General features: G+C 46.5%; 3 protein-coding genes, 1 non-coding gene and 1 pseudogene across 6 annotated transcripts; 2 read left to right on the top strand and 3 right to left on the bottom strand.

Annotated features, from left to right (window-relative positions):
- Positions 1 to 45,961: 45,961 nt before the first annotated feature.
- Positions 45,962 to 106,968, top strand: LOC146188388 (methylthioribulose-1-phosphate dehydratase). 3 transcript variants are annotated; one of them, XR_014707527.1, is made up of 12 exons: positions 45,962 to 46,326; positions 51,460 to 51,816; positions 53,049 to 53,227; positions 63,620 to 63,714; positions 67,766 to 67,932; positions 70,665 to 70,765; positions 71,631 to 71,726; positions 94,736 to 94,842; positions 96,083 to 96,227; positions 98,674 to 98,731; positions 99,376 to 99,532; positions 103,800 to 106,968. XR_014707527.1 is itself a non-coding variant. In XM_084603756.1 (11 exons), exons 1-11 carry the CDS (start codon positions 46,074 to 46,076, stop codon positions 99,471 to 99,473), a joined length of 1,656 nt encoding a protein of 551 aa, XP_084459882.1. In that variant the 5' UTR covers positions 45,962 to 46,073; the 3' UTR covers positions 99,474 to 101,125. The 3 variants fall into 3 exon arrangements, 2 of the variants coding, with proteins under 2 accessions (XP_084459882.1, XP_084459883.1); XM_084603756.1 differs by lacking the exon at positions 103,800 to 106,968 and having other exon boundaries at positions 99,376 to 101,125; XM_084603757.1 differs by lacking the exons at positions 45,962 to 46,326; positions 103,800 to 106,968 and having other exon boundaries at positions 51,683 to 51,816; positions 53,005 to 53,227; positions 99,376 to 101,125.
- On the top strand, positions 47,309 to 47,381 carry TRNAV-AAC (transfer RNA valine (anticodon AAC)). The gene has a single exon. It is a non-coding gene; the product is annotated as a tRNA-Val (tRNA).
- LOC146188390 (uncharacterized) lies at positions 83,581 to 87,631 on the bottom strand (annotated as a pseudogene).
- Positions 106,969 to 106,980: 12 nt separating the features above from the next.
- On the bottom strand, positions 106,981 to 170,323 carry LOC146188391 (uncharacterized). Its single transcript, XM_084603758.1, has 5 exons — positions 170,090 to 170,323; positions 115,941 to 116,088; positions 113,252 to 113,397; positions 112,064 to 112,199; positions 106,981 to 108,022 (listed from the first exon to the last, which is right to left on the bottom strand). Exons 1-5 carry the CDS (start codon positions 170,157 to 170,159, stop codon positions 107,806 to 107,808), a joined length of 717 nt encoding a protein of 238 aa, XP_084459884.1. The 5' UTR covers positions 170,160 to 170,323; the 3' UTR covers positions 106,981 to 107,805.
- Positions 170,324 to 195,711: 25,388 nt separating this feature from the next.
- Positions 195,712 to 204,218, bottom strand: LOC146188392 (uncharacterized). The gene is made up of 5 exons (XM_084605039.1): positions 204,167 to 204,218; positions 201,732 to 201,818; positions 198,921 to 199,004; positions 197,542 to 197,580; positions 195,712 to 195,851 (listed from the first exon to the last, which is right to left on the bottom strand). The coding sequence occupies exons 1-5, from the start codon at positions 204,216 to 204,218 to the stop codon at positions 195,712 to 195,714; spliced, it is 402 nt and encodes a 133-aa protein (XP_084461165.1).
- Positions 204,219 to 288,358: the final 84,140 nt, after the last annotated feature.

The raw sequence follows: 288,358 nt of genomic DNA on the forward strand, positions 1-288,358 counted from the left end.
TACCAAAGAATAAAAGGAGTAAACAAAAAGTGATTTATGTGACATAGAGGTTATGACGTCACGCAGCCAGAAGTAGAGCTGAAAAAGGGCATACGGAACCGAACCTCAAGTTTGGCTGCGCGACTGCAGCGCGCGCTCCTCCGCAAGCGGCAAAATATTGAAGCATTGATCTGGCGCGGCGCTGATGCCGCGCTTGACCGAACGTGTTGCGACTTCGCGTTGCTCGCGTTACCTCTCTTTGTGAGTGCTTGCGCCGGCCCGCCAGGTATATGGCCCGCTGCCGTGGCTACGCAGGCGTGCAAACAGGTGTCACAGCTGAGTTTAAAACATGCCTGGATTTATTGCGTGTGGTAGCGTGGCACAGCGGTTACTTAAAATGGGCCTGGATCCACACTACGCATGAGGAGATTGGCGTAGATGCTCAAGAACTGATTTTATATGTGTTTATTAAAGTCATATTTCTCGATCTCGCTTACGGAACGGCTTACGTTGGGCTCGTCATCGCCGGCGCCGCGGCGCATGGACTCTGCGCTGGCTTCGTCTTTTGTTGGTATTTCTCTCTGAGCTGCCAGATTTGCAGACACTTTGGCGGAGCTTGATCTCGAATGACGATCGTCCGCTTTGCTCTCTCCGGCCATTTCTTCCTCTGGCTGTGACTGCTCTGTCCCGCTTTTTGCGATGGCCTCGTATTTTTTCTTTTTAATTTGGGACGTTTGCGGCTCTTCCCTCGTAGTAGCCGCAGCATTTGCCGCTTCGTTTCCAGTGTGGTCTTCGGGACAGGGTGCGCAAGTGGTTTTCTGACCTATTTTATAAAAGCGAGGAATAAGAAAGGACATTACACTGTACATCGACAAATAAAAGCGTGTTCGGAACATCTGGATGGATGGATGGAATATAGGAGTGTCCCCTTTGAAACGGGGTGGTAGCAGCTATCATGCTCATTTTTCTCCATATATCTTAATTATTGATTTAGAATGGTTAACTAAACCATCATTCTATTTATTAAATTTTGTTCCTACATTACTAACATTATGTCACTTCTCTGCTTTTAAGCCACCAATCTTCCAGCCGTTTTTTGCTAGTTTCCACCGCCGGTTTATTCACCCGGCCACTGTTATCTCTAAACCCCAGAGCTTCAGGAACAGTGATTGCGCCTGCATCAACTTCCGGATGGATACCATTGCATTCGAGAATAATATGGTCAATTGTTTCACTGGAGTTTCCACATACAGCACATGCGTCATCTCCATTGTTAAATTTGTTTTTGTAGCTGCGTGTTATAAGGCACCCTGATATAGCTTCAAAAAGTAGGGCACTGCCTCTTGAGTTATCAAAGAAATCTTCCTTCTTGATCTGCATTTTCCACTTTCGGTATAATTCCACGCTCTGTTTTTTTTTTTCCATCGAATTTATCCAATTTTTACCTTCTGTGTTTTTCACCTGTTGCTTAATGCTCTTTATTTCTCCGTCCTTGTTACTAGCATACTTACTAGTTAGTTTCCTAGTTCTTTTCCTCCATTGTGAGTCAACGCTTTTTAGGCACAGGTATTTAAATACTTTAGCTGCCCATCTGTTACTGTCCAATTTCCTCAGGCGTTCCTCATATAATATTTTACCCTGAGCTTCCCGTACTTCGAAAGATGCCCAGCCCATATATCTCCCTGTACCGCCTCATTTGTAGTTTTGCCTTGGGCACCTAGTGCTAATCGTCCAACGGATCTCTGATTTGTTTCTAATGTCGACTGTACCTCTGATTTTAGGCACAAAACCGCATTTCCGAAAGTAAGTCCTGGCACCATAATTCCTTTCCAAATACCATTCAATCCCTCATACCTATTGTATCCCCACAGTGCCTTATGCTTCATTATCCCGGCATTCCCTCGCCCTTTGGCCTTAAGTGATTTCTCATGCTTTCCAATGTATGCCAATCCTTCGTTTACCCATACCCCCAGATATTTATATTCTGCTACTCTAGGTATTTCAAGGCCTTGTATCTTAAGACCCTGATCAGTTGAGCCGTTGAAAATCATCACACCCGACTTTACTGCGCTGAAACTGGAGCCTAGAGCGTCCCCTTCGTCTCCGCAATACTTAACTAGAGTTTGCAATTCTTCCAGACTCTCAGCAAGCAGCACAATATCGTCCGCATACATCAAACCGGGGAGGCGCTGCTCTACCGCCTTTCCACCTAATCTATATGACAGGTTAAAACCTAGGTTACTGTCTTGTATCCTCCTTTCCAGGTTTATCATATAAAGCATGAACAGCACCGGTGATAGAGGACAGCGTTGTCTTAATCCTTTGCATACTTTGACTTCCTCCGTACATCTTATCCCTTCCCACGTAATTTCTACTTTGTTATCCCGGTATATTTCCTGTAGGAACTCTATTATCTCATAACCGATACCTTCTTCTTTTAATATGTTCCACAGGAGTTCCCTGCTTACGTTGTCGTACGCCCCGTTTATGTCCAGGAAGGCCAAATACAAAGGTCTATTTTCCACTCTAGATATTTAGATGCATTGGGAAAGCACGAACAGGTTATCATCTAAGCGCCTACCATTTCTAAAGCCGTCCTGAAGTTCTCCGAGTATCTTGTTACTTTCAACCCATGCTTGCACCTTTAATTTCACCGCCTGCATGGCTAACCTGTACATCACAGATGTTATGATAATCGGCCTGTAGGATTTTATGTGCATCCTTTCTCCTTTCCCTTTATAAATCAAAATCATTTTACTGTGCCGCCAGCTGTCCGGAATTTGCTTATTCGTTATGACTGTTTCCAAAGCTTTTAACAACGTTTCCTTACTTTTTGGACCGAGTTCATTAATCAGCTTGATCGGAATTCCATCTATTCCTGTAGATGTGTTTTTAGGAATATTTTTTTCTGCCTTTTTCTAGTTTAGATTGGTCAGTTCTAAGGTGGTTTGTATTCTGCTGCCTTGTGCTGCTTCCTGATTTGCGGAGATTACCCTATCGTCGCTCTTAAATGACTCGGCTATAACTGATGTAATGTAGTTCACTGCGTTGTCTCCCTTTAAACAATTTCCCTCGTTATCTTGAATCCGTTCTTGCTCTCTTTGATTCTTCTTCCCTAGCCAGCTTATATGGTTCCAGAATTTTCTTGCTCCGCCTCTAGAGGCATCGTGTATATCAGCCATCCAGCGATCGGTGGACTGTCTTATTTTACTTTGGACGAGGGCCTGCACTTGAAGTTTCTTTTGTCGATATGATTCCCATTTTTGGTCGATTTCCTCATGAGAAGCCTGTGCTTTCTTTGCCATTCGGTGTTCCCTTGAAGCAGCCCGTCGTTGTTCAATAGCTTCCCTGATTTCCTTATTCCACCAGCTACGTGGCTTCCTCTTTCCATTCCAGCGGTTTGCTACTTCCACCTCCTGAATTTTACTCCTTATGAGTAGTTTTACCTGTTCATAATCCCAGTCTTCCACGGGGCTTTCTCTATTGCTTCTTCTATGTCTGCTGCTATCTGCGCTATTTGATCGTCGTTTTTGCGTTTACGTTTTGTCCAGGTTCCATTTCTCTTTTCATCAAGGGCCCCATCTGCAGACTAATACATTTATGATCACTTCCCAGACTACACTCCCCTTCTTCGTCTATTTCTATTTTTGTGACCTTGCTATAAATTTCCTGCGACATTAGACAATAGTCAATGGTCGTCTGCCTGTTGCGGAATTCCCACGTGATTTGGCCTTCACATTTTGTTTCTATATTTACTATAACTAGATCGTGTCGCTCGCAGAAATCTAGCATTAGCTTCCCGTTACAATCCGTGTATCCATCCAGATCGTCGATGTGGCCGTTCATGTCCCCCAGCAGAATAATATTGGCCCCGTTTCCAAACTGGCTTATATCGTCACTGAGACATTCAACAAGATCCCTGTTTTCTTGCCTGCATTGGTGTCCTGTTCCTAAATAAACTACCCCTAGCCATGTCCTTATGCCGGCAATGGTTCCTGAAACCCAGATATGTTCTTTACAAGATGATTTAATTATTTGCCAATTTGTTCCCTGGTGTATCAACATACCTACCCCTCCACCCTTTCTTTCCGTTCTCGTTCTGTTGCACCCTTCCCAGACGTAGCCTTCTATAAACGGCGGATCTTCTAGATCCCTGAGATGAGTCTCGCAAAGAGCGTACACACCTATTTTGTCATCCTTCAAATCTGTTCTATCTCTTGCCATTTCGCTCTTTTTCTACCTCCTTGCATGTTTATGTAGCTGATCTTAGTGTTAAATTTTTTTTTTGTACTTTTCTTTCTCGACCTACTCTTTGCCATTTTTCGGGGTTCAGCCTCCATTATTATACTTTCTACTGCTTCACTTCTAACTACCTCTGTGCACGGAGTCCTCGCGGAACCCCTAAAAAAGCTACAGCCCTGCCTGCCAAGCGCCAGCCGATCTCTGCTCCGACCCTTCTGTTAAAATTAATGCCATCTCGCTGAAAAGCCCTGCCAAAACCTGCTTTATGTACCTCCCTGTTTACCTCAACACGAAACGCTTCTCCAGGCTGAACTTTCTTATGTCCTGATTAACTGTCACCACGTCCTTTTCCATCTTTCCATTCAATCCTAGCAACTCTGGTACTGTGCATACAACTATCTGCGTCTGCTGTGCTATCTCCCTGATCTCGTCAACTCCCTTAGCTAAACTTTCCACCACTCCTGCAGCGTCACCATTTAAGACATCGTTTAGACCCGCGGCTACTATTACCATACTGCGCTCTACGGAATTCTTCAGCAGCCTATTTTTACTCTCTTTTAGCACTGCCCTCATTGTTCTCCCTGGGAAGGCTCCAACCAACACTCTCTTATCACCCCTTACACGTTCCAAGATATCTCGCTTGCACCTGTTCATATTAGAATCTCCGGCGATAAACACCTGGGCCTTCTCTCTCCCTCTCCCAACTGTTGGCTCCTGCTTTCGGTTATCTGTGTCCTTACCTCTGGGATTTTCATTCTTCCTTACTTCTTCCTTTTTTTCCGGCTTCTTAGCTGCTTCTAAATAACTCTGACGGTTCGGATCCGCCTGACCTACTTTGCTTATGCCTTCCATGCCAGCGCTGGCCCCAGCCACGTGGCCCGCATTGGAACGTTCGTCCTTGTTGGTTCCAAGGACAAAGTCGGCCCATTTTTTTTTCAGTTTGAGTTGTTTTCAGGTTGAGTTGATGGGTTGTTTATTCAAGCTAATAAAAGATCAATCATATGGTGCTGTCTATCCGAAAGATATTTGTGAGCATGCCCTACACAGATGTGGTTATAAGAGAAGAAAAAGAACTATTAGAGAAGAAAAAAAAAACGCTTCACAAACTCAGTAGCCAACAAGCCCACTATGCTCTCTAAAGAGGGCTTCGGATTTTTGCCGCTGGGTTTGCCCCACCTAAGCGCGACAAGGCTACGTGGGGTGCTCTATTGGAGACCTGTAAAAATTTCACCCCCCCCCCCCTCCCGTGGTTATTTAACGGGCACGTATATTTCTAAAGACCTCCCTGCAGTTCGCCTCCAGCGAGCGGCGCCATGACCCGCGTCGCCATGTCCAGCAGTCCTTCGCGTGAGCCCCCGCGGCGGGGCGAGAAACAGATATTGTCACGTAGTGGTGACGAGGTCGAAGGCACAAATGAAGGGGGTCGATGATTGCACTAAAGAAACTCTTTATTTGGGCTGACTTGCGCCCGCAAAAGAACTAAGAAACTCGGCGGCGGCGATAGAAACAAACGTGCTCGTCGATCGTCGAACAAAGAATGCCCGTCACACTCTGCAACGCTCAATTTAAAGGCTGCACAGAACAATATAGATAACGTCGCAAACAGCTACCAGCACGGGCTGGAACATTGTGGAAAGACACCCAAGTGGCCGGAACCTTCGAGACAGATCTCGGTGCATCTCGCGCTACAACAAAACTGATAAAGGTGTGACTCGCGACAAAGATTACGGAACTGATACGCGGTCCAGAATCAGAGTGATAAGCCTGTATGCCGGCGGCTGTTAAAAAACAACAAATACTGTTTTGAAGGTTTCGCGGCATTACTCCCCCCTTTAAAAAGACATCGCCTCGATGTTCTAGAACAAAGAAACTTAAACATAAACACTGCAAACTTTAAACACCACAGATTCTTTAACGCGCGTAATACAGTCGCACATGTACAATTTCTGGGCGTGCGCGTCGCCGTTGTGATGCTGATGTTCCGTCGGGAATGACTTCATAGTCCAGTGCTCCGACGCGGCGAAGGATTTTGTACGGCTCGAAGTATCGACGCAACAGCTTTTCACTTAATCCGCGACGGCGAATTGGTGTCCAAACCCACACTTGGTCTCCTGGATTGTACTCTGCGTGGCGTCGTCGTAAATTGTATCGTCTGCTGTCGGTGCGCTGTTGGTCCTTAATACGCAGCCGTGCGAGTCGTCTGGCTTCATCTGCACGCTGCAGGTAGGCGGCGACGTCAAGGTTGTCCTCGTTGGTTACGTGCGGCAGCATTGCGTCGAGCGTCGTCGTGGGCTCCCTGCCGTACACAAGCTTAAACGGGGTCGCTCGGGTCGTCTCCTGGACTGCCGTGTTATACGCGAAGATCACGTACGGCAAGATGGCGTCCCAGGTCTTGTGTTCAGCGTCGACGTACATAGCGATCATGTCCGCGATTGTTTTGTTCAGGCGCTCCGTAAGGCCATTGGTCTGGGGATGGTATGTAGTTGTTCGTCGATGGCTTGTGTGACTGTATTCCAGGATGGCTTGCGTCAACTCTGCCGTAAACGCCGTTCCCCTGTCCGTGATGAGCACTTCTGGGGCGCCGTGTCGCAAGAGAATTTGTTCGACAAAAAATTTGGCGACTTCTGCCGCGGTACCATTTGGTAGTGCTCTTGCTTCGGCGTAACGGGTAAGGTAGTCAGTGGCCACGATGATCCACTTGTTACCCATAGACGAAGATGGAAAGGGGCCGAGGAGATCCATCCCAATTTGTTGAAAGAGCAGGATTGGGGGCGGGATCGGGTTTAGTAGTCCTGCTGGTCTGATCGGCGGCGTCTTGCGTCGTTGGCACTCACTACACGTCTTCACGTAGTGGGAAACTTCGGCAGGCAGTCGCGGCCAGTAATACTTCTCCTGGATTCGACGCAACGTGCGCGCAAATCTGAGGTGGCCTGCTGTGGGCTCGTCGTGCAACGCCTGCAGAATTTCTTGCCGAAGGGTTTTAGGCACTACGAGAAGCTGCGCGGTCTTGTTGAGAGCAAAGTTCTTCTTCACGAGGAGGCCATTGCTTAACGTGAAGGATGATAATGTCGCCTGAACACACCAGGAGGGGAAGCGGTCGTTCCTTCCAAGTAATCGGCTAGCGCTTTCAGCTCAGGGTCTGATCGCTGTTGTTCTGCGAAACTGCTGGCGCTTACCGGTCCCAAAAAGGCGTCATCGTCCTTCGGGGGAGAATCGACGGCAGCGCGGGATAAGCAGTCTGCGTCGGAATGCTTCCGGCCCGACTTATAGACTACAGTCATGTGAAATTCTTGAAGTCGTAGGCTCCATCTGGCAAGGCGGCCGGAAGGATCTTTCAAATTAGCCAGCCAGCAGAGCGCGTGATGGTCGCTTACCACCTTGAATGGTCGGCCGTAAAGGTATGGACGAAACTAACGTAGCCCGAAACGAACGTAGCCCAGATGATCGCAAGGCACTCCTTCTCGGTCGTCAAGTAATTTACTTCGGCTTTCGTGAGAGACCTGCTAGCGTAGGCGATTAATTTTTCCTGTCCGGCAGTCTTCTGGACGAGAATGGCAACTAGGCCTACACTGCTCGCGTCGGTGTGAATTTCGGTCTCGGCGTTTTCATCAAAGTGGCCAAGTACAGGAGGGCATTGTAGGCGGCGCTTAAGTTGGTCGAAGGCTTCTCCTTGCGGCGCTTCCCATTTAAAAGGTACGTCAGCCTTTGTAAGCTGCGTCAACGGTTCGGCGATCTGCGAAAAGTTTCTGACAAATCGTCGATAATAAGCGCACAGCCCAAGGAATCGGCGCACAGCTTTCTTGTCGGCAGGCGGTGGGAATTGTGCGATTGCAGCTGTTTTCTCCGAGTCTGGGCGAATACCGTCCTTGCTAACGATGTGACCTAGGAATCGGAGTTCTTCGTAGGCGAAATGACACTTCTCTGCTTTTAGCGTTAGCCCCGATGACTTGATGGCTTCCAGCACTGTCTATAGTCGCTTTAGGTGGTCTTTAAAGTTTGACGAGTAGACAACGTCGTCCAAATATACCAAACAAATTTGCCACTGCAAGCCTGCCAGGACTGTGTCCATTACTCGTTGAAACGTTGCTGGTGCGGAGCAGAGGCCAAATGGCATCACCTTAAATTCATAAAGCCCGTCCGGTGTGATGAATGCGGTCTTCTCGCGATCTCTTTCGTCGACCTCAATTTGCCAATATCCGCTCTTCAGGTCCATCGATGAGAAGTACCTTGCATTGCAGAGCCGGTCGAGAGTGTCGTCGATGCGGGGAAGCGGGTAGACATCCTTCTTCGTTATGCTATTCAAGCGGCGGTAATCAACGCAGAAGCGAAGTGTGCTGTCTTTCTTCTTGACCAAAACGACTGGTGCCGCCCAGGGGCTGTTCGATGGCTGGATTACGTCATCACGCAGCATTTCCTCAACTTGATCGCGAATGGCCTGGCGTTCTCGCGGCGATACACGATAAGGGCTTTGGCGCAGAGGTCGGGCGTGTTCGTCCGTTATTATGCGATGCTTGGCCAGTGGTGTTTGTCGTACCTTCGATGATGACGAGAAACACTCCGTGTATCTTCGAAGAAGACTGCGAATCTGCTTTTTCCTGCTGTGGTTCAATGCCGGGTTGATGTCAAATGTGGGCTGACGGAATTGGTGCGGTGCGTCTTGCAGTGGTTGGTCGTGGATGGCGAATACACTTTGAGGTCCGCTAATTCGTCGAGAAAAGCGATCGTCGTGCCCTTGCTGACATGCCGGTATTCTTCGGTGAAGTTTGTTACCAGCACCTGAGCTTGTCCTCTCTGGAATTCCGCAATGCCTCTTGCGATGCCGACACCTCGTTCTAAGAGCAATTGGATATTTCCTTCGACGATGCCTTCAGCGGTTTCGATGTTGGCGCTACCTACGCAGACTGCGATACTTGATCGGGGCGGGACGTTCAATTCTTCGTCGAGGACGTTTAGAGGGATGTGTTGCATCGACTTCGTCGTAGCAGGAATGGCTTTGTCTGCAGAGAGCTTGATGAGCTTGGATCGCAGGTCGATGATAGCCCTATGTTCATTTAGGAAGTCCATGCCTAAAATCACGTCGCGGGAGCACTGCTGCAAGACCACAAAGCTGGTGGGGTAAGTACGCCCATTTACGGTTATTCTTGCAGTGCATCGTCCCGATGAAGCAATCAGGTTGCCACCTGCTGTGCGAATCAGTGGGCCATCCCAAGCGGTGGTAACTTTTCTTAGCTGAGAGGTTAACGGTCCACTAATGACTGAATAGTCAGCTCCGGTGTCTACTAGGGCAGTGACTCTGCGACCGTCGACATCAACTTCAAGGTCACTTGTTCGCGTCCTCGCATTGCACGTGGGCCTTAGTGTCCGATCTCGGCTCCGTCGTTTCTTCAGGTCATGGCCGGGGCATACCGTTGTTACTTCGCTGGGCGGCGGTGTCTGCTTGCACTCTGGTCGTTGTTACGTTTCTCCACCGAGAAGTGGGACAGCTGACGCGGCCACCGCATAGCAACAGGCAGAACCGCGAGCGGATCGGCCATTTCGACGCCGTTCATCGGCCGCGCAACGCTTCCTCCCGCCGACAAGTCTCAGCGTGTTCCTGCCACGCGCCAAATGTGTGTGCGTGCGTGTGTGTGCAAAAGCTGGCCAAGCCTGGAGATCGAGGGAAAGTGCGTCGCCCTCTCCTGTCTGCAGGAGGTGGAGGAGATGAGGTCGGAACACCTGCGATTGAGTCATTCGTCGTGAACCAACATGTTTGGCTCTCCCTTTCCTGTGAGGGTTTACCCTTTCCCCGTGAACAGGAAAACCTATAAAAAGCAGCGGCCGACTCCGCTGGGACAGAGACTACTTTGACGCGCCGTTGGCACGACGCTAGACACCAGCTGTGTGAGAGTGTCTGTAATCTCTCCGGGTCAGCTTCACTGCCCGTTTCTTCCTGATGTTACAGTAAAGGTTGTTTCGTTAAAAGACGCCTCGTCTTTGCTGGCACCTTTGATGCCGTCCGCCGTCCACGGAGCCGCCAGGCCAACGCTACTGAGAGGCCGCGCGCCGCAGCGGTACGCTACCCCGGCACTCGCGACCCCCAAACGTAACAACTGGTGGCAGCGGTGGGGTGACCAAGCCGTAACCGTGGTTGGAGGGACGAGCCAGGCGATACCGTCGTCCAACAACTGGTGAACAGCGGAAAGCGGAGAGACGAGGACGACCAAGCAGTGACCGTGGTCGGTGAAACGAGCCAGGCCTGACCGAGGTGCAACATCTGGTGGGAAGAGCGGAGATGTCCGAGGCGTGACTCGTGAATCAAAGCAGCTCAGCGGAAAGGCGGGAGCAGTGCAACGAGCCCTGTGTGATGACTGGTTGCCTGCAGCGGAACGACTGCGTTGGATTCTTGGCTGCGAGGTTTGGTGAGTGCGGGACTTTCTTCTACTGAGTTTTGCCAGGCTTTTGTTAAGTAGAGAACAGAGCTGGTAATTGTGTTGTCGTTGTTGCTGGGTTAATCGCAGCAAGGCAATAGTGGGCAGTAGAGGAGGCAGCACTCGGAACAGCCATGAGTTTGGATTTGAAGTCGTTGCGCAAACCGAAATTGCTGGAGCTTGCGGAGGAGTTGGGTCTGGATTTGTCAGACAAACTCAGAAAACCAGAAGTGTTAAAGGCTATTCTTGCGTTGGAAGCTGAAGATGACGAGCTTTTGGAATGCCTTGAGATCATTGACGAACGTCAAGAGGAACGTGAACGTAGAGAACGTCACGAGAAAGAGGAACGTGAACGTCACGAGAAAGAGATGCGTGAACGTAGGGAACGTTTCGAGAAAGAGGACGCCCGCGTAAGGAAACTGATGCAGCTGGAGATTTCAGCACATAGAATGAGCGTGGAAAGGATTAAAGCTTGCAATGCCATTCAGTGTAACGGTTCAATACCGCGAGATGGTCCGCCACCGTTCCTCATTGCCGAGGATGTGGCCGAGTATTTGGCAGACTTTGAGAATGTCTGCAGAAGTAAACGTTTCGAGCGAGATAGTTGGGCGCAGATGTTGGTAGCTCTTCTCTCCGCTGAAGCGTCGGAAGAAATCAAGCGATTGGTTGGCGACCGCTTGAAAAATTACGATGAACTAAAAGAGTCATTGCTGATACGATATCAGATAACGCCTCAGGATCTTCGGAAGAGATATGAGAGCGAGAAACATTGTAACGAGGCATACTTTGATTTGGCCTATCAGTTGAAAGCCGCTGTAAGCGAATGGCTAGACAGTGCGGAAGTTCCGGAGCAAATCGAACTTGCACCGGAGTGTGAGAAACAGCTTGGGGAAGCGGCCGAGCAAGGTGACCGCAGTAGCGAGCCGACCGAGCCTCGAACAGAAGAGTATCCTGTTACCTTGGTCGAGCCACTAGCTGAGACGGTTAGCACATGCTTAATCGGCGAGAAGTCCGAAGTGACGCCGTTAAGCGAGGTGAAGTGCATGCCGACCCAAGTAGCTGCAGGAGATACAGTTCCATCAAATGAGAGTGGGGAACTGGCAATAACTGAACCGCCTCTCGAGTCGAAAGCAGAAGCTTGTGTAGAGCGCGACGGAGCTGGAAACGAGCTAGGAGAGGAGAAACTTTCAGTCTCCGAAATCGACTGTGTTGTAGAGCAGGGCGCGCAGAAAAGCGAATTGCCTATCAGGGAAGCTGCGCAACCCGCGAGTTGTGATCAGCCAGGACAGACCAACGAGGAGTGCGCGTATGCTGTAGAGAGCGAGACTTGCGAAGGCGACAGCGAGCGACCAGAGCAGAGTCAGAATCGTTCGAGCCCCGATACCACGCTAGGTTGTATTCGCGAAAGCAACCCCAGTGCGAACGCCGACGTAGCACATATGACCCTCACGCAATCCGAAGCGCCCCAGCTGTCGAAAGAGCTTGATCGTGCGCCGGTTAGCTCTGAGCGAGGCGACGCACTGAGTGGCGAGCCGCCAGAGCAAATGCCTAGAAGGGGGACTGACACGACTGAAGTCAGCCGTTGTTTTTGTTCGGACTTGACTGAAAGTGAGTCAAGCGCTGCTGGCCGCGATGCAGATGCGGCACCACACTTTGACCACTCAGACGACACCGGTGTCCTACTAGCTCCGGTTACCGCTAGCTTGCTAGAGCTCGCGCCGAAAGAAAGTAGGACTAGAGTATTCAAGTGCTGCCCCCGAAAAACGCGGAAGGGCAGGCACGAGAAAGAATGCTGCCATCGTAAGGAGACCAAACGCATACGATTGCAAAAAGAAAGCAGAAAGCCCGTGTTCCAGTGCTGCCGCAGAAAAAAGCGGAAAGGCAGGCGTGAGAAAGAGTGGAGCAAGTTGAGGCTATCGCGAAAAAGAAAGCGACTATCCCAAAGGCACAAATGCGCCCGTGCCCAGAAAATGCGTGACTGGTGCGCAACCCGTAAGGAGAGGGGTAGGTTGTTCCGAAAAGTGAGTGATTCATGCTCATATGTTTCTTCGCACAGAGACAGGAAGGTAAGGTTGTTCCGTGAAACGGACAGCCGTAGCTTTAGTGAAAGGGGTGATCTCAACGGTAACGCCGATGGCTTAAGTCGAAGCCCATAACGTGAGAAGAAGCCTCAGTTTTCACTTGTTGGTGTTTTTCTTCCTGACTCAGGATTTTGAACAGATTGCATTGTATTATTTTTGTTTGAGAATGGTGTTTTTGAAAATGCGATTTTCGAATTTGTGGACGCGTTCCAAGTGCTGCTAAGCTGCCCTTTAGTATAGATGGGGGCATAGGAGGGAAATAGTCTGGCAAAACTTAGTGAAGTTTGTGCCGTGCTTGCTGGCTGAACGGTTGAGTTTTTAGCGTGGTTGTGACGTTGTGGGTTGCCAGAAATCTCTCCTGAAGACAAGTTGCAGAGTGCCTTGGAAACCCGGACTTGCCAAGGACTTCTTCAGGCTGTTTGAGCTCAAGAGAAGCTGAGTTGAACGACCCCGGCTAGCAGCAACATCCCGATCCCTCCGGACAGCGGATGCAGTCCCCTGCCCTTCGGGATCTCCCTCCCCCGGCGGGGCAGTCTGTTACGTTTCTCCACCGAGAAGTGGGACAGCTGACGCGGCCACCGCATAGCAACAGGCAGAACCGCGAGCGGATCGGCCATTTCGACGCCGTTCATCGGCCGCGCAACGCTTCCTCCCGCCGACAAGTCTCAGCGTGTTCCTGCCACGCGCCAAATGTGTGTGCGTGCGTGTGTGTGCAAAAGCTGGCCAAGCCTGGAGATCGAGGGAAAGTGCGTCGCCCTCTCCTGTCTGCAGGAGGTGGAGGAGATGAGGTCGGAACACCTGCGATTGAGTCATTCGTCGTGAACCAACATGTTTGGCTCTCCCTTTCCTGTGAGGGTTTACCCTTTCCCCGTGAACAGGAAAACCTATAAAAAGCAGCGGCCGACTCCGCTGGGACAGAGACTACTTTGACGCGCCGTTGGCACGACGCTAGACACCAGCTGTGTGAGAGTGTCTGTAATCTCTCCGGGTCAGCTTCACTGCCCGTTTCTTCCTGATGTTACAGTAAAGGTTGTTTCGTTAAAAGACGCCTCGTCTTTGCTGGCACCTTTGATGCCGTCCGCCGTCCACGGAGCCGCCAGGCCAACGCTACCGAGAGGCCGCGCGCCGCAGCGGTACGCTACCCCGGCACTCGCGACCCCCAAACGTAACATCGTGTTGTCGTCGATGTCGTCATGTGGAGCGGCGATGAAATGGTTGCGTCGTCGTTAGTGGTCGTCGGCGGCGGAGGATCTTCGTCTTGTCGCCGTTGAGCAACCTCACCTCCAAAGGTTGCTGCCTTTAGTTTCCCCTACGGGGGCTTGGGGACCTTCCGCGCACACTACCATCATAGTTACGTCCTGGCGACGCAAAGCGGGGCCTGTACGGCGATGGAGACCTGAATCGACGGCTTGGTGGCGCAATCTCACCGCTACGCAGATAGTTGTCGATTTCTTGCGGTCGTTCACCTGGGCGTGGTCGTGGAGCATCGACTGCAAATCCGCGGAGACCGATTCGTCGGTACGGGCAGTGCCGCAGAATGTGGCCGGCCTCACCGCAGTGGAAGCATAATGGCCGGTTGTTCGCTGTCCTCCATGCGTCGCACTTCCTGGGGCTTGTTGGTCGTTGGTATGCTTGGCGGGCGGGAGCCAAGGGGCGGTTTTCAGGAACAGGCCGGTAGCGGCGAGGGCTCGGAAAGTCATCACGTCGGGGCGGAGGGCGACGTAATGCACCAGCGTAGTTCATCGCTGTTGCCTCTTGTGCTGGAACAGTCGCAGCCGTCGCTTCAGGAACGCCCAACGCCTGCTGGACTTCTTCACGGACGACGTCCGCGAGCGTCGCCACCTGGGGTTGTTGCGATGATGGCTGCATTCGGCGGAGCTCCTCTCGCACGATCTCCCGGATGAGGTCACGAAGGTTCTCTCCACTTGCAGATGCGCTGCGGTAGTAGCTTGAGTAGTCTGGCTGAAGTGGCGCATCCGGGTGTACAACGTCTTCTCGATGGCAGACGCTTCCGTTTCAAATTCCGCCACTGTTTTTGGCGGATTTCGGACAAGATTTCCAAAAAGCGATTCTTTGACGCCTCGCATTAAAAGTTTGACTCTCTCACCTTCAGTCATGCTAGGGTCGGCGCGGCGAAAGAGGCGCTTCATCAACGTACGCCAGGACAGACTCGTTTGGTAGTTGAATTCTTGATTGGAGGAGGGCCTTAGCTCTTTGTTTTCGGACAGAACTTGTAAAGGCCATCAAAAACTGTGCTTTGAATATCTCCCAATCCTTGAAAGAAGTCTCGTGATTTTCAAACCAAATTCGGGCATGTCCTTGAAGAACAAAGTAGACCTGCCTGAGTTTCGCAGCGTCGTTCCAGCCGTTCAAATCTGCCACACGGTCGAAAAGGTCCATCCAATCTCCCGCATCTTCATCCGGTCTACCATAGAAGCAGGGGAGCTCACGGGGTTGGACGAAAACAACCGGTGCTGTAGGCTGGGCCATTATCAGCGTCGATGCCTTCCGGGTCAGGCAGCAGACCGTGTTCGGGTTGCAGGCCTTGAAGTCGGCGGCTGGCTCGGTGACCTGTAGGCTGGTCTTCCAGGGCGACAGGAACACGGCTTGGGTCTTCACTTGAAGGATCAAAGGCAGCACCTCCACCAGATGTCACGTAGTGGTGACGAGGTCGACGACACAAATGAAGGGGGTCGATGACTGCACTAAAGAAACTCTTTATTTGGGCTGACTTGCGCCCACAAAAGAACTAAGCAACTCGGCGGCGGCGATAGAAACAAACGTGCTCGTCGATCGTCGAACAAAGAATGCCCGTCACACTCGGCAACGCTCAATTTAAAGGCTGCACAGAACAATCTAGATAACGTCGCAAACAGCTACCAGCACGGGCTGGAACATTGTGGAAATACACCCAAGTGGCCGGAACCTTCGAGACAGATCTCGGTGCATCTCGCGCTACAACAAAACTGATAAAGGTGTGACTCGCGACAAAGATTACGGAACTGATACGCGGTCCAGAATCAGAGTGATAAGCCTGTATGCTGGCGGCTGTTAAAAAACAACAAATACTGTTTTGAAGGTTTCGCGGCAATATATACCAGTATAAGAGCTATAAAAACAATGAAGTAATAACCACGCAGCGAAAAGTTTTTCTAGATATTGTGCAGAACTGTCTCATTTAATCTATGGAATTGAAATCATTCGATCAATTGCGGGACCAGTTATTAGGAGCTGAATGCAATTCATGAAAATTAAAACGCGAAAATATCTCGTTTGCAGCAGAAGGGTTGATGTTTCTTCATATACATATGAATTCACATTATATTCAGGTGGAAGCTACGTATAAAATCTTCTGAGTATGCAATTGCATGACAATTGACATGAAAATTAACATATCGGCATATATCGAAAAGCGCGTCTAAAATGCGAAAGAACCCACGTATCTTTTAAGTTCATAGGCGCCAACTAGATTCCATCTGCAAGCCCTTCAGAAATTAAAGCACACAGCGCATCGAATGGTTGCATGCGCGCCTTACAAATCTAGGCCTTAATGAAATGGGTATAATAAAAATGAAATGCCTCAAATCCCACTTCGTACACGATGTGGTCGCTGACCTGCGACTCAAACTTAGCCTTCACGATAACAGCGTTGTCATCTCCAACCTGCTCAACAGAATGCACATGACTGACTAACATCTCTCCCTTTTTGACGTTTGCGTTACGAAAATAGCCACCGCAGTTGGCTATTTTCATAAAACCACGTCGAAGCATGTACATTGCTACACACTCGCTTTAGACACCACTTCGTCCAAGCGCGAGTTTGAAAAGAAGCAGGAGCGTGCGAAGAGCGCGCGCGCAAGATAGCTTTCTTTCAGCGCGGAAATCGCGCGCAAAGCAAGTAGACTGCGGTCGGGGCGCGCACGCGCGTTAGCAGCTGTCAACAACGCGAGCGACTTGAGGTTTTTGAATAGGGGGGGGGGGGGTGAAGAAATTGGGGGGCATAGCCCTATAACCGTCTCCTAGTACAGATTAGGGACCACAGCAACGGGGCTGGGCAGGGGAGGGATGGCAAAGGGAGGCAGGGGAGAGGAGAAGGTGCGCAAATGCCAGAGGGGCTCACACCTGCGGTGTTAGAGGCGGGGGCGAATTTGTGTGTCCTCCAAAAAGACAAGGAGGAGCCTGAGGGCGGCAGTTTGCTTGGCTGACGGATACAGCACTTCACTCAGCGTTGACGAGGGAAGTCCCAGATGTCGGTAGCCCAGTTGAAGGGCAGCTGGCTGTTAATTGTTGCAAGGAGGGGCAGACACAGAGCAAGTGCTCGAGGGTTTCTTTGGGGGCACCGCACAGAACACACACTGCACTGGAAGCTTGGCGGAGGCGCGACATCCGTTCGGCAATCCGCACGAAACCGATGCGCAGACGCAGGAGGCAGACAAAGTCCCCACGGTCGAAGGCTCGCGCGTTGAGTAGGCCGATGCGCTGGTTGGCGGCCACGCGCTTGTCAGGGTGTCGCCGGCGAACGTAGCGAGCGATGATGAGTCTCACTGCATCGTAATGGGAGGCTGATGACGAGAGGGGCACGGGGAGGTGGTGCGCCTGCTTGGCCAGCTGATTGGCGGTCTCGTTTCCATGGGTGCCAGCATGTGAGGTCGTCCATTGGAAGACGACTTGAGCACCTCGCTGCTCCAACTCGTCGAACTTGGTAACGATCTTGGTAACGAACTTGGCCACAACCTCCCGCTCGTCGAGCGGGAGGTTGTGGCCTCTCTCGTGGTTGAGGAGGCACTGCATTGCCGAACGGGAGTCAGTCATGATTGCCGCGTTGATGGGGCGCGGCATATCAAGCATGAGATCGAGAGCAAGGTCGATAGCGGCGAGCTCTGCGACAGTTGAGGAGGTGGGCGTGGGAGGTCTGCACTGCTTTTTCAAGCCCAAGGCAGGGGCAACACAAGCTGCCGTTGCAGAGTTTTCTTGGTCTGTGACGGAACCGTCAGATATACGAACTCGAAATTGGGATGAGTTCATGCTGCACTGCTGTCACCTATTGCTGGAGAGCACAGAGCGGGGTGAAGCGTTTAGCTGTTACTTCCGGGAGATTTGCGGCGACTTGCGGTGGGCGGTAAAGATGGGGAGGCCTCGGCAGGTGCGCTGAGTTGGGAGGAGGACCGAGGAGCTTGTTGAAGAGTAGGAGCGCCCTTCCCACTCGTGAGCGACTGTTGCCGCGCAGGTAGCAGAGCAGAGGCATAGCAGAGGCGAACACTCAGGAGCTCGGTGGATACGCTCGACGTGGTTGAGTAGCGTTTGGAGCGCTCTGAGGGAGACAGGAGAGGAGCGTGTCTTCGCATAGGTGGCAGGAATTTGAGAGAAGCTGTGGTCAGACCCGTTCGTGTCGGGGAGGGGTTTGCAACGACAGTCACGAGCACAGGCCTGAGAAGCGAAGGTGAGATCTATTGCACTGGAGAGTCCGCGTGCACTGACATAAGTCATTTGTGCTTCATTAATTATGAAGGAGCCCTGCAGAGAGGGTAGTGTCAAGTAGCTCTCTACCCCGGCGGGTAATAGTTGCGCACCCCCACGCTGTGTGATGTGCATTAAAGTCCTCACAAATGATAGCGTCTGAGGAGGGGGAACGATGCGGGAAATGGCAGTGGAATCCCAGCTGACGTGTGGTCGAACGTATACACTGGCAATGGAGGTGTCTGCGTCACCAACGCGCACTGTGATGGCGGAACATTCGAACGGACCACTCACAACACCAGACACATCGATGGCAGTGTGCGGGATGTTGGAGCGAACGTAGATGGCCACACGAGGTTTCCCAGGTGGGTGGGGAGAGTTTATGGCACGGCACAGCAGTGCACATGGATGAGGCACACTCAGTACAGCGCTGAAACCGGTGTAGCCAGGGAGGGGTACATCCTCCGCACGCGCGTGTCTCCTGGAGGGCGAGGACATCATACGCACAGCGGGGAATGCTTGACGGCGGCACAGGGAATGACAATTCCACTGGAGGATGCGCGGCCGAAACACAGGTGACCTAGCCATGATAGGAGAATGCCCGTTGGGCAGCTAGGGCCGCTGCACAAAGTTGACGTGCAGGGAAATTCGGAGGGAGGTGTTCGATGAGAGCCTCCACAGCAGCTGAGAGAGCTGCAATTACTGCGTCCCGATGAGCAGCCTTGCGTGGCTGAGTTGAAGCATTGGATGCAGGAGAGGTGGGCTGTTCCCGCAGGCGGCATCGGAGTAGGAGTGGCCTGGTTGGACGAGAGTCGATGGCTTCCTAGTTGGAAGGCGACCTGAAGGATCGTCATCTGTACCATGCTCCTGTGCGTTTTGGGCACGATCGGAGCGCAGGGCCTCTAGGCGCGTAATGGATTGCGTCGAGGAGGAAAGAATGGTAGCGACTTTACGCTCTTCTTGCCAGCGAGAGCAGCGGGGCTCAGTGGCCGCGTGTCTCCCACTACAGTTTATGCACTTGGGATGGCTTGCCTCACAGTCGATACTGTTATGGCGACTGCCACAGCGAAGGCAGCGGGCCGAAGCTTTACAAGCTGCAGTGATGTGGCCGAAGGTGCCGCAGTTGGTGCACTGAACTGGACGAGGGAGGCAGGCGCGGACACGTCGACGAAGTTTGAAGAGGGCAACTTCGTCACGTGGGGCAGCATTGGCGAAGCGTACGAGGACGTTCGCACCGGTTCAAGAGCATCCGACAATGGGGGACTTGCTCTCGAGAATTTCAGCAATGTCCTCGATGGGTAGAGAAGGGTCTACTCCAAAGATGATGCCGGTGCTGGTGTTGGTGCGGGCCTCTTTGGCACGAACGGAGATGCCACACACATAAGTGACAGCGCGAAGTGGCGCGATGTCAGCTGACTGGGGCACATCAACCACCACGACATTGTGGTGAAAGTTGATGCGGACTTGCTTGACTGAAGGGAGCTTAGACAGTTCCGCTGCGATTGCGTCACGAGAGGCGCTGAGGAAGGTGGCCTTCTTACCCACGGGACGAAACAGGACAGTATCTGTGCTGTTGGAGTGTGCGGGCGGCTCGATTGGTGCGGCACTGAAGCGAGCAGCCGAGGCCACGACGAGGTGTTGTGGACTTTTCTGCGAGGAAACTGGGGCCTGGGAGGTGCCATCAGTTGCTTCCGAGACGGGAGCGGAGCGAGCAGACGTAGCGGCGGAGGGTAGGGCCTCCTCAAAGGGGCGAAAAGAAAGACACCGCTTCTTGCGGGTGTCGCGCTTGGGAGTGGGGGCTTGCTTCTTGGGAGCAGCGACACCGCTCTTTTGTTGGGGAAGGGCTGCGGAGCTTGCAGCATTCTTGATAGAGAGCACTTCTCCATCTTTACTAGGTGGCTGTGACTGCTGTCTGACTACTAGGAGGGGTCTCCTTAATTGGCGGGAATAATCGGCACTGGCGAAAGCGTCGACAATGCTAGCGGTTGCTGGAGGGACGGAGCCCTGAGCGGGTGGGATAGGGGGAAATTCCGCCTCTTGGAGAATGACAGGGGCTACAGCAGGTCGGGCCTGAGGAACGGAGACCGAGTCGTCGCTCCAGTATTGGAGGGTGGTCTCATTCAGTGTGCCTTGGGGGGTAGATGCGAGGACGGGGGCTTGGCCACCGGGACTGTCTTGAGTGAGAAAGAGAACGCTGCTCATTTCTCCATTGTGGACTGGGATAGTGATGCAAGTAACTGGAGCTTGCTCTTGTGGGTTGGCCGGCTGGGCATTGGCAGTGGGGTTGTCGCCCATTGGCCGAACTTCGTGTTGAGTGTGTGGGACGTGACTGTGGTGAGATGGACAGCCTTGCGTTGGAGGGCGGCTGATTGCTGCGGCTAAGCGTCGTGCGTCTTCCTGAGGTGCCAGGGAGAGGCAGGCCTAATTCAGGAGCTGTTGCAGGGTGCGGGGTCAGCCCACGCTGCCAGCGCGGCGATGGGGGCGGCCGGCGAGCCGGGCGCGAGGTTCTGGGGGAATCTCCTCCATGCTCGATGAAATTCAACAATCTCTAGACGAAGCCCAAAACAAATCCGAGGATCATTAAGGTGGCATATTATAGTGAAGGCTTGTCAAAGAAAAAAGAATATGCGAATAAAATATTTTTGCTGAAGAAAAAAATGAAAGCTCTCACTGGCCACCGTCCACGGCGTGGATGTAAGAGCGCAGCCGAAACTGCCAATAGCAGACGACATGATACCTCGTTGTGACATCAGCGGTTAAAGGTTGTCAGACCAGAAAGCTGTTTTCGATATTAATAAAAATTTATTTTACAACTATATACTGAACCAAATGAGTTCAAATTTCGACCATTTATAATTTAACGTGTGTGGAGTTAAACGCAATAATCAGTTTATGCTCAAATATTAGCTGTCATGACCGAAAACTATAGGCTATTGCGTAATCTGCCGAAGGTATGCTCCCGATAGAAGACACTTTGGGGAAATGGCTCTCGCCCAGTTAGGATTGCCTTTTACAGTTCTTTACCACCACAGTCAAGGGTTCGAATGGAAGCGAAACGTAGAGGCGTCTGTGTACTGTGCGATGTCAGTGCACGTTAAAGGTCCCCAGGTGGTCGAAATTACTCCGTAGCCATTCCACTATGGCACTTCTCTCACTTTTATTCTCACCTTCCTTTTAAGGCGCTGTTCAGGTGTCCGCTAAGTGCGACAGATGCTGCGACCTACAGACCAATTTACTTTTTAATTTAATAATTCGCGTCCTCCTCTTCTTTGGTGCAACCATCAAAGCACATGCTCTAACCCCAGTGCGCAATCATTGTTGTAACATTGTGCTTCGTATATTTTTGTTAGTGCATCATTGCCTTGATTATACTCTAAGATCTGTTTACCTAAATATATTTGCTTCACTATTATCCCCACCACTTCAAAATTTAATCTGAAATATTTTCCACCTACGTTGACTCTAAATTCATAATTTGTGTAAGGTATAGACTAAATCACGGAGAATAAATCATTGTGTCTGCACTAAACCCAGGCTAATCCTTCACCGTGGGTATGTTCCATGTCATCAAACTCTGCCGCAAATCATGACAACCTTGACGGGGTACGACCCGGATGGAATGCGTATCGTCACCATTCCGCAGGCGAAAACGCCAGTTTTTGACAAAGTAACAGAAGCCAACATCCAACGCAAGATAGAAGAGTGGGAACGCGCATCAGCCCGTAACAACCGCTCGGCACGGCAGAAAGGACGAACGCCAGATGGCCACTTCACCGCCGCAGCTGATACGCCGCTGCAGGAGACGCCACGCACGCAAGTCAAGCGTTGGAAGCCTCCTCCGCAGCCGCGTCTCGACAAACAAGATGCAGTCATCATAATCAAACCTAGAGGAACGCTGGATCTCAGCAAATTCAGGGGAAGCAACACTCTCGCAAGCTCCTTGCACATGGCAGCAGGCATTAATAACACATCAGCAGCGCTCAGCGTTTGGCCCATTTGGGAACAAAACATCATCGTCGTCGGCGTACGAGATGCCGAAATAATCAGAAAGATCCTCGCAATTCAAGAACTTAAACTAGGGGACACAGCACACGCAGTGTACTCCTACCTCCGGCCTTCTGACGACACATGTAAAGGAGTAATACAGGTGGACCCTAGGGTTTCCAACGAAGACATCACGGAAGCGCTTCGCTCCCCGGACGCACCAGTGGTGAGCGTGAGAAAACTAGGTTCCTCCAACAAAGCGGCCGTCACTTTCGAAGGAAGAAAGGTCCCTTTTCACGTCTTTTACTACGGAGAGGCGCTTCCCGTGCGCCTGTACAAGAAAACAACACCAGCCTGTTTGCTGTGCGGGAAACTTGGACACCGGGCGGATGTCTGCCCTTGCCCTGCGCAGTCACGATGTCCGCAGTGTGGCCAGGACGACATTCAAGAAGCCCATGACTGCCAACCCAAGTGCACAGTGTGCGAAGGCCCACATCCCATGGGGTCGAATCAATGCAAGTTCAAGTACCGAACATCACAACCAGCCAAATCCAAGACAGGTCAAGACAGTCACCAGTCCAGGGCCAAGTTTCGGGACCGGTCCAGCCGCAGAGGCACATCTAACAGCGGGGACCGACTGACCCAACGGGCCCAGTCCAACAGCAGCAACTCAGGACCACGCGGCTCCCGGTCATCAAGCAAAGGACGTGACACTAGCGACAAGGCGTCGCACCCCACCGGCAGTCGTCCAGCTGAGAAAACAACAGGACCCCATTACAAGGACCAGCGCAACGACGGCAAGGTGAGCTGGGCAGATGTAGCTGCCTCCTCCCCCGAAGCGTTGGCTTACAAACAACTTAAAGCAGAGATCGAGAAACTAAAGTCAGAAAATAGGAAATTAAAAGAGCAATTAGGCGTCGCAGCCAACCCGAAGAACACATTACCTCCATTGACACAACAGGCATGTCCGATGGAGGAGGACAAGGAAGAGGTACACCCTCCGTACCCACAGGAGCTAAATACTAGCACTATCGACAGGCAAACTGCACTAGAGACGCCACAGCAGGCGCCAATGCCGCAGGTACCACAACCGCAGGCAGCAGCACCGCAGGCACCCATGCCGCAATTTATTGAGAACACCGAAACACAGGACCGCATTACCCGCTTGGAAAACACAGTCCAAGATCTCATGGCCAATAAATTACAAATTATGATCGAGACGACAATCAAAAGCATGTTAGAATCAGTCATCAAGCCCATGATGGAAAAACTTGAACCAGTTCTAATCAGGATGCAAGCGCAGGAGATTAGAATTGACCGAAAAATTCAGGAATATTCGGATGCTTCTCACAACAAGGGCACAAAACTACAGGGCAAAATGGGAAATCGTCGCCTAGTCATCCCTGAACTTGATAAAGAACCTGAAGATCCACCACAGGATCCGACACACATTTCTAATCCTCAACATGGCGCCACAACCAAGACCTAAACTCACCATCCTACAATGGAACTGCAGGGGACTAAAGCGCAAGAGGGAAACATTACAACAATACATAGACTCTTATTCTCATGCGCCGCAAATAATAGCCCTGCAAGAAGTAAATATGGAGGCTAAGATCAGAGGATACTCAACACATCAAACAAACCCCTCGACATGTATTTTGGTCCACAAATCATGCACAGCAACCACTGTAGACCTTGACCTACACAGCGACATTGAATATACCTTCATAAAGTTGCTACCACAACACCGTAACAGCAAGGGCACCTATATACTCAATATATATAGTCGCCCCAAACAGCGCCGCGCAGCCTTTGACGCTATCTTTATCAAAGCACTAAGAGAAGCTCACACAGCTCCCCTAGCTATAGTCGGCGACTTTAACGCTTCTAGCCCATTATGGGGATATCCAAAGGAAGACACTAAAGGCAGGAAACTAGCTTCCGCCATCGCTGACATGGCACTTACCTTACTTACTGACCCGCAGCATCCGACTCGAGTCGGTACCAGCATAACTCGGGATACCTCCCCCGACCTGACGCTCGTCCGCAACGCCCGCAACTATGAGTGGCTCAATACGGGAGAGACCTTAGGCAGCGATCACTACATGCTGCAGACCATCTTTGAAAGCAACAAGCACAGCAAACCTCGTGGGCAAGCCAGAATGACAGACTGGGAGAAATTCAGGAAGGATACTAAACTAGTTACATCGGAACAAATAACTAGTTACGAAGAGTGGGCGGCATCTATTCTCGACCTTAAAGAAAACCTCACAAAAACCCTTGCCACCACGGAGGACCACCCAGCTGTTGACAACCATCTTCTACACCTTTGGGAAGCTAGGCGTAGTCTCATAAAACGGTGGAAGAAACAAAGGCACAATCGAAAACTCAGAATTCGAATAGCGAAGCTAACTACTCAAGCAGACCAATACGCATGGGACCTCGCTCGCACCAATTGGCTAAAAAGGTGCGAATCCCTCAAAGGTCGCCTAGACAGCAAGACTACGTGGAACCTTCTCCGATGCCTAATTGATCCACCGAAATCGAAGAGTGAACAACGTAGAAATTTGCATCGAGCCTTACACAACTTTCAAGGCACGGATGATGAACTCATGGATGAACTCACGCGTCGCTATATCTGCACTTCGAGAGACGCAGAACCCTCAAATCCAGAATACCGGGGGGAACCGAACGAAGACCTAGATAAAGACTTCACTTTAGAAGAAATCATAGCAGCACTAGCAGATATGCGCCGAGGTACAGCCCCGGGACAAGACAAAATTACGGTCGGACTTCTAACCAACCTCGGCACGGAGGCACTGCAGCAACTTACGGATTACGTTAACGAATGCTGGCGCATCGGCACCATTCCACAGGCATGGAAAACAGCCAATGTACACTTTATCCCCAAACCCGGCAAGAAAATCAGCATTGAAAACCTACGCCCCATATCCCTCACGTCGTGCGCAGGCAAACTCATGGAAAAGGCAGTCCACGCACGTCTCTCCAACTATCTAGAGAACAACGAGCTACTGCCACACACGATGTTTGGATTCAGAGCACATCTGTCCACCCATGATGTGCTTCTGCAACTCAAACGCGAAGTCATTGATCCAGCACGCAGAAACAGTGACCGAGCACTTCTATCCCTCGACCTCAAAGGAGCGTTTGACAATGTCAAACATTCCACAATCCTCCAAAATCTCCAGACCACCAACTGTGGCCAGCGAGTCTACTCATACATCTATGATTTCCTTAAAGACAGAACAGTCAACATCAGCATCGGCACTAAACAAACAACGCAAGTGAAGATGGGCACGAGAGGCACTCCGCAAGGGGCAGTATTATCCCCACTTCTGTTCAATATTGCACTCCGCAATCTTCCACCTCTTCTAAATCAGATACAGGGCATACGACACGCCCTGTACGCTGACGATATAACCATCTGGACAACTAGGGGTAGTATGGGAATGATGGAAGAACAACTACAAACAGCGGCAACAACAGTTCAGAATTATGCACGAGCGTGTGGACTAACCTGCTCTCCCGAAAAATGTGAACTCCTAGTCTTCCGCCAGCACAAAAATCAGGCCACGATCGACATCCACGTTGACAACTCACCCATAAAGGAAGTTCAGACCGTTAAGATACTGGGTCTATGCATCAATAACAAGGGCAACAACCACCTCGCCATCCAGAAACTCCGCCTCGTGAGCGAGCAAGTCGGCAGGATGATCGCCAGAATAACGACGCGGAAATCAGGGATGCGCGAAGAAGATACTCTCCGACTGGTGCAGGCCTTCGTCGTGAGCCGCATCGTCTATGCGGCACCCTACCTTCGTCTCAAGAAGTTTGACATCAAGAACCTCGACGTCATAATCAGAACAGCCTACAAGAAGGCCCTGGGCCTCCCTCTTACGACATCGACGGACCGGCTTTTACGACTGGGCGTCCACAACACGGTAGACGAGCTGATTGAGGCACACCTCACGGCGCAGGTGGTACGACTCTCCACGACTCTGACTGGCCGACAAGTCTTGAACGATTTGAACATCAATTGCCCCGAACAGCTAGACCCTAAAAGCGACATCCCAGCCTCATGGAGAGGACAATTCAAGGGAACTCCATTACCGAGGAATATGCACCCCGACTTTCACCAGCCAAGAAGACAAGCACGAGCGGAAGCTATAAAAAGGCACTACGGCGGGCGCGAGGGCGTGTTCTATGTCGATGCTGCGGGTCCTGAACAGGGAATGGCGGCCGTTGCGGTAGTACACCAAGATAAAACAGTGGATGGACTAATATTACACAGCCATGACACACTGGCTGCGGAGGAAGTGGCAATTGCCCTAGCTGCGACACACACTACCTCAGAATACATTCTTACAGATTCACAGACAGCATATCGCAATTACCTCAGGGGCAGGATTGCACCGCTAGCAGCTAAAATCCTGCAAGATAGTTACACCCGTGGCTACCAACCCATGGATAAACACTTAGTATGGGTACCAGGTCACCAGGGCATCCCAGGGAACGAGAGCGCACACGCCTCAGCCCGAGCATTTCTCCCCCGGGCACCCAATACGGATCTCGTGGAACCTCCTATCCCATTGCTAACTTACACCGAAATACTTCAGCACTTAAGATTATCTCGCCGGGTCTACCCTCCACCGGCAAAGACACTAGACAAAGGGGAGGAGATACACCTCCGCAAGCTACAGACCAACACTTTTAACAATCCACGCAGACTACACGCAATAGATCCAGAGTCATTTGACTCACAATGCAAATTCTGCGGGGAGAAGGCGGACCTATACCATATGGTGTGGGCATGCCAGCGAAATCAGACTGTCACTATTAATAACCAGCCAACGCAGGAGGGGTGGGAGGCAGCTCTGACCAGCTCGGACGCAAGGGTTCAAAAAGAACTCATCGGAAGAGCGCGGACAGCAGCCTACGCCAATGGGGTTCCGGACTGAGGACTCCAACCGCCGCTACAACCTCCTAATCATTTTCATTAAAATATTTTTACCACCACCAGAGGCAGGAAGAAGAAGAAGAAGTATCGGCGTTCTACGAAGGGGCCACCTTGCCGACTCTGAAGTCAGAGCCTCAAAAGCCCTTTGTCGAAGGCTGCAAGTGATTCGCGTCTCGCCCAGCCACCGAACATTAGACCGGCACCCCGCACGAGCTCGGTGGCGATAGCCCCCGAAGCTGGACACTCCTCTACTGGGCGCGGCCACTTCATGGAGGTTCGGGCACCTGCCGCCCCAAGCCGACCACTTCGTCACACCTCGTTAAGGATAAGAAGCGGCTCGAGCATTGTTGCCGAGGATTTATAGCAGTGAAGCCGGGAACGCATGAGGTGCCCATGATCCAGCGACCTCCATGGATGCACCTCAAGGCTGGCCTGTGGCCCAGTAGGTCCTTCACCGCTATTCACCAGGAAGAAGCAGTCATGGGACGGGACCATCCGAGGCATGCGGTGAACCAGGTGTTCTCCGCGGTCCCAGACCGCAATATAGAGACTACCCTCATCAAAATGAGTATTCACCCCTGGACGAGGACATCACGGAATCAGAGGTTCGAGCAGTACTCGCGAGCCTGAGAAGGAGCACTGCCCCTGGGGCGGACGGTATTACATATAAGATGCTCCAGAACCTTGACGACGAATCAATAACTGCCTTGACCAGTTATTATAATGACGTCTGGAAGACAGGTACACTCCCGCAAGAATGGCGTCATGCTGACATAAATTTAATTCCGAAACCAGGCAAGCAGCTCGCCCTTCAGAATCTTCGACCCATATCCTTGACGTCGTGTGTTGGGAAACTGATGGAGCATGTAGTGCTCCGGCGGCTGCACCCACACTTGGAAACCAACATCTTCTTCCCTGACACCATGTTCGGGTTCCGGCCGCATCTCTCTACTCAGGATGTTCATCTTCAGCTTAAAGAGGAAGTGATCGATCATCCCGGCAGGACCCAGGCCCGTGCTGTCCTGGCCTTGGACCTGAAGGGAGCCTTTGACAACGTGTCGCACGATGCCATCTTGGAGGGACTAGCGAGTTCACATTGTGGTCAACGAACTTATGATTACGTTAGGGCTTTCCTCATGGATAGAACTGCTACCCTGGGTATCGGAGACGTACGCTCTGAACCGATACGTCTCACTGGTCGAGGCACCCCACAGGGTTCGGTGTTGTCGCCCACATTGTTCAACGTGGCGATGGCAGGACTTCCTCCGCTGCTGTCAAGAATTCCTGATCTGCATCATTCGCTCTATGCTGACGACATCACGTTGTGGATCACCAAAGGCTCTGACGGCCACATCCAAGACAGCCTTCAAGAAGCAATTGAGATGATACAGCAGTACGCATCTGAGCGCGGGCTTACATGCGCGGCTGAGAAATCAGAACTGCTTGTCATTCGTGCACGAGCGAGGACCCAAGTAGTCAACCGGGAAATCGGCTTGCATCTCGAAGGAATTCCCATCCCTAGAGTGGATCGACTAAGGGTACTGGGCCTGTATCTGCAGAGCAACGGCAGAGCGACCTACACTATACAGCTGCTCAAGAAGCAATTCGCGCAGGTGGCGCACTTGATCCGCCGTATTTCCAATAAACGTGGGGGGCTCAAGGAAAGAGATACCATGCGAATCGTGCAGGCGCTATTAATCAGCCGTATGACGTTTCACGCCCCTTATCACAAGTTCAATCGAACTGAACTAAATCATCTGAACATCTTTCTACGATCGGCAGTAAAGACAGCCCTCGGACTTCCCCCGTACACCTCGACGCATCGCCTGCTTCAGCTTGGCCTCCACAATACCGCAGAAGAGCTGATAGAAGCCCGAAGGAATGGCCAACTCACGCGCCTTCGAGACACTAGAGTGGGCCGGACTGTTCTCCGTAGACTAGGCTACCCGGAGCCGACAACACCGCTGCAACAGAGGTACCATGCCATCTCGCCCAAACTGGCAGCTAAGGTCAGGGTCGCGCCAGTTCCGAAGAATATGGACCCCGCACTCCACACTGGTCGTAGGACCGCTAGAGTCAAGGCACTCCTGCGCCAGTACAGAGGTGTCCAAACTGTTTTATATGTCGACGCGGCGAGATATCCATCGGGCACTGACGCTATGGCGCTAGCTGTTACGGACGCCAACGGCTCAATTAAGATTACGGGCTCCGTTCGTGGCAGGAATTCGAGCACGACGGCTGAGGAGACTGCCATAGCGGTAGCACTCACCTTCATACACCACATCGACACAGGTTACAAACATCCCACCAGTCCGACATACACAATAATCACAGATTCACAAGCTGCGTGTCGCGCCTTCGCGAAGAATACATTATCTTTCGAGGCTTCACGCGTGCTCTCAACTATAAACTATCATACCTTTCCCATTGTTAAAATTGTTTGGACTCCTGGTCACTCCTCCCTTCCTGGCAACGAGAGTGCGCACGCGCTCGCCCTAGCAGCAACCTTCCGGGCGCTGTCGACGGAAGCGGAGGAGGAAGTAGACACAGAGGACGCCAGCACAGTTCCACAGTCTTACACCCACATTACACTATATTACCGCACACAAAGAAGAACTCTACCACCGCCGCACCCAACACTCACCAAGGCCGAAGCTGTGGCATGGCGACAATTGCAGACTCACACGTATACAAATTTGTACCACAAACATTTGTTCTTCCCCACCCGTTACCCAGATAAATGCCCCACCTGCCAACAACACCGACCTACACTATACCATTCTGTTTGGGCCTGCCCAAAGCCACCCGGCGGCATTGCACCTGTACCTCACCCCACCCTCTCATCTTGGGAAGATGCCTTGTCCCGCACGGAGCTGGCCGAACAACGCTGGCTAATCGAGCGGGCCGAGAGGATTGCCGTGGCCCATGGGCTTATGGACTGACGTGTATTTATTTCTTCTGAGACCGCTTCATCAGCACCAAACCGCAAGACCAGCGACAGCTGTTCTGGCGGGCCTGCAGGATTGAGGCGGCACATGGAGCCCTGGACTGAGGGCTCCACTCAGGAAGAAAAGGAAGTTTACATAATAAATGTTTTTCCTCCTCCTCCTCCGCGTGACGCTGGTTCCTTCTCTCGCCGATTGGGTTACTTCTCTGCCTTCACCGACCGCGGCCGCTTGATTGGCCTATACCACCGGCTTCGACGCGACCATTTCAGTCAGCCATACAGCAGTGAGGGCCCCGAAGCTGACGTTAATGTTCATCGAAGTCCAAGCTGTCAATAGGTTGGCAGGGGCGCGTCCACTCTGGCAGTAGTGAAAACTACGGAGCTAGCATTCAGGAGCATGCTTGCTTGGGTCGGTTGGTATATCTTGTTGAGGGAACAAGAAACATTGACTGAACGGAGCCAAAACAACTACGTGCTGCTCCTGAGTCAACACGATGGCTCAAGTGGTTTGCGGTGGGGGACGACATGTACTGCTTGATGGATGTTCCTGGTGGCTGTTTGGAGGTTGCTGAGAATTTTCAAGCGGATGTAGACCCACCTTTCTGCAAGTTTATGTTTGTGAGAATATAGTTTTATTTGGTCAAAATTTAGGTCCAATATAGCAGGGCTGTTTTTTACTTGTCTTGTTCTTGCCTAGCATTACGGTGCTATTCATTGCGCTCACGACTGAAGACTTCGCTGTGTTGGCTTATAAAAAGGTCGCTAGGTGACGTGAAAAGCAATTTTGCAAGTTCGTGTTTTTAGGCGACCACTTGATATTTCTAGCTAACGTCACAGCACGTGAATATGACAATCATCTCGAGAAATCTTGTCTCCAGGCACCGGCCTATAACAGATTCCGGATTACGCTGCTTGGTACGTTTTTTCCCGATAGTTAATTTCAGCTTCGTGCTGCTGGTATCGAGATCACGATTTTGTCAGTGAACCTAAGTGACAAGTATTCACTTAGCTTAGTCGGTCATGATAGTTTTTCCTCCAGTTATATCATGGTGATGTTGAATAGTAATGGGGATACGATTGACGAATGATAATAGAGTTGAACGTTGGTCACACATCTTGGAAGAACGCAGCGGAGCAGGTAACAAACAAAACAGGAGTGGACAAGAACACAAGGATAACGCTGCACTGACAACTATTTTGATGAGAACCCGCACATCTTCTTCTTCTTCTTCTTCTCCCTCGTTGTAATGGCACATACCCACAGTGTAATGGCACATACCCGCACATCTCCCTTCACTTCATGTCTGCAGCTAACTTCTTCCTTAACTTTAAGGTCCTGCCGGTAAGGGTAAAAAATTGAATACCTTTTTCAACAATGCTACTGAAGGCGTGCTGACACATATATTGCTCTTCCGAGTTCCTGAGTGCGGGTTCTGATCAACATAGTTGTCAGTGCAGGTTTATCCTTGTGTTTTTGTGTGCTTCTGTTTTGTTACCTGCTCTACTGCGTCCTTTCAAGACAGGATTGACCCTTGTGGCTTCCCTTGTTTGGTGTGTTCTTCCGTTGAGACCGGATATTGCCAATGCTTATAGTAGCATTTCTGTCCGTGAGGAACGCTTTTACATATTTTAATGTTTTTGCCCCGCAATTAGTTCTAGAAAACCTCTCGAGGATAGCCTTGTGACAGATGTTGTCGAAAGCGCTCATTAAGTCAATGGCTAAGACTATGCTCTCGCTGTAGCTCGAGATTAGGTCCAAAATGTCTTCTTTTAACTGTAAGAGGATATCCTGCGTTGATAGCTTTGTCCAAAACCAAACATGGTGTTGGATAGGTGGTCATGTCCTCTAAGAAGCTATACAACCTGATGCGAGCAACTCTTTAGATGAGCTTTCCTAAGCAAGAGGTTAGTGATATGGATCTTAGGTTGTTCAAACTAGGTGTCTTGCCTCCTTGGATATCGTGATTATCTCCGCATGCGTCCATGCGTCCGGAACTCTGCCTAGTTTCCCGTGCATATTTCTCAATTTTGTGAGTTTTTTTTTTAGGTTTCCGGTTCCACGGTTCGTTTTTAGGTTTCCGGTTCCATAATCGCGTTGCTGATTTGGTCCTCGCCTGGTGCCGTGTTTCTTTTGAATGATCTAGCCGCTGCATAAACATCTTCTCACGTGATTGGGGCGTCGAGTTTAATGTTTTGTTCCCCATTGTGCTCTGTCGCACAAGGGGCGACGTATAAAAATTGTCCCGCGCTGACTTTTCGTTTTGGTTTATAATATAGAAAACGCACAGTATCTTCTTATTCGCGACGTATAAAAATTGTCCCGCGCTGACTTTTCGTTTTGGTTTATAATATAGAAAACGCACAGTATCTTCTTATTCGCGGCTGTTCAAGGTCAAACAAGTCCCTTCCCGGGACGACGCGCCGAAACCTGGCGCCGTAATAAAATTTCTTTTTTTTTTTATATGCAGGAAGGGTTTGGCAGCAATCCGTAAGGGACCGCCCCTTACAATTACTATGCTTCGGCTGAGGCCCGAGCCCGCTCGAGCTAAGCTTGTTGCGCCGTCAGCTCAGAGCAGCCGAACAGGGCCGCCTTCCACTCCTCCTGGGAAGGGTTGGGTAAGGTGTGTAAATTGGGGGTTTTATTGCGGTAGCAATACTGCGCCAGGCCCGTCGCGTCGTCCCCAGAAGGGCCACGTTTGACATTAAACAGTCGTGAAGAAGATGAAGAAGAACGCTCGGTCACCGGTCTCCTGGCCTGATCCAGAACTTTTGTGACCCCCGATACAAAGGGGAATGGCCGCATCAGCATCAGCATCAGCATCAGCATCACCGGCAGCTAATGCTTTCGCTCCACATTCGGTTCAGCACCATTTAACCCTTTTCATTTACATGTGGGCTATAGTAGCTTACGCTCTCGCGTCAAACTCTTAAAGGATGAGCTCAAGTGTCCCAAGTAATGCAGCACATTACGCTGATAGGGCGGGATAGGGGAATAATGTAGCAGGCAAAAGAAGCTTGCACCGTTCCTATCGCAATTCAACTAGGGTTAACCAGAGTTAAACGACAACAATGTTTTTTTTACATATCCACACCATGTGGAAAATGTCCGCGGCTTTTTCCTCACATTGGGGGCATTTCCCCGTGCAAGCAGGGTAAAGTATTTTAACACTACCGGGCACAGTGAAGTTTTGGTGTAAAGGCGAAGGAGAATATGCACTCTCCGCCTTTGTGAGTCCCTTGCATGGCTTAGGATAGATTGATTGGCTGGAATGCACGCCACAGGCGCGACGGTGTAGGTGGTGACAACTTTTATTGCCACAAAATGCAAGGAATGCGTGTGGCAATGCGCCTCACCAACCCACCAATCTCTTCATCGGAGCCAGAATTGGTCCATATGGTGATGTCCTCGGCTTTTGTCTTCGGCTTATATGGATTGATGTATGTGTGGGATATCATCTAACCGACGCGGAAGGCCCTGCGGACTGGAGAAGTCCTGATCTAGATTTAGATCACTCGCCTCTTCGGTCATGCCGAAGTGTTTGGCCGAATTAATGGTATAAGGCTCGTTGTTTCACATGTTATAAATATGTACATACATTCGTGTATACAGCCTAAGTTTATTTCTCCTCAATTCCAGTTGTTGCGATTCATCGTCATACATTCGTGTATACAGCCTAAGTTTATTTCTCCTCAATTCCAGTTGTTGCGATTCATCGTCTACTCAACCGTCTCAGACGCTGTGCCACCCACGACTAGGTGTTGGTGCTGAATAGCGCAATTCAAAAAAAAAAATCATCATTACCTGTCTCAGGTGTACAGCTTAAGTTGTTTATCAGCAGCAGGCGCAGTCTAAGCCACAAGAGGGTTCCCAAACCGAAAGCTGTAAGAATCATAAAGACGGGGAAAAAATCATTACTTGCAATTGAAGCTGCCATTACAAATCTCATCCCCATTGAACGATATTGTGATTAAGGATTTCGTTCGCATTGTTAAATGATCAGGGTGTTTTTTTTTTTTTTAATGTTCTTTGTCTGAGCTACGCCTTTGTATCTCGGACAGAATAAAACGATTAGAATTCTCAATAGGTTCGACAGAGCTGGTTTGTCTGCATAAGCTGAGTTGCAAAGTGATTAGGTATACCGTAGGTGTGAGCATGTTTAACGGGAGAGCGAGGTGGTTCGTCATGCTCATAGATAACTTGTGTTAAACTCCTGACATATGACCTTCACCTTCAGTACTCTCTGACAAGATTTCTTCAAACAGAGGACCTTGCCGACGTGGAGATTGTCGTTGAAAGCGACCGATTTCCTGACACCCGGATGTCAAACAAGGTCCACCGGTTGATCTTAGCCCTTCACAACGAAGTGTTCAGGGCCAGGTTTTGCGGAGACTTCGCCAAGGAGCAACGCCAAGGAGACATAATTGGTCCAGATGTAAAACAAAGTGGTTCCAATTGGAAATTTCAAATTGGCTCCAATGGTCTTTTTTGACTGGGTTAACCACGACACGCCGCATGGTTTGCTTCGCATAGCAGTTGCGCCTATGTTCAATATGCGGAAATCTCACCTCAAAACTGAACATCTAGTATCTGCGTTTGTGGGCTCTGATCACTTAATTATGGTTAGTAGCACGTGCATTGCCGACTTACATTGTGGCACAACAACAACAAACGGTTTGGTTTTATTTTTTTTTTGGGGGGGGGGGGGAGGGTGTTTAACGTCCCAAAGCTACTCAGGCTATGAGAGACGCCGTACTTGAGGACGCTGGAAATTTCGACCACCTGGGGTTCTTTAACGTGCACTGACATCGTACAGCACACGGGCGCCTAGCTTTTCGCCTCCATCCAAAAGCAGCCGCCGAGGCCGGGATTCGTTCCCCCGCCCTTGGGCATGTAGTCGAGCGTCCTAACCACTGCGCCACCCCGGCGGGGTACAACAACAGGGGATGACTAATCACTGCTAACAAATAATATAACAATAATATTTGGTTCACAGGAAAGGAAAGGTGCAGTATCGTAGCACATTCTGTGGACACCTTAACAGCGCCGTTAAGGAAGGAAGGAAGAAAGATTGGTGTGGAAGTGTAAAGAGAGAGAGGAGCCGTAGTGGAGAACTACGGAGTAATTTCGACCACCCGGGGATCTTTAACGTGTACTGACATCGAACAGCACACTTACGCCATTCCGTTTCGCCTCCATCGAAACACAGCCGCCGTTTCGATGGAGGCGATATGGAGAGTCTTCGTGTGCTATGCGATGCCAGCTGTATTAGGGTCGGCTAGCGCTAGCGCAATGGCAACCTCCTCAGTTGCGGTGACTGTTTCTGCATTGCGAATGCTGCAGGTACACAGCCTGCAGCATTCGCAATGCAGTAAGAGTGGCCGCAGCTGAGGAGGTTGCCATTGTCTAGCGCTAGCCGACCCTATAATACCATAGTCGTCATCAGTGATTCTCAACAGGCTATTCGAAACTATAATGCTGGCCATATCTCTTGCCAGGCGTTACACATTCTATGTTCTACAGCACCCTCTTTCACATCTCGCTTACTTCTTTGGGATCCAGCCTACGAGTCGCTCAACGAAAATGCCCAGGCGCACACTGTCGCTCGAGATCTCGGCTGCCGAGCCGAGAGTATGATCAGCCACCCTGCTTCCGCTGACCCTAATATCTCACGCGCTTCTCTACTCACCACTTACACGGACATACTCCAGCACTACAGACTCCAAAGATGCACATATCCTCCCGCACACCGCGATCCAACAAGACGCGAGGCCATCCAATGGCGCAAACTACAAAAGCTTACCACGCCTCCTCTTATACAGCAGGATCTTTCCGGGACAGATAGCCCCCATGTGCAAACACTGCTCAACTCTGGCCACTCTCGTACACATGGCGTGGACTTGTACACACTACAACACAGACAACTCAAACATCCCAAAGACGTGGGAGTCTCTCCCGCGTACTTTCGAGCCAGCTAGCAGACCAACCCTGGCTTATCCAGCGCGCGTGCGACATCCCAAGGGATCCCCGTCGACCTCCTCTAAGCCAGCGCAACCGGTCCTTTGACTGGTCACGTGTTTTTGGGCGCAATAAAAGAGTTCACCACCACTGTGCACGTTAAAGATCCCCAGGTGGTCACGCTCCGAAATTGGACAGTCAATAACGGAGATCATTGATCTTTTTAATAGAGTTTGGAAGGACGATGTTCTTCCATCAAGCTCCGGGAAGCATGCCCGGTTCATCTTTTTTCCTAAACCTGCCGAGAAATTATTGCTGGAATGCCTCGACCTCATCTTCCTCACATCTTGCCTAGATAAATTAGAATGACGCACGTCACCCTAAACAGGTCAACCCCGCCGGGGTGGCGCAGTGGTTACGGCCCACTACTGCTCCCAAGGACGCGGGATCGAACCCCGGGCTCGGCGGCAGCTTTTCGATGGAGGCGAAAAGCAAGGCGCCCGTGTGCGGTGCGATGTCAGTGTACGTTAAAGAACCCCAGGTGGTCGAAATTTCCGGAGTCCTCTACTACGGCGTCTCTCATAGCCTGAGTTGCTTTGGGACGTTAAACCCCACAAACCAAACCAAACCAAACCAAACCTAAACAGGTCAAACATACACGCGTAACCGAGAGCCTCGTGCCTCATACTGCAATTGACATTAGACCAGGTCTGTCTATACAAGGTATGTGGCAGACACAAAATCTCATCTTAGAAAATTGAGGCTGCTCGAACTAATCCTGAACTTGACGTGAGTAGAGCCTTCGGTAATGTTTCGAATGCAACTGTGCTCACTAACCTGGCAGGCATAAAAGAAGGGGCTCGTACCTACATATTGCTATAATTTCCTGAAAAACCAGACTGGAGAGATGCACCTGCATAGGAGGACTCGTAATAATGATCGGTACGAGAGGCACTCCATGAGGACCATTTTTACCTTGTTTTCTTTTCGACTTGACCACACGAAGCCTACTCTCGCTATTGTATAACATCCCGCATATTAAGCATTCAATATATGCGGATTATGTCACGATCTAGACAAGCAGAGATCGGACAGCGCAGTCTGCGGCCCTGTAGTGTTCATTCAGTTGTTTGTGAAGAAAAAAAAAACGAGCACCTGTCCGCCCAAGAAATCCGACCTCCTAGTTTTTAGAGATAGAACAAAGAAAAAAATTAACAAAATAACAGCAAGGAGAGTACTACTACTGCTACTAATACTACTACTACTACTACTACTACTAATAGTAGTAGTAGTAGTAGTAGTAGTAGTAGTAGTAGTAGTAGTAGTAGCAGTAGTATAGAGGAAGACTCGTTTCACTAAGTTGGCACTGAATTGTCTGTAGGTAACGGCCAAAATAACGGCCAAAATAAATTATCTTCACAGCTTTAATTAATAATGATAATAATAATAAATGGTTCACAGGAAGGGAAAGGCGCAGTATCTGTCACACTTGTGTCTGTGGACACCAAGGGATGAAGGTGTCCACAGACACAAGGGAGGAAGCGAGAAAGAGGAGCCGTAGCGCAGGGCTACGAAGTAGTTCAGGTGTCCACAGACACAAGTGTGACAGATACTGCGCCTTTCCCTTCCTGTGAACCAATTATTATTATTATTATTATTATTATTATTATTATTATTATTATTATTATTATTATTATTATTATTAACTAAAACTGTGAAGATAATATTTAGCCAGTTAATTCGGCCGTTAACTAGACAATTCAGTGCCAACTTCGTGAAACGCGTCTTCCTCTATACTGCTACTACTACTAATGATAATAATAATAATATTAATAATAATAATTAGCAGAGAAATATTACTGTGTATTATTATTATTTAGTAGTAGTAGTAGTAGTATAGGCTCTCTCAAGCTAGTGCCGCGTCCAACGCGACGCCCACTGAAAAAGCATGCGCCGCTAATCGCTAGGCTGCTCGGCTCCTGGGGGCGGTAGATGCTAGTCGGAACAGCCCGCTTTCTTCGTCTCTTCTGTCGTTTTGTCCCTTGCGGGGCCACCGTACCGAGCAAACCCAAATACGCGTCCCGGTTATCAGGGTGTGTTAATCCAACGTAAGCCATCAGAAGACTACAGGCAACCGCACGTCAGATTGTCGCACTCCTTAGGAGAGTTGCAAGTACAAAGCACCGCGGGACGAAGGAGGAGGAATTATGTACGCTAACCCAAGCTTTTCTTCTTATAGTCGAATCGCTTACTCTTTTCCATACTATCTGTGAAATATGCGAAAGTATGGCTGAAAAAAGAATAGAGATGCAGTTTCAATATTTTCTGTCGAAGAGTTACAGGGGAGCCGACTGTTATACAAGTGGACTGAAATTACAAGTTTTTACAGAAATCATGAGGGACAAGCATGCATAACACACGTACGGAACTAATACGGATTCAATGCATATATCCACAGGATTGATTTATAGGAAGGGAAAGACGCGGTAACTGTCTCACTTGTTTTCTGTGAACACCTCAATCGCGCCGTAAGGGAAGGAAGGAAGGCGGGAGCGGAAATGGAAAGAGAGAAAGGAGCCGTAGTGGAGGGCTACGGAGTAATTTCGATCACCTAGGGATCTTTAACGTGCGTTGACATCGCACAACACACGGTCGCCTGTTCGTTTCGCCTCCATCGAAACGCAGCCGCCGAGGTCGGGTTCGAACCCGGGTACTCCGGCACAGTAGTCGGGCGTCTTACCACTGCACCACCTCGGCGGGGCTATCCACAGGATACTTTGTTGTTTCGACTGTAGGAAGAAGGAAAAGAAAATGCATCGGCCTGCTACTGGCTCTGTAGCTGAGCCACTTTCGCTGCCTCGTGGAAAAGAAAATAGGCCCGGAAGAAAGAAAAAGACGAGGGAGAGAAAGACGCGCGTCGGCAACAGCCTTCGTCCACCATAAAAGTGGTGGCGGGTGCAACGACGGCCTACAACAGATAAAAACTTGGTGGCAAGCTAGCCGCCCGCCGCAAGCGGCGGTGACCTACCATTCCTAGCCCCATAGGGTCAGTTCTTTTAAATACCGGATACTTTGCAGAGACTTATAAGCTCCATTTTTTAAGCAGTGCTGCTGAGACCCCGTGGGCTGTGCGAAGTCAATGCACGTTAAAGAACCCTTAGTGGTCGAAATTTCCGGAGTCCTCCACTACAGCGTCTCTCATAGCCTTAGTTGCTTTGGGACGTTAAACCCTACAAACCGCAGTGGTTACGGCGCTCGACTACTGTTCCCAAGGACGCGGGATCGAATCCCGGCCTCGGCGGCAGCTTTTCGATGGAGGCGAAAAGCAAGGCGCCCGTGTGCTGTGCGATGTCAGTGCACGTTAAAGAACCCCAGGTGGTCGAAATTTCCGGAGTCCTCCACTACGGCGTCTCTCATAGCCTGAGTCGCTTTGGGACGTTAAACCCCACAAACCAACCAACCAACCAAACCAAACATCTCTGTTATCCAGAGTTAACTGATATAATTATACCTGCACTTACAGTGAACACAATAAAATCACTTAATAAGATTAAGCAGCATATACTTTTTTATAAGAACTTAAATGTTTCACTGCGGTCTCTTCATAGAGATATGTAGATATGTGCATATGTCAGTCAAGGATATCACTGACGACTTTCCAAATTGGGAATGTTCCCTTTGGGCCAATTAGAACCAATGGGAAGGCCAGTTAGAAGCACAATTGGTTTCGTCACTCCCAATTGGGAGTCAAGAAACCAATTGGGCGTTCCAAGTGGGATTCAAGAAACCCATTGGGATTCCCAGTTAGCCCAATGAATTGCTTCAATCCCAATTGACATGCCCAATTGGTTTCTTCACTCCCAAATGGGAGTCACGAAATGAACTGGGCTTCCCAAATGAGAGGGAAGAAACCGACTGGGCATCTCAATTGGGATTGAAGAAACCCATCGGGCTTTCAAATTGGGAGTGAATAAATTAGTTCGGTTGGACAGGACCCATTGGACAAATCATTTGGATTGGCAGAACAAATTCAGTCTGACTGGTCGTCCCAATTGTACCAATTCATTTTTTTTACTCGGCGTCCACATACATCGAGATGTAATATGGATAGATGACGGGGCACGTCAGCAGCGCGACCTCCAGGCGGTCAATAACGGGTCGCAGTTCGTCGTCTGCTCACTGTCGTGCCATCGATTGCCATCGATTGTGTGTCACTGATCACACCAAGGAAACGACTTTCATCTGTCTCATCGTCCATCCCGTCATCACCGTTCTCTATAGGAGCACGTGACAACGTGTCAGCGTCTTCATGTTTTCTCCCAGATTTATAGGCAATTCTATAATCGAATTCCTGCAGCCGCAGACTCCACCGGGCCAGACGGCCACATGGGTCTCGAAGACTCGCCAATCAGCACAGGGAATGGTGATCGGTTATCACCTCGAAAGGGTGACCGTAGAGGTAGGGCCGGTACTTCATAGTGGCCCACACAACGATCAGACACTCTTTTTCCGATGTATAATAATTCCGCCTAGCCCAATAAAGAGTGCGGCTCGGGTAAGCTATCACCCTTTCGGTGCCAGCCTGATGTTTGACGAGTACAGCGCCGAGTACAAAGATTATTGTTGCTCGGAGGACCAGACAAACGGTGTATCGTGACGTGTCAGTGGATCAGCAATTTAAGAGAAGTCAGGTATGAAGCGGCGGTAGTAGGCTTAGAAAGCCAGGAAATGTTTTACACTTTTCTTGTTCGTGGGTGAAATTTCACTATGGCGACAATTTTGTCGGTATCGGGCTAGACGCCGTCTGCACCAATCACATGGCCAAGAAACTTAGCTCCGTGTAACCGAAATGACGTTTCTCAGGCTTCAGTGTCAAAATAGCCAATCGAATAGCATCCAGCGCACAATTATCAAACGTCTAAGGTTCCGTTCAAACGTTTCGGAGAATACAGCCACGTCATCCAAGTAAACAAAGCAAATCTACCATTTAAGGCCAGCGAGGACCGAGTCTACCATACGCTGAAAAGTCGCCGGGGCTGAACATGGCCAAAAAGTACTTTAAATTCGTAAAGGCCGTCATTAGTGCCGTCTTCTCACGGTACCGCTCGTCAACTTCGATCTGCCATTAACCGCGTTTTCAAGTCGATGGCGGAAAAATACTGAGCCCGGAAGTCGTGGATGCGGAGTAGCGGGTAGACATCTTTTTTGTGACGCTATTCAACTTACGATAACCAACACAAAACCATAGAGCTCCGTCTTTTTTCTTCACTAGGACGACAGGCGACGACCATGGGGTGTGAGAAGGATGATTGAATGACACCATCCGTAAGCATCTCCTTGACTTGTGTTTTGATGGCCTCGCGTTCCTTGAGGAGGTGCGGTAAGGTTACTGCCGGATGGGTCGGGCATCGTCAGACGTAATAATAACATCATCATCATCAGCCTGATTATACCCACTGCAGGGCGAAGGCCTCTCCCATATTTCTCCACTTAACCCGGTTCTGTGCTAGCTGCATCCACTCCCCTGCCAACTTCTTAATCTCATCCGCCCACCTAACTTTCTGCCGCCCCCTGCTACGCTTTCCTTCCCTTAGAATCCAGTTTGTTACCCTCAGCGACCATCGGTTATTCTCTCTTCGCACTACATGTCCTGCCCATGTCCATTTCTTCTTAATTTCTATTAGAATGTCGGTAACTTGAGTTATTTCTCTGACCCACTCTGCACGCTTTCTATCTCTTAATGTTACCCCTAACATATTTCGTTCCATAGCCCTCTGGGTTGTCCTCAACTTAAGTAGAACTCTCTTGGTTAGCCTCCACGTTTCAGCCCCTCAGCAGACGTAATAATATGGTGTTTAGTAACGGTCGTCTGACGCACCTTTGATGAGGGTACAAAGCACGGTGCATACTCATGCAACAAAGCCACGATGCTGATCTGTGGAGAGCTCCGAACTAATATCGATGCAATCGAGGGGGCCGGACGGAGGTCGGACGGTGTCAGATGCAGAGCAGGCTAAAGGTTCTTCGAATGGGCTGGCAAAGGCGATCGCCGTAGTACTAAATAGATGTCGGTGTTCATTCGAAAATTTAGTGAGTAGGACCTCTGACTGTTCTTGATGAAGGTGAATGAGGCTTCACATCGCACAGATACCGTGTGTTAAGAAAAGTGAATGATTTGCCTGGGCGAGCACTGTCCCATCACGTGGACGTTCGCAGGCGACACGCACAAAAACATTGACTGGGGGGGGGGGGGGGGGGGAGGATCCTAAAACTTTCCGCGGAAATTCTCAGCGCCGTACCAGACTATTGAATGGTTGAGTCACGATCCGCGTTCTCGGTTTGAAAACGTGACGGTGCGTTTCCTAAAGTTACAAATTAAAGAGCACTGCAGAATCTGCTTTGGAGTAATACGAAAGCACGGATGCTGCTGTTGGCGGCTTCTGGTTGCTTCTTGTTGCTCAGTTCACTTCTTGTTTCCCATTTTAGTCTTTGGTATACCTTCAAATTGCGCGCTAATCACTTCCTATGCCCTATTTTGGTTCTACTTCCGGTTGCGTCACGTCAGATCCTTGATGTCACATTAATTCACTTCTTATTTACCCATTTTAGTTTTCGGTACTTTCACACTGCGCGCCAATCCCTTCATATAAAATTTTTCGGCTCTACTTTCGGTTGCGTGATGTCACATCCTTGGCATAACCCTAACTGACTCCCTTAACTAACTACTTGAGTCTTTGGTACTTTCAAATTGCGCGCCAATCCCTTCCTATGCTCTTTTTTTGGCTCGACTTTGGGTTGCGTGCCGTCACCTCCTTGACGTCACCCTAACTGACTGATTTCATTAAACTATTTTAGTATTTGATATAATAAAATGTGGCGCCAAGCCATTGGCTATTGAGACCATTTTAGCCTTTAATTTTACGTTTTCTGCCTCTAAATTATTACCGAATTAACTTATTGGCCTTATTATTTTTCCGGACACAACATTACGTCCCCATCTATCGATTGACACCACTCATTAACCTCCACCGCTACTCAATTACAACTGCAGCGGACACGATTTTGCTGACGCGGTCTGCGGACGCAGCCTCCAGACAGAAATCTTTGAACATAGCGAAGTAATGTTAAAACAGCTCCATTTTCCCGAAGAAAAATCACACCAAGTATCGAGTCACGTGAACACTTCTGGAGCACAAGGCACCTAAGAACATACGTGGTGTCGTGAATTTGCACCCGACCCGTGCACTGTCCTATAGGGGTGACTACGTGTCTAGCAGCGGTGCGAATCGGTGTGCCGAACGGTCCCGGACCATGGATTCATAAGTTTTCAAACAAGCGTGACCAGTTTGCCGCTCAGAATACAGAAGTCCGCTCCGGTGTCCACCAATGCACTTAACTTGTGTCCATCTAAAACTACATGTATGTCAAGTGACAGGCGGTTATGCACTTCCGACGTTGTAATGGTTTTCGTAGGGCCCATGGCAGTTGACATCCGAGTCGTCGGGGGGATTTCGTCGCAATGGCTTCTAGCGACCCCGCCCTTGGAGGTAGTCGTCTTTTGTTTCCCCGGCGGGGCTAGACGATCGTCTAGGTGCCCCACGTGAGAACGTCTGGGATGATGTGGAGAGGTGGCGAGGAGAAGGAGATAATGACAGCCGCCGCTGGGAAGACAGACGCTGTTCAGCGCATACTCCGATTTCCCTGGGTCGTCCGCAGGGTGGTCGTCGCGCGGTGGGGCAGGGGGGGGGGGGGGACCCTACAGGCCTAGTTCACTATAGGGGCACTGTCAAAAGAGATGACCGGGCTCGCCACCGTGAAAACAGAGAGGCATTTGAGCGGGAACACGCCAGATGTCTGATCTTCGCCGAGGAAGTCGTTGACTTTAAGTGTACTGGGCCGGCTGCACGCATGGCAGAGGATCATGCGAGACTGGAGAAATTGGCTGCGGAGCTGGTGCAGTTGAAAAAGGCGGCGTTGGAGCTTGTCGTACGGGGACAAATGGCGCTGATGATGGGGCAGAGCGTCCCAAAACATCCGCGTATGTTGGACCTTCAGCACTCTGCTAGGTAAGACTGTAGGTCATCACCCAGTGACTTGACGCATCTTGTCGCGAACTATGTCGGCAATAAAAGCGACCTGCGATTGAGGCATGCACACCGCAAGGCTCATGCAGTTCGTCTCGCACCACAGAGCGAATGAGTTCGCGGAACAATTCACCGGTTCCTCCATAAGCCGGAAGCGGCTCAATAAGGGATGCAGCGAAATATGGTCTATGTGAGCGTTGTCCCGCTGCTGAAGAACATTCTCCATTGTCGATAACTCTGACAAGAACGGTTGCTTGGCGAGCTAGTTGGTTCATATCTAACTTGTATTGCAGCGCGAACCACAAGAAGGGACGACGACAGACAGAGTGAAAAGAGCACTGACTTCCAACTATTTATTTCTCTGATATGCCACGCATTTATACACATTTGAAGCTTCAGCAGGAAAGAGCAGGAAAAGCAATCAGCATGAAAGGCATAGGTGATATGACAAGGCCCTAATCACCATCGATCCAGAAACTTCAGCTCTTTCTTGGTTAGTGCGACTGATGGCATGCTTACACACCTTTCCTCAGCACGAGCTATGTTTACCGCCTCAATTATCTCCCTGACATACTGATCATTGTGTCGAGCAACGATTTTGCTTTTTTGGAACGCAGGCATGCAAGGTTTTCTGCGGCGACGTGTAGACTCATCGCCACAATTACGACAGTGCGTGCTAGGATGGCCCTGGTCAGAGATTGGAGAGCGCGCAGGCGTTGACGTTGTGTTTTCGGCCCCACTCAAACTATCAGTTCTATGCAAGAAAACTAACCTGTGCTATAGAAAAAAGAAAAAATCGTGCATGATTAGACAGCAGAATCGGTTTGTCACTTGCGACGAAGGTGTTGTATATCGCGTTCCGTTGTCCTGCGGACGCGAATACATTGGACAAACCGGCAGGTGTATAAATACCAGATTGAAAGAACACAACAAGGATGTAAATGATGGTGACCAGGGCCATCTTAGCACGCACTGTCGTGATTGTGGCGATTCCTACGAATCCCCTGCAATTCCACTGCCAGATTACACCTTCTTTCCTCCTCGAATTATTGTGTTCGAGAAGGGTTTGCTCCATTCTACCTAGGCTGCCCTCCATGAGTAGTATTCTAACTTGCAGATTTTCCTGCCTATAGTTGGACCTCTCCATTAGTTCCTTAGGAAACCTTATGTCTACGGCAAGTTTGTCGAGATGCGTGTCCTCAGGCTTGGCCTTCTTTCTACTGGGGGGCCCACTTTCGCTTTCTGGTTCATTTTCACTCGAGAATGGGGGAAATTCCCTTATCTCACGATTTTCGAGCTTAATCAATCCTTTGCTTAACTCTGCATTTTCTTGCTCAATTTTCTCTTAATTCTGCACGAGTGCCTGATTCTCCCTGATTAGTATTTCTATTTTACTTTCGAGACTCCCTTGATCAGTTACCTGCGTGTCCTTTCCTCCTGCCAAGCCTACCTTGTGACGCCGTATACATTCGGAAAAGGGATTATCTACGGAATCCCACAGGGCCTCTCGGACCAAGAAATCTTGAATATCCTGAATATATCAGAAAATCCGGCCATTGCGTCAGCTAGACGGCTGGGAGAGAACACAGGCACTATATTGCTGTGTTTCGTAGAAAACACGGTACCCTGGACGGTCAACTTCAAGGCAACGCCACTCAAGTGCAAACTATTCAAAAAGAAATACCAGGTGTGCGCCGGTTGGACCGTGACAAATTTCCCTTTATAAATTCGCGCCAAAAGCAAACGTAAACATGACGTCATTATGACCTTAGAATCCTTGGTGCTCTACCGCCATGTTTTAAATGTAAGATCATCCATCCATACAGTGTGTATGTAAGTGTGTATCTTTATCTGCCTTCGTGTGTCCTTAAACCTATCTCTGCTGTGCGGTGTGTTTTGCAGTATGTTCTCCGCAAAAAGTTACGGCTGCTTGAGGCCCACCTGAAGAGCCGCAAATGTCTAGCTACACCCTTCGGCCCAGCAACCAGCAAAGAAACTTCCGCGAAATGGCGCAAATCATGGATGCAGTGGTGACGCCAAAAGTAGCGCGCTTCCGCGATCGGTGCAAGCCTCCGATTGCCGAGGACATTTACGACGAGATTCTCCTGCTCATGGAAGAGAAACTCGAGAGCGGAAAAGTGGCCAGTCTGCTGACAGTAAGCGAGAAGGCTCGCAAGTACTGGAGAACGCACGGCCGCGAATTTGTAGGTGGGTGCGTTTTAGTGCGACCTCTTCGTTGTTAAACCTAATACCTGCATAATGGGGGAATAGTCTCTGCGCTGTCTGCTACTTCGACTCGAAAGCGGTCGTGCCTGTGGTTTTGCGATTGCTTACATTAAGATTTCTCGGTCGTGTATATTCCCATTGTATGCACTGTAATATCGAACAGTGACTTCGCTTTGTTATAACAGCGCAAAGCGCTTTATGGTACCCGTGTCGTCGCGGGTGACCGGCAAGTGCCCAATACCTGTATCGGCGTAACTTAGTGCGGGCGTCTGCTAGCTGTTAGCTCGTTTGCAACCTTCTTGCTGTGTCTTTGAGATCTTTTAATTCTCAGAAGTTGTGGCGGACTGTAGATTTCGGAATGTGAGTGTGGCTGTTTATGCATAGATTTCACCTTAGCCATGCCTTCGCGCACGTACGTCAGCGGAATCGAATTACGATCCCGACGAATGCTAGAGGTCTACAGCTTGCGCCCGTTTCACCTGCAGACAACGCAGAAATATGTTTGCGGACGCCTTGCGAACCAAGCGGCTTAAGGAAGAAGAAAAAAAAGATCGATTCAAAACGGGAATGATGAGAACAACAACAACAACAACGACAGCTTTATTTCCTTGGACAATAACATTCTCCTGGCTAGCTCCTGGTTATGTCTACTTTGCATCTACGGAGCGCATCGGTGCGAGTAAAAAGTAGGAAAGGAAAGTCAACATGAAAGGTGGTTTATTTGGATATGTGCGCACGAAGAGTGTTCCTTTTGCCAAGTTTTGCCTCGTTTAGCTTTGTTTTAATGCCTGTTCTTGCAATGTTTAGCGAAGTACTTTAGGTTTTTACTTGCAGAAGACAGGAAAAAAAAAAAAAAAAAGATAACAACTTGGTTAACTTTTAACCTACTATGTAAAATTATTGGAATATTGTCAGAGATAGCTTCTTCACTGATCTACGGCACGCGCACCTTGATGGATTAACTGTTCTTGTGGTGTAGTGGTTATCACATCCGCCTAACACGCGGAAGGTCCCAGGTTCGATCCCTGGCAAGAACATTTCTTTTTTTTTTTTTTTTTTAACTGATATGTTGTTGGTTTTATCATTGCACTTTTCATATTTGTGTGGACATTATGCGCCTAATGCTGCGGTAGCGCCTAATAAGAGGCCTCAATATCAACGTCGCCTTAAGGAGGTAACTTGACCGAAGATAAAGAGCATGGGAAGACACAAGAGAAGAAAACACAGGACAGGCGCTGTTTTCTTCTCTTGTGTGTGTCTTCCCGTGCGCTTTATCTTCGGTCAAGTTACAATGCACCATCTAGCCCAACTTCAAGTTTTGTTAAACTACCTTAAGGAGGTGTTTGTTAAAAGAGAAATGAGATGGCACAGATTGTCCATGCAATTGGTGAATCAGCGTAATAGAGAAAGCACTTGTGTGTGTTTCTTCCCTGTACCGCCTATACTTTTGCACGAAGCCTTATTGATTATGTTGACCACTTTCTCTCGGCGTGGGATGGAAACTCACTAGTGGTGAGCCTTTTTTTTTTTTTTTTTTTCAAGAGGTTTATTGAAGTAAGCTTCTGAGCCACCCTGGTGAAATCCAGAAATGCGAGTAGTACTGCTTCTGCCTGATTATGAGAATGGACTGGCTTCCGCGATTATGAACACCGACCAAGTTAGCTGCTTTTCTGTCAAATAAATTTTTTCATACGGGATAACAGGGTAGAACAAAAGTACTCTAGCTTTGAGTTTCTGAGCTAGATAATTGTTCAGGTGCAGAGTTAGATTACTATATCCTGAAGGGATGTAAAGACTTAGTGCAAAGAGGGGGGGGGGGGGGGGGATTTTCAAGTTTTATTTTCATAACTGTTGTGGACAAGTGTCATTTTTGCCTGTAGCATTGATGTGAACAGTGCCAGATAGACTGTTGTGACACTAGATTTATGCAGGCCTGGCTGAACTGATTCCTTGAGTTAAGTATTTGATATATTAATTGTTCTGTGACTAGAATGGAGGTGGTATATATTATCTAAAAAGTATACTGGCAAGACAGACAAGTGCCGGCTGTTTTATAGCACAGCAAGTGTGGAACAGGCATTAACAAGAAAAGAGACATGAATCTGAGACCTCAAATGCATATACGAAGGTTATCAAAAAATGTAGTGCCTCTCGTTTATTTTTATGTTCAACTTTGTGTGTTCCAAAAAATAATGAAATTTGCAAATGTTACAGCAACATATCTGCTAGACCTATAATAATTTCCGATGTAATTTCTCAAATTGTACGTCTTTGTGTCACCGAGGGACAAGGGTGTGTGCATGCCTTTTTTGTGCCAATTTTTTCTTTCACGACACCAAAACGGATGACACCACTCGTCTTAGCAGCATCCTGAAAAAAGAAGCGACTATACCAAATCTGGCTGTGCTTGTATTTCTCCATATCTCCCTTACAGTCCTGGCTTGGCACCACATCTTGGCACTTTTCACAGTAACAAACTTTGTTTGCACTCTGAGTGCACGGCTGCACCAGAAGGAAAAAAGAACCATTGCAGATCTTTAACATCATTAAACATAGTGTAATGTGTGAAAACTTCAGCTTGCCATAGTCTATCTTGGTAGATGGCAGCTGTAAATTATGCTTTTGCTGCCTCGTCATCACCTTTCTGAGGTGCAATCGCGAAGAGGACTGTGGTATAGTTTTCTCAAGTGGTGAGGAGTAGCATAGATATTATACAAAGCCATGCTTTAACCAAGCTGGTTAGACCTCGTGAACTGGTGCTTTCACACTAATACCTGGTACAAGCGGAGTATGTGTGCCTTTGTTCATCAATGGGGCAAAGCCAAATAAGTTGAATGAGATTGCAATGGAAAGTAATGTAGGTCCAGCAGATAAGTGACTATGGTCATTCTGAATTTCAGAATCTTAGTAGAAACAGTGTATCAAAATAAACTAGAGGCTTTAATTAGCTCACTCTGTTGGATATGTGTGCCTGGGCACAGCTTTTTTTTTTATTGCGTAAGCAATACTACGCGAGGTTTTTGCCTGTTGCGTAAACTCGGCCGGTAGCCACGCCTTGCCGCATATATGGCGTGTTGTTGCCATACCAACGAGAGCGACCGCAGATGGGGCCCCTCTTCAAACTGTTGGGTAAGCTCAGTCGGTAGCCGCACCGCACCGAAAAAGAAAAAGGAGGAGAAGGAGGAGGAGGAGGAACAGAAAGAGATGCTACGCCAGCTTAACCTACAAGGTTTAACTAAAGCTAAACCCAAGCTAACTTATTTCCGAAGGCAGTGTATGATATACGAGTGGAACAGCTTGCTAAAAACTGTCTCTAAGGCATCCTGTTTTCTTCAGAATTTTGAAAAATTCTAATCGGGGACCGCAGCGGTTAAGATGCCCGTGACTACTGCGCCAGAGTACCTGGGTTCAATCCTGGCCACCGGCGGCTGCTTTTCGATGGAGGCGAAACAGAGGCGTTTCCGTGGGCTGTGCGATGTCAGTGCTCGTTAAAGATCCCCAAGTGGTCAAAATTACTCCATAGCCCTCCACTATGGCACCTCTTTCTCTCTTTACACTTTCACTATCACCCTTATTGTGACAGATACTGCACCTTTGCTTTCCTGAAAACCAATCATTATTATTATTATTATTAATCTGGGAAATAAGGCAAAGTGCTTTAAAATTTTTCCCATGTGGTCCTGCTTGTTATGTGATTTAGGGGTCAAATAGCCAAAGCATACTTCTCATCCTTTTCTTGTCATTGATGATACCACGCATGTTGTGTGTGCTATGTTGACAGTGATAGGGATGCTGGGGAAGCTGCAGTCAATTTTTATTCATGGTGAAAATCAGTTCCAGGGCTCTTTCACTATATTGATGTTTATTCAGTAGCAAGGAATAGATCTGCTTCTGAAAAAGTTGAATTGAGAAATCAGATGCCCCCCCCCCCCCCCCCACCACTCCCTTTTTTTTTTCTTCAGACTCAAACTTGGTGACTTGGTTTTCATTCGGAGTTGTGACATCAAGGCCAATGTATATTCTGTGGTCATCATTAGGAAGTAGATGGCTGTGCAGACCAGGCTCAATAATCTGTGCACAAAGGCTGCCTTGACGTTACCACAGCTTGCTTGCTGAAATAATCAGTACGTTTGCAACATCTGCACTTCAATTTTTTTTGGTCATGTATACTCTAGTTCACAATTTTAATTGTGTACTGAAAGCAGCTTATTTGTCACCAGAACACAGTAACCTAGCCATGTTTCTGTGGAGGCCAACTTACTTCAGTTTTCTCAAACTATCTCTAAATGGCTGTGCAAGGGCTAGTGTTTAAATAAATAAACGAATTGGTAGTGTGTGCGCAAATTTCATCTTCATATGTGCATATTCATCATCTGTGGTTTAACAGCATGGGAGGATGTGACATAAGGAAGAAGATGCAAATAAAGTGCTGCCTTTCAACTGACTCTATCCGAAGTAACATTTTGTGGAAAAAAAAAAATTGTAGAAGCCTTGCAATTATCATTAGCAGAGATGATTTTACTATATAAGGGATTAGTCTATTATAGTAAGTGGTAAAGAGATCAGCTATTTTTGTGGAAAAGGTTTGTAATCTTCCTGTGCTCTTGCATCATGACGAGACAATGCATCCGTGGTGAATCTTTCTCTTGACAATGAAAAGAAATGCACGTGCGAGTAGCATTTCTTGAATAAACTGCGCATTGCAAGCCAATGCTTCTTTCATGTGTTCCCTATATTGTCTTGTCTCCCCGAGCTGTTAGAGCATGCAGAAGTATGAATTTCTCCAAATTGCAGCCTTGAGTCACCATCGTCTCTCAGTTTCTTCTGTGTCGCGAATGCTCTTTCCTGTGTATGGCTGTCTCCTGTAGTGTTTCCGAGTCTTGCAAAAGTTAGGCAGTGGAGATGAAATGGTGAACAGATTGGTCGAAGGAGACGCCAGCCAGCCTGATGAAATTTTAAACGGCTTTGACTTAATAATGAAATCGGAAAAGCTGAGCTGCAGCGATTTCTGTCTAGAATCTCTTCTGAGGTGTAAATACTGTAAAGGAGCCTGCTTGAAAATAGAAATGTAACCTGCTGGGCATGCACATAAGAACTGCACATCACCGCATGCAGACCTGGTGGACCTCCAGGAGCAGTTGGGCCGTCCCTCCAAGGGCATCCTCCTAAAGAATGGCCGTGCCCTTCTCTCAGAGTCCCTGGCCGAGGAGGTCGTGGTGCGCTATGTGGCCGAGCGCGGTCCTCAGAGCGTGCAGCGGGACATGCAGTCCCTGTTTGAGCTCCCCCTGCCCCTGATCCAGGCGCACGTGCAGCGGTCGGCCAACGTGCGGCTGGCCAAGGACCGCCGATACATGCGACTCAAGTTTGAGGAGCGCATGAGCGAGCTACGACAGCAGGCGCTGGCCGAGGCTGCCGCGGCCGGGGCAGAGGTGAACAACGGCTCGGCAGCTGTGACTGTGTCGGCTGGGGCAGGTAAGAATGAGGAAAGGAACCAGGTTCGTATACAGTCGGATACAGCTAAAAACAAACAAACAGCAGATGCCTCTCAAAAGAGGCCCTTCAGCCAATGACGTTGAGTAATTCTCTTCTCGAATAATCCTCTTTTTCCCGCTAGCAGGGTAATGTAGGGATTAAAGGACGTTCACCTCACCTTAACCAGATTAGCTGTGATTTCATGAGAGTTGCTGAATGGCACTGGCTGATGGGCCCCCTTCATCTGCTGCTTTCCTCTGGAATTGTATGTGACTACAGCAGAATGGCAGGTAGTGGGGCTAGTTGGGACTGTGTTTTCATTTTGGGCAAATTTAATGCAGACGCAACACGCATGAAGTGTCGGCGCAGGGATCGAAAGTGCTTTCTCACTCTCTGTATTTGTGAGCCAGAACTTGTCCTATGGGTGTATATGCTTCCTGTGCAACAGCCTAGACAACACGTTCAGATGGAGAGCAAGCTTGGTAAACGGAGAAGAAGGGCGAGATGAGTGCAGCATTTTGTTGGTCTTGTTGCGCGTGCCTTCATATATTGTTCGGGCATGCAATGCAATCTTCAGGAAGGTGAAGCAGCAAATTCCACGTGCCCAAGGGAAATCTTCCAGTGAGCAACATTTACCTGCCATTCTGACACTGCAGCCACCTAAATGTATGTTGAAAGGGAAAAAATTAAGGCAATAATGTATAAGGAAATGCAATAATATGGTGCTAACAAACAGCATATGTGAAGGCAGAAAGTCAATGCACAATAATACAAAAGTGTGCTGCACACCTTAGAGTCGGACATTGCTGATGACATTGCAATGATACAACACAGGCAAGGAAAAGCGAGCAATGATGAATAGCTGGTGTCATCATGTGAAAGGTCATTTCAAGAAGCATTAATGTGTGGACACAAGAAGCTAATGCAGAAATTCACTGGATTGCCAACACAGGGTAAACAATGGTGGATATCGCAAGGCAAAACGCTATAGGAAAGTGCACAGATAAACAAGGACCAGGTTTGTGACTAATTGTAACTAAAAGTGGTCTTAAATCTGTTAATTTTGCTGGTGCTATATAGCTAGGTAGTTGGCCACAGCATCATATGATGGTATAGGTGAAATCTACTGGCTGGACGCCTTTGTTGAGGGGTTTTCCTTTGAGGGGCATTTGCTTCATTGCTCACTAGGTGTGTATGCCGACGAGTTGAGCTCCTCGTGATGACCATGACAGGGAGTGGAGCAGGCGGGACCACCGCGGCACCGGTGGCCGAGCTTCCCGTGCTGCTCATCAAGCCCATGCCGAAACGCAAAGCCAAGCCCAAGAGCCACGAGCAGAAGATGCGCGATGCTGCTGCGGCGGCTCGAGCCGCGGCCGTCCTGCAGCCGTCAGCACCCGTCACGTCCTGGCAGGTTGGCTCAATCGCTCATACTTGTGTGAATATTGGAAGAGGCAGTTTAATTATTTTACAGAAGTCGGAACGTTGTCGCCATGTTTTAATAGCTCTCAAATATCGCTGTGGCTCAGTGGTTTGGGCACTGGACGGCGGGCTTCGAGGATGCGAGATCAGCTCCTTCCTGTGGTGTCCGCGTTTCAATGCAGGCGCGAAATGCACAATGGGTCCGTGTGCGTGCATTGTGCGTACTCACTCTTCACTGAACAACATCATGCGATTGAAAACTGATAGTTGGTAATGGTATTTCTAGGGACAGTACCTGCACTCTCTTTTCCTCCTTCCTCCCTCCCCTTAATTAGCTTTACCGGTGTGTCTGAGGTGTCCAGTGAGAAGTGCAGCAGTTACGCGCTTTTTCCTGAAAGATGATTTTATTTATTACTATTTCGTTTTGCGTTTTGTTGCTTATACGTGTTCAGGTATGGCGCGCTGGAAGAGCATCTTTATTTCTTTGCTGTCGTTTTTAAATCGGGTAAATCGACAGATCGAAGCGCGGTGGTTCAAAACTTTATTTAAATTTGCCGCGTTTCCTCCGGAAGGTGGTACGCTTGTGGGTAGGTATTTCCGGTAGTAGCAGACGACGCGGCGCGTGTGAGGTTGCGAACCCAAAGCAAGGCCGAAGTGAAGTTTTATCCCGTACCGGTAACTTGAGTCGCACCTTCTCTTACTTGGTTCTGCCACGTTAGAAAAGACCGGCAATCTAACGAGAGAAGAGCTACTGGAGCTACTCCGCTGGACAATGCGTTCGCTACCTCGGCTACCTTCGGGTTCGAATGAGCTAGCAGCTGTACGTATGTTTGAGGCACTGTCGGCCCCCGCGCAGCAGTGTCTTTTTTTTTTGCTGTTATCGTTCTTTGTTATATTTGTCGGAGAGAGAAAACGCTTACGGCGATGCGGCTCGCGGCGATCGGTACGCGCGCGCGCGTCAGCTGACGAGCCGACTTTCGCGGCGCGCTTGCAGACTCGCCTCGGTGTAGTGTTTTTTGGTTGCGTTGCTGTGATCGCTTGTGTACGGTGACCTCACTCGTCCATCGACAGCCAGCAGCTATGACGGCCGATGCACCTAACACCGTGCATGACGAGGTACGATTGTTCTCCGCAGACCGCGCCATTTCATATACTCGCGCTCGCGGACGACGCGAAGCTAGTCACCCAGTTCACTGTTGGAAATGGAGGGTCGTGAGGGAGAGCACAGATCTTCGGTTGCCAGCGATGCATATTTTCCGTCTTCGCGATTGCAAACAGCAGAGTGTTAGTTCCAGGATGGTGTACTGCATGCGTGAAAGCATATCACCGGCACCGTATCATTCTAGCCACCGTAGTATCGGGCCAAGCCCCACGCGATAACGTATCACGTGCTGGCGGGGACGATCGAAGGAGGGCTACACTTCTGATCGGCCGCGTGGTTGTAGCCCTCTACATGTGCTTGAATAAGGGAGATGACCCTTCTTTGCTTTGACGGCCCTCAGCCCGTCGTGCGACGGCGTCGCGCGGCATGTCGCCGCGAATGTCCCCGCATTTTCCGCCAGGGTAATTATTTCGCGGCCTGTGCGTGACTCCGTTGTGCAGGACAAATGTAAGCACTGCGAAATATATTGTTTACTACCGATCTTCTTTTGAGTGGATTAGAGTGCATGTAGTGCAGTTGTAGTCTGATTTTCTGGTTGTCACATTCAGAAGGAAATAACGCGTATTCAAGTGACGTCAAAGCTGACGTCAGTACACAGCAGATCTTCGCTACCTGTTCTGACTAGTACGGTCGGCGGCTTAGTTAGTTGCTCGTGTGCGTCCGTTTTCTCTGTCACCCTACCATCATTCCAGCGCTGATGCAATGAAAACTAAATCGGCATCATGAGTGACAGTTCTAAACATTAGGAGAGTTTCAAATTGGGCTAGTTGGTGGTTGCGCACATCTGCTCTGTGTCGTCTCCGATTGTGTCCCAGTTCCTACGTAAGCGCAACAATGCACAGGAATGACAGTTCTAATTATCTGTAGGCTGCGCGATGTGGACGCAGACCGCTACATCAAAATAAAAAATAAAAAAGTGGCACTGACCCGTCTGCAGTCGATGCACAACTGCACGGTAAGTGTAGGCCTGTGGCCGCGCATAGATATGTGTGACATTCGTGACCTCCTTGTGCTGCGGACGAGCCTCGTCACAAGAAACCAACTGAAAGGCTACAGAATACTCGAAGTACACAACTACGTTACAAGCAGACGAATTCGTGCCTTGCACAAATACATGCGCTTAGTAAAATGCTTGTCCCAGCTAAACCGCTGAGTTCTTGTAGCTGAAATTGAGCACAGAAATGGCATTTTGTTGTCAGCATTTTTTATACCAAACTTATTTGATGTACTTGCCTCATTCGGTCAGAAGAAGTCGGATGTTTGCATCATCTCTGGTGGCAACAAAGCAAAAGAAGCCGCTGTCACAGTGACCCCCAATGGCACCACCTCTCGTTGGGTTGTGGGCTCTAAATTATTTTTTGCTGCAAAGCTCTTCAAATACAGTGCAATTTTGGCTAAACTTAAGTTTTTCTTGTTATTATATATAAAAAATTAAAAGTACTGCAGAATCTGCATTGGAGTAACGCGAAAGCATGGGTGCCGGTGTTGGTTGCTTCTGGTTGCTTCTAGTTGCTTAATTCACTTGTTTACCCATTTTTGTCCTTGGTACTTTCAAATTGTGCGCTAATCCCTTCATATGTCCTTTTCGACCCTACTTCCGGTTGCGTGAAGTCACATCCTCTACGTCACATTAATTCACTTCTTCTTTATTCATTTTAAAATGGTACTTTCAAATTGCATGCCAATCTCTTCCTATGTCCTTTTACGGCTCTACTTGGGTTGCGTGACATCACATCTTTGACGTCACCCTAATTGACTGATTTAATTAACTATTGTAGTATTTGATACATTAACATGTGGCGCCAAGCCATTTGCTAATGAAACCTTTTTGCCTTTACTTTTTCCTTTTTTGCTGCTAATTAATTACCTAATTAACCTATTGGCCTCATTATGTTTCGCACACAACATCACATCACCCTCTATCAATTGACACCACTCATTAACCTCTACGACTTCTCAATTACTCACAGCTGCTGCGGACACGATTTTGCAAATTGCGCGCCATTCCCTTCCTACGCCCTTTTTCGGCTCTACTTCTGGCTGCGTTACGTCACATCATCTACGTCACACTAATTCACTTCTTGTTTATTCACTTTAGTCTGCTACTTTTAAATTGCACTCCATTCCCTTCCTATGCCCTTTTTCGGCTCTACTTTGGGTTGCGTGACGTCACCTTAATTGGCTGAATTAATTAGCTATTTAGCATTTGATACATTGAAATGTGGCACCAAGCCATTCGCTAATGACATTTTTGCCTTTATATTTTCATTTTTGCCCCTAGTTAATTACCTAATTAGTTAACTCAATTATTATTTCGGATACAGTACATCAGCTTCTATCAATTGACACCACTCATTACCCTCTACCATGTCTCAATTACTAGCAACTGCTGCAGACACGATTTTGCGGATGCTGCCTGCGGACAGAAATCTGTGAACATAGCGAAGTAATGCTTTTGTGTTAATAACTTTGTAAAGCTTTTCAAACCTTCCGTAAAACAACTCTGGCCACCTACGTTTCCTCGCCAAATATTGCTTCCCAGCTGACATAGATGCGAACATCCGACTTTTGATTGGATGAGGCAGGTGCGCCAAATACAGAGTTTTTTGAGCCCGCCTTTGAAGGCTTGGATTGCCACAAAAAACCTCGAGGAGGTGTTGGTGGTGCACTGCATGTAGAGCCACTTGAAAATTTCAGAGTACCGCATTCGTTTTCCGCGCGCCGTCGGTTTGCCTACTGGCTGATGCCCGTCAGGTGACCTCGCGTCGCCAAAACCCTTCCAAGCGGGCGCGCAGAATGCGTGTCGTGTTCTGCAGATCCTCTTTTTTCGATTGTTTCTCGCAGTGTACACGTGAGATTATGTTGTGCTTTTAAGTGCGGCACCAGGCCTGAGTTAGGAAAGGTGTGTTCGCTGGGCCTGAGCGAAAAAAAGTGATCTGCATTGTCAGAGAAAGAACGCTAGCAGACGATGGACAATGAATAGGAGGACACACACGTCTGCTAGCATTCTTTCCCTGACAATGAATAACCAACTCGCCCAGCAACATACCCTGATCTGCATTGGTGGTCAATTTGGCTTCACAAAATCGACCGGCGAAAATTCGTGCCATCAAGAAACACCCACTTGTGCGAGATACGCTAGTTTATTGGTTTCAAATTATTTTTGTTTAGCCGCAAAAGAAGCGTAGGAAATACTCAACGTGAACATGGTGTGCCTGATCGCAACATGTGTTTACCTCCCAGCACAGGAACATGCAGCATCAGTTTTACTTGCACAATTTGGCAAAAGCTACCCTCACAGTAAGGTAAATATCTAGCCAGCTGGCAGCAGATACATCTATATTCAGTTATGCGAAATCACACACTGTACTCCTGTATGAATGCGTATGGGCGCATGTTAGTGTGCGGATCGATGACCGCCCGCACCTCTTCCTTTTCTATTTTTATTGTTAATGTAAACGTACAGTCGTGGACAAAAGTGGTATATTCCACGCCAATCGCAACGATTGCATTTTTTCAGTATAAAAAAATGTGCCACACAAAATGGCTCAGACTAGATGAAAAGTATACCAAGGAGGGTACGTTATGAAAATCTCAGAAATAACTGCTTCTCTGTCGGAAAAATCTGGCGGGCAGTTTTCTCGCAGCGCATAGAATATACCACTTTTGTCCACGGGGGCACACAAAGCTTTATGCACATATTTGTTAGTTATTTATTTCTAGTTGCACCTTAAAAAAACCCAAGTAGTGGAAATTTCCGGAGCTCTCCACTGCAGTGAGTCTGAGTCGCTTCGGGATGTTAAAAACTAAACCAACCAACCATATTTATTGTGTGCTTGCAGCTGGCAACTTCTGGACAATGTGTGTCAACCATCAATGTACGATATTGATGTCATTTCAATTTTTGACGGCAGTTAATGAGGTTCTGGCAAATCGGCGGCACAAGGCGTACGGCGATGAAACATCAGGCGACACCATGAAACAATGAAAAGTACAATATTCACAACCGCGCGGTGATAGCGATGATATAGTAAGCCATGTGTTGTTTTTTTTTCACGCTGAAAATGGGCGAGACCAGTGCTTTAGTTTTCTTTCGCTTAATGACGGCGCCGCAAAAAAAAAATAAAGTTTGCGCAAAACAATATGCTTCAACAAATTAAGCTTGCTTGGCGCTCTTGCCGCAGCGACGGCGATACTACGTTGTATGTTATTTTGTTTACGCTATCTCGGAGAACCTGCTGCTTCTCTTTATGCTGCTCATACAAAGCGATTCATCGTTTCAGAGCGTGATAACGATCCGCACCTCGCTCCATATTTTACCTTGTCCGGCCCCGCGGCGCTGACGGACGGCATTCTCCACGACTTCACAATATACACACACGTTCCTGCGACGTTTGCTAACATGCTATTTCACACTCGGTCATCTTATAATGTTGTAACCCCCCAGCACTGCGCGTAGAAAACAAGTCGATTCAAAGGGTCGGGGACTAGCAATAGCAGGGGACCTGCAGTTTTCACCGATCTACCCACGCACTTATTTTTCCCATCGATTGCTGACTACGGTATTAAAGTCAGCGACCGCGCAATCAGTGTTGGTACTGTTATGAATAAGCGTGCCAGAGCGTTCCCGCTTTGCTGAGTTTAAGAACGCGTTCAAAGCCTACGAATGCGGACACTCACCGTTTAGACACCGGCTGGGCCCGACGGTCTGGAAGGGAAATGGCACCCGCGGGTGCCTTTGCGGTACTCTGAAAATTTTCCAGTGACTCTAACTGCATGCATATGGCTGGACACGGTGATGCGTGTTGTCGCATTGCCGCGCTGCTCTTTTACCTGCAATATGGCTTGCGAGTGCAGGAAGAGCAGTCATGCATGGATATTGGCAACAGCTGGCTGCCAGGAAACATTGGGAAGATTCCAACTTAGCCCATTTTTGACGTAGATTTCGCATCTTCTGTGATACTTGCACGGTTGAGCCATGCCGGCCATACGTGATGTCGCATCTCGGTGAGTTGTTTCGTTTGGGCGGAGTCGTTTATGTGTACTTTTTAAACCTTAAAAAAGTTGAGGCCATTCGTGCAGCTCTTCAGCTTCCGTTGCTTGCACTGTGCACAAATATTAGTCTACGACAGCTCAATAAACCACAGCTGCGGATGCCACTGCCTGTGGAGCCGCGCATGACAGCACTTGATATGTACAATCGCCCTGTTCTTTCGGTGGGCATAAAAATGGTCGGCTGCGCCACTTTTACCCACAATGCACTGTGCACGGTGGCTTGTTAGTGAATACCCCCTATTCGCTGTGAGATTGACCTAGAGGTGGCGCCACCATTGCTTCAATAGTGTGGATTGCTAGCCAGTGGTGTCCGCAGAAATGCACGTGGCATCGGTCTGTTTCCTTGTTTACGGCGGGTTTGTTGGCATAGAATATGTGCCTACTAAACAGTTATTTACTGTTTAGAGTGTTTTAATATGGCAGAAAAGATGCGTGGATTTGACCAATGCTGTGGAAAAGAAGTGCAGATGTTAGGAAAACAAGGCTTGCACTATGGTGTGTGCGTGTCTTATACGAGTGTCAGACAGGCAAGTTTAGTGTCAAGTCTTCGCAGATGCAAGGTTCTTGCTCTCATCTGCAGTACATTAGAATGAATCGACACACAGCCTGGTTCATTATATTATACTTGACTCGAGGGTTAAGCTGGTTAAATGTAACATTGACTGTATATTGCCCGCACGGGTTGCCATAGACTGAGTGCACATCAACTCTGGCTAGGCAACCAGGCACAATTGTATTCTCCAAAAATGAGATTGCGCCGACACTGTACAGAAAATCCCCACAGGAAAGCTGACTGTCCACGTGGAGAGGGCTGAGTGGATTGAGCTTGACGAGTTCATAGGTGAATGCTTCTTGCAGCCAATGTCAGAGAATCTGATAGTGTAGCACTGTGCCAGTGACAAAGATTTTCTGAAACCAAGGAAAGTATAGGGGATTTTCTATGTGTGTGATGTTGATAAATGGTAAATTAGTAGTGTAATGATTTTTTTACAATTCCAATAAATTTCACTGTGTGTGTGAGAAGTTTTGCACACATGAAAAAATTTAGTACCATCAGCGCTTAATTTTTAATAACGTTAAAGTGCAAGCTATGAACCAGTCGCTACAAAGGCATTGTAAAAAACTGTGCTTGGGCGCTGTCATATCCTGGTAAAGAATTTTGAAAGCCGAAGATTTCTTTATCCCTGTAATTATTGAGTACTAACTCAAAGCAAAGTATTAGGCTTACCTGCAAAACAGTTGCCGGACAACTGTCCCGGAAGAAACGGAGCTCATCTTATCATGCTACTATAAAGATGTATTTATTCTCAAACTAAACACCTATAGCTAAGCCCATATGAAACTATTTTACTCCTTTTGTCAGAAACAATGAGTTTGTTTGGGAGACAGTAGATGAAAAAAGATTTGAATGGGTTACCAGGGAAGCGCATTGACCTAGATATGCTATGTAATATTTAGTGTAACAATCAGGGGGGAGAAAATATGTTTCTTAAACGTTCGCGCATTTCTCTAAAGCAAAATTTGTTCACTGCTGCTGTTACGGCTGGATGCAGCAGCTCAACAGCAAAAAGAAAAAAAGAAAGCATATGAGGTGCTTTTTCGATTAGCTTTCTCAACGAAAAAGATGAGCTTTTTCGACGCCCATTTCCCCTTAACGCACCAAAGCGATGTTGGCTATGACGGATGATGTAGTGACGGGCTTCGGGTGTCGTTGACCACCTAAGGTTATTTTAATGTGTAGTCAAATGCAACACCAGAGAAGTGCCTGGTCGTGATTGAACCCTCCATTCTCAAATTCAGCAGTCCAGCGTCCTACCATTGAGGCACTGACAGAGGTTAAACAGCAAAAAAACAAATACATAACTCGATCGAGCATATAGATGGCATAGAGAAGCCTGTTCAAATTGCATCCTCTATGCAGCAGTCTGTGTTCGCATGCTTCAGTAGATACAGTGTTCCAAATAGAAGTGGGAATATGCAATTTCTGAGCGAAAAAAAAAAGAACCAAAAAAATACCAAACGCTTGTACATGCCAAAAGCGCACACGTAAATTACTGCTGGCTGGCACACGATGCTAACACGCATCCACACTCAGTAGAGTTCACCGCAAGGTGGCGACTGTGTCCGATCTCGAGGCATTACTTGCTATGTCGAGAAGATTGTATTCATAGTGCTACTTTGATATTATTATACCTATTACCCTAGGTTTACTAAAGAATGCGGAAGAGATGAGTGTTTGGTGTGAAATTTTGTTGACCATCTTGCCCTTGGCAGGAGGCCTCCAAGAGTCATTTGCTGCTGCATTATTAAGTTTTGTGTTTGTGTATGTACCATGTGTCTTAGGCAAATGCAACCAAGCTTTTGGAAGATATGGAGTGCCCTAGCCCCAATGAAACCAGCAAAAAGCTGGCTTTAGTCGTGTGGTCTAGTCCGAAGTTTTTTAGTGCGTAATAGTACTAGCCGCAATCACGGATTTCGCTAATGTCTGTCCAAAGCTGCTCACTCTCTCTCTTAGTGAACTTGAAATGGAGAGAAGGTGGCAACGCACGCGTCACGGGGCTCAGCATTGAGAAGGTGGAGCGGCCGCACAACTGCAGCACAAGCCACTCTCTCTGTCCATCCATCTCTGCTTGAACTTGAAAAGAAGGGGGACTAGTGACGCCCGCATCACGCGACCTAACACTGAGGGGCGGAGCGGCCGCATAGATTCACCCAGTGAGAGAGGGGCGTGCCAGTTGTGGACGTGGCGGCCGTCACTGGGCAGTGTTGCACGAGCTTGTATTACTCCGGAGTGAGCAGTTGCGTGTTGTTCGCGCGTCCTCAACTTCGGCATCCCTCCCCTCGCATCAGTCACTCCTCAGCCTGCACGGACAGCAGACGTGCACGCGCGGTGCTCCCTGGACCTCGGCTCCTAGCCGCTCGCCGCGTCATGAAGCAGCTTGTGCTTACTTCCGCGCCTAAGCAGCGCTACGCACCTACTTCGCATTTGATTGACCATGCAAATCGGCCGTAATTTTTAAAAAATAATTTACCAAAGTTAGTTAGGAAAGACTGATTAGTAACTAATTATTGGCTTCAGGAACAAAAGGTCAGTTCAAAAATTAAAGGTGGCTCCACTCCAGTGGCTCTGTGGTTGGGCACTTACTACCTAATCGGGGAATCCAGGTTTGATCCTGGGAGAGGTAGCTATGCTTTCACGGTGGCGAAACGTGTGTGTGTGTACTGTGCAATGTCACTGTGCATTAAAGAAGTATCATTATTATTCGATTCATCTTTTAAGGCTGGCAAAGAATGCTTTGTGTCAAAGGTGCAAACACTTGAGTAGGTTGTTCATTAAGGTGACCTGCTATTACTCTGTTGAGAATTTGTTTTGGAAACCAGTAACTATATAGTTGGCTAATTTGTATTTATTAATTATTGAAGTTCGAAAAATGAAAAAATATTGTATACTAGACCGTGCAACACTCTACATCTTTCAGTGGCTTTCACTGGGTTGGCATGCACTGTCTATGTTGAAACCTTGGTTGCACTTAGCAGGGACGCCCACTAGAAGCATTCTTTGTCTCTTTCCTTCCTTTGCTTGTGGAGCTGGCAGAACAGCTTGGAAGTGTTGATCTTTGTGATTCTGATATGGCTCAGAGTGCCATACAAGCATTTGGTTTTTAAACTTATTGTTTTGTCGGCACTGGCTTGCCTTCCTTGTACATGTAGCTTACTGCATTGCATACAGCGAGGTATGCCCACATTGCAGCCAGCACTCATTGGTGGTGCCTTAGGACTATGTAGAAATTAATGAATGTTTTTAATGCGGGCTAGGTAGCAGACATTTGGCCCTGGTTAATTAATGCTCAGGGCTGGAAGTGTGCCAGTCCTGATCTGATTCAGGCCACAGGTTGACCAGGAGTAACCGCTGCATTACCTGCCCTTGTGCAGCGGTCTGTCGTGCACCGAGTGATCTCAGCGTCCTTCAAATATGGTGGGGCTGGATATTTATACAACAGAGCCAGCGTGAAGGCATTGGCACCAGTCTGACAATTGGTTTGTTGAGAGAACAGTGCTTTTTGTGGTTTGTATTTTAGCCTGCTTTGAGTTAGGTTGACATCGGGTCGTAGTGTATAGCTTTGGCTGGTAGTCACAACAAGTGTGTGTCCCTTTGTCTTTGCCCAGGAGCACCCTCGCAACCTGATCCCCGAGCTGTGCCGCCAATTCTACCAGCTGGGTTGGGTCACTGGCACGGGTGGAGGTGTCAGCATCCGGCATGGGTGAGTGGACCACACGGTGGATCCGCCTCCTTTCCGAGTTACAATTAGTAGGTTCTTTATGCCGACAGTAGCAGCACAGCCACAAAGGCCCACAGCATTGGTTTTTGTTGCAAACAAAAACTGGGCAGAGTTGTCCTTATTGCCTCTTCAACTAAAAGCTGGTAGATCTCAAAATACTGGTAAATTTGAATGCTTTTCACTTGTGTAAACTACAGTGTCTTCCGTTATTTTGTCACTAGTTCTGAAAAGTTTTGATCCAAATTTAGGTGTCGCAGAAAGCCTGGCCTATGAAAAACTGACAATTGGCTCCTAAAAGAACTGCCGAAAACTGTTTGGATCACAGTAAATTATCTACTGCACACTTGAAATATAGTTGTCTATACATTCAAAATGGAAATAAGTGACAAAGACAGTTTTTCTTGGCTTTATCGAGTGCTCTGTGTTGCGCTCATTTTTGGGAATGTCGAAGGATTATCTGGAAAAAAAAAGTGTTTTCATGGCCCTCTTTGCAGTGCGACACAGCAGGGATGGTACCACTGCACAAACGACCCCATCGTGTTTCTAGGATGCTTCACTGCACTGATTGGGTGTGAAGCATCCTGAAATGTGTGATGGTTCAGGGTACTCGAAAAGTGCAGGAAGCACTTTGGTGCGAGAAATATGCGTAGGTGTGCCCCCATCCAAAAATAAAACTACTAATAGACCAATGATACGCAAAAGAGTGTCTGAAATGACAAGACTCGATGGCATGAATTTAAGAGAAGTGGAAATAAAACCATTTTGCTAGGCTATATTTAGACTGTGCTGGACTTCGTAGTCGTCGTTGTGCCCATCATAGTGCACATGCTTCGGGTGCATGGGCGCTGCAGTTCCGTGGAATTCAGGTTGGGGCAGGTCTGTTTCGACATCACTGGTTTTGTGGGTTGCACCTCAATTCGAATTAACTGGTGCGAGGCTGTCCATGCCCGAATCAGGGTAAGTCCTATGCAGCAGAGTTTAATGGGTGTTTGCTGGAACTGCACTTCTAGTTCGTGTGATCCGAGATTTTCGAACTAACAAGGGTTGATTCAAGATTTTACTTTGTTCTCTTTCGGTTGTGTTTCTCAAAGCCTGTGTTGCTGAAAAGGGCTTTCTTAATATACTTGGTTTACGTAGTGCAGTTTTTTTTAAATTAGGGCTTTATACAGGTCTGAAATCCTTATGTACAGCCAAAACTCTATTTAGCATAACCTGATTTAACGAAAGTCTCGATTTAATGAAGATACTTGATTCCCCCTCAGACACACATATTGTCCAATGCATTGAGTAACTTGAAATAATGTAACGAATTTTGCTGTCTGTCCTGATTTAACGAACATTTTTTTTAAAAATGAAGGTGAAAAATTCTATTTGTGGTCTATTTTGTAGAAAACGTCCAAGAATACACTGACTGCGAGCTAGCGGTAATGTCATGGAGCAACTTCGTCCTGCTTTTGTGAAACTGCTTGATGCGAAGTGGGAGTTATATTAATATGAATTCACAAGATTTCGCCAGCGGTAAAAAGCCTGCCCGTCAAATTGACGTTTGCAGTGGTACCACGTTGACACCGGGTCAAGTGTTGAATGCCCGTGATCTGCAGTGACAGTTCGCTGGAAGACACGAGGGGAAGAAGTTACAAAAAATTCATTGCAGTTTTTGCTTACATGCTGCAAGCTAGTAGAGATCATTGACGACTTTGACGAGAAAGAAATTGGTGGTCCCTTGGGACCCTTCTTTGCGAGACAAAATTTTTGTTGCTTCTTTTCATACGGGCTGTCGGTGTCGGTTGTTTATGCGGGCTGCAGTTTCATTGTAAGAGCGTAGCGTAGTGGGCAAGTTGGTATTGTGTTTCAAAATGGTGAAGCAGTACAATTTCACTGGTCCTACGTTTAAATTGTGTTGTTACGTCTTTCAAAAACAGTTCCATTTTCAGCGCACTTATGCTTCAGAAATATGATGCCGCGGTACTTCCTAGATGCCAGTGCGGTTTGTGCCAATGTAGTGATCAATTGTATTGGATTAAGTGATCCAGGAGCACCACCCTGAATTTAACAAAGTTCTTGATCTGATGAAATAATTCACCGTTCCTGTCAACTTCATTAAATCGAGTTATAACAGTAGGCAGCGTAGTAAGTACTACACCCTTATGCAGTTCAGTTACCTCAGAACTCTTATTTTCTGGGAGACTTTTCTGAAGCTTGACTGTAGACAGTGTAGAAGACTCTCCCTTCATTCACTTGTTTGGTGTCGTAGTGTCACAAATATTTGCAGGCTTTGACCATATGGGAACAGGCCAGCGTTCGTTGGCACCTACTCACCGGATGATAAACTGTTGGGCTGCAGTTCCTGAAGCTGTTGCAGCATGATTTAGGTGCTTGGCCCAGAAGCAGCACACACACGTTTTCCAATTGTGCTGGGTACGCACACGCACCTCCTTTCTCAGTGGCAATGAGGCTGCCCACTGTGCAGCCCGAGGATTAATGAGCTAGCCATAGGAGCAGCATCCTTTCCCCTTAGTTGAGGATTGTGAGGGGTTGTGTCTTTTCATATTGAGAAATTAGAATCTCCTACCATCTTGCTCAGGCTAGCTACGGCCCCTCTTTTTCAGGGACACAGCTTCCTAAAGGAGTGCCAATAAATTATATGGAAGCAAAACGGAAGATGTAATTGATCTCTAATATAGCACTAATATATGTGGCCGAGCCGTGTTCCTGGCAGCATACTTCGCTCTGTGTAGACTAGCATGTCGGCAAAAGGCTGAATTGTTTTTCATTTGGTGTGTGCCACTGTCTGCACTCATTATTCCTCATAATGGAATGTTTTCTTTTTTGTTTTTTTTTAGCCTGAACATTTAGTACAGCATCTAGAAAGCCAACTCAGTCAGGTTTGGGACACAAAACACAGGTGGTCACTTTTTCAGTCAGGTGCATAGTTTTTGTACAAAGTGTCACAGGGTTTGAAAGCTGTAACACCTAAATTAGTACGATTCATGAAATGAGTACCAGTCGACTTGGAGGTTGCATTTTGTAGCAAACGCAACGCTGGTCTAGTTAGCGGTGCATTTCGGGTAAGCATCATTAGTCACTACTGCACGTGCGCTGTAACCATGGCAACTAGTTGCTCTGAGCCATAGAAGATGGGAACAGAGAAGAGGGCGGACAAGAAGAAACGGGTCAAATGGAGCAAGAAGATTTGGAAGATGCCAAGAAGACATGCCGAATTGCCGATCACACCATACGGTTTGCAGCCAGTGCATCGGTGACGAGAACGCTTGAACCGGACTTTGCGAACAATCCGTTCGGTAGCTTTCGCTATGCATATTCTGGCTTAACTGAGTTTCATCACCATCAATTTCTTTTCAAAATTGAAATGATGCAAGAAACATTGAAGAAAAAACTATTTTGACGGTGGAAAAATATGCCTGCAGGAATATGATGAAAGTTGTCCGACTGAGCTCACTGTTATGAGAAACACAATTTATTACATTTGCTAGTCAAGCTTGATATCGAGAGACCTAATTTTTTTTTGTGAAACAAAGGTATCGATGCTAGGCACGTCAGTTTACAAGAAAATGTTTGGGAATTTGCAGTGTACAGAGTGGTGTAGATTGCCCTGTGGCACCTGCCCCATAAAGCTGGAGCCATAGGAGCATGCGTACCACGAGATGGGTTGGTAAAGCATGTTGTGTGCTGTTATGCATGCCATTGTGTGGTGAAGTGTCTGAAAGGTGGTTAGTTAGCTGGTGATACGGTTGGGCATTCACTGATCAGCGGATTGTGTGACATCACCTGTGATGATCTGTAAGGGGATCTGCAGATGCAAAAGATAAGAAAGAGCTAAACCAACATAAAGCCTAACGAGGGCGAAACGTGCTAGCACACTTAAGTGATATTTTGCTTAGCCCTGGAAATCAGAAGTCATAATTGTGGCATGGCTGCTTGTGGGTGCATGCTTGTATCTCTGGTGTGTGCTTTCGTTCACTTTAGTTTCATTCTTTAATGCACTAGGGGCCCTTGTCTTCTACTGGTGCAGGTCCGAGATCTACATTGCCCCGTCTGGGGTGCAGAAGGAGCGGATAGCCCCGGAGGACCTGTTTGTGCAGGACTTGGAAGAACGCTTCCTGTCGGGACCTCCGCCCCACAAGAAGCTGCGCAAGAGCGAGTGCACGCCTCTCTTCATGAACGCCTACACCCTGCGTGGTGAGGGGGTGCATGCTGTTCGTTGTTCGTGACCGGGATCCACAAACCATTTGGCAGAAGCTGGCTAACACGGATCTCGCATTACGGCTGGATGTGTTTTACAATTTGTACGAGAGGGCCTCTTTGGCACTGCAAGTCCATGCGGTGAAACGTTGTAGTGAAGCGCACAGTGTGGGGAAACTGCGATGAATTCGAACATTTTCGTTGTGTTCAGTGATTTTCAAATATTCGTAAATCCCGAATGTGAAGACAAATTGAATAACAAACATATTTGCTTCTTTATCAACTGAGGGCCTTGGAAAGCTTTTTCTCATTTCACCCCTCCCATTTCAAAGGACAAGCCCAGATATGCAGTCCCTTCCATCTCATGGGGTCTTGTGATGTTTCACAAACATTGATCAATCAGTGCACGGCCATGCCAATGATTTTTTATTTTTTTTTATTTACCGCTGCATTTTCTGCAGAAAGGAGTCTTTAATGCTAACATATTAAAAGGCAGCGCTGCCTAGAGATGCCGCGGATTTTGTCAGAGCATCATATTCCTCTTGTCAGTGTCGCCAAATTCAGTGAAAACATGCCGGCCAATACCCATAATTTTCGGCACAGCAATGGCCTTCATGCTGCCCTATGCGTCGGCTTCTGCAGTGGCAATATTGTAGGGAGGAGATAATTCAAACATGTTTGTAGTGTGCTAACACTGTCAAAAAACAGGTGACATAAATGCTCATGTGCATCTGTGCACATGCTGGAGAACAACCCCGAAAAATTACAAGGGCACCAGTGTTTTCGGATTATCTGCGAACGTTGGTGCTCACTCTTCTGGTTACGTTTGGTCACTCTGTGTTGGCCTGAGGCACAGGGAAAAGCAACACACTAGTCCGAGCTTTTGCAGTGACTGTTGTGGCATTAGCAGCCCCCACTTCTTTGTGTTGCGTATGTCTTTTGGCTGATGTTAAGATTCCCCTGCTAAGGGCACTGTCCAAATAATTATGATTACTGAATTCCTAGTTTCTGAAGAATCGGTACTCTAAAGGTGATGGGTCTGCTCTGGTAGAAGCATTGTGGACATTTATAAGTCCGCTTTTTATTTTATTTTATTTACAAAATACTGCGGACACTGAGTCCAAGCAGGGTGGGTGAACAAGTCAATCAAGGTACAAAAGAAAACGCAACACTTCAAAAAAAAAAAAAAAAAAAAAAAAGACAACACAGTATAGCAGCAATTGGTTAAAACTCAAGGGACAGTGGATTAACTAGCTGATTCCAATCTGTTATTGTGCGTGGAAAGAACGAAAATTTGTAAGTGTGTTCTAGCGAATATAGGGGTTAGGGGTCTGGGATGGTGTTGACGAGTTTGTCTGGTTGTCGCCGGCGTTAAGTATGATGATGGATCCAAACCGAGTTTGTTATGTAATAACTCATAAATAAACTTTAATCTAAGCTTTCTTCTTCGATGTTCAAGTAGTTCAATTTTATTTGTCTCCATTAAAGTGGTTGGGGAGTCAGACCTTGCATATTTATTAAAAATAAACCTGACAGCTCTTCTCTCTATTCTTTCCAGATTTTTTACGTTAGATTTAGTGTGCTGATTGGATTAGCCTGCTAAGGAACATTGTATGAGATACGACCGTGAACTTGGCTCTCAATAAGAAGAGGACTTTATATGTTTTAGATTTAGTTATCTTTTCTTGATGTGCTAGGTTGAGCCAGTTTTGTTTGGCAGAGTTCAGTCTTTGTGCTGATGGATGGGCGAAACCTTTGCATGCACCTACCTGCCAGTATCATGTCTCTGCCCAGCTTATGGTGAAAAGTGTGCACCCCTATTTCTGACAGCACTGCTGTCTGAAGGCGGGTCGTCTGAGCGCTTTGTGCAGCTTTGTTAATGCTTGGAAATGGAGAAAAATTGCTGCCCTGCTTTAGCTTGTTAACTGATCTTCCGCATGCGTAATGCAGCCTTTCACGGCAGAATTTTGGGTTGAGCGTCTTTTCTTCGCGTACGTCTGCTCCAAAGCTAATCCCAACTGTCACAGCTGCAGTCATCAGCTGCCGTGGGCACATTTTAAGATGAGGCACGACTGAAGATAGCTCGTGCGTCAATGAATTTAAGGACCCTAAAACAAGTCAGGCTCTCAGGAATGCTGTAGTGGCGAACTGCGGGATATATGGGCTACCTGGGGTTTTCGAATGTGCACTAAAATTGCACAGTACACGGGTGCCATGCGTTTTGCCACTTCTTATATGTGGCCTCCACGGCTGGAATCGATTCCGGTTTCCCCGCTCAGTGTCAGAAGATTCATGCACTTCAAATAAGTTCTAGGCTTTCAAGGCTAGATCAGATCCCCACTCTTCATCACGCCACTTACCTAAATAGTAGCTCACCACGCAACGAAAACTGTTCCAAGGGACGCAGGAGACAAACTGAAGGAGACTTGCACCTGCTTTTTCGGAGTTGAAATGGCAAGATGCTATCTTTGAATGAAAAGAGATCCTTTGTGACCTCTAAAGCACCGTGCTCACGTACAGAGTACAGTGACCTGTAAATGCAACTTTTCCTGCTGAACATGCACCGCAGTGTAGCCACCAAGAGACAGTCGATTTTCACAAACGAAAGTGAATGCAGTTGTTCTCAGTTCCCTTCAATTCACGCAGTCTGTGCTTGGCAGGACAGGTCGTTGAGGATTGTGGAGTTGCAGTTGTGTCGTCGTTCTCCCGCTGACATGCTCTGTCTGCAGGTGCGGGGGCTGTGATCCACACCCACTCCAAGGCAGCCGTGCTGGCCACCTTGCTTTACCCGGGACCTGAATTCCGCATCACGCACCAGGAAATGATCAAAGTACGCCTGTACATTCGTTTGTTCGTTTCTTTGTTTTCCCACAAGCAGGGTTAAGTGAAGCTACCTGACGTTGTCCCTCTGTGACAAGGAAAAAACCTTTTCTTGAAACGTTCATTATCACCTAGACAAAGGACGAAACCACCAGGTGGAATTTCAGCGGCAAGAGCTTTTTGCCTAATTCCATCATATTTTGGAACATGGCAGCATTGATTTCATTTACTACTGTGATTATTTTGCAAAGTAATGCAACACTGTATAGGTCATGTGCCTTTTTTAACTGCAATTTCTTCTTTCTTAACATTGTTGAAATTACTGCTATGGCTTAATGAGGGTCAATTTTCAATTTTTTGTTTTTTTATTTACTTTACATAGTTATGAACTTTCCTAGTCATGAATATGGCCTTTATATTGTGAAGGCAAGAAATCAAAACCAGGCTGTTTGGTGCTCCAATGCTCGTCCTACACTGGACATTGTACAGTTGTATGGGCTGGCTTCAAGCTCGACACTACTGTCGTAAGTTCTTTTCCTTGGCCACTTTGGCATTATGCTTGGTGTCTGAATTCTGCCTGTTGAAAGTAGAAAGTGATCGTTTATGGAGGATGAAGTTGAATTGCAGTTTCTTTTTACTAGTATATGCGAGTTTAATCTAGTGCCATTGTACTGTATTGGATTGGAAGAGCATTTTATGCCTTCTGGTCTGACATCGCAGGAAGGAATGAGGATTGAATGATGTTAAATGGGAAACTGTTCAGCTGTTCTCTGTTTTGTTCTGCTTCATTTCTTTTGGTCAGTGCCAGAAACAGCAGTAACAGTGGATTTTCATTTTTTTTTTCTTTTTTATTTTTCCTGTGTCCTTTGCTGCAGGGCATCAAGAAGGGCCAGTCTGGGGTGAGCTACCGGTACGACGAGGAGCTGGTGGTGCCCATAATTGAGAACACGCCTTTTGAGCGGGACCTCAAGGTGCGTGCTCTCTCTACTCGCAGTGATACGAGTAGCCTGGCCAAACTGAAAGTACCTGCATTTTAGGTCTAGCCGGAGCATGTCGATGTAGGTGATATGCTCCTGAAAGTGCTTGTCTTACAGGGTTTCCCACTCTTCATAGCCTTGGGTATTCAAGTGGCTTTCAAGAAGTGGTGGGGAATATCGCCTGCCTTTTCCTCTGTTATTAGCGTGAAAGCATTACTTCGCTATGTTCACAGAGTTCTGTCAGCAGACCCTGTCTGCAGACAATGTCTGCGAAGTCGTGTCCGCAGCAGTTGCGGGTAATTGAGAAGTGGTAGAGGTTAATGAGTAGTGTCAATCGATAGGGGCTGACCTAATGTTGCTGCAGAGAAAATAATTAATTAGAATAACTGGTTCACAGGAAAGGAAAGGCGCAGTATCTGCCACATTTGTTCTGTGGACACCTGAACCACGCCGTAAGGAAAGGAAGGAAGGTGGGAGTGAAAGCGGAAAGAGAGGCACCGGTGTTGAGTGGATATAATGTCAAGGATGTGACGTCACACAACCGGAAGTAAAGCCAAAAATGGGCATAGGAAGGAATTGGCGTGCAATTTAAAGGTACCAAAGACTAAAATGGGCAAACATGAATTGAATTAAGCTACTAGAAGCAACCAGAAGCAACCAACAGCAGAATCCGTGCTTTCGCATTACTCCAATGCAGATTTTGCGGTGCTGTTTAATTTTTTGCTACCTCACAGAAAGGCACATGACACAGCTTTTTACCCCCTCCAACAAAATGGCCAGATGACTGGCTACAGGGTGAAGCTGCCTGCCTTTAGCAGTCACTGTATGTTTAGTGACTAAATAAAATAGCCCCAGGATGGTCACTCAGTGGTTTCATCGCTTCATTGCTAAATCCCAGTATAACAGATTGAATGTCGGCTCTGCTGGCCACTTTTCAGGGGGGGCTAAAAGCAAGGCCTCTGTGTGCTGTGCAATGTGAGTGCACATTAAGGAAACCCAGGTGGTAGCAATTTCTAGAGCCCTCTACTATGACATCTCTCATGGCCTGAGTTGCTGTGGGATACTAAGCCGCACAAACCAAAGGAAACCAAAAAAGATTGGTGCAGGGAATGAAAGCTTAGCAGCGCACTTGAGTTTAGGTGTTCAGGGAGCCCGTAAAGCTCCCCTAGGGCCTTGTTTGAGAACACCCAACCTATCTGGCAGATATCTCTCCTCTTGGAAGAAGGCAGCAGAGCAGGTAACAGCACAAAACATAAGAAGCACACACAAACACAGGGACAACGCTGCACTGACAACTATATCGACCAGAACCTGCACATCTTCTCCCTTCACTTCATGTCTGCAGCCAACTTTTTCCTTGTCTTTAACGTCCTGCTGTTTTGCACAGAAATTCTAATTCCTTCTTCAAAAATACCATTGCAGGCATGCTGACAGATTGTCTTCCTTTCTTGTCTTTCTTTCTTGAGAAGTTTTGCTGGGCCATCTGTTAGGGGCTCAGTGAGGCAAAGAAAGGAGATTTTCACTGAATCTTTATCCTTCTGATAATGCACATTCCAGTGATAATGAGGTTAGTGGAAGGTGCCAGTAGCATTCAGAGCGTCAGCATGATAACGTTAAAGGCCCTGTTCGTTAGAAAAGCTGTCATCGTTCGGTGTTGTGAGCAAAAAAGCCATGGACATGGTTCTGGCAGACGGTGGTAGACAGGTGACATGGTCAGGAAGAGATTGGTCGGCAGGTTGTGTGATATCACGAGGTGGCGTAACGTGGCGGTAGCTGCCAACCCGGGTTGCTCCTTTGAAATTGGGATCTAACTCACCTGTCCGTCGAACATGCCTACTTGTAGGCCACACATTTTCATTGGTATAGCAGCATTTAAGTGCCGTTTTATGTCTCAGAGCTAGACTTTTTGTTTTATGCTGATAAACCTAGGCTGACCTCATTTTCCACAACTTGGTTTTAACCGAAACGGGTCAATAATTTTGGCTTGTAAGGCATAGCTAGCTGGTTGTTGAGTGCAAGTTCTCAGTCAGTCCTGAAGATAAAGTAAATAGAGGAGCTAGGGGTGCGATATGATTGTGGTATTCTCAGACAAAGAGTGCAGTTTTGGGATGAGCAATATTGCTTGTCTAGCCTACGTGCCGCTGCCAGCTGCAAAGCGACACCACTCTTCTACCAGTCAGCTAAGTCTAGTTTACTGTCGTCACTAGCATAGCACATTGAACAAATGTGTAGCTTTGTCCACAGCTTGGAGGGCGCCAGTTATAAACCGTGCTAGGGCAAAACGTTTGGGCTGCCGCGATTATCTATCCCAGTCATCAACACGAAGACCACACAGTACCCTGCCTTTTTTTCAACCCAGTGCGGCTACACCAGAATAACATATTGTATAGTTTCTTACTGGTAAATAAACTGTGTAAATGACAACGTCTAGACAGGCTCCAACTGACCCTTGGTCATACGGGATTGCCACATTGTATTAGTGAAAAACTGTCAGTAATTCATTTGTCAAGAGTAATATTCATTGAAAAAAAGAAGAACCTTGTATTCCAAATAAACACATTCGAAAGTGTTTTGAATTTGCATATAATGAAGATATTCGAGTTGAACCCTTATCTTTAGCTATGCTGAGTCATGTTTCAAATAACATGATAACTTGTGATAGTATGCTCATGAGTGAGCGTGAGACAATGGAGGTAGAAATTAATGGATTTAAGATTTTGTGTATTAGAGCATGCACGGACTTGGTTTTCCGTTTGAAGCTGAAACTCAGCCTGGACCCGAGGAATCTGGCGTTCCTGCGGAGCGAGCGGACGCGTTTCACCTGGGCTCCGTGTTTTTTTCATTGAACTGCCAGATTTTTTGAGTCGCACCTTAATGAAAGTGCGTCGACCGGATGCATGAAGTTGTGTGGACCACCGGGAACTCGAATTCCGAGGTAGGGGACCGCTTTTGCCAAATTTAAAGGACTTGTGTGCCGAGAGGAGCGCCCGCAGCTGGGCCTAACGTCGACTCCGGCCTTGGCCGGATGAGCGGTAGGCCCAGCCCGAGCCTCGGTGAGGCCGCCAGCGGAACATCGAATCATCGGTGATTACGCAAGTGAGCATTGACCTAAGATAACTACAGCTATGCGAGTAGAGGTGGACGGCGTCGAAATTCCGCCGGACCAGTGCACAAGATCGCAAGGCTGGAAAACTGCCGGCGAGAGGGTCAGGCACAAAGGCATGGGCAAGTTAGGCCTAAATGCCGTACTTCAAACGAACCAAGATGGCGCCAAGGCCATGGCTGCCACTGGCAGCGATACACGTCACTCAAGGGCGAAACGTATAAACAAGGGCAAATTGTTGAAGGGCGCGCGCATGCCAGACTTGCCGCGCGGCGACATAAAGATCGTATTACGACCATGAGGCGGGCTCCACGTGAGCGACGTGACCCGCGTTGAACTAAGTCGTGCAATTGTGGCGGCGGCACAGATCCCCGGCAATGAAGCAAGTGAAGATGTCGTGTGCCCCAACCTCCAGCAGAATATCGTTGTGGTGAGCACCTCCAAGAGAGAAAATGCCGACCTATACACTGCAGTCGGAAGGATTGACATACGCGGCACGGCACACGAAGTAAGTACCTACGAAACGGCCCCCCACGGCACGGTGAAGGGCGTCATAAGGGGCATCCCGCTCGAGGATACGGCCCAGGATATTCAGGACAATGTTGTGCACAAGCATAACCCAACGGCGCTACAGGCAAACCGGATCGGTAAGACCCGATCAGTCGTCTTTGCTTTCGAAGGGCATAAAGTACCCAAATACGTGAGATACGGCAACCTGCTCATGGAGTGCACGTTACATAGAAAAGAAATCGACATATGCTATGCGTGCGGAAGAGTGGGCCACAGAATGGACGTGTGCCCGGATCCTTCGAACACGATCTGCCGAGGGTGCGGAATCTCCAACCTCGCCGAAGATCACGAATGTGTCCCGAACTGTGGCCTGTGCAGAGGCAAACACCTGACAGCGGACAAGGCCTGCAAAGCCCGCTTCAAGACACCCTACGTCGTCCGCCGGCGGCGCTGGGAACGGCGCCGAGCAGAGGAAGAAGACATCGGGAGGAGGAACCAAGACAAGAGAGGTCCTGCAGGCGGGCCCCACCGCAGCGCCTCCAAACAACGGGGCCGGTCACACACGCCGGGCCGCAACAGCAACAACAGTGGCTGTCTACAACAGTCGCCAGAGTCAACCGGACACCGAGGGATCGCCGAGAAAAAGGTGGGCCGGACCAACAGGTCTCCCGTCGCTCTAACCAGCGACACCGAATTCCCACCCCTCACCCCCTCCCAACCCCTTAACTCACAAGCGAATCCGCAAAAGGACAGTAGCGAAGTGATAGAGCTTAAGAGGATCATAGAGCGCCAAAACGCTCAGATCCAGGAACAGAACGCCCAAATACAGGCGCTTATGAATAAGATCGAAACGCTAGCGAGTAACGGCAGCTTGGCAAATTCAGGACCCCAAGACAACACGGCGACAAGCAACGCCGCAGGCTTGTGCAAGGTGCCGCGGAGGGCCCCCCCCTCGCCCCGCCAAGGGCGGCCAGCTGGAGAGGCTGAGGCCATGCAACGTGCAGCAAATAACCTAGAGGCGATGGACGCCGAAGAGAGCCCCGCGAGCGGAGAGGAAACTGCGAACGCAGAGACCGCGACCACGGTAACGACACAGATCCCGCGAGAAGGAGAGCTTATGGCCATTTTGGCCGCAATTTCCCAAATTAACGAAAGGCTCAGCAAAATAGACGACCGACTTAAAGCTGTCGAGAGTCAGCCTCAGACGCCATTGGCGAAGCACAAACGTCAAGCGCTAAAAGTAGCCTCAACATCGGTGAGGAACCACTTCGCGTCCCTGAAAAAGGAGCGGGCCGAAAAAATAAAAAACACGATCGCGAAAAGGCGCAATCGACTCGAGACAGCCGGAAAGGATGATGTAGAAGCCAAGTAAGAAGCACAAGAAGACCGGGGGAGAAACCACCGTGATTTACCAATGGAACTGCCGTGGGATTCGCAACAAAGAAGCGGAACTAATGTTATACATTGACGGGCAAGACAACAAGCCTGATGTAATTGCTCTACAGGAGACAAACGGGAAACCAAGACTTCCGGGGTACGTCACTTACACGGACCCCACGGAGAACGGAACGGCGGTGCTCGTTCGCAGCAACGTGGCGGCAACTCAACATGTTACGGCGCAGGGCGGGTGCGAGCACACGCTGGTCGAAATTCATGCAAGAGAAATTGGCAGCGCGGGCAATTTATTTGTAATGAGCGCGTACTGTCGGCCGTCACAACGGCAGTACGAATTTGACCGCATCGTGAGTCAGGCAAAAGGGTTGGCGGGGACCAGGCCGCTCCTGATCCTCGGCGACTTTAACGCCTCTCACACAACATGGGGCTATAAGTTCCAGTCAAAAAGAGGAATAGCATTGGCCAAAGCAATGGAGGATCACGAGATTGCCCTCCTGAACGAGCCTGACGTAACTACCAGAAGAGGCAACAGTGCCGCGAGGGACACTACGCCAGACCTTTCGTGGTTATCGGGAACGCTAGACGTCTCCTGGAGAAGCGAAGAAGTGGACCTGGGTTCTGACCACAGCGTGATCGGCATCACGATCCGAGGTTCCCGATATCGGGCTGTGTTGGGGACAGCGCGGATCACGGATTGGGACAAGATGAGAAAGTTCACCCAGGAACAAGAAGAGGCGTCTGAGGAAGAATCGGGACGAGCTGAAACACAACAGACCTACACCGAATGGTCGAGGGACCGGAAGAAGACCCTCCAAAAATTTACCCAAGAAATCGCAACGACTTCGCAGACACCGTACGTGGACGTCAGACTGACCCACATGTGGGCGGCCCGGCACTCGTTAACGCGGCGATGGAAACGTCAGCGGCACAACAGAAAGCTGGCCAAGCGCATAGCAGCCTTGAACAAGCAGATCGCCGAGCACGCGGCCAAACTATGCAGGGAGAATTGGCTGAAGACCTGCGACGGCCTGCAGGGCAAGCTCTCGACGTGGAAGACGTGGTGCCTCTTGAGGCATCTGATCGACCCGCTGAGTAGCAAAACTGCGACCAATCGCAACCTTACCAAAGTATTGAACATGTACAAGGGAGACGGCCGCAGGCTCCTGGAAGACCTGAAGGCGAAGTACCTAAAGACAGAGAAGGGACAGTACCCGGAGCCAGAGAGGTACGAAGGACCCGACAACGAAGACCTGGACCGGCCGTTTTCCATGACGGAATTGTGGACAGCGATAGATCAAAGTAACAAGAAAAGTGCACCCGGCAGGGATGCCATAACATACAAACTACTCAGTAACATGAGCAGTAAAGCGGCCCGCGGCCTCCTAGGGCACATCAACGAAGCCTGGGAGAGCTCGCGGTTGCCGAAGGAATGGAAGGACGCCGAGGTCTGCTTCATTCCAAAGCCCGGCAAGGCCCTCACGATAGACAACATGCGGCCCATCTCCCTCACGTCCTGCGCGGGGAAGGTGATGGAGCGTATGGTCCTTCGCCGGCTGCAGAAGCACCTCGAAGAAACAGATCAGATGCCGGAGACGATGTACGGCTTCAGGCAACATCTCAGCACCCAAGACGTGATGATCCAACTTCACGAACTGGTCGTCAAGCCGGCAACGAGGCACACGCCTCGCGGGATACTCGCCCTCGACCTGAAGGGAGCGTTTGATAACGTGTCCCACGCGAGCGTGTTGCGGAATCTGAATATGACCAGGTGTGGCCGAAAGACATTCGACTACATCAAAGAATTTCTGTCAAACCGAACAGCGACCATCAGAATAGGGGAGGAGAAGTCAGACCCTGTCGAGCTGGGTGATAGGGGCACCCCACAGGGATCGGTCTTGTCGCCCCTGCTCTTCAATCTGGCCCTCCTGCCCCTGCCCGGTCTACTCAAGCAAATCGAAGGCGTGGACCATGCGTTCTACGCCGACGATATTACGGTGTGGACAGCTCGAGCCGGTTCTGATGCCTGGATGGAGGAAGCCTTGCAGAAGGCGGCAACAACCGTGCACGAGTACGCAAAGTCATGCGGACTGAGCTGCGCTCCCCAGAAATCAGAGTTGCTTATTATCCAACCGGGAAAATCCAAGAAAGAGCTGCCGCCGAACGTGATCGTCACCATCGACGGAACGGCTATCAAGCCAACACAGCAGATTAGGATCCTCGGCCTACTACTTCAGGCCGACGGGAAGGCACACGCCGCCGTCACAAAGATCAAAACTACAGCCAAACAGATACTCAGTATGATCAGAAGGGTATCTAATAGAAACCGAGGCCTCAAAGAGGACGATGTCATGCGCCTGATACGCGCATTCGTCGTGTCACGGGTTACCTACTCCGCCCCCTATCTCCAGCTGACGAAGGCGAATAGGGACACCCTAAACACGATGCTTCGTAAGGCAACGAAGCAAGCACTGGGCATTCCCATATACTCGTCCACACAAAGACTGCTGGACATGGGCGCCCACAACACGGTGGAGGAGCTCACTGAAGCCCACCTCTCTAATCAGAGAATCCGGCTCAGTCATACGAAACACGGACGAGCCGTCTTACGCAAGATAGGATGGCAGATTGAGCCAGTACCCCTCAAGGAAGCCCTTCCGGAAGACTGGAAGACGGCCATTCAGACCAAACCCCTTCCCCGGAACATGACGCCGGGCAAGGACGACGAGAGGCGCACCGCGCGGGCCAAAGCCATAGCCCGGAAGCTGGAAGAGAACCCCCAGGGTCCTCTACGCGGACGCCTCGCTCCGAAAACACAGTGACCGTGCAGCAGTGGTGGTTACGTCAAAAGACAGGCTGATCGTCAGCGCGTCCATAAAGACAACAGACGCCGCAGTTGCAGAAGAAGCGGCCATGGCCCTCGCACTCGCACAGCCGAGCGTGGACACCGTGGTCACTGACTCAAAGACAGTCTACAGAAGCTTCCGCAGAGGGGTAATATCCTCCGCGGCCCGAGCCATTCTATCCAAGTGCAAGCCTCCGGGAAGAGCTATAGAGCTCGTGTGGGTCCCGGCTCACTCGCAGGTAGCAGGCAACATCATCGCAGACTACCATGCCCGAGAAATGTCAATCCGGGGCGAGAACGAGCCGGAAGAGCTACCGCATCCGGTTACCAGCTTTCGGGAAATTACAAGTATGTACCGAGAGGAAAGGTGCAGACTGCCAGAACCGCACCCCAAGCTCACCAGGCAACAACAGACGATCCTGCGCCGAGCGCAGGCGGGATCGCTTGCGCATACCGTATTGATGAGCCGCATGTACCCTGCGGAACACGACATGCTCTGTCCTTTTTGTAAAAAAGAAAAGGGCACCCTGCCGCACGTTTTGGCAGAATGCAAACAACTCAAAACCCCCCCTCCTCCCCTTCCCGCCAACACCCCCAATCCCCAACCCCTTGAGCGATGGGAGACCTTGTTGTCCAGCCCCGCCCTATCGATCCAGCTCGCACTGACAGACAGGGGCCAGGAGCTGCTGGAAACATATGGGTCCCGCAACTAGGGAACCACCCCGTCTGGTGCAAGCATGCACCACCGAATTAATTCGGGCTTAATAAATGTTGATTCCTCCTCCTCCCTGGACCCATGGTTCCAAGCTCGGGCCCGTCCCGGGCCGCTGCAAAGCCTGTGCAGATGTCTCAAATATGTACTGCTTAACCAGTACATAAAGAGTACATCAAGCTCAATAAAAAAAGAAACTTTACAAAATATTCTTCTCAGCAGCGAAGGGCACATTTATAGTACCCACAGAAGCAAAGGTTTGGTCAAGAAATTTTGGGGTACTGATTTTATTTAGTAATCGGGCACAATGTATGTTTAAAAGCTATGTATTACTGGCATTTTAGTTATGACTTCTTATTAGAAATTAGCTTTTTGGCCAAGTTTTTTTTTTGGGGGGGGTGGGGCAAAGGCAGACAATCAAAGGCTATGTTTTGACAGACGGCTGCTTGCTGAGAAATAGATGAAAGGGCCTCTAGCAGGTCTTATGAGGTTTGAAATGTTCAGTTTTTAGTGACACATACAGAGTGTCTTCTGCTAGATTCGACAGAGTGTGCTCGGTCACAGGGGCTACATACTTTAACAGGCACGTGCTTGTGCAAACGCGCCGTGTGCCATGCCTTACAGCACTGGAGTGCGCTGGTGGGTTTTCTGCTTTTTCTTTTTGGCTTGCGTCGTTGAATGGTGCCAAGCGTTCGCCTCCCAACTTACTTGAACAAACCAGTGAGTGGAGCTGGATAAACTCAGTCTACAAATAAGCTTTCCCTCATTCGGTGTGAACAAAGGGACTAGTAGTGGTTTATTCATAAACCACTGAACCAGGATATTTATATTTCCGAAAGAGGCCATACACATCTTGCCCTAGCCTGGTCTGGGCCCGCCACTTCAAGCCTGGGCCCGGGCCAGGCCCGCAACCTCAGGCCGAACCCGGCTCGGGTCCAGCAAAACAGCAATTTTTGAGCCGGCGGCCCTAGCCCATGCAGTGCTCTAGTGTGTACGTGCATGGATGAGTGTAACATAAAAGGTGGAGACCTCCCCCCCCCCATTTTCAATAAGTGCAATTAGTACTGTAGAATTTTCATCATATTTATGCTGCTAGGCCTGCTTTAGCAGCGCACGCAAGCTCCAGTAAATGCTGAGAGTTGTGGTGCAGCTGTATGCAGTAAGCTGTCATGTCGTGTAGGAGGTGCGCAGCCAAGGATGATACTAGCACAACGAGTTCTCCATACATGCCATTCCATGCCTTCACTGTACGAAGAAGAAAAGATGTGCATTATAGTGTCACGGACAACAGGGCTAGACGTGAGTAAAACGACGAGACGAAGCTGTATCAGCAGGCAAAGTTGGGTGCACAGCACGCGAGTCAACTTCAATGTCCTCTTCTTCCAGGCGCAGCAAGAACATGGGGACACCAGGTGGCATTACTCCCCCTCTTAAAAAAAGAAATAAGGGGCGGAGCGCGAGCCATGGCCAATGTAAGCGAAAAGAAAGATCAGCACATGGACAGCATAGATAACGGAGGCGGGGTAAGGTATCCTACTCGACAACGAAACAAGCGCATAGCGCACTACCGCATGAAATAGGGCTTCATGTGCACAACGTGCACGACCTCGGAGCATGGTTGCCGACGTGAGGGCTGCACAGTACCTACTGGAAGAACTTCGTATGTCACTTCCGTGACTCGGCGCAGAACTTTGTAAGGTCCGAAGTAACGGGAAATTAGTTTATCACACAAGCCGGGCCGACGCACTGGGGTCCACACCCAAACTTTCTCTCCAGGATGGTATGTGACGTGTCGATGACAGAGGTTGTAGCGGCGTGCATTCGTGCCCTGCTGTTGTTGAATGTGAATGCGGGCAAGTTGACGTGCTTCCTCAGCGCTCTGAGCAAACTGCTCGGCGTCTGGCGTGAGTGGGTGATCATCTGTGCAGCTCGGAAGCATGGCATCCAACATCGTCTGAACGTCACGTCCATAGACTAGGCGAAATGGTGTAAAACGCGTCGTCTCTTGGGTGGCCGTGTTGTAGGCATAAGTGATGTAGGGGAGAATTTCATCCCAGTTTTTGTGCTGCGAGTCTATGTACACTGCGATCATGTCGGCGATGGTTTTGTTGAGTCTCTCCGTGAGGCCATTCGTCTGCGGGTGATATGCAGTAGTTTCTTGGTGGCTGGTATGACTAAGCTCGAGCACGTCGTGCATGAGCTGTGCCGTAAACGCGGTGCCTCGATCGGTTACGACTAGGGATGGTGCGCCATGACGCAACACGATTTGCTGCATAAAGAATTGAGCGATCTCAATTGATGTGCCCCGCTGCACTGCCTTGGTTTCCGCATAACGTGTGAGATAGTCGGTCGCGACTATAATCCATTTGTTGCCCATCGAGGACAGCAGAAATGGGCCCAGTAGGTCGATGCCGACTTGGTCAAACAGCGTCCGAGGTGGAATAATAGGTTGGAGCAAACCCGCGGGCTTGAGACGAGGCACCTTTCGACGTTGACACTCGCGGCAGCTTCTGATGTAGCGATGGACGGCATCAGAAAGTTTAGGCCAATAATAGGCTTGGCGAACTCGAGCGAGCGTGCGTGCAAAGCCCAAGTGGCCGGAGGTGGGCTCATCGTGGCAAGCAAAAAGGATATCGTCGCGAAGGTCGGCCGGCACGACAAGGAGGTGCGCTCGATCAACAGTGCTGGAGTTTTTCTTGAATAAAACGCCATTCTGAAGACAGAATGCAGACAGGTGCCTTCCAAACTGGCGGGGGACGTCAGCAGCGCGACCCTCCAGGTGGTCAATGACAGGTCGAAGGTCTGGGTCAGCTCGCTGTCGGGTCCTTATGTCTGAGGCATTCACTAGTACAAGAAAACCTCTGTCATTCGTGACGTTATCAACAATTCCGACGGGTGCCCGCGAGAGCGCGTCAGCATCTTCGTGCTTCTGACCAGATTTGTACACAATGGAGTAATCAAATTCTTGAAGGCGAAGGCTCCATCGTGCTAGGTGCCCCGATGGGTCACGGAGATTGGCCAGCCAGCACAAAGAATGGTGGTCAGTAACGACTTTAAACGCGCGGCCATAGAGGTAAGGCCTAAATTTCATAGTTGCCCACACAACTGCGAGCATTCCTTTTCCGTAGTGGAATACCGTGAAAGCTCGTTAATTCGAACCTCGATAATTCGAATTTTCGGATAATTTGAACTAGACTACTTGGTCCGGCCAAGCTCTATAGAGATCTGTGTATGAAAAAGCCCATTAATTCGAAACGCGAGTCGGTTCCGCTACGGATAATTCGAACTACGCACCGCCGCTTCGGCGATTGGAAGGCATAGTTAAAGGCTGCACACGTCCAAAATGGGGACAGAAGATGGAACCAGGTAAAACCATGGGAAAGTGGGTAAAACTTAAATGGCGCCATGACCGACGTGGTGGGCGGCGGCGGCGTTGGAGGGAGGGGGCGGCGGCGGCTGCCTGCTCTCTCTTCTGCGCAGCGTAGCTCGGAACTAAATGCTCGTTAATTCCAACCCTGTTAATTTAGAAATAGGGATAAGTACTGTCGGCGCTGTCCCAGCCAACGCCCATGAAAGACTATGATCTCGGGCGGGCACTACGGGTTAAACTTTTTTTTTTTTTTGCGATAGCCATCCGTCCTTCCAACCATCAGTTGTCAACGGAAGCACGCGAGTCAGCCGCAATCATGAGCCGCTTTTAGCACCGTTCGCTTCAAAAGCCGCTTGCTGCTATTGGAGTGGCGGTAGACGTGCCGCCCCAGTCGCTCATAGCATGATAAAGCGAACGTACTGAAAAGGAGGCTTACACAGCCGGACAAGCGCTGGCACTTTGCCAAGTTCGGTTCGCCTCACCCTGCTGGAGGTAGTCAAAAGATAAACGCTGCGCAGCATCTTGGCCCCCTGCCAAGAAATGTGTTGCGGACCGCGACGGCGCGAAACGGGAGGCGCTAACGACTGACGCCTTCATTATTATTTTTTTTTTTCAGATTCGTTAGCACAAATCGGGGCTGGTAGGGTTCATTATGCGAGCGGGTTCGTTACGCGGCTAAATAGGGTACATTTACAGTAATGCAAATGGTTCTTGTCAGTTTTTTCGAGGCCATTTGATAATTCGAACATCGGATAATTCGAACTTTTTTCCCGGTCCCGTGAATTTCGAATTAACGAGCTTTTAATTTAATTTGTTTCAGCGCGGGAGAGCGTGCGTCTGGCATACGCAATGACCCTTTCCACGCCAGCTTGGTGTTGAACGAGTACAGCGCCAAGACCGATGTTGCTGACGTTGATGTGGACTTCGGTGGCAGCGTCTTCATCAAAGTGCACAAGAACAGGGGTAGTTTGCAGTCGTCTGCGCAGCTCCGCAAAAGCCTCCTGTTGCTCGGCGGCCCACACGAACTGTGTATCATCCCGCGTGAGGCGGGTGAGGGGTGCGGCTATCTTGGAAATGTCGGCGATGAAGCGGCGGTAGTACGCACACAAACCGAGGAAACGTTTTAAACTCCTCTTCGTGGCAGGAACGGGAAATTTGGCGACAGCGGCAGTTTTGTCGGGGTCTGGCCTAACGCCTGCGGCACTCACAAGATGACCGAGAAACTTCAACTCTTTGTAGCCAAAGTGGCACTTCTCGGGCTTGAACGTCAAGTCAGCTGACTGGAGGGCATCTAATACTGCGCGAAGGCGTTCGAGGTGTTCTTCAAAGATTTCAGAGAACACGACAACGTCGTCGAGATAAACTAAACAGATTTGCCATTTGAGGCCGGCGAGAACGGTGTCCATCATGCGCTGAAAAGTAGCCGGCGCTGAACATAGGCCGAATGGCAGCACTTTAAAACTCGTACAGTCCATCTGGGGTGACAAAAGCTGTTTTTTTGCGGTCCCGCTCATCGACCTCAATCTGCCAGTACCCGCTCTTCAAGTCAATGGAGGAGAAGTACTGGGTGCGACGAAGCTTGTCGAGCGAATCATCAATACTGGGCAGCGGGTAGACGTCTTTTTTAGTGATTTCGTTCAACTTTTGATAATCAACACAGAAGCGAAGGGTGCCATCCTTTTTTTCACCAGCACGGCAGGGGACGACCGCGGACTGTTGGAGGGTTGGATGACACCATCACGAAGCATCTCCTGAACCTGTGTCTGAATCGCTTCACGTTCTGTCGTTGAGATGCGGTACGGCTGCTGGCGTATAGGGCGGGCATCATCGGGAGTATTTACACAGTGCTTCACAAGAGGCGTTTGCCGAATTTTCGATGACGTCGCAAAACAAGCACTGTATTTTAGAAGGAGAGAACGCAGGTCGTGCTGCTGTGTTTCCGAAAGATCTGTACTAATGTCCATACGATCAAGGGATGGGCGCACATTTTCAACTTCTCCGAACCTAAAACATTCAGAACCGTCCGCCAAGGCGTCGGCGAATGCGATTGCGGTAGCGCGGAAAAGATGGCGGGGTTCGTTTCTGAAGTTAGTCACCAGGAGCTCAGATCGGCCGTTACGGAGATGGATGAGACTCCGCACCGAGGTGATGTCGTGGGTGAGCAAAAGGGACTGGTTGCCCTCAGCGACCGCCATTCCGTCACTTAGTTCATCGCAGTTAACAGTCACAAAGACACTGGAACGTGGCGGAATGGAAATGCTCTCGGCAGAAATTTGAAGAGGGGCGCGGCTTTGGCGCTCTGTAGTGTCAGTATCATCAGCTTTCTCGGTCGAAAAGGTCACGGTACGCTTCCGGAGATCGATAATGGCCCCATTCTCCCGGAGAAAATCGACACCAAGGATACAGTCGCGGGAGCAGTCAGGTATCACAAGGCAGCTGACAACAAACGTGGAGTCGCGAATTTGGACTCTCACCGTGCACTGACCGCTCGGAGTTACGACATGCCCGCCAGCGGTTCGAATCTGCGTGCCAGACCATGGCGTCATCACTTTTTTTAGAAGCACCGCTAGCTTCCCACTTAAAATCGAAATATCAGCACCAGTGTCTACCAATGCGCTAACCTTATAGCCGTGGAGGACCACGGATATATCCAGCGAGACTCTATCTTCACGTGTATGAACTGTCGTCGGGGCCGTCAAGTCGCGGTCGCTCACAGGTCGCGTTGTCGGGGGGTCTTCGTCGCGTCGATTTGAAGCGACCTCGCCCCTGAGGTCGCTGTCTTCAGTTTTCCCGGCTCGGACTAGACGACCGTCGCTGCGCCATCCAGGAGGAGCTGGGCTGCGAGGGTGGTTGGCGTGGAGACGGAGATTGTGACTGGCGTCTAAAAGTGGTGCCATGCGCTGCTGGGCTACGTAGTCCTCAATATCACGGGGTCGTTGGCCTAAAGGAAGGCAACGCATGTCGATGGGGAAACCCTTCAGTCCCAGTTGTCGATATGGGCACTGTCGATACAGGTGACCAGGTTCTCTGCAGTGGAAGCACAGGCGCTGCCGATTTGGGGCACGCCACAGGTATGCCTTTCGCAGGGGTGGTCGGCGGTTGTCGATGTACGGCTCGGGGTGGGCTGAATACAGTGAGCCTTGGTCGGGTTAATTGTGTGGAATCAGTTGGGGGACGTCGCAAGATGTCCGCATGCGTTGGCCGACAGGACTCGGTGGAAAAGGATGGCGGGTTAGCAAATGGTACCGAAGGCCGAAATGCTTGCTGGAGCTCTTCTCGGACAATACTAGCGACAGAGCTGACCGTCGGGTGGGGGAGCACCGAAAAGCGTCTGGAGCTCTTCACGCAAAATGGAGCGGAGGATGTTGCGAAGAAGATCCGCACTAGCCCCGAAGGCCGAATGCGGCTCCGTGAGCGAAGTGGCGAGTACTTGCCTGTTGTAGGTCATAGACCGCTGCTGAAGCATCCTTTTCATCGTGATTGCCTCTGAAAGAAACTCTGCAACTGTGCTCGGCGAATTGTGCACGAGCCCAGCGAACAGTTGTTCCTTAACGCCGTGCATGAGATGGCGCACCTTTTTCTCTTCGGGCATGGCCGGGTCAGATCGTCGGAACAGCCTAGTCATGTCCTCCACGTGCATGATTGTGGTCTCGTTCGGCATCTGTATGCGAGAGCGTAAAGCCCTTTCCGCTCGTTCTCGGCGATCCGAGCTGGTGTAGGTGTCCAGGATGCAGCGGCAGAACTCGCGCCATGATGTTAGGGCGCCTTCGCGATTCTCGTACCAAGTACGAGCGCCATCTTCCAGGCTAAAGAAGACGTTCCTGAGCTTTGCGGCGTCGTCCCACTGATTAAATGCGGCGACCCGTTCAAACTGGGGGAGCCAGTCTTCGACGTCTTCCGTCTGACAGCCGTGGAAAGCCTTAGGCAGTCGTGGGTTCTGTAGAGTGTAATACGTTGGAGTTTGCATGACAGGTCGAGGGACGGCTGCGGTGGTGAATTCCAACGGCCCGTGCTCAGGTGGTAGGCCTAGGTTCCTCCGGTTAGCGCGGTGAACAGGAGTGTCGATTGGCAGAGGACCTGAATCCTGGGTATGCGGAGGAGTGCGGGACATATACTGGGATCGATACCCCTGCGCCGACACCAAAATGCGTCACGGACAACAGGGCTAGACGTGAGTAAAACGATGGGACAAAGCCGTATCAGCAGGCAAAGTTCGGCGCACAGCACGCGAGTCAACTTCAGTGTCCTCTTCTTCCAGGCGCAGCAAGAACATGGGAACAGCATACAGTCGAACCCGGATATATCGAACCCGGATATATCGAATTTTGGTTACATCGAACTCACGGAATATCCCCTTGAAAATCTCATGTAAAAGTATAGGAAAGCCGCATCATATATCGAACTCAATTTCACCGGTCGTTCGATATATCGAACTCCGCACCACGCACTAGAAAGTGTGCCTTCCCCAATGACAATCACATCACCCTCGGCCGTTTGCCGTGTGACGTTTTCAAGCCGCGCGCGGAAGGAATCAGAGGGGACAGTTCGGCTAGGACAGCGTCGCGCCCATTCCCCAAAGACGCGCCATCCGCGGTTATCGTTTCCCGCGTGCCAGCACCTGACGTTTGCAAGCCATGTGCGCGAATGAACCAGAGAGAACCGGTGGGAACGAAAGGGGACAAAACGCGATAGAGCGAAGCGCAAGGGTGTGCCCATTCTTTTGCCGAACTATCTCTCTCCTTCCTCTTTCCCGGCCTTCGTTCGCAGTAGCACGTGCTATGCATGCGCCAAGCCAGCTCAGCCCGTTTTCAGACAGAACGTGGGACGCTTTCTCCAGCGTGTGTTGCGAACCCTCTGCGCGCGGCGGCTGACGTGGCTATGGCGCCTGCGGAAGTTAAGAAGCGGCAGATATATCTTTTTCTTTTTTTGCGAGAGTTGTTTGTTCTTATTGTTGTGCTGTACGCGCGGCGTAGCGTAAGATATAACGTTAAGAAGCGGCTTTTTTTTTTTTGCAGGAGTTATTCTTGCATGTATGAATCAGCAAAAGCACACGGTCAGCTGCAGTCATGACACGGGCTTTTAGTATTTTTCGCTTCAAACAGCATTTGCAGCTTTTTTATCACGCTTTCCAATGAATTTGTGGCAGTAGACTACGCCTGCCCCAAGCGCGGCGTGATAAATCGAACCAGGCTTGTGCAATCAAGCCATCACGGGCAGTCTGCCAAGTTCGCTCTCCGCCGCAGCAGGAGCTATCAAAAGATAAACACGCCGCGACGTTATCGCTGCGCAGCATCTTGGCACGCTGCCAAGAAATGAGCTGTGGATGAGACGACCGAAACGGAGTGCGACATCCTAGCGATAACGCTGGTGATTTCTGCCGCGGCAACACAGAAACCTTGTTTTGAGCTGCGGCGGTGGCTCGTACGGCAGGCAGAGGGCAGAGGGACGCAGTTCCAACAAGTTAGAAATTTTTTGCTCTGTCGCTGCCGCTCGTCGCTGAGATCGCTTCATCGCTTGCATGTGAGCGAGCTGGCCTTAATGCTTTTTTTTTTCCAAATTCTTGAGTGCAAAAGTGGAGGGTGGGTTCATTATGCGAGTGAGTTGATTACGCGACAAATACAGTATCGTTTTTTTCGCATCGTAAGTGCCGTCCCAAGCCGATTTCTGTATATCGAATTATCGATATATCGAACTATTTCGCAATCCCCTTCGAGTTCGATATATCCGGGTTTGACTGTATTACTTTTTGTGTTCGTTTCCTTTTCCGTTCTTGTGTAGTCCTCCTTTTCTCTTTTTTCTGATTCCCCGTGTTTTTGGTCTTATTTAAGGAAACCCTGCTACTGTTGTGTGCTGCTGCTGTTTCCACATGCCTCATTAGTGCACACCTAATGTAATGTTGCACTTAGTATAAGGTACGACACGCCCAGTGTAGTACATGTCGGGCTCGGATGAGCCCAGCATTGCGAGAAACAGGACGTATAGTTGGTGAGCAGTGCAAAGATTGAAGTGCGCTGTATGTTCACCATGCGGCATGCCTCTCATCTGATTCCACTATGGATGCATTGTAAGCCATATTGAATGTGGTCATAGTGTATATGCACCTGATGTCGGCTGTTCTGGTTGGGGTGCTTAATAACCATTATAGAGCCAGGGTGTGCTCAAATAGGCAGCACTTAATCCTTGAAAAGAGTCAATCAACAGATGCATTTTTTTTAGATTTTGAAAAAGCTTTCAATAAAGCCCCACATCGCCACTTGCTGCTTAAAGGGGTCATGCAATGCCTCAAACGGGGTAAAGCAAATCGGTCGAGAGATAGGTACTCCCTCACAGGTCAATTCACCGCAAGAATTTTTTAGCTAGCTTCATTAACACCAGAGATATCGGCGATTAAAAATAGCACTCCTTCTCGCTCCCCTCAACTCAACACTCCGAGACACCAGAAAAAAAAAAAAAACGAAGAAAACAGCTCGGGAACTCCGCCCCGCTAGCCCCGCCCACGAAGCGTCATCGAGTGACGCTTGGTTCTCAGACTTCCGGTCGTCGCGCCTGTTTCCCAAGAGCGTCGCCCATGCATTCACGGTCTCTGCCTTTCCCGTCCCGTCTGCTGTCTTCCTCGGCCGCCGGTATCTTCAGTTTCTTGACCTCTCGGAATTGTGTGCGACAGCAGCCCGAACGATTCGGGTCGTTCGCGAGCGCATACCTGCAGGTGGGAGTCCACACATACCGGCGGCCGCCGCGGAGGGAGCACTTTCCTTCATATCCCTGTCCCATTCAGCGCAAATTAGCGTGCACTCCTGCCGAGCACGGCTTTCTACAAGACCGCTTTCTTCTCTCGCGCTGCCTGGGTCAGTCTCTTTGGTACCGTCTTCTGCGGTTTGACCAACGGCGGCCGGTGACCCCTCGCGGAGTTGACGCGATAGCATCGACTCTGCATGGATGCTGGCGGACGATCGAGCGTGCGAGTTGCCCGCGTGCAAACATATGTCGTCGTCACCGGAGCTGCTTTCATTGTGGTCGGCGAGAGGCATCTCTTGTGCATAACGAATGGAATGTATACGCGTGCGTATCACCGACGAGAGCACGGACTGATGATCGCTACAGAGTTTGGATATCGGATGACAGGTGAGCACGAATTATTCGTCCGTGAATCTTAAAATTGAGGTTAGCAAAAAGGATAGTGTTGTGTGGTTTTTTTTTTTTGACGTTCTTTCGCACATCGTTTAGGAAGTGCCAATGCGCAACGTGCACGCGTATTTATCTCATGTGTACGCATCGTCCGAGCCAGAATCGACGGCGCAAAACATCAGCAAAGCAGCTTGGCACATTCAGTTCGGCGGCGCAGGTTGTCACTGATTTTCGCACCGACACGCAAGAATCGCGCACATGAGCATGCGAGCGGCTACGCTAGAGACGCAGCGAAGCGGGTGATTCCAAAACGCCGTCCGCCGTGGCTTCGACGCAAATAAGGCCTAGCGACGACCAGGAAGCAGCACACGATCGGAGTGTCGTCGGTCGCAGCGCCCGCGGACGGCATCTCTGCGGTAACCTGGCGACATCCGGTGCTGCACATAAGCGGTGCGAATTTGTGTAGATTCGCGATGAAGCTGAGGACAGACCTTTTTTGACGCACGTTTCATTTACACGAAGGTTGATGCTGCCTTTTTAATCGGTACGGTGTTGAATCGGACCTGCTTGCTCTTTTCGCACTGCTGCACCGACGCGCACTTTCAGTCGGACGCACATAGTTTAGGAAGTGCCAGTGCGTAACGTGCACGCGTATCATGTGTACGCATCGGCCGATCGAGAAACAACGGCGCAAAACATGAGCAAAGCAGCTCGCCACATGCAGTTCGGCAGCGCAGGTTGTCACTGTTTTCCGAAGCTACACGCAAGAATCGTGCACAGGAGCACGCGAGCGACTACACTAGAGACGTAGCGAAGCGGACGATTCTAAAATGCCGTCCGCCGTGGCTGTGATGCAAAAGAAACAAGGCCTAGCGACGAGCAGGGAGCAGCGCACGACCGGAGTGCCGTTGGCCGCAGCGCCCGCACCTGGCGGCATCGGGTGCTGCACTTAAGCGGTGCGAATTTGTGTACTTTCGCGATGAAGCTGAGGGTACACCTTTTTTTCGACGCACGTTTCATTTAATTATTAACACGCCGCACAAATGGTCGATGCGGCAAAGACGAGACGGGACTACAGTACGTTGCTGCGCCGTCGGTCGGTACATAAAGGTTGATGCTGCCTATTTAATCGGTACGGTGTTAAATCGGACCAGCTAGTGCTCTTTTCGCACTCCTGCACCGATGCGCACTTTCAGTCGGATGCCACCACCTTTTCGGTTAACATCGCGAACCGAAGCGCCGAGCTCGGGTTCACGCATGCATTGCAGCACTCGAGCAGACGACTTTCGCAGCTACCGGAAGTGTGTCAGTGACGTAGAGGGCGTCGCGGCTGCAGCCAATGGCAGCCTGTCGTGGCATGTCACTCTGGGACTGGTGACGTAGGAAATCACGGCAGAATAGTCCCAAATCTCGCCGCCACGCGGAAATGGCGCAGCCCGCGAATTTCAAAAAACGCTGTTTTTAAAAATTGATAACAAATCGCTGGATTTTTTCCAATGAGTTTTACTTTGAACGAATGCTCGGAAGCATTTGTTCTGCACATTGAAAACGTTTGTCAGTGGCCTTTCTAGCCGTTTCATGCCCCTTTTAATGTATCTAACCTTAACTTAGACCCTTGTGTACTCAATTGGATCAACAATTTTTTAACAAATCGTCTCCAGTTTGTTGTGGCCAACTCCCATTCATCCACCCATTCCCATGACCAGTCAGGTGTTTCCCAAGCTACTGTACTTGGCCCCTTACTTTTCCTAATTTCTATTAATGACTTGCCAAATTACATAATATTTAACATGCAGCTGTTTACCGATGACTGTGTAATATACCGCCCCATGAATAACCGATCTGATATTACTATCTTACAGAATGATCTGCTTAAAATTCAAGAATAGTGCGACACGTGGCTCATGAAATTAAATGTTAATAAAACGTTTCATATCTCTTTACACCATCGACGTAACTACTTACTTTGTACCTATCACCTTAAAGTTCTGCTATAATTCTAGCCAACACTATCGAATGTCTAGGTATTCGTGTCTCCAGTGACCTATCCTGGTTCAGTCAGAGTATTTCTCGTATAACCAACTCTACCAATCGCGTTCTTGGCTACTTACGCCGCAGCATTGCATTAGCTCTCCCTTTTGTCAAAATAACTGCTTACACATTGCTTGTCAGACCTAAACTAGAGTACGCTTATTCTGTATTTGATCCTCACCAAACTGTTGCTACCTATTCAAAATTGAGCTCCCCATTTCATTCTTTCAGATTACTCTTATTGCACCATTGTTACCCTACTAAAATTAAACTCGAACTTCACAATCTATCTTTGGGCTGGAAACTAGCTCGCCTTTCACAGCTTGCCACCTGACAACGTGTTTATCTGTCCAGCCCATCGGTCATCTCCACCCCAATGCCATCTATCCCCAGCACACCCATACGACATTATTCCAAAAATCATTTTTTTTCCGCACTGCCCTGGATTGGAACGCCCTTCCCGGCCACATCACCTCACTGACCAACATTCATCATTTCAAGACTGCCATCAAAAGTCATTTTTTATTGTAACTGCCAAACTCCAAGCCCACCCCTCATGTAACACCCCTTAAATGGGGCCCTTGAGGATTCAATCAATCAATCAATCAATCAATCAATCAATCAATCAATCAATCAATCAATCAATCAATCAATCAAATAAATAAATATAAAGGCTGGAAAAAGAATAACAAAAGGACGACGAAATATAGTGCACGAGGGTGCAAAAAATGAGCACTCAGGAGGAACTGTGCGGGGCTCATTTGTTATCCCACACTGCGTGTCACAGTGATATCTGTAGTACATAGAGAGTGAGGGGTGGTTGTGATTGCTGGCAGTCACTGTCAACAAGTAATTGGCATCTCGTGGCATTGATGGTGGTCTCCATTGATAGATTACGGCATTATACCCTGAAAACAGGCTTTGATTAGTTAGGACAGTTAGAAAAAAAAAAAATGAAAGTTCAGATATTGTCACTAATAGCCCCCTTTTCTTTGTTGCCTGACTGCAGTGTCACTGAGACGCCATGCCAAAATCCCTGAGACTAGGCTATGCCACCGTACGCTTCCAGGCGCCCATCACAGACTCCTTGCTGCTATTCTGGTCATAGGCTGGGTAAATGTTAAGGGAAAAAGAACAGGTCTGATTTTCATGCAATCCTTTAATCAACGAATGTACAGTATGATCCACTGTTAAAGGGAACATGAGGCCGCGTTGCCGCTGCGCTTTACAAAGCACTCCCAAGAGAGCCAGTGACAAACGATTGCACAAGGTGTATGTGCTGTAAGCAAGGCCAACTGTTCTTTCCAAGCACGCACTTGGTGCCGTCCATTCTTGCCAGGGGTCGGTGACAGCACTTTGCAAAGTGTTTAGGCCACGCAATCTCACGTTCCCTTTAACACTGGATTGCACTGCACCTTTGGGCCCCAGCAACAAACAAAAAGTTTTGCGGAATTCCTACAGTAGCCCTTGATTCAGCATTATTTGTGCAGATGGCTGCTTTTTTTTTTATTCGCTATTATTATAACCCACATGAGGACAGATCTCTCAACTTGAATGGTGTTACGAAATTCCCGGGATTTCATGAGGCCACATGGCATGACTGAGTTGGCAGGGGCTCTAGTCGCATGACTTAGCCTAAAGCGATGGTGATAGGATCGATGCACTACCTGCTAATAAGTGGTACAGAAAAAATAAGGTATGTAGGAAGTGACAGTAAACACATTGGCCGCAATGGGAGAAACCTGTAACAGCCATGTTACTTTTAACGCTGTGACATTCCACCATGAAGCTGACTTGAGTGTCCTTATAATTTTTTTTTTTTTCTTATAGTGATCTTCTTGGAAGTGTGATGAAATTTCGGTTGTTTCCAAGGCCTGAGTTTTGTTGGGCGCCTTCTCTTTTGTTTCGTGCATAGGCGAGCATGCGGGCGGCCATGGAGCAGTATCCGGACACGTGCGCTGTGCTGGTGCGGAGGCACGGTGTCTACGTCTGGGGCGACTCCTGGCAGCGCGCCAAGACCATGTGAGTGGCGGCCATTCCTTGCATTTGGGCAGCAGCTGTGCAGTATCTATTTTTGGTCTTTCTTTTTTTGCTTTCCTCCACTCTCTGCATATTGGAAGGGCGCGTAAGATGGAAAAAGAAATTACGAGAGTTCAACGCTGCTGAACCAAATATTGAGCAAAAGCATTATCTGCGGGTGACCGAGCATTATTTTTCTCTTTTTCTTCTTCCTCAGCCCACATAAAAAGCCCCGCTTTAACCAAGCCATATGAACGTGCCTTAGTGGCCTATAGCGGTAACATGAATGCCAGGGTCATAGCAGGCTGATTCTGACATAACCGTTCCATGTGAAACGAGAGACCCAAGTTGGCAGCTCCTGCCAACTGAGCGCCACGCCGACCGCTTGAGTTGGGAGCCCATCGCCCGCTTTTGTGTCACGTGGGGTGTGACGTCACAGCGTCACGTGGGTAAGACGTGACTACCGCCGCGCTACGCTGAGGCTCCAAACCTAGAGTAGTATTGCTTTCGCAATAAAAATAGAAAAAAGGGTTGTCAGTCTGCCTAAGTAGCTGTTCTGTGAGGGCAAAGAGGTGTCAGGTTCTTTAGCACGCAGTGAATGTAAAACATTCATGGAGTGCTCAGCAGCCTTTGCCTCAAAATTTTAGAACAGTCATTAAGCAGTGGAACTGGAAGAAGCCACAATATTGAAGTAAAAAAATTGGACTGTCCTTAGTCCCAAGAGTGTACCTCTATTTTAACGTTCTAAGCCAGGGTAGCTCAAACTTCTACCATTGGTGGGCTGGCTGCACTTGGCAACAGCTTTCCTTGGCAGTGTATGAAAGCTGATGTTGAAAAGCTTAGGAATGGATCCCAGTGTGTGAGCGCTTGCATAAGCATGAGAGTGGCGGCTGTGACAGTGTTGTAGGGCGCATTGGGAAGAGGCTCCTGTGGCTTATGTGGTCATGTTCATGTTCTTGCAATATCACATCGAAGTAGCTTTAAGTCTTATAACATTTATTTTTTTCTTTTTACTTTTGGTGGGTGCTTGTCGCAGGTGTGAACGTTTTCCTCTGTAGTGTCTCTTCTGTAGTCATTCCTCGCCTCTCCTCCTCGTCCATCGAAGTGGAATCTGAGACTGTCCGGAAAGGCTTATTTGTGCTCACTGCACGTTTCGGGTGGTGGTGTCTGCAGGTGTGAACATTATGCTATTGAGAAGGAGTGAGTTATGCTCACTGTGGGCTTCGTTTTTTGTTGCTTGTAGGTGTGAGTGTTACGACTACCTTTTTGACATGGCAGTACAGATGAAGCAGCTTGGACTCGACCCGACACTGCCACCCTCGTCACCATCCCAGCAGCAGCAGCAGCAGCCAAGTGGAGCAGCCACCACTCTAGCTGAGGCCGTCCAGGCAAGTCTCCGCTGCAGCATCATTTAGTCAGAACGTGTGTAGTCAACTTCAGTGCCGTTAGACCTAGAGCTTGCTGTAAATATTTGCTAGGCGATTTTGTCTGCATTTTATGTTTGATTTTGTTTTTATTTTGCACTGTCCTTATGTGCAAGAACTGCGTATAATGAAAGCAAGACTGGAACGAGATGCTGTGTCTCAGTTGGGTCATATCTTGATTTAGCTGTAACATGAAGTCGGTTAGTTCAAATATTGTTCTGAAGTTCTGTTTCTGCTGGCATAAATTTTACTGTATACTTCAAACCGATGGCTGACACCTGCCTGGATATTTGAAAAATTTGGTTGGTATGCGTTAAGGGCTGATTTCATCATAAACCTAATGAAGTGGCATCTTTTTGGAATGGCGAATTAAGGCCACAGAGTGATGGTAATGCTTGATAGGTGGATCGCCCCAGCCCCTGAACTCTCAACACTAAAACGAGCCCACAAAAATTCCGAGAACACTGTGGACTTTACACTGCAGAAATGCAAAAGCCTGAACATTACTGGTGCACACGGTGCATCACATCTGCTCTCATTATCATTATCAACTAAATTCACCGTAATTATTATTGCTAATGTCACCATTAACATTATCTATAATTGCAGCGTCATTGCTACTGTCATTCTCAAGGTAGACAAGGAGAATTCCCGGGTGTGACGCAGTTGGTTAAAGTGCTCGGCTGAGGATCCGAGGGATGGAGGTTCAGTTGCCAGTGGAGACAGAATTTTAAATAATGACTTAGTAACTAATAACAAAAAATAATTAATTGCCTATAATTTTGTAATTCATGACCAATTACCACTACTAAATTACTGAGTTATGTTGATGACATCATCAGTTTGATTGACCAGACTTTTGCTGACTAAATGTTTGAAATTGCTGCCTAAACGGATGTGACTTCACATTAGCTATGTAGTGTGACAGAAGCATGTGGCAGAATCATGGCTGACAGTATGAGCAGTTAAAGGCTTTCGCTTTGGTACGGCTTGTGGACTGCTGAAGCAGGTGCCTGAAGAGCAGATGAGGAGCTTCACTACATCGCTGCCTTTGGGTGTTAGTTTCACTGTCATGCCTTCAGTACTTGGTTTAGGCAGTGTCTAGTGGAGGGATTAAGGCATCCCTCTCCTTTACCAATGTCACTCGCTCCTTCATACCTGCGACTGGTCAAACTTTGTACCATCCTAGTCGGTAGCGTTCCTTTGTCTGGTTCATTAAGGTTAAGGGAATAAATTTCCAGCGGCTGCGATTATTAGGGGCATGGGTATTGTATAGTCAACAAGCTTGAGACCGTCACGTAGCAGGCAAAATACGGGTTCCCGTTGGCCTGCCAACCATGTGTTGTTGGGACCACGCGACGAAGTGCTGGGCATATTTACGACACAAGAAATACATCGCAATGGAAGCGTGAACTCTATTCTGTCAGAGTGCATACTCCTAGGTTAAATGGAGACTTCTCGAGAACGGTGTCATGAGGGTAGTCTATTGCAGGTACCAAATTGAACATGAATAGCGCAGCGGCTGATTGTTTAAAAAAAAAATTGAATAGTGAAAGAACCAAAGTGCAATTCAAATCGAATATCGGCACAATTGCTAACTGCTTGTATGGTTATTTATTCAAGATCAGTATCGGCATGAAGCAATGATGCGTTAGCTGCACAGGTCTGCGTCTTGGGGAATTGATGTTATAGGCGTCGAAATTCCCAGGAATGAACCTCACTTGTGGCACGCAGCTCCAGATGAGATTATTGGCTAGGTGACTGTCATGCCATGGATGGAGGAAAATGCCTTTTTCTACTGGTAACAATGGCAAGCAAGCGACCTAGGGCCAAAGCATCGGCTGAGTCACATGGGATGCAAGCACCTGCACATTGTTCATAACAACCAGCACTGCACCTCAAGATGGGAGCAAAAGTGGCAGTTAAAAGCTTGGAAGTTTTGGAAGCTTGTAATCTGCCTCGCACTCTTGCTTTTTGTGTACAGGCAGATCGTTAGCATACCTGAGAACCTGAGCAGAGGGACAGTCTGCACCCTGACTGAGTGAAATCCAGTGGTGTTATAGAGGGCACATGCCTTGCTATACTACGCAGTTAGGCAGTGCCATTGCTATTCAACTCATTGAGAACTTGTTTTCTCTGATACTTCTCTCAGAACACTAATAGGCACAGAGCATGGCCTCTACACCTGCGGCACTGTGCCTACTCCACTTCCCTTACCTGAAGTTAGTGTGTGCAATTAGAAATAGATAAGAATAACATTGCCCAGCCTGCACCGCCAATAGCACAATGAGCTTAAACCAATATGAAATAAAAGATAGGGAAAAAGAAAATTTTACGTTGCAGAAAAGGAAAAAAAAAAGCCCAGAAAACTTCCCTTGCCTGTGGTGGCTCAGTGTACTGTTGTATGCAGGTTGCCACAGCAGAGGGAGACTCGTCAGCCCCCGTGGAACCGCCTGCCAGCCTCACTGGTAAGCATGCTGTCTTCTGTGGAGGCCATTTCTTGGCCATTTGTTTCTGCGGTGTTACTGAAATTTTTCCACGATGGGTTCGCTCATAGCACACACTTTCATTAGCTGCAATGTCATTGGACTAGGCTTATTTATTTCTCATGGCTTCATGGTTGTGCTTGCGATTTTATGGCAAAACTACAAGTTATCAACGTTCCTCTCAGTGAGACATCTTTTGCCACCAGGAGCTAGTTGCCATCGCGGAGTTCCTTCCGTTCCAAGGTTTTCTTGGAATTCTGCAATCGTGGGCCTGCCCTCTTCTGGTCATGGCTGATGAACTTGTACTTCTCCAATAACACTCATTGTGATTGACATTCCTCACAAGCAGCAAGGCTTTGCTGTGACATGATAGTGCATGCAGTACACGATAGTGTATTGCTTTTTGCAGTTATTACTAGGAATAGGTGCTGCTGGCACCCCACAGTTACTTTTGCTCCCGAGGTGAAGGTTGCTGCAATGAGTCATGGTGTTCATATTGCTATCGAGAGGCAGAATACAAATGCAAAACCTACTTACCATGGTGTACCTAATCAAAGCCACAAAAAGTTTTTCTTTCTGGCTGCTGTGCTAGGTTAGTGAATCATGACGGGTGTTGTTCCGTGCAGCGCTGGGTGGTGAGCTGACCGACCCCACGGCATTCACGCTCAACCCCAATGGCACCGTGCCAGCCGAAGGGCCAACCACCTACGTGGTCTACATGTGAGCGTGGAGGAGGCCTAGGATGGAGAGCGCCACGGGGTCCTCCCAGGAGAACTGCCACCTGTGAGCGGTACACCTCAATGCACCTGCATCTGCACATGGTGTTATTCGCAACGTTTCAACAAATGTGCGTGCTCTGGAGGGCGTTACCTATTACCTTGGGAGGAGGCCGTAAAGAATTTGTGTTTTTGTCCTGAGAACGCTACCTACTTTCTTCAAATGTACAGAAAGCACTGCATTCAGCTGATAGTTAGTCCTTGAGTACTAGTGAAAAAGCACATTTTTTGTCTGTTGCAAGTGAGTTTTGCTCTGAACAAAGTTCATTGTCTAGCAGCAACAGCTTAATTCATTCCAGCATGCAAGTGGGCTGTTCCCTTTGGCATTCCAACTGTCTGTATCTACGCCTTGTTGGGACATCCGATGGAATTGCAGAGTTGATGCTTTGTTGTGCGTTGGCTGTTTGATGGTGATGGTGGCATGGTTGTGCCAAAATCTTGTAACTTCATTCTGGTACTGGCTTTTTAACTAAGCTGGGGATTCAGTCTCATCAATGTCAACCTTATTCAAAGGAATCTGTTAATAGGGGTGTGTGAATACCAAGTAATAAGTCTTGAATCGAATATATCAAATCAAATCAAGAGAAAACCTAAATATCGAATAGTTTGAATATCAAACTTTCTTCGGTAGAGCCAAACATATGCAGTGCCTTCAAGGGGCCTTCATTCAGGCTTCACGGGACTAAAATAAATCTTCGAATTATCTCAAGTTTGAATTATCCAATGACATTAAGAACTGCCAAGAACTGTTTGCTTGACAGTACTTTTATCTGAATGACGGTTGGAATACAGATCTGCATATGCTTTAAATGAAAGCTAAGCGACGACAATATTTCGCCATTTCTTCTGGCGCTTTGCTCAGCTTTGCACACACTGTCGGGAATGTTCACCAGAACCGTCATTTTCTCTACGGCCCGTTGTGCAGTGTGATGCAGTGGCACTGTTTCACAGTTTACGCTTCGTTCACTTCCCATGCCCAAGACAAATTGCCGGGACTGCACTCTTTTTCAAATGATTCAAATTTTCGAATTGAGGGTCAAATTAATGAGATTTTGCTGTATTTTGATCTTCTTTGCACCAGCATCGAGCCTGTTGCAAATGTATAGAATAGTTAGCCATTCAAATAGTACTGTCGAACCTTGATATAAAGAACCTCAATATAACAAAATTTGTGATGTAACGAATTTTTAAAAATTTCCCAATCTCTGCCCTTTGAGCAGCATGTATTTTTTTCCATGATTTAACAAACTAGTTTTATGCTGCACTTTCAATTCAACAAAGCCCTTGCGCATAGCATGCATGTACCAGCAGCCATCATGACAATCGGATGGGAACAAAAATTTCAGCCCTGACACACCGCATTTTACATCTGCCTTTTTACATGCCAGTTTTGCTGGCAGTCTGGAATCTGCGGGTGAAACAAAATAAAGATTACAGGGGCGTACCGCCGGGTCATCCTTTGCGTGCATACAAAACCCTGTGCAAAAGTTTTAGGATGCGTCATGCCATGACATCACTGGCCAGTTGGAATGACAAAGTGCTAATTGGAAATACTGTATTTACTAGGGTAATGAACCCATTTTTTTTTTTTCAAGAAAAATCTACCTAAGTTTGAGGAGAGGGTTCAATATGCGGGGAAAGTTTGGATTCATTCCTTTTTTTTTTTACAAGTTGTCTGTCCCAGCCATCAAACATCAAAGAAATCCCGGTCAGCTGTGATCATGAAGCCAGCTTTCAGCATCACTTGCTTCAAAAGGTGCTTGCTGCAATCATAGTGGATCGCGCCTGCCCCACCTACCCTAATGCTGCCCGATAAAGGCTGATAAAGTGAACTTACTTGAAAAGTAGGCTTGCGCAACACACCGTAATGTTCTCACTGCACAGCAACTTGCGGTGCTGCCAAGAAATACACTGGACTGCAAACAGAGAGATGCGCTAACGACTAGAGAATATTTTTTTTTTCAGGTTTTCATTGGCAGAAGTGGGAGTATGGTTTAGAGTAAGGGTCTTATGCAAGTAAATATGGTACTCATGTGATGCTGAGCAAAAGATTGTCGCACTCAAGGTAGCCGCGCCGGTTTGGGCGATGCGGACAGGCTAACCTAGTTCATTGTTATACAATATCCCTGTTAATGTCCCTAGGTTAGCTGATCTAGAGACTTGCCTCTGTTCGCAAACATTGGATAATGATTTACCAGAGGTGACATCTGGTGGGGACTTTGAGTACTAGGCACTGCACTCGCTCTTTGCGCACGCGGAGAAAAATTATGTATTCGTGCCCACTTGCTCACTCATTATGTGCTCCTGATGTACAAAATAACATCCTTCGCCCTTGTTAGCACTATTATTGCTAAAATTTCTTGTTTATTTCCTGCATATGTAATCTGCAAGTTCCCAGCCGTGTTCCACGAACCTGTTACTTCATTTGGCCAGCTAAAACGTAGCAACTTCGACATAACGAAATTTGTGATTTAACAAAATTTTCGGCTGCAAGTAAGACTTCGTTATATCAAGGTTCGACTGTACTAGGTATTCAGTTCAAAAATCAAATAGTTTGGGAACTTGTTATTTAATTGATGTGTGGTTATTTGAATATTCGCACACCCCTATCTGTTAATTAGAACTCCAGGAAATGTGAACGAAATTCTTATCTGCTTTGTGTTTGAATTGTATTGACAGTTGGCTGAGTAACATTGCGAGGAAGTTGAGTTTCGACGTTTTGTCTTGTTAGGAGATCCAAATTGAATTTACCACTTCCTGTCCACTAGGAGGACTTTCTGTAGCCATGCAGCAAAAACTACATATCTGAATTGTTATCAGGCCTAAGCATAACTCTAATTATGTACAGCTGCCTGTTTCACTCTACTGACAGTCAATCACAGTAGAATTGGGAAAATGTTTGATTGCTTATACTTCTGCACACTCTGTCTTTCTTTTCATCCATCTTGGGGAAAGGTGCATGAAAAAGGCACATGGTGCTTCCTCAGTTTCTCGTTGCACTTAATTGCTTCTACAGCTGTGCAGATGGTTATACTTACCTAAAACAAATCAGAGGCCCCACCCTATTTATTTTACGAAAATTTTTTGTTTGGCAGAAATTTCCAGCTTCTCCTCGCCTACACTTGCCATCATGTGTGCTGATATTCATTTGTGCCACCTTGGCGCATCAACCCTACCATGTTTTGAAGCGCCAGTGTTCATGCGAGACACTTTTCTGTTGTAGGGCCAGAGCTGTTCTATTCGATTGTTAGCCTGTGATATTTCTCACTTTGGACGATGCAAAACTCGTGCCTGATTCTTCAACCTGTTGTGAAGAGGCAGGGGCTTCCATTCGACTGGTGCAGTTAGTCATTGTTCGTGCGGCCACACTGCCAGTAGCCTGACTTGAAAGTAATGGCCCAACCACAGAAGTTTTCACTTTAAAGTGGTGATACAGTGCAGTAGGCATATGGCACTTCACCAGCACAAAGTGGTCATGTGAGAAGTGAAATGATCTGCCAATCAAGCTAGAAGTGTACACTTGTCTCCACCACACTCTGTCTCGTGCACTGCATTAATGCACCTCTTAGGCTGTGGGGAGTGTGAAAGAAGCAGTGTGTGTTCGAAATGTTATGCACTTTGCAGTCAAGACGTTCGTATGAGCAGTTTGAGATGCAAACTGTTCTGGGCATATTCTTTTTCGAATTTGCTGAATGTAAATCTGTGGCCATGCGCTTGAATGTACAGCAGTAGTGTAAATGATAACTGGTGCTGTGGGTTTACGTCTCTCCCAAGATTTCCTCACCACAGCTTCCAAGTGCTTTCTTGTTTTCTCTCTCTCTTATCAACCTTTGTAATTGATCTAGCACTTGGAATCAGGTGCTTCTAAGCAATCTTAGCTTTCTTTGAACCTTAAAAAATTGTTCTTCCGCTCTTTCGGCTCAGTGACGAACAACTCTGTCCATTGCTCTGGCAGTATTCTTGTACAATTTGTTTTCTGCAAATTGGTGGGACCACACTGGGCCACTGCAGAGTAATAGACTATCACGGATTACTAGTGGTTCTTGATTGGACAAGAAAAAAAGAAAGGGGCCATTATTGAGCTAGCAGTCTGTAGCCTTTTCCTCGCTTGATGTCGTATAACTTCTCGCTGGAGTCGCTTTGTTTTAGCTATGTCAGAGACTGTGTGTCCTCTGCCTTGGCTTCTGGGACAGTTTTTCCTACCTTTATGCACTCTGGAGTTCAATATGCTGCACTGTATAGAGCATCGACAGTGTGTCCTTGTGGCATTTCAGCATTTTGCAGGTGCCCAGTTAGAAAGGACGTCCAGAGAAAAATCTACGGTTGAGCACTGGTGTGACGAGTTTAGTGGACACTTCCGTGTCACGTGCAGATGTGCTGTTCTCAGCAAAATTCTGTCATTGCGAAAACCAAGTTCCTGATGAGCTGTGTTGTGTTTGCTTGCTGTGTTTCTGTGTGAATATATTAGTGATTTTTTATTTTTTTTTCATTTTTCTGCAAGGTTTAGTGCGGCTAATGTTGCCGCAATACCTTATTTTGCTCAAAGCTGTACATAGAGAGTGTGTTGCTCACTTCCTCAACTGGCAAAGAACTCGGTGCTTGCTCACTCATTGTAACATGTACTGGGTCAAAGCAGTAACTTTTTTTTTTTTAATGTCTTCACAGATGAGTAGGGCATTAGCGAATGGCAAGCCTTATCGAGGCCATTTATTCATAGGTTGTACTGACAGTCACGTTTATTTTGCCACAGTTTGATGTGTTGACACTAAGAAGCTGTTGATAAAGCCTTCTTTCTTTTGTAAACCGTCTTGCTTCCAGAATCTTCCTTTCGCAATGCAGATACACTCAACGGTCACAAGCCAGGCTGGCTGAATGGCTTTGGTGTATATGGCAGCTGATGTTGAAGGTCGCGGGATCAAAAGTGGGCCACAGAGGCTGCATTTTAAAGCGCAGGTCTTTGGCGTCCGTTCCTGCATTTCGCGTCGTCGCCGTCGGCATTGTCCTTTGTAACCAGCTCCCCCTCCCTCTTCCTCCATAGAAGTGACCGCGCGTGTTCTCCGCTGCATGTACCCCCCCCCCCCCCCCCTCTCTTTGTGTGTGGCGGCGATGGTGTTCTCCGGTTGTCGAAGCGTTGACTCGCTATCAGCGGATAACAGTGTGTGCATCCCAAGCCAAAATGCAGATCCACGTTGTGTTGACTCGCTAGCGGCCTCAGCTGCATCACTCAGTCCCTGCGATCTCTTCGCCACGCAACGTTCCTATGGGCCCACGCGCTGCCTCTCGCAACCTCTCGATAACTTAATTGCTGTCTTCATTTCTTCAACCACACAGCTTCCTTCATGACAGTCAATAAATGCTAGGGGAGTGTTTCTTGAAGCAATATGTGTGAAAAATAAAGTAGTTGTCTGTAATTGTACATGGTTACATGTCTTGCTCGAAATCTTTGCCTCAATCTATCGAAAAATGTGAAACAGCTCATGAGCTGCACTCAAATTCTGATTAGGAAGTAACATAATGTTGGCAATTTTTTTTGGGTGCGAAATGAAAAACTGCCTGTGTGTTGTGTGATGTCGCTGCATGTTGGGGAACTTGAGATGGTCTAAATGGATTTATGGATGATATCCCCCATAGCCCATGTGTTGCTTGGGGATGTTAAACAGCACATCCTAAAGCACACAACGATCTTAACAGCACATCATTTTTGGTCCTGAGAAGACCTTATTCTTTTTTCTTACTTGTGCCAAGAATACTGGTGCGACTGGATCTTTTGAGAAGAAAAGAAGCATGACATTGTATTCGTATGCCTGTTATGGCGGTATAAAATTTTTCAATAATGAGTAAATATGAAATACACTCATGCTGAAGAGTGTAGCTGCCATGACCCTCTGAGGAATGCTGTGTTGGGCATCCTTGAACAGTGCATTTTTGCAGGTTTACGTCTGCAATGTCTTGCTCATATTTTCTCACAGCTTTATGGCAGACCAGTTTATTCACTGTTAAAGGGCAGAACAATAAGTAAAAGAAAAATTTTTTTTTTTTCGTCTCTTGGGAGCAGCTAACCTGCAAGTGAGGTTGTGAATAGTAGCCGAAGCATCTCTGAGTGCTCTCCCCCACCTTCCAGCATCTGCCTATGGCTCACTGCCAGTTTCCTAGGTGAATGCTAATTAAGCTGCTCTGGCATTCAGAGCACCAGAATATTCTGTTCTTATGTGGCAGTGTACTCGATCCTGGATGTGTGCAGGGTTTGCGGAGTGTTTTATTGTCCAGAGCCGAGTTCTGTGTGCCCTGAGAGATGAAGAGTAGAGGGAACAGCTGCAAGAACACTGTGGTTGTGGAGACAACTGTAGGTCAGTCGACATAACGGTCCTTCCTGATTTTCTCTTTTCTCCTTGGGCTCAAGTGACGGTAGAAGTGCGAAGCAAGCTGGCTGCTAACTGCACTGTATGCTATAAGAATGGAGACCAAAGTCAGAGCACCGCGGCGTCGCCGATAGGCAATGCATGTTTGCCTATGACCAAGGTGTCCTCTGTCTATAAAGTCACAGTGCGCAAAAAAATGTCCACCATTCAGTGTTCTTATCTTTCTTGCAATTCTAAAGCAGTCTTTTTAAATTGCTTGTTTATAATTCCTCTGTTAGCTGCTCCCTAGTTTGTTTTGATGCGCCTCTGGAATTTGGCTTCTCAGACTCGATAAGTGTTTTCTAGATTTGCTAAAGAATGACCACTAATAATGCATTATAGACTTCATGGGTGCGTGAGATTTCGTCACCACTTTATGTGACTCAAGGCTGGCTGCCACATAAGAGCCCGTTAGCTTCACAGCTTCGCAGTGGAGCTCAGAGTTATATTTATTTGATGCACTAATCTAAATAGGCCACCACATGTATCATTTTCTCGGGATCAGCGTACCATATTCTTGTGGTTAATGAGGTTCTTGCACAGTGTTGTGCTCTGGAGCGCGTCGATCCTTGGCCTCTGACAGAGTTAAATCTCCTCAAATGACGGCCACAGCATCTAGCTTGTTTAACAATGTGAGTGTGCTATTTTCTCCTTCGTTCTTTCCTTCTTAAGCTCCTTCATCCCACTTCCCCGGTGCAGACTAGCCAACCAGAACATCCTTCTGATTAACATCTACACCTTACAGCTGTCTCTGTTGCACGTTCTGCCTAAAGTTCAAGCCCAGAATAAACACGGACTGAGGGGACTCATAGACATAAATACACCATGAGGGACGGTAACAAGTTTATTGCATTTTGTGGTTATACAAAGTGAAAGCAATGAAGTAAAGAGGATGATGCTCCATTGGACAATATTCTGCTGCCATGTTGGGCCGTTGGGCGTCCACATGGCATTTCCGAGATATACATGTGTTAACATGGTACGTATAGAGGTGAAATGAGAACCTGAGAATGAACGTAAAAACACAAGAAACAGCAGGTGCAAGAGAAATGCATCGCAATATTAGATGATCTAACACAGCTGTCATAAAAAGGCTTGCTCTACAAAGTTGTATTTTGTAGAAACTCATCTCGCTTGGTGCGCTGACTTCACCTTAAGCCATTAACAGCAGAAAGCGACCACATATATGTTTTGAATTATCTCTCGCGCAATCAGTGTGCCTTGCGAGTGTTTGATTGATCTACAGCACCACCTCATTGACGGCATCTAATGTCTGCGATGCAATTTTGTGTGATTTATTGGGAGATGCAGCTTGCTGCGGCACACAGTGGTGGAAACCTTCGAAGCACTTCGGGCTTTCATAGCTGTGCTGTGAATTAAGGCTCTTCCCCAATAATTGCTGTGCTTTAAATTCATGCTGGGGGCAGATCAAATCATTGATTTATCCTGGTAAAAAGGAATCATGTGACACCTTCTGTGTGTATGGATGTTTGGTTTTGCAGCAAAATATGTGCTTATGAATTTGCGAAGTTCTACCGCTCAATTCTTACCTGCTATGTCAAGGTCAAGAAAGGCTGTGTAGTCATCCCCTGAAAGCAACTAACGGCCTTACGCAGCTTCAGGGATCCCAGTGTATAAAACCATCCTGGTGCCACTGCAGTTTATTTGTAAGACTGGAAATTGCTGGCGACGCCTCTATTAAATTTAAATCATTTTTCACTTATGAAAGCTTCCTTTTCAATGCAGGTGGCGTTTTTCTCATTAAAATGTAGTATGCCATTCTATTGACACAGGGAATTATAAAGTTAAGTTTGGTCCTCCAGATCTAACAGTTGGGTACCGCTTGCTTGTTCTCTCGTGCAAATTGAGCGGCGTCCGTAGCTTAGACAAGGGCACCGATTCGCGTCAGCAGCCATCCGCCAAGTGCAATGGCGACCACGCTGGCCATCGGTCTGTCTGCGGCGCTGTCCGGGCATCCGAAACTGCCCACGTAGGCGGACATCAAGTCCCGGAAGTGCTGGCGTCCTGCGGCTGCGCTCTCGGGACACACGGCCTCGTTGGCATCGTCGAAGCAGTCTCCGACCAAGGCTGACCACTGCCTGCAAAGGAAGTGACATAGGCGTGCTATATAAGATGCCAAACTGGCCTGTTATTGACAGGCATCTATGTAACAGTTTCACAGCTCTGATTATGAAACATACTGAGCTGTGGTGCTGTGTAACGAAGTTTACATGAAACAGTGCATGCCGGGCAGTCTGCCATGCTGTTGCCAGCAGGTGACGCAACGGAAGGCACAGTGCATACCAGGCTGCAGCGAATATTGACCGAGTGCCTTGTCATTTTCGATGGTCCACCAAATAAACACAAAGCATTATTTCGCTATGTTCACAGATTTCTGTCCGCAGACCGCGTTCGCAGGCCGTGTCTGCAGAACGTGTCGCAAAATCATGTCCACAGCAGTTGTGAGTAATTGAGAAGTGGTAGAGGTTAATGAGTTATGTTAATCGATAGAGGGTGATGTAATGTTGTTGCCGAAAAAATAATGAGGAAAATAAGGTAATTAGGTAATTATTCAGAATAACTGTTTCAAAGGAAAGGGAAGGCGCAGTGTCTGCCACACATGTTCTGTGGAGGTCAGAACCGCACGTAAGGGAAGGGAGGAAGGTGGGAGTGAAAGTGGAAAAAGAGAAAGGGGTGCCACAGTGGATATGATGTCAAGGATGTGACATCACGCAACCAGAAGTAGAGTTGAAAAAAGGGCATAGGAAGGGATTGGCGCGCAATTTTAAAGTACCAAAGACTAAAATGGGTAAACAAGAAGTGAATTAATGTGAGGTAGACGATGTGACGTCACCCAACCGAAAGTAGAGCCGAAAAAGGGCATAGGAAAGGATTGGAGCACAATTTGAAAGTACCAAAGACTAAAATGGGCAAACAAAACGTGAATTAAGCATAGAAGCAACCAGAAGCAACCAATAGCAGCATCCGTGCTTTTGCATTACCGCAATGCAGATTCTGCAGTGCTCTGTAATTTTTAATTATTCTTGTGCTGCCTCTACATACGTGCAAGGTGTCGGCAAATTCCTCGGGAACGTATGCAGCGACACTGTGCCAGAAAGTTCGAGCGTGCTATGAGGAAAATTAGCTGGGGTTTAGTTTTAGTTAACGAAGGGTCTAAAGATATGGCCGACGTACCCATTTGATTCTCGTAAAGATACGGCGGATGTCAATATACAGGCTCGTGGCTTTATGCACGTTGAACGCGCATACATCCACTTCCCACTTGCTTATCCTCTTGAATGAATCTTATCCTCTATCAGCTAGCCGTGACTCTCGAGATGCTACGAAGCGTTCGCCCATTCTAACATAGATCGCGGTCTTTTCTTCACTCAGGATTGTGTACGGCAAGCATCGCTTGTCACGCACATACCTGCAGGCGATGCGACGTATGTATGTACTGCACCAGCTCCACCATCTGGCATCGAGATACGCAAATTCACTAGCAATTTTCACTTCGCACTAAACTATCATCTCGATCTGCCCGTAATTCAAGCGAGCTATTTCTAGCATTTATGCTGTCCGCATCGACCTCCGAAGATCGAGGGCCAGCACAACACAGACGCTTCGCCGTGAAGAACATTCGGCCGTCCAAAGTATGTATATGTGAAAGGCCATATCCTCGTTTCTGACACGTAAACAGATGAAATAGGACGTTTCTGGTTAAGTCCTTTCTTTAGATTCTACCTCAGAGCCGCAGCAAAAGACATGCTGAATCTACTAGAAGCCTACGCTGCTACAGTGGCGAGCTGCACATCGACTCTTAGAGGTTTAGACCCGCTGCACCGCAATACTTGAGTGCACAACTGGAAAGCCGGAAGTGCGAATGATCCGCTTCCCCACGAACCGCAGTGTTCTTTGGTGCTAGCCTTGGTACAACAGGCAGCCTACCTGTTGGATGCTTGACCTAAAAAAGTGCATTACTACTACTACTACTTTAGGGGACGACCAGACAAGTGCTCAGCCTGCATCTTTTTCTGGTCATTGAATTTTCCGAACATGTAGTTCAAGCACCCACATGCTCGAGGTTAGCGTAACCCTACTAAACGGCCTCAGCTTTGAAACGAGTGGGAGATATGCATGCGTCGCCGGATTTCGATACGCGGTAGAAAATGTGCACTGCACATTTCGTTTCAGAAGCTGCCTCTTGGAATTTTGCAGCGGGTGAAATGCAAGTGATCGTTGCTATAACCACGCATCCATGTTCCCATGGCTGGCCTATCCTGAGGCGCATAAATGCTCCATTGTGGACGTATCAATGATCGAAGAGAGGTCGGATTTTTGTAATATTCACAACTCAGTGTTTCAGATGTTGTCAGTAGCTTTAAGTCCGAACAGTTCACCTTTCAAGTCCGCTGCCAGCGCTGGACCGGCGGAGCGATTTTTCGCGCTACACCGCTGTCTTGCTAAAAAGCCTAGCTTGGCGGCGTTTCATTCAGCTACTTTTTGTGGGCCCCGTAATGGAAAGCAACGCCTTCAGAAACACGGTAAATGTTCAAAAATGCCTTATCTTCAACACTCTCACTCCAGGCTGCCTTCAAAAAACAAGGCAGGCTGATAAAAAAGTTCAGTACTTCAGTCAAAACCAAACACCCGCACGTCTTTAGAGATCTGTATGTAGAATTGCCTTCACAGTTCTTAAAAATATGCTAGAATTTGGGAAAGGTTACTTCCGATCGCTGGGACGTTAGACCCGCATTACAGCGTTGTCACGTGAATAAGGGCCACACCAGACCGAAGGCTTACAGCATTGTGTTGATTTTTATGGTGCATAAGCAACTAATGCTGCCATGTACCATGAACATGGTTTAATGTATTTATTTTGTGTGCAATGATTAAAATGTTCTTTAGGATGTAGCTTGTTTAGGAACATTGCTTCATTTTAGGAAACCAAAAATGCAGGAGGAGGAGGAAAAAACTTTATATCATAAAGAATTTGAGGCACATAGGCCTCCTGGGTCTCCGCACGACCCCACTCGGATTTGAACTAGTGCAGTCTCTCCTAAGATTATGCTGGAATGGAGAGGGATCTGTTACAAAATTGTACAAAATGTTTTCCTCTTATTTTCCCGAGTCTGGCGCACATGTAAGTAAGATATGGTTTATTGTTAGTTTATCTCCACACTCCTTGCATATTGGTTTGTCCTCTTTCATAAGTATGGAGCTGTGTGTCAGGTGTGGGTGTGTCTTTTGTGAAGATGACCTAAAATGTCCTCCATGATATGCTTTTGATGATTGCACGATTTTCATTCCTCGATGACAGGTTTGACAAAGTGTACTTTGTTGTTTATTTCAATATTTCAAAATTCCTGCCATGTCACTCTCAATTTTCTTTGTGCAAGCTTCTTGGTATCTTCATGCAGCATATTCACCCTGTCCCACTTTCATGAAATGTATTGCTTCTGACAACAGGAGCTGCTTGGAAGTCATAGAAATAAATGAGACCCACAATCATAAGCTATCTAAAGTGTGAATATATGTCCATTGCTTAGTGGAATTGTGTCAGCACGCTGTTAGAACAGGTGTTGTGGTAACGATAACTATTGTATAAGGTGGTCCTTTAATGGGCATTGAAGTTCCATCTAACTGCAAGTATTGACAGAGCTCTTGATCATGTTATGTGATGATGCCGCCCTTGCATGCATATAGCTATACATTTCAGAATCTGCAGTGCACCGCTTGACCATTTGCCACCAGTGTTTGAGAGAAAATGTCTTTTTCATGCATGTTACCAGCATGATTAACAGATGCACCTTGTGCACAAGCCACAAGTGCCAGAAACCAAATGTCATGAGGCCACACGAATGACAGGAGCTGTCAACTCGAGCTTACAAAGTTATATTTTGAAATATGTTCTGGGACATTTCAGCTCCGAGTAAGAAAGGTTACTCCTAGGCCTTGGAGGCATGTTTATTGTTTAGTTAATGTGAGGCTTACAGAGGTCTATGCCAGGTTGTCTATCACATAACAGAGCAGCATCGAAAAGCAACGTTCATGTGCTGTGATTGCGCAATCTCGCGGTGCGCTGCAGTTGCTCAGCACACAACTGTCTTCGGGGTGTACTGTGCTTATAGGGTACGTACCGGCAGATCCTCATCTTTTGGGGCTCACCAGGGCGCGGCGAGTCACGGTACTCCCGGATTAGCGTGTCTTGCAGCAGGCTGGCGAAGCAGTCTCTGTACTTGCGTCTGTCCCAACACCGGTACGCCGCAATCATGTCTGCATCAAGTCAGAGCGAGAGAGAGATCGAACATATTTTCCTTGTGAAATTAATATCTATCCTGCAGTCTAGGACAGATTGGTCAGGTGAGAGAGGTGATGCATGTCCAGTCTATAAGAGGTGAGTATACATAGGCGTGGTCATTGAAGACATGTCGATCGAGGTGTTTTACAAAAAAACGATGCTGTTTGCCTCCGGCGGCTTTTCTGATTTTTATACACAGCTGCGAAAGACGTTTTTATTTCTTGGATAATTGGATTTAAGAATGGCACATTTGTTTGCCATCCACCTCAATCTAGTTTGCACAAGAAAGGCACCCATCAGCCTACCTTGCACAACAGTACCGTGCACTCAACTTCTTTTTATTTAATTGCCTGTTCAGGACATAATGGACTAATTGGAAAAATGTATCCATCTTGATATTTATCTGTCGTTCACTGAACATTTAACGTGTACATATGTTAATACTGGCTTGTATTCCCCTTCGTTGCATGTTCAGCTCAGTGATCACATATTTTTATTCTGCTGTAATTATTTTTGGGCTTACTTTGAGCATCTTCTCTGGATGTCTTTATAGCCCAGTAATGCACCCCAGCAAAGTTCATGACAACGCTTAACCAGCGCCGTTTTAATTGTCTAAGTAAAGAGCGCCTGTCTGTAATATATTTAAGCTCTGACGACACAGAGTGACAATCCACCTAAATTCAAGCTGTCATGAAGGCCATCGCGGTACACAATGCAACGGCCTTATATCAAGATATCTCATGCAGTTTCTGACTTTTATTGTCTCCCCCAGGGAACAAAACACTGGCAATAAGAAATGGGTAATTCCTCCGTAGAGACATATTACGGAAAGATGGATCCGGATAAGTGTAGATTATTCTAGATAGCTAGTACCTAGCAGTGAAAGAGTAAAGAATGCAGTTAATCACTATTACTGACAGCGATAGAGATAGAGATGAAAGGGCGACATATGTCTCCTGTTCAATAATGGATGAGGAGAGCTCGCTGTTTGCGATCTTTTTGGTAGGCGAAGAGTTAGTGCACCTACCTTTGAGCGCGTTGTCATCGTTGACCGTCCTCTGGAAGACCTCGTAGACTCCTTCGATGCGGTCCAGTTGCTCGCGCTCAGCGTGCGTGCAGCGACCCAGCTCGCCCGGGCGCACCTTGCACGAGGACGACGAGGCCGGGTACTTCCTGCAGTTGCGCACAAGTGGGAGGAAAAGCGTTAATAAATGCTCCAATTCGGAATCTATATATTGGATTAGACAGTAGCGTTTAGGACTACAAGCGGGTCTTCAGACCAGCAATTTTATTTTGGCAGTTACAAGTTTTGCCGCTCAATGACTGCACGGACCTCTGACACACACGTGGAGCTTGCGTCTCTCAGCCTCGGGTAAGACTTATGCTTGGGATTGTTGCTGGGTTTTCGTGCTACACAGTCGAAAACGCGTCTTATGAGACTTTCGTGAGCAATATATTCTGGTGCCGCAAGTGGAGCCTCCGGCTCATTTGGCGTCAGTGTCACCCACGTACCCTATTATAAACAGAGAAGCTGTAGATCAAGGCACCGACGCATAGATGAAGTGCACCAGACGAAACAGAACGTCTTTTAACAATGGGGGTTTGAGCTGGTCGCGGGATTGTACAGTGTAGGGCCGGCTAGTGGACAGGACTACCGTTTGTGTTTACGAGTTATCATGGTAACCAAAGGAACGGTTATAGTTACATTACGGGCTGAGAATGCGACGTCATGAAAGTGCGCTTTGCCAGCTTTTCCTATTTCATCACTGCCGCCCACTGCACATACTGAGCGTGTGCATGCATGCGCCAGATACTCCATCTTCAGCGGCTTACTTCCCTGACTCTTATCTCAGTTTGCGCGGAATTTATGCTACGGCAGACACCGTACCACGAGCGATTTTATTGTGTGTGCCGAACGCACAGTTCATTCCGGCTCCATTAGCCAACCTGTCTGCATACAACCGATGGCAGCTGCCAAAACTGCTGCTGAAGCCGCCACTAAGCTCAGCCATGCCACGTGGCCAGCGCATTCGCAAGTGCCCTGCGCGCACCTGCAAACTTGGTAAGGCTGTCATGCCGTCACATGCCCTGTCGATTAATGAACATTCTGTCATTGCATGTGACCCTGTGATGTCATCACTGCCTTTAATGATTGGCGAATTTTAACACGATAGCGTTAAAGGCCCCGTGCAACCAAAATCCGGCGTCGTTGCATGGTGAATTGTGAGCGAAAAATCACGAACATGGTGCTGGCAGGTGGTAGCTGGCATGGCAGCGCTCTGATTGGACATAGGGCTGCCAGATGTTAAGTTTGGCAGGAGCTGCCAATTCGAGCCTCTCCTTTCAGCCTGCCATGATCCGCGCATTCACGTTACCCTTGGGCTACGTTGATACGGCTTGGCTAAAGCGGGGTTTTATATGCGAGGTGGTAGCCTGCTATCATGTCATGCCATTAAAGGTGGATCTCAAGTGTCCCCCGCAATTTTTATGGCTGACCATGCCGATTTTTTTCCCCAATGAGGCTTCCAATGCTATCGTATTAAGTGGCGAGGCCAACTTTTTCGATTTGTGAACTTATTCTTTTCGTAGCCCTCGGGTACTCTGTCCCGTAACTAAGTAATCAGAAGATGCCATACAAAGCACAGATGATGATGTTTTGTTTTTCAATATGTAGACCAAAACTATGAGCGAATCGCAGTCATGAACTCCTGGCACATCAAGATTTTATCTGGTTTCCCCGCGGCAGAACGCCTCCTCACTGTCATCGTAGGAGAGATCAGAGCTTGCTTTAATTGCGATGGGGCGTTCCTGATCAGAGGCTAAAGTGAATAACTTTTCTCACCTGTCTATCTGTGATTACTCTCACTCATCCTTTCAGGATTTTGTGAAAAATAATAAAAAAATGTAAATTGATTTCTTTTTTTTTTTCAGCATTTAGGAGCGCAACAATTGCTCGGTAATTTTCTGATAAGACCCCCACCTTTCAAAATCCATTGCCGTTCACCTCTCCTGCATGAATAATACAATTCATGCATGAATTTTTGCACGTTCATGTGAAATACGTTTGAGATTGTTATATCTGCATGAAACATTTTAATCTCAAGTAGGTATGAATACTATAAAGCTTAAATTTTATGTTCATGACTGGTGTTTGTCTAACAAAAATACCTTTATTGCACGTAATACGGCTTTATGAGCATGCGGACATAACCTTAGTGCACATTCTTCTCAATCAGTTAATTGTGCTTCATGAATGGCTTACAAGGGCGATAACTGTAATTGCCCGATAGCTATACTGGGGGACCCAAAATAAAACAAAAATCCGTAATCAGCAACATGAAAAAGTATATACGTACGTGTGCCAAATTTGGTTAAATTGCATGAATAACGACCATAGTTATGATTGCCGCGCCCACCAAAAGGGGCGTGCACCTAAGGAGCGGACGGTACTCCAGAAATGAAAGAGAAAAGACGACGCTATATGAAACGAACTTAACTATGAAAGGGTACCATGCACGAACCTCAAAGAAATGCAGATAGTAAGCGCAGAAGCACGGCTTCATTCTTTATATTTGAAGCCTTATAATTGAAAGCGGGGACTCTCAAACTCTCCTTTTAAGCATTAAATAGCTTGCACCACCAGCCAAGTTTTACTGTATAGCCAGTTTGGGCTGTTCGAATGTGGCGCTGTTCTGCGTGCCTGGCTCTCTACTCACCCGGCGAAAGTGCGGAGTGCGGCATCGAGCTCCGGGCCGTACTTAGCGGCCAGCCGGTCCATGTCTGCCTCGATGTTGCTCAGCAAGCCACTGTAGCACCGCAGCACGGGCACCGGGTCGCACTCCTGCAGCTGCTGCTGGCACAGGGCTGCGTGCACAAGGGACACGTGTCACTCTGCTGTCCACCACAAGTGAAAGCCTCGACATAAGGAAACCCTGCATCTGGGTTTTATCGATTTCTCTAAAAAGTGTCAATTCGGCCGCACATATTTTACAAGCAGTAACCGCTGAATAACATATGTGTCATGGTTTTGATATTTATGTTCGCAATCACTCGACTGGAAACGGACAAAGTATTGTAGCCTTAACACTGCAGCAAACCTTGTATGGCTACTGAAAATAATTTGCAAAACAGCCCCGTTGGGATGACGCAGTGGTTACGGCGCTCGACTACTGTGCCCAGGTTGGGGGATCGAATCTTGGCCTCGGCGGCCACTTTTCCTTGGAGGCGAAAAGCAAGGCTCTCGTGTGCTTCGCGATGTCAGTGCACGTTAAAGAACACCAGGTGGTAGAAATTTCCGGAGTCCTCCACTATGGCATCTCTCATAGCCTTAGTCGCTAGCTCTGGGACGTTAAACCCCACAAACAAAAATTTGGCAAAACATTTGCGATAGCCTTTCCTCCATCAGTAAGTCATTCAGTCTCACTCTGTCCAACTCAGTCAGCCAAAAATGATTCAATAAAAGAATAAACTTGTCTGTTTATTCGTGTGTGTACTTCTCCAACTGCACGTGGTTTGGCGGCCCTCAAATGCATTTAAGGTGAGAGCTGCCACTTGTGTTCCGAGGCTGAAGCTGGCTGCGTTGTTGCGAAGTGAGGATGAAATTGCCAGGGCTGGTGGTGTCCTTAACCTTTCGTGCAGTGTCCTAATTATTGTTTGAATGTAGGTCATTCGTCGGACTTTATGCAACAGGACACCGTTGTTCAACAGAGGTGCGATCAGTCATCAAACAACTTCACAAAAAGGAACGAAAACGCCATTGGCGTGGTTTCACACTGGGTGACACAGTTATGGTCGAGCATAACTTGCAGTATTGCATGGTGCAGTCCAGGGCAATGACTGCTGAAGGCTTAGCTTCTGTAACCACCCAGAAAATGTCGCTTCCGAACTGCATTCCCTGCAGATTGCTTAGGTTAGCTTTCAGAGCAACCACGCTAGTGCGAATAAAAAGATACAGCGAGATGATGACAAAGCTACGTATCGGCCTCAGTGTGGCAAGAAGCCTCCTATAAGCCGCCTGCGAGATGCTTTGCAAGGCTCGTGAAATGTGAAGCTCTTTTTCTAGCTGTAACTCCGTGTGTCAGGAGCTTGCGTTTGCAAATGTAGCCCAATTGTGAAAAACATTCAAATGTGCCGGCAGAACACTGGGTGCAATGTCGTGCCCAAAAGCATCCTTCCGGTCGCCGAGTGGTATAATGGCGGCATTGCCGTGCCTATCATCCGGCCGCCATTTTTTCGCAGTCTTCATGTGGCTGAAGTTCATAGCCTGTGGATTTGCATTGCACTACACAAGATGAAAATGACGAAAAGGTGGTGGGCAGATTATAGGCACCCAGAGAAATAATGCCTGATCCCTCCCTTGCGACGTGGAATGAAGTAACTGCCAGTGACGACCCGGGCATCCAATCCCGACATGGGTCTGTGTCGCCTGGGAGTCTCATGTATACCTCCCCTCTCCTTTTTTTTTTTTCAATAATAAAGTTGTACTTCCTTCCTTTCTTCGCCATCTTCATATCCCTTTCCCGCCTCCCCTAGCTGGCAGGGTAGCCTGAAATAACTAAGCAATCTCCCAGTCTATGTGGCTATGGATGCAACACAGGCAGGACATATTCCATATAGTGTGAATTTATTGAGGGCACTTCATTGATCTTAAGGTGTGCATGGACATGCATTTTATGTAGGTGAATCTGCTGCATGTGCGCGAAGTTAGGGCAAGTAGGTATGATATATTTCGGCCGAAGGGAGGAGAGTTGCGCTACTTTCTAGATAGAGGGGTTTTAGTCGTTCGAAGTCGCGTTTGGCTGCGGCCGGGGAGGCGAGGTGCGGAAACGGTGGCAGATGGCAGGCTCTTGTTCGGTGCGGGTAGTGAAGCGCATTCGAATCGTGTTGGGTTTTGCGATGACGGGGCTGAAGCGGAGTTGGTGGCGCATGCTTTCGTGCGCTTGTCGTGGCCAAACTGAACATAGTTTTGCTAAAAAGATAAGAATGCTATACCAGCCGAGAATAATTAAGTTTGACTAACACGCGCGTATAACATCCAGTCAAGGGGTACTGCCTCGTTCAAAAGTTCTCTCTGCTTCTCTAATGTCGCAAGGTATGCTCTCGCGTCAATGTATGCGTGTTCAGGATTTCCTCTTAGTTTTGGACTGAAAGAGCGACGGGAAATAAAGAGCCCAGCAATCAGCAACACAAAGCTATCCCCTTCCCCCCTTTCGCCGCGCACACGGCGAAAGGAAACGTTGGACATGCTCCTTTGTATGTGCGGGAGCATTTTGTAACTCTCATAACGTAAAAATACGTTTCTGATTGCATGCTTAAATAATACAGCCTAAGGCCGCCATCGATTTCGGCCTCCTCGACAATCTCTAGACGAAGCCCAAGACAAATCCGAGGATCATTAAGATTGCATATTATAGTGAAGGCTTTTCAAAGAAAAAAAAAAATATAAAGCTTTCACTGGCCACCGTCAACGGCGTGGATGCAAGAGCGCAGCCGAAACTGTCAACAGCAGACGACATGAGACCTCGTTGTGACATCAGCGGTTAATGGTTGCCAGACCAGAAAGCTCTTTTCGATATTAATAAAAATTCATGTTTAAACTATCTACTGAACCAAATGGGTTAAAATTTCAAGGATTTATAATTTAACATGTGTGGAGTTAAACGCAATAAACAGTTTATGCTCAAACATTAGCTGTCATGACAGAAAACTATAGGCTATTGCGTAATCTGCCGAAGGTATGCTCCCGATAGAAGACACTTTTGGGAGATGGCTCTCGCTCAGTTAGGACTGCCTTTTACAGTTCTTTACCACCACAGTCAAGAGAAGAGTTCGAATGGAGGAGAAACGTAGGGGCGTCTGTGTACTGTGCGATGTCAGTGCACGTTAAAGGTCCCCAGGTGGTCGAAATTACTCCGTAGCCATTCCACTATGGCACCTCTCTCACTTTTATTCTCACCTTCGTTTTAAGGCGCTGTTCAGGTGTCCGCTAAGTGCGACAGATGCTGCGACTTATAGACCAGTGTAATTTTTAATTTTCCTATTTGCGTCCTCCTCTCCTTTGGTGCAACCATCAAAGCATGTGCTCTAACTCCAGTGTGCAATCATAGTTATAACATTGCGCTTCGTATATTTTTTTAGTGCATCATTGCTTTCATTATACTCTAAGATTTGTTTACCTAAATATATTTCCTTCATTATTATCCCCACCACTTCAAAATTTAATCTGACATATTTTTCACCTGCGTTGATTCTAAATTCATAATTTGTGTAAGGTATAGCCTAAATCACTGGGAATAAATCATTGTGCCTGCACTAAATCCTGGCTAATCCTTCACCGTGGGTATGTTCCATGTCATCAGAGGCAGGAAGTAGAAGACGAGGTAGAAGAAGAAGAATCGGCGTTCCTCGAAGCGGTCACCTTGCTGACTCGGAGGTCAGAGCCTTGTAAGCCCTTTGTCGAAGGCTGCAAGTGCTTCGCGTCTCGCCCAGCCACCGAACATTAGACCGGCGCCCCGAACGAGCTCGGTGGTGATAGTCCCCTAAGCTGGACACTCCTTTACTGGGCGCGGTCACTTCATGGAGGTGAGGGCAACTCCCGCCCCAAGCCGACCACTTCACCACCTCGTCAAGGATAAGAAGCGGCTCGAGCATTGTTGCCGAGGATTTATAGCAGTGAAGCCGGGAACGCAGGAGGTGCCCATGATCCAGCAACCTCCATGGATGTACCTCAAGGCTGGCCTGTGGCCCAGTAGGCCCTTCACCGCTATTCACCAGGAAGAAGCAGTCATGGGACGGGACCATCCGAGACATTCGGTGAACCAGAAGGTGTTCTCAGCGTGGCGCTGGTCCCTTCTCGCGCTAATTGGGTTGCTTCTCTGCCCTCGCCAAACGCTGCCGCTTGATTGGCCTATACCACCGGCTTCGACGCGACCATTTCAGTCAGCCATACAGCAGTGAGGGCCCCGCAGCTGACGTTAATGTTCATCGAAGTCCAAGCTGTCAATAGGCTGACAGGGGCGTCCATTCTGGCAGTAGTTAAAACTATGGAGCTAGCATTCAGGAGCATGCTTGCTTGGGTCGGTTGGTGTATCTTGTTGAGGGAACAAGAAGCATTGACTGAACGCAACCAAAACGACGACGTGCTGTTCCTGGGTCAACACAATGGCTCAAGTGTACAGAGAAAGTACGTCCTTAATGACGTAAAGGTTTGCAGCGGTGGACGTCACGTACTGCTTGATGGATGTTCCTGGTGACTGTTTGGAGGTTGCTGAGAATTTTCGAGCGGATGTAGACCTACCTTTCTGCAAGTTTATTTATGTTTGTGAGAATATAGTTTTATTTGGTTAAAATGTAAGTCCAATATGGCAGGGCTGTTTTTCACTTGTCTTGTTCTTGCCTGTAGCATTACGGTGCTTATCATTGCACTCGCCACTGAAGACTTCGCTTTGTTGGCTTATGAAAAGGTCGCCAGGCGGCTTGAAAAACAATTTCGGAACTTCGTGTTTTTAGGCGACCACTTGATATTTCTAGCTAACGTCACAGCGCGTGAATTACAATAATCTCGAGAAATTGGTTCCCAGGCACCGGCCTATAACATAACTATAGGCTTAGATTCCGGATTACGTTGCTTGATAGTTTTTTCCCCATAGTTCATTTCAGCTTCGTGCTGGCGGTATCGAGATCACGATTTTGTCAGTGAGCCTAAGTGACAAGTATTCACTTAGCGTAGTCGGTCACGATTGGTGGCAAGACGTCAGTCATGTGATTATGTCGATTTTGTTGAAAACGGAAAGCAGTGTTATCCCTTTATGCGTAGTACTTTGACTTTCTTGCAGTCGTCGGTAAGCCTATAGAAAATGGTTCCGGTGCCTACGACTGCGAAAGCCTGAGAGCGTTGCTGGTACACACGGTGCATCACTTTGCTCTCATTATCATTATAAACTAAATGCACCGTCAGTATCATTGCTAATGCCATCATTGCCATTATCACTGATTGCAGCGTCATTGTCATCGCTACTTTCATCCTCACTGTAGACAAGGAGAATTATGATGTGCGTTTCACGATCCTTGGCAGGTGAAAGAAAACAAAGCCAGCAAAACAGGCTTTTAAGGGAGTGCGATATAAATATGTTAGCTGTGCAAGAAACGAAAGTTGACGGTGAAGAAGAGACCGAGAGTATGATGCGATGTTTCACGTCTAAGTTTTTTTTTGCTGTTGTTAGTCGCGCTGTGTGCGCATCGGCTGGCTGTGTTCTTTTTGTCAAGATGCTGCTCTGGCTAGAGGTGCAAGCGCATTATTCGTGCAGGACGGGACGATGTGCTTACCTCGATTTTTCGCTGAATGACATTAAGTGGCGAATTGTTTGCGTGTACCGCCTAACGTGGTTTATGACCATGCCGTGTTCTTTAAAAATAGTGAAGAGCGCCTTCGGACGGAGAGACGCTTATATAGTTATGGGGGACTATGACTGGGTGTCCTAACGCACGTGACAAAACAAGCACCCGCGCTTTCCGGGACAGAAGTTTTACAAGCCTTAAAATTAAATGCAATTGAAAGATCTGCTATTATAAGTCACAAAGACAAACAAAATGAAGTGCTGTTAAGGACACTGCTTCATAAAATGATAAAATAGGAAAGCCGAGCACCGGGTGAATGGACAGTGGACATAAAACTAAACAAAGCTAGAACTTCCCCTAGAAGCTAGAACTAGAAAATTCCCCGCGACAAAGCAGCATGCTTCATAACAACCGAAGTGGTAGAAAATGCTGAAACCAACTCTCATCAAGCCTCTGTGTGGGATGGAAAAGCCTAAGCAAGGTTTCTGTACTCTGTACCTTGCATTTTCTTACAGCTTGCTAGTTCCCGTCCACATGTCTATTGAAACTCGTTTATTTCTGTATCCTGTGCCATGTATTTTGTGACTGTTTGCTATTTCTCACTCGGGTGAGTGCTTTTAGCTCATTCACCACATGCTATGGGCCGAAAAAGTTTTGCTAGAAAATGCAGTATCAGATGTTGTTATTCACTGTACAAGAAAGGTTTCCCATGTACATTTAATAAACGTTGCCCTTTCATGGGATATATAATTAGAAGTAGTTACTTTTGCTTTTGGATATTTTCTTTTTTTTCATGTGCCTGACTGTTTACCTTGGTGCCTGTAGCAGAGTTTTGCAGTAAACTTTGAGGCCTAGCTTTCATTTGATGGCTTCATCAGGAAGAACCAGAAGACAAGCTCACTTTTGCCTGGCTGTTCTTAGGCGAACACTTTACCTTGAACAGAATGCATACAGAGCGTAAGTTATACATGCCACATTGGTATGCGTACGTGTTAGCAGCCGATGTGTTTACTGGATACATCCGAATGTACACGGGCTAGTTGTTCTGTTTGACCAAGCCCTGAGCACAAATTAGACAATTGCGAAATAGTCACAGGCCATGTTTGTTCTGCGTTCCACAACGTGTCCGATATTTAAAAGAGTGACGCCATTTGTTGACGACAGTGAGGCTGAGCTTGCTAAAATATTAAAAGCCTAGCTCTTTATCGATACAACCATTCCATTCTATGTTCGCGTTGTGCACTCACAAAGACAGGAGTTTCTTGGTGACCACGACGAGACTATTCGAGGCTATGAGTAGCTATTCAAGCGACATTTGTAATTCCGGTGCTGATTTCGGGAATTAATAGAGTGTGCTTATGTATTAACAATCGGGACAAACATATCTTATGTTCTGTTTAATAAAACGCTTTTCTCAAGGGGCACCGCCACCGCTTAAGATAGAAAACTATTTTCTCACAAACACACAAAAAATAAAAACCGGGCGTTTCAGTCCCTGACTCGCGCTCTGACACTAGAAGAAGAAGCGTTTCACGAACCATTGCCCACATGTGGGAAAGTGCCGCGTTTAAAAAGGTCAAGAAGAAGAAAAAGAAAACCACGTAGACGGCAGGGAGCCCATTCCCACGAAGGTCCGGCTGTTAAGCGCTTCAGCTCTTTTTAATGCTTCTTGCCTAGCTAGCGCAGCTGCCAATGGCGCCCAGATGAGGACGTGACGACAGTCCCCAAGAGACGACTCTACTTGGCGCGGTCACACCTGTCACACCTCGGATGTGAGACCCCCTTACGCCGCAAGTCGACAAAGCCGTCACCACCTCATGGAGAACACAGAAGCGGCTCGAGCATTGTTACCGGTGGTCAACGGTATTTTTGAAAGTGGAAACGCACGCAATGCCAAGGCTCAAATCATTCTAGCGGAAGCGGTACAAGGTTCGCCTGTTCGAAACCTGATGCTCCACCACTCGCTAACAGAAAGAAGAAAGGCCGCGATGGCAGCATGCGTGGCTACCGCTTGTTTATTCCTTAATTGGCCCTCAGCAAACTAGATCCTTCATGGCAGGCCCTTCATGGATCACTGCCTTGTCGTGGCGGAGGGGCTTGCGAAACTCGATGAAGTCGTGAGCTCTGCTGTGTAGGGCCACCCAAGATAGACAGGTCACGGCAGAGAGTTCTGACAAAATGTGATTCACTGGAGAAGGCAATGGCAACCCACTCCAGTATTTCCTGCCAAGAAAACCCTATGGCCAGTCACAATACCATTATCGATATGGCGCCGGAAGATGAGCCCCCCAGGTTGGAAGGCGTCCCACATGTTACTGGGGATGAACAAAGGGCGATTCCTAGTAGCTCCAGGACGAATGAAGCGGCTGGGCTAAAGCCAAAAGGACGCTCAGTTGTGGATGTGTCGGGAAGCGACCGGAAAGTCCGATGTTGCAAGGAGATATATCACATAGCAACATGGAATGTAAGATCTATGACGCAAGGTAAACTGGATATCGTCAAGCGAGAAATGGACAGATTGAACATTGATATCTTGGGTATCAGCGAACTCAAGTGGACCGGAATGGGAGAATTTAACTCCGGCGACCATTATGTCTTTTATTGTGGGCACGAATCCAAGAGAAGGAATGGGGTCGCTCTCATAGTAAACAGAAGAATGGGCAAAGCAGTGCTAGGGTACAACCCCAAAAACGACCGAATGATTTCACTTCGGATCCAAGGTCACCCTTTCAACATAACAGTTATCCAAGTCTATGCACCGACCACTGCTGCCGAAGAGGCTGACGTTGAGAGATTTTATGCGGACCTACAATGCCTTTTAGACCGCACCCCATCATCAGACGTCGTTTTTCTCATAGGAGACTGGAATGCTAAGGTCGGGAGTGAAGAAATATCCGGAATTACAGGCAAGTTCGGTCTTGGTGAGCCAAATGAAGCTGGGCAGAGGCTAGTAGAGTTCTGTCAAGAAAACAACCTGACCATAGCGAATACTCATTTTCAACAGCACAAGAGGCGCCTGTACACATGGATTTCACCGGACGGTCTGTACAGGAATCAGATCGATTATATTATTTGCCGGCAGAGATGGAGAAGCGCTATACAAGCAGTAAAAACAAGGCCTGGGGCCGATTGTGGAATTGTGGTGCTGGCGAAGACTCTTAAGAGTTCCTTGGACTGCCAGAAGATCAAATCAGTCGATATTGTCGACCATAAACCCTGACTGCTCATTGGAAGGTCAAATTCTAAAGTTAAAGCTCAGCTACTTTGGTCATCTGATGAGAAGAGAGGAGTCGCTGGAGAAAGATTTGATGTTGGGAAAGGTTGAGGGTCGCCGGAGAAGGGGTAGGCAGCGAACGCGATGGTTAGATGGCATTCTCGAGGCATTGCATATGAAGATATGTGATGTTAAGAAGATAGTGAGAGACCGGAAAGCGTGGCGTGACATGGTCCATAGGGTCACGAAGAGTCGGACACGACTGAACGCCTGAACTGAACTGAACTGAAACTAGAGGTGGCCTCCGCGGTGCCTTAAGATGACTTCGAGCCAAGATAATTCCACCCGCATCAGTTACCGGGAGTTACTAGAGAGATTTAGCTTACCGTGATCCGCGATCCGCTACCGTGATCCGCCACCGCGCGTTCCACTGCACATGCCCAGATCCCCTTGACGCCGACAGATACCGCCACATACTTGATGTGGGCACATAGACCTGCCGGGGCCAATTAGCTTGTGCGTCCTGCCCACGCCCGGTAGAGGATCACGGTGGCGAATCGCGGGTCACGGTAAGCTAAATCTCTCTACTATACAGGCCTACCGTCTTCGTGGCTACACTTTTGATCGGTCAGCCGCTGCTGACTGTTCTCCGGCTGACATCGACGTTCAGCATGCTCAAGGGGGCGGTCAGCTTACAGGAGGCGCCGCTCTGGGAACTGGGTTTCATCCCAGAGGAATATGCTTGCTGAGATCGCTTGAAGGAAGAAACAGCGGACAAAGGGGGATAAACGCCAAGCGACAAGCGCTAAATTTGGAGAGGCACGTGTACTTAAGTATTCGTTGAAGTACTTTGAATACAGACTGCTGGTTGGTCCATGCCAAATGTGAAGCTACAACCTAATTGAAAACACTACAGTGAAGGGAACATGGACACGACGCGGACTAACATCTTTATTAAAGGACGCATAATAATTATAATTATAATGTAATGATATATTGTATAGAAATTATATAGGGGGACGAAAAACTCGCTAAAGTTATTGGCTACTTCAACCCCGCACATGCTAACATTTCGTTGTTGTTGTGGCTGCAGGAAGAAGGAAAAGAAAATGCACGGGCCTGCTACTGGCTCTGAAGCTGAGCCACCTCCGTTGTCTCGTGCAGATAGAAGAGAGAAAGTAGAGCAATAATGAAAAAGAACAGGGTGAGAAAGACGCAACAGCCGTCGTCCACCACCTAAGCGGTGGCGAGTGCTATGGCGGCCTAATTCATGATGTCCAAGTCACTATAACAAGAAGCAAACGAGACAAACCAGTTAACTGAAAACCGAGCGGCAGACAACACTACCTACAGTTCCAGAGTAGTCCCATTCGTCATTGTAATACCTTGTACCTTGAACATTGTAAAACGCTTCAATCAGATTTGTTGCAAAGGAAAGGATTTTAAGTCATATTGTGGGCAACTCCATGCGGTCCTAATACGTCAGAACCTCCGCTGTCAGTCATTGACTATTCAATCTAGAAAGCTTCCAAACATAATCGTGGCGAATTCGCACACAACCAAAAGCGGGCACTAGCAGGCACCCACGTTAACTTATTCATTAAGCATCTTTTCTCAACATCAGTGCGGTTTTCAAGAAACACCACAACATTCTCCTGCAAACCAAAATGATGCAGGAAGTGCTCCCAACTCCGCCGCGTGTTGTGGATAGGCGACCACGGAACATTCGTGATATGATTACGTCATCTACTGTCGGTAACCGCATGTTCACTCGGTCCACGCCATTCAACAAACCAAGTTGAAAACTCTGTCACGTGATGACAACCACTATTTGTGCTAAAATCACAGCGCAAACCTTCACATATAAAAAAAGGCAATTTTTCATGCGAGAGCGCTAATGTTATCTTTCTCCTGGAATGTGGCACATGCAATGCTCAGTACGTTGGACAAAAGCTACACCACTCAAAATTTAAATCAACAACCACACGCCACATGCACGAACACAGTGGAACCTTCCTGTTTCAAAACATATTACCACCCTGGAACATCACTCGACAATTTCACATCTACCGTACTCCAGCCGAGATTGAAAATGCATTGTGACCGCGAAAGTTGCGAGTCGCACTTGATCCATAATTTCAACACTGTATATATTTCTTTTATTTTTACCTACCCTTTTCTTTCTCCCTATCACTCACCTCTTTGATTTCCTCTACCTTCTCCTCGCTATCCCTTTATTTCTGCCGCCCCAGTTCAGGTGCTTCAGATATAAGATAGCGGATACCGGGGCTGGCAAACATCTTTTCTTTCCTTTTTTACATACAATAAATAACCACTACAACAACAACAACAACAGCAAGCGGTATACGAATCGGTAGGAAAGTTGTCCTGCCTTTATACTTAAGCCTTATGAGGGAAGTCTAAGATCCCTACTAGAATAGACAAAAAAATTGGAGGACGCTTAAGCTTCGCCTTCAAGAGTGGAACGCGGTAGCGTTATTGCACCTCATTCGCACCGCCCACTCATTCGCTCGGTATGCTCGTGAGTCACACAGCGTTCGGCGCGGTAACGAAACGTGCGCCTGAACAAGCGGAACGAACCAAAGAACTCGGTGTCTCGGATGGAGAAAGCCGGGCAGCGACGCGCCATGAAGGCGGACGCGATCATGGGGCTGACGCCTTGATGGGATCGTCCTCTATCTCGCTTGGGAGCACCACGCAGAAGCATGATTCCTCGGAAGCAGCTCGGCACACATCGCAGGGGACGCTTTCCCAGCAGAAGCGCTACGGCGCAGAATCATGATTCCTCGGAAGCAACTCGGCACACATAGCAGGGGACGCTTTCCCAGCAGAAGCGCTACGGCGCAGCGATCCCGTCAGAGGCGTCCGGCATCAGACGCTGCACCTAGCAATCGCGCTGTGAGCGGAAGGAGGAGCCGCGTCGCCTAAACACCACTGTTCGAGTGACGCGCGCTGGATGTTGGAAGGGGAGAGAGCGAGAAAACTTGTTAAACTCAAGGGTATTGGGACATCCTCGCACCGGTACCCGCGCGGCCCAAAGGGGAGAAGCGGGTGAGCGAAGATAGTGATCTAAAGAAAGGAAAGACGCTTGATTCTACAACCCGTGAGGGTGCACGGCGAAACGTCAGGGGCGAGTGGCGCGCCACGTGTCGGGGCAGCGCCGCACATTGCGAGGAGGGGTTCTTCTGTGTTTGCCGCAAGATGGCTCTGCATGTGCGCAGAGCGCAGAAGAAATGTAGCGGAAACGTACTTCGCTACTCGTGTAACTGCGACTTCTGTAAGTAACATGCTCATAATTACCGATATACACCGCAGTATAACGTTCTACGGCACGTTTCTAAGGCAACACCGCATTCACTAGAAGCGCTTTTGTACCGCTTTCAAGCATCGAACTCGTGGCTGAGTGTCGAGCTGAAGAAGCGCGACCCTCGCGCAAGCAACGTCACAACATTCCAGCACGCACCTCGCCTTATGAAGATTTGTTATAATGGACCGGCCCTTTATACCACACGTCTGGCGGGAACCAACGATATGTTTTATCATTGTCTGTAGCCTGGCTGCCAGAACTTTCATCAGTATTTTGTAATCCACATTTGTTAAAGAAATAGGTCTGTATGACGTCACAAATTTTAGTTTCTCTGTTTGGTTTGACTTAGGAATTAACACTGTATGTGAGGATGCGAACGAAGGAGGGAGTGCACCAAGTTCATAGGCATCGTTAAATACTGCGGCTAACAATGGGGACAGATCTAGCTTGAATGCTTTATAAAAGGCTGCGCTCAAACCATCCGTCCCAGGCGACTTTCCTGGGTTCAGAGTATCAATGGCGCTTTCAACCTCGTCCTCGGAAATCGGCTGCTCTAACTTTTCTCTTGTGGTGGCATCCAGTCGTGGCAAGGAGGAAAGAAACACCTGCTTAAACGTCTCCAACTTGATGTCCCGAAAAGCAAACAGCTCCTGATAATAGTCGAAGAACGCACGTGCAATGTCGTTCTTATCTGTCACGAGGCTTCCATTCCATTCTACTTCAGTTATGTCATTTCGATGAGCCTGTGCTTTTTCAAGACCCAGAGCGCGCTTAGTGGGCGTCTCGCCGGCGACCCATCTTTCGGCCCTGGCGCGAACGAGCGCGCCTCGATATCGGTCCTCGTCTAATAATTCTATTTTCTTCTTTATCTTTCTGATGTCCTCTTTGTAAACCCCCGGCTCCTTACACTCCTGCGCTATTAACTTCTTTAATGTTGATCTTAGGCCTGCTTCTTCTCGCTTTTCGTTATGGCGAATACAGCTGGCTCTTTCTATCGCTTTCATTTTAATTTCTTGCTTGCACAGTTCCCATTGCTCCCCAATGCTGCTGTTAGGTCGTTTATTTATTTCATTTAGCTTCTGTACAATAATTTCGATTAAGTTATCGTCTTCTAAAAGTTTGGAATTCAGCTTCCAAAGGTCCCACACAAAATGTTTGATTGGGCTTCTAGCTCCTATAGTGCATTTTACCAGACAATGATCGGAGAAGGACATTGGGATAACAGAATAATTTTTACACTTCGGTATCACATCCAACGATAAATAAATTCGGTCAAGTCGAGTATGACTAGAACTCTGAAAGTGGGTGTATTGCACGCTGCGTGCTCCCTCCAAGCACTCAGCAAGATCCTCTAATGAAAACTCTGCAATAATCTGCAACAAACAATCGGTGCTTGCATTTTTAAAGGGGTGGTTAGAGGTTTTGTCTCGGGCGCTTAAAACACAGTTGAAGTCACCCATAATTATCAGCTGCGTTGTTGAATCTAAGTATCGTTCGATGTTTTCAAAGAAAATGAGTCTGTCTTCAGCTGCATTTGGTGCATAAACGCAGAGAATGCGCCATTCACTGTTATGCAAAACCAGGTCATAAACAATCAACCTTCCGCACGTAGACGAAATCACGGCCTGCACTATAAGTCCTGGCAACTGTTTGACAAGAAGAAGGCACCCAGCCGACGTGCCCACTGCGTGACTAACAGCCACTTCGTACCGCGACGTGAAACGCGGCGCCATGCTCCCTGTCTCCTCCTCTCCCTCCACTTTAGTTTCTTGTACTGCTAGCACGTCTATGTTTTGCTCTGTTAAAAGGCGAAATACTTGGCTTTGCTTCCTTCTACCAGCTAACCCTCGTACGTTGAGCGTTGCAACGGTCAGACTCTGATCCATCGCTATAATCATGCATTAGAAGGAGGCCGGGAGCATGACGCTTACCTTTCACGACTAGCATGGCGCTAGACGTTTCCAGAACGCCCACCTCCATCATCTTCTACGGGCTCGACTTGCTGCGAGGGTGGCTTTTCCTCGGCCCTCCTGTCCGCCGCGATGTTGGGCCACTGCTTGAAAGGAGGTCTCCTGTTCAGGGTCGCTTTCATAGGCGGCTCATCGTCGTTCTTAAGGGTCTGCTGTTCGCTCCCGTCTCCTGCCTTTGTATGGGGGCGTTTAGGTGCGCTGCCGGCGCTCGTTGACCGACAGCCGTTTCCCGTAGCAATGGTCACCTTCGTCGCAGGCTCCAAAGAACCTGCGTCTTGAAGGGGTGCGTTCGCGTTCGCAGACGCCGCTGGCACCCAGGTTGCCGACTCTTGTTGTTTTCCTGTGTCATCACCCGCCTCTTTGCCGGTGATGTTCGGTGCTTCCAGATTGACGAATGCCGCAGAGGTTCCAACGTCTTCGCTTCCCTTTGCTGCTTCCTCGGCCTCGACAACATCCATTACATCTTCAGGCGTCTCCTCTCTGAGAGCGAGCACTGTTGCTGCAGCGTAGGTGCGGACACAATCAACTTCCGTGTGTCCAAAGCGTCGGCAGCGAGAACAACGCGGTACTTTGCACTCGCGTCGTACATGGCCACAACCATGGCAACGTAGGCACTGCATAGGCCTTCTGGGAACGACGACGAGGGCCAGCTCACCTGCTACCCTTATTTGATGGGGCAGGTCGTCCGCCTTCATCCCGGCCTTCAACTTGAGAAGTACTGACCTCGTTGTCGAGCCTTTCTCGCTGACGCCCTGGACGCGCCACCGTTCTCGAGTGACCTCCGTCACCTTCCCGAATGCGGCGAAAGCCGTGCGAATGTCCTCATCTGCGACCCCGTGTATCATCCAATGTAGTCTGAGTCGGACTTGCTGGTCTTGAGGGTCGATAATAACACACCGTCGTCCCTTCACTTTCAGCTCTTTCAAAGTCACAATACGCTTCGTGGCTTCAGCAGTCTTGAAGGTGACAGCCCACACGTGATCAACTTGATACGCCCCCAAGGCTACAACCTCGGCGAGCGCGTCGGTCTCGGCGAGTGCATGCCGAAAATCTTCTACGCGGTAGGGCCTAGCTCGAACGTCACCATGCAGAAAAACCGTGTTTAAAGCAACACGTCCTGTGGGCAGCTGTGGCAAAACAATCTGATATTCACTATCTTCACTTACATCGGACCTGTTACCGCGGCGTTTGACTGTGTTCCACATGATGCATTGTTTGCAATATTGGATTATATCAATGTCGGTTCTATTATCAGAGAGGGCGTAGCCCTGGCGTACCGAAACTGCACAACGCGATTGATTGTTAGTAAAGTATTAGGGGAACCCATAAATGTGCGGCGTTCGGTACGTCAGGGTTGTCCCCTCAGCCCTCTTCTATTCTGCATTTATATCGAAACTTTATGCCTGTCTATTATGCAAAATCCATCTGTTCAGGGCTTTCAACTGTACAAGTCTGAGGTCAAAGTTTTGGCGTACGCTGATGATGTGGCAGTGTTTTGTGCGAACAAAGAAAGTATTTGCGCCGCAGTTGAAGTTGTGAAAGATTTTAGTGCGACCACAGGAAGTCCAGTAAACTGGGGAAAGTGTCTTGGCTTCTGGCACGGGGCGTGGACATCAACGCCTGACTTTTTTGCTAACGTTACATGGGTTACAACACCCGTGAAGTATTTGGGTGTACCTCTAGAATTCTATGAAGACAGCAAGCCATTTTGGCGCGCCCAAGTTCAGGAAATACGGGAGAAGGCTGACAAGTGGAAAGGAGTGCCGCTGTCTATCTTTGCACGAGCTACAGTGTGTAATCTATTTTTTGTTGCCAAGGTGTGGTACGTCATGCAAGCACTTCATTGTTCTAGGTTGAGTGTTCAAAAGCTACACCGAATCTTCGCCGTGTTTGTATGGGCATCAAGCTGGGAAAGATGTAGTCGGGATAACCTGTTCAGGCCAATTAAAGACGGAGGTCTCGGGCTTGCTGACTTATTTGTGCGCCAGCTTGTAAACAGATTTATTTTCTTTCGCGACGTCACCGACCCCTTTTTGCGCACTGTGTGCCAAGTGAGGCTCGCGCGGGCGTTGCCCAATTTCGTTGTTGCTACGGAAAGCATGCCAGGGCGTCTTTCTAGTTTTTTCAAAGAGGTTGTCAGCAGTGTTCGAATTCTGTCAGCTCGCTTCTCGACAGAATACTTAAGTTCAGTGAAAAAGAAGAATCTGTATAAAGCTGTTTGTGACGACTTCTTCCCTGTTCCTTTGTACAGAGCCTTGTATAGCGGCCGTCTAGGTCAAGACGTACTGAAGCGTGTCAAAAGAATGCCAGTTTCTCCTGGGGTAAAGACGTTTTTCTTTAAGTTACATACAGGAACGTTATCGGTACAAACGTTTTTTGAAAGCAAGGGCTTTTATCTGCCATGGGGTTCACTTTGCTTAATATGTAAACAGCCAGAGACAATAGACCATGTATTTCTGCACTGTTGGGAGGGCGTCTATTTTTGGGATGTGCTGCAACGAACGTTTAAAAAAGAATTACCATTAGACTTATACGGGATTAGATTTCTGCTAACTGAAAATAATGATGGGATTCCACTTGATACGGTTATGCTAATAGGCCTGCACAGTCTATGGCGGTCCAGAATGGCGGGTTTTCACTGTGACCCTGACGCCCGCCCTGCAAGGCTCTACTTCCGCGAGAGTATACACGCATTGGTTGAAATGTATAAATTGAAGACCACGGTGCCAGACTGGATTTCAAGAGTCGAACCACTATGCGAGCTGAAGGAATTTTAACTTGACAAAGGCAACTCGTATGAGCCTGCCGGCTTCTGTACTAAGTGCCATGCTTGTGGTAACCGCTCTGCTGTGAGCATTCTGTTTGTAGCGCGTTTTTGTTGGTTTTGTTGTGTGGTGGTGATGACCGGCAATAAAGAAAAAAAAAAACTCGTGGCTGAGTGGTAGCGTCTCCGTCACACACTCCGGAGACCCTGGTTCGATTCCCACCCAGCCCATCTTGGGAGTTGCTTTTTATTTATGAAGTGCATGCATGAAGTGCATGCCGGGATTTATCGCTCACGGCCAACGCCGCCGACGACACCGGCTTTTCTGCGACACGAGCTCCTTAACGCTACCGCGTTAAAATGTTCTACAGCGCAGGCCAGTGTCTGACTCCAGGGCCAGAACCTGGATTCTGCTCATAATGTAGCGAACGCCTAACCTCTTTTCCTTCCCCACTGCCGCCTTTAGTTTTGGGATAAATGGTTGGTTACTCATTCATTCACTCACTACCGATGAAACCATGTGCACTTTGCATTCAGTACACATAGTGGGCCCATATTAGGAAGTACGTATTTTATGTGAATAAGGACAGTGAGGTAGAATGTTATTCGCTATTTAAGTGGACTGTGCAGTAACCACTTAAAACTCTGGAGTAAAAAAATGCAAATCGGTTTAAAGGAAAGAAAAGGCGCAGTATCTGTCCCACGTGGCGGACATCTGACCCGGGTCGTTGTTGTGGCTGTAGGAAGAAAGAAAAGAAAATGCAACGGCCTGCTACTGGCTCTGTAGCTGAGCCATCTCCGCTGCCTCGTGCGGACAGAAGAGAAAATAGAGAAGAAAGAAAAAGAAGAACGAGAGAAACAGCCGTCGTCCACCACCTAAGCGTTGGCGGGTGCAATGGCGGCCTACAACAGAAAAATTCGGTGGCAGGCTAGCCCCCGCCGCAAGCGGCGTTGACCTACCAGTCCCAGCCTCGTAGGGCCAGGAACAGCTACCCTTCGAAAGGGTAAGGTGGGAGTGAAAGAAGATAGAAAGAAATGGCATAACGAAGGGCTTCAGAACAATAATTTTGACCACTTGAGGATCTTAATGTGCATTGACACCGTACAGCACACGGACGCTTCTCTGTTTTGCCTCCACTGCGGCCTGCGGTCTGGTTAAGCCCGGGAACTCCACCACTGCGCCAAAGACTGAGCCAGTGCGGCGGCCCTAAATGATGCGTTTCAAGACTAAAAAGCAGTAGAAATATATTTTTCATATTAAGACATTTTGTGCGGAAACTACGTGATAAAAACAGTAGCCGCAGTATTAAGTGGGAATTTATTAAAGTAAGAACAAAGGGAAGTAAAAGTATAGAGGCTAGAACAGTAAAAGTATTTTCGCCGCCCTGGCATTGGTATCAAGCAGCTGAAATGGTGGGGCGGAAAGATAGCAAGGAGAAAGGGAGATGGAATCAAAGAGTTGAGCGATACGAAGAAAGGACAGAGTAGAATAAAGTAAAATATAAAATAAAAAATATATTAGATTTTGTATTTTAAAAATAAATAAATAGAAGATGTTCCTGTAAACAAATAAAAGCTGAACACGTCGGCGCGTGACGTGTGCTGGCATTAGGAGCAGCGTTTCATCACGAAGACGACCACTCTTCCGACACAAAGATCGCTGCCACGAATACAGTTCGACAGCATCTCGCGTCTGCAAGTGCTTCGCGTGTGTCGCACAGTTCCGCACCTGGCCAGCATAGATTCAAGCAGCGCCCGCATGAACACGATGACGACAGTCCCCAAGGCTGAAGACACCTCTACTGGGCGCGGTCATCCCACGGAGGTCAAGACCCTTTGTGCCACAAGGCGACCACGCCGTCACCAACTCCTCAAGAATAAGAAAGAAGCGGCTCGAGCATTGCTACCGAGAGAATACAGCAGTGTCCGAAGCCGCCGGGAAAGCAGCAAGTGTCCAGGCTCAAGCCACGGATGCGCTGCAAGGCAGACCTGTACCCAATGTGGACTTCACTGCCCGTTGCCAGGAGCGCAAAAGCCCGAAATGGCTCCACATGGGATCTGGCTACCCTCTGCTTACCCCTCGGCACTCGGCGAGCAAGCGCGGACCCTAGCGGCGTCTCAACGCTGTCCTCAGGACGTAGTGATCACTTTCTATGTCGTCACTCTGGCTACGCAGCTGTGCTGGTTTTAGGCCTCGAAGTAATTCTTCAATCGGTCATCCGCCGCCATGTGTCCTTCGAGTGCCGTCAGCGTTCGCCGCACTGAAGTATGGCAGCGTACCGACAGGGCGACGCTCGCTGTGACTGATACAAACAGCGTAGCCATCATCAAGGAAAGTGCTTGCTTGGGTCGGTTGGCAGTTCTTGTGCAAGAAGGGAAGGGCAGCGGGCATGGTGCAGAGGAACCCATTGTGGGCGCCTTGTTGATGTCAGACGTTGTGCACTGCTTGTGGAGAGCCATGCGTCTTAGATTAGTATTATCGAATGACTTCGAATTCTTGCTAACATTGTTTCCTAATAGTCGTGTTTATGTATGAAAATATTATTTTCGCGGATTTTGTTAATAAAATTAGTCGGGGAATGTGTACTTGCATTATTCGCGCGATTGCCTGTAGCGTTTCAGGCAAAGTTTTTTGGTACGCCTGCGTTTTTGAAAAAAAAAAAGGTCATAGGCTAAGAATACTGTCTCTGTTGGGCGAAAGCTCGCTTTCATCGAAAATAGTGGAGTGGCCTTCTCGTTTCAGCGTCTCTATGTTAACTAGCACATTCGGTCTTGATTCGCTTGCGGTCTTCGATTGGGTCGCGTTCTTGACAGGTACGGTGAACTGGCGGATGGAAGCGACAAGGATCCAGTACCACTAGGAAAACCATATTAGGTACGAAATGTTCTTAGCGCCCGTTGTCGGCACGCCGCCGCCTTTGTGAGTGCACGTTAAAGATCAACGTGCTCGAAATTATCCCGCAGCCCTCCATTACGGCACCTCTCTCTCCTATAAGATTTGCATGTCAGGGCCGGTATTACATAAAGTGAGCGAAAACAGCGCAAACTGATGCTTTTACGTTACCTGAAACGCACTTCCGGTGTGTAATTTTGCTGAAAGGAAGAGGGGGTGTCGTGACGTAAAAGTGCTCAGTTCCGAGGCTTTGAGCGGAAGTGCTTCCAACCAATCGCAAGGGCTTTCCGAATTGAACGCAAACTGAACGCAGCTCTGCAATACCGCCCCAGGAGTTTAGTATATTGTGCGCTTGGTGAACCATGCCGAAGTGGTCTTCCAGCTGAGAACCAAGCAGTTCAGTTCGTTAAAAATGTTCACACATTTTATTTTTTTTTACAATTTTAAAATTTAAGTGATATAAAGGCTGATAAACAGTGTACTTGCGATAGCTTCGTATCGTTCGTTTGCTGTACCAACCATAGAGTTAATACACAAACTCTAGAGGGAAAGCTGAGCAGGGAAACGCGCTTCCCACTGGTTCGCCGCCATCATCAAATTTATCATTGTGGCCAGCACAGTTTCTGGTCACTGCGTCAAAAATGAACAAAGGTTTGAACAAAAGTTTTAAAAACCGCTGCCGATAACACAACTGTAGGAAATTTATACACATTGCTTTCAAGTTTCAAGCATATTATATGATCTTTCAGGCACCTTCTTGGTCGTAAAGGAATGATGTAGAACGATTGGAAACCATGTTTGCGAGCAGACGTAGCAGATCAACAGTAAACACACACGAGCACCCTTCGACATTTACTGTATGCAGCACTAGCCATCCCGGATAGACCAAGGGCCGTTGCTGTGGAATTCGTCACTTTTTTTTTAATATACTGTGGTCGTCGTCTTGCGCCAAAGCAAATTTCTGACGTGTTTTCAGGTGATCGGGCACAGAGGAGATGCATGTGCGCTCGACGGACGAAATGCATGCGAAGCGCGAAACAATCGCAGGGATTGCCGGCCTTGCGATAACAACTCAGAAGAAGCAGGTCACCTATGTGATGTTACAGTAGGTACGCGACGCAACATACCGCAAGAAACGCTCCACACGCGACGATTCTGCCGTTGTTTACAGCACCTACTCAACAGTAGCCGTCGGTTAACTGCACGCCGCCATCTTCCCACGATGTACGTTGCCAGCTTCAAACCATCTTAATGTGCCCGATTTAGCAAGCAAAAATCATCTGGCAACCATTAAACAGTGTGATGATGGCGGCAATCACGCGGTCACCACTCGAATGCATTGGCTGAACGGGCAGCTTTCCCTCTAGAGTCTTTGTGTTAACTCTATGGTACCAACGTCAACTGAAACTAGAAGGCGCTGGCTGTATGTAGCTGTAGTACAGTGAACATTCTAGTTCACTGTAGCTATACGAGAAGTACCGTCATGGCTGCGAACATAATTATTAGCAATGGAGTGGAGAGTGTTTACATGTGTATTAACTCTATGGCTAGGAAGAAGCGTGCAGGAAGTGAAACTGGGAGGGCGGGAGAAATACAGCTTGCTGTGCTTCCCCATTAGCTTTATATACACGGCATCGACAGAATGCGGGTCGACTCGAGTGTGTGAAAGAAAGAGACAGTGTGAGATGGAAACGCATGACTGCTCTCTTCCCTTCCTCTGTGGTTCTGCATCTGACTCGACTTTTGTCGATTTCATTTAAACTTAGCCACTCGCGGAAAGAGTTGCCGTCAATGGAATGTGACAATTTGCTGGCGATGGTCCTCCTTGCTGAAGCATATGCACGAGACTTCGACTAACCCAAAATGGACAAATTTTCTTTCTCCGTCTCAATCTTTCTTGAAAAATATTCTTAAGAGCAGTTCCTTATGTAAGCTTGCATAGGCCCTTATGTATGCTGCCCGTTGATACCAACTTCATGAGAGGCCTTTGCCGTCAGAACCGTCCGTTGTTTAAATAGCACTGTATATTTTCAGTACGGATTTGTATGCCAGAAATAAAAAAAAAAACAATTGAGTTCCCATTCTCAGTGAGAGCCAACCCTACGGAAAAGCTAGACTGTCTGATAGCCATTGTGAGGCATAGTCAGGAAATGTGTTCAATATATATGAATTGAACCTCCACAAATATACACACGAAATACATACACGTGCCTAGCCTGTTTTGCGATAGCTCAAGTACGTTGGAGGGAGTGTTTGTAGCGCCTTTTGTGACGCACTTCCGGTCTGGTACGCATCATAATGACTGATGAGCCAATAAAGAGGCTTGAGGGATGAGAATCAGAGCTGATGTAAGCGCTGCGTTAAAATAGTTTTGTCGCCAGCAAACAGCATTGCATGTAGGGACTTCAAAGTGATCTTTTGAGCGTATTGAAAATTATGAGCAATGGGCAAGTGCGCACAAAAAATGTGATAAAAAAAGGATAGGAAAGCATCTCTTGCTTCCATATATTTTCCGAAGCACTTTTTCTCAGCCGAACATTATTGGTGGCCATCGCATGACAGCCGCACTATAGGGCCTAGAATATACGATATGCACAAAATATGTGAAACTCAGCATAGAAACGAACAACAAAACAAGTCTGCATGAGTGGATGGTGGAGGGGGGGGGGGGTCATTTTCGTTGATGTCTGAGTAGCAGCTCAATTCATTTTCCATTAAGTCAATTTTCGCATATTTCGTTGGTTACGTCACCGGTCATTCATACGGAAGATGAACTTTGGCCGATATGTCCTTGCCATTCAGCCATGGGCGAAGCTGGACGCTTATCGAGGCTGGTCCCTTCTTTTCTTCTGCCTGCTGTCTGTCAATAACAACATTTATAATAACACCATTGTACTACAAATATTGCCATTACAAATGGTGACAACGTTACAAATTTACTAATTATTCATTACAAATTTCGCAATGCTCCCAAAACATGGCGAAATGTTTCTTAATACTTCGCCCACGCGCTATGTATTTCTTGCTGTTCATTTTTTCCAAATGTTTACACACTCTCTTGTTCCCCAACAAAGTGACGCCAATTCAGGCACCTTTCTTTTGGGCCTCAGTTGTCATCTCTTTTTTGTTTTTTATTCGGTCGATACGATTGAAATAACACCCGAGAGAAACCGCACGATTGTTTCTTGCGTTAGTCAAAGGTCTGTCGCTGTTCTCGGTTTCTTTGTTTGGCTTGTGAAGCTACGCGTTTCGACATATCGATAGGTATGGCTTTAGGCAGCCGCCATACGGCTATTAAGTTGTCTACCCCCCCCCCTCCCGCCTCCCCCTCTCTTCTCGCCTACACGTCATCGCTTGGCGCGAGGACTATGTCTGATCACTGCACCCTACTCGTAGGGACACGCAGTTTCTTAAGCCTAGTCCGAGGGACAGGAACGGTTCGATAATAACCTAGCGCAAGGCACAATCTCCGGCATCTCCGGCTTCAAGTTTCCCGCACGCTACACCACTCTGCACTCTGTGGGTTTCTGTTTACGAGCGCCCAGTCCACAACCATCGCCATTGCCTTCTGGCGACGACTCAGCACTTTCTCTAATTTGCGGCCCTGCTCAAAGGCGTGCCATTGTGCACGCAGAACAAGTGAAACCCGCTGAGGAAAACACGAGAAAGGGATGGGCGTCGAAAAATGGAGGGGGGAGGCGACCTTCGAGAAGGGGATTTGAGCTTGTGAGACGCATGCTAATTGCGTATTTCGGTTGCGGCCGGAATGGGCGCGGCCGCCCCTTCGGCTTCCCGGGCATTACCGCGGTTGGGGCGAGTGATGGACGAGCGCGGGAAAACGATTGAGACGAAAATGGGACTCCGAAGAGAAAGCTCCGCGCCTGGCCAGCGGCCTGCACAAAGAGACACGGAGGTTGGCGAGTGGGCCAGGCGCTAAACTCGCCGAGGACATGTTACGTAGCTCAGAATGCTTGCGACGCTAGCGGAGGGCGACAGTAGCGACTGACACCGAGCACAAAGAAACTAACGTTGAATGAATGCGTAGAAAGGAAAGATCTTGTAATCGGCGTTTGACTGTGCTAAACGCCTGGAAGGAAGTAAAAAAAGGGGCACAAAAGGAAAAGGAGTGTGGGTGTATGTCCGACAAAAGGAAAAGTAACAGGACGAAAAAGGGTGGTTGTCTACGGGCTAGCTGGATCGACACAGCGGAAAGGAATAGCTCGAATAGGAGGTAATGAAAGTGGGCGTCCGAAGAGCAGAATCGGAACGTGCTTGCTCTGTAGGTGCACACGCAATATATGAATTAGCGGGAATGTAACTGTTGACTCTGCAGCCATGAAATTAGGAGACGCCTACTTCTGGGGAAGAGAGCCGACTAGCCTTGACCGCCTAGTAAAGAGCACGGACATTACACTGCCAACCAAGATCGTTTAACTCGTGCTATGGTCTTTCCAGTTGTGATGTATGGATGCGAGAGTTGGACTGTGAAGAAGGCTGACCGCCGAAGAATTGACACGTTTGAATTGTGGTGATGGCGAAGACTCTTGAGAGTTCCTTGGACTACCAGAAGATCAAATCAGTCGATATTGTCGACCATAAACCCTGACTGCTCATTGGAGGGTCAAATTCTAAATTTAAAGCTCAGCTACTTTGGTCATCTGATGTGAAGAGAGGAGTCGCTGGAGAAAGATTTGATGTTGGGAAAGGTTGAGGGTCGCCGGAGAAGGGGTAGGCAGCGAACGCGATGGTTAGATGGAATCCTCGAGGCGCTGCAGATGAAGTTATGTGATGTTAGGAAGATAGTGAGAGACCGGAAAGCGTGGCGTGAAATGGTCCATAGGGTCACGAAGAGTCGGACTTGACTGAACGACTGAACTGAACTGTTGAATACACCAGCCACGGTAGAAAGGTCGATAAAAAAGATAAAAAGCAGAAATTCAGCTACTCTGCATTAAGGAAAAGAGATCAGCATTGCCAAAGTAAAAGGAAGGTTTTACCGTGCATGGGAATGCCAGGGATAGCAGCTGTTATTCGTTTTTTTTTCTTTTTTGGCTGTAAGGAAAGCTTAAGTGAAGGTGTCCTTTTAACAAGTATTAAATATATTTAGGCTCATCACAATGGTTTGCTATCGAATCATTAAAATGTAGCTAAACGTTATTCGCCTTGTGGGGTTTAACAAATCGCAATCAGACAAGCACTAAAAACAAAAGAATGCTCAGGCAGGACGGGCAAGCTTACATCAGGGGTTCGCCGTAAGATGTGTACAGATGATATTAGAAAGTTTGCGGGGACAAGGCCACCACGACTGGATCAGGGCAGAGTTTAAATGGAGAAATGTGGGAAAGGATTGTGTTTTGCAGTGAAAGTATTCAGGCTGATTATGATGACGACACAATGGGTGCTGACTACAACATATATTGAGTGGTGAATGCTGTTTTTTTACGCCGTTACTTGCAGCCACGATTGCCTACCACTTAGATCTACGTCATACACCATAGAGGGCTTTTCCATCATTCCCTTCTGAATTTTGCTCCGTTTCAGATGCTTCCAAGTTATCCCCCCAAACTTCCTAATTCATCCACTCAATTTACATCGCGCCGCCCCCTTGTTAGGCTTTCCGTTACTTATAATCCAGTCTGCCCCCGCCACTTATCTTGCGTATTGAACTAGTGAAAGATAAGAAACACAAGAAGGGAAGTACACAGAACTGCGCTGTGTACTTCTCTTCTTGCTTTTCGGTGTCTTCCGCTGGTCCAATATGTTAGATTCGCAACAACTAGCCCAAACGGTCACCATGTTAAAACTTATCTTGCCCTCGCATTACCTGACCTGCCCATGTGCACTTCTCGATTTCCCCTTGAACGTTATCATCTGGATTTTATATCACTGCCCACTCTGCTGTTTGCCTGTGTGTTATTGTTGCCCTACTGGTCACCCGCAGTTTGTTTTGAATATTTTCCTTATCTTACACTTTCTGCCCTCAAGGTGAATACTGGCAACCTAATGCTATGAGGCAGTGTACTTTCGAGGAATGCTACTAATATCTCTAAGCCAGCGCAACATCTATGAAGAGTATATTACAGTTAACATCTCTTGCTAGCCGTCGAAAGTACGCTCGTCTTTATTTACTTCATAAATAATGTTTCATAACCCCAGTCCGCGCAGGGATCTTATACCTCTCCCATCATATGTTTCGTCACGGGTTGATCATTCACATAAAATCGGTATTCCTTTTTTTAAAACTAAACATGCAGCCGAGTTGTTCCTCCCGCGAACAGAAAAGGACCGGAACTACCTTCCCGGAACTACTGCTTCCATCATTGATCGTCAGCGTTTTTGTTCCGCGTTAGCTAATATTGTATGATTAGAATTGTAACACCCTGTACATAACTGCATATCTACTGCACTGTATATATATATATATATATATATATATATATATATATATATATATATATATATATATATATATATATATATTGTATTCTACCACTCCCCTCTTAAGTGCCCTCGGGCCTTGAGGGTAAAATAAATGAAATGAAAGGACGGAGGATCAAGACAAATCGGTCATAACAACACTAACAAAAAAGAAACGTAGTAGTAAAAAGTTTCATGGAGAAGACACGTTAGCCGCACAACGTTTCCGGTTCTTCTTTCCTACTCACCTTATTCATACTCCAATGCTTCGCACGCAAGACGGTAAATAAGATATTTCCTAACCGGCAATGAAGGAGAGGCGGTAAGGCGTACAGACACATTGTTTCCGAATTGCAAAAGCGAGCCGTCACGACAAAATCTGTCCTTGGATTGCACCTTTGTTGTGGTACTGTATCTACTTTGTAGCTTGCAGCCGTGGCAAGCATTTGTAAAACAAATGGACAGTCCTTGCAGCATATTCAATACGTGCACTTTCAATGGCGAAACCGCTGGCAGTGGTTTCTGGGATTTAATTATGCGGCCCAACGTTCGGTTTCGTGCCACACCCTCGCGAGCGTGTTTGGATGTGCTCAATTACCTGATACGTTTGTGTGTAATTCGTTGTTTGAATTGCCGAACGCGTGTCCTTCACGGCACGCGGCCGTCCAGGCATTCCATAGTAAAGAGGCGCACCACAAAGGTAGTCGCAAGAATAATGGATTCTGTTGCGAAACTGTTGGCGAAAGGTAGCCGTGCGCCTTCCGGAAATTCCCACGCTTTCTTTTTTTACACTTAAGCAGAATGCTCATCAAGTCATGTGGCGAACGCGGCATCCAGAGCTCGCTTGCGCACCCAAATAGAAGGCTATGGTATCAATGATTCGTTATCTAACGTGATGCGAGTAATTTTGAGTATTGGTGTGCCAGGTGATTTTATGTAACCTGTTATTACGTTAATGTGCGACAAAATTCTCATAAAGAAGGACGTTAGGCAGATGGACACGACCTATTCAGTGCTATTCTATTCACTGCTTGTTTACAGGAAGTATTCAGGGACCTGGATTGGGAGCAGTTAGGGTTAAGAGGTACTGAAGAACACATCAGTAATCTGCAGTTGCCTGATTCCACTGCCTCGATGAGCAATTCGGTGCACGAAATGCAAAAAAAAAAAAAGAAAAAGACCAGTGACCTGAACAGGCAGGACAGAGCAGTAGGTTCAAAAAAGAATATGCAGAAAAACGAAGTAATGTCCAACAGCCTTGGTAGAGGAGGAGGAGGAGGAAAAACATTTATTATGTAAACTTCCTTTTCTTATAGAGAACAGTACGCAGTTTACGATAGGTAGCGGGACGCCGGAAAGGGTTACGAAATACAGCGGCATATGGCAGGTTATGACCTGAGACTACGAGAGTGAAAGTGCGTATAAGAGTCACATTGAGGAGAAAGGAAGCATGCAGGGAGTGGCCACGGAGCAAACTCGAGTTACTGACATTCTATTCGAAATGAAGAAGAAATGAGAAGGCCATGTAATGGGAAGAGAGGGTAACCGGTGGTCACTGATGCTGGCAGGTTGAATTCCAAGTGAAGGTACCAGGGGCGGCGGAAAGTTAAGCAGGTGGATGAGGTTAGAAAGCTTGAAGGGATCAAATGGATTTTGCTCGTACTGGACGCAGTTCGGAAGTAAAACTTGCTGGGTTAGCTTATGCGCTGTCAATCAAAAACAGGTTAGCGGAAACCAAGACGGACATAAGAGAGGAAGATAGGGCTGACGCGCGCTACTGGCATGGTAGGAAGAAAAAAACTACTGGCAACTGCAGTTGCACGTCGCGTCCGTCTTGTTTTGCGCTAACTTGAGTTTTTTTTTTCTGGACGCGGTGGTTGTACTGTCTGGATTGATTTAAAACTAATCGATTTAGAGGAAGGGAAAGGCGTGGTAACTGTCTCACTTGTTTTTTGTGGACACCTCAACCGCGCAATAAGGGAAGGGAGGAAGGTGGGAGTGAAAGTGGAAATAGAGAAAGAGGAGCCGTAGTGGAGGCCTTCAGAGTAATTTAGACCCCTTGGGGATCTTTAACGTGCTCTGACATCGCACAACACACGGACGCCTCTTCGTTTCGCCTCCATCGAAACGCAGCCGCCGAGGTCGGGTTTGAACCTGGTTACTCCGGCACAGTAGTCGGCTTTAACGTGCGCTGACATCGCACAGCACACGATGCCTCTGCGTTTCGATGGAGGCGAAACGAAGAGGCGTCGTGTGCTGTGCGATGTCAGCGCACGTTAAAGATCCCCAGGTGGTCGAAATTACTCCGTAGCCCTCCACTACGGCTCCTCTTTCTCTCCACTTTCACTCCCATCTTCCTCCCTTCCCTTACGGCGCGGTTGCGGTGTCCACAGAAAAACAAGTGAGACAGTTACCACACCTTTCCCTTCCTATAAATAAATCAGTTTTTTTTTTTAGTCGGGCGTCTTACCACTGCAAGCCCGACTGCTGTGCCGGAGTACCCGGGTTCGAACGCGACCTCGGCGGCTGCGTGTGTGGATCATGCAAACTGAAACCAAAGCGCATCACTTTCACATACATCGACCAGGGGGTGCTCTGCCCTGATGGGGCTGGTGCACGCGGGTCACCGCTGTTTGCGGCGGGGGCTGGCCTGGCACCGAATATTTATCTGTTGTAGGCCGTCATTGCACACGCCACCGCTGGTGGTGGACGACGGCTGTTGTTGCAGCGCGCGTCTTTCTTTCCCTCTTCATTTTCTTTGTTCTCTATATTCTCTTCTATCCGCACGAGGCAGCGAAGGTGGCTCAGCTACAGAGCCAGTAGCAGGCCCGTGCATTTTCTTTTCCTGCTTCCTACAGCCACAACAACAACAACAACATCGACCAGGTGTCTCGGACCTTACTGGTCGATGTGAAAGTTGGGCCTCAGTTCTTTCATGTGTGCTACAAAAATAAAGTCATAATTTATTTACATCGCGATTCTACTGCAAAATCTCCTGACGTATACTGTCCAGAAACATGTGTCCCCGATAGTACATATGCTATCAGCGTTGCTCCTGAAGTGATTGTTTTATCTTTAAAAATTTCTCTAATGAATCCATCACTATAGCGCGCAAGGATCCAGATGACTTTCAAGTACCTTTGCAAATATGTATTTTTTTTCTGAAAATAAACATCCTGATTCTAATCCGGAGGGTTATAGGAGCGGCCTTCATCCTGCAGTGGTTATAGTCAGACCTGCTGTAGATGGTGATGTTATGTCGATGGCGACGCCCTGAAACTGCACACGTGCACTGGGACGGCATAGTGGAATTCTAAAAAATTTAGCCCAATATGATATATTTAACGTGCAGCTACGCCCCAATGCACACGTGCGTGTTTGAATTTCAACCGGTGAAAATGTGGCGCGACCATCGGTTCGTGTGTTCTGCAGGCGAACTTCAAACTAAAAGCTGAACTCCCAAACCACGAGATAACTAGGGGTGTTCAAAAGGACGGTAAATACTGTGAGCGTCCGCTCCACATGTTTCATATTTTATTTTGGGTGCGTACAAAAAGCTATTAAAGACGATTTCAGAAAATATGTCTTCTGTGTTCTCACGACTCAGCGCATAGCACAGAAATGTAGTACACAAATCGCAAGTGCAATTAATTTCAAACTGTAAGTTTGAAATTAAGTTAAAGTTTGCGTCAATTTATTGTTGAATGCACTAATGAAATATGTTTGCTGAACTGTTATTGCAGAACATGTAACCCCTCTCCTGTGTTGGGCAGAGGTACTGCCTGCAATATTTGAAAATAAATAAATAAATAAATAAATAAATAGATAAATAAATAAATAAACAAATAAATAAATAAATAAATAAATAAATAAATAAATAAATAAATAAATAAATAAATAAATAAATAAATAAATAAATAAATAAATAAATAAACCACGAACGTGTTAAGTTACCTGACCTGAAATTACCTAAAATCTTGTATTTTTGAAGGTTTTCAATTAATGCGAGCACAAAGTTTTCGGGACTAAAGTTTCCGTAGCAAAGACATGTCTTAAATACGACGAATATATTTTAAGTATAGCTTATCTGGAGCCATGCCTTATAACTACTATTCTGGCTATTAATTTTTAAGTTACTGCAGTGTAGTAATGACCACTGGTGGCGTCAGTATGGACGACTATCGGAAGCAATGTCAGCCGACTGCAGCGACAGCAAAGGCCCGACTAGTCATCGGCATGCACGTAAAAGAAGAAATCTTGAAATTAATGAAGTCAGATTGACACTTCTGCTTTCTATTTTATCGTTATTACGTTTCTCCATAATTTCAATGAGTTGCAGGGTAGTAGCATGCTTCAGCAGTCATTCGTTTCCTTAGCTGCTGTATTTATTTTGTTTCTCTAACTTGATCTAACGTGGCTTCCTTCGCCCACTGTGACAAAAAAAGGGGCGCGGGGTGCCCTACTATATACTCCTGAATAAACGAGCATAATGCGACGTTTGAGACTAAACATTGGGAGATTATTTACGTCTCTTTGTTTGATAAAGTAAAAGAACTAGAACATTGTTTTCACCACGAAATACGTACTCATAGAAAACGTCAATACTGCGCTAAGGTGTTTTCAACCTTTCTCCTAAGCCTCCTTCGTGACGTGATGTCCCTCTCTCTGCGCGAAATAATTTCAGCGACGGTTCGTGTCGTGCAGCCATGTCACCATTGAGCTCACGGGGGATCTGTTGATATTTTCTCGATGTTAACTTGGCTCATGCTGCTGTTGAGATGTGTATTCCAGGGGAAGGTATTCTTTGGTGGAGATCTTCGGACGATGTGGCTGATGATATTGTTACGTGGTGACAAACGAGAAGACAGCGCAACATTGCGATTAGGATGAAGGATGATTTAATGGTTGGCCTCGTGCGAGGGCTCCTCTTGGGCCACTGCCGACCTTCTTCGTAACACTTCCCGGGGCCACCGGGCGATCGTCCCGATCGGTTCATTGAGGTCGGTGGTGACGTGACGATGAGAATGATCAAGAAATTATATAAAAGAATAACGTGCTTGTCACCGCGACGACAATGACCACGATGATGCTTGGCTGATCCGCCTCCAAAGCATTCATGGGACCGATGGCTCGAGGTCGCAACGAGCGGCTGGGCGGAGGTTGCGTGTACATGTCCAGTTCCTTTGGGTCCTTCGGTTCTTTCGGGTGCCTCGTCTCGGGTCTGGTTGGTCTGTCTGTTCTCCTTGTCTTCAGATCCAGGCTGGGGGCTGCGCGGTGGTAGTTGTTCAGGTCTGGGCTTGAAGGGCTGGTGCGAAGCTGCTCGGCGATGTCCCAGGGCCCTCGGTCAATGGTCCCGCCTTACAGTTGGCGTCGATGCTCCAAGGCGATGATGGGGATTACATACCTCGCACCTTCCCCAAAATGTTACGTGGGGACAAGCGAGAAGGCAGCACAACATGGCGATAGGGTGAAGGATGATTTATTGGTTGGCCTAGCGCGAGGGCTCCTCTCGCGCAACTGCCTATCTTCTTCTTATATTAACAATACTTTGAAAACTTGGGTTTTCCCGCACAGACACTTCTTGCGTTTAACAGACTGAACTATACTTGCCTCAAGGTACAATTTAAACTCAGAAAACAATATCAGAAAAATATTTAGCCCGAAATGCACGCATGACAGATAGGTATATTACGCGCTTCATGCGTGGGCGTCGTTTATTACATAGAGTGAGGGACAATAGTTGCTGTTGACAACATACACATGGAAGTACGCGGATCAAAGACGCTTATGAGTGTTGCATGGGAATGCCTGCAACCGAAAGCTAAATAGAAAATTCAAGATCCTGAGGAGGGCTCTAAGAATCATCATTATATTGTCTCAAACACGTTGTTGTTGTAACTAGTTGTAACTCAATGAAGCAAGCATATACCGTATTATCGTCTGTATACAATACGCGATATTTTATACACATTTTAAAACTAATACAAGCAAGAACTGCTTGTATTAAAAAAAAAAACTGACTATGAAAATCGTAATGCTTCGCTGAAAGTGCGTTGAAAATGCTTCCTTCCATTCCATACATGCGAGAAAAAAATAAAATTGCTTCCTGGAGATAGGGGGGAATTTTTTATACTGTGGTTTAAATTTTCACAGGTTCGCCGATTTTTGATGCTAACGCTCGCGCGGCAAATTTATGGCGTAAGACTTTTTAATAACGCCACTAATTCAGGGACCATTATAATTTGCTGCTGTGCCCCAGTTTTACAAACTTGGTTATATATACAACTTCCGTGTCGCAACACAAGTGTAAGGTGGCCGCTTAGTGCAGCTCTTATTTACGTGATTAGGTAGCTTCAGCGAAAGTCCTGCGTTGATATTGAAAAATACTCCTTAGCCGTTTGCCCTTATATCACACCAATCATCCGAAAGGGCGCCGTTTTTACTTATCTTTCTCGATGTCTCTCTCAATCTATTTTATATACGTTTTCCCAATACGGTTGCGAGGGTGCTCTGAAAAGCTTCCGCAGCGTTACTTTGCACCCTACGAGGTGCTCGGCCGCCTCAGCGCGGTGAACTACGAGGTGCTACCACAAGGCACTGTCCGCTCCTCTCGGCAGCCGAAGTCTGAAATAGTTCACGTCGCCAGAATGAAGCCATATTACAATCGTCAAACTGTTTTAGGGTCCAAAACAGAGCCCCTCCCGCGTAACTTGCCCAGCTGTTCTATTGTTCCCCTTCGTTTGCGGCATCGGGTCGATGTTTCTTGGAAGGAGGCAATGCCACACCGGATGAGATGGATGGATAATAGGAGCGTCCCCTTTGAAACGGGGTGGTAGCAGTAGCTATCATGCTCATTTTTTCCCTATATCTTAATTATTGTTTTAGATTCGTTAACTATACCATCATTCTATTTATTACATTTTTGTTTCTATATTACTAACATTATGTCACTTCCCTGCTTTTAAGCCACCAATCTTCCAGTAGTTTTTTTCTAGCTTCCAGTGCCGGTTGATTCACCCGGCCACTATTATCTCTAAACCCCAGAGCTTCAGGAAGATTGACTGCGCCTGCATCGACTTCCGGATGGATACCATTGCATTCGAGTATAATATGGTCAATTGGTTCACTGGAGTTACCACATACAGCAGAGGCGTCATCTTCATTGTTAAATTTCTTTTTGTAGCTGCGTGTACTAAGGCACCCTGATCTAGCTTCAAAAAGTAGGGCACTGCCTCTTGAGTTATCAAAGAAAGCTTCCTTCCTGATCTGTCTTTTCCACTTTCGGTATAATTCCACACTCTGTTTCTGTTTCATCGAATTTATCAATTTTTATCTTCTGTGTTTTTCACCTGTTGCTTATGCTCTTTATTTCTCCGTATTTGTGACTAGCATACTTACTAGTTAGTTTCCTAGTTCTTTTCCTCCATTGTGAGTCAACGCTTTTTAGGTACGGGTATTTAAATACCTTAGCTGCCCATCTGTTACTGTCCAATTTCCTCAGGCGTTCCTCATATAATATTTTACTCTGAGCTTCCCGAACTTCCAAAGATGCCCAGCCCATATCTCCCTGTACCGCCTCATTCGTGGTTTTGCCGTGGGCACCTAGTGCTAATCGTCCGACGGCTCTCTTGATTTATTTCTAATGTCGACTTTCCATCTTCTGGCGCCACCAAGTGGCCGAATGTCGTGGCACGTGGCTGAGCGTCGTCCTCGTCTCTATCGAGTTTCGCTTCATTAAAAAGGGCCAGCTCGGTTGTTCCACTGCTTGCTACGTGTGTTGGTGACAATATATCGTTTGTGTCACATTTCCCCCCTTTTGTATCTTTCTATTTCTTCAACCGCTGTGTACGTCCACGTTTACTGCGGCCGGCATTTGTTTCTCATTTCGCGTTACGTCACAAAACAGTCGCAACAAAACTGCGCCTCTAAGTTTACTCTTAGTTTTGTTGATCCATTGCATATTTCTATGTAGTGCGTTATTGTTGTTGGTGGTGAAAAAAAAGCTGAAAAAAAATCACTGTTCTAAATGGCCCAAAATCTCCAAAGCATCTCCAAAGTACATCTAAAACAACGCCAACGCACCCACAAAACTTCTTAATAGAAACAAAACGTCTACCTGGCTAATATGCTTTGAAGTTTTAATCTGTACATATAAATCTTACTATTCTCCTACTGCGTGCGTTAGAATTTACTATTATATATTTTGGTTTATCATATTTACATTTCCTTTTCTATTCCCTAGCCTTTATTATTATTATTTTTTTTCCGATGTAGTTATACATCTCAAAATCTAATATCTCTGCACCCCAATTCTTGGCCGATCCACCTGTGTGGGTATGTGCCATCACATTAGAGGAGAACAACAACAACAACAACATCTCCCGAAAACTGCCGTCCTTAACGGCAGCGATAACATGCGGTTTGAAGCCTAAAGTAGATTTTCTGTTAGCTGGCCTAAGACAGCAGTTGCCACATCGCGGTCTGAGCTTTTATAGTTTCGAATACTGCCTGCAGCTCGACGCGTCCATTCTAGCGGCACGAGACGATGGTTATCGGCGAGAGACGACGACTCGTGCTTGTTACAAAACGAGCTCCCCGAACGGCCTCCTTCCAGGAAGCAGGTGGACTCTCCAAATGTAAATGAGTACTTCTCTCAGAGCCTTTAGAGCAGGGCGGTGTTTTGAGGGCCTCCTTCTTCTAGCGACAAAAAAAGAAAAGAGAGGAAACGTTCGAAAGGAAAAGCTCTTGTGCACAAAGAGGGCTCTACGCTTGCGGCCAAAAAATGCAATGTCGGTCGTCGCTGCGGCAGTTTCGACTAGCCGGAAGAGGCGTGGCCGGCCCTCGCGCACGCCATCGCCCGTAGCGACAGCGAACAAAATGACCGTGCGGAAGCATTCGCACTACCACATGTCTTCGTTGAGCACCTTTAATGGAGCCGAACGATATGCGAATATATGTGTTGATTGGGGGCGGCATATTTGGCATTCTTTTTTCCGCCACAGGCGTGTAACATTCGCTTGCATACACTTTAGAAGCAGGTGGGCGAAATGAATTATCTGTCAGTGGAACTCCGCAAATAGTATAAGTTCATGTTGCATGATGGTAATAATACAGTCTCAGGGAAGGGCTGGTTCTTGTCACGCCATTTTTGGCGAAAGTTTAAGCATCCTTTGTCTAAGAAGCGCTAATGCGTAAGGCACTCAAGCAAAAAGTCGTTATTTGAACTGTACTTCGCACATATTTCACGAATTAACGCGTTTCTTGTAGAAAGCAGTGGTGGGGATCTTGGTACCACAAAGTGCTTTTTATGAGCTCGTTAAAAGCTTTTTTTTGTCTGATAAAGGTATCCCAGGAACGACTATTGGCTTTTTCCTTCCCTCATTGCTACAACTGATGCTACACAGGGATAGCATGGATACTTTTTCGTGCCTACTTTCACACCAAATTAAGGCTTCGAAAGCCCGCTTGTTTGGCTTGCCGCTGGACAGAGTAGCAAGCCAATCGCAGTATCGATTGAACAGCAGTATCGGGGCCGCTTGCACAAACGATCTCAAGACTGTCTTAGCTAAGTCCAGACTTAACTGTAGTCTTAAGGATAGGCCGCTAGCATGGCTGCTTAAGACTGGAGCCAAGACTGGGCTTCAGTCTTGACTTGAATAAGTCGCTTGTATGATTACGACTCTAGTGCTGTCTTGGTTAGAACACAAGGACGCCAGGTGTCTAAGTAGATAAATTAGGGAAATACAGGGATGCGCTGGCACTGTCCCTGCTGTAAGATGTACACATTCCGTCAATTTTGCGTTGTGTAAAATCCGTGCCATTGCTTTATGCGGCCAAAGATTGTGTTACGAGGAAAAATGCCCCAAGTGGTTGCTGAGGCCGTTCTGGGAAGCCACTCTGGTGAACATGAACCCGAAGCGTTCGACGTTCGGAACACGAGCCGTCTTAAATAAGCTTGGTCTTTCTAAAGACAGCATTTAAGTCTGGACTTAGCTCGGACTTTATCATACAAGCCGGCCCGGGTTACAGATCCCACTGCTCTGTGTCTCTATTTTTTCTAACAGCAATGTGCAGCTACTGATACTGACCAGTTTGATACAGCTTGCATAAAAAAATGATGTATTACATACATACATACATAAATTATTGAGTATTATACTGTTTTTTTTTTCGAAGTGTGATACATTTTTGTTCGAAAATAAATGGAGAATGGAAAGCCTTAAGCTTGAAATTTTTTAGTGAAATTTTAAGCATTTGGCATGCGCCACAGATTGTTTGAGATGTCTAAGCCCATAATGCGCATTCCGTGCGCTTAACCAGCATCAAGACTTCATTTAGGACACCGCAAGGAGGGTGCTGGTTCTGACCTCGTAACATCTCCCTTTGCAGTCGCGGTTTACTGGGCTAAGTGTTGGTACCCAGGCTTGTCATTTACCGCGTACTCAGCAAGCCAGTCAAAGGCTTGTAGTCTTTCCACCAAGATGACATCACGTGCTACACCTTGTTGGCGCTGTGTCCCACGTTAGCTCTTGCACGTGATGGAGTAAGCAAGTGTCAGTTCCTGCTTCAGAAAAACGCGAAGCTGAACACGACAGCTAATTATACTTTGCACTCCTCGGAGTAAGGTTAAGCAAAACGTTATTACCTCTCGTGCCTCGAATTGCCGCACGTAGAAGAAATTACAGCGCTTAGTAAAATTAGAGGAAAAAGAGACAGCCCTACCAATGCGAGGTTTTCATATACCTATTCAACAGCAGTTGAGATCTCGGTAAGTCGACATTTCACGCTTGGTTTGGCTAACGTTCGACCGAAAACATAGGTTTTGTTGTGGACTCATAACTTCACCGCGATGGACGTTATCTGCGCTTAGATTTGTTTCTTGTAATTGAAAGTGGTGTCTGTTTCGTGTTCAATAGATTTATCATAGTTGCGTGTTTAATTTCTTCACATTGGTTCCAACAGAAATGGTGGACTGAGAACACAGAAAAAAAAAATAATAAAATTGCAGGATAACGCTTAGCTTCGATGAAGAGCTTCTTTGGCTTTGCCGTCGGTAACATCGGCAAATCAGGATTATTCTCCTTGATATGCAATAATGAAGGCCTAACTACATGAAAGATGAAGCTATGTCAACGTCAGAACCTATTGCGACTTCTCGCGGAATCTCGCGAACGCGGGATTTTCACTATGGGCCTAGAAAAGGCCTTCGCTCTAACAAACAGATGGGGATCTTTTTGTTGGTCTAAAAAATCATTGCGTGTTGTCTTCACTCTTCGGTTCAAAATCAATAAATTCATTATGCCTTGTGGCGCCCTCTGCAACAACTCATCTCTCCTTTTAAAACTGGGAAAAGAACCCTGGCGCAAAAAATTCCCACACACAAAAGAGAGAGATAAAGGAACAACGGACAGGCGCCTGTCCGTTGTCCCTCCAGGGCTTTTTTTTTTTCCAGTTTTAAAAGATGTTAGACCAACTAGCACGGCAACATGCTTTATTGAGCTTCATCTCGCCTTTTTTGGGGCACTTCGTTAAGAGGACGCACAGTATGAAGCACATGTGAGGCATGAATTAAGCGAAAAAAAAAAACATGCAGCAAGTTTGGAGAGATGCCTTCGTGTTCCATCAACTTTTTATTTTTTTTGGCTCGGAGTGCATTTCTTTGTCGAGGCCGCTTGCGAGAAACCAGGAAAGTTAGGCTGCTCAAAGTTTCACCGTTAGTTAGGTGTTGCACCGAAGGACAACGATCTCCATCACGCCTCTATTAATAGGTCATCAAGCAGCATTCCAAACGGTCTCGGACTACGCAAATTTACTGGGCGGAAATAGAAAGATACTCGTATATGTGCCTTGATGAAAATATAAACAGTCTATAACGAAAGATAGCAGTGGTTACCATTACCGATTGCGGTCCTGTAGCATTACATCTAAATGGCGGCTACAAGGAGATAATTGTTACTGCTGTCATTTCTTGGTTGGCATTGGCGTATACGCTGGTGTAATTGCACTGTAAGCGGCCTTGAATGGCACGAAAATAATACGCATGCAGTGATCGCCACCCACAAATGTAATGGGCAATTACGGAAAACGATCAAAACATCCGCTGAGTACGCGTCGACTCTGTGCACTGAAATTAGGGGCGTGAGATGGAACCAGAAAGGCACTTCAGATAACAAGCTGTACTATCTATTCTTCGATTGCTTGTAAAAACAAGCTGTGTTCAATGGCTACAAAAGCCAGACAAGCGAAAGAGAGCAAGGAGCGGGAAGCAAGAAATACGTACGTATACACATGTACAGCCCCGGAGGTATAGTAAATGCAGTTTGCTATATCTTAAATTTCACGCGTTCCATGTTCGACATAAACAAACATTACTTGTTCGTATGTAAGTTCACTAGTGCCTAACAGCACTTTCCGTGATCGACAGCTGCCAGTTTCTAACAGGGAGTGCGTGAAAAACGTTAGAAGGCAATGACGTGCTCCATTATCATTTGTACGCAGCTGGCCAATGCGTCATTGCTGTGGCGAAATACAAAAAAAAAAAAAAATTGAACGAGTGTCTCTAGTCACTGCGAAACATGGAAGAGCATATGATGGTTTTGCGACCAATATACATTGTCAGAGGGCAACGCAATTCGGGCTTGGATGATACACGACTCCTGGTGACCAAGACTGCAAGATTATATTAAGTATCCTGGCGGCGACCGTGTTTGCCTGACGCTGAAATATCAACGTTCGGAACATTTTCACACTACCATAAGCTGAGTATGCATACTATTATCAAAGCCCAAAAGAAAAATACTTTATCATATACAAAGGTCGAACTGGCTAACCAGCTAACATATCAGCTAGATACGTAGAAAAGTAAGTACACCCGTGTCAACTAAATTTACCAGACAGCAAGAGAAAAAATGAGATATTCAAAATTGTATAAAATATGGCACACACGTGGCAGAGATAGATGGGCTTTCGAACGGGTTAAAGACGCGAGACACATACCAGTTCTTTTCCTAACCGACGGCCTCATAGGACGGTAGATTTGGATAGTTTCTTAAACGCACGTGCTCTTAACGGAAACGGAAAACAAGCAATAACAAGAAAAATCGAAACCAACATAGGCAGAAGGGAGTCAGACAGTCTGTGAAGAACATGTGTATGAGTGGGGAGAATTTGATAAAAAACGAAGAAGGAAAACCACGTTTGGAGAAAGAAGAAGAGGAAAACGTGGAGGTTGGCTCGAGGAGCGCGAGGCAGGAGCAGGGGAGAACAGGCGAGCAGCGGAGCCGAATGGTTGTGCACGGAGCTCGGAGCGGAGCGTCTTCTGCCAGGCCTAACCCGGAAATCCAGACCTGGGGCCTACCTGCCGCATCCTGTTCTGTTCCTCCTGCTGTCCCAGGCGATCGGGCCCGGGAGCACCACAGCTTCAGCTCATCGCCGCTGCTTTAAAGGCAATCCGTCACAGGCACGGGCGTTCGGCGCCGTGCTGGACCCAGGCACGTCTGGGAGACTTGCCTCATCGGCCGCGGAACGGCAACCCGAGGCCTCGTGCCTGCACTGGGCCCCGTCCGGTGGCCTAGTCTTTCGCTAAGCCTGCCGAGGCCCTACGTCAGCGACCCTACAACGCTCGACCAACCGGAGCGTCTACACCGACTTTCCTGCATACCCAACGAACTGGTGACTGTAGACAATTTTGTGTTTAGTCATCGTCCTACTTGCTCGTCCTACTCTCGTCCTGTCCATGTGTGTCCATAAAATTATTCGTCGTTAAATTGGTCGGTCTGGTCATCTATATAGATTGCTGTCTCTGAATAAGCCACAGAACAAGGTGGCCAGAAGATTTAAAGAAAAGAACCTCACACAGTCCAGGACCAACACTCTTCTTATCGAGTTATTATACTGTATGCAAGATCAGAATAGCCTATGGGACAAATAGCATACCTACTTTGCTGTATGAAGCCACTCTGGCTGCCTGAAGGTAAGCAACTTGCATCCTTTATGGGGGCAGAGATGGATAAGAAATTAGAAGCCCGAAAACACACTCAGAAAAATTGAACATGCTGTAGAGAACGGAGGACATATGTCGGAAAACAACGATAGAGGGGAAAGTAGAGTAGCTCAGCTATGGCCTACAAAACTGCGTCATGTCACAAGTTCTTATTAGAGGTTTAATTCCGGCCAGTGGCTCTGCACTACAACATTTCATGCCTCGGTGGCCACTGCATGTACCATACAATAATACCGGCAAGACAACGTGCGCAAGAACAATCCATTACTACATACTGCTCACCAGCCACCTAACACTCAGCAGCAGAAGACGAACCATCACCGCCTAACACCTAAAGAAATGGCTGGATTCGTGGAGGTCCACAATTACTCTCACGTTCCATCCTAAGCAGCAAATAGATTTTCAGAGTAAGCAGTCTACATCTCGTTAATAGACAGCCATATTAACGTTACAACTGCCTAATAAAGGCAAAAACAAGAAAAGCATTTTAAAGCTCACCCAAGCAGCCACTCCAGGACCTTCATCCCAAAACAATGAACAAAGCAAAAAGCAAGGAAGCGAAGAAAAAACAAAATGTGCCGTTAGCCGGCCTGTTTCCTATATTGGGGCTGTGGGGGCTGATAGACTCAGTAAGTCAATTTCTTCCTTAACTCCAGCGTACCCTGCACGTTTTCGTCGGTATTCTTTTTTTAAAATCACGTTCCAGTGGTATGCTACATTCCTTTATTTTACAACTGACATCCTTTTTACCTGAACATAATGAGATGGGTCAAGCATGTCTTTGTAGACCTCACGCCAAAACCTTGTAGTCCCTTTTTGCTATGGTAAACTTAAGTTTCTACTCCAGAGCTCTGCCTACTTTGTACCGTGAAAGCGAAACTATAGGAAATGAAATGCGGATGATAAGGAAGCTTTTAGGGCAGAAGCGTTATTACCCGAATTCTTGGATTTCGCCAAAATGGTTGTGACGCTTCCAGAAAAAAGCAAAAAAAAAATCTTGCCCCCAGTGGGTTTGAACCTAAGCCATGGCAAGGATACGAGCTTCTCTGGCCCCTGCGAAGTTGTAGGCCTGTGATCGACCAAAGATTAAAAGCCGAGGGGTGTATGGGTATAAAATTCGGCTTTATGCTCATACTTTTGTGTGCCACTGCTAAGCTCGCAGTCTCTCACGCTCTTCATCGGATGTCGTTGTCTTCATCACGCCTCACGAAGTTACAATTAAGACGCTAATTAGGAATTCATTCTTGTAAAGGTCTAAAGCACCCGTTTTCTACACTTAAACTAAACATGGCAACACTAGCGAAGTAAAGCTGTTCTATATAAATCACACTTCGGTGCCTCGTCTACAGTCGGATACAGTGACCGCCTAATAGAGTTACTGCGTTACAGAAAGATGTGCTTCATTAACTTAGCTAAGAGGACCAGGACGAGGCAAATAGTTTCTAAACAAGTGCTAAACATTACTTTTGCATGTATATCCATGTTTAGCTAAGCTATTAACAACCTTGATTTTTTTTCTCTACTTTTCTTGCATCTACTTTTTGGTTTATACATTGGTGGAAGTCAGACTTCCGTGTAGCTTTTTTCTGTGGTATTACTTCTTCTTTTCTCTGTTCTGTACACCTTCAATAATTAGGCCTAGTTGCAATGATCTGGCATGCATAATGCATGGCGTCGCATTTTACTGGCTGCTTTTCTAACTAAAATAAATTAAATTGGTTCACAGGAAGGGAAAGGCGCAGTAACTGTCACACTTGCTCTGTGGACACCCGAACCGCGCCGTAGGGGAAGGGAGGAGGGTGGGAATGAAAGTGTAAAGAGAGAAAGAGGAGCCGTAGTGGAGGGCTACGGAGTAATTTCGACCACCTGGGGATCTTTAACGTGCGCTGACATCGCACAGCACACGACGCCTCTTCGTTTCGCCTCCATCGAAACGCAGCCGCCGCGGTCGGGTTCGAACCCGGGAACTCCGGCACAGTAGTCGGGCGTCTTACCACTGCACCACCCCGGCGGGGCTTTCTAACTATTAAAAATTGTCATTTTAAGCCCTGCGAGAATTACGTCGGTGCAGGATTATGCAGCAAAACGAAAGTTACTTACCTCATAGATCTCAGTTTGTAAGAGGAGCTCATTAATTAACTAAAATATCCGATCAACTTTTTACTCTTGATAATGAAGGACCATTATTATAACAAAATAAATGTCGGGAGCATATAAATCGAGTTCAGTTTTTAAACTTTCTTTACGGCAATGCAGTTCGAAATATTTAATGCTAAAGATGCCAATTTTTTAGCTCGTAATGTGTGTTTCCCGCTATGCACTTTTTAAAATGGCGCCACTCGCATTTTTAATACAGCAAATACGGAAGCCGTTTGTCTATTCTGTGCCCTTTAGCACTTAACGTTAACTCCGCGACAGTAATACTTCCAGAGATAAAATATTTGAAATGAACCAGGTTCTATGTTGGCGGCTTTCAATTTCTTAATATAATGTTGGCCATTGAAACAGAATTTTAGTTAATTTATCATTTCATGATGAGCGCTAACGTGTATATAACGCCCGCATTATTGTAAATTCCACCTGCACAGACCGGATCATCGTATCTCTCGCAGGGTTTAAAATAACGATCTGCAAACAGTTGAGAGAAGCACCCGGTATGTAACTTTTGTCACTCGCACAAGAGAGAAAAAAAAAAAAAAAAAAAAAAACCGTCGCAAGTATGAATTCATGCACTTCACTAACTAATTCGTAAGCGCACAATTATAAATAGGTTGTTTTAGGGGCAAGGACAATATCGTTACATGAAAAAAGAAGACGATGGAGCAGAAGCATGATGGATGGATGGATGGATGGATGGATGGATGGAATATAGGAGCGTCCTCTTTGAAACGGGGTGGTAGCAGTAGCTATCATGCTCATTTTTCTCCATATATCTTAATTATTGATTTAGAATGGTTAACTAAACCATCATTCTATTTATTAAATTTTTGTTCCTACATTACTAACATTATGTCACTTCTCTGCTTTTAAGCCACCAATCTTCCAGTCGTTTTTTCCAGTCCACCGTTCTACACGAGGAGCGGTGGCGCCACGCCCTCTGGCCGGGAATCCATGTCTTTAACATCTCGCGTGGCGTCCTTCTTTTCAGGTTTCCGGCATTTCCGGTAGTCCCCGTTCCAAGTGAATGTGCCTGCTAGTACATCTGAAATGTTTCGAATGAGCGCGATATTCAGATAATGTAAATAAGGTAATTACTGCCGCAATCGGTTTCGGTAGTAGGACTCCTGCTGAATGTTTATTAAAAAAAAAAAGACGCGTATATTGACGGTAAAAGTGACCATCCTCAGTATTTTAGTTTACTAAAACCTTCAACATTCCGTCAATAATATTTCGTCAGTGAAGGGAGTTTCAATTTGACGGCTTTGTTTGTTTATCAACTCTTGTCTGCGACAAATGTGTTTACAAGCAACACCTAAACAAACAAAGAACAAAAACAAGTGTACACTTGGAAGCTGTTGACGCTTTTCCGGGATTCCCTGCGCAACTTGGCAATTTCCTTTTACTTTCTTGACGCCGTGTTTCGCGGTCAGTGCCGGTGGCCTTGACGGCGCGGCGGGGGTTGTCATTGAGAGAAAAAACAAAGCGGCTGAACTTCGTTTGTGCTCTCCGAGCACGTGCTGCTCGCAGAGCGTAGAAAGGAGCGCCTCTCAGCGACGCCCCTTGCGCAATGAAGGCTTTGCCAAACGCGTGGCGCCACTGCCTACTGGTGATAGGCATTCAGCCGGAAATCAAAGCTGGATATGAATACCACGTAATCTTGACCGACCTCTATAGAGGCAAACATTTGGGCATTCCAAGATGATCATTCTTCATCTCTGACACTTATTACTCACCCTTACTTCTTTTTTTGGCCTTTTATTAAAATGGGGATAATAATAACAAAAAAAAAATATAACGCAGGCATGACGGGATGACACCCTCCACTTAGGTGACTGAGACGGGAGCTTTCAGAATGCCCAAGAGGGCACAGTAATAATCTATACAGCACCGCTGAAATAAGCAACAGTGCATTAAAGAACAGCGGCAATAAAAATGGGTGAAAGTTTTATGACATGGGACTCAAGCGCACATGCGTTTGAGATGAAGAGAGCAATTCCGAGATATTCTGTGCGGTCCTCAGAGCTCGTAAAGTCATTTTGATTACGTTGGTATAGTTAAAAGTGTAGAATGGCTTCACTACAGAGCGCTTTAATTAATATATATGGTGATACGTGCGACAATCAGTGGTCCCTTGAGTAAAACAAGTTTTTGGGTGATTTGCTGACAATTGTTTCATAATGGCAGCGAAGGCACACGAACACAAAAGAAGAAAACACGCAACACACGCACGAACGCTGCTCTCACAACTGAATCGTGAGCGCTGCATTCGTCCGTGTGTTTGTTTCTTTTCTGTGATTGTGTTTCTTGCGCTGAAGCAATGATTCAGCAGTAGTCCCATGTGTAGCGTATAAAGGCTGCGCCTACACAGATCTGAAGCTTTGAAATAAATAGGTTGAATAAGTTGGCACATGAAAGGAAACACATATGTGTGTGGCTAGATTGCGATATATGAGCACACTGCATCATAACTGTGTGAGGTGAGCTCTAACACAATGTAGCAGACACTTTTAGATGGATTTTCCCTCAGTTCATGACGAATAATTGCGCCGTAAAGCAGAAAAAGCGACGAACAGTACACGGAAAGAGGCTGACGTAGCGCTCGTATGCCAACTTGTCTCTTTGTATCACTTTTTTTCTGTGTTTGGTTTGTGGGGTTTAACGCCCCAAAGCAACTCAGGCTATGAGAGACGCCGTAGTGGAGGACTCCGGAAAGTTCGACCACCTGTGGTTCTTTAACGTGCACTGACATCGCACATTTTTTGTGTGTCCTGCCTCAATTATTTCCAATAGATTCATATTATAACAGTGCAAAAAACGAGGACACAACAAAGAAGAGACGACACCAGTGTCCTCGTTTTTTCGCTGTTATAATATGTATCGAAACCAAATCGCCAAGTTTCTTTTTTCTAATGGGTTGTCAACTATCTCGAAGCCTTACTCTAGTGGGTTTCCTTAGTGTGGTCTTTAAATTGCGAACCAAACAAAACGATCGTCTTTACAGATATCAGCCAGCAAAGTAGCGTTGAAGTGCAACGCAGGTGGGAAAACGCGGAGGGGACATTCATGCTCCGTCTTTAAAGATATACATTGACAGCGTTAACGGCTTTCGCTAATGGTCTCTTGTGCATCTTCGTTTGCGTACACGTATTTTGTTTTTGCATTTCGCCTAAATAATTTTAATTTGTGCCTCTATTATGCAGCACGTGCACTTCAGGATGCATTCGTAGGCTGCCACATTGAATGCAAGACCTCCCGACACACATATAAATCCCCGTTTAATCAAGCCATATTAACGTGTCCGTGTGGGCAAGGGGGTAGCATGTCTGAATTAACCTGAATGCAAAAATCCAGGGAGGCTGTATTCCGTTATCACCCTCCCCTCTGAAAGGCGAAGCTGGCAGCTCCTGCCAAATGGGTCGTGTCACGTGGTCGCGTGACGTCATACATGCCCGTCCATTTTAGCGGCCGTCTACCACGCGTCAAAACCATTCCTTTGATTTTTCGCTCACAACGCCCACGACAGATTTTCCAAAGAAAAGGGAGTTGAACACTCCTAAACAGCCCCTGGTCCTGAAAATGTACGGAAAGCAACGCGGCGTGTTCAAGCGCAACTCTTATTCCCATTCCCAACATCAAGGCGAACACAGGAGGAATAGGGAGGGGAGGGGGAATCAAAAACGCACGCACGCAAGGAGAGAGAGAGAGAGAGAGAGAGAGAGAGAGAGAGAGAGAGAGAGAGAGAGAGAGAGACAAGGCGAGCTAGCACAATAGGCTAGAACCTCTCGACACCGCGTTGGAGAAACGTTTCCTAGGCACAAGTCTGGGACTCGCCACAATCTCGTCTTGCTTTAATTAAGTGCGATAGAGGTTAGGGCGTTAAATCGACATCTATAGCTGCAACATATTCAAGCTGAGTTTTTGCTTACAAATGATCCTGACGAAGTTACCGCTTAAACATCTTTTGAAACGAACTTCTCAAAGTTCAGAGTGTTTGCTTTTCTGCTTTATATGTAATGAACATCTGACCGAGTGTCGATTAACCATTACTATAGTGATTTTATGCGTTAATGAAACAACCTAGTATTCCTAAAAAGGGCTTGAATGTATTTAGGGAAACGTCGGGGCCCCAAGGAGTACAACTATAAATGTTTGCCGAGTGTAGTTCTCACCCAGGTCCTGGGTCCTTGAATACCAAAACTGAAAGCCGGAACCAGTGTCGAGAGAGTTTAGCCATGATAAAGGGTTAAGCGGAGAGAAGCCCCGGCCGTAAAATAAGTGTTATGGTACTCGGCGCACGTGCAGTTGTGCATCTGCGTAAGTGTACGTGTGTGACGTGAGCCGGAAATACCAAGCGCCAGCAAGCTGGTGTTTTGTGCGACTCAACGCATGCAAATAAATGCGATTTCGTAACACCGCCAGCCGATTGGACGGCACATTTTAGCGGCTTGTTTGTCTCCTAGGCGTTGGTGGTCGGATAACTTATGGTTTGTTGTGCCACGGCTGGCGAGATAATTTAGGACGCGTCCTTACTTCCCAAAATACTACTCACACCTACACGGTTGCAGAACCTCTTGGACTTGCCAGACGAATGAAAGTACGCGACAAATATTTCCCCCGCTGAAAAGGATCTGCAGTTAACCCTTAGTGCGGAATTTGAACAAAGAAAAAATGTGATTTTGCCTCTCGTATCTTTAAATCACTAACATCGCTAACTGGGTTACTAACGGTCCGCTGCTGTGGGTCAGTGGCTTCGGCATTTCGTTGCTGCTGTCAAGTTTGCGGGATTGAATGCTGGTTGTGGTGGCAGAATTTCGATGGAGACAAAATAGAAAAAAAGTTTCCGAGTGCTGCGCGGCAGCAAAGTGCATTGAACGACCCCATGTGGTGAAAATTTTCTCAAAGCCGTTGACTACAGCGACCCTTGTATGTCACGTTTCGCGTCGGGAAGTCAATCCCCATAGCTTGCAGTTTAAATGACTAAGGTACAGCTTTGCGATGAGTGAGTATGACGCTCGTATTACCAGCAACGATGGCTGCATTTCTTTTATGTCACGAGGAGGCATGCTTACAGTGTAAAGAAAAAAGAATATTTCAATCTTTGAAGCTTGCGATATATTCCTTTTTTTTTATGAATTGATGAATCTTTGTAGAACATGGGTTGTTTTTGAGTTGCTTTGTTAGTTCATTAATTGCAAATTATGTTAGTGAAAAAAAAAATGCATATTTGTAGAGCGGAATAAAATGCACCAGCGAGAAAATAAAATTTCTTAACAAGTAATTTACTATGTTATTTCTTCGTATCAGTTTTTCCCGCCTTCTACACAATCGAATATAACTCAAGGCAGAGGTGGCAATAAGTGCCCCTCTAAGGAAACCTCCAACCGACGGTGACAACCTATTTCTACGACATCGTATTAATACCTTCGACCCTGTTAACGACAATCTATCTCCATTGTACGTTTGATGACCATGCGGTCATCTCACTGCGTGTGACTTCATTCGGAGGACTTTCTCTTTGAGCGGCATTTATTAGAGCGCAGTTCTCATTACACCCATTAATTAGGCGGTTGAGTCATTGGTTTGGTTTGGTTTGTGGGGTTTAACGTTCCAAAGCAACTCAGACTATGAGAGACGCCGTAATGGAGGACTCCGGAAATTTCGACCACCTGGGGTTCTTTAACGTGCACTGACATCGTACAACACACGGGCGCCTTGCTTTTCGCCTCCATCGAAAAGCTACCGCCGGGGCCGGGATTCGATCCCGCGTCCTCGGGAACAGTAGTCGGGTGCCGTAACCACTGCGCCACCTCGGCGGGGTGGCGGTTGAGTCATATCGCACTTGTCGGTGTAACCAAACGAATGAGCCACGAGGCACGAGCCATACATACATACATACATACATACATACATACATACATACATACATACATACATACATACATACATACATACATACATACATACATACATACATACATACATACATACATACATACATACATACATACATACATACATACATACATACATACGAAACGAAGAGGCGTCCGTGTGCTGTGCGATGTCAGCGCACGTTAAAGATCCCCTGGTGGTCGAAATTTCCGGAGTCCTCCACTACGGCGTCTCTCATAGCCTCAGTCGCTTTGGGGCGTTAAACCCCACAAACCAAACCAAACCAAACCAAATACATACATACATACATACATACATACATACATACATACATACATACATACATACATACATACATACATACATACATACATACATACATACATACATACATACATACATACATACATACATACATACATACATACATACATACACATTCTTTGCGCCAATATATTGAAATAGCCTAAATGCCGCGCTCAAATTTTGCATTAGAATATGTTGTAATCGACTTTCGATTTTTGGTTTATGTACTTATCTATTCAGTACACCTATATCGGAAGTACGTCGTTATTGAAAGCATAGGCAAGAAAGTGTAAGTATTTAAACATGTGCACACATTAGCAGGCGTTCAGAAATTATTAAAATACCATGCTCTCAATTAGACTCTGATTTAATATTTCAATGTTAGAGGCAGACCTCAGTTCTTAAGGGAGCCCGCTCGAATCGTTAATCGCCTTAGTTAAAAATGAACAGTTAAATACACTAGTGCGGCGCTGATGAGCTCTAGTTTATTAGCGTGATTTCTCCTGAGAAGTAAAGTGGCTCTTTAAAAATAACACTTTTTCATAATAGTTTTATTTGCATACATGCTGTGGAGAAATTTCGGTCTTAAGATTTTTATGCGCAAACAGAATTTTCCAGCCCAACCCTTCCCGTATTTAAGACCTGTTTCTGCCCCCATTCTATTTTAGTCATGATGCTTTTTTTTTGTACCGATCGCAGGATAACCATGCATATTCCAAAATACGCGGGCAACCCGGGATCCTGGGAAAAATGCGGCTTGTGCATCGAACTTAGCAGTCTAGCTCCTAGAATGAAAAAGAAAAACACCAGCGCTTTATCGCGAAACGAGACGAGTGTTGCAGGAACTCCTCACACTCAGAAATTGCGGACAACCGCCTCCTTTTTTCAATGGAAAGTATTTGTGAGCGCAACGCATAGCTTAATATTACAGCATGACAGCCAAGATAATTTTTGGGATCATACCTCTGAACGCTTGCAGTTCTTTGGTATTTATTACTCAAAACGGTCTCCGCTATTTTGTAATGCAGTTTTAACTGCTCGTCGCAAATGCATTGAACGCTTTAAAAGCTTGATTTTTGTTACGGATCGGAATGTTAGACGATTAACGTCAACAAGTTCATTACCGTATCTGACAATATTCCGCAGTTGAATTGTAGTTTAAATGAATGTTCAAGAAATCTGGATCTGTAGGGAGTTATGCAAAAGCAGTGATATTCATTAACACTAAACATAATATTTTTTCGTTCGCCATACTTAGCGACTTCGCAAGCATATTTTCTGATAGGTCTGAAAGAAGTTTATTCATACGTCCAAACACAGTGAATTCGGAGAGAAGGCAAACATAGCAGTCGACGTTCAGAAGCAGGTCACTGGAGGGGATTAGGAAGTTTTGCGGGAAAAAGGAGTCCAAAGCCCGAAGTTAAGTTTCATTGACAGGCTATGGGTGAGGCCTTTGTAATTCGATGGATGTACTCAGAATGACGATGATGTATAGCTCAACTGTACTTAGGAATTCTGGCTAAATTTACCGGGCGGGACATTCGTTGAGCCAGCACAACGCTGTAAACATGGTTGAACTGTGCTGACCATCACGGCTGCGTCATGCTTTGCGGTTGAATTCGTCGCTGATGTCGTCTAAACTATCTTCTCTGCTGCGTTTCAGTTGAAGCCTTACGTCAGAGAGGAAATAGATTACAGAATCTTTTAAAATTCAGTTGGGGCCATGGAGACGTACTGAAGGTAATCACAAGTCAAATGTTTTCTTTTTCCTTTCCAAGAGAAACTTTTGATGTATACTTGTTTCTAGTGATTTCGTCTTTTTATATTTAAGGATTTTTTTAAGGTGTTCTGGAAACCTGTGTAGAGAGAAAGTAGCTGGCACAAAATACACTTGATGGACTCGAATCTACGAAGCGGAAAAATTAAAAGTGTCTTCGTTGTATTTATTCCCGGAGATTAAGACAAACCGGCTCGCTAAATAAATTGTGGACGAGGAAGAGAAGTTGCTGATATCTGTGACCAACCTTTCTTCTCCCCAGCTCAGTGTGTCCATCACCATGAAATAAAGGTGGCATTTGAAGACGCCATAGTCTTCTTTTATTTCCCTAATCTAAGGTGCCGGCCATCATACTTGCAAGCAGCATTTACTAGAAGACTAGAACTGCAAAACAAAGGTACTTTCAATACGGTACTATAGTACATAACCTGCTCGCGAAGTCTCGAGTAGGTATTTCTGTCATTGTTTCCGTGAATATATATTTATTCAAATGAGCCAAAGACTTCGTTGAAATAGGAGTGGATGCTTTGTGAGGATTTTGGAGATTGTAGTTATTCGAAATAATATTCAAGGAGAGAACATTCCACAATGCTGCTAAATTTGACTGCTCAAGATCACAAATTGTTCAGCTAGTTGGGGCTGTACAGCGAGCATTCAGGGACAGGCGCATTAATAGCGTTCGCGTTGTCATTTTTTCTCGGTCCTCATTAGTTGGGCCCTACATTTGTTTTAAACGTACCTTATCAGCTGATGGAGGTATAGGGACTTCATGGCCAGGTTAAGTTACACTACGGCATCCACACTTTGATTACGCAGGTTCATCTGTAACAATTAAAAAGTTTACACGTGTGAAGCAAGTCGGCCTGTGAAGTAAGCAGAACGCTTGAATTTGATTGTATTCTCACTCCCAAGGGCATGCCAAGATCACGTCATGGAGGAGAGAGGGGGGGGGGGGGGGGGGTTTAAAGTAAAGTCTGTGACAGATTTTTGCTATGCTAGCATACGTGAACTCTATCTGGGAGATGGCGCGACGTCTCGCATCTATTGATGTTCATATTTGGCATTCTACCTTTCATTAATTACGTTATGTTGCCATTCTGTCAAGCCTACATGTGCAATTTTTGTTATGTTGTTGGAAGGAAATGCATTCAAGACAACTGAAATTGCTTTTTTTTTTTCGTGATTACTCACAGGAGCCGCCACTTAACAAACCACGATGGCGGTAGTGTACACGTGCCAAATTGTGCAGAGGAACGGGGTTGGCGTATCGAAAAACCAGGTTTCATGCGCAAACTTTCACTTACTTAACTGAGGAGGATAGATACCTCCACGGAGTAAAGAAGGTCGTAGTCGCGCATGACGAAACTCACGCGTGCAGTGGCCGCCCAGAGAGAATCTTATATATGAGGCGCTTAGCCCTTAGAGATGTCAAAGCTGGGAAATAAGCACTTTCAAAAGCTCGTCATCTTTTTATACGACCGAGGCGGGTTTGGGTGCAGTTATGGAAATGGAGATGAATGCTCAGAAAGGCATATAAGTCGTATTCACCTGATAGATGCGCGGTAAAGAATAGTATAGGGAGAGAAATTCCGAAGTTCTTGTGGCCTTTTTTCTTTCACTTAATAGCAGCAGCTGAGGACAGCGGTGTGTATTTTAGTTGTGTTGTTTGGAATGACGGAAGCGGAAAGAATGTAAAGGCAATGAGAGATTCATTACGATATGCCTCATGCAAGTCAATACTGTAGCCAGCAGATGTGCAACTTTGAAGATGCGAAAGAAAAAAAAAAACGCGTAGATTTCTGGTCAGGATGGCTGCTTTCTACGGCAAAGTTTTTAGCTCAGGACCTAAGCTGTGTAAATATAGTTACTAGCAAAATCAACGGGGAGAGAAACGTACGGAACATCAATTTGACACCAATACAAAATTTAGAAACAAAGGTAGCATCACCACACTGTTTCATAACTCAGTGATTTCATCAACTAAGACCGGGTTACTCAATCTGTACATGGCTGGGTCGAAACAATACGGACGTAAAAAGAGAGACGCTGTTAAGTTATCCTTCCCCTCAAACGTTCTTCTGGAGAATGTGGACAATCCTTATGCTTCTTTAGACATTTTGGCACACGACTTCGGAACGGGGAAAAGGAGAGAGAGAAGGCTGCTTGGATTATAGACTACATGAAATGTAGGGAAAATGGCAGCTCAGAAAAGGTTGTTCTTTTTCTTTTTCACACAGCGCGACTAGTACGAATGACTATGTAATTCTTTCTGCCGACGCTGTTATTGAAGTCATGATTAACCAACTAGCCCAACGAGAATCAATCTTCGATTTTAACTTCAGCGGTTGCGCAGAATATTTAATTGCAAAACTCGCGCGTTTCGGGACATAAAGGGCGAATACGCTAAGGATTGCCTGGTGTCGGGAATGGTGCACTTGTGGTGCCTTAATTGAAGTGGCGCTGGCCGCCAGCTGGCGCATTAATAGTGGGTGAGATTGGTCTACAGGCCAGTTTCATAATCGTTTCTTAACCTCAGCAATGAAGAAAAATACCCAGCATTTATGTGCTTTCGGGGGCTAGTATGTGTCCGCTAGTTTTGAGTACCGTGACATGCGGCAGAGTCAAATAAGAACGTTAAAAATTTAATAAAACTAGAACATGAAAACATGAAGATCTATACTAATGGACATTTTGCGTGATAGTTAGGGGCCGGCTCTTCCAAATGTTCACTAAAGCCTGTCACTATTTCCTTTCTAGCAGCGACTTTTCTTGCGAAAGCAGCACTACGCCAGCTAGCTCGACTCGTCGCATATGCTCGTATGCCGTAGCCGCAAATGGCAGAAGCTGTCAACTTGGGAACCTCGTTTCACATGGGTTGGTTATGTCTGAATCAGCCTGCCAGGATCCTAGTATTGACGTTACCTCTATAGGCCACTAAGGCACGTTCATACAGGTTGGTTAAAGCGGGCCTTTATATGTGGGCTGATAGCCTACGCTATCGCGTCATACCCTTAAAGGCGGGGATTAAGTGTTCCCCACTTTTAGATCCAATAAACGCCTTTACCACCACCACCTCAAAACGGCGGTGAAATTTGCTGAGTTCAACGGAACGCTGGTTGTGTCCGATGCAACGTTCGGTCGCCCGCAGCGAAAACTTTCGCTCCACTCTCGTATGCCGTAGTCACAAATGGCAGGCGCAATGAAGCCCTTAGAAGACGGCGTGCTGCAGAAACGGATTAAGAGCGCGCTACAAGCCTCGAGATAAGAAGGAAGAGGGCTTTGGCCGGTTCAGTCGTTGAGTCTGCAGACGTCGAAAGTGGTCGTCGTGCAGATTTTGCACAAAGACTGGGCGAGCACGACTCGACCACGCGAGAGTTTTACCGCCGCTTCACATTCCGTGTGCGACCGGCTGTGGCATGAAAATGATGGTGAGTATACTTATGCTTCCGACTCTTCACTTCGCCACAAGCGTAGCCACGCAACCGTTGCTTTCGCAATTCAGCTAGGGTTAAGCAGAGCTAAACCACAGCCAACCTTTTTTTCACTATTGTGTGACAGTTAAACACAGTACCTTTCCAAAGTTTGAACATAGCCTGACAATATTTCCTCTCTAGCAGCGACTTTATTTTTCACTATTGTGTGACAGTTGATGGCAGTACCTTCCCTAAGTTTTATTGACTATTTCATCACTCATGTGGGACATATAAGCACTGTACCAAGTACGTGTGTCCTTGACGCCCACAAATAGCGCATGTCGGGACCAACGCCCGCCTTTTGGAAGACGCTTTTGTAAGCAGATCACTCACCTGTCTTCAGGAAGCAGCAGGCGTACAGTAGAGCCCACAGCGTGGCCCGGGTACGCGTGAGAAACTCCATGGCTGTGGCGACACTTTCCTCGGGTTACACTAAGTCCTCGAGGCAAGGTGCGAGAAAATGAAACACCTCGCTGTTGCGTGCTCACGAAGTGGACTGCTCGCCTCCCTGGTCTCGACCGGAATGAATGTGCGACAACGCAGGCTGGTGGGAACCGTTGCCAATCCGCGACGTGGTGACGCGTTGCGCGTTTGTTAGTTGCTCTGCAGCATGGCGCGGCTTTAAGGGAAGAGTGTGGCGCTGATGACGTCGAAGTCGTCGTGGTGTTGCCCAGCTCATTACCGGTCTGGCCTTCGACCAGCTCCCATCACGAAGCGACCCTGGCAGCTCGCCTGTTCTTTGAGCTGGTAGTTTACAATGAGACCTCTTGTCGGGCACACGAACGCTAAACCATTCGCCACGATGGCTGCTTCTGTAAAAGCGTGTGCAGCTATTCATGTGCGTGAAAGAAGAAGGCGGAAAAATGCGAACGCTAATTAACCACCCGATATAGTAAGTGGCTGATCTGTTTGTACGGGCATAATTTCGTTATGCGCCACAGGCGGTGTGCTTCTTGTTTTGGAAACGGGAAAACGTTGAAAAAAAAAATAAAACTGCTGCTGAGAATTATTCCGACTGTATTTTGATTCCCCTATTCACCCTATCGCAATTCACCGTTCGAGTTCCTGCTCCGACTGAGGATAATACACCAAATTTCCTTTTTTTTTATGATTAAGCAGGCACTTATTGCGCACTGCGAGTTGGTAGGCGCGGAGAGAAGTAGACAAAGCACTCTGCCATACTCGTAACAGGTGATTGATAACTTCAGCATGAATTTCTAGGTAGGGTGCCGTTGAAATGAAGTTATTAAGAACGAAGAACTGGCCTAGTTGGTGTGAATTCATACTTTAGCCGCTCGAGAAACGAAGACGAACGAACGAAGAGGCACAACAAAGGCGCATGTTGGCAGAGGTACCGTTGAACTTGTTAAGAGTGCCCACTGTTATCTACAATATTTTTTCATATGAAAGATGAATATAAAATAAATAAACACCGTCCCTTTAACTCTCTCTTTGAGCGGTAGCCGAATATCCACAAACCCTGCCCGAGAAATCAGATACAGATTTCTTTTCCTGACTTGTGATGCATTCACGCCGTCTAAGAGCGTTTGCATGAATTGACGTCATCACCCCTATCAGTGGCGAGGACGTCACGTTGTGTGAGATTATCATGAGGTCATGCCTACAGTTGCCAATTTAGCTAATCAAATCACACACAGTTGGTACCGCAGCCGTATCCGGTAGGTCATAGGTTGGTCTTTCGTGACATCACAAGTTGGTCGAAATCTGTACTTTCGCTTTAAGTGTCCTGGGTTTTGGTGTTTTGAAATACTTGTGATATTTTGAAAAATGTTTTTTTTTTGTACCGGAAATGCGGGACAAAAAGGAATCTGAGGCAAATATAAACTATAACGTTTAAAGAGCATGGCCCTACGTAGGAAGTTAAAGGGACTATGAAAGGCCAAAGATGAGGTAAAGCAAATCGATCGAGACATAGGTACTTCCTCACAGTCAATTCATGGCAAGAATTTTTCAGTTAGCTTCACTAACACCGGCGATTAAAAATGGCACTCCTCCCTCCCCCCTCAACGCAACACTCCAAGACACCAAATAAAAAAGAAAAAAAAAAACAGCAAGAAAACAGCTCAGGAGCTCCGCCCCGCCCATGAAATGTCATCGGGTGACGCTCGGTTCGAGGACTTCCGGTTGTCGCGCCCCTTTTCCCGAGCGTCGCCAACGCATTCATCGGACTCTGCCTTTCTCTTCCCGTCTGCGCTTGCATACCTTTCAATCTTGTCTCGTGTCTTCATCGGAACGCCTTTTTCTTCAGCGACATCTAGCAGGTCGCCAGGCTGCTGACCACACCGCCGCATTGAAGCACTTCCGTTCATACCCCGTCCCATATATTGCAAGTTAGCGTTCACTCCTGCTGAGTGCGGCTTTCTATAAGACCCCTTTCGTCCCTCGTACTGCCGGTCAGTCTCCGATGTCAGCAGCTTTGGTACCGTCTTCTGCGGTTTGACCAACGGCGTCCGGTCTCCTTGCTGAGCTGACGCTATAACAACGATTATGCGTGTATGCTGGAAGACTAGCATGCAAGTTGCACGCGTGCAGAAATGTCGTCGTCGTTTTTAGCCAGGAGCGCTTTCATGAATCATGATGGTCGGCGAGAGGCATCTCTTGTGATGCATAACGAATGGAATGTACACGTATCATCGGCGTGAGCACGGACTGGTCATTTCAAGAGACCACCGCAAAGTTTAGACATTGGATTTCTGGTGAGCCGCGAATATTAAAATTGAGATTAACAAAAAAAGGTAGTAGAGCGTTCTTTTTTTTAATTCATTCCGCAAATCGTTTAGGAGGGCCCAACGCGTAACGTGCTCACGTCTTTTATCTCATGTGTGCGCATCGTCCGAGCCAGAATCGACGGCGCAAAACATCAGCAAATCAGCTCGGCACATGCAGTTCGGCAGCGCAGGTACCTTGTCACCGATTTCCTCTGCTACACGCAAGAATGGCGCAATTGCTATTAGTGCGATAACAAACTTTTGAAGCTCTCCATATTGTTAAAAGCTAGAAGGAAAACAGAAAAATAATTTGGCTGAACAATTAGTCTGGAAAAAGCGCGATGTGGGCGTGCTAAAAGTGATGCAAATGAGAAAAACCTCCCTACATACGCACACGCGCACACCGCAGTGTTGTATTAGATGAAGATGCCTTTTACCAGCGCCTAAGAATGAACCATAGACGCGTTTACTCAAGCATTCTGGAGGTAGTCAGGAAACTCGAGGTTCACTAGCGTCGCTGGAGAAGTACTGCTAGTTGGAGATAAAAGATAGAAATATCTTTTCAACAGAAAGTGGCTCACATGGTATCAATAATTCGCATATTTCAAAACATTTTAAAATAAAGATATCTTTACAAGTTTATTTCATGGTACGCTGAAATGTTTCTCGCCAAAAAAATTGCTTAACAACGCATAATTTGTCATTCAAACTGTGCTGGAAAACTGTATTCATAGCGTTCATGTCGTGCATTTCATAAAATTTTAGACGTAATATTTGTTCCAGAAAAAAGTCTATTGGAAGCCTGTTCCCTGTGCAGTTACAAAGAATGTATTTATTTACCGTCAAACGCCTGAACTACAAGAACGTGGTTAGCCGACTGCATCATGATTGACTGACGCCTCAGAAGCTTGTGTTCTTGCCGCCAAACAGAGCCGGCAAGCGGTTTTGGGAAGGGTTGTGCATAAGTTACTGCATGCGACAGCACACTGAGGGCACTGCTTGACGAGAATCAAATGCTGCACAGACGGACAGGGGGGCGGATGGCAAAGGGTGGGAAGAGCGGCTAGAGGTACAGCAGTGTGCGTGATGCTTACTGCGTATTTGCCTTGCGTCCCCACTTTGTTCATATCTCTCTCGGTGTGTGTTAACGGCTTAGCAGCTTCGTGGTACGCACTCGGTGCTCAAAAGTAAACCACCTCGTGAACACCTACTTACCGTTGCTCCTTCATTTTTAAATAAAGGGAATCTGGAAATCAGGTTGACGCTAAGGGGGTATTTGTAGGGAACTCAGGCGATACTACAAACCGAGCTGTTTCAGGGCCTTTACTACCATCTGAGCGAGTGCCGCCAACCCAGTCTCACAGCGGTTTCAATACTGGAAGTTTTCTTTAGCATCGGGTATCTTCAAAATACACGATTCATTAAAAATGTATTTTGTATACCGATACTCCGATACTTGCATTTGCAGCACACGATACCTAATACCGATACACAAAATCTATATAAAGATAGTATCGAAGATACATGTATCTTCGATACTGCCCATGACTGAGAAGGCGTCTCGAAGACACCCCAGCTGCGCTCTATTCAGTCTGAAAATTGTGTCCGTGGGACGGTGCTATTTATAGGGCAGTTTTGAGCTTTGCCCTTAACTAAAGCGCGATCTGACCCGGTAACCTCGGGCTGAGGGATACGTGGACGATCCTACGTGTCCTCCTTGACCCGTCGCCTGCCAAGGCCACGCAACGCAGGGATATGACGCGCCTTGCCCATCCGCGGCGCCTCTCCCGGTTGCGTATTGCCAAACCATATCCCGTAGGCGCACTGGAGCAGACGACGCTCTCAGCGAGTTAAACGGCGATTGTTGCTGAAAGATGTCTCTGAACGCAACCTAAAGGTAACATACACTCACTGAGGCAGGAAATGATGATGGTGAATGTAATTGCTTAGTGTAACTGTTGTCATACCGATTGTTACATAAAGATGTCTGTGAACGAAACCCAAAGGTAACATACACTCCCTGAAGGCAGAATATAATTACGGTGAATGCAACTGAAAAAAATATTCAGAAAAAAGAAATAGAACAGAGGAGTCGAATGCATGTTTAAGTTGCATCAGTGAATTGACGGGTGCTGTTGACCCACTGCGCCACCAAAACGACGGGAACGGTGGTCTTTAAATGTGTTTTTATTCGTTTAGACAATATATCCACTATTTGTCGCCTGGTGGCGCTGCTCAGAGGAATCACGCGCCAGAGCTTCATCTGCTCGAGTGCTCCTGCGGGATATGGTTTGCTAATACGCCTCCCGGTTCGGGCAGCAGCGACGGCGACGAGCCCTTCTCGCTAATGGCCACTGACAGCAATGACACCCTGGCCCGCTGTGGCTGACGGAATAGCGTCCTCGTCTCAAATCCCCCGCGGAGCTTCTTCGGAAGACGCGGCAGCGGCATGACTGTATCCCCATGTGGACCGTGAAATAGAGAGAGGAGGACGAGCGCAGGTGGGGAGAGGTAGAACCCTCGAGTAGCTGCATTTTTATTTTAAAGAATTATGGACCTGGGTCTGAAATTATGGCCAACCCACCGGGGTTGGTTCTTATTAATAAACGGTTGGATTGGCTGCCTAATTATGAGCCCGATCATGTTAAGCGACCGCCTTCATGTCATTGTCGATGCCATGAAAAAGAGGCCATCAGACCCGGTTGATCAGTTCTGTCCAGCCGATCACAACTGGTGACTCCGTGCTCGGCACGTAAGCTTTCTTCTGCGTGAGTTAAGCGGATCTCTGTGTGAGATATGTCTTGTGCATGAGGTGTACACTTTTGCTAAGGCGGTGGCAGCTCTGTGTGAGGCCACCAGTGTAAATTGAGTTGTTTTTATACATACTCAGTGTAAATATAATCCTCATAACCTCCTCCTACTTATCAAGCTGTCTGTCTGACTTCAATCACTTCTCCTCAATCTTTCGAAGACGTCCTTATCATCACTCTGTCGCTCTCTGTAGTTGTGACGTATGTACTCATGGCAGAATAATTCCAAATCTCACCGCCACACGAGAACCGAGCAGCCCGCAAATGAAAAAACAAACAAACAAACAAACCAAACAAACAAACAAACAAACAAACAAACAAACAAACAAACAAACAAACAAACAAACAAACAAACAAACAAACAAACAAACAAACAAACAAACAAATAAACAAACAAACAAACAAACAAACAAACAAACAAACAAACAACGCAGTTTAAAAAAAAAAATAATAGATCGCTTCCTTTGTTGCAGGGAGCTGCACTTTGAGGGAACGCTCGGAAGCATTCGTTATAACATTCAAAATGTTTATTAGTGGCCTTTCTAGTCATTTCAGTCCCTTTAAAAGCCTCATTACACATGGCAGATTATCAGTTGTGCGTGCAGGTAATGAGTGACATGACTCATTAATGTTATTAGTCGGCAGCTTTAGTGATTCATTTGGCGCGTGGCTTATAAAGCACAGGACGTCTCATGTTCATCGAGTGATTATATTGCATCATTTTACCAGCAAAAATTGAATTGCCCTCCGATAACACACTTCTGTCCGCTTTTAACACGATTTTAACAGTCCCTCCGCAATTCCCATGTGCAACACTTGTGTTTTCTAAAGCGTTCAAAGCATCAACAGCCTCCTGAAACTCAAACGCGTGCACCTAGTGAAAAAATAAAAACAACTATTGCGGCTCTCCGAGAACACGATGTCCAGCTATAGAGCACGGTCCGCGACTCACATGTAAAAAAAAATAACAACAAACAAAAAAAACGAACAAAAAGGATATGGCGGATCACACACACAAAACGCGCCAAGTCGCAGCCTGTAAACTGATAACCATAGCTATGTGGGCAGGGCCGTTGCATTTCAGTTGCGTACCAGCGCCATTGGCAATACTTTTGACTCACTCAATCACCAACACCCGCTCTCCAGTGTGAAATCCATTGCACATGCATGCTGCATCACGTGAAGGAACTGACGGAGCATGACCCCAACTCTCCTGTGGAAATACAGGTTCTCTCTAACCAATAAACAGTCAATAGGGAGATTTAGAACAGAGGGACTCTCTGTTGGGGATTGAGATAATTGCAGGGCAACAGTGCGCACGCGCGGAATACTCCGATTAAAGGGCGGGGGGTGCGGTTGAAGTTGGAAGTTTATTTTCGAATAAAAAAACAACGTACAAGAATATACAGCATGCGCGCTTGCATTCCGCTATTACCCTACTCCCATAAACGGCAGGGCACCACTATTCTAAACCTCCCTAATAAGTTTGACGACCGCCCGAAACACGCCTTTATTCTGTAAGCGTCCAGTCTGTGTAGCTCGCATATAGGCAGGCAATTGAGTAAAGTAAGGTGGTGAATATTCATCTCGAAATAACGAGAGCGCTGCTCACAAGAACACAAGGAACCCCTGTATTCTTGTGTTATTTCGTGGTCGCATTTACCAAATGCGTCTTTCGCTAACACATAGAGTGGCAGAAAAGAGGCGGACACTGCCTCACATCCTATAATTTGTGCACTGCACACAGCATCAAATGACAGGAAATAGCCATTTAGCTAAATAGCCTACTTAGCGCTCGCATTCATGCTGGAAAGAAAGTAATCTGCGTGAGAAGAGAACGGATAAAAAAAAAAGGCGCGAAGAATATGCGCTGTCTCTCAAACGCCACAGGCCATGAAATAGTTCGGTGTATTCGTAAGACTTGACATCCCAAAGCGACTAACTCTATAAAGGACGCAGTAGTACAGGGCTCAGGATAATTACGACAAGCTGGGATTCTTTACCGTACATTGGCATCGTACAGCACACGGGCGACCCGCTTTTGGTTTGGTTTGGTAAAACTTTATTTCCCACAGTAGGGGTCCTGAAGGACTCTCGGCTAGGCGCCAGGCGTAGAGGGCAGCTCCCACGTCGGCACATAGAGCCCGAAGCTCTCCGCCGCCGCGCGGGCCTCCTGGACAGCCCGAAGCTGATCATGTATTCGCTTTTCGCCTGCCTCAATAGAAGCAACAGTGGTCGGGATTTGATCGCACGTCCTTCGATTCAGGAGACGAGCGCCACATCCACTCAGCCCCCGCGGCGGGGCGTATTGCCATTCCTCTAAAACTCTAGCAACGGAAGTGCCGGGTACCGTCAATAAAAAATAAAACAACAAAAAGTGAGGCAATAAAGCTTTACGCTTTGTTCGAGCATGCAGCGCAGTACGCGAACTGAAATGCACTACTAATAAAACAGTTTTCTGGATTGAAATTATTACTTACACTAGAGAGCTGCGTCGGCTGAGTCCGTCGCGCCATCTTTGCTACGTTTAATAAGTTAACTTGGATATCGGCGCGGCGTAATCTCGTTTTCTCAAAGTTACGGCCCGGCAACTTCTTTCTCCTCACTGGCTGTGTTTCAGTGATTTAAATGGCGATTGTTGCTGAGAGGGGTTTCTGAACGCAACCTAAAGGTAGCATACACTCACTAAAGGCAGGAAATGATTACGTTGAAAATAATTAAATAGTGTTAGCGTTGTCATGCTGTTGTCTCGTTGCTGTGTTCAAGGCTTGTATTAATAATCAAAACATCACATTATGCAACCTAAACGGGACCCAGCACAGGTAAGTTGTTAGTAATTTATTTGAAGTTGTAAAAGAATTAAAAGTGAACCTATTCGAACACATGTTTTAGTGCTGAGATAAGAAGTTCTAATTTATTACGTCCAAATACGTGTTTCGTGAGCAGAGGGCTTTGGTGAGGAGTGCGTATGCTGCACGCGGAAAAACGCCCAACTGGCGCCCGTACCTAGATGCATGTGTATGCTTCTCTGAATTTCGATGTTTTCATGGTGGTGATACGGCGGGCTCGTGTTAAGCAACCCGGTAACTTCAGACATGAACAAGTTTGAGTAAATGAAGTTTTTTTATTTTACGGAACTTTTCCCATGCAACAACAACAACAACAACAACAACAACAACAACAACAACAACAACAACAACAACAACAACAACAACGACAACAACAACAACAACAACAACAACAACAACAACAACAACAACAACAACAACAACAACAACAACAACAACAACAACAACAACAACAACAACAACAACAACAACAACAACAACAACAACAAAATTCGTGACAAGGGCGGCGGAAATTGCGGGCTTTAAATGCGCTTTTATTCGTTTTGATAATATATTATAGGTGGCGCAATTGACGCAACTGGCATTGTCAGCGGATTACTGCAAGTGATTTTATTCCAGCAAACTATTTTATTGCGTATGCCTTTTAGTTTATGTACTGCATTGTATACTCAACAAAACATATGGCCTTATTGAGTAGCTTTTTGTCGTGTTTTATTCTTTAGTGACGCACTCGGCACTTCCCTTGCTGCCGTTTTTGGGCAATGGCAATACGTTGCGGCGGGGCCAAAGGCCACAAAATTGGAGGAAGTGAAGGACTGGACCGGTGAATGTTGGCTGTAAGAAAATTTGGTTCCATGTTGTATGCCTTCGTTCTTGTCTCCTTTTCAGATGCTGGATATGTCCTTTTACACATTACCTCGTGAAATGTTTGACTTGTGTCAATGGCATCGTTAGTTTTCGTTGTTATTGTGCCCTTAGATAATTGCGCTTACCCATCATTAGTTGGCATCACTGCTGGGCTCTGTTTGAAAGACCAAGAGGACAAAGTGCGCGTGTGTGCGCAGGCTGCCGAATCGGCTGCTGGCACTCATATTTCACCCGTGCCAGTTTGATACACGGCTGATGCGATTCGTGGCGAAATGCAGGATAAATCGCAAGAACTGTCGTTCATTATTAACAAGGCACCATTATTTTCGAGATATACATGCGCTCTAGAAAACGAATATTGCACTTTCACCCGCTTGTGCATCTACACTTCACGACAAAACTTTAACTTTCAATAGAAAGCATCGAATACTACGAAAACGACGTATTCTATACGTAGAAAAATCGGTGCACCGGTTATTCGGGCTCTTCACATAAGATGCGAAGAATAGAAATAAAGTATATATGGAAGGAAAACAACAAAGTAGTCACTACAGAGCAGAATCCTGGTATACTCAGATAAGCGCGACAAAGACGACACAACAAATATGAAGGACATGATTTGTCTGTCGTGTCGTCTTTGTTACGCTAATATAATTATGCCAGCATGAACCAGCCAGCACCGGAACGAATAAATTAAAATCGTAGATTGCTATACCTCTTACTGCCCACAGGCCTGCTCTTTCAAAAGTTAATTTCAAGAATCTAAACGAGGACTCTCTTCTTTTGCTCTTGTTCCCATTCCATGCTGAAGCAGTGTACCCATTCCCTTTCCTGTCATCGTCTTGTAGGAAAAATGATTTTGCTGACTGCTCGGCCGGATGACCAGCCAAAGCTGGAAGGCCAGACACGGCACGGGGGGACAGCAGAGGAATCCTGGACTAAGGAGCCTTACGTGGAATTTGCGGTCAACTTATGCTTTATTGTAATAGCGTTTATAGCTTTTCTCTCTCTTCTTTTACACGCGAGCAGCAAAGGTGCCTTGAAGAAGGTTCAGGAGTATCCCCATTGTCACATCCCTGCGACATCAGTTTTCTTTCTTAAATTATCTGAACTGTTTAAATTTTCTCTCAAATTTCATGAAAATTTGAGATATAATTGAACAATAATTTAACCTTCCAAGCTTTCCGACTGGTCGACATGACCGAACTGAGGTATTCAATTTATTTTTTTTTTCTGTGTGCACCAAACACGGATGAATCGTGAGCCGTGAGTATATATAGTAGAACGAGAGGAAGAAGATGACTACAGTATATGAAAGAACTCCGAACGAGGGCAGGGGGGAAGCCTCAGTTCGCAAGCCGAGACAATTTTTCGACAACGAGAGTTATTATCTCCGTCTTAGGGTACATATGTGGCATTTCAACGCAGACAAATGGAAGGAAGCAATACACAGCCTTCTCATGGCGAGTGTACTTCTGTCGCAGTTATGTTCAGGACAACGATTGCGTAGCTGGAACTTTTGTTTTTGGCTCCTGCGGGGATGAACACTTTTGCCGCGAAAGAGTGGAATTTGAGAAATGGCTATCCTATTAGCAACTGCTAGCTGACACGCTGCTGCTAGGGAGGCACGACTTCATAGGCATTTCTCAAATTTCGGCCTTTGCACAGTTGTAACTCTAACCTTGTTATAGCCAAGTTGAAGGGGCACCGCGATGGGTTTATTATAGTTATTAAATCATTATAGCCGAACTGTACCCTATAAAGAAAGAAATGAAGGAAGGAAGGAAGGAAGGAAGGAAGGAAGGAAGGAAGGAAGGAAGGAAGGAAGGAAGCAAGGAAGGAAGGAAGGAAGGAAGGAAGGAAGGAAGGAAGGAAGGAAGGAAGGAAGGAAGGAAGGAAGGAAGGAAAAACTTTATTTAGCCCAATAATATTTTGGCGGCTCTCGGTGTGTTTTGAGAGGTGCCTTCTTGTTGAATCCATATGAGTATTCTCTGTCGACCTCGTCCACTTCTCCCCAATGGTCGGTTGCCCTCAGTCTAGGGCTCCGCTGGCCACTGCAGCCCGTTGGCTCGCTGTACCAGACCTTGCTGGTCTTCGCAGCGGTCGCTGCACAGCAGAGTCTCCCATTGCTCCGCACTCCGATTTCGAATTTTGGGGACCACGTCTATGTTTTGACAGGCCTATGTGTAGTGATATAACGTGGATTTTTCGTCGCACCACGAACATCTGTCCCCTTATATGGTAGGGTTCACTGCAATTTTGTTGTGTCCTCCTCTCGAGGACGCATCGGCATACACGCTTGTGTCTTGAGGAGCGTATATGCTTTCTGAATGAATTCGGCCCTTGCTTCTCTTCTGCCTGGGTGGAGGTTGGGGTTCATGTTTCTTGAGGGATCTTGAGGGACTTGCGAAGTTCGTCGGGGATCGTTTCTGTCCTCACTATTTCTCGTATCTGCTCGCGGTATCCAAGTCTCTGTAAAAGCGCACTTCCAGTCGTTTCTGCAGCAGCCGGAGTTTTTGCGACTCAAGCTGCGGCTCGCGTAGCTCTTCGAAGGTTTTTTGCAAACCAAAAGCCATGAGTTTTTCTGTCGACGTATTTCGTGGTAGTCGGACCGCTATCTTACGCGCTTTGCGTAGCAGCGCATCTGCTTGTTGTATTGCGCTCTTGTTGAGGCACTGGTAGGCTAGGCTGTACATAATTCGACTTACTACCAGGTTTCTAACTAGTTTTAGTGTGTCCTCTTCGCGCATGCCATGCTGCCTGTTGATGATGCGGGTGATCATGCGTGTCACTTGTAGCGTTGTTGTTTTGAGCATGGTAAAGGTGACTACTCCGTTGGTTGGATTGAACCCACATACATAATATTCTAATTGTTGTCTTTTCCGGGATGGGCATTGCTTCCAGGTAGATGTTGAGTTTCAGGCCCTCACTAGATGGGACGGTCCGGTTTTGTTTACCCTTCCACATTTGAAGCAGTTCCGACTTCTCGGTCGAGCATGCGAGTCCTCTTTCTCCGAGATATTTCTCTACACAGGAGGCCACTTCCTGTAGTTTTGCTTCCTTCTCCCCGAGGGAACCCTAGGGACAACTGTCATATATCGGCGTGCTTATCAGCCACTCTATGTATAGAGAACAACAGAGCCAGCATTCGAAGTGGAGCGGATGATTGTTGCTGAAGCCTCCAACACCTGCACAAACCTCTATCATACTTCCGAGAATACAAACATAATCCCGGCTAAGCCACGACACGTCTCCCGTCGCCCTCACGGAATTGAGTCTATAAAGCGGACCTTGGGGCAATAACGTCGCAGATGACACGGAGAGACTTATGCGCAATATTTATCTGTATTGTCTCAATGGTGAAGCTAATACGGGACACAGAAAAAACAAAACAAAAAGAGGCGCGGGGCACCGATTTTGTGGAAGCACGGCATTTAGTTCGCTTCTCCGCATGGCTCACGTACGATCGTGTCAAAACACTTCACCGCAGTATCGAGAACTGACGGGACGAATACCTACGTCAGGCCGAATGATTTGGTGCTAGACGTCATTTGGTGAACGGAAATTGCATTGCCGTTTACTTTTCAACCGCTTTATTTTCTCTGTGAAACAAACGAAACCTCGATACTATCGAGCAAGCCGAGCGTACTGCAAAACACTTTAAGCCATAGTCTGATAAAACTATGATAATACTATAAAACTATGACTATGATAGTCTGATTAAGACTATGAATGCCACGTGCCTAGCGCCACGCGACTGCCGTGCTTGGTGCCGACGACGACGAAACGGTTGTTGGCACGAGCGGCGCGCTGGTGCTGGACACTGTCATCGGAGCTAGAAGCAAAGCTGACTCTAGGGTCTTACCCGTAAGTTGAAACAAAACTGAGCGTGCGACTTGACAAGCAGAGTGAGCTCGTAGTGGGGCCGTGAGCAGTGTGGAATTTCGCAGAATGGGAAATTCACTAACCTTATTAGTTGAGCGCAGCATAAAGCAGGGAGCCTTTCGTAGCGCGCAGCCTGGTATTCCTGCGTGGGCTGCTTGGCTAACTTTCCGCGTAGAACCGAGCGCCAACCTCATATCAGGTGTTAACACAGACGAACTGACCGGGCAAGCTTTCCTTCCAGGCCCCGTTTTATCCGAGATAAGCTTTCCGCGTGTTTTGGGCTGTTCTCCACAGAGCAACGTTTTTGTAGTAGTTTTTTTTGAGCACAACTGAACTCGTGTGAAAACGTTGAGCACCGTTACAAGTCGTCACGCTGACCACAAAAGGTACAGTTCTCTGAAGGTTTGTTGAATCCCGTTTTGAGAAAATTTATTTTTCGAATCGAGATATCAAACAGCAAGATCTTTGGTAGACTATTTAAAGAAATCACGCAAGGAGGAGTACAATTATAATAAGAAAGTAAGGGTCATTACAAGGATATTGTATATTCATTATATAAATTATTTCGTTACAAGCCCCTTCCTTGTAGCGAGAAATGACTGCTTCAAGTGTATACAGCTAGTTGCAGCTTCTATGGTTGCACATGGGCATTTTTGTACATTGTGCACAGAGATCGCAGATGCAGACACCGAAATAAACTACAAAATAGGCTGGCTAGAAATAGAAAACTGCGGACTGTGGAGTTTGAGTGAAAAAGGCCTTGCTTCCTATTCACCAAGGTACTTCCTGTCGCTTCACCAATAGTCGGTTGCTTGCAGTGAAACCTACTGTAAAATAGTTAAGTATTTCAAATAAATAAATCAAAAGAATGTTCTTGCAGGCTAGTTTGCGGGAAGATTAGCGCAGGAAGACAGGGATAACCTTTCCTCATGCGCTAACCTTCCGGAAAAGTCTTGCTGAAAAAAAAAACAACAACAAGCCTTCCCATTCAAGCGCCGTTAAGTGGCGAAATGCGACGACGAACACGAAACGAGAGCTATTCCTGTACGGGCAAGAGTGGGCCACTTTTTTTTTCTTTTTGCTGGAAGTTTAGTGGAGGAAGAGAATGACAACAAACACACAGAAGACAGGGATAACCTGTCTTGCTGTGGGAGCACGCGCTTCACGAGAGGAAGAAACGAAGAGCGGCAATAGAGGCTGTTGTCTCTTGAACTGGTCGTCTTGTCTGGTCGTGATCGTCGTGGTGTTCCTGTGCTAGCTACAGCCAGAAGAAGACTACTCAAAAGCTGCCCTGGGAGTCCTCAAGGTGTTCGGTGCCTGGTGCTTCTTCGTGGTGAGGCCTTTCCACGTTCAAGGGGGTTTTGATCAGGGTTCAGGCTAGCTTTATAGGATTTGGTAATGTAAAGGTGTCATTACCTTGCGCACAGGCATGTCTTTCACCTCCCCGGGAGGGGGCTCGGCAGATTGGTTCGCCAGCCTGCCGAATAAAAGCTTGCCTCTGGAATCATTTGCAAAAAATTGGTGTCGATGTGATTCCTGTCGCACTCATACCGATAGGCGATGGAATGCTGAAAATGAAAAATCCGAAAACTATTCAGCAGCAACTCAAAAGTCTGACGGATCACTACCTTGATATCTCTGAGGTGCGACCTTTCGGGAGAAGAGGTATAGTTTGCAAATCTGCAAACATTAATTGTGTGTCAGATCTGCTACGCTGCAGTTCTTTTACATCGATTCCTGTCAAAGCCTTTATTCCTGAACAGCTGGCTTGCACTAAGGGTATTGTGCGTGGAGTGGATCCGGCATCTACTGCTCAAGAAATTTTGGAGGAATTTGAGGACGCAGGAGCTGGTGTTCTTTCAGTGTATCGCTGCTCTCGCATAGTGGCCGGGGTGCGTGTTGCTACAGAGTCAGTTATAACAACCTTTGCCGGTCTCATGTGTCCATCTGAGTTAAAAATTTGGCCAATTATTTATCGCATTGACCCGCTACGTCCTCGCCCCCTTCAATGTACCAACTGTTGGCGATTTGGACACAGTGGACTAGCGTGTAAGTCTGCGACAAGATGCAGGCTGTGTGGGGAAGGACACTCTTCTAATAGCTGTACCGCTGCAAGACCTAGCTGTTGTCTGTGTAGCAACGAGCACTCGGCTGATGACCCCAGTTGTGAGAAACGATTTCAGGAGCAAGCGTTACTAGAATTAATTCAAGAGAACCGTTGCTCTCGAGCAGATGCTTATGCCCTTCTTGATCGGAAAAGGCACACTTATGCCAATTGTGTGCGCCCTTCTACTCCAGACTTTGAGACCACGTTGTCTACCGCAATTGTGAAAACGGTTGAAAAAGCCCTTTCTGTCGTGGTTGACCGTATGCTTACCAGCTTTACTGAAGCTTTGTCTAGTATTGTTGGTAGCCAGTCACTTTGCCCACCTCAACCTGTGCTGACTCCAGCATCTATTTCATCTCAAACCTGTACTGAAAGTTTAAATGCAGATTCTCCTCTAGTGCTGGCTCAAGTGCACCCAATCGACAGTGTCCCTGTAGGCATTTCTCGCAAAGGTATTTGCTCTAATGATGTTGAAATGGCATGCCCTGCTCAAAAGCGCCGTGCTTCTAGCTCACGCTCTAAGTCCTCCATTTCCCAGACCAAAACTAAAAAAGGGCCTTCCAAAGTTTTACATCAAACCGATGTGTTAAAAGAGGCTGTTGCGGCCTCAATTTTAGATAAGTAATCATGGCAGGTGTACAGGTTCTGCAGTGGAATGGTCGCTCTATTGTATCTTCACTTCCAGATTTATATTTTCTCCTTTCAACACATAAGCCAGACGTAGTGCTTTTGCAAGAAACTTGGCTCTCCCCCGCAAAGTCATTTACCTTAAAGAAATATCATGTTTTCCGCGCCGATCGTGTAAACGGTAGGGGCGGTGGTTTATTAACTTTGATATCGTCAAAATTATGTCACCGGGCAAAAATAAGCAAAACAATAATGAATCCTGAGTGTGAGATTTTGCCTGTAGATATCACATTGCTGCATTGTGGCCCTGTCACAGTCGCTAACGTATACTGCCCCACAGGTGTACGTAGCACAGACTATTTTGACAGATTACTTACAAATTCTAATAGGGTAGTTATTGCAGGTGATTTTAACTCGCACCATACTCTTTGGGATAACTACTCCGACGCATGTGGACAGCGGTTATGGACGTGGATGTCGGCAAATGCTGTGCGCTGCTGCAATTCTCGGGCTATAACCTTCATGCGCGGAAATTCGCTATCTGTCATCGATTTATCCCTGGCAGCAGGTGGGATAGGTATAGGAGGATGGTCCACAGTAGATAGTGGTACGTCTAGCGACCACTTTCCAATAACATTTACTATCATGATGAGCACAATACGAGATAGAACTTTGGACCGTAAACTAGTAAATAACGCCAAATATGCAGCTTCGCTATGCTCCTCCCTCAAATCAAACCTTTGTTCATGTAGGACCGACAAAGCACAAAAGGTATTTTCCTCAATTGCGAATGCTACTGTAGATTCCCAGTTCACTGTGCGGTCTACAGTAAACAATAAGTCGCCATCCCCATGGTGGAATGACGCGTGTGAGAAAGCCTTCCGCCGTAGAAAATCAGCATGGAAAAGCCTTTCGTAAAACCAGAGCACAGTAAACTGGATAAACTACAAATTTTGTTCTGCGTCATTCAAAAGAGCCATAGCGCAGGCAAAGGACGAGTACAACGAAAATTTAAATACTTATTTGTCAAACCCTAAGCACAGGAAGGCTTTGTATCGTTTCATGGAACGAAATAGAAACTCGCACCTTTCACAGTCGAAAAGTTCAGTAGTGTTGTATCCACAGGAGGCAAAGGATGAGTTAGAACAAATTGCGCAAGGACTAGCATTACGTTTCCAGGAGAAGTGCAGAGTTCCCTTGAACGCTCCCATTTCCTGCTCAGTATATGTTGAGGCTGATAGGTTAGAACTACTATCTGTGATTTCTTCCATGAGAAACTCGGCTCCAGGTTGGGACGGGGTTACGGTAGGTATGGTCAAAATTTTAGCAAATGATTTCACTCAGAATCTCCTGGATCTGGTTAATGAATCATTAGAATCTACATGGCTGCCGCAGATCTGGAAAGTGGCGAAAATTATATTGCTCTTGAAAGACCCTGGTAAAGGATTTCATGTTGAAAGCATTCGGCCGATAGCTTTGACTTCGAATCTAGTAAAATTAATAGAAAGAATTGTGCATGGCCGCCTCTCAAAGCATATCTCAGAGGTTAAGGCTTTGAGTTCTTCCCAGATTGGTTTCCGCAATGGATGCTCAATATGGTCTGCACATGTAGATTTAGAAAGCAGGATTCGCCTTGCAATGTACAACAAGGAGGTATCAGCGTTAGTGACGCTCGATATTGCCAAGGCCTATGACAGCATTGAACATTCCATTCTACTAAACAAGTTGTCATTATTACGTCCTCAGTTCTATATTTATGCGTGGATCAGGGAATTTTTGAAAGGACGAGAATTCTTTTGCACCCATGGCACATTAACCTCAGACACCTATGCACAGACAAGAGGGGTGCCTCAGGGCTCTGTGCTCTCCCCACTCCTTTTTAATATATTAGTGTGCGATATTCCGGTTCATCCTGATGTCACTGTATATGTATATGCAGATGACATAGCATTATTCGCCTCGGCAAAAGATATTCATGACCTATATCGTTCACTACAGGCTTACCTAAATGCACTTGAGGTCTGGTTGGACAAAATTAAATTGGTTTTAAATGTGTCCAAAAGTAGTGTGCTAGTTTTTAAAACCGTAACCCCCTTATATGTTTCGTTAAACTACCGCTCAGATGTCATACCTCAAGTGGAATCTGTGCGGTATTTAGGCATTAAGTATGATGCTAGTATGGATTGGAGGCTTCACATCAAGTCTAATGTTCGGAAAGGTGAACGTGCCCTTGGTAGACTGATACGGATAAGTAACAGGAAATTTGGTATGCGTCGAGATACTCTTCTACTTTTGTACAAAGTCTATGTGAGACCGATTCTAGAATTTGGCTGCATTCTTTTTTCTAGGTGTCCAAAATATAAGCTGCATCCTTTGCTGCTATTAGAAAGACGGGCGCTGCGCCTCTGCCTAGGCCTTCCACAGTCAGTCTCTACCACTGTTCTGTACTTGGAGGCTCGCATTCCGGACCTTAACTCCCGTTTCCACTTTCTAACTGTCAGATCATTCTTGCGATCATTTGAGACTACTCCCGGTGTGGCTATACCTATTTTTGTGTCAAACCCCGTACTCTTTCTGACTCACCAGTGGCCAAGGGTCTGCAAGCCCCAGGTTGTTTATACGCAGAGCATTTTAACAAACATTGGTGTGGACCTTGCTTCTGTATGTCATATTGGTTGCTCAACGTCCTTTGTGGATATAAATTATGATTCTATATTTCCATCTAATGTGAGGCACTTACCCTCAAGTCTAATGTCCAGTCTCCTATGTGAACACCTTGAAAAGTTCCTTGATCACACTGTAATTGCCACTGATGCGTCTGTGATTGCGCACAAAGCTGCGATTGGAATTTTTTCGGAGTCTCTTTCCTGGAGTTTTTCGGTGCGTGTCCCGGATTACACACCGATATTTCTAGAAGAGTTTATGGCAATTGTGCTAGCGCTACTAAAAGTTCCCTGCAGTCATTCAAAAATAATTTTTCTATCAGACTCTCTGTTTTGTTGTCACTGGAGTCAGCACGGGATGCTCTGTTGAGCCGCTCACTAAAGTATTTCATACCGGGGTGGGTGAAAGAAATACGCTTCATCTGGGTCCCCGGACACAGCGGTATGTTCCACAACGAAGCGGCAGATTTCCTGGCTAAATCAGCTCTTGAGGCACCTGTTCCATGTACCATCCCTAATATCATCATTTTTGAAATGTCCCGTTTCCAGCGATATCAATACCTAGCCGCTACATGCAATGAATCTTTGCTATCTACAGCCGAATACCAGCATCTCATATACTCGTGGAAAGTTCGAGCATGTAAATCACGGCAGTGTGAGGTTACGATGACTCTCCTGAGATGCAGGATTCCTCGCTTAAATCTTTATTTATGTAGATGCGGGATCAGCCCCACAAACCTTTGTGAGGCTTGCGGTGAAATTGAAACTATTGATCACTTCCTTCTCGCTTGCCGAAGGTTTTCACATCAGAGGAGGGTGCATATAGAAAATCCAATTGCACGCTTAGGATTTACGTTATCGGTCCCGCTTCTACTCTCCTTCGGTGCGAGTGCGAAAGGATTTGCGTTGCCTCAAATTTGTCAGTACTTACATAACTACATCACAGCTACGGACAGATTCCCTTGCTAATTGCATTCCAAATTTACAAAACTCCAAATTTTTGCTTCTTATTTTTTTCATTCAATAACTTTTGTGATCTTAAACCTTTAGTTTTTGTTTAGTTGTCAATTATTTTATTACACTAATTCAGTTTGTGTAGGACATTTGGCAGTCCACACTGAACCCTGGCCAATCCCCCTTCGTGGGTATGTGCCAAATATCAAGGAAGAAGAAGAAGAAGAACCTGTCTTCAGTGTGTCTGTTGTCGCTGTCTTCCTCCGCTAAACTTCCAGCAAAAAAAAAAAAAAAGTGGCCCACTCTTGCTTGTACAGGAATCGCTTTCGTTTCGTGTTCGTCGTCGCATTTCGCCACTTAATGGCGCTTAAATGGAAGGCTTGTTTTTTTTAAGATGCAAAAATTTTCACCAATTCCTTCTAGCACTTGAGAATGCAGGCTGTTTTAAATCGCAGACGGCTGCATTTAGTTAGAACAAGACATGGATGGCTTCAAAGTATGAAAGCGAGCTTAACGAATGTTGACGTGCCCCCGTCCTCTTTTCATCTCCGAGTGTACAATATTTCTTTTAACCTTTTATTGGCGTTGTCTGTTTTTGCGCCTTAGCTACTATGGCTTCTGCGCTCTGATGATGATGACGACGAAGAGACACTTTACTAAAGCCAGTCATGTTTCCGAAAAAAATTCGACTGTCCCGCACCAAGTAGCACACCGGCCCATGATTCTTAGCACGCCCATGGTGGCTGAAGTGCAGCGCCCCCACCTTTCCTTCTGGGTAAGGGTAAGAAACTTTAAGCTTTCAGTAGCTCGCTCAGAGCCATCTTGAAGTTGCGTCATTGCGGCGTTTAATTAGAAGGGAGCAAGCTCCGAATTTTCATCGGAGAATGAAACGCTACGCTCAGGTCAGATACGGTTTTGTTCATTTTAATTATTTTATTGGTATTATTGGTTTGCCGTTTTTTGATGTCTGCGTTTTTTCTTTGTTTTTAATGTCTTTTTTTATTTATCTGCGCCTGGCCCGCGAAGGACGAAATGTTCTGAATGCGGCACGCATAGCAATATTTGGGACTCCTCATATAGCAACGGCAGGGCCGACAGCAGGCCGCGATAGAGCATGTCTTTTCTCCTTCCCTTCAATACGACTGCACCTGATGACCGCGGAGAGAAGTGCGGATGCCTGTTCCCCTGCTAGAACGTAAGCAGTGACGTCATACTTGCACAGAATGCTGCGCCACACTGGCTGTCCCTCACAAAGACATCTCTGGTAAGGGCGATGTTTGAATTCTAAAAAAATGAAGTGTCCTAAACCGCCAGTACGGGAGGATCAATCGGCTCCAAAATTTAAGAAATCACGGCTCTTATAAATTGCATAAAATTGAAGACCACAATATTGAAGACCACACTACCGGCGAAGAAAAGCTTATTTGTTTCTCGCCTGGACCCGACAACAACGGCGTCGGACATACAGGAACTTTTGGCGAATACAATAGGTGACAAAGTTGTTACTTGCACGAAACTCAAAACGAAGTACGATACATATTGCTCATTTCACGTTTCTCTGGATGAGCATTTATTTGAGCTTGTGAACAATCCGGAAGTGTGGCCTGATGGTTGTGTATTTCGCCCTTTCTATGGAAAGCTGTGGTCCTCACGGCGCTTCGATGACCCTAACGGTGCTCTAGCTACATCCGAAAATGGCACAGGAAATTAAGCTGTATTACCAAAACACGAGAGGGCTGCGAACTAAAACGGAAGCTCTCTTCGCGAATGCATACGAATTTGAGTATGACATTATATGCCTGACAGAAACGTGGCTAAACTCATCATGTTCAAGTGCGTCTTATTTCACAGATGAGTATGCTGTCTTCAGGGCCGACAGGGTCTATTCTGACAAGATTAAATACGGGGGCGGAGTTCTGATAGCCTGCCGTTCTTTGCTAAATGCATTTAGGAGACCAGACCTGGAGACATACGAAGAATGTGTGTGGTTGGAAATTCCAACGTGTGACAAATCGCACTATCTAGTTGGCTGTTACTACTTTCCACCAAATTCTGCTCCTAACGTTTTTACCGATCATTTCTTAGATATTGGGGAAAAAATCGATTTTTCGAAATACAAGGTTCACATTTACGGTGACTTTAATCTTCCTAAAGTCGATTGGTCCACTGGTTTGGTCACTAGTGACTGCACAGCAACTCGAGAAAAAGCCGAATGTTTAATTGATTTTAGTAATTTCTATGGTTTACATCAATGCAATGCAATGAAGAACTGTGCTGGAAACATTTTAGACTTAATTCTATCTAATGTGCCACTTTTCGGCGTGCAAGCGGTGCGCGATCCTGTTGTTCTGATAGACAAATATCATTGCCCGTTGACCTTGTCGTTCTTTTTGTCTTTTCGTCCAGTGCGTGAGATGGTGCCAGAAAAATTTAGATACTGGTATGGCAATTACCTTAGGCTGTACAATGATCTTCAGGCCTACGACTGGTCTGAATTGCTTGAGATTGATGATGTAAACACAGGCGTCGAGCTACTTACATCAGTTGTACAGGGTATAATGAAAACATGTATACCACGCCGTAAATCGAAGAAGTGTAGATTTCCTTGCTGGTTCTCGCGCGATTTGAGACATTACTTGAAGAAAAAACAGAAGTATCATAAACTCTACGTGAAATCAGAAAGTGAGTATTGGTGCCAAATATATTCATTGTGCAGAAAAATTGTGAAAAAACTGATTGCACGTGATGAAGCCGAGTACCACGAACTTCTTGAACAGAACTTCAAAAAGGAACCAAACAGTTTTTGGGATTTTGTGCGCAAGCAACGAAATGATAAGGTTAGTGCTGCTGTGATAAAGACGCGCGATGGTATCTGTTTTAAACCTCAAGATGTGTGCCAAGCTTTTGCTGATCACTTCAGCTCCTGTTTTGTGCGCCATGATAACGCACCAGCTCTTATCACTTCTGAAGACAGCGCTGACTGTTTGGCTTATGATAATGTTACCGAGCATGAGGTTCTTTTGGCGATTCAGAAACTTAAGCCAAAACTTTCAACTGGAGTTGATGAAATTCATAGCTTCGTAATCAAAGGATGCGCTGACATTTTTGGCCCTGTTTTAGCACATTTGTTCAACTTATCATTGCGAACTGGTGTTTTTTCTTGTCACTGGAAATTGTCAGTAGTTGTTCCTGTATTCAAGTCTGGCGATGCTTGTGATGTGAACAACTTTCGACCTGTGTCACTGATTTGTTCTTTTGCGAAAGTTTTTGAAATGGTTATGAACGAACGCATGGGCTCATACTTCAAGCAGAAGATCTCAATCTGCAGTACCGGTTTTTAAAGGTCGATCTGTGGAAACGAATTTATGCAGCTTTCTTGATTATACTGGCCCACATGTATTTAATCGCGGTCAGGTAGACGCAGTCTACTTTGACATGACTAAAGCTTTCGATACGGTTTCCCATGAGGTACTTCTGATGAAGATGGAAAGATACGGACTTTGCCCCATGTACTGTAGGTGGCTCAAAAGCTACCTTGACAGCCGCCGTAACATGGTCCGATTTTCCGGCTGTGTGTCCAACGAATTTCTTTCATCTTCGGGAGTGCCTCAAGGCTCCAACTTGCGACCGCTGTTGTTTTTAGTGTTTGTTAATAATTTGCCGTTACATGTCAAGAGCGCGAGAATTTTGCTCTTCGCAGATGATTTCAAATTATTCCGTAATATTGGAGATATTGAGGACTGTCGCCAATTGCAAGCTGACATTAACAACGTCGAGAAATGGTGTTTGTTGAATCGCTTAAAGTTGAATATTAAGAAGACTTCCGTCTTGTCTCTAACTAGGAAACGCGACGCAGTTGTGTTTGATTACACACTTTTGGCGGATCGTATTTCTCGTGTGGCCCATGTACGAGACCTTGGTGTTGTTGTTGATTCAAGGCTTGATTTTAGATTGCATGTAAATTCAATTGTGTTACGCGCATTGAGACATATCGGTCTTATCTCTAGACTAACAAAAATATTTCAGCGGCACGAATGTCTACGCACTCTATACTGTGCCCTTGTGAGACCGCGTGTTGAGTTCGCGTCAGTGGCCTGGAATAACTTATCTGCCACCTATTGCGCAAAAGTTGAAAATGTCCAGCGTAAGTTCATACGCATCTTTTATGACAGATATATTGGACGCCGCCGTTTCTACGACTACGATTCTCTCTTGTCAGACCTAAAAATGTGTACTCTTGGCGACAGGCGACTCATACGTGACATGCAGTTTTTGCAAAAAATTGTGCGTGGTTTCATTAACTGTGATACCTTACTGATGTCACTGAATTTTCGTGCGCCGCATGCAAAGGCTGCAAAATGTTCTGACACATTTTATCCAGATTTGCACGCCAACTGTTCAATGACTCGTATACAAAGCTTGTATAACAAAACGTTTATTGACACGGACATATTTGCCTAATTGTTGTTTTCATGCCTGGTTTTAAATGTTATTAAGTGTTCTGATGTATCTGACCTAGTGTGCGCTCCTTTAGGCCACTTGGCTGTTGAGGCACACTCAAATAAACATTATCAAACATTATAAGAACTAATAGTGAACGTTATACTTGGCTTGGATGGCGACACAATGATTTACATTTTTTATTTTGTCTTTGGGGTTCTTGCATAAAAAGGTAGGGAGTCAAAGGTGGTCCCTTGCATTGTACAGGGTATGGAACCGCGACAAAACAAAGATGGGCGAAACAGTGGTGCAAAAAACTCCGAATATATAAATCCAATAATACTCTGGTGGAGAAAACTAAACAAAACAAGCATAGGATGCAGCAAACAGAAACAGAAGACAGAACACGGACATAAAGTTTGTCTCACAGCGCAGCGCAGAGTCCAGTGGCCCATGTTGGAGAAAATAAAGTGAAGCCGCTAAATAGACGTGTTCAAAGAACCTACATATTTTAAATCTAACATTCGCTGAGCCTCGACAATGGCAAACTCACTAAACGCGAAGAAACCATCAGCCACTTTGAGAAGTCACCCACGTGTTTCGAATGATAAAGCTTTGTCAGCACCCACATTTTCGGGAGTGCAGCATTAATAATGCACCAGTGCATTCTTGACGTCTAGCTCGTGCTCGCTACGTTTAAAAAGAGCGACCTGTTTTTGGGGTCTCCTCCGAAGTCAGTGTTATTTGGTGGGACACATGATTATGAGAAGCTGGTAGATGCTTTGAACTCCTTCTCTGACAATTTCCGGGTTCTGAACAATTAAATGAGTTACAGTAACCCTCTCCAAAGGAAATGAAGAGGTGGGTGTTAGTGTAGAGGAGATGTTTATTGGGGCAGAGCTGAAAAAGCAGGCTGGTAACGTTGGCGCTTTCCTTTACTAAGGTTTCGCGTCATGCGCACCAAGGCACAAACGTATTCAGTTGTTTAGTGTAGCGCTTGTTTACAATGATGCGCTAGATTCCCGTATTCGTTTGAGTAGTCTTCGACGGAGCGAAAGCCCGCCGAATCGGTTCGTACGGCGTACCTGCTTTGAAGGCGAGGGCAGCTGACGCCAACCGCACCTGCCATTTCGGAAAGAGCGCGATTGACAGAATTGAGTGTATTCAATGCCCCACGAAATCTTTAGCGCGGGGCCTTAGGCAAATGAAAAGAAATTGCCCCGTAAACAGACTAAAACGATATACAGGGCTGGCCATGAGTTTGCGGGCCGCAACTGGTGCTTTTAAGTCGCACGCACAGCTGGGTATTGACGGCGCCTATGGAGCTAAGCTTATACTCTGGGATGCGAACAGGACTGCTTTTCCTGCCAAAGATAATCGGCTTGGGCGGGGCTGCAGAAGCCCTATTACGCTGTCAAACAGCCAACATTTTGGTCAACTCTCGATCAGCCTTGTGCGCGAGCGATCCACTGGCTAAAGCATCTGGCCCCTAAATCGCCGCAAGATACCGCTCGGGAGCTCGACTAGCCTGCTCCTCTTGCTAGTGCTTTCTCTCCTTTTGGAGAGGAAGTGGTTGTATTTCATAATGCATTCAGGGGGGAGTAATTGGTATATGGTGTAAAAGGGTTAACATATTGTATACTCTCTGCAAGCAGTTTGTGCATTCCGCTCACCAGAGCGACTTTGCAGCCAATATCATTGTAGTCCACTGAGAATTAAGAACTGTGCTAACTAAAGGCTACCTTTATTACCAAAACTAGTCGTCACATAATTTAATTTTCACCGATTTGATGCTTCAAAATTCCCGCGCACCTAGGTAACCCATCCGGAATGAACTTTAGCCCTTCTTGGCGTTGCCTGTATTAAGAACTTTGAGCCTAACTGTATGCATTTTCTCGAAACTGCACATTCTGAAGCCGAATGGTAACTTTCGTTTCATGCATGAAAGTTACTTGCAGTCATGAAGGATTCTGCATGCAAGAATTTTCAACAAAAGCTGCTTTATTGGTCGGCATTCACTCCGTTTACCGGTGGCTGTCTCCCATAGCAGAAGGCAAGAACTCTGCCACAGCATCGCCCAGAGCCTTCTGCACAGCCTTGGAAGTGTCGCTGATGGGATCGCCACGCCCAGCCTCTTCAGTCATGGAGTCAGCATCAGAGGAAACTGCAACCATGGCACGGCCAAATGAGAAAATGCCATGTTCAGACGCCGGCAGGAATAAACGTAGCAGGAGGCGGCAAGGACTCAGGCGGCCCCAGTCTGCTCAGTACATGCTTAATAGGAGGGATTCGGAAGAGACTGTATGTTGTAGCTCATCATCATCATCAGTGGATGGTGAGATGATAACCGACATGGTAAGAAATCACGGTTACCTCGCGCCTTTTCGATACCGAAGTTGGTTGCTGACATAACTTGTTTAATAATAATAATTGCTCTAGCTTTTAGTTCTTATTTGTGAAGTGACAGCTAGTGATGATCTACTACGAAGCAGAACGAATTGATAGATCCCTAGAGTATTGTGACAATGCGAAGCCTCATTTTTTGAAAACTGACAGTCGTTTTCAGCACTCGATGTACTTAAAAGCGGCCGCCACAGTCTCTTTCCTGGCTTTCCAACTAAACCCGCTTTATCGCCCACGTCGTTATAACGTTTCTTGCTGCGGCCCGCACAACCTTTTTTTATGCGACGAGAAGTCCAGCGAAATGTGCTCGATATAGTTACGGATGTGCTCGTGGTAGACAGCTATCCGTTATCTTCCTGTTTGGTGCCAACCGGCACCTGCCAGCCAGTTGTGATCGTTTTCTTCTCTTAGTAGCTGCACGACTTGGTATTCCGTCGCGACCTCTCATTTCATCGTTACTTAATCTTTCTCGTGTCCCTCTAATCATCTCGATCCAATTCTAGCTGCTCCCACCTTATCCTAGCGAATTGCTAATCTCACCCTTGAACCTCTCACTTGATATTACACCACTCTCCACTACGCTTCCGTTGAAAGAAACCCACTTAAACACCACTGGTTATCTAGCCTGTCCATTACATCCCTTACGCTCGCCCATTTCATCTTCTGATTTCCACTGGAATGCCAGTACGTTCGCTGACAACATTTTAGTTCTACAGCAAAGGCTATTCTGGGAAGGAAAGAAAAAGAAAGGGAGGGGGCTTTTGTACCCTTGGCATTGAGAATGGATACCTTATACAACTTCCCCTTTCATGTCACCGCCCCCCCCCTCCCCCTTTCCAAAAATACACTCCAACGCACAATGTTGAAGGCATGCGGGTCCTCTTCCCTTTCTTGCCAGCTTCTGCTGTAGAACCACGAAAAGCGTTCCTTGAGACGTTAACTATCGGCACGGCAGGAACATCGACGTGGGCGCAGTGATTTTCGCGCCGGTTGAGCACGGCAACGGTATGCGTTTTGCTCGGTCGTGTCGTTAGGCATCAGAATACGTTGTTTGCAAGACTTTGCGTTGCTACACGGAAAGCCGATGTTTACGGTGGTGTGTTCTATGGTGTGTTCTGGCTCAGCGGTTTGCTTTTAAGGGCCGCCGATTGTAACGCGTTAAGCGGTTGCTAGTGGTGTAAAATGGATATTATAGCAGGTTGCCTAAACTGATGTGCGATTGAAACGTTGCTGCTAAGTTCGCGCTACCTTCCTGTTTCAAAGTGCTTATTAAATTGCTTCTGTGAACGTGAAAAATAGGCATCAGTGAATGCAAAAAAAAAAAAAACAGCGGCATACTGGGAAACAATTCCTTTCTTTTTGCAATAAATAAAGCCACAAAATTATGTGTAGTAAGCGGGCCAAAGAGTGAATTAAGGAAATAATTTTTCTATGAAATAAAGCACACTCACGTGGCGTTGCTTTCTTGACCATGTCGTCATTGTAGTCGTCTGAAAGCGAAAATGTGAGCTCTCAGTGCTGGCAATTCGACACCATGAGCATGTTGTAAATCCGAACTGTGCAATCTGCCTTGAGCGGGCAAATTAATGCTGTTTTTTTATTTTATTTATTTTGTAATACTGCGGAGCCGTTTGACTCCAAACACTCTTGCGTGATTTCTGAAGACGCCTCAACGACAAATAACTCCGTCTCTATTGATGGGTTAAAGGCAGTAAACACAAAACGGTACTTTAATACAAAGCGGAGTTTGTGTTACCCAGATAAGGCTAACCAACGAAATAAAGGTGTCCGTACGTTAAAAACATTTCGCAGGCAGATTACACTTTGTTAAGATAGCGTAGCGGATGAAAGTTCCTAGCACACAACGGTCGGAGAGTATGTTCTGGTTTTGAGGGCATAAATTTGAAACGAGCACCAATAAATATTGAAACTATAGTTATCATGAGCAAAAGGTGAAATTTCACGTTGCCGGATAAATATCGGCGAGCTGAATATGTCAGAATAAATAGTCACTTAGATAGGAAAGGAATGCAACCGTTCTGAGTGTGCCTTGATGCACGAAAAAGTACCCTGCCTTTTTAACTTGTACAGCGCAGTCGAAGAGGATTTGGGCCCGTTGAGAGCCTAAGCAATAGGGGCAACTTTTAATCCTGCAGTGACCGTGCTGTTAAAAAGTACTGTTAATGCCGGTATCCTTACGTCGCCAGCTATTGTCATCTTTTCTTACAGCACATCAATAGTTTGTTCTTTGCTGGCATTGACTTCTCAAGGTGATTACCGTGAGATGTTATCGCGTTTTTTACACTTGTTGATGGATAGCGACTAAAAACACGTACGAATGGTGCTGTTGACATCTATTTCTCTGTAGAAGTCCATTCAAATAGTCGGGTTGTCTTTTTTGTTGCGATGAACTGACATGATGCTAATTACAAGCTGTATGGTGCGCTGATGTGTTTGCCTTTGTGCATTTAGCGAGGAAGTTACACAATGAAGGTTCTATAGAGCGTTGTACGTGCAACGAAACCATCTATATTGTTTTTGTGACGGTCGAACCAAGCCATTGCAAAATATTACATCATTGACGGTATTCTGCGCATAGTCTGGACAGTTTTTTCGCATAGCCGTTCGTTTCTCATTAGTTCTTTAGTTCTTAGTTTTTTAAACGTGCGAGCAGTACAGCGACAATTTTAAGAGCGTTTTACTCCTGCCAGCAGGTCCGCAGCAGATGAGCACCGCACCTTTCTTGAACCCCATTAAACGTGGAATATAGTGCTGAAACAATTCTTAATCAATATATATTTCTGCTGCCGAAGAAGCATGGACCAATCACCTTGGACGGGCTTCACTTGAAACATAACAACGGACTGCTTCTCAGTCAGTTTCCTGATGTCTCCTTGCGCTCCATCGTTGGGGTCTGCGTTGAAAAGGCAACCATAAGAAGAGCATAGCTACCGTTCTACTGAAGCAAGACAAATCCTGCTTTCCCCCCAAAAAATGCCTCTACATGCAATCTCATGAATCGCGACTGGTGGCTTATATCATGTCCATAGTAGTCTGATGCTACAAGTAGACATTCCTAAAAGGGTGCAAATGTGAAAACAAAAAATTAAAGAGCACTGCAGAATCTACATTGGAGTATAATGCGAAAGCACGGATGCTGCTGTTGGTTGCTTCTAGTAGCTTAATTCATTTCTTGTTTGCCCATTTTAGTCTTCGGTACTTTCAAATGGCGCGCCAATCTCTTCCGATGCCCTTTTTGGCTCTTACTTCCGGTTGCGTGATGTCACGTCCTCTACCTCACATTAATTCACTTCTTGTTTACCCCTTTTAGTCTTTGGTACTTTCAAATTGCGTGCCAATCCCTTCCTGTGCCCTGTTTTTTTTTGGCTCTACTTCCGGTTGCGAGTCGTCACGTCCTTGACGTCATTTCCACTATGACACCCGTTTCTCTCTTTCCGCTTTCACTCGCACCTTCTTCCCTTTCCTTACGGCGCGGTTGAGGTGTTCATAGAACTGTGAGAGATACTGTGCCTTTCCTTTCATGTGAACCAGTCATTCTAATTAATTACTTAATTAACATTGGCCGAAATATTTTTTCTACAGCAACAGTACGTCAGCCGCTATCGATTGACACCACTCATTAACCTCTACCACTTCTCAATTACCCGCAACTGCTGCGGAAACGATTTTGCGGTCGCGTTCTGCGGACACGGTATCCGGACAAGGTCTGCGGACAGAAATCTGTGAGCATAGCGAAGTAACGCTTTCACGTTAAAAAAAGGCTGAGGTGTACTCAAAAGAAAATATAAAGGCAATTTCACGCTATGTAAATGGAGACACATATTGTATACATACATAAAAGCAGCGATGCTAGGTGAATCAGCAAATAAAAAATGTCCTCAATTGTTTTTATCGCAAAATTTTGGCATTAACGTGTTGACGAATTATGTCCGTCTTACTCGAATGCCTTCGCTAGTTGGTTGGATCGGATGTTACTGCTACGGACGCTTGATCTGTTGCCATTCTATATCAGTAGCGAGCAATGTGTTTACATATCTCAAGTCTGAATATGCCGCTGTTGAGACGTTTCTGTTTTCGCTGTGGCCGCATTTAAAAGCCACAAATGCTACTTGTAGTTGCGGAAGCATTTAGGTTGCGTAAAATGGGACATAAGGCAGAAAAAGACGTATCACTGAAGGCAGCTATTTTATTTTTCGTAAAAAGATATTCAACGCTACACAAATGCACGGACACTGGAGGTCTTTTTCATTGTGGTTTGAAATGATCTTTCTTACAAAAATTATACGCTCCTACTTGTCGACCCAGAGCAGCAAGATTTCTACAGTTCTTTTCAGATCAACAAAAGGTTCGCCCGATTTTCCTAAAATGTGGGAAAATATTTGTTCCTCAAGTTTTTTTATTTGTAAGTTTCAATTCAGGTGGCAGCCCTATCGCATATCCTTCAGCACAGGAACAAAAAGAACAAGCGCAAATACATTAACGTGCACCGTCATTGCTGAAATTACGCGTAAAACGGGCGATTACGTAATTTGCCACTGCGAGAACCGGTGAGAAAAAGGAAATCACTGCATAATATGTGTCGCGACTTGGTGTTCCAAGCACCGCAATACCATTTGGCATGAAAGTCAGAAGCCTACATTTAAATGCAGCCTCCTTTTTACTGATAGTTATTCAGACACTTGGATCAGCTGCACACTAGGGTGTCATGGCGTCAATGAGCTGCGCCATGTTTCTTCTTCGTTCTGTCTTAAGTGCTCTGGGCCGAACTATCAGTATATATTCTACGCCTATTTGGAGAGTGGCCGTCGCCAATGACAGCCTCGTAATGAGGATGCAAAGGCGCGAGTAGAGAGCAAATATTGCGGACCCTATGCTTACACGAGCTGAGCCGAGTACTAAGCTTTAGGCAGTTAGACCAAGGAAAAATGAGCTCGAGTGCAGGCGGATTCTATCTGCGTGAGTCATTCCGACTGTCCAGTCGGTAAGGTTGAGACGAATATAATTAATTATAAGGAACTGAAGTGCGGGTGACTCAAAAATCGATTAGCGGAAAATTGGCTTTGAGGGTGGCAGACGATCGGAGAGATGATGTTACAAGAATGAACAGAAACGGGGCAGTAGAGGTTAGCGCCAAATACGCGTGCCTGCAAACCTACGAAAGAGTTGTCCTAGCGGAAGCGTCTGAAATGGCTGCTGACGAATTGTTTTGATAGTGGCGAAAGCGTTAAAAAATCTAGCTTTTTGTAACCAGGAAACATCGACCGGCTGATGAATTTTGAATACTGTGAAAAGAAGAAAACTAGAATAATCTTTTTTTTTAGGAATTGTCATTTGTTTTTGTTTGAGTGTTTATTACTGTTACCTTGTGATTTTACTGTAGCTGATAGATGTCATCAGCGTGACAAGACGGTGTGGGTGCACAGTTTCATATTACAAAGTTAGCTCCGAATTTAATTGACGTCTTGTCGGCTTGCCCAATGAGGTGGCTTAAATAACGGGCCACTAAATAGCCCTATGAGTGGTTTGTAAATCAATTTAATTGTTTTTATTCTATGAAGGCATGTTGGGAGAATAAATGTTCACAATCTACATCAGTGCTGTTGTAGGCAGATTCTCTCACCTGCCTTCGAAGAGATGTCGAACTTCTCCCGTTCAAGCGTTTCGGATCCCCCTATGGCATGGCCGACAATCCTGAGTGAACTGGCAGCTGCAAGAAATGAATTCATGGCAAGCTGAATTTTTTTTTTTTGTGAAAATTGAACGAGGTTCAGGAACTTGAATGTATCAAGGTTGGTGGTAGGGTATGCGAAGTAGTTTGCAATTAGCATTTTAAATGGTTGCATAACAATAGAATGAAACCGCGACAAAGCTTTCACTCTTCCCCAAAGCACCACAGAAGTGCGAGTAAACTTGTGATAACTTTATTGTCGCCATAGTTTTAAGTTTTACCTGGCTTCGCCCAAGTACTGTCATGCATTGTCCAATGACGCCAGACAAAGCTTCTTTTTCTTCCCTAGTTTCTTGTCTAAAGCTTTCGTGTACTTGCTGCCTTATATTTTAATACAAATAATACACTCACTCGCAGGAGTTCTTTATGACTTTTCTTACCTTGGGACCCTGTTCTGCGGAATTTCATTCATATGTTTCATATGTACCGTTTCAAGACACGTAAGAAATAAGAAATCTAATCTTTGCTATAAACCTAGCGCCTCTATCTATGACGTAATTGCGTGGCAATTGCCTGTCTAGAGACCAAACGTGTCTCCAAACCATGACATGATGCATCCCTATGCCTCGGAGGAAGGTGTGGGCGCACAGGTTACTGACGTTGCCTGGCTTGTTTGGCAAGACAATCGCCGCTGCCCGTGTGCTGAACTGGATCTCGTTCAGGAGCAATTAGATGGAACTGCTTTAGTGGTTCTGAGTTCATTCACAGCTAAATGCGTTAATGCGGTAAAGGAGAGTCAGGCCTTGTTAGAGATTATTCAGATTATAGCAGTACTGTTTACTTGGCATTATTTTGGAACTTACCCTTCTCTTTTTTTACTTTCTTCATTTGAAAGTTTGTCCAGTGATTTTTCAGAATATAGATTTAACTATGTGATCTTCGCTTGCGAACAGATAATGCCTAATGACCCATTCATTTAGACGTATCGTTGATTGGTGCACTCTAAACACTATTAAGCGCATAACGGAGTTAAAGCTGGTTTGCACGCCCTCAAGGAAATTAGATTGTAGGGCCAAAACATTGTCTCCAAGGTATGGGATAGATTTTTATGGTTACTACTGCACAATGATTATGCTCACTTTCACTTTAATGTATGCGGAGCTTTAGGAATTACAATGATTTGAAGCTAGGTTTTGGTTGTCTTCTACTTACTAACCGCAAACGCGAGGGTCAGGCATTCAATGTCTCCTGCAATTGAAATTTAATGAAAGAAATATTTGATGCACAAATATGCCTCTTTTACCAATAGTATATAAATCTACCCCAGGGCATGGAGATATTTGGACCCTACCAGAGAGTGTGCTAGAGGACATTGTGCTCCTTTTTAACTCTCTTATATGGTAATTTCTGTTTAGGGTGTGAATCTTAATTTAGTAAATCCAGTTTCATGTCTGCATACAGTAAATGAACGAGACAACATTGAACTTTATCGTTCTTTCAAATGTCCCTCTTCTTCATAATATATTGTGCTATTATCCTACTTGTGGTAGCAAAAGCGTTTAACGAAAGCAAGCGCCTTATTTTTTGCTAAATTCTAGTTTACTATGACAGAATTGTGATTGTAAACATACATATTTCATCCGGCTGTAAATGCTACGGTAAATGAACTCACGCAACGTCCGCTCAGAGCATATTAAATAGTGACTCTGCAGAGTTTCTTTTAACGTGGATTGTTTGCGGAAATTCAAACCCCAGAGGAGCAATTGATTTATACCAGCGGGTAGAATTATCAAGCACAGTTTAAAACAACTACTAAAACAAACATTTTTAAAATGATATTACACTTTGCTTAGTAATTTCGTGAGTGCCAAATCATCACAGTGTAAATCTTTTTCTTAATGACTAATATCTGCCTAGAAAGCCAGAAGGATACCAATAAAAGCGATAGACAACTAGTAATAAAGCTATGGATAAAAGTAAATTCAAAGACAATGAAGAGGCTCTTGCTGATGCGTAGAAGGACTTATCACAATATGCGATCACAGTGGTAACGCCATTTTTAACTCAGTGGCAGTAACGGATATGCAAGCTTCACTAATTTCACCGTAAAGAAAGGGACGGAGCAAATGCGGTAGCTTCAATACGTAACAGATGAATTTGCGTCCTGGCGATGCTTGATCGCGTATCTGAATGCTTTGGTGAGTTTTGATCAATCTGATTATGCATACTAAGCATAAAGTTCATTTCTCTCGCTCAGCAAACTTGACAAATGAGGTTCGACTAAGTGAGGCATGCCTACACTATCACTGCACTTTCTTTTTTGCTCTAGAGTGCGCCTCAGTAAGAACATCTTGATGTCGCCTCCGCGCAGCGAGATGTGCCCTTACCGTGAAGCGTCGAAAGGCCGAGGAGCGTTAGGAGGAGGCCCAGTGTCGCCATGGTTGTTGAAAGAGAGTTATTTTACTGCTGCTGATGCGGGGAGCGGGCGACGTTATAAGTAGCTGCTGGGGTCTCATTCTTCTCGGACTCTCTCCTAAAGAGCAGCGTGCATTGGCGCAAGCTACGCGCACACATCTTCGTTTCCCTTACTCCTCTCTGCCCTCACCCTCGTCATCTCTTCCCGTATGTATGGTTCATTTCGGCGATCAGTCAAAGCTGAATTTGTATCTCGGGGTGAACGCAACTGACGGCACGGCAGCTGTTTCGTCGAGCAATGAACTCAATGCCCGCACGTAGCTTTCCACACGAGACCAGCCTCGGCTATTTGGTGACCAGCTGTGGCGAAAGGGGTGCATGAAATGTTTTTGTTTGTGTTGTTGAAAAGGACCCGTAGGAAATAACTGCCGCTGTACACCTTGACATGTTTGCTCTTGTCTAAAAACAAGTGGCGCTACTTCCCTCTTGGAGCATTTTGTTTTTGTGTTGTTATTGTTTACTCGAAAACTGATGTCTGTCTTTTTGAGGCGTCATGGAGCCAAATTCGGCTGCCACCTTAGCCTTGCAATGTGATTCGAAGCTTGCTCACACTCAAGCTGGGTGCTTGCTCCCATGACCATTTCGGTCCATCTCGCTATTTTGACCTCGCGTGTCCTCTTGACTTTGCTGTTTCCCTGCATTAGGGCCATTAATAATGAGTTGAGCTTCCATATTGTGGCAAAAATTGCATTTCAGCTTCCAACTAAGCATCTGGCTTTCTATTTCTAGCTATTTATTCTTTCTGGGCCCAACTCCAGGGTTATGACAGGGGAGGTATCTAGAAAAAAAAAAAGAACTGTAATGCAGAATAAATATTAAAACATGACAAAACGATGAACATTTTGAAACAGAGGAATGTAAACAGATAATTAAAACACTCTTGCAGCAGAACTAATGACGCAGGAAACAACAAATAAACACTGCTGGTGCTAAAGGCAAATAGGGTATAACATACTAGCTCTGACTGAAATATTTTTGAAAATCTGGTTGAAAGGCTGTCAGACTGGTACTGTGTTTAACAAGAGTAGACAGTTGATTTCACATACGTTTCACGCCGTGAAGGATAAGACAAAGAAATTGGTCAGTGTGTGGAAGTAACGATTGTTCAATCGCAAGTTCAGTTTAGCCAGAGGATGGACGGTTCATGTTTCCGTTTTTCTTTAATTTTCATTGCAATATTTAGTAGAATATGTTTAATCTTTGTTTTGACCTTGTGGCTTTTCTAATAGCTCATCAGTACGGGGCTGCAACATTTAGGTCAGCCAATCAATATTTTGGGCCTGTGGCCGGTAAAGCTACCTGCAATCTTTTGCTTTCTTTACAAGGTGCATTTGTTGACTGCTGCTACGTACCTTAGAAATAACGAGATATACTTTGCTGCGGTGTCTGTAGCCGGTTTAAAACAAAGGCGGACGATATTTATTACAGACAGCTTGCAGGGCAAGATGAGCGGCGGCGAACATTTCACAATACCCCAGTTCTGCCATCTAATGCCCTTCAACGCTCCAGTTTGCACTTGCTGGCAACCTCGTCTCCTTTGCCAGCGCGAGAGAATGTGGTGGCGCTATGATCCTGGCGACGCGACAGCTAAGATGAATAAGTAATGAACTATTTTTTTATTTTAAGGAGCAATATGAAATAGAGGAATAAGAACCTTTGATAAAAATGTTGAGTTCCTGAATGTTCCCAATATATAATGTAACTGAAAGTAATGAACGTGACAAAAACCCATCTGATATTGATGCACTGCGCATTTATCAACGGGCGTTGTTTGCATTTTTATTGCAACAGATCATTAAGCTTCATTTATGTATATAATACCAACGTTTTTGTACCACGCACCTGCAGGAATAGCACTGAGGTATCACTAATATATTTTCCGTGGACATAAACAAAAATCACCTGGTATATTACCGTGAAATACCTCCTGTTGTGGATTCCAGGCCTCCGAAGCGGACAGAAACACGGATTGAACGTCTTATAGGCAAACATCAAGTTTTTCGATGCGAAGTTTTCTCTGCGGGAACGGAGGTTCTTTAAGGCTATAGTTGGTTTTGATTTGACATGTGTATGTTATAGTTTAAATGAAAGTAAATGGCTACACGTAAGCGTTACGGGGTTCCCGCGCCCCTCATGACCTTTTGAACTGCGCGCGCTCCTTTCACTTCGTCATGGTGTGGGTGGAGGTAGCGCATCTGCGTATGTGTAGACTTTATCTCGGAGAGTGAAATGTGGTCGGCTCGAGAGGGAGCCTTAATAAGGAGTGCGGAGGGCCAAGCCAAGGGATGGAAAGCAGCACGATGCATCCCGGGTGAATGCGGACGGCGGAGCGGATCCCTACCAGGATGAAGACGGAAGTGGTGATTCCGGAGAAGTGTCACGCTGTTTGCGCGAGTTTTTGCCACGCGCGAATCATGTTTCTGGTGCCGCTAGGAGCGATTCTGCAGTGCCACAACTCCATATTCGCGTCCTGCCTTGCGCGCCGTGTAAGAGCAGAGTCTCCCTTCCTTTTGTAATCACGGCATAGCGTTGCCACATGCCTCGATTGTATGCTTCGCTCTGCAGTGTCTTCCAATGTTTTATCGTTCCAATGTGCCTTGGTGTTTTTACACAAACTGCGCATTTATGGCTCGTCAGGCGAGACCATTTCTCGCGGACCTACTTCCTAGGGGGCGGAGCCTTCAGTGTTTATAAAGGTTATCGCATTTGGCAGGTAGCTACAAAGCTCCACTGCTCAGCTGAACGTGATTGATTTGGCTCAGTTTTCTTTGAGTGGTCGTGGCTTCGCGCAAGTTTTATCGCTGGTTTTCTTCCGCTACAAGTTTTGACATATACATTATCTCTGTGCTCTTTTTTATGGGCAATCACTTAAGTAGAGATGCACCGCATATTCAGATTCATTGTACCACCACACGCGTGATTAGTGTGGGTAGTTTGGGTGACGAGATACAGCGGGATCTATTTTATCGAGGCTGTTGATTGCTTGACGAGACGCGGTCACCGCTGCCCTTTCGATGCGCGCATATATTGTGGCGGATAGATATCGGTGGTATAAACGTTTACGAGAAATTTGAGCCTCACCAATTACTTCATCTTGAGACGACCAGTGCATTCTATTTCCCTCGAAAAGTAAAAAATGGCGATTCGCAAGGTTCAGGTTTACTTGACGTAAATGCTTTTGCTCATACCTAAATTAAACTTCGGCCTGCATAAATCTGACCTGGCAGTTTCATTAGGCCTGGTGTGTTCTGAATCAGAAGCCTGTGGTTTTTTGTTGCCCGCGGTATCAAGACCCGGCAACGGTGGAGGGGAAAATCAATTCACCCATGTACTGTGCGACGTGAGCGTATTGGCTAAATATCCCTCGGGGGCTTGAAATATCCAGAGCCATTCCCTTCGGCGTCCTTTGCAGCCTGAGTCGCCTTGGGATGTTAAGCTCTATAACATTTTGTTGTCCTGTCACCGCTTCTCCTCTTTTCTGAAGCGCCTCCTAGATAACCTCCTTGAACGGTTGTTTCTCATTTTGTATACCTGGGATGCCCTTTTCCTTAGCACTTCTGCGTTTGACCGCAACAACAAAAACATGTGCTGGACCGTTCAAAGCTGCCCCGCCGGGGTGGTGCAGTGGTAAGACGCCCGACTACTGTGCCGGAGTTCCCGGGCTCGAACCCGACCACGGCGGCTGCGTTTCGATGGCGGCGAAACGAAGAGGCGTCCGTGTGCTGTGCGATGTCAGCGCACGGGAAAGATCCCCAGGTGTTCGAAATTACTCCGCAGCCCTCCACTACGGCTCACCTTTCTCTCTTTCCACTTTCACTCCCACCTTCATCCCTTCCCTTGCGGCACGGTTCAGGTGCCCACATAGCAAGTGTGACAGATACTGCGCCTTTCCCTTCCTGTGAACCAATTATATAACCGTTCAAAGCTGCATTTTAGAGATGAAATGAGTGATTATCAAACCTTTCTGAATTCTAACTTGATTCCGTTCATGCTCGTAGTTTGCACTGTTACCAAAACACTCTAAACGTCTCGCATTTTATAGCTCTCAGCGAAGAGTCAATCCCCTAGTTTAGAAACTAATTTGTTTATAGCTTGAATCAGCTGGTTGGTTATATTTTATAGTTTACATCTTACTGTATATTAAATAACTTTTTGACGATTTTTCAGTCGCTGCTTATGCCTAGGAAAACTCCTCAATTCCGGTGACAGCATTGACGTCTTGCGAAAATGCGTGTGTTGTCTTTACAGGGCAGGTAGCTAAACCTCGAAACATCCCTTACACATCATTTTGGCCATGGTTTCCGTCTATCACGGAGGTATGCATGTCCCTATGGGCCAATATCAGTCTGGCAGGATTATCGTGCCTATGGATCGTTTTGCTCTTTTGAAGCTAATTTGAAGGCATTAAACTGCATAAGACGCAGTAAAAAACTGAGACATTTACTATTCAAATCAGTATTTATTGGATATTTTTGAATCCCACCTGCAGGGTTACTGTCTGCAGTGCGACTGGCATGCTAAAATTTGAACATGCAGAAATATTGGTATGCATCTATAAAATCCGAACACAGCATTTATGTGGTGCATTGTATAGATGACACAGTGTTGTGTAGTTTTAATTTGTGAGTCCCAAAGCTTACAATCGATTGTATAACTGTTTCCAAAACCTTTAACTACTTGACCGCCGGTATTCATTCGCCAAAGTAAAGGGGGGGGGGGGGGGTAGGCTTTGTCAAGCTGCAATGTTGTTGTGGCTGTAGGAAGAAGGAAAAGAAAATGCACGGGTCTGCTACTGGCTCTGTAGCTGAGCCACCTCCGCTGCCTCATGCGGACAGAAGAGAGAATAGAGAAGAAAAAAAAATAAGAGGGAGAGAAAGACGCGCGCCGCAACAACGGCCGTCGTCCACCACCACCGAAGCGGTGGCAGGTGCAATGACGGCCTACAACAAATAAAACTTCGATGGCTGGCTAGCCCCCCCGCGAGCGGCGTTGGCCCACCGTCACAACCCCTACGAGCCAGGAACTGCCACCAAGCTGCAGTGAGGCAGCTTTTACTCCAGACTCCCACCATCATGTAAACGTTGATGGTAGATAAAAATTATTATTTCTCTATCATACCACACAATATAGCGCAAGCAACTAAGGTTAAGTAGGAAAATAATTGCCAGTCTTAGTTTGAGCTTGAACGCTCGCCAGTGATCCGGGTGCACTTTCCATGCGTTGATGAGGACCGGCCGACAAGCACGCGTCCAGCTCACGAAGGTATGGACGCGCTGCCACAGTGTTAAAAGACTGTTACGCGAGGTTCGGAGAGGGATGCCGAGAATTCAGCAATTTTTTTAGGGAGCTCTAAACAGTCTCTGGTAAATAATGATATGAGGTGCATTATAACAAACTCAACGTGAACAGCAGCAACTAATGTCGGTAAAAATACGTACGGAATACTCAGAAATTCTTGTGGATAAGCAGATGAGACAAACACCAATTTTAAAGTGAAATGTTGTTATTAGTATATCATATTAAATAATGTTTTTGCTGAACATTACCGCGATAGCGCTAAAGGCCCAGTTACCCATCAAATGAGCATTCGGCGTCTGTATTATGAGCGAAAGAATTGGCCATGGCTTAGCTCGGCTAGGCCAAGATATACGTAGCGAAAGCATGTCTGCCTGGTGCTGGGCTGCCTACTCCTCTCCTCTCCAATACAATCTAATCCCATCCAATTCAGTTTAATGCAATCCAATCGAATCCAAACCTATCCACTCTAATCAAATTCGCTCCAATCAAGTACAGTTTATTCTAGTGAAATACAATCCAACCAATCCTGTCCAATTCAATCGAAACCAATCCAATCGAGTCCAATCTAATCTAGTCAAATCCAATCCTGTTTAATGCTTAGTACACGCTCGTCCGAAATGTGCCGCTGACTAGCCTGTTACCATCACAGCTATCGTAAAAGATTAGATGGGACTGAATCGGATTTGAGGCGATTAGTTTGGTTAGGATTGGACAAGTTTGTACTTAATCGGAGCGGATTGGTCGGATTGTATTTCACTGGAATGAACTGCTCTTGACTGGACTGGATTTATTTAGACTGGATTAAATTGTGCTAGATTAGGCTTGATTGGATTAGATTACACTGGATTGGATGGAATTAGATTAGATTGGAGAGGAGTAGGCAGTCCAGCTCAGCCACGCATGGTTTCGCCAAATACATCTTAGTCTAGCTGAGCTAAGCCACGGCCAATGTTTTTAAAGCTTTCCTAGCTCCATTACGCGAAAAATCCGTCGCCGGCGTGTGGACTCGATGATACCCCATAAAGACAGGTATCAGAAACAAGTACGGCAGATACTGCGCCTTCCCCTTTCCGTGAACCAATTATTAAGGTGAAATCCTACCTACCAAGGAGCTCATGGTAAAAATTTTGCGGCGACGAGATTTGTCCTCGAAATTTCGCGTGACAGATACTGCGCATTTCCTTTCCTATAAATCAATTTTAGAACACCGGTGGTATTTGATGTGTTCGACGGAAAGCTGGTTGTGTTCGACAAGGGGCACGCATTTCTCCACTGTACATTCTGCAGTACTTTCGGAAATTTTGGTATTAATTCTGTCATAAAAGGAAACAAGTTAGGGGGTTCAATGCTGCTTATCTGAATGGGGAAAGAAAGCTTTGGCTCCTGGCGACCGAGATTTGCATTGAACACAACCAGCGTTCCTTTGAACGCTCAAAGCCACCTGCATGCCTTGAGCATGCAGGTTAGTCCTCCATGTCAAAGCGCGCATGCGCATTGCGGAAACTAACATCCTCCCTCTTCGCTCCGGAGCGAGCACCTCCTGGGTGTAGCTACATTCCTCCTCCTATCTATGGCGAGCATCATGTGTGTCATTCGTGTGTCATCTTTCCCTTATCCCTTGTCTATCAAGTAGCGCACTATTCCCCAGTAGGAGCATCATGTACCTGACGAATCACTGGGCGATCCACGAATGGTTTGCGCATGTGCAATGACGTCACGAGTCGGCACAGTGGGGGAGACGGGCATGGTGCAGCGGCGGAACATTTGAGGAATAGCGCAGCTGATTGCCTTGGTTACAGCGCATGCGCAGTTTTGGCCGCGGAAAATAACTGAGAAACTCGTGTCTACTAACCTGGTGTAGTTTTAGCTACAAATAAAAAAATAAATAAAAAAAAAAACTGTAAATAAAGAGACAGGGAGCCCGGGCCAGCAAAGCGTTACCGGGCTGAAACCAATTTAAGTTGAATGAAAAGTAGCTAAGCGCCAAAACTAAAAGTACGTAATTTGCAAAACAGAAATGTAAAACAAATAAAAGATATACAAAGAGCAATCGACCTAAGAACGAAATACAGTTCTGCGGAAAAGAAAGAGGAGAAAATGAATTAAGATGAGAAAGGCATCAAGATGAAAAACTCCAGGAAAAGTGTGGCACGGAATAACACATCCGCGAAGCAGGCAAAACCTGCAAAAGAAGAAAAGAGAACGTAATTGCAAGAAACAAGAAAACAGCCTAAAACCCATGCAGCATGACGAGAAAGAAAGAGGAAAGTGAAACGTCTGTATATAGGTGGAAGGAAGAAATAAGCGAAAAAAAAAAACAGGCAGGGAAGCATGAACAAAGACGCAAGTAGTGGCCACACAAAGAAGAGCAGAGGCAGCAAGTGGTACGAAAGAGGAAAGAAAGGGAAGAAGAAAGAAAGTCAGCTTACAAATACAGTAAAGTGAGAAACCAAAAATTGTAGATAACGAAAGAAAGTCCAACATGAAAAATGAAAAAAAGAAAAAAGAAGGAGGTGATTGGAGCTAAATGAAAAAAATGATCTAATTCAGTAATTAAAGTCCAATATTAAGAAAATGTTACTCAAAACGAACATGCTAAGCACACCGCGGGACTAGAAGAAACGGACTAAGGAAGCCGATAATGAAAGTCTATAATCACGTGAAGCGACAAAAAGTAGGACTAAGAAAGCGCACTGTGTACAAAAAATAGGGGCCCGTAGACACCAAAAACAACACAGATGACAACCTTGTCAGTTAGAAAGATACGTACGAATAGCGTGGGGGCGAAATATATATAAAATGTACATAATATAAGCAAAAACGAAACCTAAAATAGAGAAAAATTGATTAGGGCTAAAGGAAAAATGTATGGCAACATGAAAAAGGTAAATGCGTATATGTGAAAACCTTTAAGAAAGTGGTAAAACGCGATGTGAACGTAGAAACGAATTAGAGCAATCAGTTTAGAAAATGCCGAATGAAACTGTTAAAAAGAATCAAAAGAATCAAAATAAGGAAACTCAAAATAAGGTAATAGAGGAAATGCCAGAAAAGGGCCTAATGCCACGTAGTAGTGGGCAAGGGTAAAATATGAATGAGCAGGGACACAGATACAGCATTCCTATTTATAGCATTATGCTATACTTCAATTTTCCTAGGTACCCTGTGGTACATGTACATTGCTCATGAAGGTAAGGTTATTGCGCCAGAGATCTCGTCCTTATGAGCATGTGCAATGGAAACCTCTGCGTATATTAAAGAACGATTCTTTGTGAAGTGCGTATTAGTAATAATGGCTTAAAGTTTCCCGTCTTCAATGGCGCTTAATTTTCTTTCCTCTTCTTTCACTCCAATCTTCCTGCATTGCCTTACCGCGCGGCGACTTCTGCGCATTCATTATAAACCTATTATTTTTAAATATTCAGAGATCTCCCCTACTGCATTCTTCATAGAAAGCTACACTTTCTATGAAAGTGTAGCTTTGAGATCTCTCACCCATAAGCAAATTCATTCATTCATAAACCTTTATTCATGAGGATGACCTGAGGCTTAGGGGGAAGGTGGTGGGCTAGGTGAGGTTGTGGGCGCCAGACTCCGACATGAAGTCTAGCAGGACACTAAGCTTGCGCTTGGCGTTGGTATTACGGGCTGCCCACTCTTCGTAAGTCTGAATGTGGTGAGCAGATGTGTAGCATGCGCGGAGGCCAGCCGTGCCAGGACCGGTCCAGATCAAGTGCTGCAGGTCAACCGAGTCAGCAGGGCAGTTGGGGTAGCTGGTCTTGGCTCGGCGCCATTGACTCAGTATGTCCGGTGTGTACGCTGCACCGGCTCGCGCCTTGTGGGTTGGAACTTGGACAGGATGAGAGAGGCCGGAAGGGATCGGAGGAGTAATATCGGGAACAAGGTTCCGCAACAAACCCCTCCACTCATGTTTAAGCCGCGTGATGACAGAGTCCGGTATGATGAAGGAGACGGGAGAACAGTAAGGGTGGTCCGAGTTGGACGGGCCCACATCAAGGCTAATGCCGGCGGTCTTCCTCTAGCTGTGCGCCAGCGGCCTCGTAGGCCGTTCTGTTCCCAGTTCTTTGTGCGTGATGTCCTCACAAGTCTCGATGGGGTGGCGCAGTGGTTACGGCGCTTGACTACTGTTCCCAAGGACGCGGGATCGAATCCCGGCCTCGGCGGCAGCTTTTCGATGGAGGCGAAAAGCAAGGCGCCCGTGTGCTGTGTGATGTCAGTGCACGTTAAAGAACCCCAGGTGGTCGAAATTTCTGGAGTCCTCCAGTACGGCGTCTCCCATAGCCTGAGTTGCTTTGGGACGTTAAACCCCACAAACCAAACCACGAATTCATTGGACACCCATATGCAAAACTTGGTTTTGTAAGATATTGTACCCCCATCCAGATGGCGCTCAACCCGTACTGTAAGCTGAGTGCAGAAAGACTACGGCGCCCGTGACACCAGGCGTGAGGCTCAATATTATTCAGTTGTGTTATATTGAATGCTAGGCTTTTTTAGTCAATAACTGATTTGCGACACTAATCCAGTATATACAGTAGGTTTAGCTGTCAACACTGAATTCTGGGTAATCTCCCGCTGTGGGCATGTGCCGTTTACAAAGGAAGACGAAGAAAGAGAAGAACGCGATTGAGGATGCAGCACGACTTCGATCAAATTTCCCTGCTGTTCGATAGGCAGCTGGAAGAGCAATCTTATTCCAGCTCTGATTCAAGCGATGAAGAACTCGAAGACCTCCCGGCGTCGTTCGCCGAGAAGCCCGAAGAGCGAACATGCAGCCAAGCCATGGTAATATTCACCACCATCACTTGCGTGTCAGTTGTTTTATCGGTCATCCTCTTCGACTCTGCCGACACCAAGCTGTCTCAAGACACGTCTAACAGCACTTTCGCTCACGGAAAGCCACTGTTCAAACACCGAAAATACACTCCGGGTGAGCGAGCCGAGAAGTTCTTGCTCTGCACGGTTGGAAGCAACGCCATAGAGACTAAGGTATACCCTCCCGACGGCCTCTGCAACTGGATCGTCTACACCCATGTCAGCTTCGACGCCCAAAACGAGAGCCTGGTGCCCACCAATTGGGAATCGTGGATGTTCTTTCTTCGATTTAGGTCGCAGTACATGCTTTCGGGTTTGTTGCCTTCCCACGAATGGGGGAATTTCAGGCTGCAGACTCTCCACGCACGCTCGCTAAACAGGACGCTAACCCAGCTGCGAATGGTGGGGCTCGCGTTTCTCAACGTTCGTATTGCCGTAGATGAGGTTACCGAACTGATTGCAGCGCTGGAGACACTAGCCAACGCGAGCCCAGGCATGTTCCTAGTCTTGGGCGCGAGCTTCCGTCGTCTGAGCGACCACACGGCATCCAGATTGCTACCCGACTGGCTTCTGGATAAGCTGGTCACGCCGCTCAGCGTGTTCGTGCTGGAAACGCACCTGCCGGCTCCAGGCAACTTCTGCACAGTGGGCTTCTCAACAGCCTTGCAGCATGTGTACGGGCAAAGGCACTCAAGCTTGACGTTCCATGGCGCCCGCATGTTCTTGGAGCAGCCGGCACTCAGGTACACCAAATCGGCCGAACTGGCAAGATGCGTGTCCGTGATGGCTGGTGCTCTCGTGTTCAATGTAGCCGAGGGACAGCCCGTGACTCTGGGCTCCCCCTGTCTTGGCTGGTCACTACAGAAGCTGGCCTACTTCTGCAGATTGTCGACGGTCAGCGTTAACGAGGAGGCACGGGCAGCATATGGCTGGACGAAAAATGTCTTCTTCAGCTTCGAGACAACCCTGCACATATGGGCAAAAGTGAGGCCTGCATTGCACTCAATGTTGTTGTCAGACCTTCCGACTTGCCTGGCCGTGTATTCTCTCGACCTGGACTCATCGCCGGCAGAGTGTCCTTACCCGTACGAGCGTACCAGCAGGCTTGTGTACACGGCCTACGACGCGATGCTGACTATGACGACGACCAATGTGTCAGATGACTCTCTTTTCGCCTTGACCGAGAGTGGTAATTCCACGAACTCAACAGATTCAGTTGGCAAGTTATAGGACACCATTTAATAGTTATCGCATTTACCTATCCTCTCTATCATGTTTAGTGTGTTTTGTTGCAATGGGTGTTATGATTTCAAAATTGCTATTGAATGAAGGAAGGCTTGAAGTATAGAAATGCACTCGGACAGATTGCATGTTGCCCGCCACGGTGGCTCCGTAAATAAGACGATCAGTCACTAAAGGAATACCCATGTTCCAATCCGACGGCTACTAGGAGGTGAAACGGAAACATACGTGTGCTGTGCGCCGTCCGTATAAGAAAATGGGGTTGAAACTACTCTATAGCCCTCAGTTACTGCACCTCTTTTCTTTCATCTTTCACTGTTACCTTCCTTCCTCTCACGGCGCGGTTCAGGTGTCCACAAAAATATGTGACAGGTACTGCGCCTCTCCTTTCCTTTAAAATCCAATAACCCTGTTTCGACCTCCTGGGGATATTCACATGCAGAAAATCGGAGACCACACGGATGCCTCTAAATATTTCCCTTATCGAAACGTAGCTGCCGGCCCTCGGGCCGAACTCAGGCACTCCAGAAAGATGAGCAAAATTTAACGTCCACTGATAGGGCTGCAAGCCCGGGCCAGGCACGGCCTCATTGCGTTAGCTGCCTGACAGTCCATGTCACTGCAGCCCATCCGATTCCTGCATTTTTCGGTCTTCTGCCGGGCCGGGTCCGTCGCGAACAGTGAAGCCTCTCATTCCTCCCACTGGAGAGCTCCGAGCCTGGCGCAGGAGAAACATCCGGGAACTCCATGAGTATATATCCTTGCGTAGCAGTGGGATGGGAGGAAAAAGAAAGGACGGAGTAAGGGCAACCGGGTGCATGCGGGATAGTGGGTTTTTGTAAGAAGGGAGCAGGAGTTAGGCATATTTTTTAGGGGTTCTGATTTAATTGGGGAGAAAGTGAGGCCTTGAATGCGAGCGTAATGTTTTGGGTGACTGCCTGTTGAAGAGCGTCTTCTATTTCTCCATCATTGCCCGTGGTGGTCCATAGGGTGATGTCATCTGCTTATGGTGTGTGTAGGGGAATGGGGCTCAGAGAAGCAGCTGTTTGGATTAGGGCGGCGTTGAATATTGGATGGCGACAGTACTGACCGTTGCGGTGTACCCACTCTAGGAAAGGTGTAGGAGAGGACGAGTGTGGGCCTATATAAACTTTCTCGGTATGATTGGCGAGGAAGGCGCAGATATAGGAATATACACTATGTCTGATGTTTAACGGTGGAGTGCGCTCATTATGGCGGTATGGTGGATATTTTCAAAGGCCTTGGAGAGGTCTAAGACGAGTATAGCTTTAGTGTGGGCTGGTATAATGGGATCGAGGATATAATGCGTAATTTGCAACATGGCATCTTGTGCGTTTAGGTGGGAACCGAAGTCGATAATGCTGTATGAATAGAGGTTGCACTTGGTCGTGTGATGTGCAAGGCGTGAGTGAAACGTGTTCGAAAAGTGTCCTGTGGCATGAGGTGAGGGTGATCGGTATAAGGCTTGAAAATGAGACTGATTTGTTACATTTTGGGATGAAAATAATTTTAGGGTGTCGTTATGATTGGAGAGGGTGCCTGTCGGCAAGCACTAATTGAAACATTTTGTGATTTGTGTGATGGTTACATCGCTCTAGATTGGGTATCATTGTGTTAGTAATTTTGTCGACACCCATTGCCGAGGAGCTGCGCTAGGGATTGTATGGCGGCGCGAACGTCCTGTAATGTGATGTATGCCTCGAGATCCGTGTTATCTGTACCTGCGTATGCTGGGAGGGGGTTGCTAGTACTATTTGCGGTATGTGCGACTGAGTTAATCGATTAAGTCTCCGGGTGTAAACGGGTGTGTTGCGAATGAGCCGAGTGATGTGCTGCTCTGTGTCTAATCCGGACAGAGTGACGTCGAGGAGATGCCGGAGAAGCTGACAAGGTATTACACATTACACATTACAGGTGCCGATGCACGTGGTAAACAAAGTTGCCGTGGTTAGGGAGTTTGAGTGCCTATATTTCTGTCCAGAGGCGCGTTCCCCTGGGTTGTGTAGCGGTATCCCCGTCGACGTGCTGTGAGTTTCTACCGCCATTAATGAGGTGACGGTGTGCGACTGCTTTTTAGTGAAGGTGGTGTAGGGGAGAAATGAGGTTGTGTATGGTTGTGATGGTGTGTGATAAATATTAACGATGCAGAGGGGCTGCTATATGGGGCGTGCGTGGTATTGCTTCTGGTAATATACATGTAATTGGGGGGGGGGGGGGGGGGGGCTTATAGGGATAGGCTGAATTATGGGCGTTCTGCTTACGCGTGCGGTGATGCACGGACTGTCCGTGTCGTCCAACGGTTGACTCTTGTGGCTGGAGATGTTGGCTTTGTACTGTGCATCCTGAAGGAGGAGGATGAGGGGTTGGGTGGTAAAGGTTAAAGCTCCTCTAGGGAAAGTAGAGCCAACCACTTCTCTTCTCTTCCGTTCCACTCTCCCTCACGGCGTGGCCTCAACGGTGGTGCCGTCTATCACGGACCTACCGAAGGAGACGACGACTGACGCGCTCAGGATGAAAAATAGATGACTGACGCGCTACCGAAGGGAAAAAGCGGAAAACTTTCTTGAAGCCCTGCGCCGATATATTTGAAGCGAAATTTTATTCATCTGGCCTTAATGATGCCTAATAAGAATTGCGCAAGAAAACTTGTGAAAAGGACCATCCTTTAAGGCGTACAGCGTCCGCAAATTCAGAGTGCGCGTTGTTGAAGCACGACGCATGCCCGCGGTATGCTCAAACACTCCCGTAATGTCGCAAAATTACAAGAGATTCCAGTTTTGACTGCATGACAGTATGTGAATGTGATAGGCTTATTTGCGTGCCTGTTGTACAAGCAAAATTTTGCTCGCCCGGTGCGTGAGACGTTAACTTTCCTAGGTCAGCAATGCCTATACAGTAGCTGGGCAGCTGCTGCTCTGTGACTTTTACAGATGTGAAGTTGATTCGCGAGTTCTGGCGGCCATGAGCAATGTTTGCACTCGTGGACGGTATCAATAATGAGAACAATACAAAGGCTGTTCTCAGAGCGCATGACATTGCTTATTTATTTAAATTGCAAGTGATTAGAATTTGATAACAAAGACGCTCTTGGTGAGAAAGAAAAATCTGGATGGAAGTTAAAAAAAATTATCTCCCCACTAGCATCAGTAGCTCTTTGCTGAAGTGCTAATTGTATACCTGTACACCGCGTGCAGTTGTATTCTTTCCCAATGTAAATTTTCGCTGAGAAGCAGCGTACCCATATTTAAAACACCGTTTTGGAAATAACAGAGACAAAAAATTGTTTTAATGAAAAGAAAAATCATGCGCTCAGTATTTATCGCGCTAACCACCACGCCGCCTGGAAGCCCAGTGTGCGTTCGAAACACGTACGTACGACTACTAAAATCGAGTAGCAGTGAATGTGGAAAACTGATGATGGGCTTGCGATAAAAATAGAGCAGAGCTAACTAATAGATGTATCATTATTTATTGTTTGTAAAAAAGACAAATGAGAAAGATGAGAAATCGCAGAAAGTGAGTAATAAAAGACTATTTTTAATTGCACAGATCAGAGTAGACGCTCAAACTTTCATAAGGGGCAGATTACTTTGCCCATGCAAGCAGTAAACTTGACTGCCAAAATATCTACCTGAACAGCAAAGGACCTAGGAAATAAAAACAAAAGGAAAAAAATTAATACTGCATTGAAAAACCGACATATATGACTGCTGTGCGCTCAGCTTCCACAGCGACTACATCTGCATATCCATAGCCTCCTTTATAGCATAAAGGAGGCTATGGCACATCTTAATAAAAAACGATAAATTTACTGCATCAAGTATCACGTTGAGATAATTCACCCCATGACACATGACAACATAATCGCATATGGCGTATACGAAACCCATTTGCATAATCAGGCGCATTCTGATGTAATGTGTTTAAAAAAAAATAAAACAAGAGTGAAAGGAAAGCTGCAGAAGTTTTAGATTAAAGCAAAGCTAATAATCCATACCAGAGGCCTGTGGTAGTTAACAACACTTCTCTTTATGATAAACCCACACACAAAAATTGCGAGCAGCCGCTCATCCCTCCGATTCAAGGTCGCGTCACGAAGTAGTGTGATGGAACGAAATGCAATATGCCCACGTACTATATACGATCAAAGTGCCCGTGAAATGCCCCAGGAGACCTAAATAATATGGAGCTGTCCACTACAGCCTGCCTCATAGCTTAAGTTGCTTCAGGACCTCAAACCAAATTAATACGCGTGAGCGTACGCGGAAGTCAACCATGTGTATTCATAAGCCGAGCCTTGTAATCTTAGATAACGGAGCTGAAATTATTGCCTGAAGTCACTCTTATATCACCGCTCTCGTGAGAAAAAGTCAACTCAAATGCGCTAACACCTGAGCACAGTATCGGCACATGCAGGCGCTTTGTTAAAGAGGCAGGACTTAACAAGGTAAAAAAAAAGAAACAACAAAAATTGTCCATGATTACGTTACTTCGGATGCGAAATTTTATCAGCTGTTTCACCTTTTCGATAGATTGAGGCAAAGATTTTGAGCAAGACACGTATGTACAATTACATTGTTTTTTAAAATTTTCACACGCACTCTATCAAGAAACACTCTACTAACAATTTTTGGCTTTCATGAAAGAAGCTTTGTGGTCGGAGAAAAGAAGAGAGCAATTAAATTATCGGAAGGTTGCGGGAAGCGGCGCGTGGGCCCATACGAACGTTGCGCGACGAAGATAGTAGCGACTGACTGATGCCGCTGACGCCGCTAGCGAGTGAGAACGGGATGCACGCACCGTGATCCGTTGATGGCGAGCCGGCGTTTCGGCAACTGGAGAGCCCCCTGGCCGCCACGCAGGAAGAGGGGGGATCCCTTCCTCCTCTTATGCATGGCGGAGATGGTGTTCTACGCAGTCACGTTGCCTTGACTCGCTAGCGGTGGCAGCGGCATCAGTCAGTCGCTGCTAGCGCTGCCTCCGGCGAACCCCCTTCCCTTTCCTTTCCCAGTGTTCTCCGGTTGCTGCGCGAGCTCCTGCCCCCATCGTTCGCCGCTCAGTGTGCCCCCTCCCCTCTTCCTGCGAGGCTCCGGTTGCAAAAGCGCCGGCTCGAACTGGGGGGATAAAAGGGGGGCGGAGCTGGTTTCGAAGCCAATGCGGTCGACGCCGACGTGAAACACAGGAACGGGCGCCATAGAGCTGCGCTCTAAAACTAATGAACCATGGCACTTCACAAACCTTGAAAATTGTTTTCCAATTTTCTTGAAGTCAGCTCGCCCGATTCTGTACAGTCAAACGTCTTTCTTTTTGCGTTGCACTAGCCGAATGGGAGACAAAAAAATTACAAGGGACTTTAGCGATAAAGTAGTAAAAAAGACTGAATGCCACATTCTGCTACGCAACTAATTAGTAATTTATTAAATAATCAATTTATTAGTAATTAGGTAGGCAATTAATTATTTGTGAAATAATGAATTACTTAAACACTGCAGGGGTGGCGCAGTGGTTACGGCGCTCGACTATTGTTCCCAAAGACGCGGGATCGAATCCCGGCCTAGGCGGCCGTGCGATGGAGTCGAAAAGCAAAACACCCGTGTGCTGTGCGATGTCAGTGCACGTTAAAGAACCCCAGGTGGTTGAAATTTCCGAAGTCCTCCACTACGACGTCTCTCATAGCCTGAGTTGCTTTGGGACGTTAAACCCCACAAACCAAACAAACCAAACCAAACCGAATTACGCAACTAGTAATTGATCATTGATCGGTGTTTGGCCATATAAGGCACGCATTCGCGCATACTGTGGCGGTGCTCTGTGATTGGTCGAGACCTATATGACGCCATCCTGCCTCGGCCAATCAGAGCCGCCGCAGAAGCGGGACACATTTTGTCCACGACAGTATGAGTCATTAAAGGCTTTCGCCTTAGAAAATCTGTTGCCTTCACCTTGTCGGTTGCGGCAATCGAAGACGCAGCATCGCGATAAAGCTTTCACGTGCAGCAGTTTCGTCGCGCTGGTTCGAAAGGGGCGACCAGCATGCGCCGGAAAAAAAAATATACAAAAGCGCAACGCGCGATTACACATGACACGCATTGGCCAATGGGAGAGCGGAGGAGGCTAGGGAGGCAGGAAGCGGCGAAGAGCAAACTTTGGGGAGAGTGCGGTGGCGGAAGATCTAATAATGGCAGCACTTTTCGAAGGGTACAGGGGCTTTAGTTAAGGTAGGTAAGAATTACTTCATTTGCGCTCGCTTAGCCCTGAACGCTATTGTAAAAACCAGAAACTTTCAGCGTCTTCCAGTGCGAAACTAGTAGGTTTTCCAGCTTTGTTTTGCTGGGGACGTTGGAGGTCTGCGACGTTCACTGGAGCAGTGACGAGAAGACACTTGTTGCACTGATACGACGGGAGACAAGCGTTTTGACGCTGGGTGTGCTGCTGGTTCCACTATGGCACTGGTAGAACACAGTATGTGCGCTGGGGCCGTAGTGGGTCCAGTATCGTTTTGGAAATAGTCGGAAGTAAGGACAATGTGAGGCGAGAAATAAGGCGCACGTGAAAACAATGGCGCAAGGAAGCGATTTGTGCTTCGAAGTAGTTGCACATCCGATTACAAAAAAGGCGTTTTTTTTCCAGAGTTTTCACGTTTTGTTATGTCGTTTTGAGAGTTTCGTGAAAGATAACGATAGGCGCAGCTGTGATCCTTTCGTGACACAAGTAAAACTAAAACGTTAATTGCATAGTGTGGACTACCATGTATACCAAACTTTGCAGTTGGTCTAAAACGATGATCATTGCCAAAATGTTCACTTTGGGCTCAATCGCAGGGGGTCTACGCATTAGCGAGCGCATCCCGCACCGTGGCCCAGCATAAATAGCAGAAAGAAATGCTTAAAACGAGGAAAAAGAGTATACTACCGAGCGATAGGCCCCCTGTGAGAAAAAAACAACATACAGCTTGTGTAATGTGTAATACATTTCGTTTTTATCAAGATTTTGCATTTTTTCTTGCTCTATACGTATGAACGAGCCGAGCCTTCGTTCGTCGTAACGCTTACGGAGGTGATAACATAGAAATAAAATTTTGTTATCAGTAAAATAATGTTTTCACTCCTCCACTTGCCGGTTCTGAAGCTTCGTCGCACGTTTTTCTTTGAAGGTTAGCGTAGAGCTCCGTATTTCGATAAAGTTACGTCCGCGGTTGCAGAGCATGACCGAACAGCCGGCGCTTTTAAAATTGCGAGCGATGTAAACCTTCGCATATTAAAAAGCTTCCAGTGCACAATACAGTGCGCACAGGCATCCAAAACATTAGTTTCAATTTTGAGAGCAGGGCTCCAGTGGTCAGGAAGGTGTAATCGTTAGAGGGGAAGCAACGGTCTGTACACTTCAGAACGTGAAGTCGCAACATTAAAAATGCGGTCATGACATAACATGCAAATATATCCAAATGAATGGCGAGGTTGTATCTTCCTTCAAACATTGTAAAAGTGAAATTCTCAATGCAATACCTAAGTGTTGTAACCCAAAAGCACCTGCAGAAGGGTCTGCTTGATGTAATGATATCAGTGCCCTTGTATCAATTGTTACACTGTGGAGGGGCAGGTAAGGATGTATTAAAAAGAGTTGAAAAGATGCCAGCACGGTCGTCAGCAAAATGTTTTTTCTCCCTTTTACACAGTGGTACATTACCTTTTAAACCGTGCTTGATGGAAAAAGATGTATTTGTCCCGTGGCCGGTGGACTGCTTAATTTGCCATAAACCGGAAACCATAGACCACATTGTTCTTGACTGCTGGGATGCAGTCTTTCTATTGGATATCCTGCAGAGGACTTTAAAAAGGACTAGCCAATTACACCCTATGGTATACGGTTTCTGCCTCTGTATAATCAAGGGGATGTGCCATATGACTTACTCATGTTGCTTTGCCTCCACAGTGTATGAACAACTAGAACGGCTGTGAGACACGCTGTCATGGATGCTCGCTCCGCAAGGGAGCATTTCATTGAAAGTATAAACTACCTGAACGTCATCTATAATGCCCAAAGTGAGAAACCTGAGTGGATGGCAGCTTTGAGCGAGCTGGCTAACCTAAAGCATTTTTGAAACTTTGTGAAGCCTTCCTTTTTTTGTTAGAGCTGTTCGTGGTATTATGCTTTGACTTTGCCCCGCTGCAATTTGCATTGTTAACAGGAAATTAAGAACAAAAATTCAAATGAATGGCTGAATAGTTAGTGTTGAAAGCTAAGAAACGTGGGATATCGGTTCGAATCTCACCAGAGCTGCGTTTTTTTTTTCGTAACCACTTTTTTATTTTTTACTTTTTTCCTCTTTTTGATGTACGTGATGTGCTTCATTGTTTTGTGTTTTTTACTTCTCATCCGAGGCCTTTTTCGCCGGGCGACCAGTGCCTGCAGTGTGGAGCGTGCTAGTATGCCGCGTCTTTGTATGCCGTCTCCAGCGCCATACCGAGTCCATAATCAGGTATGACGCTGGTGTGCTGGGACCCAGCGGTGCTGGGTTTTTGCAATAGGGAAGCAAGGCGATTCCATAGCAATAGCAAGGGGTTGGTGTGATTTTAGCCACGTCCGCCATATTGAAACATGGGCGGACTTTGGATGGAAAGTGCATTTGTTTGGGAGGTATCGGGGGATTGTGATGGTGAAGTTGGGCATATTATGTTGCAGGGCAGTGACGAGGGCCTCCTGTGTTTGTTTCACGCGCTGGAGGCGAAGGCCCAGCTGTATGAATTTACCTTCGGGAGTAATGATTCTCATTTGAGTCTCGAGACGCGAAATAATTTTTACTCTGAATTTTGTGAGCTATGTGTAGATCCGCGGTCCGAATTTATTTATTTATTTGAAAACACTGCAGGACAATATTTTGGTCCATTCATGAGGGGCAATACAAGACGTTCATGGATTCACAGATAAAGAAATACAGTAAATAGGCAGTTCATGTAGTTGCAACCAGTGAACACAAATATCAAATACAGCGCTTATTTACTCAAGAAAATGCTTGTCTTGATCTTTAATAAAAATGGGAGACTAGAAAATGCCACAGAAAGACAGTTCCAATCGGCAACGGTCCGCGGAAAAAACTTTACATCACTAGCTTAGCCTCCAAATGATCCTCGAATCATAATTAACCAGCCAAAGGACTAGACACGGGAAAGAAGAGGACAGGACAAGGCTGGACTAGCAACTGAATGTTTAATGATCAGAAGAAAACAACGAAGACTCGTTCCGAAAAGCACGCGCACAAACCAGCCGGTGGAATGGCAGGAAATTGGGAAGAAGATGAAGAAGAAAATTCAAAGCCAATTCAAAGTCAAGGCCTAACTAACGAATTTTCTAATAGATCAAATTCCTTAAAATGGAGGCTAACCGACGCCTTAGCCACACACTTGTCCTCGGCTTCAGCAATGTAAAAGCTTAAACCAACTCTCTGCAGAGTTGATTACCATTGCTGTAAACTACACCCGTATTATTGAAATCAGGCGCACAAAGGGACGGGTCATGCTCCGACTTACACTCTCGGGATTGCACATGTAGCGCCAGATTAGAACTCGCCTTCCCTCCCAGAGAATTAGAGTGCTCCGTTAGGCGCACATTTAGACATCTGCCTGTCTGTCCGTAGTAGCACCGCCCACAATTGAGCGGAATGCGATAGACCACATTCTTTCTGCAGGTGATGAACTTTTTCTAATGTGACACTGTACAACGAAAACTATCACGAGCTACACTGTCGAGCCCCTTTCTAACTCTGGCGCAAAAGCCTCATATCTTTTTTCTCGCTGTAAATACAACATCAACGTCGTACCTTGCGGCCAGTTTCTTGCATCGGTACGAAACGCCATGTAGGCAAGGTATGGCAGCCACCTTCTTTCGCCGCGTCGCCACACCAACATCACCCTGCCCCATTTTGCTCTTCCTCGGCCGTGTTAAAACACGTTCTGACAGACGAGCGAGATGGACAGTTGGAAAGCCTGCCGCCAACAACTTCGAAATTTGTTGTGAAAATGCATCTCGCCATCTCTTGTCTGTGTGCTCAAGAATCTAACCAGTATAGGAAGTGTGTTGCCCACTTTAGCTTTTTGTTTTTCTGTGTATGCTTTCCACATGTTCAGTCGTTGGATCAGCCAGTCCGAGCCTTCCCGCTAGCAACCGCAACTCCTCTTTCAGGTTTTCATTCCTGTTTTCTGGAATGTTGTGGATATCAATGTTCCTCCTAAGGGAATATTCTTCTAGGCTCAGAAATGACGACCTCAAGCGAGCTACCTCAGAATTTTCAGCCGAAAAGGCTGTTTCTGGCGTTATAAACTTTTGCTTAATATCGTCTATTTTTTTTTTGTTGTTTTGAAGCATTTACAACACGCTGTCATACTGCCCAGATATATGCTCCAAGGAAGTTTCCATTGTCTCCATTTTCCTTCCCTGTTCCTCTAGTTTTAACAGCACGTCATCGTGTTTCATCGCTTGAGCTTCATTAGCCTTTCTAATTGTTCTAAACGGTTCAGTACATCGGTAACCTTCTCTGTCAGTGTCGTTATGGAAGTCATCACGTCTATGCTTGATGGTTCACACTCGATCAACCTCCCCAGTATCAGAGTGACTGCTTCGTTTTTGTCTTGTTTCCCTAGCAGTACCCGATGTGCAAGTTGGGCACGGCCAGCATTTTACGTCGTTCTTAGACATGTTTTTCAAAGCTGCCTTTGCTACACTCGAGTATTGGCGAATGTGATACGAGTTCTGACAGATTAGACAGGTAATGGTATCTGACGTAGGACCCCCTAATGCATGCAAGACCACACATACTTATCTTCCATTTCAAGTAAGCAGAGCGCAGTCCGGCTTAGCGCACAAAGAAAAAAGAGGCCAAAGAAATCAAGGTGTTTTCCTTACCTAGAATGGCAAGACAGAGATCATCAGCGCGGCTCGATGTGCGCACCGCCGGACTGCAATCTTGCTCCGCTCGCAGTTCCTTTAATTAGCCGTTCATTCTAACTTGGTCTGGTTCGATGTCTCAAAATGACGTCATTGTTGAAGCAAAAGTCACTGCACACGCCCGTTCCGATGAGCAGCACACTGTTAATCCTTTCAGTTTATTGTTGCTTCACTGTCTTGTTTTTGAGACTGTCTGTTCCGCCGCCGCATGCAGTGTCGAAACTCTTGGTGCCGCTTGCAGGCTCAGGCAGCTGCAGGCCCGCTTCCACCTTCTAGATGGCAAGACAGAGATCATCAGCGCTACTCGATGTGCGCACCGCTGGAAGGAGGTTCGTAAAGAGCGTCGCGAATTATCAAGAAGTGTTGATTTTAGCAGCAAGAAATTTGATGAGATATCTGCGGAATTTTCTACTCTTAAAGAAGAAATCAAGGCCCTTAAAGTTGAAGATTCCGCGCTTTCATCCGAGCGAGATGGGCTCAAGAAGCTTCTGGCAGACACTGCACAGCGATGCACTGGTCTAGAGCAATATTCCAGGAACAAGAATATAGAGATTAAGGGCGTTCCTGAAACTGAATACGAGAACTCACTTTGCAAAAGGGTTGGAGAGGTACTTGACGAGTTCATAACAGTCGATGACATTGATGTTTGCCATCGTGTGCCAACCAACGTTCTTAAGAACGTTGGTGCCAACTAAGAATTGCACAGTCCAGAACATTGCAGTGCAGTTTCGCAATCGCTTGAAGAGGGACACAGTTCCAAGCAAAGCAAACCAAAAAAGAATTACTACCAAGACCTTGGCCATGCCTCTGACCAAAAGAATCCTGTACATAAACGAGCATCTGCGTCCCACCTTGAAAAAACAAATTCTTGGAAAAGCGATTTCTCGTAAGAAAGATAAAAGCTGGAAATTTGTCTGGGCGTGAAATGGTCACATTTTAGCTCGAAAGGAAGAAAGCTCGGATGTAGTTAGGATCGCTTGCATGAAAGATCTCAATAAATTAGTCTAAGGAACCCTGTCCTTTTGTACCCTACATTTCTTTTCCTATGGCCTCAAACGTTCTCGCGCCAGACGATGTTTCAACTCTGTATGCAAAAAAAAAAAAACAAAAAAACTACCACCTTTTTTTCATCTAAACGCACCATCACTAGGTAACAAAGAAAATGAAGTTGTCGCTCTTTTTGACACGTTCTGCTTTTCCTTTGATGCGATTATGGTAACTGAAATGTGGTATAGAAAACATACTGAGCCATTGAAACTGCGACTATGCGATACACGTCCTAAGGCGCCCAAGTAAGAAAGGTGGTGACGTGACGATATCTGCAAAGAAATGCTTGCAATGCTGTCTACTCCCAGAGCACTCAAAAATGGGTGAAAATTACGAGATCATTTCTTTGAAATCTGGCCGCAACGTATTTTCACTGGTGTGCCGTCCCCCATGTAGAAACATTCCTGTCTTTCCTCGATGAATTCCTATCTAGGGCAACCAAAAATCGCTTAAATGTAATACTAGGCGGCGACATTAACATCGACGTCCTGTCCTTATCTCCTGAGAAACAAAAGATAAACAGGTTGTTTGAGTGTTATGCTCTAACCAATGTTATAACCGAGCTAACGAGACCAATGACGCGGACATCACTTCAAGCTTTCTGCACAGACACAAGCGGAATTTATCAACTCTAGAGTAGAGCTTGCACAGATTAGCTATCACTTGCCAATATTTCTTTTTGTCCCGTGGCCAATGGTCTCTTGCCATTGTAAGCCACAATATACGACTTATCAATGAATAACAAATAGCGCCTTTCACAATTTCCGAAATCAGATAGCAAATGTAAATTGGAACCACTTTTTTGAAATCTATGACCCTGATGAAGCATATGACAGATTAATTAGCACATTGAAACCGTTATATGATAAGTGCTTCCCTCACAAAGTAGCTAGGAGGCTCAAAAAAGCAAGGAACGCAGAAGCCTTGGATAAATCGACCCTGTCTAAATATGATACAAAAGAAAAATTATGTTTTTAAACATTTTCTTAAACCTAGGTCCCCTGATGATCTAGGCCAATTCAAATCCTATCGCAACAAGGTGACTTCGTTTCTTCGAATAACAAAGAAGGAAGCCCCGCCGCGGTGGTGCAGTGGCAAAACGACCGACTACTGTCCGGAATTCCCGGGTTCGAACCAGACCTTGGCGGCTGCGTTTCGATTGAGGCGAAACGAAGTGGCGACCGTGTGCTGTGCGATGTGTTGTTGTTGTGGCTGTAGGAAGAAGGAAAAGAAAAATTTTGAGGACGCTTAAGCTTCGCCATCAAGAGTGGAACGCGATAGAGTTATTGCACCTCGTTCGCACCGCCCACTCATTCGCTCGGTATGCTCTTGAGTCCCGAAGGGGAGAAGCGGGTGAGCGAAGATAGTGATCTAAAGAAAGGAAAGACGCTTGATCCTACAACCCGTGAGGGTGCACGGCGAAACGTCAGGGGCGAGTGGCGCGCCACGTGTCGGGGCAGCGCCGCACATTGCGAGGAGGGGTTCTTCTGTGTTTGCCGCAAGATGGCTCTGCATGTGCGCAGAGCGCAGAAGAAATGTAGCGGAAACGTACTTCGCTACTCGTGTAACTGCGTCTTCTGTAAGTAACATGCTCTTAATTACCGATATACACCGCAGTATAACGTTCTACGGCACGTTTCTAAGGCAACACCGCATTCACTAGAAGCGCTTTTGTACCGCTTTCAAGCATCGAACTCGTGGCTGAGTGGGTTCCTGTATGCAGAAAAGCGCCTTTTTGTACCTTGGGGCTCAAACTGTCTACTATGTAGGAAACCTGAAACAGTTGAGCACGTGTTCCTGGATTGTTGGGATGCGGTGTTTTACTGGGATGTTTTACAAAGGACACTTAAAAAAGACCTGCCATTGACGCCACGTGGAATTCGGTACTTGAAAACTGTTAATGATGATTTTCAGTATGACCTCATCATGCTATTGGGCCTTCACAGTGTTTGGAGGAGTAGGATAGCTTATAGACACTGTGATGTCGATGCACGATCTGTGTGTGATTATTTTGTTGAACAAGTGTATAAACAAAAAATTTGAAGCAGCAAGACGCTGCGGAGGAGGTCTTGAGTCTGATGGGCGAACTTGTGGTAATGAAAGTCCATTAGACACGGTTGTCAGCCAAGGGGCATGGCAACCAAGATCTTTTACTGATGTATTTGTAACAATTCATGCAATAAAGAAAAAAGAAACTCGTGGCTGAGTGGTAGCGTCTCCGTCTCACACTCCGGACACCCTGGTTCGATTCCCACCCAGCCCATCTTGGAAGTTGCTTTTTATTTATGAAGTGCATGCCGGGATTTATCGCTTACGGCCAACGCCGCCGACGCCGACGACACCGGCTTTTCTGCGACACGAGCTCCTTAACGCTACCATGTTAAAATGCACGGGCCTGCTACTGGCTCTGTAGCTGAGCCACCTCCGCTGCCTCGTGCAGATAGAAGAGGAAATAGAGAAGAAAGAAAAGCAAGAGTTAAAGAAAGACGCGCGCAGCAACAACAGCCGTCGTCCACCACCAGCGGGGGCGTGTGCAATGACGGCCTACAACAGATAACAATTAGGTGCCAGGTCAGCCCCCGCCGCAAGCAGCGGTGACCCACCTGCACCAGCCCCATCAGGGCAGAGCCCCCCGATGTCAGCGCACGTTAAAGATCCCAAGGTGGTCGAAATTACTCCGTAGCCTTCCACTACGGCTCCCCTTTTTCTCGTTCCACTTTCACTCCCACCTTCCTCCCTTCCCTTATGGCGCGGTTCAGGTGTCCACAGACACAAGTGTGACAGATGCTGCGCCTTTCCCTTCCTGTGAAACAATTATTATTATTATTATTATATTATACATACAAAAATTGTTTACTGGCAATAAACCAAACCGAACTGACTTAATGTGGAAACAAACAAATCGTATCCTAAATATTACAGCACAAGAAGCTAATGAGTTAGAAATTTTAGTGCGAGATCAGAAATCTATCTTGTTGTGGCACCACAGGGACGAGGACAGATGTGATGCCCCAGCAAGATGAATACTTACCAACTTGCCCAGTTTTCTACTCTCGTTCAAGATCAGAAACCCTCAATGAAAAACCAGCTGATGCATTCAATGTATTCTTTGTGTCCTTGGATAAGTGTTTAAAATACAGATTCCCTAAATTCCGAAATAATGCTAGTGTTTGTCTCCAACCGTTTTCAGTCAAATTGAAAGCGGTCTTCACGCTCTTCGAAACAGTCCCATGCGGGATATGAATGATTTCAAAATTCAATCTATAAAAGGTGCTATCGGCCTCATTAGTCCCGTTTTAGAACATATTTTTATCTTTGCTTTCTGGAAGGTGTTTTTCCCAAAGCCATGCAAGTTGCGAGAAAAATAATTTGTCAAATTATCGCCAATATCAGTCCTATCAATTTTTCAATATGCTTTGAGAAACATCTAAAAAACGAATCATGAGCTTTGTAAGAAGCGCGAGATATTGACACCTCATCAGCACGGGTTTAGAACAGGAGTTTCGACAGGTGAAGTACTTCTAACTCAGAAAAAAACTAATATTAAAATCCTTTGAATTGCAGCAATTAATACTAGGAATTATAGAATATTTAAAGGCTTTTGATTCCATGAATTATCAGAGAATGCTAGCTAAACTTGATTTTATGGCTTCCGTGGCACTTTTTTCGATATATTGAAGTCGTATCTATCATTTCGCAGGCAGCAAGTCATAATAAATAAAAGAAATTATCAGTCATGAAATCAGTCCCAGCTGGAGTTCCACAGGGAAGTGTACTGGGACCGTTACCTTTTATCATTTACAGAAATGACATCGTTTTCATAGGCCCGCAAACAATTTTCGTAATTATGCCGACGACACGAGACTATTCTTCACCTCTGGCTGCACAAACGAGTTGACCAAATTAGCTAACAGGTACTTAGATGTTTTAAATACCTATTCCATGAAAACTTTGTTAACTATTAACGTAAACAAAACAAAACCAAGAAATAAACTAATGTGCGGTAATGACCTTTCGCTTAAAATTGGATAACCTCCTTTAAAAATTGTTCCAATTGTGAAAAGTCTCTAAGTATATTTTGAGAAACATTTATCTTGGTCAACACATGTCGATAAGACTGCTGATAAGTTGTCTAAAATAGTTGGCATATTAAGTAGACTGCGCTGATTTTTTTCTACAAAACGTAAAGCTAATTTTGCGCGATTCAATGTTTGCTTCTGTCCTAAACTACTGTTTTACTGTCTGGGGAAATACTGCGCACTCAAATCTAAACAGGCGGCATATATTACATAAAATAGCAAAAAGAAGCATTGCAAGCGCTCCTCGCGACGTCACAGCTAGACCTTTTCTTTAATTCCTTCAAAATAACTCCAATACCTGAAATATAGAGTATCAGTCTCGTAAAACTTTATAAAAGAAGTCATATCCATCGAAATTTTCTTGAGACGTTGGCTCACCTGAAACATAAACAAACTCATGCCATGCGAATACCAAATAATGGTTCATTCCACCGACACGAGCTAATTACGAACGTCAATTGCTCACTTGTGTCTTGCCATCATTACTGAACTCCTTGGGTTAATTTTATCAACTTCTTATGTGTTAATTTATCGTGTCGATGTTTCTGTGTATTTTCTTTCTTTTTTCTGTAAGCAGTGTCTCATTCATTATATCCTCCAGTGAAATAATTTAGTTAAGTTGTTGCCCATGAATAAGATATGTATCAGTAGTTGAACACTTGTACGTGGGCGGAGGCGTACAACCAAGCTCCAATGTAGGGTTTTTGTCTGCACCCCTAACATCTGGATGATGTAAATGAAGATTTGAAATAAATTGAATTGAATTGAAATCTTATGTCCTGCAGTGGATGCATATTTACTGACAAAAGAGCAGTTAAGTAGACTGTAGTTGATAGCATAACCGTTCATTGCCTAAATTACTGGTGGAACTCGAGAAGGCGTATGTCGTGTTATGCTGTACCAGTATGGGCCGTATCTAAATACGCCTGTTTCGTGATTGAGAGCGATGAAGCCGACTCAACGTCGATAAGATGAACAAAGACGTCTTTTTACAGTATTTACAGGGCTTTCTTTACAGAAAATCGGCACTTGGATTGAGGACTACAAGCGAAACACAACAATAGTGGCAAACCGACGATCGGGGAGACTACGACGCGTCCCCTCCTTGCGAGCGGCACGGCACTCGATGAACGCTCGTGAAGATCTCGGTCTCCAGTAGCAGTGTGCTCGCTTATATAACCTGGAAAGCCGTTAAAACGCAAATTGTGCAAGCTGGGAGAAGTACGTGACGGCGGCCCGAGAGGTCCAATCAGAGAGCGCATTTACCGTTTGCTTCAAATCCGCCGAGGCGCGAAGGCGTCTCGCCGCTCCTTGCTCGCCGATGACGTTCGCTGGTTGCTCCCCGCAGTGAGCCGCTGCCTTGCGGAGTAGCATCAAGGCTTGCGAATGGGGTGTTAAGAGGAGAAGCTTAACATTCGGTTGGTTGGTTCATAGGAAGGGAAAGGCGCAGTATCTGTCACACTTGCTCTGTGGACACCTAAACCGCGCCGTAAGGGAAGGAATGAAGGTGGGTGTGAAAGTGGATAGAGAGAAAGGGGAGCATTAGTGGAGGGCTACGGAGTAATTTCGACCACCTGGGGATCTTTAACATGCGCTGACATCGCACAGCATACGGACGCCACTTCGTTTCGCCTCCATCGAAACGCAGCCGCCGTGGTCGGGTTCGAACCCGGGAACTCCGGCACAGAAGTCGGGCGTCTTACCACTGTACCACCCCGGCGGGGCTTCGGTTGAGCGAAATCCGGGTGGCTTGCCCAGGCTCAACAGCCGGTAGCGATGCTGTATCCGTGGTCGTCTCGCCGTGCTCTGTGATCTTTTGGAGGCGACAAGCACTAAGCGCTTATTGCTCCGCTCTCATCACAAACATATCAGCAAAGAAAACTGACACAACGTGAAAGTGACCGGCTTAAGAAGCACACACACCACTCAAAAGACAAAATGTGGTTGCAATAGTCAAAGCGGTGGTGTAGGCGCGAATGTGAATAATTCAAAAGGGGCAGAGGTGTAGATACATGTCCTCCTTTTAGAAACTTCTAAGTGCCCCACATGAAAAGAAGTTTCTTGATTAGCTTGTATTGAAGTGGCTCGTGCTTTCTTTTACCCGCTTACACGCCGGCGTCACTGCAGATGCGAAATTTCAGTGCTCTGTACAGGCTAGGTGAAACTAAGTTGATAAACAGTTCTGGACCGAGCGCTACAGCAGGGAAAGCAGTTATGCCACATGCACTTGGTCGCAGCGCCTACTGTGCGTCTGGGAATGTGCGTTGCAATACATCAATCATTTGTGTACGCCTACTCTAACTCCCGTGGCAAAGAAGAGAAGGCCGCGACCAGTCTGTAGTGACTCTCAAATCGCATATGCAATAGTATGAGATCCTCTCGACATCTTATAACGCAGCGCTCTTTCTGGGCGCCTTGCATCCGCTTTACTGTCTTCAATCACCGCTCTGGTCATCACCGCTCCCCTTCCACGCGAAGAGCGTTGTTCCTGGCGCTTTGTGAAGCGAGGGCATCTGTTTCTCTCCTGCATTGTTTGTCACTTTTATGCTCACCATCAGGAAGCTGTTCAGATGAACACCGAGATGAACACTGTCTTTTCATTCCTCCCTCTGACCCCCTTTATGTCAACTGTTTTGCACTTTTGAAACGTTCACCAACAAGGAGGAATGATGACGGGCATTACTTTATAATTTAAACCATTACTGGTAAAGCAAATAGTAAGGTTAATGCAGCTCTTGGTGAAGCGAATACTCTTCTTTAGCTTTCACAACTAAGCTCGGCTCGTATGCATGGGATCCAGGCAGGTAACGTGGATCGACTTGTGCACAAGATCGCTGCAAGGTACTATTTTAAGTGAAACCAGGTACTAGCGAACACTCCAAAGGATGAAAACGCTCGTCCGGACCGCTCCGTGCATATGTGGAGCAAAACCTTTGTAAATTGGACCTCTAGCCTCAATTGATTTCGATCAGTGTTAAAACTACGAACTGGAAGTTTCGGCCACTTGGTATTTCCTAAACCATATATGGCGTTACAGCGCCACCCAATTTGCGTAGAAAGTTTTTTGAAATTTCATGGCTTCAATCCATGTCTAGGAGCGGGAAACATGAAAAATTTGAAGATTTCACATGAATCTATATATAATGCTGTCTCAAAATTTGTTATCACCGGGTTTGTGTAACAATCTTCCGGGGTGTCTGCGAAGCCTAGGTGTCACTATCGCTCCTAGCCCGTGATCGTAGGCGAAAAATATTCAAGAAGGTAGTCAACTTCAAGAAATTGAGGGTAAAACCCTGTTCCAAATAACTACGATGTCTTCTGAAAACCTAAATTCTAAATCACACAAAATCAGAAAATGTAAGATATTATCTATTCCCGAACCGTGTGCTCTGTCGCTCATTTTTTACACGTGACGCATTCATTCATGAATTTCGCACTTCTTAGCAAGAATTTCATATCAGCAGATCTCACCAAACATATATAAAAACGTAAATAAATGCAATAAGAATGTTTATTACGCTATAACTCGATAAATTAATGGGCTGAGTTCGTCAAATTATCGCTCTCTTCCAAAGCAAACAGAGAATCATCTGACGCGTTGCTCGTTGTCATGGTCAGCATTGCTTCATACGCCGTGTACACAAGCCTGCTGGTACGCTCGAGCGGGTAAGGACACTCTGCCGACGCTGAGTCCAAGTCGAGTGAATACACGGCCAGACAAGTCGGCAGGTCCGACAGAAGCATTGAGTGCAGCGCGGGCCTCATTTTGGTCCATATGTGCAGGGTTGTCTCGATGCTGAAGAAGGCACTTCTCGTCCAGCCATACGCTGACCTTGCCTCCTCGTTGGTGCTGACGGTAGGCAATCGGCAGAAGGGTGCGACCTTCTCCAGAGACCAGCCTGAACAAGGTGCGCCCAAAACCACGGGGTGCCCCTCGGCTACTTGGAACACGAGCGCACCCGCCGTCAGAGACACGCATCTCGCCAATTCGGTAGGGTTGGCGTACCTGAGTGCGGGCTGTTCCAGGAAGGCGCGGGCTCCGCGAAACGTCAAGCTGGCGTGCTTCTGTCCGTACACCGGCTGCAAGGCTGTTGAGAAGCCTGCCGTGCAGGCCGTGCCTGGAGCCGGCACGTGCGTCTCCAGCACGAACACACTGAGCGGCGTGACCAGCTTATCCAGAAGCCAGTCGGGAAAGAGCCTGGATGCCGTGTGGTCGCTCAGTCGGTGGAAAGTCGCGCCCAAGATTAGGAACATGCCTGGGTTTGCACCAGCTAGTGTCTCCAGCGCTGCTGCCAACTTGGGAACATCATCTACGGCGATTCGAACGTTCAGAAACGCGAGCCCCACCATTCGCTGCAGGATCAGCGTGCGATTCAGCAACCGTGCCTGATGTGTTCCCAGGCTGAAGTTTCCCCACTCGTGCGAAGGCAACAAACCCGAAAGGTTGTACCGCGGCCTGAATCGAAGAAAGCAGATCCAGGATTTCACGTCAGTGGGCTCCAGGCCGCCGTAGGGGGCGTTGAATCTGACGTGGGTGTAGACGATCCAGTTGCAGAGGCCGTCAGGAGGGTATACCATGTATGCCGTCGCATTGCCTCCGACAGTGCAGAGCAGGAACTTCTCAGCGCGATCGCCTGGTATGTATACGGGATTGAGGCGTTGACGTCTATGAGAGGCACTGCGGTTGGACGCGCTCAGAGGCAGCTTGCCGTCGGCGGAGTGTAAGAAGATGATCAATAAAGCAGTTGACACGTAATTGATTGCGGGGAACACTGCCATGACCTGGTTCTTCTTCATCTTCTCGCTTCAGTGCACATTCGCCTCTCGTGATACTTCTTCCTCTTTGGCTCATGGCACATACCCGCGAGAAGGAATTGGCCAGGGTTCAATGAGGACAGGCAAAACTACTTTTCATACTGGGTTACTTTAATGAATCATTGATGGGCTGAAGAAAGAAAACTCTGTGTCAGTATTGCACAATTTGAATAAAAGCAAAAATAGAGCACGAAGCTGTTCCAGCTTGTAAAATTTGAATACAAGTAACTTGGAAACCTGCCCGTAGGTTTGATGTAGTTGTGTAAACATTCACATATTTAAGGGAAAAGAAATCCTCTAGGACACGCATCGAAGGAGAGAAGATGTGGGGCCGAGAATGCAAGTTCCAATTTGTTTATGGGGATTTCTAAATGTATCCATTGAACCAAAAACCTTCGGTAAGCGCGTAAGTGATGCTCACTCGTTTCGATCTCACCACAAGTCTGAAATGTTTCTGGGACTGAACCCGCATCTACATAATAAACTATATGTGGGGACTCTTGCATTGCACAATGGTTGGCGTTACACCACACTGCCGTGTTTCACATTAATATACCTTGCAGGACTACATGAAATGTTAATGGTCCATGACTGATAGCAGGGGATTTTTACACGAGGCGCCGATGTATTGATAGCACTAGCATAGCATAGTGGAATCGAGGTCCAAACCAACGTCCGCTCAAGTGCTGATTGAAAGCAACCTGAGACAGGCAGAACCTTGGCCATTGGTGAGTGAGAAAGAGGCCCGGGTGCGACACAAAATAGGTGTAGCAAGCCCGGAAGCAAACTCAAATGACTGCAAGAAAGATCTTCCAGCTTGCAGAAAAGTGAGCTAAGGTCCGGAATTCGATCCTCCAGGTACAGAACAGCGGTGGAAAATGTGGGAGACCTACGAAGAGGCACAGTGCGCGTGTTTCAAAGAGCAGCAAACGATGCTGCTTATGTTTGGGAGAACCAGAATAAAGGATGCAGGAAAATAAAAAATTGATCTCACATAGGCTTTGTAGTAAGTATAGAACAGTGTATCGGTACATTCTAATAGAGTGGGCACGGCGGACCAGGCAAGCGGCATGTGGCCTCATGCGCCTTCCTTTTGCCTTTTCCAGGCATTGCTGCTTCATCTGACCGGAGCTTCAAACTCTCAAATTGCGTCGTCTATCGGCACGTGCAACCAGGAAAACGCCGCATCACCGATCCCGCTTCACCGATTTCGTCCACTCAGTGACGTCAGGAATGACAGCGCTGCGCTGCACCCGGAGTTAGCGCCACACCGGGGCCATGTTACCTCAACCTGCAAGACTTTAAAAGACTGTCCGCAAGTCTTCGTATTCAGTGGGCACGGCGGACCAGGCAAGGGCATGTGGCCTCATGCGCCTTCCGTCTGCTTTTTCCAGGTTTGTGCTTCTTACTGGACTATTAGAAGTGATTGCCTTTGCCTTTTGGTTCTGCCGTGCCGAAAACGATGTATATGCATTGCATATGACGCGTATTGCGTTTGTAAGCTTGTCCTTTGTGGCGATGTGGAAACAAATCTCGGACCACCCATGGATGAATCCAGTACTCAGGACCTACTCAAGAAATTATTGGCAGGACAAAATAAACTTGCAGAAGATGTAGCGGCTGTTCGAATTCAACAGACTAATATGGAAGCGCTGATAACTGAGTTCCACTCAAAGCTTGTTGAATTGGAAACCCGATCAAATGAAAAAATAGATGCACTCCAACAAACAGTATCTTTGCTTCAAGCTAAAGTTAATGACCTCGAGGACAGAAGTAGGAGGTCAAATCTAATTGTTTTTGGTGTAACAGAAGATGAAGCTGACGAAACTGACTCTGATCTGAAAGAAAAGATTTGTACTGAGATCTTCTCAAAGAAACTGGGCGTCGCGTGCACCTCAGTTGGTAGAATCCACAGGCTTGGAAAGTCCGGCGAACAGAGGCCAGTAATTGTATGTTTTTAAGATTATAATAAAAAAAAAAGAAATCCTGAAAAATGCTCGTAAACTTAAAGATCAAAAGTATCCATCCAAAAGGATTACTCGAAGAACACGCTTAGGATTCGAAAACTGCTTAGGGACAGCGCCAAGCTTGAAAAAGATACAAAAAGTAAAGTTACACTAATAAACAATAAACTACGAAAATTGCAGAGTCAGACTACTTGATAGTCAGAAAAGGCCAACAGAAACGCCATGACTTCCGCCACCCAATATGAAGACATTTAAATTATTAAACATAAATGCCCACAGTATCTCAAATAAAAGTGACCAGTTGGAAGCTATCATTTTAGGTTATGATCCTTGTATAGTCGTTATTACTGAGACATGGCTATGCGAAGACATAGATGACGCCGACGTGTTTCCGCCCTCATATCAGGTATTTCGCCGAGACAGATCCTGAAGGGGTGGGGGTGAGGCGGTTCTGGTTCAAAACACTATCAAAGCTTTTCCTGTTCAGCAGATTGATGGCCACGAAAGCGTTTCCTTGAAACTTTTTTGTTTGGGCATTTCTTTGTTATTGTTTGCTGTCTATCGCGCACCTGATTCTCCGCCGCAGTTTCTAAAAGATTTAGCTGACCATATGAATAATTTTCGTCATGACAAGATGCTTCTGGTGGGTGACTTCAACCTGCCAGAAATAAACTGGAATTGCATTTTTCCCGCTCCAAGCTTAGGAGTGCAGTGTGGGCATTTGTGTGATATTATGTTTAGCCATGACATGCAACAAGTGGTTAAAGAGCCCACTCGTGTCCAGGGAACCTGTCACTCTGTGCTCGACCTCATTTTTGCAAGTAGGTCACTTGATCAGTATTCTGTCTCTATTGAACAAGGCATTTCGGATCACAACATGGTTTATTTTTCCTGTCCCTTACAATTACCTTCCTGATTGCCTCCCCCAAAGCTCATTTCTATTAAAGATTTCTCTCGCGCCCAGGATGAAAGTGTGCTAGATCACCTAAACTTCGAAGTTGAGAGCTTTCATGGTAGTATGGCAACATACTACCACCAGAGGAGTGCGCCGAACACTAGCAGGCACTTTTCCAGCGTATTCACACAAGAACATCCAATCTCCGATTCCCTTACGCTCCCCGGGCTAAGCATCCCGTTCGCATACCCGTCCATTATCATCACCGCCCATGGCGTGAAGTGCGCTATAGACCGTCTACCGTTGAAGACTAGCCCAGGGCCCGACGGCGTGAGTGTTAAACTTTTAAGGCTAACAAGTGAGTTTTCAGCTGTTATACTTTGCCTTATATTTCAACAATCAATTGATTCTGGATGTGTACCTGATGACTGGAGATTAGCCTATGTTCTACCAATACCTAAATCTGGCAAATACACTTTTCAGCAACTACCGGCCTATTTCTCTAACTTCAATCAGTTGTAAACTGCTCGAGCACATTCTTTACTCCCACATTATGGCCCACCTGAACCAAAACAATTTGCTGATAAACAATCAGCACGGTTTCCGTCCGAAGCTTTCATGCCAGACTCAACTTTACGAACTAGTAACAGACATTCACACTTCATTGCATCTGATTCATTATGTGGATGGCATCTTTATCGATTTTTCAAAGGCTTTTGACCGTGTACCTCATAAACGATTACTAATGAAAATACGCAATCTGGAGTTAGATAATAAGACAATAAGATGGCTTGAAGCATTCCTCACCAATCGTCTTCAGGCCGTTAAACTGAACAGTACTATTTCCAGTCCAGCACCAGTCAGGTCTGGTGTCCCTCAAGGTTAGGTAATAGGCCCGCTTTTATTCTTAATATACAATAATGATATAACTGATAATATTACTTCTTCAGTTCGGCGTTTTGCCGATGATTGTATAATCTACAGAGATATAAGCAGCCCTAACGACACAACTACTTTGCAATCTGACTTAGACAAGCTAACGGCATGGTGCTGCAACTGGCAGATGCAAATTAATGCAGAGAAGACTAAACATATAAAGTTTTCCATAGGTTCAAAGTCTTCTCCCAATATCTACACTATAAATAATGGTTTAATAGACTCGGTCTCCTCGATTAAATACCTTGGCGTCTACCTACATTTTACATTAACATGGACGCACCTCATAGAGCAAATTACGTCTAAAGCACAAAAGAAACTTGGCTATCTCAAGCGTCGCTTATATCTCGCCGACAGGGACACCAGACTTGAAGCTTATAATTTCCTTGCACGTCCTTCTCTGGAATATGCATCAATAATTTGGCACCCTTATCAAATCACCCTAACTAACATTCTTGAATCCGTCCAAAATAAGGCTGCTCGACTCATCTTGTCATCCTATTCACGATATCAAAGCGTTTCATCTCTGAAGGAAACACTCAACATGCCATCCCTATCAGTGCGCAGAAAAATCACCCGTTTATTGTGTTTTCATACACTTTATCATAATAGCACTCCGTTCATCCCGTCTCATATTTCTCCAGCCCCTCATACGTCACATCGCGTTGATCATGCCCATAAAGTTAAACCCATTTTTGTCCGGACGGAAAAGTACAAACATTCACCATTAATCTTATCAATAAAAGAATGGAAAGAACTGCCACCCAGAATCGCCACGATAACAGAATTATCTTTATTTCAGTCAGCATTGAAAACTTACCTTGAATCATTACACTCACGGTAAATGTTTTGGACCACTCTGCCGTCTCTTTTCCTACCGCTGTCTTCGTTCTTTTGCATGATTTTTCCCCGCGATTGCACTAAACTCAGTTTCTAGGATATAATGCTGTGTTATCTCTGGCTGTGTTGTTATATGAGTGCTACTTCACCATCTCCATTGCTCTGTTTGTTCTTTTTTTGTTGTTTGTTTGTTTCATTGATTGTTTCTTTAACAATGAATTGTATTCTGGCTTATGTTCCCCCTCTATGTAATTCCCCCAGCGGGCCTTTAGGGTATCTGAATAAATAAATAAATAAATAAATAAATAAATAAATAAATAAATAAATAAATAAATAAATAAATAAATAAATAAATAAATAAATAAACTAACATTCCTGATTTGTGGAATAAATTCAAGGATGTGTGCAGGTACTGCCTTGCTACATTCATTCCAGATAAAATAAACTGGCAAAAAATCGCCCTGGATTACTAGAGAAATCTTGTATTTAACTAGAAAAATTAAGCGGTTAAGACGAGGGAGCATCTGCCGTAGCATTATACAAGTTAAGCAATCAGAACTTAATAAGGCCATTGGGGAATCCAAAGAGTACTATTTCAAGCATACCTTGCCGAATTTTATTTGATCTGCACCAAATAAATTCTGGAAAACTTTATGCAAAAAGAAAAAAAATCAATTGATCAGATAATACATGACGGAGTGGTCCTCGTCGAAAAAACATCTATTGCAGAGAAATTTATTGGCCATTTTCTTAGTGTGTTTTCTGAGCATTCTACATATGAGCACTATGTTGATCATGTATGCTTGGTTGTCCCAGACATTGTATCACCTTCTGGTGTGGTTGCTATGTTGTTAAATCTCAAAACAAAGACATCACCAGGACCTGACAGCATACCTAACAGTTTTCTTCGTGGCTATGCTGAAGCCATTTCCAAATTTTTGGTTATCATTTTGAATGCCTCAGTATCATCTGCTAGCCTTCCTTCTGACTGGAAAACAGCACGCGTTGTGCCGGTGTTTAAGAAGGGAGACGCACAAATGGTATCTAATTATTGCCCAATTTCCATTACTTCAAGTTGCTGTAAATTAGTTGAACATTATATCGGCAATGAAATTACTAAATTTCTAACTGAAAATAATGTCTTGTCTTCTTATCAGCACGGATTTAGGAAAGGTTTTTCTACTGTAACACAGCTTACCTTTGTTATCCATAACTTTGCAAGTGTTTTGAATAAATGAGGCCAGGTTGATGTTATATTTTGGGATTTCAGTAAAGCATTTGATCTAGTTTCACACCGTAAGCTAATTCACAAACTTCTACTGATCGGTCTTCCAAACTTCATAATTAGCTGGGTGTCTTTATATCTGACTAACCGAACTCAAGTTGTTTGCATAGGTGATCAGTTCTCTAAACCACTTCCAGTAACATCAGGAGTGCCACAAGGTAGCGTACTCGGGCCGCTGTTGTTTCTCATTTATATTAATGATATTATCAATGCAATAGCTGACCCGATTCAAATTCGGCTCTTTGCAGGCGATTGCGTTCTTTTTCATGAGAATAATGATCTTAGCGACCAAGTACGTCTTAACTCCAGCCTTAATAAAATTCAAGAATGGTGCAGTGAGTGGGATATGAAACATAACACAGATAAAACGGTCTTCATGAAAATAACGAATAAGCGAATCACATATTCATTCAAGTACAGATTTCCGTCTCATCCTTTAACTGAAGTCAGCGAATACAATTACCTTGGAGTACCTATAACTAATAAACTTAATTGGAACCGACATGTTTCTAACATATGCGCATCCTCATTTAAAAAGCTTTCCCTTTTACGACACAAATTAAAGCAAGCTCCGACTATCGTAAAGCCGTTAGCATACTCGTCAATCATGAGACTCAAGCTTGAATATGCCTCCACTGTTTGGTACCCGTACACAAAACTCAACATTCACGCACTCGAAATGATCCAACGCAAAGATGTTCGTTTTATTTTTTCCAAGTATCGTGCAATGGATTCACCAACCAAACTAATGCAGCAAGATAACATCCTTCCACTCGAATTACTAAGAAAGATTCAAAAACTCAAACTCCTGTTCTTGCTGAAACACAATAAATTGTTAATGAACTCCTGGCCTTACCTGAAACCGTTAAACATCCGTCTGACAAGAAATCGTCACGAACATCAATTAACTACATACAATTCTAGAGTAAACGCTTTTAAATATTCCTTTTTTCCTCGTACTATAGAAGACTAGAAGCGACTGCCACCTCACCTACTAAATAGCATCGACTCGATTGATCTATTTGAGTCCTGACTATTTTGACTAACCTGTTATTGTGTTGCTGCTTTAAATATTTGTGTGTGTTTTAAATGACAAAAAAATTTTTTTCCCTTGTACTGCCGATTTCACTGACGTTTTTCATTTGATTATTGTACAAAATGTTCGATTTTTATACCCCTGGCTGCCATGTATATTGTGTTCTAGCTGTATATAATTTTTTCTTGATATATAATGTAATAATATTATTGTTGCCACTCCTGTTTGGGCCCACTATAGGGCCTGCAGTATATTGTAAATAATAAAATAAATAACTACGTATTAGCCTACTAAGTAAACGCTCATCTTTCTGAAGATAACTTTGATGTGTGAGTGCCAGTCCTACTAGCATCGTAATGGCTAAATACCTCAGATTGCACTTCTGGTATGTTATCTAAGCGGTAATGAATGGAAAGATATAAGGGTGTGTTAGTTTTAAAAACTAGCGCACTGCATTTGCGTAAGTTTAAAACGAAGTTAACGTTAATTATATTCAACCAGCACACACACGCATTGCGGTAAGCCTGTAGTGAACAATAGAGGGCATGAATATCTTTCACCTTGTGTTCCAGGCTAAAGCCAGCCTGATATCGCGGTTTTCTTCATCGTTTTAGGTTAGCTATGAGGCTATGAGGAAAACTGTTATTTTCAGCATTGCGCTCTGTCTGGTCGCTGCACTAGGTTGCTTCAAGCCTGTGACCCCCGGTGACCTTGGCTCAGTGGCTCGGTGTTCCGTTAACCGGTGTGAGCTGCCCGTTATAGCTTCCTATCGCTCCAGTGAAGTGTCTGATAAGAGGTACGCTGGTGGCGGCGCCTGTTTGCAGCTCCGAAAAATGCGATCGTGTTCGGCTATCATTCCGCATTCTTCTATACTCGCGGCGACAACTTCCTTTGTTTATGTAGCCAAGGCTACTGCGGCAGGGCTTTCGTTACTGGTAGAACACCATATAGTTCTGGCATATCTGGGCTCAGTTCAGCTTTCGCTTTCAAGACCATCGTTACTAGAAACATTAATGTTCGAGCCGCCAACGAAACAGCAATGCCTTTCTATACTCCACTGAAAGCCAAAGTGAACGTAAATTCGCTGTTGATGAATATTCCGCACTACGGACGTTGTCGAAACAGGCGCATTGTGCTTCGGGTAGACGGTGGGAGACGTAGCCCGAGTACGCTTCGCGCGAAGCAAGCGTAAAAAAACAAGCATGTGTGCGTGTGAAACGAATTTATATCTGTGGGTTGCGAAATTAACACAGAAATAACTAAGTGCGAGGCAAAAACTTTGTTATAGATACGATAGCTCAAGCCAAAGCCAATAAAACTGCAATGACTCAAATGGGCGGCACGTGCAGGAACACGAAATTTGGCAGTAATAGAAAAGTGCCTTATTTATGCGATATTAACGGTTTCTTTTAAAAACAAACGCCTCCAATTACATGAGCTCTAGAATCGAACTCGAGAAACAAATTTAACCCGTCAACCCCTTGCTGCCATCGGCATATACAGACTTTGCGGTATCGCATTAATATTCTCTATTGCTGTCAACATAGCCCGCCGCATTTATAGTGCTGAGCATATAGGGTGTTTCAAGAAAACCTTTAAGTAAGGTTATATATAGATAGAAAGAATATCTTCTGGAACATACTCTGTGCCACTTCAGATAGTATACGCTGAAGAACGTGTACATTAATTATCCAGATGATCAAATAAACATAAGAAATTGACTTTTAGTTACAGCAGTTGGGTGGCAAATCTTTAGATGCAGTTTTTAAGCCGTGAACAAGACGAATCCGTATCAGATTTTTAAAGGAAGACAAGTGAAATTTCTGAACACCTGCAGCGGGATGTAGTACAAAGCTTTCTCTCGTGCGAAACCGAAACTGAGCACTACAGACACGCTAGAAGCTTGACAGAGAAGCAAGGTTTGGTGTGGACGTGTGCTGCTCGTGTGTGACGTGCCGTATATTTTTATTCGCTCAAAATGTACGCCCCCGCTGCTGGCAATGATGCCTTTCCTTACACTAAGCTTCCAGGCAAAAATGTCATGATGTCGCGCAATATTACCCGCACTTCGAACTAAGCGTCGTTGCCATTGCTGACGCCATACCTGGACGTCGCTTCTCTGCTGTGCTTCCGGTTTGGTACGAAAAAAAAAACAGTTGGAATTGCCTGGGTTGCAAGGCTTTAGAAAATCAGTATTCCTTCGTTTCTAAGAGTGTTATGGTTTGGTCTTGTTCACGGCCTCGAACTGCCGTAGGGCCTAGCCACTTACCCATCTGCGATGATTTAAAAGATAATTTGTGAAAGTTAACGAGTTTTGTATTTAAATTAAATTTGTAGCTTATTGTATCCGCCACGGTGATTGTTTTGCGAATACGTTTTTCTTCTGATACCGCAATGAATTCAAATTAATTAAAATCTTCCGTGAAACAACTTATATGCATACTAGTGTGCCAAGCGGGGGCTACGCGCTGGCACTGTACACGTGGCCTGTCGGTAGCGACCACATAGCGGCTCTGCAGGGGAGAGACGATGCAGGGGTTCTAGATGCTGAGTTCTGCACTTGCAGGGTGACATTTTTTGTTCTACCTCGCGCCTCCGTTTATTCTTCGATAGACAGGTTGAATCCCTTCCGGCGGTCGGATACTGCAGCAACGCATGTGTCGTGACCTATATGCGAATATCTGGCTACTGTATTACTGAGTTCAGTTGAAAAGAACAAACAAACCAGTTTTATTCGGTATTTCACTCCACAGTGATGGCCTGTTTATCGGCTGTACGTTTTATTGCGCAGACCAAAGCAGCTACCGGCCTCCCACGGCGGCAAAGGTGGCCAGCGTGGAAGCGCTGACAGTGGTGTGAACCCATCCCTGCACCGAGGCCGAGGAGGACTGCAGACCATCCTTGGAGGCATCGACGTCAGCGAACTGTCGACTTCGCGCGACACTGCAGAGAACGGCAGCAGCCCTCTTAGCCACGGCAGATGTAGCGGGCACTGTCTTGTTCTGGCCTGCTGCCAAGGGGATCGCCATCACACAGGAAAGTGTCTGGAGCCTTGAGGAGGAGCTGCCTGCGTGGCTGAGGGTCCTGACTGTTGGAGCCACCTCACGCCAGATGGTTGTGGCTGCGGACGCCGCAGTGCGGAAGTCTCCCGCGAGTTGCTCGTCCCCTCCACCATAGGCGGCATGACAATTCATAGGAAGGAGACGGCTTCGCGAGGCCAGTTTATCTGGCTCGTCTGCGGCGTCACACAAGGCGCACTGCGTGGGCGGCCTACTGAGGTCTATGGAGTCCGTGGCCCCGATAGTCGCGGGCATCCATGCCTGGGAGCGTCTTCACGTTCTGCTTCATGGCACCCTGGCCGACTGCCCACACCTTGTGTATATAATATGGATAGTACCTACACATATTATGAGCATTCGCGTGATTTTTTGGCTGTCAACAGGCTCGTTGTCCTCAGCGATAGTTGGTACGCCTCACCATGCAGCCGGGTACCAGCGTGCCGGAAGCTGTCAAACCAGAAGGCTCGAAGGCCCGCGATTGCGGAAGGGTCACATGATCAAAAATGACAGCGCTATGCGTTCGCGCTGTAAAGGGCTATAGACATCAAGCCACCGAAGTAAGCAGCGTACCATCCCCAGACCAATGGACTTAAGAAGGGCCTTAACTAAACGAGTGCGGAGATGAATGCCATGTATGTACGTCGACGCTGAACACAAGACCTTGGACTTCATCCTGCAGTATGTGATCTCCGCGTACAGGAGACAACCAGAGCGACCCCGTTGACGCTTGTATATGGCAGGGAGCCCACGACGCAATGCTGCCCACGCAGCCTAAGAGGAACTCGGACGTCGCCGTCTATCTTCAGCAGAGGAAGCGCGACGACGACGACGACGCAACGCAGAGTCCAGGCCGAGAGACGAAGTGTAGGTTTGTACGCCAATATGCCACCGCGGAGTCCGTGAAAAGCTCTTGTGGCGGTACTTTGACCATGCAGTCGTTCGACGCATCGGACAGCATGACTACGAGGTCTCCATTAACATGACTGCGTTCCGAAGACGCCTGGTGCTTCCAAAAATCGTCCGTGTCGTGCGCCTCAAACCTTAATACGCGTTCTAAATTTATTTTAGTTTTCTAACATTCTGTTTACCTTTCTGTGTTCTTAAGGGGAGAGTAACAACGCCAACCATTCAATCTTTATTCTTTCTCGGCAGCCATCTGCATGCGGTCTTGTCACCCTGATTCTGGCGCTCCGATCAATTCTGTATTATTTGATGGCTCGTGATTGTTGTGGAACTTTACCCGTTTTCTTGTGGCGCAAGATGAGCCGACGTGCCTTATTCCGGCCACTCGCGTATGTTTCTGCAATGCTCCAGGTTGTGCTAGTCAGCGTTTCGGCTTTGTCTAGATGTTTCTTCGCAGCCTTTAAATTGAATTTTGACAGGTACGACGGGAACTAGTAGATGGGCGACTGCCGAGCATGCTCGTTGCTATCACCGCCGCCGATTGTTTAGTTTTTCTGCGGGTATAAGTCAGCGCAATAATTAGTTTATTCCCGTGACTTTCTAGCCTCCTCATTTTTCGCCAACGGCATTGTCACCACTACGTGACAATATTCTGCTACCAACTATCTCCGCAGAGAGTTACCGTTTCAGATATACCACGAGAAATTAGCCATAAAAGATAGTCCTCCTACAAAGCTTGTGCCTCAGAATATATCGTGTTTCTTATTTCCCGTCGTTGTAGTAATAACCGAAGACTGTTTTTATGTTGAGACAATGCCAGTTGAGGTTTCACTTGAAATGGAATAAACATAGAAAAGCATTAAGCATAATAACAATTCCCGGCGACTCAAGCCCTTCCAATAAGTAAATAAAAACACATTTCATTCTTTGCAGAAATGGGTTTTCATTTTTGTTCATGTGTCGAAAAACATCACTTACAGTGGCTTTCACGTGCCGTCACTAGATTTGACATGCGGAGCTCATCACTTCAATAGGATAGACAGGACATGAAAACAAATACCATTGCTTTCATTTCGTATACCAGTTTCTCATTCATGTGCCCGTTTCTCAGCAGCTCTGGTAGTTGCAACATAAATATATTATTGATTAAGTATCTTTATGTTGTCGTTTTACACTTAAGTAAGAAAAGTCAAATCAATATATGTCATAACTTTATAACACAAAGCAACAAAATGCGGTTTAGTAATCACCTAAAGTCTGCTGTTTACGTTTTTATCTTCAACCTTCGAGCAAGAAATCAAATGTCAGAAAACATATGGCGTTCCAACAATACACTGTCCAAGAGTCTAGATCTGGTTTCAAAGTCAGGTGCATAAGAAAATATAAATTCTTCAAAGGCGATCTGACGACCAGCATTGAAGTCGAAAGAGAACAAATAACAATAGGAAGGGTATACTTTCTTGTTTGCTGCACTAAATGTTTTTTTCGGCAACGTCGAGGTTTTGGCGAACACAATTCTGAACAGCTTTGAAACTTTATAGCCGTCGTGGTTTATAGCCGTCATGCGGCCACGACCATTTTAGTTTGTTCCCAGCTGTAGTTGCCAAGAAGTAGCCAAAATGCTTATCTAGGCAGAAGAGTGAGACATATTTCCTTCACAAAAGTTCAAGTAATCGATAGTAAAAAATGACTGCCGGATAAATATAACTGGTTACAGCACTTATCTGCATCAGATGGAAACAAGTGAGCAAATAAACAAAAGTAATGAAGCAATCTTGCACAAATTTCTTTCCAACTTCAGTCCTCACAATACTGGTTTGCTAGGACTGAATTATGCTACAGTGACTTGTTTGATATTTTGTCACATGTTTTTTATTTTCCAGAGCAATAGGATTTTAAAGTTTTTTTTTTTGTAATTTTCGCAATTTTTCTTATAAAGAAATCAGCAACTGCTCTGAATTTTCCCAAACATAAGCACTGCAGAGAAGATTGGTATTGCAACGTATAAACCTCGCGCGGAGCACTTCGACGGTAGTGCATTGGAATGGGCTCTAAATCGTCCGTTCACATGAACGAGCTTTCCATATTCCTAATTAATCTCGTGGCGCCGTCATGCGGCCGGACTGCATTACCGGACGTTTTAGACGGCTTTAGCAATGCTAGCGACTCCGGTGGCACTTTGTCTTCCTCTTTCGTGCTCCCGGCAACATAGCCCACATATTAGTACACTAGTAACCCTACCTTCTAGGAAAACCTAGTTTGGCTGATTTGGCTGTTCGACAGTGACAATTGGTGGAGCCATGCCGGGTATCGTTCCATCTACGCTGACTTTTACGCCAGTTCCGAGTGCGTGGATACAACAGCTGTCCACAAGGCGAGCTGTCGCATGTGGTAGTGGGGGTGAGAAACTTTATATTTGGGAGCCTTAAGTGATTACATCCTAATGACGGGTCGGCTCTTGGCGCGTGTTGTGGCCGGAAGCTGGTGCGTCCCAGCGACACCCAAAGCCCAGTCCGTCAGGCGCTTTGAACGGCCGGGTCAGAGCTGGACACCGCAACCACCCAGAGATCGGAGAGTTGCCAAGTGGCTGGAGGGTGGAATTCCGAGCATTTGATCATCATGTGTTCAAAATCAGCTTTAGGTGCCCCACACAGGGTGCACTGCGGCGGGAACAGTCCTGGATGGATCAAAGTTAAGAAAGCAGGGGATGGGAATGCACTGGGCTGAAGCTGGCGCCACGTCACCTGTTGTAGCTTAGTCATAGATTTATGAGGAGGAGGGTAGATAGTTAGTTGATTACGGTAATGGAGAGAGATTTCGTGACAGGATACCATGCGCTCGCAAGCATCTCCCCAGGCAGTCCCTGCTCGGCTGACGTATCCTCGAGCAAAAGAGTGAGCTGCTTCGTTGCCAGGGTCACCCGTGTGAGCGGGCACCCATAATAATTGAATAGGGTGTTCGGGTGGGGGGAGGGAGGCGAGGAATCGGAAGACTGGGCCAGACAGCCTGCGTTCAGCAGCTTGAGAACACTTCCTAGAGCCGTGACTTCTACCACGGGCCGCTATACTGCTCCGCTGTCGGGAACGGCGGCGCCGTTTGTCCTACACACACCTCAGTCACAACCTTCATTTCACGGTGATAGGTTCGAGTACGTTGAAGACTGGTTGGCCAGTTTCGACCATGTGGCGAGCTTCAACCAGTGGGACAATGAGCGCAAGCTACAAGACGTCTCCTTCTTATTGCAGGATTTAGTCAAAACATGGTACGAGCATCACGATGCTTCTTTTGCCACTCCTGAAGCTTTTCGCCGCGAGTTATTGGCTACATTTTCTACCGATGTGAAGAAAACGAAAGCTGAACGTGCCCTGCACTGCTGATCGCAGCCGCCGAATGAACGTGTTGCCATGTTCATTGAAGACACGACGCGACTCTTCAAAAGGGCTGATCCAGAGATGCCCGAGGCAATGAAAGTGAGCCACCTAATGCAGGATGTAAAGGAGCAGTTGTTAGCCGAATTTGTCCCCGACCCTCCGAGAACTGTGGCGGAATTCACAAAAGAGCCAACAGGCAGGAAGAGCTCCTTGCAAGAGCGGTGCGTGCAGTGCTGTCGACAGGCTTCATAGCAACCGCCCATCACTGCATGCCTACGTCGCTGCCCGCTGAGGAACTTCGAGAGATTCTGCGGAGCATTATGTGTGATGAACTCCAGAAACTTCGTTTCAAAGCCCCACAGAAAAGCGTCGATGCAGTAGGGGAGGTGATCAGGGATTAAATTCGGTGAGTGGTGAGTGAGTACTTCCCGACTACCGGAGCCCTACATGATGACTTACTCCGACGTACTACGAAACCCTACGCCAGTTCTACAAGCTTTTACTCCCGTTACTACTTTACCTCCTGTGAAGTACCAAGGCCCAGATGTTCCCGCACAGCAGCAGGAATCCAGGCCCGCCATAAGTAAAGCGCACTTGCTGCGTATGCGAAATAACAGGTCATTGTGCTACCACTGCGGGAAGAACAGCCACATTCTGCGCAACTGCCCCTGTCGTCAAATGGGTCTCGGGAATTTCTCTTCCGATGCACCTCAACTGCACTATGCTGAGCACTAACGAACCGCTAACATGCGGTCCCAGACCGCACAGCGACGCCAGTCCCTATCACCATTACGAAAATTTTCTGTTCCCAATCGCCCGTCGATATCTGGCCAGCTCAGAGGCACGTTCACACGACGGTAAAACTAAACACAGTGTTCTTTGGTGGTAGAGCCACAGTAGGTCTACAGAATCATGAGCCTACACTCGTCGATTTGCCACTCAATGCCGACAGACGGTGACTTGACGCGACGAGCTGCGAAACGTATGCTTCCGCCGAAATTACAGTAACCGCCAACTATAACGTGAATGCACTTGCGGACATCGGCGCTAATCTTTTAGTACTGAGCAGTCGGTTAGCCACGACACTCAGAAAGGTTTTGACACCTTGGGCTCGGCCCCAGAACCGGACAGCCGGCGGCCATGGGTGGACACCGATTTTTGTCTCTACGTGACGAATACAGATCCGCGATGTAAGTTTCTTTGGCTCCTTCGCTGTACTCCTGAGGGCTCCAAAGACCTGACACTCGATTAGATTTCTTCCGGAGTGTAGCGCTCTGATTGACGTTAAGGACTTAATCGTGTCGTGTGCTGCCCACCACCATCTTGACGCCAAACCCGAGCAACACATTCCGAAACTGCTAGTCTGTGACAATCACGTTGTGATAGCGTCAAGAGTCAGTATGCTTGTGACTTATAGATTGCGAAAGCAGCCCCGAAACTCGTGGAATCGCTGAAGCAAACATGTCGCTACTCCTAGGCCTACAAGGCTGTGCAGCTCTCGGGCTTATTGAAATGAAGGACAGGTGAACCGAACTTCTGGTGACGATCTTCTGTTGTAAACTGCAATACTTGGCGATCAACACAACGACTGAGTACTTTGAAGACCTAGTGCAATGCGCAGGACAGTACGCGTTGTCGTATCGGGTCTCTCCAAAGGAGCGGGATGCAATTCCATGGCAAGTTCAGCAAATGTTCTAGGACGACGGGATGTAGCAGTCGTTGAGCCCATAGGCGTCGCTTGTTGTCCTAGCGGCAAAGAAAAACGGGACCCTATAGTTCAGCATTGATTCCCGGCGTCTAAACAAAGTTAACAAAAAAAGACGTCTATAGTCTATCGCTCGTTGATGACTCCCTCGTCCGGCTGCGCCACGCCAAAATCCTCTCATCGCTCGATTTACGCAATGGTTATTGCCAGATAAAGGTGGGCGAACGCGACCGGGAGATGACCGCTTTTATTACCCTGGACGGTTTGTAAGAATTATGGGTGGTCTCTTTCGGCCTATTTATGGCAGCTGTAATATTCTAGCGGATGTTGAACACTTAGCTTTCTGACCTGAAATGGCAGGCCTACCTGGTGTACCTGGATGACGTGATTATTCCGACACTTTCGAGGAACACCTGAAGAGCCTGTGCGTTGTTTTCGAAGCCATTAATTGAGCAGGTCTCTCCCTTATGCCAGAAAAGTGTCATGCCGCTTTCTAAGAGCTGAAGTTTCTGTACCACATTGTGATAACCAAGGGCGTCAGCCCAGACCCGGACAAGACAGCCGCCGTTGCTGCTTTCCCCATTCCAACCAGCATAAAACCGTACGTCTTTTTCTGGGCCTTTCAGCTAGGAGGAGGAGAAAATATTTATTGACATTGAGCTGCCCGAGCTCTCTAGACCAGAACACTCTGGGCCTCCAGGTACGAACTGGACAGGGCTACCTCCAAGCCCTCCCTAGTTGGCTGTTTTAAGACTTTTATTTTTGTATTTTGCTGGCAGGCCCGCACCAACTATCCATGTTTTGTGAAGAACTCCTCGCGGATATATTAGCCCCTAACTTACTTCACAAATGAAAACGAACCGTTACGCTGGGGCCAAGAGCGACAACAGTCCTTCGAGGAACTGCGAACTCATCCACAAAAGACGCCTATACCTGATCCTTTCCACGAGGAAGCCGACACAGAACTGCAGATAGACGCAACTAGCACTGGCCTTGGAACGGTCTTTGTCCAACGGCAGGATGTTGTTAAGCGTCTAATTGCATACGCAAGCCGCACCTTATCCCGGTCTGAGGTGAATTACTCCACTACTGAAAAGGAGTATCTCGCTGTTGTGTGGGCAGTGACAAAATGTTGCCCCTACTTGTATGTCCTGCCTTTTCGTGTAGTGAGTCATCACCACTTACTCTGTTGGTTGGCGAGTCACAAAGTTCCCTAAGACGGCTAACGCGCTGGAGACTTCGCTTCCAGGATTTTATGTGACCATAGCCACTAAATCAGGAAAGAAGTACAGTGATGCAAGCTGTTGGCTGCGCGCGCCACTTCAGCATAACAGCTCCGAATTAGAAGATGATTCTCTTTTTCTTTGGCGCTATCTCAAGGACACTTTAGTTCAACAATAAAGAGATGACCTTGCACTCAGGGTCTGGGCAAGATACTTCAAAAAAGTTTCTTTGATACCGATACTCGATATCCTGGAAAATTATATTTTCGATACCGATACAATTAACATAACGAACCGAAATTGATTTCCGATACAGGTACATGATACTGTATCTTCCATACTTCGATACATCTCTGAAATCCCAATACGATAAAGGCAGTAATATTAGCCAAGCTGAAATATTTTACCATGCTTTCTAGAACTTTCAGTGGCACCTATGTCGCAGGTTTTGTTTCTATGAAAGTGCTTAAACAAGTCCAACAGTACCGATTTATGGAGGCTCTGCTGTCTGGGCAGCTGACCTTGTCAGAACTTCACATTGAATTGAAGCCATGATTACAAAGCTTCCACAAGCAGCCAAGCGAAAAATTTGTTTAAGCTAGTGTTCTTCATATACGGACCATCCTGTGAGCACTTGGCTACATACAATGAAACTTGAAACTTCGTTTGCTGCTTTCCATTTCATACACTACACGTTACTTACCTGATGGCCCTCTCCGTTTTCTTTGCTATAAGGCTAAGGGCTGCGTGCGCTTGTGGAATTCAGCAGGTATTTTGATATTAGTGCTATAGCAGACTTTTGAAGCTCGCATTCTGTGGCAATGGCTAGAGGATAACAAAAATAAAATTTTTGAACGTTTTTATTAGTTCTGGAAAAGCCCCGCTTTGTGGGCGTTCTATAAGTGAGGCAAATAAGAAAAGCCTCTATTATAATTCGACGAGCACGCCGCACTGTTACATTTGGTGAAGGACCCTTTACCAGAAGAGTGAAGCATAGCCGCGTAGACTCGAGGATCTCGAATGTAGTTAATAAAGTCAAGATTCACTAGCGTCTCTTGAGAACTTAGTCTGGTGTAAATAAAAGAAAGAATTGTTCTTTTTAAGAGAGAATGTTAATGGGACGTCAATCAATTCGCATATTTCGAAAACATTTTAACAGTTTATGGATCTATGAAACAAGGGTATCTTCACAAGTTGTATTCACGTTTCGCTAAACTTTTTTTGTAAAAGAAATTCATTGACCATGGATTTGTTATTCGAATTTATGTGCTGGAAAAGTGAAGTTATATATTATTTACGTCGGATATTTGTTATTATTTTAGACGTAATAGTTTTTACAGAAAAAGACCGCTTGAAGCCTCTTCCCTGCGCAGTTACAAAAAAAAAGGTGTTTGTTTGGAATCAAACGCTGTAAACTACAAGAACGGCGGTTAACCGACTGCATAGTGGCCAAATGAGGCCTTAGACGCTCTTGTTCTAGCCGCCAAGCAAAGCCGACATGCGAAGCTCAAAGGTCTAGAGAGCTAGGGTGGTGCATAAGTTACTGCGTTTGTGAGCACACTGAGCATGCTGCTTGAAAAGAATCACATGCCTCAGAGACGGACAAGGAGGCGAAATGCAAAGGATGGGAGATATACGATTGCTGTACATGTTTATATTTATTTTATTTGGCAGATTTTTTACACTGTCTATACCTTCATATACAATGCCATTCAAAATTGTATATATCACCATCAAGAACTGCTCAAATTTTATTCTGTATGTAAATACTGATCTGAGATGCAGATGTTCGTTAGGATGGGTATTTTGTGTACACTTTCCTTTGTTGTTAATCATGTGCAATTCCTGTTTTGGTAATTTGTCGCCATTCATGTGAATGTTTTATGTCTAATAAAACTTTTTCTAAACGCACAAAAACTGTATTTTCGATACCGATACTTCGATACTTTCATTTTCAGCGCTCGATACCTGATACCGATGCACAAAATGCGTTTAAAGATAGCATCAAAGATATATGTATCTTCGATAATCTTATGACTCACTGCACTACGGCCTCTCAATGAGTATCTGAAAGGAAATAATCAGACTCCGCCCCGAATGTTCTTGCGCGGATCGTCATCGTTCTGTTTACGGCATGGCATCCTGTATAAGAACTATGGGCCGACGGAAGCCGTTTACCTCCTCGTAGTACCTAAGCCCTTTCGCGACGATGTCTTGCAGGCGTTTCACTATGATGCTTCTGATCACTTGTTTTTTTTTTCCGAACGTTGGCACGCATGCACAAAACGTGTTGTTGGCCTAAGCTCACAGCAGTTGTCAAGCACTGCGTCAAAACTTGAAGGGAGTGTCAACGTCGCAAGACGCCACCGACTAAGCCGGTCGGATTACGACAACATATTGTTATGCGGTGAAAAGCAAGACGATGGCACAGCATGGCGACAGGTGAACGATGATTTAATGGCTGGCCTAGCGCGAGGGCTCCTCTCGCGTCACTGCCGATCTTCTTCGCAACACTTCCCGGGGCCACTGAGCGATCGTCGCGATCAATTCGTTAAAGACTGTGGCGACGTAGGGTGTAGATGCTCAAGAAAAAGTAGATGAGAAAGATGCGCTTGCTACATGGTGACGATGACCACGATGATGTTTGGTTGATCTGCCTTCCCTAGAGGTCTTCAACCATCCGCCACCAAAGCATCCATGGGACCGATGGCGACAGCTGGGCGGGGGTTGCGTGTTCGTGTCTTTCGGTTTTTGGGTCCGTCGGGTCTTGACTTTGATCTGGCCTCTGGTCAGTTCATGTGCGTGCTTTGTCTTCAGATCCGCGCTGGGGGCTGGCCGGTGGTAGTTGGTCGGGTCTGGACAGGAAGGGCTGGGGCGAAGCTGCGTGACAATATCCCTGGGCTTTTGGTAAATGGTCCCGGCGTACAGATGGCTTCAATGCTTCAATGCTTCAACGCGAGGATGGGGATGACGCACCTCGCACCTCCTCCAAAATTTTACGTGGTGACAAGCAAGACGACGGCACAACATGGCGATAGGTGAACGATGATTTAATGGCTGGCCTAGCACGAGGGCTCCCCTTGCGCCACTGCCGATCTTCGCAACAATATCAATCCGCCACAAGTCCTGCTCCATGAAGCCGGCATGTGTTTACTTGACCCGTTTTTGGAGTCCTCGCTCGGTAACAGGAACATTGCGGTCGCCACAGACTATCTCAGCTCTCCGCCGTGGAAGCACTGCTGAAATTGCAACCTTTTTAATGCATAGCCTAGTATGTCATCACGGTGCATCCGTAGCGGTTATAACTGGCAAGGGAATCTTTCACCTCGGCGCTCACACAGCTAGTTATGCGACTCAGTGGCACAGGTCACCGGAGAACAACTGCTGATCACCCAAAAAAAACAAATGTACTCTTCGAAGGGCTCAGTAATACAATCGCCTACCTGATTTCAATGTATGTCAACAAGGACCATCGGAACTGGGGCGCAATGGTTCTGTATGTCAGCTTCACGTATAATACTGCGCCGCAAGAAACTATGCACTTCACTTCGTTCCGTATACTCCACTGTCGCAAAGACATAATTATCCTGGACGCAATGCTACTTCCCGATAGTGTTAACTCCACAGTCATGGGCGCTGACGAATTCGTTCTTCATGCCGAGTCCGCCCGCCTAGTTAAAGAATAATTATTTCACAGGAAAGGAAAGGCGCAGTATCTGCCACACTTGCTATGTGGGCACCTGAACCACGCCATAAGGATAGGGAGGAAGGTTAGAGCAAATGCCGAACGAAAGAAAAGGGTGCTCGGTAGTAGGGGGCTCTGAAAAACTTTCGACCATCGTGTCCTGCGCCACCAAAAAAGAAAGACACTGACCGGTATAATCTATGCCACAGAAATGCGAGTTACGGGCCTGGACACCAAGTTTAGGCATGAAGCACTATCCGTATGAGAGGGCGATCTGAAAAGCTGCTTCGTCGATACTTTGACACGTATGCGGTGGTCCGCCAGCTCAGAGAAGTGAACTATGAAGTTGTTCCCCAGAGAACTTTTCGTTCTTCCCGAAGGCCGACATCCGAAGTGGTAAACGTCGCATGAATACATCAATATCCCGCCCATTAGCTGCTGAATCGTATCTCTCACCCCAGACACACGACACAAAACAATGTTTTTGTTTCTCGGTTCCCCAACGGTTAGCGCAGAAGCCAGCTCCTTTCAAAGAGGAGGAGTAATGCCGCATTGCTAATCGATCTCGGAACGCCATCAGTCGGCCGGACTGCATTACCGAACGATTGAGCTGGCCTGGGCTATGCTAGTGACCTTGGTGGTTCTTCGTCTTCCTCTCTCGTGCTCCCGGCTGCCTCACCCGCGTCCCATTAGGCCAGTAAACATATCTTCTGGGAAAACCTACTTTGACAGCTCTGGCTGTTGGACGGTGACATTATAATAAAAAAAAAAAACCAGCGTTGAACGTTATCCCGGCTAATTCAACCAGACAAGCCGTACACAACGTAGTAATGGAAAAGTTTTGAAGCGAAACCTTTCGCTACAAGAGCGCTTGACAGATACTGCGTGTATTCCTTTCTTAAAAACCAATTCACAATTTAAGCTAACTGTTCACTATACTGCATTTGTTGCTGTTTGTTGCTACTCAAGAAAAAAGGAAAAGAAAATGCAAGGAACTGATACTGGGTCTGTAGCTTAGCCACCTCTACTGCCTCGTGGGGAAGAGGAGAAATAAGAGAAGAAATAAAAAAATAACAAGAGAGAGAAAGACGCGCGCCGCAACAGCCATCGTCCGCCACCGAAGAGGTGACAGGTGCCACGACGGCCAACACAGATACAACCTCCGGTGGCAGGCGAGCCACCGCCGCAAGCGGCTGGGGCTTAGCGTTTCCAGTCCAGTAGGGCCAGAAGCAGCCACTAGAGCTGGTCTTCCCGTGGCACCAAATTGACCTTGACGTGTCCTTGACCTAATGAAGTGTAGGTGTTCACGATTTCGTGCTGTCCACGCGATACAGCGCCTCTTTTTAGCCAAAACCTATTGCAATGAAGACGCGTCCTCGTGCTGTCAATGTCAGAGATCTTCCATTGGTCGAACGTCACCTTATTATCTCTATCCACTTTCACTGCCCCATTTCTCTCAGTCCTGGTTAAAGATCGGGCTACTGAGGTGTTGTTAGGCACACTCTTAAAAATCGCAAACTTCAATCCGATATCAGCTTTTGTATTGTAATTGCAAAATCTCTAGCTTGTGTGAATGTTTTTTTCATTGTTGAAGAGAACTGCTAAAAATAACGATCCAATGTTCATCTAATGGTACCTTTAAGTCGGAGGTTAGAAGTTATTATTAATTCAAATATACACTCTTAAGTACTGATTTTCACGCACCGCCAAACATGCATTGGGGCATATGACAGTGAGAGTGGAGAGCTCCTAGGGATCTAAACAAGGTAAAATAACAACTCGCAGTTCTGAGAAACGGGAAGAACCAAGAAGATGTGAAGGATTGGAAGAACTACATACCATCCATCCTAATTCCCAAATCAGCGCTCGAAAGAAATTTCTATCACAGTAGCGCATTTATTAATTCTTTCCATTTCTTCTGCGATTGGGGCCGTCTGATGTGCTTTGAACAATTGAAATATTCTTATGTAAGTGACTCTGAAGTCAAATATAGGTTCCTGCACAGTGGTCATAGGGCGGTATGTTACCTGCCACTTAATTTCTCTTTTCTAAAGTTCAAGTTAAAACAATTGGCGGTGGTTTAGCTCTGGTTAAACCGGGTTGAATCGCGTTAGCAATACCTCCATATGGTTCATGCTTATGGTTTTTATGATTCAGCACGTAGTGTACTTCATGGTGTAGCTTGAGATGTTTAGCTATGAGTAAACACATGGCACTCAAACGAACTACAACTCTTAATTGAACGACGTGGTGTCCGTGTCCGTGGTCCCCTGGCAGGAGCTGCCAACTTGGGTCTCTCGTTTCACATGGGACGGTTATTTCAGAATCAGCATGCTAGGACCTTGGCATTCACGTTGCCCCTATAGGCTACTAAGGCACGCTCATACGGCTTGGTTAAAGCTGCATTCGGCTCGGGTGCGTCTCCTGGCAGGCTGACAACCGCCCCCTGTGAAATGAGAGACCCAAGTTGACAGCTTCTGTCAAGAGACAACGAACACGGACACGGACGCGACGTCGTTCAATGAAGACTAGTTGTTCATTTGTGTGGCACTTCCCGGGACTACGCGACGAGCTGAAACCTGGCGCAGTGCTGCTAATGCAATAAAACTTAAGCAGCAATTACTTGATTGCATGCCATTACTAAATCACACTTTGTTGCTTTGTTATGAAGAAATGAACAAGAGTAAATGGGGTATGCTTCAGTTCGCAGATGAGCCAACGTTTCGACAAGTGGAATTGTCTTCGTCTGGGCCCAGACGAAGATAAGTCCACTTGTCGAAACGTTGGCTCATCTGCGAACTGAGGGCTACCCCATTTACCCTTGTGCAGTTCTTCATACCGTGCAAACCATTTTCTTCCTTTCGCTCTACCTGGACCTTGTTGCTGTGTATTATGAAGTTATGACGGATATTGGTGCGACTTTTTTTATCTATGTTTAAAACGACAGCAAGACTCCACTTAGTCACGTAATGTGCATACGTAGCAGCTGACAGAGCTGTTGATAAAAAGTCACATTGATTAGGAGCGCGGTTATGAAATGTAATAAATGCCGTTTTATTTTCAAGACCTGTCTATGTTATTAAACGTGAAAGGGGTTTTACTGAGGGTTCAACAGGGAATATTGCCCTCTGTAAGCGACACGGCGAACAGCACAAGAACACAGTCCGTCGAGGCACAAAACCAGCAAGCTCGAGCAGCGCAGCGGCACTTCGTCGTCCTCTTCCCCGTCTTCGTGAATCCGCTCTTCACTACAATTCCCCCGGGAGCGAAGAGGAGCCACCCTGACGACCTATGGCGAGGACAATACTAGCGGGTCGTAGTACGTTTTGAGGCGGCTCACATGCACAGTTTCGCGGCCGCGATGACGCATGTCCGAAGAGGGGATGAGTGGCTCCATGGTATAATTAACAGCGGAGGTTCGGTGAGCGATGCGGTAGGGGCCGTGGTACTCAGTTCGAAATTTCGATGACAATCCCGGTGGGGTGCCAGGAACTCAGAGCCAAACGAGGGATCCTGTAGAGAAAACATGTGGCGTCTGATCTTTGTCGTGACGATGCTTTTGGCGCCCTTGTGATTCTGATGTTAAACTGCGGGCCAGCTGGCGACATTCCTCCCCATGCATCGCAGCGTCGGAAAGGAGAGTCCACTCGGAGGAGTCGGGAGGAGTAGTCCTCCCGACTCCTCCTCCCGAGGAGTCCTCCTCCCGAGTAGTCCTGGGAGGAGTAGTCCTCCCAGGAACTACGAAATGCCCAAGCATTCAGAGACTGATTCCGCCAGTTGGTACTTCACCCCGGGAGACGCAGTCTACGTGCGCAACTACGGTGTAGGAGAAAAGTGGACACCAGGCAAAGTGAAATCGACGAGTGGTGCCCGTCTAGTCACTGTGGCTACTGAGGACGGAGTCGTTCGACGTCATGTCGACCAGATCCGAAAACGCTCATCAGACACCGACGGAAGCAGAGAAGTATCAAGTCCTGCAGAATCGCCTCCTGCGACCTTAGGGGCCCCGACAGACGAGGCTCCCGACCTTCCCGAAGGGCCTGTTCCTGAGCTACGCCGGTCCACAAGAATTAGAAAGCCAGTGGAGCGCTATGGCTATTAGGGGAAGGAAATGCTGCTGACAACAATGCTGCAGATAACCAGCGCATGCTTGGATAGTCCCTCTTTACTTCTTTCCCTCCTTTCTTTCCTTCTCTATATACTTACGAGCCGGAAATAAAGCGTCGTCTTTTCGCTCTGCGAATCTGTCTGGTTTTCATCGCGTAGCTGCCGGCCTTTGGCCGGTAGAACGCAACAGGGAGCAGACACTCTATTAAACGTAATTGGAAAGTGGTCGCTAGATGTACCATAATTCACTGTAGCCCACGACGAGACCCTTAATCCAATCGCTGATGCGTTAATTCAATTACTGACCTAGAAGCTGCTCCCATGGAGGTTATGCCTTGGCTGTTACGGCGACGCATGTAATTTACAGACATCCAGTTCCAAAGGCACTGCCCTTATATATCTGAACGGTAACGCCGGAGAACATGACGAGAATCAAAGACGAAATCTATGATCCTCGGGAGAGGAATACACTGTCAAGCTGCGATATCAACTGGAAGCAGTTTCACAGTCTGTTAGTAGAATTTTGTGATTCTTTCGCCCGATGAAATATTTTGGCCAAATAATGTTAGCAAGCCGCCACAACCAGCCGTTTGTGCGATCGGACCTGAAAGTTCTGAAATGTTTGACAAAAAATGGCCGATTTTTTTTGAAGTAAAATTATGTTTGGGATCAATTTTGGGAAAAGGTCCTGAAAATCGTGAAACGAAGATGCGATTGAACGAAAATTCTACTGTAGTACTTTAACCCCACCCTGATTATTGTAAAATCGGGGAGGCTGTAACAGCCTTCTTTAAGACATCAGTCTGACGGGGAACCTTTTTGCTTTTACTGTTACAATCCGCAGACTTTGAGGAAGAGGAGGAAGTTCGGCGATTCTGGGATGAACATGTCATCGCTACATCCAAAGGGCAAACAGTGGACAGGTGGGTGTTCACAGGACCCTGACTCCAGTTTCATGGACGAAAAGGAGTAGGCGATGACTGGGTAGTGTCTCCAGTAACAAGGTCCCTAGCAACCATAGGAGCCGGGTATTCAGTTGCAACAGGGTTTCCAACTTGTAAAGCTGCAATTTGGTCAGGTCCAATCTGTGTAGAAATAAGCCGCGATACAGATTCGGTAAGCGTGATCAACATACGCTCCATGACACCCTCAAGTGCGTTCTCCACAGTCCCACATCCAAATCTAGTCTTCTTGCACAAGCTGCATATGAATGCCGCTTTCGGTTTAGCTGCGCATAGGCATCTGCCCTAGAGCATCTTTTGTGCTGGATAATGTCCAGAACACTTTGTTCATCGGCGCATTTTGGGCAAGTATCCTTATCAGCGGGATAGTGGACTTGCATACCTTGTTGCTATGTTCAAGCCACCAGCAATTTTTGATTGAAAAGGGCTGCATAGGATTGACGCCATACACAGTGAGCCATACCTTAACCTCTAATGGACAATTAAGCCTGGCAAGTGTTGCTATCATCGATTCTGTCGGCACCCTGGGACCATCACCATCCTTCCTGCATAGAAAGAGTGATATGATGCCAACGCCAGCCTCGTGAAATTCCTCAATCATTTCTTGAAGAGGAGGCGATGGATCTATGCCGCGTATTATACTTTTGAACATGCAAGCTGCTCCCGACGAACGCTACCTTCATATTTGTAGTTTTCCTCATAGTTCACGTTTAGCTATGGGGCTGCTCTTCTATTGGATTGCAAAAAAAAATGTTTATCAGCACCGTATCAGCGGTTCTCGGCGACATTGTACGTTCGCTCAGCGGACTGATGTTGCGTTAACGGGCCCGAGCTAGCTGGTATTTGCTCGCATCGCTCTATAGGGGGGACCTTTAGTATAGGTCCGCTGGTTGCGGCGCCTTTTTGCAGCTCCACAAAGCGCGATCGCATCCGGCTATCTTCCAACTAGATTTTAATGGCACAAGCTCTTAGTTTTCACATTTGGCGATTTCTGCCCGTCTGTCGGTGGCTTCAAATGGTGAATTATTGACCGAAAGGGAGGATACATTTGGTTCAAAACTGTGTCTAATCGCTTCTCACCCGAGGTTTGAACCTGTTAAATGGTTCATGGTTTATTGCACACAAAATTGCTAGCCGAGTCGAGCTTTAAAATGCGTGCGGGAGTCTTACTTATGACCTGTGGTCATTAAAACAATAACGGGGTGTAACTTCCGGGTGACACAGCAATAAATTGTGAAATTGGTTTAGAGGAAACCAAAGCCGTCTGTATTTGTCCCTTTCTACGGAGAGCTGAACCACGTCGCAGACGAAGGGAGGAAGATAGAAGTGAAGGTGGAGAGAAAGGAGTGCCGTAGTGGAGGGATACGAAGTAATTTCGACCACCTGGGGATTTATAACGCGCTCAGACATTACATAGTACAGGGATGCCGCTCCGCTTCGCCAAATTCGAAACGCAGCCGCCGTGGGTCCGGCTTGAATCCGGCTACTGTGAAACCGTCGTGGGAATCTTAACGTCGACGCCACCACGGCGGGGCTCGGAAAGGACCAAATGTGCTTTATCGCAAAATACTTCAGCGACCACCATACAGATTTGGCCATAGTCTTAAGGTTTGTTGTTGATAAAAATGTTGAAGTCGTCGAAGCAGAAAGTAATGAGTGTTGATGTTTGACCGCGAAAAAAAAAAGACGTAATTGAATGTCCATCGATGCAGAAAGTTACTGTTCGAAAGTGTCGTACGAGTATGGTTAAGCATAAAGCAAAAATGAATAAAAATATGAGAAAACATACACGCTTCATTATTTGGAAAAATGCTTTAATCAATTAAACATAACCGCTTACGCTCTTGCATTCGAAACCTATTGAAGTTGGCTGCATTTTTTTTCGCCTTTCATGTGCGCAGGCGTTTTCTGCTGCCAAGGGGACGTTTTCTGGGGGGGGGGGGGGGGGGAAACGGGCACAGCTGCTGTACCTCGCCGGCGGCATCTCTACGGTAGCCCCGTTTTTTTAGCTTTCGGGTGCTGAGAAATAATTCGAAATTTTTTTCTCCAATTGGTTGTGGTAGCAACGAGCTCGTTTGCTCAGTCACTGAGTTTAGATCAACATGTTCTTTATGCAAATCAATTCGATATTGAAGGTAATTTTGCTAGATGCTGCCGTCTTGCTACCCGTAAAAGCGAACAAATGTTTTAAAGAAATATAACAATTAACCGGATCTGTAAGGATCACATACAGTTCCAAATACAATGCCCCCTTCATCCTTCCTGCCAGTCATGGTGAACCCCAAAAAATAGCCTGTGTATTCATGGCGCGCCAGACACATCGGCAAAGTCTCATTGTGTGCTCAACTAAATTGCGCAACTTCTCAGGTAAGTTTTTTTTTTGCATTTTGTTCACAACCGCGGCTTCATTTGGATTGTCTTTTTCTGATAGAAATTGTAGCGACTATAAAGCTTATTCGCCTGCATATGACCACATGATGCACCTATCTGTTGAAATCCTGCATGAGTATGCATTTGGCTGCAAGGCTGGAAAAGACTAAGGAGCTAGCGGATGCTATGCGGAGTGTAACTTCAGTTCAGTTCAGTTAAGTCATTCAATCGTGTCCGACTCTTCGTGACCCTATGGACCATATCACGCCGCGCTTTCCGGTCTCTCACTATCTTCCTAACATCGCATAACTTCATCTGCAGTGCCTCGAGGATGCCATCTAACCATCGCGTTCGCTGCCTACCCCTTCTCCTGTGACCCTCAACCTTTCCTAACATCAAATATTTCTCCAGCGACTCCTCTCTTTTCATCAGATGGCCAAAGTAGCTGAGCTTTAATTGACTTTAGGATTTGGCCCTCCAATGAGCAGTCAGGGTTTATGGTCGACAATATCGACTAAATGGATCTTCTGGCAGTTCAAGGAACTCTCAGGAGTCTCCGCCAGCACCACAATTCAAACGCGACAATTCTTCGGCGGTCAGCCTTCTTCGCAGTCCAACTCTCGCATCCATGCATTACAACTGGAAAGACCATAGCACGCGGATATTGGTTGGCAGTTTAATGTCTCTGTCAGGTTTTATACGTTATACGCATTTTAGGGTCCCAATTCGACATCGGCTGTGCGGTTGCGGTTTCAATTCTACCACAGGCGCCTTGGGTTTTGTCTACATCGAAATGCAGTCCTAGCGACCGGGATGGAAACCGCTTCCTTGAGCTCAGCAGTCCGGCACATAACACCTGAGCCACTGCTGTGGACACACAACAGTTTTGCTTATTCTTTTAACTTGAAGAATAAGAAAATAGTATAGGCACCTAATTTTGGTTCCTTGTTTGTCCTTCTATTACGATGTATAAGACGTTAATACGCACAAGACAGCACGTGATTCTCCTGTGACCGCTGAACAATGTATAACGAAATTTCTTTCGTCACCGGCGAGATGCTGTCATATTAAAAGATAGTCCACGTGAGGGATAAAAAAACAGCGAGATGATAGTTGCACTATCGTTTAAATTCGCTGAATCGCTAAAACCAACCTGTGTAAAGAGTAGGAATGATAAATAGAAAAAAAAGGCACTGATTAATCCGCTGTTTTAGCAACCCTTATGTCAACTGGACATGGCGTCGTTTGTCCCCTCAAACCGAAGCCAAAAATTGTGGGAAAGGAATATTCCATACAGTTATTTACCGGTCGTAGGCGAAAACATTGTGGTGATTCACATGCTGGAATGTCTAACGCACCATAAACAATAACAAAAATGCCACCAAAAATTGATATCTATGCTCTTTAACAGATGAATCAGCTCTCATCCGTTGGGCAAACAGAGGACAAGTAAATGTTATTTAGAAACTTTGTGTATACGTAACAGCGTCGCGTAGCTGTTTGGTCCAGTGCCATGGAGCAAAAAATATTCCTCTGTGCCGTTTTGTACGGCGACTTATCATTGACGAATGAAAATACCAGTTTTATACTGTTGTTAACGGTCGTGCTTACATTCCTGTAAAAGAAGAGTAGAAGAAAGCCGAAGATGAACGATTCATGAGCGAAAACACGCGTTGCGCCTAAACATCTTTCAGCCCAAGCTGACCGATCCGACGAGATCTAACACCATCGAGGAAATCAATAATTTTGCACCCTCATGCGCGAAATCAAAAGATAAAAAAAAAAAAAATATGCACTTTCCAGACGTAAAAGATAGACATAACAAAAAAGCACCAGCGCTTAAGCCTGCTTATGAACTGCGATTTACACTTCCTAACATGCTTGGTGGACTACGTACTAATACCGCGCGAACAAAGGAGCAGTGCGATTTAAGTAGCTGCAAAGTTTATTCTCGGGCACAGGAAGAAAATGGGAGTAGCGATGCAGCACACGCCTACATTCATAGGTGGTAGGGAGCGATAACGACAGGATTGAGCAACACTTATACGCACATACGCATTCAACGCGCGACGCCCATGCTATCCGCAGTTCCAAAACTGGGCGCGCCGACAGATAGCGCTTGGTGTCGAGAGTAGGAGCGCGCCAGCAGCCTTTGCGCGAGGGTAAGAAATCTGGTCTGTACTCGCGGTGACAACTGGCCGTGACAATGCAGCTAAGCCTGCATAGGCGTGGGTTTCGTCAATGTGTTAGTACACAGAGTAGTTCGATTATACTTGTCCTCAATTTTTCAATTTCTGCAATGGCTACGAACTTGACGACGGAGCCACTGTTGTCCCGCACCCTCTCAATCATGGCGCTTCAGAGGCCGTGAGTACGCGAAAGCATTCGTTTGGTTTATGGACGACTGTTTCTGCGTAATGAAGAATCCGGCGCCGAGATGATTCCTTTTTCACCTCAACAGTACAGAGCCGAAAGAGGAAGTAGACGACTCTGCCGTTTTGATATGCTGGTGAAACGCGACAGAGCTACAATTGTGTTCAGTCGGTTCTGGAAAGGGACGCATACTGGCATGTAACTCAAGTTCAGTGCCGTGCACCAGGCCTGTCAAAAAAACTTAGTTGCCGCCTCCCTTTTTCGCTGTACGAAAAACGTCTCCTCAATGCCAGAATAAAAAGCGACGGATCTGGATACCTAACGCCTTGAGCTGATCTTGGACTATCCCAGTTCCTTTATACGGAAAGTCAACAACTGTCTAGCTCATTTGCCATTACAAAAGGGGCAAAGGGGAAAAGGATTCTGATCCTTACTTGCCCTGAGTAAGCGCAAGCTTATCCCGCGTATTGCGATCTTAAGAACATCGCACAGGATCCCACGCGGGAGCTCAGGTACGCTTTGGTTACTCTGAAAGTATTAGACTGAGGTTCGTGTCCATTATGTTGCGCGATTTTTTGCGCTAGTCGTGAGGCCATCTGCAATGCTTAAACAGGACAGTAGAGGAAAAGAATGCCACAGCCCCCAGTAATATCACGAACAAGTGCGTGGCAACCATCGCACTGGGTGAGCGTACTGTGATACCATAACTGTGAAAGAATACATCAAGACTGAAAGGGTTTCAAGTGAAATCGTTTGATGTTCTGACGATGGTGCGTACCCTTAACCGCAACGAAAGCACTCTACCCTGGATATACTGACGCTGCTTCTATCATATCATGAAGCACGTGTAACCTATTTTCACTTTTTGCTTTCATAGTGACACGGACAGAGTAGCGATGCCAACACAGCCTGTTTAGAACAATAGGTTGGTGCGTGAAGATTTCCGGCATGGACATATCACACGAGACAGGCTTCCGTCAAACCTGAAATTCATTGCTCAGAACATATTTAGTGTTGCAATCAGCAGACTGGCCAGCTACTATCTGCCATTGGTAGTTGAAATTATTCGGCATCCTCCGCTAATGCGTCGTGCTCAGCTTCAGCCGCTTAAAGACGTTCAACCTCATGAACCAAATCTCATAAGCGGAGAGCATTTTCCTTCGGGTTATACAGAAACCAAATAAAAATTCCCTCCCAAATAGGTCGAAATACCACAAGACCTATTCTCTCAGAAACGTCAAACTCATGTGGAAAGACTGAATACGTTGTGAGCTTTAATGATTCAAATATTATGACGAACACTCGGCAGACTCAGAAACGGCTACTTCCTATTATGTTACGCACAGATTCACAGGAATCCCATGTCTAGATATAGTCCCCATGTGCATTTGCGAATTTTGCGAAACCTTGAGACTCAGCAGCATTAGCCGCAGTGAATTGTAGCCCTCAGAAGGTTCCGAAAATATTGAATAAAGAAAGACGTTAGTTCGGGTCAAGTGTGGCGAATGGCTTTTTCGCATGAAGTTTAAAGTCCTTGAGTTTCGTCGGCTCTGAGAAATGTCGTAGGTGAGGGCTCCTAAAATGTCCATGGCATGATGTTCTTACAGTTAATCGTACAATACATGGGCTTCGTTTGTTTCGCATGCATCGAACCACTGCATCTCATTCAGACTTCTAAGACGAGAGCATGAATGATGACCGCGACAAAGCAGCAGAGCCGTCAATTATCGTAATAAATTATCAAAGCCTTATTTTATTGAGCTGCGAAGGATATAAGAGTCAGCAACTAAGATCCGAACGCAAGACCTCTGTTTCTTTTTTGACAGAGCAACTTGGCTCCAGAAAGCAAAAAAGCAAAGCAGACCCGGCACGTAGTTATAGGCTCTTTTAGCTCCATGATCAATTATGCATACAATGTCTACGCCGTAACATGAAAGCAGTACAACTGCTCTAAGAAAATAAAATGTTAGCGGTACGCTCATGGGTGCTCCATTGCAGACACCTGTACATGATTTTGATTTTGTTGGAAAGGCGGTGTGAGCCCCCTTTTGAAGAATGCAAAACAAGCGCATCTCGGCAACAGGAACCGGCAAACTCAACGCAGGTTTTATTGACAGGAATGTCATCTACCAGGGTGAACAGTGGAGGAAGTCCTCGCGCTCATGAACACACAACGGCGTCCATCAGGGCCTCGTATTGAGTGAAATTAGCGCAGGTTTGAAGGGACCTAGAGGTGATGCCTCGCGTCAGCCGTAATTTTTCTTCGCAGTCGGGAGAGACGCATCGGCGCTCTCAAGTAAGCAGCCACGGGCTCGTGAGTTCACCCTATAAGAGTGCGTCCCTCTGATCTTGAAACATTTCAATGAGCTGAAAAGAGAATGTCAACCCTCAGACTATTAAGTCGCAAGCTCAGTTTCACAGAAAGACTGGTTTGATATAGACACAACGCACAGTTTACAGAAAGACGGCATATCATGGAGGAAGGACCATACACATGATAATCCCACCCGTGATAATCGCGTGATAATCCCGCTTGTTCATAGTTGCCTGCTCGCGCCTTCTCGGCTCCCCATGCTGCGAAGAAATCGCGCCACAGCATCAGGCTTCAGCAATGCCTATTACTTTCTTACTGGAGGATGTAATGAGGTGCACATAACTTGTAGACAGCCTCTTGGCGAGTAGTACTACGGTCGCCGCAGCATTAAAGCATATTTATTCCTCAGATGATCACAACGAAATGATGCACCACGGGTACAGAAGCTCAGTGAACACTGCAACTTCGCCTGGTAATACGGAGCATCGAATCCCATTTTCGGACATGTCTCTTTTGCTATTACTTTGGCATCCTCTCGAGATGGGATTCTTGCTATAATAAAATGAAACGCAGTGGTTCCTCGGCATAGGCCTAAACGCTTGTATTCTTAACATAAAATTCTAACAATTCACTCTGAGACAGTCTATAGGTCTTAAATTGTAATCCCCATCGACCCGTAATAAAACCGCGTGGACATTTTTATTTTATTTATACACAGTACCTACAGCGCCCTCACTGGGGCATTATTGTAGGGGTAATTATTGTACATACGCTTAGATGAAGAGCATAAAATGAGCGATTTTATAGAACTTGCTAAATTGCTCCCGCTGCTAAATTATTCATTTTGTCGTGTATTTCATAATCATTACAGATTTTCACTCTCACTCTTACTACCTAAATGTATCTTTTTTGGCACTGCGGTAAATAGGAATAACACGCCATACTGAAATCCTGTTTTGGCATTCTGGAATATTTTTATTGAGTGTGGAAGCACATTCAGCCTCTTATCTGCCTCTTTGCTGTTGCCTTGGCGGGGGATTATTTCGTGGGGGAGGAGGTGGAGGAACCTGCGGAGCACCAGCTCGTGGGGGTGGAGGTGGAGGATTCAGTGGTCCAGGAGCGGGAGGTCCAGATCGCTCCATTACAACTTCAGGTTGAAGTGCTGAACGTTCCAGTAAAGTTGCGATCGCCTTGAAAGATAAAAGTAAATATGTTTGCTTATTTCACTCAGTAGGCAATAGAAAATTTAGCGTCCACTGAAGCGAAGGGGCAGAAACACTTCCGTCTAACGTTGTTTCCAAAGGTTCCGACACTACAAGAGGATTATTCCTTATTATTTCTTAAAAACAGAGCCGTTGGCATCCATGACGCGAATCGAGAAAAGTACATTTGGGCACATTTGTCTTTCTTTGAAATCCTAAATATAGTAAAGTACTACATTCCCCAGTAGTACCAGCAGCATTTTACAGAAACGGCTTCCTGGCATAATAGTTGATAGCTGTACAGTTGCCTTTATGTTTGAAAAGTTATGTTCTCTAATATCCCTAACAACCAGTATACAATAGTACTATTTGGAGTCTGAAAATTTTCGTAACAAAAAAAACTCCTAAATTACAATGATAATTATTCACATCGTAGAAGAATACGAGGGGTGTAACGCCGCCAGCGTATGCCCACCATTTCACGAACGGCTAGACACCGAGTGCGCAGCCGCTTTTGCCTGGATACTTGGCTGTTTTTTGCTGAGCGGAGTTGGCTGACTCTGCACATTCTACATTACTTGCCACATAAATGTGAGAAACCTCCACTACACTTCTGCAGTAAATTTATTGAAGCTTCCCTTGTTCTTTCCGAGATGTGTTTCCTTGTTTTAGAGAATCAGCCCGCCTCAGATTCAATCCTTATTGGGCAATTCAGAGTTAGAAATTGATAAAAGTCACCTAATCACAAACTTTCACATTAATTGCACCCCTACTACGGTCAGTTTATCCAGTCTATTGAGTCAGCATATTTATTCTCTCTTATTGAGCTCTTGTGTGTCTGGAGCCATTCGTTAAAATAAGCTTGAAAATTCTTCGCACCTATATAAGAACTAATCATAATAAGAACTATTAAAAGCTGATAGCACTTACACATGGCAATAATTGTGCTCATTGCCACCGGAAATTTGATATTAATAGAAAGCGGTGGCGCTTCAGCAGCAGAATTATGCGGAAACAGCGCTCCTCATATACGCTGGCTTCGCTGCCAGCCTTGTGCAAAAGTGCAGAGTCTTCATATTGAAAAACAGTTTAAATACAAGCAACGGAAAGTTTGTAAAAAGAAACTGTTAAACGTAGTTTCTATAATCCCGTCCTTTGCTATACACAGAGAAACTGGCAGTTTTTTTTTGTTAAAGACACTGTTTAAAGGGATCTGAAGTGCCGCTTCTTATTTAATTCTGCATTAAAAGCCCGGGGTTATATATTCACACGAGGTTGGAACCATGCAAGCGATGTGATTGCAAGGGAAGAAATCTGTTTACCGGAGCACCATGTGCATTATGGAGATACCAAATGTTGATTCTGGAAATAAAAAGAAAAAAGAGAAACGGCAACTTTTCAGACATTGTTGGGCCCGTAGGCTAAAGTTAAGAACGCTGCAGCCACACAAATATATTTCTTACGTGAAACTCTTTTGTTAAATATTAGTACGCAGCAATGAAGATAGCGGAGCCATATAACGCTCACAATGCTGGCGCTCTGGTGCCAAAATACCAAAATACCAGAATACATGAATGCTATGTGTCCTGATTTCAAGTGTTGCTACCCCACGATTTCATTCGTTTTTAGCGGCACCTCCACTAGGCATGATCGTGACGCTTGATGGCGGCCTCTATGCCGCTTTTGGGCTAATGGCATTCGCTAAAGTCTTCAGGCCGAAGGTACTTGATGATTCCACTTGTATCCAATTGAAATTAAGATACGTAATAACTACAAAACATCTACCTTCGTGATACGGATCGCAAAACTAAGGGAGAGGGCTCCCAGAGAGCAGCACGTGCGCCAGTAGTTCGCACAGAGCCACAAACGGCTGCATTTATTCTCCTTTCCTCTAACGCGAGATCCTACTTCAATGGTCTGTCATTTTCTCCCGCTGTCACTAATGTGCGTTACGTTTGGCCGTCTGGCGCCAGAGGCATCACAGGTTTTCTTGTGTTTATGTTAAGCGCATTACTCTTCGTCGCCTCCTTTCTTCCAATTCTACTTTGTGCATCTGCGCACTAATGCAAAGCGGAATATTGAGGAGCGCTCACTTTTATAATCATCCCCTTTTGCACAATCTAATCCTAAGGTGGACTACATCAAACTATGAGTTCCCATTCAAAGTCTATGTTTTGGATCGTACTGCGCACGGCAGAATATTTATGCACGATAAAAAGACGCGTTTGTGGAGGAGAATATAGGATTGGTGTAATGCAGACAATCTTGTTTTCGTCTTCATTGTACTGTTATTTTGACACAAAACGCAGGCGAAGTCTGTAGCCCGTGCAGCTGCGTCATTCATCAGAAAGACATTGAAAGTCTACTGCATCGCCGGTGTCCCGCACGGATTGCATCAAGATGCTTGCAATAAATCCTCCTTGTTGGATATCTAAAATGTTTTCTTTACATACGTTGATTTAAATGCTTCATATCTCATGAAAATTTTTGTTCATTTCTGGAGGCCCTACGTATTCCAAGATCATTTAATATTTGTTCTTTTTGCTCATATACAGCTGGTGTGTGTATATTAGCACGAGACAATTATTGTCAGCTACTTAACCTAACGTGCTTGTTATTATCAAGTAAGGACAGTTCAGAGCATAGTAGGCCAGATTCTTTATATATTTATCCTTGTCATTGCAAATTTAGGTTCTAGTTTTCATGTTACCTTCGAACTCTCGTCACCACTACCTTTGCCGCTTCCTTATAGATAATAGGCAAATGGAAAACGGTAACTCTTGCAATATGCCACACTGCCAAATATCGAAGTGATTTTATTTATCCCTTTCACATATCTGGAATGTATTGATAATTTAGGCGGCCCTATTATAGGCGACAAACCTCACTCATCGCCCTGGCGTTGAGTGCCCGCACTGTGGGTCATAGTGGTGCTGTTCAACTTAATTTAACTGCTGTTTTGCGTAGTCTTTTCCCCTGGATGGAGCATACTCTAGATCTTGTATGATCACTTCTTGACGCAAATATCATTTAGGGCGTTGAATAAGTTTTCGACAACTTTTTCTGCTTCTCGTTGTAACATTAGTACAATGAGCAACATAGATCCATAGAAATTACTTCATAGAAAACTGAAGATTGCGTAGATAATAAGCTGTCTCCACATTAAATAGCCCTATCTGCAAACACGCACCTAGACTTGGTATCTAGCTGTGAACCGCATCTATAATTTCTAATGCTTGGGTCAGCAGCCATGCAAAGTAGATGCCGGTAAAATAGATTGCATACTACGCAGTGTTAGAGCTAATAAAAGATCTCTCAGTATCCTAAATAATTCAAAAGAAGTTCATTACAGAGGCTCATGAAGTCTATTATCGCAGCATGATGAACATAAATATCAACGTTTAAGAAATATAAACACGAAACACCTCTATCGCGTACGCTGCGATGCCACCGGCTTCCTGCGTTATTGTGTTCGATGAACAAGTGCGTGACCTCTTTAGCCTACTTTCTTTAAATAAGCGTAAGATTCAGGCTTTACGGTTTCGCTTTCCACTTGGCAGTGCTAAATTTAGTTTAAAGCGGAGCGTATTAGCCGATCTTTCGCGTTCTTAAATGTTTCAAATGTTTGAAAGATTTGTTAGAATTGAAAGCGTATTTGTAGGGATTGGACAATGTATTACTGAAACAACGGTTTGGTTCAAAGTGTCAGCCTCTTTATGTGAACGTTGTTGAAAACGGCGTTCACAGTTTGGCTGCATACTTTCAAGGCACCACTGCCATTCTCGGACGTTTCAATCATGATGGGTTCTCTATCTGTTTTCTACGGGCGCTGTATGTTAATATATACTGCACTTTGCAAGTTAGCAATTACATTGAAATTAAAGTATATTAGAACCGACATGGGCTCCATATTGATTTTGGATGCAATTCACTATAATGAACAAGACTGCTGCAGGTGTAAAGCAGACACCCTGAATGGACTCAAATAAGCGTCTCTGGAATTGTATAAATGCAGCCAACTATTGGTCAGGACAATACCACAAGAAAATGCGGACAGATGAGATTTCGCATCCGCTTCAATGCAGTACTTACAAGAAAACAAGAACGATTGCCAGGCGATGCATGGAGAGGGCCGAAGCTCCCATCTCTGCTCCCCAAAAAAGTGAGGCACTGGATGGCTGAGAGTGCAATTTCCAGTGGTTTATATAGTCATCCTACTCATTATGTTTGTAACTAAGGTGCGTTGTGACGTCTTCTTGAAACTTTGACCTTCAGCTAACAATTGTGAGCGATATGTATTATCAAAGTTCAAGAATTCAGTTCTGCCTTTTCGGTTATACATCACGTATCCACTTATAACCGCCTTAGTAGGTGCAAACAATCCAGTGTCGTTCGCAGTGTGGAAGAGGGATTTTTTTTAAAGCATGATGTATTGCACGAGCGAGATCCCAAAAGATTGCAGGACGCTGTAGATCAAACACATTTAGATTACACGCATGTTCATTTCTGTTTTATATTTTTGTTTTGTGGCAAACCTATCCGTATTCCATGTACCAGGGGTATAAACGTATTGTACTAATACGTTCACTTAGGGGAGACTGAATCTTGACACGCACTTACAGAACACTAAAAGAGTATCAAGAAATAACATGGCGTTTAGTGGTCTAGCTGAAATTCTGCGTGTTTTCAAGCAGCGCTGCCTGGCCTGCGGAGAAAAACCAGAGTCGTTCAGCACAATTAATTTGCAGAAGTGTGCTAGCCACTTCCTTGAAGTGTTTGGACAAAAGGCCTCTGTCGGAGGAACTGCTGCTGGGCGCTTGGCAGGACAAGGGGAAGGGTGTCCAGGCAGGGCGTGCGCTTTGTCATTTTTTCTGCGCCAGCGGACTTGGCTCGCGCTTTTAAAACAAGCTACTGTGCCTGTATATGTATTTCATATACCTTCTCCCACATCCTCACCCATCATGATCTTCTTTCTTGTCTCCTTCCCCTTCCCCACTGCAGAATAGCAGGCCAGATTTGAATTATTCCGGCCAACCTCTGCCTTTTCCTTCGAATAAATTCATCTAATCTAATCTCTAGCAGGGATTATTATATGTTCAGTTTCTCACATCAACCACCGCTGAAGTGCCTTTGAAAGTCATCCTCATCATCATCATCATCTTTATTTTTGTTGTACGATACACTTACATGCAATTATCAGTATTACAGAAGGAGGCCCCTACGTATACACTGTCCGGAGGACCTTCTATGACAAAACGAATAAAGTTCGTGGGCGACCTACAAGGCAGCCATAAATAGAATATACAGAGATATAGAGAAAAACTTATAAACAATGCTAATGCATTTTTACAGAAATTTGAGAATACAAAATTGCTGACAAACGAATAAAATGATGTAAACACGGAAACTTAAGAACCAGAGAAACAGCTAAAGTCGGTGGATAGAAAATAAGTAAGTCTTAAATGAATGCTGAAATGAGTGAAAAGTACCCTGTGATTTGATTTCGGCTCACAGAGACTTCAGCACAGCTATGCCTGAAAACTCTGCAGTTTGTGTTCCATAATTAGTCCTGATCTTCGGTATTAGTACGTTATGGTGTTGAGCTAATCTAGTATCATTAAATTAAAGGGCTTGAAGAACTCAAAACTACTAAAGAAAAACATGATTATTACACGTTTGAAATATAATTGATGCCAAACTAAGATGAAGCTGTAGCAACAACGGCAGTATGTTAAGAATGCGATAAATATTGGTGCAGCGGTGGCGTAGCGGTAGAACATCCGCCTCGCATGCAAGAGGACCGGGGCTCAAATCCCGGTGCCGCGCAATTCCCCACCGGATTTGAAAAAAAAAAAATCCGCGTGTCGATGGAATTGCATAAGCAGGTTTGGGGCGCGACCTGATGCCGGTGAACACCTCCGGCAACGCACTCCCTCACCAGAACAGGCTTTGGCCACCCTGGTGCAGTAATTGGCCGCAACCTCCTATGATAAGCTCCATAAAACCGCGGCCCTCAGTCACCAGCGGCTGCGGAACAACTGACCACGGCGTCGGTCAGACCTGTGACGCAGCAGGGGGTGCTAAGAATAAATACCTGGCTCCGCTGGACAGGCCGCCATTGGAAACTGACCCTGGCAACGTTTAACGCTAGAACCCTAGCTAGTGAAGCTAGTTTAGCAGTGCTGTTAGAGGAACTAGAGGGTATGAAATGGGATATCATAGTGAGGTTAGGAGGCCGAATGAGGCATATACTGTAATGAAGGTTGGGCATGTACTGTGTTATCGAGGTCTACCAGAGAGGCGACAACTCGGAGTAGGTTTCCTTGTCAATAAGTATATAGCGGGTAACATAGATGAATTCTATAGTATTAATGAGAGGGCGGCAGGCATCGTTATTAGGCCTAATAAGCGATATAAATTGAAGGTTGTACAGGCCTATGCACCTACATGTAGTTATGATGACCAGGCAGTTGAAAGCTTCTACGAAGATGTAGAATCGGCAATGCGAAGAGTAAAGACGCAGTACACCGTGCTAATGGGCGACTTCAATGCCAAGGTAGGGAAAAAGCAGGCAGGAGACCAGGCAGTAGGTGACTATGGCATTCGTTCTAGGAATAGCAGGGGGGAGTTACTAATTGAGTTTGCAGAGCGCAATAACTTACGAATCATGAATACCTTCTTCAGCAAACGGAAGAACTGGAAATGGACATGGAAGAGTCCTAACGGGGAGACTAAAAATGAAATTGACTTCATAATGTGTTCTACCCCCGCCATTATGCAAGATGTAGAAGTAATCGGGAAAGTGCGATGCAGTGACCACAGGATGGTGAGGTCCCGAATTAACCTAAATCTGAAGAAGGAACGCAACAAATTAGTAAGAAAGAAAACCATCAACGAATTAGCGGTTAGGGGGAGGGCAGAAGAGTTCGGAATCTCGCTACAGAATAGATATTCAGCTCTAAACGAGGATGGCGACATTACCCTAGAAGCAATGAACAATAATTACAGAGATACCATTACTGAATGTGCGGTAGAAGTAAGCGGTATTATAGCTAGAGAGGATACCGGCAAGCTGTCTAAGGAGACGAAAGATTTGATTAAGAAACGCCAGAGTATGAAAGCTTCCAATCCAACAGACCAGATTGAATTGGCCGAGATATCAAAGCTAATCAATAAGCGCAAGGTGGCCGATATAAGGAAGTATAACATGGAGAAAATTGAGCATGCTGTAAAGAACGGGGGAAGCCTTAAAGCGGTAAAGAAGAAATTGGGCATGGGCAAGAACCAGATTATGCGATAAGGGACAAGGAGTGCAACGTCATCACGAATAGGGACAAGATAGTCAAAGTAGCCAAGGAGTTCTATACAGATCTCTACAGTAGCCAAAGTAGTCAGGACCGTAAGGAGATTGGCGGTAGGGAAGAACAGTCGGACGTTCCACCAGTTACGAAGGACGAGGTCAAGAAAGCATTAGAAACTATGAAAAGGGGGAAATCAGCTGGAGAGGATCAGATAACTACAGATTTGCTGAAGGACGGGGGAAATATCGTGTTAGAAAAGCTGGCCACCCTGTATACGCAGCGCCTGGTGTCATCGACGGTACCGGAACCATAGAAGAATGCAACATTATCCTCATCCATAAGAAAGGGGACTCTAAGGACATTAAAAATTCAAGACCAATCAGCTTACTGTCTGTTACGTATAAGGTATTTACTAAGGTAATCGATAATAGAATCAGGACAACCTTAGACTGCAATCAAGAAAAGGATCAAGCAGGTTTTCCGAAACGGTACTCCACTATCGGTCATATCCATACCATCAATCATGTGATAGAAAAATGCTCGGAATATAACCAGCCTTTATACATAGCATTCATTTATTACGAAAAAGCATTTGACTCAGTTGAAACCTCGGCGGTGATGCAGGCATTGCGAAACCAGGGGGTGGACGAGCCGTACATGAAAGTGCTGGAAGATATATATGGTGGCTGCACAGCAACCATAGTTCTGCATAAAGAAAGTAACAAAAGTCCCATAAAGAAAGGTGTTAGGCAAGGAGACACAATCTCCCCAGTACTATTCACAGCTTGCTTAGAGGAAGTATTCAGAGACTTGGAATGGGAGCAGTTAGGGATAAGGGTAGATGGAGAATACCCCAGTAATCTGCGATTTGCTGATGACATTGCCTTGCTAAACAACTCGGGGGATGAACTGCAAATAATGATTGGTGACCTAGACAGGAAAAGTAGAAAGGTAGGCTTGAAAATCAATATGCAGAAGACTAAGGTAATGTTCAACAGCCTCGGAAAGGAACACCAGTTTACATTAGGTAGCGAAGTACTGGAAGTAGTAGGCGAATATGTCTACTTAGGACAGGTAGTAACCGCAGATCCGGACCATGGAAAGGAAATAACAAGAAGAATAAGATTGGGATGGAGCTCATTTGGCAAGCACTCACAGATTATGACTAGCAGCTTACCGGTATCGCTAAAGAGGAAAGTATATAACAGTTGCATCTTACCTGTACTCACCTATGGGCTGAAACGTGGAGGCTAACCAAGAGAGTTCTACTTAACTTGAGGACAATCCAGAGGGCTATGGAACGAAAAATGGTAGGGGTAACATTAAGAGATAGGAAGCGTGCAGAGTGGGTCAGAGAAATAACTCAGGTTACCGACATTCTAGTGGAAATTAAGAAGAAGAAATGGGCATGGGCAGGACATGTAGTGCGAAGAGATGATAACCGATGGTCGCTTAGGGTAACAAACTGGATTCCAAGGGAAGGAAAGCGTAGCAGGGGGAGGCAGAAAGTTAGGTGGGCGGATTAGGTTAAGAAGTTCGCAGGGGTCAAGTGGATGCAGCTAGCACAGAACCGGGCTAAGTGGAGAAATATGGGAGAGGCCTTCGCCCTGCAGTGGGTATAGTCAGGCTGATGATGATGATGATGATGATGAAATATTGAGAACGGATGCACGATAAGGGCTTAAAGTGATCATTCGGAGTGCTTGATTCCGAAGGTGGAGAACGCATGAAAGGTGAGTGTTGCATATGTTACCCTAAGAAGATATGTTATACGAGAGGTAGATGTATGAAGGAGAAATATAACAAGCGAAATATTGGTTGGTTGAAGTTATACCGGCCCTAAATTATCACGTCAATAACAAAGGCTGATTTGTACTTGATGAATTTGGTATGCTGATGAAAATAGTTGATTATCCAGGTAGACACCAAGAAGTATGTAATCTGACGGGTAAATTATGTCCATGTCGAAATGCTCCTGTCGAGGAGGAACTACCTCCTTGTTGCATGAATGGATAACTATAAACCTTATAATTTTTGGTTGAATATGCAGATTGTTATTTTGGCACTAAGTATAAATACTGAGAATGTCATTGTCCAAATCAGTGGTTAATAAGGAGCATTACTAGCGTAGCATAAAAATGGTAGTATTGTCAGCGTAAACAATCTAACTTTAGTAAAGGCATTTTGGGAAGTCATTAAGGCATTTAAGGAAGACGAGAGAGCAAAAACGTCCGGGCGGGGGGGGGGGGGGGATTCCTGGATCCCTTTGGGACACAGTGGTTTATCAGGTGTGGGTCAGAAAATATTCCACCAAATTCGGCAGCTTGATGTCTGTTCGCGAGATAGCTACGGATTAGACCTAGTGCCGGGTCACAAATGCCAAGGCATTCCAATTTTTGAAAGATAATGTTATGGGCGACTGTGTCGAATGCTTTTGATAGATGAATAAAACGGGGCACCAACAAAGAAACCACGATCACGGGAACGCCCAATTTCGTCAGTGAAGTTTGTTAATGCACGTTCGGTGAAATAGTTCGCTCTGAGTTCATATTGGCGATGTATTAGAAAAGTGAATTTAAGAATTTTTTTTTGATGTATAACAATTATAATTCAATTAGTTTATTGAAAATGATAGCACACTAATGCGACGATAGTTCATCATGCTGCTGTCGCCTTTCTTGAAATCCTGTACCAATTTTCTACATCTCAGCTGATTAAAAAAACGGCCACTTTTAAACATATATCTAATTAAGTGATCCAGAATAGGTGAAATGTCATCTGCAATAACTTTCATTTTAGCTGGAGCAATGTCGTCTAGCCTGGGACTTGTATTTAATAATTAACTAATGGTTCGAAGTACTATGTTAGCAGAAGTTGTGTATAGAAAAAAGCAATGCGGGGTGACAGTACACACTGGTGACTGTGAGTTAACGGTAGCTGCGGCAGCGCTGAAACTGCGAATAAAAGCGTCAGTGATATCTGTAGCCTTCTAAATGGGGCCGGTGCCATCTCAATGTTTAGTCATGATATGCTTACGGGTTGCAGCATTTAAGAACTCTTTCATTAGTGCCCAGTTTTTTGCGTGTATTGTTTCGATTACATTATTAACAGCTTCTTTTGGCACCTTTAAGCACATCTGTTGTATAGTGTGACAGTACTTCTTGTAGCGATTAAGAAGTGTAGCGTTAAAAGGCTGCTTTCTGAGTTTTTTCCGAGGAATGTTTTTGCGAATGGAAAGCAATAACCCTCCCGTAAGCAATAACCCTCCTGTACTCCATGTGTTTCTTGGTACGCAGGAGGTTTGAAGCGTTGTTATTGTTGTGGCTGTAGGAAGAAGGAAACGAAAACGCACGGGCCTGCTACTGGCTCTGTTGCTGAGCCATCTCCGCTGCCTCGTGCAGACAGAATAGAAAATAGAGAAGTATGAAAAGGCAGAGGGAGAGAAAGACGCACGCCGCAACAACAGCCATCGTCCACCACCGAAGCGGTGATGGGTGCAATGACGGCCTACAACAGATAAACATTCTGTGGCAGGCTAGCCCCCGCCGCAAGCGGCGGTGACCCACCTGTCCCTGCCCCATCAGGGGAGTTAAAAAGGTTCACTACGCTAGTCAACACTGCGCTTCGCGTGAGCCGGCGTATGGCGGAGCAGGAGTGACGTCACGCACAGCGCAGGTTGTTGCGATTGAAGGAAGAAAGAAAAGAAAATGCACGGAGGAGGAGGAGGAGAAACAATTGTTGACAACGAAATGATTTAGGAAGAGAGGTTGTAGGAGCTGAGTGGCAGACCCTATTTTGGGACGCCATTTGCCGCCGCCGCTGCCCGAGCTCTCAGGACCAGAGCACGCTGGGCCTCCAGTTCAGAGCTGGACAGGGCTGCCTCCCAGCCCTCCCTAGTTGGCTGTTTTATAACTTCTATTTTTGTATTTTTCTGGCAGGTCCACACCATTTGTATAGGTCAGCATACTACCCCCAGAATTTTCACCTACCCGTGAATGTCGGGTCCGCGTGTTTCAGTATAGCGGGATTTAGAAAATAGCCGGTTTGGAGCCGTCTAAGGTGGCACTCCTCAGATCTGTCGAGACCTTTGGCCGGTCCGAGAGTGCCCTTCTGCAGAGGCGTAAATAATTTGTAATGTCTGCATAAGTTATGAGCGGGATTGGTGTGGTTGCCTCGGTAGAACCGGAGGTGGTGGTGGTAAAAATATTTTAATGAAAATGTTTAGGTGGTTGTAGCAACGGTTGGAGTCTTCAGCCAGAACCCCTTTGGCGTAGGCTGCTGTCCGCGCTCTTCCGATGAGTTCGTTTTGACCACTTGCGTCCGAGCTGTTGAGATCTGCCTCCCACCCCTCCTGCGTTGGCTGGTTATTAAAGTGAGAGTCTGATTTCGCTGGCATGCCCAGACCATATGGCACAGGTCCGCCTTCTCCCCGCAGAATTTGCATTGCGAGTCAAATGAGTCTGGATCTATGGTCTTCGTGGGTTAAAAGTGTTGGTTTGTAGCTTGCGGAATTGTACCTCCTCCCCTTTGTCTAGTGTCTTTGCCGGTGAAGGGTAGACCGGAGAGATAATCTTAAGTGAGGAAGTATTTCAGTGTAGCTTAGCAATGGGGTAGGAGGTTCCACGAGATCCGTATTGGGTACTCAGGGGAGAAATATTCGGGCTGAGGTGAATGCGCTCTCGTTCCCTGGGATTCCATGGTGACCTGGCACCCATACTAAGTGTTTTCCGTGCGTTGGTAGCCACGGGTGTAACTACCTTGCATGATTTTAGCTGCTAGCGGTGCAATCCTGCCCCTGAGGTAATTGCGATATGCAGTCTGTGAATCTGTAAGAATGTATTTTGAGGTAGTGCGCGTTGCAGCTAGGGCAATCGCCACTTCTTCCGCATCCAGTGTGTCTTGGGTGGGCAATATTAGTCCATCCACTGTTTGATTTTGGTGCACTACCGCAAAGGTCGCCATACCCCCGGTTCAGGACCTGCAGCGTCGACATAAAACACGCCCTCGTGCCCACCGTAGTGCCTTTTTATAGCTTACGCTCGTGCTTGTCGTCTTGGCTGGTGAACATTTGTTTGCTTTATTTAGTGCGGATGCACATGTTGACCAGAGGATTGAGCTAAACTCGGGGGAGGAACTTTGGGGGCTTGCTACTGGCTCTGTAGCTGAGCCACCTCCGCTGCCTCGTACGGACAGAAGAGAAAAAAGAGATAAAATAAAAAAAGAAGTAGAAAGACGCGCGTGGCAACTGCCGTGGTGGTGGTGGTACAAACTTTATTCAGTGAAGGCCAAAAATATTAAAAAAAGTAAAATTATGTTGCCGCCGTTCCGTGGGTGGGCTTCCGCCTGCTGGTCGTGGCCGCCAGGTCGCACCTGGCGGCGACTTCCGCTGCCCAGGTAGTAAGCCGCTGTTGAATATGCGGCTCGGAGCTGGCCAAAGCAGCCTCTCAGAGCTGCGGGCTGTTTATTGGCCAGGAGACGGGGGGAAAGTGGGCCGGACAAGAGTAAAGAATATGAGCATAGTCTGCTCGGGGAGAGCTGCAAAGCGTGCATTGGGGCGAGAAGGCACCGGGGTGAATAAGGGCAAGGCGTGCAGGGGAGAGAAAAGTGTGGGCCTGTAAATGGCGCCGCGTGTTCTGTTCGATTTTAGATAGGTACTTGTGAGTGGGAGGGAGGGATAATTGGGAGTTGCGGTAGTGGAGGGCGATGTCATGGAAGGTGAGGAGGGAGTCACGCGTGTCCATCCCGGGGTGATGGGGGTCAGCTCGGTCGGTCATTTCGCGAGCGATAGAATTTGCCGCCTCATTTCCAGGGTTCCCGGCTTGAGCCGGAACCCAAAAGAGTTGGATAGATCGGGAAGGGGGGGAGGAGTGCTTAAGGATATTGAGCGCAGATGAAGAGATTCTACCCTTTGTAAAGTTGCGGACTGCGGTCTTAGAGTCGCTAAATATAAGAAGGGCTGGTGTGCTGGCAAGGGCGAGGGCGATGGCTGCTTCCTCTGCGGCAGTGGAAGTGAGAGCATGGATAGTGGCGACGGAGAGGGGGGCTCGTGCATTAGAGACAGTGGCCAGGGAATAAGCGGTATGCGAGAGGTAGCGAGAGGTAGAAACCGCATCAACATACACGGCGTCAGACCGTGTACCGTGCTGGCACCAGAGGGTGGAGGCGCGGGCAGATCGGCGAGCGGCATGATGCTCAGGGTGCATGTTCTTGGGAAGGGGCTTGACATTGAGCATGGAGGAGAGGGAGCTGGGCAAGGGATGGGTGACACAGATAGGGGAGACAGGGGTCAAGCGAAGGGAAGTAAGAAGGGCTCTGCCAGGGGTGGTGCGAGATAAACGATCGAGTTGTGCCACGCGATGAGCATCCACAAGTTCGAAAGAGTATTGTGGACGCCCATCGCCAGTAGACGAGAAGGGAAGTTGGAAGTGGGAAGCCCGAGAGCCGACTTTAGGTTTGGCGGATGAGACAGTTGACCTTGTCTTCCTCGGTACGAGACAGAAAGAGGTAGGGGAGGGAGTAGACAAGGCGGCTTAGCACAAAGGCCTGAACAAGACGACGGAGGTCGTGCTCGCGCATGCCGTAGTGTCGGTTAGCGACCTGTCGTATCAGCCGTACCGCCTGCTGGACGATGGTAGTAAGGCGGGAAAGGACAGTAGTGTGTTTGCCACTGGATTGGAGAGAGAGACCGAGAATACGGATGCAAGAGACAGAAGGGATGGGATGTCCGTCGATAGTGACGTTAAGGTTAGGAGATGAGGTTGGAAATATGTCTCGAGCCAGTGTAGATGAGCACTGATTGTATAAGGGTAAAGGGGCGAGGACAGGGTTGTTCGATGCATTGCCGTTTTATGCTTCTGTGAATAATATACAGGTCTGTGATTTTAATCGCAAAGTCTTAGTGCCTGGCGTGCGGCGCATATTACAAAAACAACGCGATAGAAATCGGAATCGGAAAGCTCCTCTCACCGACAGCGGCCGCCATTTTGAAATTCTCGTGGACGTCACAGAGGATACGCAGCGGAGTGTCGTCTGCAATGCAGGCTACAATATCAAAGAACACGTCTCTTTTTTATTTTTTATGATTGGCACAGTGGTCGTCTATCATGTAGATGTGCTTGATGAAGATGTTACTGCATGAAAGCGAAATAGAGTAAGACGTTTTTGTTTTCAGTATAACGCATGGTCACAGTCAGTGCGCTGCACTGTTATAGGTTGCTTAGCTTATCGACGCACTGATCTGTGGCATTACACCAGAAATGACGCCAGCCCGGCCAACGGTCGCGTATCCCTGTAGTGTGAGGTTTTCGGCCCCATGACGCCGACTGAACTGATCAGCGGACGGTTGGCCGATCTATTTTGGTCAGATCGGAGGCCGAGCGAGAACTTGACACCCGATGAGTGAACGGCTTGAACAGCTGCGCATATCTGTAGCTTAACCTTGTTAGAAAAAGGAAAACAAGAAGCTGCACATTATATGTTCGCCCTTGTCGTCAGCAATTACCTTTGGCGAGAACTATTAGTGGCCACTGAACTGCCTGCCCGTTAAGCGACGAGTAGGCCTAGCGCGAGTACGCGGGGATCGGGTCAAGAGTTTCGGCGATTACGGAGTGCGCATTCACAAGCTTTAGCGGTTGCATGTGGCCGTCTAATGTAGTTCTGGCAGTAACAACTCCAAACCGATGATTGCTTACATCACAAAGCGAGTGCACATAGAGCGCGAAGCGTCGATACATGTAACCCTGTCTATCGAGCGTAGCCGGTAGCTGTCGGCGTCGTTTGTGCGTATACCAGGCGCAGGCAGGGGACGTAGCATCCACGGAGACAGCGGAGGATGGGAAGCTCTTAATCGGAGCAGCCAGTGAAGCGCATTCGAATCGCGTTGGGGTTTGCGATAACAGGACTGAAGCGGCGGCGGCGGCGGCACAAGCTTTCGTGCGCTGGCCGTGGCCAGACTGAACATAGTTTTGGAGAAATGCTTTACCAAGGCAAGCTCGGCTCGCATCAACTTATGCTTGATTGGGTTCTCCCCTTAACGTTTGAAGCGAAAGAGTGAAGGGCAATAGCTCAGCAATCATCAACACAACGCTAACCCCTCCCCCCTTTCGTGGCGCACATACATGGCGGAAGGAAATGTTGGATAACTGCCTTTCATATGTAGGAGCGCTTGTTGCTAAAACAAACTCTCATAACGTAAGAATATGCTTCTGATTCTATGCCTAAATAATAAAGCATAAAGACGTCGATTTCGGCCTTCTCGGCAATCTCTAGATGAAGCCCGAAACAAGTCTGAGGATCACTAAGGCCGCCTATTATAGTGGACTTCTCAAAGAAAATAGAATATGCGAATAAAATATTTTTGCTGACGAAAAAGAAACTGAGTGACCACTATCTACGGTGTGCATGCAAGAGTGCATACGACACTGCAAATCGCAGACGACATGTATATGGTATCTTGTGACTTCAGGGGCCATTGGTGGCCAAACCAGAAAACTGATTCCAATATTATTAATTAACATTAATTTTAAAAATATCTACAGCACCGAATGAGCTCAATTGTCGACGAATTATAATATAACGCGTGTGCAGTGAAATGCAATAACCAGTTTATGCTGAGCTGTTAGCAATCATCATCAATTTAATACCTCAATACATTGTTTATGTAATGCGGAGTTGACTTTAAAATGTGGTCTGTAATTTTGTCTGCTGCCGATTTTGAACACAAGTTGGCATTGACCACAATCAGGCATTATTATGCATTGGTCCGTGCCTCTCCCCTTATCTCAATGATAAAGAAAATAATTGTTGCATGCTGCAAATTAGGTAACAATGAAAAAGAGATGGAAAAAATAATGAAAAGGAACCTCTTGCGTGTTTTTGTGGAGCATCACAGGAATGAGAATCGATATCCTGGCCAACCCATATACGCGCCCAAAAAGTTTGAAATTAAAAGGCAGCCACATGGCATGTTTGAATATATTGTTACGATACGGCAAAGCCGATGAAAACAGGAGAACAGAGGACAGAGAGATGGTCGATGACAGTGAGATGACGTTTAATGAAAATGTTGCCGGGCCTAGCGCGAGCGCTCCTGTCCGCGCTACTGCCCGTTTCTTCTTCCTTGATGTCGTCCGTACATAACCCGGGGCCACCGAGCGATCGTCCCGTTCGTGGACGAGGAAATGCACGATGTTGATGATTCCATGGCATGATGATGGGCGTGTCTAGACGCTTGAAAAAGAAGAGGAAGAAGGAAGAATAGAATGGCTTGCCGGCACGATGATTCGCGATGAACCTTGGCAGGACACTCTCGGGCCACACGTTGCCACGACTCGATGGCGGAGGCCAAGGAACGCACCGCATGGCATAGGCAGGGGAGAATGTCTTGAAGTGTAGCGGTGTCTTGGGTCGTTGGGTCCTTGGTCGGCACATCAGGTCAGTGGGGTCACATTAGGTCATTCGGGTCTCTCCTTGTGTCTTGTTGTCACGTGTGTCGTCTCAGGTCAGTCTCTCCTTCGTCGTGTCTTGTGGTCGGGGCGGGGGGGACGGGGCGGAGGAACGGCAAGGTCTTGCTGGGTCCGGTAGGCTGGGGAACAGCCATGCAGTGCCTCCTGACCTTTCGCCGACGGCGCAAGAAGTCGCAGGGTGCCGACGTCCGGGCCAAGATGAGGGGGTGATGATGAAGTACCCCGCACCTCCACCAAATGTTACGATACGGCAAAGCCGATGAAAACAGGAGAACAGAGGACAGAGAGATGGTCGATGACAGTGAGATGACGTTTAATGAAAATGTTGCCGGGCCTAGCGCGAGCGCTCCTGTCCGCGCTACAGCCCGCTTCTTCTTCCTTGATGTCGTCCGTAACAATATGAACCGTCACATAAAGCCTGATGATGTATATACCTAAGGGGCCGAAACAGATTAGAAACGCGAATTCTTGGACGACTATTTCAGTGTAGGTGTCTGTTTAGCGCACAAGATAATGGCACATTATAAAAACCAATGGTGCAATTACTGCACCGAGTTTTACTACGGTCCTTGCAGCATTAAAATATTAACAAAATGTAGGTTTAAGCAAATGTCATACATAATTTTGAAAGTTAGCTGTTGATCGTTTGCCAACGCCGCAGGTAAGGCTCTTCCAGTAAACAGTGCTTAAGTTTTTGTGTTCTAAGTTTGAAGGCTAATATTTATTTCATGCTATGGTTACCGACCTTAACCACGCTTTATTTCATGACTGTCCTCAACGCCGCAACTGTTACCACCGCAGAGGAGGTTGCCATTGCATTAGCTCTG

The sequence above is a fragment of the Amblyomma maculatum genome, chromosome 5 (genome assembly GCF_055883805.1).
Source record: "Amblyomma maculatum isolate TAMU_Amacu chromosome 5, ASM5588380v1, whole genome shotgun sequence".
In the NCBI taxonomy this organism is placed as follows: domain Eukaryota; kingdom Metazoa; phylum Arthropoda; class Arachnida; order Ixodida; family Ixodidae; genus Amblyomma; species Amblyomma maculatum.

What these genes read in the sequence shown, in the direction of transcription:
- LOC146188388 (XM_084603756.1), top strand. Translation starts at nt 46,074, where the DNA reads ATGTCTAGCTACACCCTTCGGCCCAGCAACCAGCAAAGAAACTTCCGC. An exon ending in CGCACCAGGAAATGATCAAA is followed by an intron (nt 70,766 to 71,630) that starts GTACGCCTGTAC and finishes CCTTTGCTGCAG; the next exon opens with GGCATCAAGAAGGGCCAGTC. An exon ending in TGGCAGCGCGCCAAGACCAT is followed by an intron (nt 94,843 to 96,082) that starts GTGAGTGGCGGC and finishes TGTTGCTTGTAG; the next exon opens with GTGTGAGTGTTACGACTACC.
- LOC146188391 (XM_084603758.1), bottom strand. Translation starts at nt 170,159, where the DNA reads ATGGAGTTTCTCACGCGTACCCGGGCCACGCTGTGGGCTCTACTGTAC. An exon ending in CTGCTGCTTCCTGAAGACAG is followed by an intron (nt 116,089 to 170,089) that starts GTGAGTGATCTG and finishes TTGTGCACGCAG; the next exon opens with CCCTGTGCCAGCAGCAGCTG. An exon ending in CAAAAGATGAGGATCTGCCG is followed by an intron (nt 108,023 to 112,063) that starts GTACGTACCCTA and finishes CTTCCTTTGCAG; the next exon opens with GCAGTGGTCAGCCTTGGTCG.
- LOC146188392 (XM_084605039.1), bottom strand. Translation starts at nt 204,218, where the DNA reads ATGGCGACACTGGGCCTCCTCCTAACGCTCCTCGGCCTTTCGACGCTT. An exon ending in CGACATCTCTTCGAAGGCAG is followed by an intron (nt 199,005 to 201,731) that starts GTGAGAGAATCT and finishes TTTTCAACGCAG; the next exon opens with ACCCCAACGATGGAGCGCAA. An exon ending in TCAAGTGAAGCCCGTCCAAG is followed by an intron (nt 197,581 to 198,920) that starts GTGATTGGTCCA and finishes TTTCGCTTTCAG; the next exon opens with ACGACTACAATGACGACATG.